Genomic DNA, 288,358 nt, shown 5'->3' on the forward strand with positions numbered 1-288,358 from the left:
TCCACAAAGTAGGTGACCAGAGAAAGGTAGAATTTAGTCCTCTCCTGTATGTTATTTGTTCATTTTTCATATAATTTCAAAACTGTATTTTCTCCCACCTGTAAGGTCTGTGTTGAAAAACCAAATCAACCTCACAACTTTGTGTGGCAGTGTTTGAATTATTTTATCCTAACTATTATCACACACAAAACCTATAGTTTGCTGCAATGACTAGTTAAATTTCACCTTCATTATAATAGTGGGATAGTTTTAATTATTCCACATTAAAGGCCCTGGCTTTAACACATATTCTAAGGGGATACTAGCATAACATAACCTTCTGACATGGCTGCTGCTTCCTGACATGAGAATTTGACATAGAAAGCATAAAGAAAATTTAAGCAAAGTTATTGCTTTAAAGATGTTATTTCATTTGTGAGTAATTATTCTACTTAAACTATCTGTCCTTCAGTTTACTCATCTGTAAGATGGGGATAATTATGGATGTTATTTTATACAAACATCTAAAGATATTTATATTCTAAATATAAACTATTATTTATAATTATTATAATAATAGTTATCTTATCTGACAATATCAAGTCAGACAAAGAATGCAGAACTTTTGCCTGATAAATAATAAGTACTGTTATAATGCATATTATACTTATGACAAATTATTATATATCAAGATGGTCATTAAAGTGGGAGATTAAATAATCAGAATTGCAGGAAAATGCTACTGTTTTAAAGTGTAGGAATATTTCTGCAAGCCACCAAGCACTGTGATATGAACAGTTAAGTTATAAAACCCTGACTAACTGCAGCCAGAGGTACTTAACAAAGACATATTTCTTTGTGACAGGGAGTCTATTTTTTAGTTTGTCAGTACTTTGGATTTACTCTTCTTGCTGAAAGGGGTGAAGCCTAAAACCAGAAACCATTAAAGCGATGTTGGCAAAATACAGAAGTATTAGTCAGAATTTTGAGAGACAGAATTTTGAGAGAGGAAACAAAAGTAATGAAGGCACGTTTTATGCAAGGTAGTTTTCCCCTCAGTTCAGAATAAGATCACAGTTTGAGAACCACAGTCACACAAGAATTTCTTTACAACAGACTGCACATAACACTTCAACATATATGCTCACATTTTCTTTTCACTTTATTCCTGTGTTTTCAGAGCTATTATTTATAGATGAGACCAGAGATACAAACAAAACAGTTAATAAATGAAAAATGTTAACTTATACCCCAATCTTCTGAAAACAAATCGTATTTTCTTACTACATCTTTAGATTTCAGAGAAAGAAGACTGATAATTAGCTTAGAGCTTTGAAGAGGGAAGGAAGAAAATCCCATGTGTTGAACTAGTTAGGGAATCAAAAACAAATTAATTATAGCTTTGATAAACAGCAGCAAGAGCACAATTGAAATTCAAGAGAATTGAATTTGTAATGATCAAATTTGCAATGTTTTTCAACTTTTTTGAGCAGTAAAATGAAATAGCGACTTGGACTACTGCTGTTTCCAAGAAATATGTATCCTTTTTTTTTGGATCCAAATAAAAATCTCAAGGTCCTTACCGAATCTTCCTTTTATCTATCTAGATCTATCGTCTATCACTTGTGATTAAAAAATTAAATACACATTGTCTTTTGGTATTTGAAACTGAGAATATTACCCCTATGCTGTTAAAAAGTCATCATTTTGAACACTGACATAGTGGGGGAAAAAGCATGGGGTAGACTTAAAAATATATAGGACATTTAGATGTCTCGAGTTTTAACATTTATTTCTCAATATATAACAAAATTAATGACGTTAAATTATGTTGAAATGCATAGTTTCATAGAAAAACTATTAAAATCATTCTGGCTTTAACTTTTAGTCAAATTATTTCAGATTCTTTATCAACTTGGCAATAGGATTTGCAAAGCTGGAATTATACATATTTCTGATCATGTTATCATATAGATTGCACCCTTAATCTATTTAAATGAACAAGTTAAGGCCAGAGCTATTCTCTAAATTGTTCTGTCATTTAGTGAGTAGACATAGCCAATCTCCTGTGAAAACCTGCAAAACCAAAACAGTGGGCATCTGTTCTTCTGGAAGCAACTGAAATGCCATTAAATCAGCATCAGGAACACACAATTCAGTATTAAGTGAATAGACTTTGGACCTTCTCCAAGGGACTTTATTACCACAAACACCAGAAGGTCCCTTCATTGTACTGTTACACCCAGCAGGACTGTGAGAGCAGTGCTATATTCCAACTCTCTTGTACCTACTTCAGCTCCTCTCCAGATGGGTGGGGGAAGGAAATACACTATTTGCCTATTGCAGGTATAAACATCTATCTTTTATAGGAAATATTGTCTCAATGTCTGAGATGTTTTCTGACCAATATTTTTGGTTAGAGAGGATCTGAAAAGATATGTGAGATCTCCATTTTTGAAGTTAACCGTTTGCCTTCATATTCTTTTCTCGGTAGCTTGCATTAGAAATCCAATCATTTAAAAGAATCTTAAGTCAAGTTTTTACCATTATTTCTAATCAGCCTGAAGTGTGTCAGTCATGAAATCCTGCTACTGCTTGTATGATGGACTGAATAGGAACAAATAAGTGTCTCTATTTATATATGCAATTACAACCACTAAGTAACTTAGAAAAGATATAAACTCTTCTCTTTCATATGATCATTTCATAAACCTGTGAGATATTTCAAAATTATTAACAAAATAAATACTCCATTTTCTGCTCTTGGTTATCTTATATTGCTATAACTTTGAGAAAACAACAATAATTCATGGTCAGCTACATTCAATTGTTCCTTTTTCCCCAGGTTTTCAAAATTATTCAGTTCTTTGCCATTCAATACATGAACACTGAAAGATAAATCATTTAACCATAAATAAGCAAATCACTTATTAAGATGAATCTAAAACAATAGCATGATAGTTGATTGTGAAGATGATTTTGCTTTACAAATATAACAATGCTTTTTTATTTTCCTCTAAGATATGAAATTGTGTGTGTCATTTGAAAACACACACAAAACAAATAAATATTGATTTGGCAACATTAAAGAAAAGAACTTGAAGAAATTTTAGTAGCAATAATTATTTGAACTGCTTCTTAGATCATAAATGCAGGATCAGTTGGAGAGAAATGAAAATATAATAGATCTTGCTTTAGCAATACAAAATATCAAGTTCTTCGTACATTTCAGAAATGAGATGTTTATATTGAAGTTACCCAAATGCCTTAAAAATCTTTTCTATAACGAAAAGCAGATAAATTAACATCAAAATTGGCCTCACTAAATTCATCACCATTGAAATGGTACCTCCAGGTGCGGAGTTTCTCAAAGTTTCAACAGTGCAAATAAGCTTGATTTCTGGGGGATTTTGTTCTCAGAATTTATTTACATTAAACATTTCTTTACTTTGTTCAACTAATGGCTCTACTACTGTTTGCAAAAAGGTATCACTGAAATCTTTGTTGTTACTCTTTTCCTGCAAACGCTTACACTTTTTATATCCCTATACCACAATATTAGTAGTACGTTGGGAGGAAGGATTAAATTATGCCTATGCATAAACCACCCATTTTTTATTGCTATCTTTTTATTTTAGAGTATTGCTCAATGGTTCACTTCTTTGATATGTACTAATGACATAACTCCCTTGCCTTTCAAGAAAATCCTTTCTTTCATTTTCATGCATGCTTGTCTCATTCCCATTCCACATTAATCTCATTTCTGAAACACAGCAAAACAAACCAAAACAAATGAATATTCTTTACTTTTTATTTTTCATTAGCCAGTGTTTATCTCAAATCCTACAAAGAAATAGCTGGTATGGAGTTTGTCTCCCAATGGAAACAACCAGAAATCTGGACAAAATGTACGAAATAACATTTTCTCTTATTGGGATGACAGCATTGCGGGATTGTTCCCTCAGAGAACGAAGTGAGTCCTACAACTTCCCTGCCTATTGGCCTGAAGGTAAGTTCTAAATTTCAGTGCAAGAAGAAGCAAAGCAAAGCATGGCAGCCTCAACAGATTGAAGAGACACACCTTGGAGTTTTGGAGAATTTGCCAGGTAGAGTATCAGAGACAAGGAAGCTCTGAGAAAAATATGTGCTTTGGTTCTATCACTTTGGCTGAAAATTGATCCGCCCATGAATAGGATGAAACGCTACAAATCAGGGCAAAAACAACTGCAAGAATGTTGTAAGAGATGGGGAGCCAGCGCAGGAGAATGGAATCGGCTGGTCAGGGCTGCCAGGTTTCCCGCAGAGCCTCCTTGCTGATTTCAGCACCACCGGACTAGCTGGGAAATTGTGCAGGAAGCGTCCCGCGCGCCCAGCCCCGAAGCTGCGGCGCTTCTGCTGCCCTTCTGCTGCCCTCGCTCACATCACAGACTAAAAGATGAACAGTGTCGCTAGGGCCAAGAAGGCAGAACATCTGGTTTCTATAAGTGATTCAGCAGCTAACAGGCTTTTTTTTTTTTTTTTTTTTTTTAGTAATTTTGCTTTCTTTTAAAATTTTATTTGGGTAACATGCAACACAAAAGTTCCCATTGTAGCCATTTTTTTATTTATACAATTTAATATCAACTACATTCACAATATTGTGCTACTTCCTATTAAACATCTTCCATTATCAAAACCTTTTCATCACCCTGGACAGAAACAATGTACCCATTAAGCAATAATTCCACATCCTCCCGCCAACTTGTAATCTGCTTTGTCTCTATGAATTCACATATTCTAGGTATTTCATATAAATGGAATCACAATACCGACAAACTCACTACTATTTTTCTCTTAAAAAAAAAAAATATATATAAAACAGTCAGCACTGAAAAGACCTAGAAGCAAAGAGCAGGCCAATAATAATTATTCCAAAAACTGATAAAGGGAAAGAATCAAGGATTCATCCTGCTTTTTCTGTGCACAGTGAATTTCAAAGTAAAGAAATAGTAATGAGAGAAAGTTCTCTATAGAACAATTTTCGCTAATAAAGAAGGAACGCGATAATTCAAATGGAATGTTGGAGCTCCTAAGGAAGTATTGGATCTAGCTGCTGGGAACTGCATAATTAAGAATCAGTGTGAGAACTCCTGCCTCAGCTCTACACCACTACATGTTTCCTGATCTGGCAGGACAGGATGTACCTACATCTCTATGCAATAGCCTTGCCCCAAATCAAACCTGAATCTGACCTAGCCTTCAGGTTTACTACCAGTTTATTGGGATGCAGTTTGCACAACCAAAAAATACAGGAAAAAGAAAAGAAACCCACTTTCTTTAATTAACAAATGGCAAAATAGAGAAGAGGAAGAAGGAAGCAGTAGATGGTCCAAGCAAACGCAACATGAGGATCTTGGACAGATCTTGACTTGAGCGAACCAACTGTAAGGATAAAAAAAATAAGATATTTATCAGATAACTTGGGAAATTTAAACATGGATATTTGATGATATTAAATACAATTTTTAGGTGTGCAAATGGTATTAAAGTATTTTTTTAAAAGAACATTGTAAGAATAATAACTCCCGGACCACATCTAGGGATGAAAGACCTAACTCTATTCAGAGAAGAGAACCCGGGATGAACACTTGGAGCAAACAATAGAGTTTCCAGGAGGGTTGCAGCTTGGTAGTGAGGTTACATTATAATAACAGCTACTAAAAATAAAGCAAAGAGATGACTAATAAGTCAGAGTGTAGATGAAATGAATACTAAATTACTGTAAAAGGAAAAAAGAAACAAAGAAAATGTAAGAAAAGTAGAAAACAAATAAATTTGCATATTTAAACTCAAGGATAGTAATAATTTTATTAAATATGAATGATACAAACACTGCAATTAAAAGACAGATGTTGCCAGATTGCTTAAAAAAGCAAGATCCAGTTATATGTTGTCTATGAAAAGCACTTTAAATATGAAACTCATTTATGCTAAAAATATTTAAAAATTGAGACTTGGCTATGCTAAAAATTAAATATAGTGCATTCAGTATATTATACAAAGTCTAATTATAAAGAACATAAGTGGCAATATCAATATACAATTTAAGACAAATAATACTGCCAGAAGTAAAGAGAGACATATCATAATGATAAGGGAGTTGATTAATCAACAGGCATAAAAATCTAAGGTTGCAGGCACTAATAAAACTTGATGACACAGGAAAGAAAAATTGCTACAATCAGAATTGCAAATAGACAAATTTTCAATTATAGTTGTAAATTTCCACACTTCTCCCAAGCACTTTTGAAAAATCAGTATGTGTATAGAGACTTACAGAATACTACCACCAAAAAATTGACGTAATTCATATTATTTTCTACCCAGCAATAGGAGAATATGCATTCTTTTCATATCAATGTAGAATATTCAGAAAGATAAATCATGTGATGGGCTGTAAAACAAATTGTAGTAAATAGCAATTCTATGACTGCAATGGACTTAAATTAGAAATAAAAACAGACACCTAGGAGATCCCCCCAAACGTGAAAAGTAAACACACACTGGTATATAACCTGTGGCATACAGGAAATAAAAGAATATATTATGAAATGATGACAATGTAACCAAAAACATAAAAAATTGTGGTATGAAGCTAAAGAAATACTTGGATGGAAATATACTGCTTTTAATGGTTATATGAAAAAAGAAAAGTTTAAGCTGTTTGGTCTGCTTTTCCATATTAGGAAACCAAGAGAGTATTAATTAAACCCAAAGTAAGCAAAAGTAAGACTAAATAATATAAAAGCAGAAATTAATGACAGAAAAGGGACACAATGTGAAAAATATAACCAAAATGTAACCAAAAGCTTATTCCATGACAATATCAGCAAAATTGACAACTGTCTAGATGTTCTGCTAAAAAAAGAGCAACGACACAAACTACCAATATCAGGAATGAAAAGAAAATGAGTTGACTCTAGATCCTAATTGAATTTGAAGTTTAGCATTTTCCAACTCTCCTACTGTCCCCAAATATCCTGGCTTCAGAAAGGTTTATTTACTGGTGAATTCTATCAAACACTGAAACAAGTAATAGCATCAATTGTACATAAATTATTCCCCAAAATAGAAAAACTTTCTCCAAAGTTAGTTTTAAGAAGAGAATGAAAGGGAATTTATTTTGACATTACTTGCTTGTTACAAACCACCACAAGTTTAGCAGCTTAAAATAATACTATTTATTGTCTCACAGTGTCTATAGGTCGATTTTCTGAGCATGGCTTTGCTGGATCCTCTGCTCAGAATCTCACAAGGCTGCAAGGAGGTTTTTGCTGTATTGTATTCTCTTCTGGAACCCTGAGTTCTCTTTCAAGCACATGTGGTTGTTGGCAGAGTTCAGTGAACTGGGATGGAGGACCTCAGCTTTTCAGACTACCCACAGATCCCTGGCACTTGGCCCTATCGTGGGCAGATAATATCCTAGGAGTTAGCTTCCTCAGTGACAACAGGAAAGCTTCTCTACTGTGTGTTAGTAAAAAGCAGTTTTATCAATATGATGTAAGCTAATCATGGGAGTGATATCCCATCACCTTCACCATATTCTGTTGGACAGAAGTAAGACAAAAATCCTGGCCACACTTAAGAGCAGGGAATTATACAATATGCATCATCAAGGGTTGAGATTACGGAGAAAATCTTGGAGTTCTGCCTGATGTAAACTCATAAAAAATCAGCAAAAAAACAAGAAAAAACATTATACTAAATGTTGAAAGACTGAACTTATTCTCCTCAAAAATTGGGGCAAGGCAAGGATTAACATGAAGAACCTAAGCAGTAAAACAGATGCAAGAAAAAGAAATAAAAAGTCTAAAGATGGAAAAAAAAAAATAAGTAAAGTGACCTTTACTCTTAGACTCCTTAATCATCTACATAAAAATTCCCAAGGAATTATCAATGATTTTAGACATAAGATCAATACACAAAATCAACTGTATATCTACTACTGGCAGCAGAAATAAAACTGGTAAATAGTGTTTTAAAACAATAACACTTATTGTCCACATTCATAAAATGTGGAATTTGGGGGATAATTTTTATGAAGTAAGCACAACAGATGTAAAACAAAACCTACATTTGATGGCTGAGAGAAACTATAATACTTAAACATAAATGCGTAACTATACCATCTTGAGGCATTGGATGATACTATATTGTTAAAATATTAATTTTCTGCAAATCTATCTATAGGTTGGATGCAATTCCAATGGAATTCTCATCAATATTTTCTTCCAGACATGAAGAAGCTTATACTAGCTGATAGCTTATCCTATAACCAAAAGGACCTAGAATAGTCAAAACAATTTTGAAAAAGACAAAATTGCAAGATTTATATTAACAAATTTAAAGAAAAAGTTCCCATAATGGTAGAGACAGTGTGACAGTTGTGCAAGGACAGATATGCAGATAAGTAAGAAGAGTAGAAAGCATAGAAACAGACTCATTCATATGCTGTCAATAGATTTTCAACAAAGGTGCCAAAATTGCATTTACTGTAATAGTTTTTACAACAAGTAATTTAAAAAGTAAATGGATATCTATTGGGAAAAAACTCTATAACTCATCCTATAGACCAAAACAAATTTAAATAGATGATAAATATAACCACATAAGGTAAAACTATATATAAAGTTCTGAAAATAGCACAGTAATAAATTTGTTACTTTGGGGTGGGCAATGATTTCTTAGGATATGAAAATCACAAATCATGAATAGGAATTCATAAATTGAACTTCATCAAGTTTAGAATCTTGTTTTCTAAATGACACCATTCACCATTAAGCACTTTAAAAAGGCAAAGACTACATTGGTGATTTGTATATTGGACAAAGGACTTATATTCAGAATACTAAACCCCAAATTAATAAAATGGGCAAATAATTAGAAGAGACGCTTCACAAAAGTACATGAAAAAATCAATTACAGGCGGGCCACGGTGGCTCAGTGGCAGAGTTCTCACCTGCAGACCCAGGTTCCATTCCCGGTGCCCATGCCAAAAAAAATTTAAAAATCAGTTAAGCACATGAGAAGATGATCGTCTTTAATCACCATGGATTTACCACTGTGAGTTCATTAGGATGGCTGAAATTATAAGGGTTAACCATAGCAAGATATGGCAAAGGTGTGAAGCCACCGGTGTTATAATATGCCCCCTTGTGGAGCATGTGAAATCGTGCTACCACTTGGAAAAAGTTTGGCAGTTCTGTAACGTTAAACATAAATTGACCACCTGACCCAGCAGCCTCCTTACTAGATATTACTTCACTCATTTCCTTTTACTATATTTTATTTTGACTTCTAGAAAGTTTAAAACTGATCTGTGGCTCAGGTGTTCATTTGTTTGTTTGTTTATTTGTTTTGTAGCTCAGGTTTTATTTTTATCAGAAAAAGACCCTGGATTTGAATTTCTTTGAAAATTATACATTGTTATAAAAAACTAGCTATATATTTCAAAAACGGTATATACTTCCACCAAGACTATAGCTGTGACATCTCTGCACTTTCTGAGAGTATGTCATGATATATATATTTTTTACATTGATATATATCAATGAGAAAATAAATCTTCAGTTTTAGATCTGTCTGTATAACTTTATCATTAAATGAAATATAATGAAATCTATGATTTATAGTATTTTTTTTCTTTTTTGCATTAATCAAAAGTTGTAATACATGGATTCCGATGGTGGAAAAATGCAATGCATCACCTTTTTTGGCTGTAATGCTGTAAAGGAAGAATGAAGAAGCAATCTATCTCCTTCCTGTCATAGAGCGGTCAGGTCTATTTCCCATCTTCTTGAATCTGGGTTGATCTGTGATCACTTTGACCAAAACATCAGAAGTGGAGCTTTGCCTACATCAGATATAGACTCTAAGAATGACCATATATAGGAAATTGACTACTCTGCCAGAAGCACAGTGTAGAGAGGTCCTAAGACTACATGGAGAGAGGAAAGATTGAATAAGTCCAATATTCTAACATTCTGGCCCTCTGGTCTTCAACCCTGAGATGCCAGGCAGGTGATGAAGCCCACCTGGGCCTTTCTAACAGGTGCATGCAGCAGCTAAGTACCAATGAGTTACTCTATTCACTGCAACGTTGAATACGAAATTCACCCAGCTGAACTCTGTCCAAATGCCTGGACCCTCAAAACCTGAAATACAATGGTAGCCTTGTTTAAAACACTAAACTTCGGTATAGTTGTGGTGTTACTTAACAACAGATAATGAATGCAAATTTGTTTTTCTTTCTTTCTTATTTTTTTGTAATATAAATGATGCAGGTAGAAGAACTGAGAAAAATAGAAAAACTAAAGAACAAATTAAGGCAAAACTTGTAAAATAAGGGAAGATGATCTCAGTTCGGTCACAGCCTTCAAAAAATGATGAAATTCAACATAATCAACATTTTCTTTGAAGTACCTATCAAATTCTAGTGCCTTAAAAATATTGCACATTTGAAAAAAATGAGAAATTTTTATTTGTTACATTTACCTTGATAGAATACAATAAATAATCTCATAAGCAAAGGGAGATGTTCAGGGTGTGTTAGCAAAATTTAACAGAGATCTAAAATGAAACTATATGAGGAAATGGTCTTACAATCTAAACATGAAGTAGGGGAATGTAAATAAAAGGGAAGATGTCTTGCATATTCATAATATTAATATGTGTTTCTTAAAAAGCATGATTATTGTTTTGTCATACTCTAAGAAAGAGATAAATATCTTCTAGGAACAAAGATAAATATAAACTTTAAAAAATATTTCAAATATTTTATTATCAAATTTGCCTTACTGTAAATTTTTAAAATTTATTTTTAAAAACTTTATTTTGCACATATATTACTAAAACAATTAAGCTGATTTAATTATACCTTTTTAGGTGATTATTTGTAGAAAATTGCTGAGAAGTAATGTTTTCATTAAAAATCTATTGCTGCTTATTTTAATATTAATTAATGTTACTTCTGCATCAATTTTCTTACTTATTTAATCTACCTAATAAGTAATAACTTAGAGGAAAAAGAACAATTAGAGTGTCAAAGACAGCTTTCCTTTCTTCTTCATGGCTATAAGGATCAAAAGTAAAACAACTTCTTGATTTATTTTTTGCTCATTTATTCAACAAATATTTTTAAGCATCTTTTTGGATCAAGGTTTGATAGAAAACATCAAAGCTTTACTCTTCCTGAATGCTTATCCTATAAATAGGGTTTAACTGTAGATCAGAGTGTGGTTCTTAAATTAGACTTAGATAAGCTAATTGCTGTTTAATATCCTCATTCTACATAGACTATATAAAGAGAGTAAGACAGGAAAAGCTAGCAAATAGTCTATCACTGGACAGATACATACACACATGAATAGGTTAAAACAATCTAATCCATGTGTATTGATAATTTTATGATTGTGTGTGAATGTGGGGTGTGTGTGTGTGTAATAACAGCAAAGGAACTCAAGTTTTCGCTTTACCAGAAGAACAAATCAGTAACATTTTAAAGTGCTGAAAATTCCATTTCATGGTTAAAAAAAAGCATTTATTTTAAGCTGCTTTGTACATATTTGGGATGCTATAAATATGGTTGGCTAAAAACAGTTTGAACATATAGTGAAAACTACATTTGGGGAGATGATTCTGAAGAACTCCTAACAGCAATCCCTTGCAAATCCTGTACTGACTACCAGAAGTTATAGAAAGCATTAAGAAAAGGTTCAAGGTTTAGCAATACCCAAAATTAATTGCAGACACTATTTAGATTTTAATACCCAAAATTAATTGCAGACACTATTTAGATTTTATTAGCATCCTCAGAAATAGCATTGTCTCTCTGGTTAAGATTTTCTCAGAGAAAGGAGCCTATTTTGCTTATCAATTTGCCTCATGCATTTTTCTAGAAATTATTGTTATATTATTTCTTGCACTTCTCATAACTTCCCTTAAAAATGTCCATATGTGATGAGCATTTCTAAGAAGTCAGTATACAAATGTCTGCATAAGAAATATAGTTTATTATCAGAACCCTGAGTTAGGAACAAGGACAAGGGGTTTTCAATCTGGACTCTTAAATAACACAAAGTATGAGTTACAATGATACAAAATCCTCCTTCAACACTGTCCGTGAGTGGTTGGAAGTTACCGCACAATTTACAAGCCAGATGTAAATCCACTCCTTCTCTTCGAATTATAGGAATTAAAATATATGAATTTCACTGAAGTGGAAATCTAAAATCAATTTAATCATTTATATTTTAAGGTAAATTATTGATAACCTTCCATATCTTAATACTTACAATGACAGAGTATTTGCCCACAATTTTTAACTATCATGACTTCAACTTGGGAGCCACTGAGTAAGACATTGGACAAATCTGTGTAAAATATTTGGAGTAGAAGATCATGTCCATGGGGGGTTGATTTCTGAGCAGTTAAATAGGGGAAGTATTTTGTTCACACTGTCTTAAGCCTCTCTTCTGCACAGATTTATGATTTTCATATACTAGTATGTTTTATAAATTATCAAGTGCTAAATACAATTTGCAGCATCCCAAAGTTTATTTGCCATAATGTATGACTCCTTCTCCAACAACATCATCATTGCTTTTCCTTAAAATATTTTGTAGAAAAAATACTTTGGAATATACTTTGGGAAAAGGTACATGGATTCCTAAAGACTCTTCTGACTCTAAAACTTTTGGAATTGGTGGTGGTTTCTGTAGTAACAGGACGAAAATTGTATAATTGTTATTGATCAGAAAGGAGTGACCCAGCATAAGACCAACGCATATATCTTATTGGTCTTTGGAATGGTCCTTTGTGTTAATCTTGTCTCATCCTATAGAAAGAATGGAAATAATATAGAATTATGAAAAATAGACTTTGTAACACCCAATAGAAAATATTTAACTTGATAATTCAAAATTTGTCATCAAGTGGATACTTTTGAACTCATGTTTTGCTCTTCTATTTCCCACACATCCTGCTTCCTTCTTAAGCCATGCCATTTGTTATTACATAAACTACAATGTAACACATTAGCAACATGTGATATCAGTAAATCTTCTCTATGAGAATACTCCTGATCTATGAAAGAAGAAATGATGTTTTTAATCTATTTTTCTAAGTGCATTTTAACTTATTAAAGTCAGAAAGTTCTTCAACTTCTGTTTTTGATTCTCTCACCTTGGAAGGTGAGGAAAAGAATGCATATATCAACCTAGGCACAGAAATTCCAAAAGAATAGTGCTTATTATTATTTCATTTTGGAAGTGAGAAACATACTAAATAGGTTTATGGTAGGATATCAGTACATGCTGGTAATGGTTTCCACATTAGAATTAATTTTATACTGGGTAGCATTAACTGACCATAAAAATATTCCAATGCTTAATTATTAGTAATTTCTCTTTAAGCACTGTAGGGGATTTGAATAAAACATCAGTCTACATAGACATACAGATCTGCACAGATACCCATGAAGTCTGCTCTTCTGGGTATATTCAAGGCAATTAAACCAAAGACATGTCTGTCTCCCCCTCTGCTGAGATAATAGCACTGGGGGACATGAACCAATGGGTCAGTGTTCTATTCTCACGGACAGGAGGAGGGCAGCAGCATAGGAGGGCTGAGCCCTGGTCAGGGTTCGGTTAGGGTCTGTATTAGTTTGCTAATGCTGTCAGAAAGCAATACGCCTGACATGGAATGGCTTTTAAAAAGGGAATGCAAGAAGTTATAAGTTTTCACTTCTAAGGCCATAAATGTGTCCCAGAGAAAGATACCTCATCTCAAGGAAGGCGGATCTGGGAAGGCACGGGGCTGGCATCTGCTGGCCCTTGCTCCTGGTTCCATTTCTTCCAGCTTGTGATGCCAGCAGTTTCCTCGCTAATGGTCTGTGGGCATTCACTTAGCTCCTCCCAGCCACAACTCTGGGTTCTGCCTTGCTTAGTATCTCATGGGAAGGCACACGGCGACGTCTGCTAGGCTCTCTGCCCATGTCTAGGCATCTGCTCTGACAGAGCTCCATGCCTCTCCAAACATCCATATCTCTGTCTGCTCTGAAGCAACTGTTCTCCAAGCATCTGCATCTGAAATTTCTTCAAATTGTTACCCCATTTAAATGACTCCAGTAAACTAATCGAGATACACTTTGAATGGGCAGAGTCACAACTCCATTTAACCAGAAGGCCACACGCACAATTGGGCGCACCACATCTTAGTGGAGATCATTTAATCAAAGGCCACAGCCACAGCTGGGGTGTGTCCCATCTCTGTGGAGATTATATAATCAAAAGAGTATCCACCCTGCACTATCAAATGAGGATTAAAGAATATGGCTTTTCTGGGGTACACAACAACTTCAAATCAGCACAGTGTCTTAGTTTGTTAGGGCTAAAATAACAAGGTACCACAAGCAAGGTGGCTATAAACAAAGTCATTTATTGTCTCACAGTACTGATGGCTAGAAGTTTGAAATCAGAGTGTCAGCTGTGCCATTTTTCCTTTGAAGTCTGCAGAGAAGGGATCTGTTCCATGTTTCTCTGGCTTCTGCAGTTACCAACAATCTTTGGTGTTTACTGTTCTGGGGAGCATAAATTCTATTTCTGGCTTCAGGCATGACTGTCTCTCTCTCTCTGCCTACCTGTGTCCAAATAGCCTCTCCTTCTAGACAAGAGTCATACTGGATTAGGGCTCACCTTATTCTAGTTTGGCCTCATCTTAACTAATAATACATTCAAGATCCTTTTGGGGAGGGACACAGTTCAATTCATAACAGGTGCCTAGATTACACAATATGCTAATTTTGTTGAATCTTTGATAGCTAAAATCAATCTAACTCAAGTACTGACAAGCAAAATCTTGGAAATGAGGTTCCAACAAAAAGAAAGTTCTATTCCAAAATGCATCATCAATATAACATCATTTCCCACAACATTCTGTTCTAAGAAACGTTACATTTAATATTGTCATCCAATGCCTTTGGATATAGAAAGCAAGAATAAAAGAGGCAGTTGTGTTTTTTCCCACTTTTGCCTTTTCCTTCTGTACCCACCTGTAGGCCAGAGTTCATTCGTTGAGGGCCTATCATGGAGTACTCAGTTTGACTGGTCTATGTAGACATAGACGGGTTAAAGCAGTGGGATAACTGTTTCACCTATTCTCAATTCCCTTAGCCAATGAATGAGACTTCTAGGATAATTTATTTATTCAGTTAAAGAAGCTGTCATTTACTGCTAAATAAGTTCATGCATTTTGTTTACAGTCAGAATTTCATGAGTGTTTGATTGTCTGCTTGATATTTATGTTGGTATGTGCCTTTGTTTGAGCAACAAATTTCATAAAAACTTTTCTCGTTAGCTCTCTGGGTCTGGTATTTCAATAGATTATATTTTGTTGTATGCTCCTGGGAGCTGATATTTACAAGGTCTGAAGCCTAGATAGAAATGTTTATTTGAGGAAGAACCCTGAAATCTGGGAACCCCTTTTAACAATTTTTGAGGGACTTAAATTTTATAAAATCTTATTTGTTTATTTTTTAAGGAGAGTGGATCTGCAGCAGTTTTTCAAAGCAGTAAATATTTAAAGTGTAAGTGCTTTATTTCAAATTTAAATAATTTGAAAGAAATTGTATGAATAACCTACACATATAAACAGATAATATGCATACTTACATTCAGATGAGTATATACTTATATTATATATTCACTCAATACTTGTGAATTTGTTACATTTATTTTAATATTCCCTGATATATTTTTATTGCATAACAATCTAAGTAGTTATATTTTCCTTCTTCCCTCCTGTTTCATTCATATTTACCTTCTTCGTACTGACTTAAAAGGCTTTAAACAGAAATGCGAGTCTTCTTCAAGCAAATTCTTTGTTGTAGTTTTTGTTAGGATAAACGTAGGAAAATTAATTTTAAGATTGACTTCCAACAATTACTCCTTTAAATTCTCCTTCCCCCACCCCCACTAATTAGTATTACTTAGGATAAATCGTTAGATTTAAGGATTCTGAAAGGTTTTCCATGTTGTGAGTTGAATTATTTCAAATTACACACACAGGGAAATTCCTATGGAGCTCACGTTGGGTAACTATAGGATGAGACTAATGGTGAAAACAAGATAATGACATTTACTCCAGGGTTTCTAATGTAACATAAAATGCAGTCTAGGGGAAATTGTTGGTACTTTCAATAGGAACCAGCATCTGAAAACATTTGATCTGAGTCAAAATTTACAAAAAATAAATTAAAAGAGAAAAAGTAAGGTAGAGAAGAGTGATTACATCCAAATATTTAATTTAATCCCAGATTTATTCCATATCTTCACTTGAGAGAATCCCACAGAGCCAAGAATAAAAAATATATTTTGTCCTAATTATTTAGGCATAGACGCTATGTTGCCTACCAATTTTAATCAGAATATAGGCTCTTATTTCTTTGGGAATTTCAGTCATCCTCTAATAGCTGAATATTTAGAAAATAATTTGTTCCAAAGAAGAATTTCATGAAACTCTTCAGTCTCAAAGAACCTGCCAGTTCATGAAATAATTTAGAGTCTTTTTAAATATTTTAAGTCAGATGAGTATTGCTGTTTTATGAGGAAAAAATGAAAAGTGATTTATGGCAACATTCTTGATACTAAGTGGGAATAAAATATGGGTTATAGCGCGCGGGACTTACCGGGCAGGGTGGCAAGCAGCCGGAGTTACTCCCTTCCGCCTTCCCGGGCCGGCTGGGAGAATTGGAGAGGCGGTCCCCTGAAACCAAGGCGGCTGGCGCCCACACCACGCGCAGCCCCCGGACCAACTGAGAGAATTGGATCGGAAACCCCCAGGCCGCGGAGAACGGTGACAGGTGTGGGAGGCCCCTTCCAAACCCGTGACTCCCGGGGAACGTGCACCCTCTCGGGCGGGCCACTGCCGCTGGCACCCTCCCGCCACGCTTGTTGCCCAGGGCCGACTAGGAAATTTGGACGGGCTCTTTCCCTGGCGGCGGCGACCAGCAACCCTCCCTGCGTTCGGACCCCGGGCCGGATCAAGCCGCTTCAGCTAGCGAAGCCCCAGGACTGTGAGAGTTTTCCAAAGTTTAAGGTCCCACAGCACCTTTTACTGGTGGGACCCGCAGACAAATGTGTGCCACGAGCGCCACCTACTGGGAAGGATAAGAAAAACAGAACCCAGAGATTTCACAGAAAAATCTTCCAAACTTTTGGATCCAATACCCAGGGAAATCTGTCTAAATGCGCAGACGCCAACAGAAGATAACGGATCACGCTCAAATAATTGAAAATATGGCCCAGTCAAAGGAACAAACCAATAGTTCAAATGAGATACAGGAGCTGAGACAACTAATGCTAAATATACGAACAGAAATGGAAAACATCTTCAAAAAGAAATTGATAAATTGAGGGAGGACATGAAGAAGACATGGGCTGAACATAAAGAAGAAATAGAAAAACTGAAAAAGCAAATCACAGAACTTATGGAAGTGAAAGACAAAGTAGAAAAGATAGAAAAACAATGGATACCTACAATGATAGATTCAAAGAGACAGAAGATCGAATTAGTGATTTGGAGGATGGAACATCTGAATTCCAAAAAGAAACAGAAACTATCGGGAAAAGAATGGAAAAATTTGAACAGGGTATCAGGGAACTCAAGGACAATATGAACCGCACAAATATACGTGTTGTGGGTGTCCCAGAAGGAGAAGAGAAGGGAAAAGGAGGAGAAAAACTAATGGAAGAAATTATCACTGAAAATTTCCCAACTCTTATGAAAGACCTAAAATTACAGATCCAAGAAGTGCAGCGCACCCCAAAGAGATTAGACACAAATAGGCGTTCTCCAAGACACTTACTAGTTAGAATGTCAGAGGTCAAAGAGAAAAGAGGATCTTGAAAGCAGCAAGAGAAAAACAATCCATCACATACAAGGGAAACCCAATAAGACTATGTGTAGATTTCTCAGCAGAAACCATGGAGGCTAGAAGACAGTGGGATGATATATTTAAATTACTAAAAGAGAAAAACTGCCAACCAAGACTCCTATATCCAGCAAAATTGTCCTTCAAAAATGAGGGAGAAATTAAAACATTTTCAGACAAAAAGTCACTGAGAGAATTTGTGACCAAGAGACCAGCTCTGCAAGAAATACTAAAGGGAGCACTAGAGTCAGAACCAAAAAGACAGAAGAGAGAGGTATGGAGAAGAGTGTAGGAAGAAGGAAAGTCAGATATGATATATATATATAATACAAAAGGCAAAATGGCAGAGGAAAATATTATCCAAACAGTAATAACACTAAATGTTAATGGACTGAATTCCCCAATCAAAAGACATAGATTGGCAGAATGGATTAAAAAACAGGATCCTTCTATATGCTGTCTACAGGAAACACATCTTAGACCCAAAGATAAACATAGGTTGAAAGTGAAAGGTTGGGAAAAGATATTTCATGCAAATAACAACCAGAAAATAGCAGGAGTGGCTATACTAATATCCAACAAGTTAGACTTCAAATGTAAAACAGTTAAAAGAGACAAAGAAGGACACTATATACTAATAAAAGGAACAATTAAACAAGAAGACATAACAATCATAAATATTTATGCACTGAACCAGAATGCCCCAAAATACGTGAGGAATACACTGCAAACACTGAAAAGGGAAATAGACACAAATACCATAATAGTTGGAGACTTCAATTCCCCACTCTCATCAATGGACAGAACATCTAGACAGAGGATCAATAAAGAAATAGAGAATCTGAATATTACCATAAATGAGCTAGACTTAACAGACATTTACAGGACATTACATCCCACAACAGCAGGATACACCTTTTTCTCAAGTGCTCATGGATCATTCTCAAAGATAGACCATATGCTGGGTCACAAAGCAAGTCTTAACAAATTTAAAAAGATTGAAATCATACACAACACTTTCTCGGATCATAAAGGAATGAAGTTGGAAATCAATAATAGGCAGAATGCCAGAAAATTCACAAATACCTGGAGGCTCAACAACACACTCTTAAACAACGAGTGGGTCAAAGAAGAAATTGCAAGAGAAATTAGTAAATACCTTGAGGCAAATGAAAATGAAAACACAACATATCAAAACTTATGGGATGCAGCAAAGGCAGTGCTAAGAGGGAAATTTATTGCCCTAAATGCCTGTATCAGAAAAGAAGAAAAGGCAAAAATGCAGGAATTAACTGTTCAATTGGAAGAACTGGAGAAAGAACAGCAAACTAATCCCAAAGCAAGCAAAAGGAAAGAAATAACAAAGATCAGAGCAGAAATAAATGAAATTGAAAATATGAAAACAGTAGAGAAAATCAATAAGACCAGAAGTTGGTTCTATGAGAAAATCAATAAGATTGATGGGCCCCTATCAAGATTGACAAAAAGAAGAAGAGAGAGGATGCAAATAAATAAAATCAGAAATGGAAGAGGAGACATAACTACTGACCTCACAGAAATAAAGGAGGTAATAACAGGATACTATGAACAACTTTACGCTAATAAATACAACAATTTAGATGAAATGGACGGGTTCCTGGAAAGACATGAACAACCAACTTTGACTCAAGAAGACATAGATGACCTCAACAAACCAATCACAAGTAAAGAAATTGAATTAGTCATTCAAAAGCTTCCTAAAAAGAAAAGTCCAGGACCAGATGGCTTCACATGTGAATTCTACCAAACGTTCCAGAAAGAATTAGCACCAATTCTCCTCAAACTCTTCAAAAAAATCGAAGTGGAGGGAAAACTGCCTAATTCATTCTATGAAGCCAACATCACCCTCATACCAAAACCAGGCAAAGATATTACAAAAAAAGAAAACTACAGACCAATCTCTCTAATGAATACAGATGCAAAAATCCTCAATAAAATTCTAGCAAATCGTATCCAACAACACATTAAAGGAATTATACATCATGACCAAGTAGGATTCATCCCAGGTATGCAAGGATGGTTCAACATAAGAAAATCAATTAATGTAATACACCATATCAACAAATCAAAGCAGAAAAATCACATGATCATCTCAATTGATGCAGAGAAGGCATTCGACAAGATTCAACATCCTTTCCTGTTGAAAACACTTCAAAAGATAGGAATACAAGGGAACTTCCTTAAAATGATAGAGGGAATATATGAAAAACCCACAGCTAATATCATCCTCAATGGGGAAAAATTGAAAACTTTCCCCCTAAGATCAGGAACAAGACAAGGATGTCCACTATCACCACTATTATTCAACATTGTGTTGGAGGTTCTAGCCAGAGCAATTAGACAAGAAAAAGAAATACAAGGCATCAAAATTGGAAAGGAAGAAGTAAAACTATCACTGTTTGCAGACGATATGATACTATATGTAGAACACCCAGAAAAATCCACAACAAAATTACTAGAGCTAATAAATGAGTACAGCAAAGTAGCAGGCTACAAGATCAACATTCAAAAGTCTGTAGCTTTTCTATACACTAGTAATGAACAAGCTGAGGCGGAAATCAAGAAACGAATCCCATTTACAATCGCAACTAAAAGAATAAAATACCTAGGAATAAATTTAACCAAAGAGACAAAAAACCTATATAAAGAAAACTACAAAAACTGTTAAAAGAAATCACAGAAGACCTAAATAGATGGAAGGGCATACCGTGTTCATGGATTGGAAGACTAAATATAGTTAAGATGTCAATCCTACCTAAATTGATTTACAGATTCAATCCAATACCAATCAAAATCCCAACAACTTATTTTTCAGAAATAGAAAAACCAATAAGCAAATGTATATGGAAGGGCAGGGTGCCCCGAATTGCTAAAAACATCTTGAGGAAAAAAAACGAAGCTGGAGGTCTCGCGCTGCCTGACTTTAAGGCATATTATGAAGCCACAGTGGTCAAAACAGCATGGTATTGGCATAAAGATAGATATATCGACCAATGGAATCGAATAGAGTGCTCAGATATAGACCCTCTCATCTATGGACATTTGATCTTTGATAAGGCAGTCAAGCCAACTCACCTGGACAGAGCAGTCTCTTCAATAAATGGTGCCTAGAGAACTGGATATCCATATGCAAAAGAATGAAAGAAGACCCATCTCTCACACCCTATACAAAAGTTAACTCAAAATGGATCAAAGATCTAAACATTAGGTCTAAGACCATAAAACAGTTAGAGGAAAATGTTGGGAGATATCTTATGGATCTTACAACTGGAGGCGGTTTTATGGACCTCAAACCTAAAGCAAGAGCACTGAAGAAGGAAATAAATAAATGGGAACTCCTCAAAATTAAACACTTTTGTGCATCAAAGAACTTCATCAAGAAAGTAGAAAGACAGCCTTCACAATGGGAGACAATATTTGGAAATGATATATCAGATAAAGGTCTAGTATCCAGAATTTATGAAGAGATTGTTCATCTCAACAACAAAAAGACAGCCAACCCAATTACAAAATGGGAAAAAGACTTGAATAGACACCTCTCAGAAGAGGAAATACGGATGGCCAAGAGGCACATGAAGAGATGTTCAATGTCCCTGGCCATTAGAGAAATGCAAATCAAACCACAATGAGATATCATCTCACACCCACCAGAATGGCCATTATCAACAAAACAGATAATGACAAGTGCTGGAGAGGATGCGGAGAAAGAGGCACACTTATCCACTGTTGGTGGAATGTCAAAGGGTGCAACCACTGTGGAAGGCAGTTTGGCGTTCCTCAAAAAGCTGAATATAGAATTGCCATACGACCCAGCAATACCATTGCTAGGTATCTACTCAAAGGACTTAAGGGCAAAGACACAAACGGACATTTGCACACCAATGTTTATAGCAGCATATTTACAATTGCAAAGAGATGGAAACAGCCAAAATCTGCATCAACAGAAGAGTGGCTAAACAAACTGTGGTATATACATACGATGGAATATTATGCAGCTTTAAGACAAGATAAACTTATGAACCATGTAATAACATGGATGGACCTAGAGAATATTATGCTGAGTGAATCCAGCCAAAAACTAAAGGACAAATACTGTATGGTCCCACTGATGTGAACGGACATTCGAGAATAAACTTGAAATATGTCATTGGTAACAGAGTTCAGCAGGAGTTAGAAACAGGGTAAGACAATGGGTAATTGAAGCTGAAGGGATACAGACTGTGCAACAGGACTAGATACAAAAACTCAAAAATGGACCGCACAATAATACCTAATTGTAAAGTAATCATGTTAAAACACTGAATGAAGCTGCATCTGAGCTATAGGTTTTTGTTTTGTTTTGTTTTGTTTTGTTTTGATTTTACTATTATTACTTTTATTTTTTTTCTCTATATTAACATTCTATATCTTTTTCGGTTATGTTGCTAGTTCTTCTAAACCAATGCAAATGTACTAAAAAATGATGATCATGCATCTATGTGATGATGTTAAGAATTAATGATTGCATATGTAGAATGGTATGATCTCTAAATGTTGGGTTAATTTCTTTTTTTCCGTTAATCAAAAAAAAAAAAGAGAGAGAAGGGATAATTGGAGCTGAAGGGATACAGACTGTACAACGGGACTGGATATAAAAACTCAGAAATGGACAGCACAATACTACCCAATTGTAATGCAATTATGTTAAAACACTGAATGAAGCTGGATGTCAGATGCTAACATAGGTGAGTATCCATGAATTCCCTTTTTCTGGATCATACTAATTTTATTTATATATTTTCTATTATAAGTATGTTAATTGAACATCAACAGGCCAACTCACATGCTGAGGGCTTAAAACAAACAACAGAAAAAAAAAACAGAAGATTTTATATAATATAAGGCTAATGGAAACTTCACTGTAAATCCTCAGTACATATCGTTAATGGCCTAATAAGAGTATTTTAGAAATATTTCTAGGTGTTTTATTTACAGAGACATTTCTATTTGCTAGAGAAGCATAAAGAAGTATACTTAGAATTCCCAAAAAGTCATGGGTTTAGGGCAAATTTGCTATCTTCTTCTCAAATTGACGTAGTTCCCCAATCCTCATTTCCCGCTTATTCGGGATTTCTAAATTGTTCTATCTCCTTGATATTACAATACCCAAATTGGCAATAGGTTAAACTCTATTAGCATAAAACTTACGCAAAAATATTAAATGATCGTATGTGTTGGCAGCTGTCCTGGACAGTATGTGATGTCCAGACTGAGAGAAAGTGTCGGCTGTCATGGACTTAATTTAATAGATCAAGGAAAAGAGACAAGGCTAAAAACTGACTGAAGGAATGCAGGCTGAAAATTGGAAAAACTGGGTTGGTTCTAACTCAGGATTTCCTAATTATTCACTTATCTTTCATAGCTTAATTTTTTTTCTTTTAATTTAAAAGATGAATGCCACAAGCCATACAGTTTCTAAGGTATTTTCTGATTCTAGAATAAAATGACAGCATATAATTTTTAAATAAAACCATAAAATATCAACATTCCTTGAATGTTTGTTAAAAAGAAAACGTACAGAGCAGTTCATCATGAGAGACAAAACTGACATTTGAGTTGATTCTATGATTCAAGTCTCAAGCCAGATGCTTTCACTTATCTCATGGGACACTCAAAATAACCCTCTAAGACAGCACTTCAAAACCTTGTAAAAAGTAAGGGATAGTGGCCTTTACCGAGTTAAGTCTTAATGGATTATTTTTAAAGGAACATGAAAAGGTTTCAGACCGTGAAGAGACCTAAAAAAGGTTCTTTTGCCAACCCTCTAATTTTCTACCTAAACATCATTTGACAATATTCAAATACTACCTGCAGTCTTCTGTTTAAGATGTCTTTTTGCTCCAAATGTTTAAGCTGTTCAGATCCCATGAGTTCTTTTCATAGCCAAACTCCATGGAGACTACTTGTGGATTCTTAAAAGCATGAGGGTAATGGCTTCTTTTATTACCTACCTCAAGAAGAAATGATGGACCCTAGTAATAAACACTCAACTATAGTGATAAACATTTAGTACTTGACTTCATTTGAGGCAGTGAGGATCCTCAGATTTCTCCACACCTGTTATTTAATGTAAGTAACTAAGCTGCAAGCAAGTACAATTATTACACAAAATAAGTTATACGGATTCCAATAAGGATCACATGTTAGGAAGGGATGGAAAATGTTGTACTGTAATTTGCTTTGGAAATAAAAGTTAAAATTTACCAGTCCCACCATTTTCAAGGAAATTGTAACATGGCAAATATTTAAAATCCCCCAATTTGTTAAAGAGTATTTCAAGTTTTTTTAAAGGGTAGCTTTTAACATTTCTATATGCCAGCCAAGTTAAGTAAAGCTTAGTCACATCATGTGATATGTCTGAGGTGACAAACTGGAATTCAAATGGAGACATATGAAAAATTTTCTGAGTCTAAGTCTGATGTCATGTGAAAGTTCTTAATAAATGAAGAAAAAAGCTGTATAAAGACTATATACACATATATAGCCTATACATATGTACATATGTATGATTTATAAAGTTGTGTCAACATTAAAAAATATTTGTAGGCACAAATCTTGCCTAACCTACTGAAAAATTCTGGAAGTAAATTTCATGTATTTTAAAAATTCTCTCAATTTTATTTCATAAATAGAAAAATAAATGAAAATGTCCAAAGTCTTAGTTAACTTGAATATACATGGTGTTTTGTTGATTTAATTCTACTGTTCATTAAGCCCAACTCTCTAAGTCATAATGATAGTACAAAACAGAACATCTCCCCTCTTATATGGTAGTTCCCTGGCTGCCACCTTTCCCACTTAAAATAGTAGTATCATGCAAATGAGAGGATCTTGCAATATTTGATGAAAATTAGAATGACTATTTCTTATGCTTATAACTGAACGTTCAAAGAGTAATTTCTAGACAGCTTGTCGACTTAAATTTGATAGCATAGTTAAATTATTTTTGTTCCCATTTAAAAGTGTGTATGTGTGTGTGAATAATTTAAGTGTCAAAATGCAAGTTACATCATTGAAAATATGAAACACCAATAGGAGAGAGAGATTCGTAACTATCACTGGTTTATAGATGTTTGCCATAAATCTACAATAAATACTTTGTGCATAATATATTAAAAATAAAAAGATTCAAGCAGCTAAAAAACTTCCGTTAAATTATGCCCCCAATAAATCAAAACTCAAATAGCATAGAAAATTTTTCTGTACGTCATTTTCTGAAAAACAGCTAAAGTTACTTCTCAGTATGTTGGGAATTAAGCTCATTGATCAGATGTTATGCTTTTTTTAGTTCAATAATCTACCCTAGAAAGTATTATATAGCATCTTAGCTTTAAGCATTAAATTAAATTTTTTTGATATGACAGATTAATATTTAACTTAAGAAAAAAAATTGTCAGGGAGAAAGTTTTAGATGAAGAAATAAAATTTATAGGAATTTATAGGAATTGTTTATCACAATCAAAAAGCTGTAATGAAGAAGTAAGCTCCTCCACTTCAACCTAACAACTTCAACTTAAGAGCAGATCACTTTCAAGATTTAGTTGGAAGCCTTTAAATTCTGATACTAAGAAGAATGACTGATTTAAGGAACAAATATTGCACAGATGAGAGGATTTTTAAATACTCCCTCTATTTAATTTTTTTCTCCCCAAGGATAGGTTCTTTGTTTACATCAAAGTAAGACTTTGGTTTCATGAACTCAGCTGGAAACAGATTAATATTTTGTCAGGCCCCTTCATCTTTGAAATTTTACTTTTAAATTACTAGTCTCCTTCCATTTGCAACAACTAGACTGGAGAAAGAACACATGGCTCTTACATGGACAGCCACTTTGATAAATGTTGCTGTAATTATTACCTGCGGCACAACAATGTGGCCTGGACATTTGAAAAACATGCGGTCTCTATTTAGAATGTGGCCTGCTCTTAATCTATTCAAAGACAGTGTCATATTAAGAAATTAATGAACGATGGATAAAGACCAGCATTCACCTGAGTTAAATTAAAAGTCGTTTTTTTTTTTTTCTATACGCTGTCATGAAATTGAGTCAGGATTGAATTAAATGAAGAATAGAATGGTTGCTGTAATAAAACATCCTGTTAATTTCAAAATATAGTGAATAAATCTGACATTTCATGTGTCTGTGCTTACATGCTTTATGTAACCATGCAACCTACTCAGATCTCTCCCTGTATACTCCTCGATGTCAGTCACTTAGATTGTGTGTCCAGCTACACCCAACTGCTATGAGTATGTAATAAATTGTTACATTCTATTTTAATCATCAAATTTAGCTATATTTTCAACTGTATGCAAAATTTTCCATTATTTTATTTATATGTTACTAATGGAGTCATTGAATCATTGCATTTATTTTAGTTTTTTTTTTTTTCTGAATCATTACATTTAGCGAAATATTTTCTTTAAACAAGTCAGTAAATAATGGTGGGTGATCTGGGTTGAAATTAATGAAATGTATTCTTCAAAAGCATTTCTACTAAGATCCTATTTTGTATGGCCATTGTCAAGCCCCATGATAGGAGAAACTGTAAAAACATTGTATAATTGGAAAATCAAAAGTCCTTCATAAAATTGCCTTGTGTGTGTATATCTGTTTCTTATTAGTTTCTGCCCCAAAAAAGCCTTAAAAACAAACCAGAATGGGTACAGCTTACTTATATATAATTTTAGATTGAATTCTTTATACATTTTAAACAAAAAATTAAAGTAGCAACAGAAATAGTCTCTAAAGTATGATTAGATGAAATATTTCAAATTTTAGAAAGCCTAAGAGAATTAATTGAACATGATAAAGAGAAACAATAACGTGACCATATTTTCAGTGGAGAATGCAAAGGCCATAGGAAAAATAGACAGTAAAAAAAGTAAAATTTAATTTCAATATATAAAAATGCAGAAAGTAAGGAAATATTTTAAAGAGAAAAAATTATATCTAGAAATAAATACCAGGGGATAATTCACAATCAAATAATAATAAATTAATTCACTTAAAATCAAACCTTCCTAAAAGTGCCTGAGAATAATATTTTTGGAATAAAATCTTTCATTGAATCAGTTTGGTGGGTCTACTCCAAGAGTTAATAATATAGAAATAAATGTATGGTATGAGAGATTGCATTAGGCACTGTGAAATAAATCTATGTAAGAGAGGTGGGATAGGCAATGCTAATGGATGAGGTTGACATAGCATGGCACAGAATGGACTCATTAATGTTGTGATACTTGAGCAATGAGTTGAAGAAAATTAGAAAGTGTTTCTTAAGTATTGTCCTTATGGGAGCTCCAGTCAACGGACTGGAATATAGTTAATCTGCAACCAGAGTAGCAAAACTCTGAATAGAATGAACAAGCAAGTAATAGTAAGAAATGAGGGTTTTGAGGTACAGATAAAATCTCCTGAGGCATTGTACTGCACTCTAAGGAAAGTGAGGCTTACCTCTGGAAAAAAAAAAAGAAGGAGAAGGCAAGGGAGGATTCAATCAGAAGTGTTGTTTTATCTGATTTGAGTTTTCAAAGGATCACTTTAACTATTGAGTTTAGGGTCTACTTCACAAAACCAAGGATGAAAGCAGGGAGAGTGGTTTGGAGAATCTGCTACAATCCAGGTTAAAAACCTTGGGGACTGCTAGGACATTAGCAGTAGAACTAGTTAGAAGTATTTGGATGCTTGATATATTTTGAAGGTAGAACAAACAGAATTGATTCATAGTCTGGATATGGGATTTGAGAGAAAGAGCACAAAAAAGAGTAAAGAGAAGAGCATCGGTCAACGCCAAGTTTGGGGCCATGAAAACCTGGAATACCATTACAATTTGCCAATGGAGCAGTTGAAAAAGAAAGTGAATTTAGAGTAGCAGTCAAGAGTTAGGTTTTGAATGTGTTATGTCTGATATTCTTATCAAATATAAGAAGAAATGTCAATTAACCTTTTGGATATATGAGTCTGGAGTTCAAAGATGAGGACTGACCTGGATTTACAAAGTTTTGAAATATTTCCATTTAAATAACATTTAAAACATAATGCTGCAAGAAAAGTAATGGAAGTTATCCAATGGAAAGCTCTGGATCATCAAAATTAAGAGGGAAGAAATTCAGATCAAAGGAGAGTGGGAAGGAGCATTCAATGAAGTGTGAAGAACAAAATGAAGTGTTTTAAGGAGAAACTCATCAACTATGTCAAATGTTTTTAATAAGTCCAGTAAGATAAGGACTGAGGAGTGAATTATTTAATAAAGTGGATGCTCCTGACACCCTTTCAATGAACTGAAATGGTGGGAATTGAGGGTATAAAAAAGCCTGATCGTACAATATTCTAGAGAAAATAGCAAGAAATGAATTGGAGACATGCTTTCTTTCTAGGAATGTTGTTGCAAAGAGGAAGGACAAATAAAATGATGCCAGAGGGCATATATGGTAAGGGGCAGACTCATTTTCTGTCTAAATTTGTTTCTAATTAGAGAAGTTGTAGATTTTCAGAAAAACCATGTAAAAAATTCAGTGTTCCAATTTATACCTCCATTATTAACACTGCCTTAGGGTGGTACCTTTGTTACAATCAATGCACAAATATTAGAATTGTAGTATAAACTATAGTCTGCAGTTTACATTAGGGTATATTTTTTCCAATATATACCCTCCTATTAACACCTTACATTATTGTGGCACATTTGTTATAATTTATCAAAGAATATTTTTATAATTGAACTATTGACTATAGTTCATAATTTATAATAGGGTTCACTCTGTGGTATAGTCCTCTATTTTATCTTTTAATTTTTATCATCATATATATGACCTAAATTTTCCTGTTTTTACCACATTATTCTACATAATTCAGTGTTGTTAATTACACTCACACTGTTTTGCTACTATTACCACTAATCATTTCCACAACTTCATGATCATCCCAAGTAGAAATTCTGTAGAAATTAGACATTAACTTCTCATTCCCTATACCCAACCCAGCCCCTGGTAACCTATAGTCTAGATTCCAACTCTCTGAGTTTACTTATTCTACTTACTTCCTATGAGCAAGAGCATACCATCTTTACGCTTTCTTAGCTGGATTATTTCTCTCCACACAATGTCTTCAAGGTTCATCCATGTTGTCACATGCATCAGGACTTTATCCATTCTTAGAGCCGAATAATATTCCATCACATGTAGATACCACACTTTACCCATCGTTGATGGACACTTGGGTTGCTTCCATCTTTTGGCAATCGTGAATAATGCTGCTATGAATATAGTGTAATATCTGTTCAAGTGACTGCTTTCAGTTCTTCTGGTTACATGCCTAGTAGCAGGATTGCCAGATCCTATGGTATTTCTATACTTAACTTCCTGAGGAACTGTCAAATTGCCTTCCACAGCTGCTGTACTATTTGCCATTTCTACCGACAATGAATGAGTTTTCCTCTCCAGCACTTGTAGTTACTGTTTTCACTAGTGGCTATTCTAGTAGGTGTAAACTGATATCTCATCATGGTTTTGCTTTGCATTTCATTAATAGCTGATGACGTTGAGTATGTTTTCAGGTGCTTTTTAGGCATTTGTATTTCCTATTTGAAAAATATCTATTTAAGTCTTTTGAAGATTTTTAAATTGGATTCTTTATACTTTTCTTGTTGAGTTGTAGGATTTCTTTATATATATTGGATATTAAACCTTACTGAAAATGTGGTTTCTCAATTTTCTCTCTCATTGAGTAGAATTCTGTTTTGCTTTCTTGACAAAGCCCTTTGATGTTGAAATGTTGACTGGACAGTGTTGAATCTGTAAATCAACCCATCTTTATTTTGTAGGGTCAATGGCAATATACTCCCTCGAATTTCTGATTTTATTTGTTTGCATCTTCTCTCTTTTTTCTCTGGGTAGCACTGACATCTTAATGATACTTAGTCTTCCAATCCATGAATGTGGAATGTCCTTCCATTTATGTAGGTTTTTTTAAAATTTCTTTTAAGAACTTTTTGTAGTTTTCTGCCAATAAGTCCCTTACATCCTTGGTTGAATTTATTCTTAGATATTCGATTCTTTTAGTTGCTATTGTAAATGGATTTTTTTCTTGATTTTATCCACAGATTCTCATAAGAACATTACTGGATTTTGCATGTTTATTTTATATCCTGCCACTTGCTGGACTCATTCATTAGGTATTGCAGCTTTGTTGTTGATTTTTCAGGATTTTCTCTATATAGGATCATGCGATTTGCAAATAGTGAAAGTTTTACTTCTTCCTTGCCAAAGTGGATGCCTTTTATTTCTTTTCTTCCCTAGCTGCTGTAGCTAGAACTTCTAATATAACATTGACTAACAGTAATGACAGAGGGCATCCTTGTTTTGTTCCAGATCTTAGTGGGAAAGCTTTCAGTGTTTCACCACTGAGTGCGAGCTTAACTTTGGGTTTTTCATACATGCCCCTTATCATGTTGAGGACTTTTCCTTCTATTTCTATCTTTCAAAGGGTTTTATATGAAGCAAGGATTCTGGATTTTGTCAAATGCCTCTACTTTGCCAACTGACACATCACGTGTCTTTGGTGTATCACATTAATTGATTTCCTTATGTTGCACCACTGTGCATGCATGTGATAAAATTCACCAGATGATGTGTACACTTCTTTTAATGTGCTCTTAGATTCCAATTTTCAGTATTTTGTAGTGGGTTTTTGCATCTATATTCATAAGAGAGATGGGTCTTGCAATTTTCTTTTCTTGCAGTAACTTTATCTTGTTTGGGTATTAGTGTGATGTTGTCCTCAAGGAATGAGTTAGATAGTGTTTTTGGAGGAGTTTGAGGAGGATTGGAGCTAATTATTCATTTGATGATTACTAAAATTCACTTATGAAGCTATCTGGTTTTGGGCTTTTCTTTGTGGGGAGGGTTATTTTTTATGATTGATTCAATCTCTTTACTTGCAGTTGTTCTCTTGAGGTCTTCTATTTCTTCTAAAGTCAGTGTAGGTTGTCCTTGTGTTTCTAGGAGTTTGTTCATTTCATCTAGGTTGTCTAATTTGTTGGTATACCGTGGTTCATAGTATCTCCATGATCATTTTTATTTTGTGGTAATGTCCTCCCTCTAATTTCTGATTTTATTTATTTGTAACTCCTCTCCTTTTTCTTTGTCAGTTTAGACAAGTGTTTGCCAATTTTATTGATCTTTTCAAAGAACTAATTTTGTGAAATAGCTTCCCCTCCAGGAGAAATCTTCCTTTTCTCTGCTCCGTTTCTGGAAAACTTGATCTGTTTGTTTTTGTGAAGAATTTTCTCACCCGTTCCCATGATTGATTTAAAATATCTCCCTCACTCAATGCCCCCTTTTCCTTACATTTTCCAGTTCTTAGACCCATCCTGTCTTACATCAGATCAGTTTCTCCCCCTTCCATTTCTTCTTTTTGGAATATCCAGCTCCTGGGTCCAAGGTGCTGCCAATTCAGAAAGGTGGGTCAATTCAGAAAGGTCTGTTTTGCGTACAGATGGTCCAGGGAACAAAGACAGGATTTCTGCTCAGTCTCTTTCCCCCAGCCTTAGAAGTCCCTTTTGTATGTGACACTCCTCAGTGTCTTGTCTTCTGCCCTGAATGTCTGCAGATTTAGGTCCCTGTGCCTGGATATGCATAGGGTTCTAACATGCTACTTTGAGTGGTTGTATAGTCTGCTTCCATGTCAGGAGGGACCTGTTCCGTGCTGCCTCTGTGTTATTCCCAAGCTGCACCAGATTCAGAGAAGGGGTCTAGCTAGGAAGATATTCTCCTACCTGATATTGGAGACTGTTTCCCCTCTTCTTTGATTCAGCATTTGTGAAGCCCTTTCCCAGTCGCTATCATTCTTCAGAGTTCTAAGGAAGTTGCATTTGTCCTTTAATTAGTTGAATCCAAGGGGATGTATTTCAAGGGTGTCTTACTTCACCACATTGATGAACTCATTCTCAGGTGTAAGCTGTTTAAAGTTGGAAAATATTACAGCCAGTCGATGGTTATGGAAATGATCGAGTAGAGAGGAGGGAAGTGATATAAGTTGGAAAAGAGACAGATGAAACAATTGCTCAAATGACATCTTGAATAAGTAAGTAGATGAGACTGGATGGGATCATGTGCACGCGTGGAGGGGCTGGCCTTAGTTGAGAACATGAATCGCTCATCCAAACTCAAACAATACTTTGATTCCTTCAGGATGCTTCCTGGGCATTCCTATTGGTGCCATTATCATGCTAAGCAGTAAGGATATAAAACTGTGTAAACTTGGGCCTACATTATGGGGCTTAAAGTTATCGGGTGGAGCTAGACAGGAAAAGTGACCATTCTAATAAGGGTTGATTTCATAAGAGCTCTACTAGAGAGTCAAATCACAGTGTTGTACTCAAAGAGAAAACATGTAAATTTCAGGACAATGAGTGAAGGCTGAGTGCAAAGAGTAATAGTAAAATAAGCCCAGCTTTTTATAATGACTAAATTAGAATGGAAAGATGGTGCAAATTATTTTAAGCAGGAGCCAGTAGATTTGAAGGCAGAGAGGTTTAAATGTTTAGTGGATCCATAAATGATGTAGATGGCTTATGGTCCATTTATGGTAGTTTAGCAAAAGGGGCCAGTCGTGGTCACCCTCCTCCTTTTTATTTTGCTGAAATAAAGGAGGACTTAGGGATACTCGTCACATTGCTTAGTTGAATGACTAGCTGAGTGAAAATTAAATTATGGAGACAAGGATTACCAAAAGAGAACATTTTGATTTCTATATAAATTCAGAGCTGTGGATGATGAGGTGGGATACCTTTGTGAATTCCTCCCTGATGGAAAGCATTCCTCGGTGGAAATGCCTAGACATGATGACAATTTTGGTCCTGGAGCTCAGATCAAGTATATATGATCAAGAGCAGGGGCAGTTGTAAATTTTACATTACCTGAAGTTGATGCAATTTTAGAGACCCTTAAAAATACAAATTTTAAAACAGTGTGCTGAGTATAAATCCTGAACATGAGGTCTACATAAATATTGTTTCTGAAGATTGAATTTTATTAGCACCTGTCATGGTCAGGTTCATGTGTCAACTTGGCCAAGTGGTGGGACCTGTTTGTCTGGTTGGGCAAGTGCTGGCCTGTCTGTTGCAATGAGGGCATTTCATAGAATTAGATCATGATCACATCAGCTACACCCACAGCAGATTCCATTTGTAATCAGCCAAGGGGAGTGTGTTCTGCAATGAGGGGTGCTTAATCTAATCACTGGAAGTCTTTTAAGGAGGATTCAGAAGAGACAGGCTCTCTTCCCGCTTTGGCCGGCAGGCCTCTCCTGTGGGGTTCGTCCAGACCCTCCATTGCAATCGTAGGCTTCACAGCCTGCCCCGCGGATTTTGGACTCTGCATTCCCACGGTTACGTGAGACACTTTTATAAATTTTATATTTGTGAGTGTTCCCTATTGATTCTGCTTCTCTAGATAACCCTAACTAATACAGCACCCTAGTAAATATATTTATTAGTAGGAGTTTTTGCTGGGGAAAAAATAAATGTATGAACCTAGATGAAAATATCTAATTTAAAGAGGAAGGAAAAGGAAAGATCAGAAACATCTAAAGAGAAACCAGAATAAAAGGAGCCCAGGAAAAAGACTAAGAAAGAACAGTCAAAGAGGTCTTAAGAAATTTGAGGAAGGAGAGGATTTCCATAGAAGGGATGTTCATTAGGTATTAAATATTATAATGTTGTAAGGCTTCATAAGCAATATTTTGTTACTTGTAATTTCTATAGATATTTTATGCTTGTATATAAGTAAGTTGTTGCAAAAGGATGAGATGAAAATAGTTATTTTAAAATAACTAGAAAAGCTGTGTGATAGATAGTTTTATTCTGGGGCAAGCGTTGGAAAATTTTCTAGGCAAAGGATCAGAGAAAGTAGCATACTTAAATCACCCTGCAATTGCAAACTAAATGCAAGTCTAAATATGAGATGCTTTCCTATACCAGGAAAGCAACAATATCAGCAATATTTTTCTTCTTCTTTTCTTTAAATGTTGACACAGTACGTAAGTGGGTTTCTAATGATAATTGTTAGTTTTTCCCTTAAGAGCACAGAGAAAATGTTAGTGCAACTTAGATAGGCTTATAAAATACTAGAAAAATACTGTTTCATTATGCTTGAAATAAAAATATCTACTTTTTTTGAATGCTTAAAAAATGTCAGATAATAAATATTACAAAATTATATTGTTTAATTTGTAAGTTTATTTCCAGTCCATCTGTTAATTTACCTATCACAATTTGATGCACTAGAATGTGTTTTAGTAGAGTGTAAAACAGGATAAAAATTGTGTTTACCTCTTCAAGTCTGCATGCATTTGTGTGGAGTGCGTGAACATGCATGTGTGATTATGCAAAAGATAAAAGGTTTTCTTGAAAGTCGTAAGGCAGCTGTATTCTTTCCAAACTGCTTTGTTTTTCATGAATACCAAAGTACCATTTAACTTATCATTGTACTCAAGGGCTTATTTTATAAGCAATATAAAAGCTACTGGGAAATGGTTTTGTTACTTTTAGCATGACTAGGTAATTAAAATTTTCTGGATTAGAGATATTTGAATGTTTTTTATGTTGCTGATAATAGTTCTTACTAATGATATTAGCGCAGCAATTTTCCAATTGCAAATGTTAAGTATTTTTGCGTGGTTAAGTGATTTTGTCGAATCATATAGATGAATTAAGTATGAAATTGAAGCCATGAACATTTTCTGCAAATTTTGCTCTTATTTTTCCAACTGCTAAATGCTTCAACCGCGTTTCTACGCTTCTTTAGCAAGAGAAGTGCATGGAAAGGTGTAAGAGGTACCAAGTGGTACCCTTGTCCTGTCACTTTAGAAATGGGAAAGGGAAACTATACCACAGTAGGAAAGATAGTAGGGCAATAAGCAAGTAACACAGATGGATCATAGAAACTGATATAAAGGCTAAAAGGAACATTGAGAGAACAAATATCTCTTTACTTCGTGATTAAGAAATACTCATTAAAGCCTGAAAAAAAGCTAAATTAATTTTTCTTCCGGTGGCTTTCTAGAAATGGTAATTCAACAATGCTCCCCACAATCATTTTATTCAAATATGAAATGACTATATTATTGCAGATTATCAAAATTTAGTACTAATAAAAGCTTACTTTAATTCTTTGCAGCATCCTTTAATATGTTCTAGATGTATCAATTGTCCTGATAATCCCTACTTTCTCATTGAGATAATATTTATTAATTTTTATATAGAAATATATAAAGATAAATTAAATTTATATCTATTTTCCTTATTTATTTATTTATTTATTTATTTTTGGGGCATGGGCAGCCTCTGGGAATTGAATCCAGGTCTCCATCATGACAGATGAGAATTCTACCACTCAGCCAACATTGTACTGCCCAAATTTACATCTCTTATTTGTTGCTTTTCCTTAAAGTTCTTTAGATTCAGAGTCTTGAATTGGAATACCGATCACAACTTTTTGTATTTAAAATTAAATTTAATCATTCGTAAATCTCGAAGATGTCCAGTACAGCTTTAGTCAACATCAATTTTTGTCTACATCAATGCATTCCAACTAGAGGAGGAAATAATAATACATTTTCCTCTTGGTATAATGGAACTTGACTTAATTAAATTCCTCTGCACATTTACAAAACAAAATGAAAACACAGGTGTGGAACTAAAGGAAGAACACACAGATGAGAACAAATGATTCAGAGCTTCCTACAGCACAAGTGTTGGCCACCATCATGTGTGTTTGGCGGACTCAAAGGCAGGCAGAAGAGAGGGGAAAGAGGAAAGACTTCAGGTATATCCTGACCTGACTGCAGGTTGCTGGCATGGGGCCATTGGAGGCAGGCTAAGTAGAAGAAGGGATCATATGTGGTTGGTTAAGGGAGCATATTTGACTTTCTCTGGTTGGTCCTAAATTGGACCAAAACTAAGGAAGCCAATAGTTCTGGCTATTTTGGGTCATTTGTCATATGGGCCATGATTTGGCTTCCTGGACTGGTCATTGTAAATGGCCAGCTTTGTGGACTGATTGCTACAGGAGGTGAGAGAGTTTCTTGGTCTGTTACTGCTGATGGTGGGCCAGGGTTTCCTGGCCACTGTTCATTTATATATTCAGACCCTCCCAGGTCAAAAGGAAACAAATAGGGCAGGCCACCGTGGCTCAGCAGACAGAATTCTTGCCTGCCGTGCCAGAGACCTGGGATTCCCCATGCCTGCCTATGCAAAAAAAAGAAAAGAAAAGAAAGGAAAAGAAAAGAAATGCAGCAAATTATTTATAGCCTATACCTCTATACCGCTAGCATATCAACAAGCTAGAAAGTATAGCAAATTTTAATTTATGTGTAGGTGATGAAATAAGAATCTCTGACCTGAATTTGTCCATGGAGTCCAATCCAGAGTGGAGGACTGGACTGAAGAAATTTAATAACAGGAGAATCCTAATGAGGGAAGGAAATCTAAAACCTCAACCAGGGTTATCCATGAAGTGGAAGTTTTCACATCAACTGTAGATATATCAAAAGTAGTTCCAAAATCTGGTGGCTCAAATACCAAGTACTGGCATTGTTGTCAGATAGATACTGTGTCTTGGGATAAAAGAAGTCAATTTGGAAGGGAAACCATTGCTTGGAGGCTTGGTAGTAAACTAAAGGTATTCTTAAGATAGGATAATATCAAAGATTCCTAGAAGAAAATTTCCAAAATGCAAGAAGGTGGGGCATACATTAATGAAATGTACATAAAAGTGAAAATAAAAGACAATGTACACAGATTAATTACCAAATAAATTTCCCAAACAGCTCCCCTCACATAGGATTGCCTGATGCTTCAGGACAATCCAATGAAAATAATCCTTTATACAAAAAATAAAAGGGGAACATGACGCTTTTAAGAAAATACTGTGAGAAGAAAATAAAGAAAACAGGGAAACAAAGATTTGAACTGATGAAAATACTCCCATGCCAACAAAAACATATACACAGAGACATGAAGTAGAGGCATGTATCTTTGCACCTGTTTGAATCAAATAATTTAGTAAAACACTGAATAGAGGAAAGAATACTGAAATCAGATTTTCCTAATTTCAAAATTAAAATGGCCAGACAAAAAGATATACAATTATAGCTGACAGAACTCTGACAAGACATGGATGAAAAAGCCAAATTTTTCTCAAAAATTAAGTCTGAATTACATGACTTTCAATGGAGAAAACTTATGAATGAAATTATAGTAAAATATACAAAATAAAACTTAGGTGCGTGGTCCTGCCACTCACTCTCTAATAAACCCTCTCCAGTAAAGCTGTGCCTCCTCTCTATCCATGAAATGGGCTCCTTTCAACATCATCCATAGCCTTCGCATTGCCAAATCAACTGACTGTACATGAAGGCCCCATCTATGAAATAGCTTCCACAGTAGCTAAAAAAGGCCAGTGTTGAAGCAAATAAATGCACACCATAACCATGGCAAGTTGATATGCAAGATTAATTACCATATTGAATTATTTATGTCGTCTATTTTCTCTTCTCACTATAATGTAAGCTGTGCATTCACACACCTAAAGTATTTCTTGAATATGTATTCAAGAAATATTTTTGAATATCAAATGAGCAATCAAAAAATCACTCATGTGGTAACTTAATACATATTACTTAAATAAACATTATTAGAGCATGTAATTCACCACTACATTAATTTTTTTTAACATGTATAATAATATTTGGGAAGCTGATAATTTAAGTTCTTTCTGTAAGATACTTTGGACAATAGGCTAATAGTAAAATCCTGATTCAACAATGTTATTTAATGGTTAACCTGTGTTTAAGTTCATGTTTCCCTTAAGGTGCATATGATTATATGTTTAGCTAATCGTCCTTGAATGTTTTAATTTCAGACTGATTAGAGTGTTCAATTTTATTAAAGATGGATATTTTACTTTTTCCTTTACATTACTGGTTTGTCATCTTTTCCTCCATATACTGCCTGCATGATTCACTGCTTTTCCATGATTCAGAAGTCTCATTTAACAAATCATATATTTAAAAGTTTCTGTTATGTTTAAAAAGGTAACATAACCTCCTGTGTTATGCTTATAATCTTTGGAGGAGAAAGAGGTAGATATACTCTTACTACATTTTAAAATTAATCTTCCCAATTACTATAAGGCTAAAAGGCATGAAATTTGCTTTCGTAATTATTTTGACATGCATAATTTCACCAATAAGAGAGAACTTTAAATGTCTTGGGTTTGGTAAACTCAAGAGGGGTTACCTCCATTCATTATGTTATATCTCAACATTTACATGCCCATATATATGTTTATGTTATGTAAAAGTGATATAGATAAGTCAGTTTATGATTCCTAAGTTTACCCAGCTTATTTGCTATGAGTAAATAAATGTAGATTGGAATTCTTTGCAGATGTTATCAATGCCCTGTCCACATCTCCTCAATTATGCTTTGATGTACAACAGCTATCAGTATTTGCCATATTTCCCCTTTGGGAACTCTAGCCACCAGAGTTACTTTCATCTGCTATGGAAGATAGAATTATGTTCCCCAACAAAAACATGTTCTTTTATTATAAGAGAAGTTGTAGGTTTTCATTAAAAGCATGCTTAAAATTCAAGGTTCCCATATACCACCTAATTATTCAAACATTGCAATAGTGTGGTACATTTGTTACAACTGACCCTCTGTTTAGATGTTCTATCAATTGGCTCTCAGTGGTATATTAAAGTCTCCAATATTATTGTAAATACAGCTATTTCTTCCTTCAGTTTTCCTAATGTTTGCTTCATGTATTTTGGAACATCTTGGTTAGGTGCATATATATTGATGATTGTTACTTCTACTTGTGGATTGTCCATTTAGATAATATATAATGTCCTTATGTTTTATTGCAGTTTTGCATTTAAAGTGTATTTGGTCCATAATTAGGCTATTCCAGATATTTTAGAGACTGTTTGTGTGGACTATCTTTATGCAACCTTTCACTTTCATCCTGTTTGTAATGTTTGGTCTGAGGTGAGTCTCTTGTAGACTGCATATAGATGGCTCACATTTTTTGTCCCTTCTGCTAGTCTGTGTTTTTTATTGGAAGTTTAACCCATTAACATTTAATGTTATTATTGTACAGGCAGTATTTGTTTCAACCATTTTATCTTTCAGTTACTGTATGCCACACTTATTTTTGTGTCTCTTTTTATACTATTAGTTACTGTGCTAATGCGCAAGTTGTTGGAATGCAATATACAAGGACTGGAATGGCTTTTCAAAAGGGGAATTTAATAAGTTACAAGTTTACAGTTCTAAGAAAGTGAAAGTGTCCAAATTAAGGCACCAAAAAGAGGTTACCATCACTCAGGAAAGGCCGATGGGTCAAGAAGACCTATTTCAGCTGGGATGCCACCTGGCTGTCATCTGCTGGTCTCTTCCTCCTGGGCTCTGTTGCTTTTAGCCTCTGCTCCTATTATGGTTCCTCATTTTGCTTCCCTGGGGCTGGCTTTCACCTCTTGACTTCCCTTGGCTCTCTCCAGGTTCTAGCTTGCTTAACATCTCATGACAATGTCTGCTGGGCTCCAGGTATCTCCAAACATCCATGTCTTTGTCCTCAGAAATAACTGTTCTGAAAACATCTACATGTGCTCTTTCTGTCAGCTCTGAGGCTTCTGTTTTTTCTCACTCTCCCTAAATGTTTCCATTTTTAAAGTATTCCAGTAAGCTAACCAAGACCCACCTGGAATGGGTAGAGTCACATCTACTTCTAATCAGAAGGCCATGCCCACAATTGGGAATGCCACAGTGATGCAGAGATAATCCAATCAAAAGACTGCAAACTACAGTGTTTAATCAGGATTAAAAGAAAAAGTTGCCTCCACAAGACTGGATTAAGATTAAACATAACGTTTCTGGGGTACATAATATTTTCAGATTGGCACATTCCACCCTCTGGACTCCCCAAAACATGTTTTTTTTTTTCTATATACAAAATACATTTACTCCATTACAATATCACAAAAGCCATAAGCCATTTCAGTAACAACAGAAACACAATACAAGGTTAAAAGCAATACGAAATCTCATCAAAATTAGTAACAGGTATGGTGTGTTCTAAGGTAAAATTTTTCTTTTGGCTCGACACTTGTGAAACTCAGAACAAGTTATCTGCTGCCAACCTACAAAGGAGGTACAATCATAAGCTACATATTACCATTGTCACAGGGAGAAATCACATTTCCTAAAACCTTCAGGGCAAACTCCATTGAATTTCAAATTTTTGTGGCTGTAGAAAGTGGCAAGTCTCACCCTTTCCAAGGGCCTATGCAGCAGCCTTGCTCTCTCTCTCCAAAGGCTGAGGTGTGTTGCAACACTGGGACTTGTTGAGGGAACCACTTTTATTCTCAGCTCCACCTTCTGCTTAAATTGGAACAGCACATGGGATCTCTGCCACCTCTGGTGCATGCTCAACCCCTCCAGAAAAGCAGGATGCCAACCAAGCTCCTTCCAATCCCCAGTTTATGCACGCTCCACCCTCTCAAAGGACTGAGGTGGCACAATTCTTCCTGAGCAATGAAGGGGAAGGCATACCCTCTGCTTCTCTAGCAAACTCACCCTTTTCATATATATGGCTTGGTTCACTCTCCTAGCCTGAGGTTTCCTGGCTCCAGATCTTAGCCACCGTGGTTCTGCCTCTGAAGAAACTATTTCCTTCAGTTTGTTCCTTTGCTTCCCGGACTTCCTTTTAGTCTGGACTGGCAGGGGTTCCATTTATACAGATCCCACAACACTCTTGTTGGTTTCCTATGCAATATGCTGGGATCATGTCCATCAGGCAAAAGGACTTTCTACAAATCCTTTCTGGATAACTTAGTCTCTGTATTAGTTAGATTCAGTTGTCAACTTGGCCAGGTGAGCATACCTAGTCTTGTTGCTGCGGACATAAGCCAGCGATACGTGAACCTCATCTGTTGCCAATTACATCTGCAGTCAGCTAGGAGTCGTGTCTGCTGCAATGAGTGATGTTTGACTTAATTGGCTGGTGCTTAAATGAGAGATTGCAACACAGCACTGCTAAGCAGCTCGGCATTCCTCATCTCAGCACTTGCAGCTCAGCCCAGGCCTTTGGAGATACAGAAAGAAGTCACCCCGGGGAAAGTTGTTGGAACCCAGGGGCCTGGAGAGAAGACCAGCAGAGACCATCCTGTGCCTTCCACGTAAGAAAGAACCTCAGTGGAAAGTTAGCTGCCTTTCCTCTGAAGAACCAACCAAATAAATCCCCTTTTATTAAAAGCCAATCCATCTCTGGTGTGTTGCATTCCGGCAGCTAGCAAACTAGAACAGTCTCCAATCATTGCTTTTTCTGAAATGGCTGACTGTTGCCATGGTTTCTTAAATCCTCACATGGGACACTATTCACTGAGGACTCTCTTTCTAGGAGCCCAGATTGTTCCAGACCATCAATTTCTGATTTGTTTGTACCCAAGAGTTCAGTCCTCAGTTTATCTCTTTCCTGAATCATTTTACTCTAGATCTGAGGAGAAGCCAGGTGCCTTTTCCAGGAAATTTCTTCACCTAAGTATCCTGGATTATTAACTTTTAACTCTAACTTCCATATAACAGCAGTACTTATTTTGGTCAAATTATTGGGCATTTTAAAACAAGGGTCATTTTCATGCAATGACACATGTCACGGTCAGGTTCATGTGTCAACTTGGCCAGGTGGTGGTACCTGTTTGTCTTGTTGGGCAAGTGCTGGCCTGTCTGTTGCTATGAGAACATTTCATAGAATTAAATCATGATCACGTTGACTGAATCCACAGCTGATTCCATTTGTAATCAGCCAAAGAGGGTGTCTTCTGCATTGAGTGATGCTCAATTTAATCACTGGAAGGCTTTTAAGGAGGATTCAGAAGAGACCGGCCTTCTTTCTGTTTCAGCCAGTGAGCCTCTCTGGTGGAGTCTGTCCAGACCCTCCATTGGAATCGTCAGCTTCAGAGTCTATCCTATGGATTTTGTACACCACCTTCTCATGGTTATGGGAGACATTTTTATAAATTTTATATTTATGGATATAAAATATATTTATGGATATAAAATGATTCTGTTTCTCCAGAGAACTCTAATACAACACATTTCTCATTTCTGCCTAAAAACTTGTCAGAGGTGTCACTAGAATCCACATTCCTACCAGCAGTCTCTTCAAAGCATTCTAGATCTTCTCTATCAAACACCTCGCAGCTCTTCCAGAAGCTTACTCCTATCTATTTAAAAAGTCATCTCAGTATGTTTGGTATTTGCAAACTGCGGCAACACCCCACTTCTCTAGTACCAAAATCTGTGTTAGTTTGCAAACTTCCAGAATCTGATATACCAGAATGGGAACTGCTTTTAAAAAGGGGAATTTAATAAATTACAATTTTACAATCTTAAGGAAGTGAAAGTGTCCAAATTAAGCCACCCATAAGAAATTAACTTCACTCAAGAAAGGCCGATGGGTGAGAAACACCTCTGTCAACTGGGTAGTCAAGTGACTGGCATTACTGGTCCCTTGCTCCTGGGCTCCGTTAAAGTATGGTGTCACAATACAATAAGGCAATATAATTGACAGTTCTTAATAACTGAATGTTAGGGAACAAGGAATAGATCAGGGTAGATTTTCTGGTGCTTGTTATGAATAAACAGGTTAGAAAACATGGCCGAAGGAGCAGTGGTATGTGAAAGAAGATGAAGAATTAGTGTGCCACTTTTTTCACCATATTTTGTGCAAGTGGAAGATGTGGCCTTAGGCAACAGGAGACCTAGGCTAAAGATGCAAATTCAGGAAGTGTTCGCCTCAGGGGAGCAACTGAAAGTTGCACGAGATGCATAGGGAGAGAGTGGGGGGTGACCATGTAAGAGGCTCTTATAGCACTTCCAGTCCAGGAAGCTTTCCTGGGGTGGTATGAAGGTGAATGTAGGAGAAAGTAAAAGAGAACATGCGTTGTGGAAATCATAGGAATAAGTGTTCCCCATAAGCCCAAGTTTCAGTGGAATAACAAGGGTTTGAAGTTTAAGTGGGATGAGGAAATGGAGTAAACAATGACTGATATTTTCCTAAAGAATTTGAGCCTCAAATTATCTAGGAGAACTAATGTTGAAGTTAAAATTGACTTAGGATTTGAGGAATGTTTTTAAAAATCACAGACATTTGAACTTTAAACAATAATAAAAATGAGCACAGAGGGAGAAGTAGAAGATACAGAAAGAGACAGGTATAAAATGTGATACAAGATCCTAAGGAGATAAGATGGATGGAAATATGAGCAAAAGTAGGCAGACGATCTTATCACTTCATTTATTCTGTCATCCACTATTTGAGCACCATATGTGGTAAGTTCTGTTCTAGGCCTTTCAGATATAAAAAAGAAACAAAAAACAATTAAATATATAGTAATATAATAAGTGAAATAAACAATGCATTATAAGCAGTTAAGTATTATGGAAAACTTGAGCATATAAGATGGATCAGGAGGACTTGGAGTAGGGTTGCAATTTAAAATTGCATGTTCATCTAGCTTTCAATGAAATGGCATATAGGATTTGAGAGATGTAACCATTCAAATATCTGGGGGAAGAATATTTCAAGCATAGGAAATGACTATGGCAAAGACCCTCAGGGAGAAACCCATGCTCTGGAGGCAAGAGAACAAACTGAAGAGCAGGTGGAGATGAGGTCAGAGCAGTAAGGAAGGGATGAGATTACCTATGGCCTTACAGGCTATTGGAAAGACTTAGGCATCTGCTCTGATTGGAGTGGAGAGCCACTGAATCAGAGCCACTCATTTTAGAGGAATGATATAATAAGATTCATGCTTTACAGAATCACTCTGGTTGCTGTTTGAGAACAGATGGTCAGGAGAAGGGTTGGGAAGAGGAAGACAAGGTGTGAGCTTACAGTGGTAAAAATGAGGGATGGTGGTGTTTAGAAGCAGAGGTTTTGCTGAGTGGTTATATCCTGGATAAATTTAGAAAGAGATTTGAGAAAAAGAGGAAAGGAGAAAAATACTTTTCTAAGAAAATGCTTATTGAGGAGCAAGGGACAGTGAATGGAGTAAGTAAATTTGGAATCACTGAAATTCAGCATTTAATGCTTTATTTTTGGTTCATTCCAGAAATTTAAACTGAGAGCAATCTATATAATTCCACATTGTCTGCCAGTTGCTTTTCTATAGGGGCTAGGAGCAAGTTCAGAGTAAAATTAGAGTTGGGTTTACGTATGTTTGTAGTTTTGCCAAGTAAGCATTTTGCAGTGAGAGGGTAAAGGATTCATGTATGACATAATATGTGTGGATAGAAATCCTTCTCTTCTTATGCATAGGTTTGGTTGAAGAAGACATAAGACTCAAAGCTCAGTATGAAGGGGAGAGTTTACACTGGATAAACTCTCCAGTGTAAGATTACACTGGAAATAATCTTTCTGAAGTATCTTGGGACTTCCTGGTTTGTATATGTGTATAGTATCAGAGAAGAGGACGCCTCTTTTTTATATCATCTGACAAGCAGGCTTATTTTTCTTCAGTAAATATAAACAGGGAAACAAAAAGGGTAAAACAAACACTTAGCTTGAGTTCCAAGAATTCTTAACAATGTAAGTTGCCAGGTATTTTCTGATTCACACAACAAACATTAATTGAGTATCTACTCTGTTCCTTCAATAAAATTAGGGACTAAAGAAATGGAAATGCTAAGTTGAATCATATGACGTTGTTATTTTGTATAGGCAAACAATGGTTGAAAATGGCAGTCATATAATTAAATAAATTAAAGCTCTAATTTCTTCTGCCAAGAATATCCGAGTCTAGTATAAAACTCAGAAAAGGAAAGAGAAAAATAAAATTAAATGTAATATATGCTATTCCAATTAAAGACTTTAGGACGGTTCCATTCTCATGTAAAATGCATTTTAAAAGGCAAAATGTATTGATTTAATGGAACTAAGGACACTAATGTAAAGCATGGATATATTAAATGTGCCTCTTAAGTATAGCCCAAGTTTTAAAAATAATGAGTTAACAGTAAATTGCATCTTTAGGATCTTTTTAAAACTTGTAGTAAGCTATTACTTAAAATTTGACACCATTTGACCTGACCATGTATTAGTGGAAAGAAATCTAAGCAATGTTTACAGATCTATATAATTTTAATTGAAAGAAATATGTGAAATAAAGTATGTATGTTATATATTTTACAAAGAAAATGTATGTTTGGCCTTTGGACATTTAAGAGTCAAACAGAAATGAGCAATATATAAATGCATCCTTTGCCAAAAATGCATACAAATTCTGTTTTCCTCTCTGCTCTCTCTCTCTCTCTGTCTCTATCTCTGTCTCTCTCTCTCTTTTTTTTCTTTCTCTATTTCTTTCCTAAAAAAAATGAGCTACTATGGAATTACACAGAAAGTAACAAATGGAATTGATGTCCATAAACCAAGAACAGGACAATTTCTCTTTCACTTTAAATATAACAATTATTTTCCTAAAATATTAAATGGTGCAAAAAGAAAAACCAAATAAATAAGAGTCTGGATTGAGGAAGTTAAAAATAATGAACACAGGAAAATGGTATTCATTTCTGTTATTTGGTGTCCTCAAATGTATTTCTTACTAATATTACAGGTAGAGAAATCATTTTCTATATGTTTACCCTTTAATATATATTCTAATATATATTCTCTCCACACCCAAGAAGAATGTCTCCTGGATTCTGTTTGTATCTTTTCTCTTTTGTGATAAAAGGAGAAATTTTACAGATGAGTAAATAATTTTTACATCTAATGAAATTCAGATTTTGAGTGTGTATCCCTCTTTAATCAATTACTTCATTCCACCAGAGCGGAATTTCTATAAGTAGTAGAAGTTTGGGCGAAATAAGTGATGTATAAAAATTGAAAATATAACTGCATATAAATGAAGACTTTATTTAAAAGTTCCTTATTTTCTGAAGACCAAAGCTATTATTTCCAGTTGTAAGATGTGGCTTGCTAAGGATGGTTTTCTGTCTCCTTCAAAACGTTAGTCCAAAATGGATTAACTTAATTAACAATGTTTGCAGTGAAAAATGGTAAATATTATAATTTATAAATATTGATTTCTAATCTCCTTCCCAATTAATTATTCATAATCCAATTTATTTCAGATGTAGGTACTGAGATATAATCAAGTTATGTTAATATTCAAAGTTAGATTTTAAAAATTGCAAAAGTTCTATCATTAGTGAGATATAAATACTGAGCATTTTGCTAAACTTGATTTCACAGAATCCTCATATTTGAGAGCATCATAACATGCAATTCAATGAACATGTATTAAGATTTACATGGTTAAAATTAACAAAATCAATTTGCACATTTTTCTTTTCTTGCAAGTTGCTTATTTGCTACAAAATGAATTATCACAAGTAGCAAGTGCTATAAGAGCAAATCCCTTTCAATTTTGTATAGCCTACAGATGTAATTAAATTATTTGTGCCTTAAGTGCATGAGTTTCTTGGATGCATAGAGAAAAATGCATTGAAAGTACTAGTAATATTGCAGAAATTATGGTTTGGTAGGGAAAATAGAAATAATCCCTGATAATGGAAGACCAGGGTAAAGAGAGAGAGAAATGTTACAAAAGAACAAAGTATTAATTAATGAGTCATGGACAGTCTGATTAGGGCAAATCATGGAAGATTTTGTAGATGAAATATTTTTTAAGTGGGCTTGAACCAATCAGATATTTTATAGGAGAAAGTCATTCTAGCAAGACTTTAGAAAAGAAAGGTAATAGGGCAGGCCACAGTGGCTCAGTATGCAGAGTTCTCACCTGCCATGCTGGAGACCTGGGTTCATTTCCTGTGCCTGGCCATGCAGCAAAAAAAGGGTCATAAATGCATAGAAAGCATTAAATACTTGATGTGTGCTGGTCAGAAGAGGGAAATATTTTAGAAAAAAAAAACATGCTGGAATTAGGTATTTTAAGAGTGTTTAAAGCTAAGCTAAACTTGGGGAAGTATTGTATTTCAAATAAATACAGAGAAAATTCTGTTTTTAGAAGAAAATATTGTTTTTAAATGTTGATGTTTTAGTTTTCTGGAGACTGAAACAAAGACCACGCCCTGGATTGGCTTAAATATTCAGAATTTGTTAGCTCACCATTTTGATGCTAGGAAAAGTCCAAAATCAAGTCCTCATGAAGGTAATGTTTTCTCTCAGAAGACTGTGGTGTTTTAGAGCTGGCTGCTGGCGATCCTCAGTCCTCGGCTTTTTCGTTGCATGACAATGCACGTGGTGGCCTCTCCTGGCTTCTTGGAGTTCCATTGACTTTCAGCTCCATCCCATGGCTTCCCCTCCCTGTGTCTGAATTTCATTCTGCTTATTAAGGACCCAGTAGCACAACTGAGACCCATCCTGACTCATGTAAGAACCGTATTTCCAAGGGTTTACACACACACAGGAATTGATTACGTTTTAAGAACGTGTTTTTTGGCATACATAGCTCCAAGCCAGTAAGCCAGCAATTTTACTTCTGTCATCTAAAGAAAAAAAATTAGAAATTTGTACAACGCTGTGTAAAAAGATAATGGATTTTCATCTACACATTATTTCTAATAGTAATCTTTGGAAGAAAATCTACAGTTTTTGGCAGAATGTGAATGACCAAATGCAACATGACAGCCATCCTTATAATAAATTACCATTTTCTCTTCAAAAAATGACAATTTTTAATAATATTAAAAGCAGGAAATGATGCTCATGATACATAAATAAATCAAATGCAGGACACAAAGTTGCATGTATGTACATTTGCATTTATATGCACATATTTTCTGTGTATTATGTCTGTAAATTTCTTTATAAATTTCACTATATCTCCTGATCAATAAGCTCAATGACAATATGCCAAAATGTTTGCTGTTATTATTAGACAGAGTTTTTTATATAACAATTTATAAATGTTCCCATGGATATGTATTACCTTTAGGATCAAAATGGAAAAAAATGTTGGTCTTTATTTTCTTCTTAATTCAAGACTTTCTTAACACTCACCATTTTTTTTTTCAAATTAGGATTTTTATCAGAATTATCTGAAAACAAAAAACTAAAATAATGGATTTTGTAATTGTAATTCAGGCATTTGTGAAGGGATTTTTTACTTAGTTTGAAATAGCTGGGTAGTTTAACAAAATGCAAAATTATTTATCTAATGGTGTGTCTTTGTTATCTAAGTTGATAAACTTCGAGGTTTATTTGCCTCATCTAAGCATTCATTGTTTATTCTCCATGAAGCCAGCTTCCAGTGTGCCTGAGCAGGACACTGTAGAGTCCATAGCTCTATCTCCTTGCTTGAAGGGGTAGAGAGCGAATATTTGTCAAAGAGAGAGTTTGAGATCTTTTCAATGAAATATTTTGGAAAATTAAGATTATTGTTAAAAGGTGTACCAGTGAAAACATCTATTTTTGCAGCTCCCAACCCATCACTGGAATTTATTTCCTACGTTCCAAAGTGTCCCCTAACTTGAAACTTCTGTTTAGTCAACTCTGTAATTTTATAGTTCCCAGTTGGTGCTGTAAATTTCTTGTGTAAATTTCCTCATGCAAAATTTCTGGGTTTCAAAGGAACAATTTTTGCTGTTGTTGCTTGTTTGATTGCTTGTTTACTCCTTGATATAAAGCTGTGATTATTTCTACGGTTTTCTTCTTCTACTTCCTAATGATGGATGGCAACTTTTCCTTGAATACTCCTCTTTTAAAATTTTAAAACTTTAGAATTCACATTAGCAAAAGCTGAAAACCAATATCCTTGTTTGAATTATGATAATTGATGCTGTTATAGCAATATATAATTCAGAATGTTTTTTTTTAAAGAGTATGACATAAAAATTTAATGATTACACTGTAAGGATAACTAATGCAAATATATTTTAAATAAAATTTGTGGAAAACTTGATCACTTTTACCTTGAAAACATTTGGTTTCTTTAAGAGAGTATTCCAAAATAAAATGCTAGAAATTTATATATCAAAAAAATTCCCTTCATGGTGTTAGAGTTTCAATTCCTCCATTACTTTGAGAAAATGTATTATATTCCTTAGTACATGACTATATGGCCAACTTTGGTGGTGGGGGCCAGGAGATGAAAAAAATAAAAAAGAAGGGTGACAGTTTGCTAAATTAATCACAATCTACCATGTGCATTAATGTAACAATAACATATTCATGTGCATTAATGTAACATGTGCATTAATGTAACAATAACATATTCAAATGTGAGATAGCACACAGATCAACAAAGGTCTAATGTTTTGAAAGAATGCACACCACACAAAAAACTGCACACAGATGTTTATAGTAGCTTTATTTCTGTCTGCCAAAATTTGGAAACAGCCAAGATATAATTTAATAAGTAAATGGAGAATGGGCAAAGGGTGGTGCATCCAGAGTGAAATATTATTCCATAATAAAAGAAAATGAGCTGGACATCAACAGCTACTGAAAATCTCATCTCTGAGATTCAGCATTAAAAAAGAACAATTCTGAATTGTTTAGCAATCTGGAGGCGGATATAAACTGGAGAGGGACCCTACAAATTCCTAACTGAAGAAGTAGATTATCAGGTAGAAAATTTTTGTCCAAGAATGACTGGTCTCTCCTCTCCCCTCACTCAATCTCACCGTGCCTGATGGGTAGAGAAACAGCACAAGGGCCCCTCCCAATGGGGATTTAGAATATATATTCACTCACAGCAGTGGGACAAACCTTCACCTTTTGGAGACCTGAGCACAGGAGAGAGCATTTCAAGCCTGGGTCAGAGAGAGAGAGAGAAAGTCTGAAAAATGTGGACAGAAGCTGTGTTTTCAGTCCTGGGTCCAAAAGTCATGCCCTGACCCCTGTAAGAAACAGCAGCAGAAAATCTGATCCATTCCTAGGGGAAGGCTAAAGATGGGGACAGCTGAGGGTATAATCCACCAAAAATAAAGCTGGGGATACAGACGCATGTTGAGCCAGACTTTGACTAACAAAGAGAGAGAACAGCAACCCTGCAGACCCAAAGACAAAAACAAGTTGAAAGTGAAAGTTTGAAAAAAGATATTCCATGCAAACAACAGTCAGGAAAGAGTTAGGATACTTATATTAATATCAGACAAATTCAATTCCAAACGTAAAAACAACTGAAAGAGACAAGGAAATACACTATGTATTAATAAAAGGGACAATTCACCAAGAAGAAATAACAACCATAAATATCTATACAAGGAGCCAGACTGTCCCAAAATATGAGAGAAACACTGACAACACTGAAGGAAGAAGCAGACACTTCTAAAATCTTAGTTGGAGACTTCAATACACCACTCTCACCAATGGATGTGAACATCTCATCTCTAGAACATTTAGACAGAGGATCAATAAGGAAACAGAGACCTTGAATAATATGATAAATGAAATAGCTTTTAACTTATATTTACAGAAAATTATACCCAACAACAGCAGGATACACACTTTTGTCAAGTGTTTAGAGGTCATTCTCCAGGATGGACCACAAGTTGGGGCACAAAGCAGGTCTCAGTAAATTTGAGAATATCAAAATTATTCTTTCTCAGATCATAATGGAATGAAGTTGGAAATCAATAACAGACAGAAACCTAGAAAGCTCGCCAATTTATGGAGGTTAAATAGCACGCTCTTAAACAGCCAATGGGTCAAGGAAGAAATTTTAAGAAAAATCAGTAAATATCTCAAGGCAAATGAAAATGAGCACACAACATACGGGATGCAACAAAGGCAGTGCTGAGAGGGAAATTTATTGCCTTGAATGCTTACATCAAAAAAGAACAAAGAACAAACATTGAGGATTTAACTGCTCATCTGGAGGAAAAAGAGAAAGAGCAGTAAACCAGCCTCAAAGTAAACAGGTTAAAAAGCAGGTTAGAGCAGAATAAATGAGGGCCTGAACATTGAGATCATGAAAACAATAGAAAGAATCAATAGAACAAGATTTGGAAAAGTGAATAAATTAGATAGAACCTTAGGTAGGCTGACAAGGAAACAGAGAAAAGATGCAAATAAATAAAATCAGAAATGGGAGGGGGAACAAAACTACTGACCCCACAGAAATAAAGGCAATAATAAGAGAGTACTATGAACAACTATGTGCTAACAGACTACACGATTTAGACAAAATCGACGATTGCCTAGAAAAACATGGACAATCTGCATTGACTCAAGAAGAAATAGAAGACTTCAACAAACAAATCACAAAGAAAGAGATTAAATCGGTCATCATAAACCACCATAAAAAGCAAAGTCCAGAAACCAGATGACCTCACATGTGAATTTTACCAAACATTTACCAAAGAATTAATAGTAATCCTTCTCAAACTCTTCAAGAAAACTGATTAGGCCTAAGAGTCACCCCAGAAAAGCTTTTTAGTTGCTCAGATGTGGCCTTTCTGTCTAAACCACTCCATAGGTGAGCTTACTGGCCGCCCCCTGAGGAGGCATGACCTCTGGTGTAAATCTCCCTGGCGATGTGGGATATGACTCCAGGGATGAGCCTGGCCATGGTATCATGGGAGTGAGGAAGCCTTCTTGACCAAAAGAGGAAGTGAAATGAAACAAAATAAAATTTCAGTGGCTGAGAGGTTTCAAATACAGCAGAGAGGTCATTCCGGACATTACTCTTATGCATCGTATAGATATCCCCTTTCAGTTTTTGGTGTATTGGAGTAACTAGAGGGAATTACTTAAAACTGTTGAACTATACCCCAATAGCGTTGATTTTTAAAGATGACAATACTTATTGAGGTTTTAAGTTATGACTGTGTGACTGTGAAAAACCTTGTGACAGACACTCCCTTTATCCAGCATATGGACTGGTGAATGAGGGGGGAAAAAAAAAAAAGACAAATAAATAAATAAGTAATTGGGGAAAGGAGGGGTATGGGATGTTTTGGGTGTTCTTTTACTCTTATTTTTACTGTTTTTCATGTTTTATTTTATTTTTGGAGTAATGAAAATGTTCAAAAATCGATTGTGATGATCCATACAGGTGAATGATGATACTGTGAAGCACTGATTGTACAATTGGGATGACTGTATGGCATGTGAATATATAATGTATCTCAATCAAATTACATTAAAAAAGGAAATGAGCTATCAAGCCACAAAAAGACCTCGAGGATCCTTTAATGCATATTGCTAAGTGAAAGAAGACAGTCGGAAAAGATTACATACTGTACGATTCTAGCTATACAACACTCTAGAAAAAGCAAAACTATAGAGTCTGAAAACATCGGGGTTTTCTAAGGGAAGATGTGAAGACGAGGTGCAGCACAGTACATTTTAACGGCAGTGACACATCATTTTTAGGGTGGAGGACACTATTCTATTACTCGTGTAATGGTGGATAGTGACATTATTCATTCATCAAAACCCAAAGAACTGTATGTACACCACAAGGAAAACCCTAGGGTAACCTATGGATTTAGCTAATAATAATGTATCAAAATTGGTTCATCAATTGTGATAAATATACTACAGACCAGTGAAAGATGTTAATGCTAGGGGACAATATATGCAGAGTATTTTGTAACACTGTACTTACTGTGCAATTTTTCTATAAACTTAAAGCTGCTCTAAAAATAAATTCTCATAAAAGAATGTATCTAGTGCACGAAAATCCAATATCTTTCAAAATAAATTTATAAGTTTCTAAACAAAAGACCTTTTTTTTTTTTTTTTTAGGTTGGAAAAGCTGGGCTAACTTGTGTTGTCACAATTGGTCTTTGGCCATAATAAAATACATTAAATCTTTTGGCTTCTATATATTCAACAGAAAAACTGTTGATAGCTAGTTATACTTGATGTCCATGTTATTTTAACCTATTTGTTATACTGAATGAGTTATGTTGCTATTCTTTTGGCTTACCAATTGCTTTCTCTTTCTCAATTTCCCAGACACTGTAACTCTTTCTCTGTTGATGCCTTAAATTTCTGTTTTCAAGATCTCTTCTCACTCTATACATTATTCCCTTGCAAGCCCCAAACATTCGCTAGGTATAAATTAGTATTTATAGCTTGAGAAATAAAAAAATTATATCTCTAGCTAAGCTTTAACTAATAAGAGTTCTGTTAACTTGTATTGTGTGTAAGTAGTGAAAAAATGGCATTATTGAATATAATTTGGTAGAATATCTGCAATTTCATGAGATTCAATTTATAAAATAATTCACAATGTTTACAACTGGCTCTAGTGATACACCCTGATATGTTGAACAACTGTTAAGAATCCAAAAATCTCAAATCTGTTATTCTTAATTATTTGTGCCAATGTTTTGTACATTTTTGCAAATAAATAAATGGGGAAATTATTTTATTAAGGTAATAATTTCAGGAAATTAGAATAAAAGAAATATTAACTCAAGGAAATTTCCAAATGAAATCTTCATGGGCTTTTGTTTTGCTTGTTCCATATTATAGCCAGAGAAGAAGCCTTCAATCTCATTTGTTTTACAAAAAAATTGACCATGGTTTTATATATATATCCTAAGATAACAGAGTTAGAGACAATATTTCACCTAAACTAGTGGAAAAAGATAGAAAATTAAAGTTAATGGTAATGAACTTTTTAGGAAATATAGCCTGTTTTAAAATTTCAATCTGCAAATTGAATCCTTTCAAATACTATTTATATCTATTATTACCTGAATTTCTGGACCTGGACTAATTTCAAAGTGATGAAAATACTTCCAGCAAAACAGAAGGCAGCACTCATATCTTGAGATGCAGTTGTGTGGTAGTGTTTCTCTTTCAATTTAAAACAATAGAAATTTCATTCCATAGGCATTGTCAATAAGTCTATAAAGTAAACCCTAACACGTATGAATCAGCTGCTGTGTTCTTATGACATTTACCAAATGTTAATGAGCTGCTTATGATTATTATTCCCCCGTAATACTTTTGAAAGTACTCTAGTTAAATTTTTGTTGAATTATTTTAAACTCTTTTAACCACAATCTGTCCTAGATCTTCAAGGCAAAAACACTATTTAAAACAATGACAACACAAAACCACAAAAAAATTGTGTTTATATCATAAATAATATCCAAATATGCAGGTACTCTACACAGAAGAAATTTTAAAGTTTCATGTGCCATTAATTACCTTGTCTCAGTTACTTATACTGCTTCTTTCCCTGGCAAAAACAGTTTCCCCAACCTGCAAAACAAAGGGATTATATCAGTTCATTTCCCAGGTGCCTTATTATATAAGGTAAAATGTTGAATAGATATGGATAGGTAATTAAATTGAAATCAGGTTCAAGTAAAACCTCATATGTCTTACTCTCACACTAGACTGTGAAATTTTTGAAGGCATGAAGTATGTTTTATTTATTTTTTGTATACTTGGGTGTCTAGTTCAGTCCCTAGCTCAGAATAAGCTCTGAACATGTGTTTGATGAATAAATGGAGGAGAGAAAGGGGAGAGCAAAAAGAGAGCGAGGAAAATGTAAAATAACTATAATAAACATATAATAATTTGTTTTTTAAAAATGAAAATCAATGTACTTTTTAATCTATACTACTAACCTGAGCATAGTTTAGAAGTAATAGGGATAGTTTATTCTAAGGGATTGAACTGATATAATTTTATCTTTGATAATTCCTAGCTTGAAGTTATTCGGATGCTTCCATATCAAGGGTCACCTTGCACGAAAACAGATCTAGAATGAATTCCTTGGCATTTAAACAATACTTCAACCAATTATGATTAGGACCTGATGTTAACATGTTCAAAGAAAAATAATATTATCTAAGAGGCATTTAAGCCAGTCAGGGAGAATATATGGAAATATTACTAAGCCTTTCCTTGGGCGTGTGGGGAGGAGATAGAAAAGGGGCAGCAGTGTACGTATGCCACGTCTCTATAAACTGAATTCTCAGCAGACGGAAGCAGAGTTAAAATAGCCAAAGCCAGGAAGAGCCCGAGCCCCACCCCCTATTTGTAACCCTGTGGGATACCACTGTGCAGCTTCGTGTCATGCAAACACAGAGAAGCTGCAATATAGTTAAAAAAAAAAAAAAAAAAAAAAGGTATTTAATGTTGGTTGGGTAGGGGAAAACCTGAATTTGCTCTTTTGAGACTCCCTTAGTTCTCATTTGGCATAACAGAAAGCAGAAATTCCTGCATGTCCTACAGCAGATGCAAAAGTTCACTGAGTCAAGAACATGCAGACCAACCAAGGGTTGTCTTGGTGACTGTAGAGGTTACCTCTGCAGAATTCCTGAAAAGGTAAATTAGCCAGAGGCTGGGTGAGAATGTGGGCATTCACAGAGAGGCCCATGGGACCAGCAAAGGCAGAGAGAGAGAGAGATGTCAGAGCTAAGACCACCTGCTTATAAGTCAACCAAAAGTACAGCCCACAATCACCAGTCTCCGTCTTCGGCAGCACACCCTTACCGGCCAGCCCAACCAAGCTGCAGCAGGGACCAGAAATTAGGCAGGCAGCACACTGGTTTACAGCTCTTCTCTCCCCCGTGAGCAGGTACAGGTCTTGGAACCCTATCCCACATCTCCCAGGTCTTGGGAGGAGTTTGAGAAAGGAAAGGAAACCTGAGAATGAGTCTATGTTACTAAAAGACTGAATGATCCAAATGTTTCCACTTTCAAAATGCTACTAATTCACAACTTTATAAACCCTCCACTTCCTGCTTTGTCAACACCCAGCCACGCTGTAGATTAAGAAGCAAAACGAGCTCAGCTGAGGAAAATAGAAAAACTACCTCATATAAAATTGTGACTCTGTTCTGTATGCTCTTTGTTGGCAATAATTTTGTGCTTTGAAAATCCTCCAAGTCTTCACCATCATCTGCTCATTGTCTTATGCTCTTTTCAAGTCACTTAACAATTATTGAGTTGGACAATGTGTTAAGCAGTCTCTCAGCTTATGCAAGAAGCTGGGGGTATAAAAAAGATATGTGAGGAAATGTGTGCCTTTATCCATAGCCAAGGATGTTGTTAGTTGATCATGACGGTGATGTTGTTTTTTGTGAAAAATGGTTGGCTCTATTTGTAGGCATGGAAGGCAACCAAGGAAGAAATAAATGTGAAAAATATTTTGTACTTCCCTTATCTTAACATTCATCAAATCACATTTTAACGATCTGCTTATTGCCGATCTCTTGCATACCAGCGTGCTAGGTGTGGTCTCTCCGGATGTTACTCAACTCTATGTCTCAAATGCCTGGACACAGCCAACACAGAATAGATACTGAATCAATATTTTTAGATGGGATAATAATACATGAGATTCAGAACAGAGAAGAAAATATGACCTGAGAAAAATCCTGTTGCGAGCCAGAGCATAGACAGAGGAGTCTGCTTTGGAATGAAGGGATATCTAACTCCGCAAAATGGAAGAAGAGCAGACAAGAACCCGTGGATTTGTGCAGATATTTTTAGGTCTGAAAGTGAAGGAATAAAAAGACGTGTGGGGGCAGGGAGTGGTGTTAATACATTAAAAGTAATTATGAGACAGTATCAGGAGATATTAACTGTGTTTTAATATGGTAATTCCTTAACAGGTCTAATGTCAGACGTTAGTGTAAAATCTGTTTGTGTTATTATTTTTTAAGTCCTGAAAATAAGTATAACTCTATCCATTGTTTTAGTCAATATGCTCATAAAGGGAACTGCAAATGCTTTTCAATTGTAACAACTTAAATTGGGCAAATGTTTTTAAGTAGCTTTCTTCTGTTTAGTAGCACTGTTTTATCATTAAATATAAGAGAAAGAATTCCTTATTTTGCCTATCACACTAAAAGCTTGATCACTACAGGAGCCACCAAATTTTGTCTTCTTATTAAACAAAACACTTGCCTTTCATAGCTATCTTTTCAGTATCTGATTTTTTCCTACTCCTATATTTCATTTTTCCACGAGATGAAGTGGTATCTAGAATGTCAGATGACAATATGTAGAATTGCACCAGACTGTGGAGAAGAGATAATCTGAGGTGTGATGGAAGAGGAATAATTAGACAGGTTGACTAGAATTGGATATTTCAGCCAAAACATTTAGAATACATTGTTTTGATCCATGGCACACAGTGGCTTAGGCTGGGAGAAATATTTTCAAGCTTCGATTTAAATCAAGCCTTATACTTCCCACATACCCTCCTTTCTGTCATTTCACTTGCTGGCTAGCTCGGCTTGCTGTCAGCAAGGGAGATCAGGCAGGACTGGGACGCTCTATTGGGACTGGCAGAAACAGAGGCAGAGATGAGGATGTCAGAAACTTTTTTACTCGTTTTTAGAATAATAGATTGCTAGGTCTTTTCACTCAGAAAATACATAAGATACCTAACACAATCATAAGGAACAACGCTGCATGGAATATTCTCACATTTTGTTTGGGAAGAACCGATAGGCCAGCACACTTCAGAGTGGTCAAAAAATAACATTTTGTTGGAAACAAAGACAAAGTTGGTAAGAAATCGTTTTGGAGACCAATAAATCATGAATATTTCTTCAACCTTCCTCATGCCTTACTGTAATGATAAGAAATGCAATGCAGTGACATCAGTAGATGAGTAAATGTGCTGTTTTTAAAATCTTAATCCTCTTCTATGTCTTGACTCGTGTCTTCTAAAATCTCCTCTTTAATCCTCTATTGCTCTTGAAAACACTTTTTCTGAGCATTGAAATGTGTGCTAGTTTTTTTTCTGCTATATAATTGAATCAAACTATACTAGTATAGGAAACATTAAAAATTATTTTATATGGTGGTTGTGTTGATCTTGAAGTGAAAACCTATTATTCTGCTATAAAACATAAGCAATGAAAGCGTTTTATATCCATTTTCAATAGACATGCTTAAAGTGATACTCTGATAAAAAGTAAAAAAAAACTGGGTAAGTAATGAATAATTAAATAAGTAGAAAGCAATAAAATGAAGATCTTGATTAATATTATCTCTATAGATATGTCATTCATACGATTATATGGAGTCGTCACAGCTCAAATAAAAATATGCCCAAGTAACCATTTTCTGTAAGTGATGTTTCACTGTCAACCAGAGCCAAATGTCTGATGTTGTGACATCACTTCAGGCAATCCTTCATGAAGGACTGCATAACATGGCAGCTTTGTGCAAACTTGAATCCCCTTAGGAAAATCAGGTGTCAGGATGATATGCATACAACCAGGAAATCATATTATTCTCATGTCCAAGCTTACCCGTACCAGAAAATGTTGTGTTGAAAAATTCAGTGCAAAAACTGTAAATGAATAAAGGGCATCTTAGGAGAATGTAATTTGACAGCCTCTTTTTCTTTTAGCAACTCGCCCCAAGTCATTTCATGTTTAACTATATCACCATGTGAAAGTCAAACAACATGAGTATAACTATCTAATTCTACAACTTAGCTATTAAATGATGTAAAGAAACAGGAAATGTTCATTATCCCTGTCAAAATGCTCTAGGGAAAAATGTCATCTATTCCCCACTGGACCGTGAATTTAAGTCTTCGTACAGTGCACCTGGAGGGATTCACTTGTTTGAATAAAAATAACAGCAACAAATAACAAACAAAAAAATCTTTGCTCAATAGTGAAATATAAATTACAGTATGTATTGACCAAGTCCCAAGGAAAGAAAACAAATAAATACAGAACAAATCCTGAATCCTTTTTTTTCCTTTAAGAACCGATGAGGCATTTAAATTTGCTTAGCCAAGCCACTTGAGACTTAATTCTTTCTGTCATTTCATTTTTCTCATTTACTCAGCCTGCCCTCGGGCTTTTTTCCCTATGTGCTCGCCAAAAAAGAAAAAAAAAAAAAAAAAAGAAAGGAAGAAAGAAAGAAAGAAAGAAAGAAATGAAAGTTTCCTTTTCCCAAACATAAAGTCTAGATGTATACATCTATTCATTTATAACTGCTGTTTTCCCATCTTCTACACCCCATTCTGCCCTGATACAGACGTAGCATTTAATCAGTCCACTTCTCTCTTATTTTATTCCCCCCCACCCACCCAGCACCCACACCTCCATTCTTTGCTGACAACCACATCCAGCTCATGGTGATGAAAAACAACAACAATTAGACAAACAGAAAAGTCACATTGATTTCCCACCATGCAGGTTATCAGTGTAATACCTTCTCTCCACAATTCACTACACGTGGCAACAGAGAGCTTTCAAGCTCTCAGAACTTTCAAACTCCTGAGCACCTACAATTATCATTTAGAAAATTGATTTGTAATAAAATCACCAATTCCAACGATGCCAATCATTTCCCACAAGTTTAGGAGGATATCAAAGTGAGCTGCCTCTTTCTTTGCCCTCTCTTTTGCTTTTCATTTGTGTTATCACAGTATGTATTGTAGAAGCTGCTTCTTTTCGCAATGATTTCAATGAGTGTAGGTATATTTACTTTGTCAGTGTTGCTAATCTTAGTTAGTGCTTTTAAAATGCAATTTCTATGAGTATTTGAATAATGTCTCATCCTGCCTAAAGTTTAGACTATCACTCAATGAGAGATCTTCTTTAATATCGGTAAAAAGCACAGAAGCATAAGCGGTATTTCATGTTACAATATGTATTGCTTTTAATGCCTGCAGGCAAAAATCTCCCAAACTTCCCGTGGATAAAAGACCCTGAAGAAGTTGAAATTGCACAAGGAGCACTTACTTTCTGCATGCTGGGAAGGGTTTTGGAAGTTCCAAAAGCTAAAAAACGGTAAATCCTTTTTATCTATTCTCAGAGAAATTCTTCTCTAAAATCATGGTGATTTTAATCATGTAGTTCTCTTTATATTCTTCTAAAAGATAAAGACACTGTACCCTTTTTTATTAATTATCTTCAAGAACAGGAGTATTTAAAGCTGTTGCTGGATTTAAAATAGCTAATTAGCTCATTGTCCAAGTATATTGGAGAGTTGAAGCTTTTCCCAAGATGACAGGAAATTAATCTGCACTTTATTGATGTGAAATCTGCAAAACAAGCTATAGAAAAGTAGAAGAAAACAAACAACCAAAAATACACACACACTTTTAATAAAGAATTCATATACTCTAGCCAGGATGGCTTTATTTATTTACCGTGTATTTAGTGTATGTAAATATATTTAATATAAATATATCACTGTATATATGTGTGTGTATGTATGTATGTATGTGTGCGCATGAATAACGCTGCCCACTGCCAAGGGTTCATATTCTAATCCCCCCAAAACTGTGAATAAATCATCGCATATGGCATGGGGGAGGCACTTTACCGATGTAATTAGGTTGAGGATCTTGCAGTGGGCAGCTTTGCCTGGATGATCCTAGCAAGCCCAATGTAAACATGAGCATCCATACTTTGAAGAGGGAAGCAGGGGGGTCAGAGTCCGAGTAGACATGTTGAGGAAAGGGAAAGGTTTTGACGATACTGTGCTACTAGTTTCAAAGATGGAGGATGGGACGCGAACCAAAATGTCACGCATCGTCTGGAAACTAGACACTACAAGGAAACACATTTGCCTCTAGAGGTTCTCCAGAGACACAGCACTGCAGACCATTTTAGACTTTTGATCTCCCAGAAATAGAAGGTAAAAAAGTGCGGGTTTTTTTAGTCATCAAGTTTGTGGTAATTATCTACAATAGAAATGTATCTATCTGTTCATCCATTCATCCATCCATCCATCCATCCATCCATCCATCCATCCATCCATCCATCCATCCATCTATTTATCCATCTGTTGTAGCTTGCTAGCTGCCAGATTGCAATATGCCAGACACAGATTGGCTTTTAATAAAAGGGGATTTATTTTGTTAGCTCTTCAGAGGAAAGGCAGTTAACTTTCAACTGAGGTTCTTTCTTACGTGGGAAGACACAGGATGGTCTCTGCTGGCCTTCTCTCCAGGCCTCTGGGTTCCAACAACTTTCCCCAGGGTGACTTCTTTCTGCATCTCCAAAGGCCTGGGCTGAGCTGCAAGTGCTGAGATGAGCCCACAGCTGCGTGGGCTGTGCTACATTGCACTCTCTCATTTAAGCACCATCCAATTAAGTCAAACATCATTCATTGCAGTAGGCACGCCTCCTAACCAAAGGCCTGGCTAGGAGTAATCAACAACAGATGAAGTTCATGTACCATTGGCTCATGTCCACAGCAACAGAATTAGGTACTTTCACCTGGTCAAGTTGACAACTGAATCTAACTCCCACATGGTCTATCTCTCTATCCATCCATCCATCCATCTATTTGTCGTCATCTATCTATGTATGTGTGTGTATACACTGAGTAACAGATCAAAGAAGGGAAATTACTTTAAGTAATCTGGGTGATCCAGGCAACATTAAGCATTAAAACTTAAGTTAAAAGGGCCAAGACTGGCAGTGACATAATTCACCAAATAGAATTTAAGGCAATTACTATCTGAAAGAGGATACAATTCAAACAAGCATTTAATTATTCCTAAAGTTATTTTTTTATGTGCCAAGTACAATAAAGACAGCAATATCTGAGAACACAAGGAAACTTTACCCATCAATGAGAACATATGAAGAACCAAGTGACAGCAGAAATAAATTCTTCTTGCCTTAAAAATCACTTGACATTGTACTAAATTTAAAATGATTATTTAATAAAACAATGAAATTTTAGTTCAACTTTCTTTGTGAGTTTTTCCCTTCAAATCATAGTTTTTCCATTCTTGGGATTCCCTATTAGAGTCAACTTTTGATCTATTTGATTCAATGTATATTTTTATTTTTAACGTAAGTTATTTGAATAAGATAATTTCTGAGTTCAATCATGACTAAGAATGATTTTCAGTTCCATGAAATATAAATGACACTTTTAGCTCGACTAGAATGTTGATCTACAAACTCTTCCCCTTCTAAACTTTATAAATACAGTTCTGTTATTTTGTTATTTGGAGTTGAGAAGGGAAATTTTGATATTTTTATTACCCTTTCTTAAACATTCTGCTTTTATATGTGGATTCATCTGTGAATCAGCTATGATTTTTGGATATTTCCTTGATATCTAAAGCTCTCACTAAGATATGGCACATTTTAAGTGGAATACAGTCTTTGTTAATATGTGGACTGACTCCCCCTATATATTTATTGGGCCCTCCCATCATTTCTTTTAGCCTGAGACTCAACATTGCATTCTGTGCTGGTTTGAAATGAGGTATGTACCCTAGTAAAGCCATGTTTTAATTCTAATCCCATTTTATAAAGGCAGCCACTTCTTCTAATCCCTGTTCAGCACTGTATATTTGAAACTGTAATCAGATCATCTCCCTGAGATGTGATTTAATCAAGAGTGGTTGTTAAGCTGGGCTAGGTTGAGGCATGTCTCCACCCTTTTGGGTGGGTCTTGATTGATTTACTGGAATCCTATAAAAGAGGAAACATTTTGGAGAATAAGAGATTCAGAGAAAGCAGAGCAGAACAACATGGCCACAAGAAACAGAGTCCAGCAGCCAGCGACCTTTGGAGGTGAAGAAGGAACATGGCTCCTGCAGAGCTTCCTAAAACAGGAAGCCAGGAGAAGGAGCTCGCAGATGATGCCATGTTGGCTATGTGCCTTTCCACTTGAGAAAAAACCTCGAACTTCATTGGCCTTCTTGAACCAAGGTACCTTTACCTGGATGGCTTAGATTGGGTATTTCTATAGACTTACTTTAATTGGGATATTTTCTCGGCCTTAGAACTGTAAACTGCCAATTTATTAAATTCCCCTTCTTAAAAGCCATTCTGTTTCTAGTATATTGCATTCCAGCAGCTAGCAAACTAGAACAGATTTTTAAAGAGATGCCCCCTTACCGTATTATTTGAAAGTGCACCCTTTCTTTCCCTTTCAACATTTTCTCTACTTCGTTTATTTTTCCCTTATCATTTATCAACTTCTAATGTACTATATAATCCACTAATCTATTGTGTCCATCTTAATAATATTTAAGCTCACTGAGGGAGAGAATTTTTCTATTTGGTTTATTGTCATATCTACAGTACCTAGAATATTTGTCAGGTGAGCAAGCACATGGGTGGATTGATTTTATGAATTCTTTTTTGTTTGTTTGCTTGTTATGGGCAGGCTTCGGGAATTGAATCTGGGTCTCTGACATGGCAGGTGAGAATTTTGTCACTGAGACACCATTGTACCACCCTGTTTTTATGAGTTCTTTACTACTTTTTTCTGTGGTTGTATGAAGATTGATCTGTAGACTTAAGTGTCTTTCTTAATGTCAGAAATGTTTTCCTATATTTTGTAAATTATTTTCAGATACTTCAGGGTAGCCACTTCATCTGAAATATTACATTTTTTTCATAGCTTTGTTAAATTTTCTCCATCCATTAGTTGTTACCTATCAATCAGTCTACAAATAGTTCAGTAAGAGCACTTAGAAAAATTTAAAGAATTTGGATCCTTCCCCAAACACTTGATTTCTAGTGAAAGACACAGAGAAGTGTTTATAATTTAATGGGTTTTACTTTGTGAACTCAGATAGCCATTAATATGCAGAGGATAAGGAAACATGTCAGAGCAGAAATCATTCAGTGCCTGATTTAACATCCTTATTTTTTGTTTTCATGACATCTACCAATTAGCTGAAAAAATGGTCCAGTTGTTTGGCTCAGTTGCCCTTGTTGAAAATGAGCTGTAGCTGTGCTCAACTTGCATTCTTGTGTCTGCCCAAATTAAGTTTGAGCATGGAGTAAATTTGCCCTGCTTCCCCATGCCAGCTCTGCATCCTGACGAGGTTCTTAAGAATCATACTAGGATCCATGTATGGTCCACAACCACTTTATGACCTGCTGAATTCGTTTCTCGTGAGGGCTCTTGTTCTTGTATTTCAGGCTCATTTTTTGTTTCAAAACAGGTTTTTAGACTGAGCTTTCAATTTGAAGTTTTAAAAATTGATAAATATTTCAAAGACTGTGAATGCAGTTTCTGAGAATTTCCTAGTTAATATGGAATTTTTTCTTGTTTGTTTTTAAACCCTAATCATAATTACAGTAGACATACTGTAGCTTTATGGGCTCATATCAGGAAGTAATGAGAAGCAAATGGGAATTTCATTTCTTCAATCAAATATGCAAGTGTGTGAAGTTGTCTAGCTTGGTCTGAATACGTTAAACATATAATCCCACACTGGAAAGTTATGTCAAACCATGTCAACATCGAATAGCCCTTAGAACACTCAGTTTTTGTGTAATTAATTCCTTAATGAATCTTCAAACTTGTTTTGTCGAGTTTACCAAATCATGTTGGTTTTTCTTCTTCATTTTTCAAGCTGGTAATATTCAACGCGTTTCCCATTTTATAAAATATTTTTAGTTTTCTCTGCTAGGTCTTGAAAATGATGTTCTGGTGATAAAAGCATACTTTTATCTTATTTACAGACATAAGATCATTCCTATTTATGTGTGCTCTCAAGCTTGTACATTATGATTTTCTAAATTCTGATTATAGTCAATATTTCCTTCCATCTGTATTAAAAATTCAATCATTATAACTTTTTTTTGGTCAGAAATAACATTAAATTGTAAGTCAAAATAGTCCACATGCTACTTATGGGATTTTATATGTCACAATCTCTCTGAACTCCAGTTTTCTATAAAATGTACAGATTCAACTAGATAAATTCAAAGCCTCATTTAAATGCTAGAAAATCTTATAACTTTTCTGTCATCAACCAATTACATTTTTTCTTAGATGGAATTAAGCTAAAAATAAAAGCCCTTTCATTCTGTGACTCAAAGGGTATGGAAGGTTTTTGAAATTAATCTTGACAGCATTAATGCAAATGAGAAAGAAACGAAAGTGAGGTGTTGAGCTTGTTTTTTTAATGAGACATACAAAAGAGAACAGAAGGGATGTATAAACAGAGAGAAATAACATATTTTGTACAAAGATTTATTTGAACTCCAAAGAATAATGGTAAGAAGTATAGGTAGAGAATGGGCTGGGTTTTGAAAAAATACTAAGGAAAGCAATTGTTCTGTGTGTGTGTTTACTTTTCATTTGGTGTTTGGAGTAGAAATGTGAGGTGTGGTGCTCAATGTAGATGGCCTGTTAGGGATGATTGAGAAACCAGACTTTCAGGATCTTTCACTTCTGGTAAGAAAGATGGGCTTTAAATCTGAAACTGAAGTTTTAAAGGAAATTGAGTTTAAATACACACATGCAAACATATGCAAAAATAAATCAACATGAGAACAATTAGGACATAAGGACATAGCTGGCTCCATACTCCAACAAACTTCCAACCTTGCAGTTGAGAAAACAAAAGAAAACTAAACTTAAAAAAAAATCCCACCTACTAAGTTAGTCTCCAGGCCAGTCTCCACAAAATATCCATTTACTAGCATTTTAATTTGCCCTAGACTAGCAGATTGCTGAATCAATAGAAAGACAGCTTTGTTAATGGTTTCATTCTCATTTGAATTATGACTCACAAAATCATGTTTTGTGAATAGTCTGCTGTGCTAGAAATATCTGTCAAGGCAGCAAGCACCTACTTGATGCGAATAAAAGCAATAAAGTTAAAATCATTAATACTTTACTTAAAAAAAAGAAACTAAACTATCTCATTTCTAGAAAATTTTTCTCTTTCATCACTTCTAATTTTTATGAAAGGAGTAAATGAAAAGAGAATATCAAAACAATCATTTGGGGTGCCATAATTTGTGTCCTGGAAGTACCTTTCTCCAGTGGAGAATTAATTACTGTTGTATTGTCACTCTGTGGCTTTAAGCAATGTGTTCCACCCAGCTCAAAACCCAGATTGAAAACAGTGGTGCCACATGACCCCTTACATCCATTTTTAGCCATTCTGTCCTCAGTAATTCCAATAAATAAATAAATAAATATTGGAATTACTCAGAAATTTTCTTTTCTCACGCAAAATATTCTAAATTGTTAGCAGTAGAATACAGACTCATTTCTTTGCAGTCATTCTCAATAGATTTCAGTAGCTCCCACCTACCTGTGGAACTTGGAAATAAAGAAATATATCGACAACTGTTTGTTCCTTCCCTTCTTCTTCTTCACCCTTCTTACTCTCTTTCATTTTCATCCCTGGCATTTAGGTTCAGGCAAATGAAGCATTTTACAAAATGTGCAGAAAATCATTCATAATGCAGAGCTGCTTAGCACCTTATTTGAGAAAGTCCTTAATTAAGATGGAAGTCCCTTAAGTCTTAAAATAAAACAGTCTAAGGTACATTCTTTGTTACATTCTGAATACTTAAAACTGAAGAATATGGCACCCTGCGTAACATCTTCCAAAGGGTTCAGATAAACTTTTGAAATTCAGAAACTTACTGGATGCCTAAGAGGACAGAGAATAAGCATGACCCACATACTTTGAAAGAGACATTGCGATGTGTGATCATGTTCTTTTAAAACAGCCTATTCAGAGATGTATTACTGGGTGGCATAGCTCTTGAATCTAACTGGGTTGGGCAAATCTTTTGTTCTTGGGTACTTATTCTTTTAAGACCTAAAGAGCAAGAAAAAGGTTGAGTCGTGCCCTGTAAAATGAGGGGGTTGGACCTGCTGGATCTAAGTCTCTGCCAACTCTAAGATCTGAGTTAGCTTTACATAGCCATATCCAGTACAGGAATCTTAAAAGGGTGATCAATGCCCTTCTGTTGAAGGGAAAGAAAAGATTAGGGAAACTGGAAAAGGCACACAATGAATATTTCATTCTTTGGTATTAAGGTCTTAATGACTTTTTGCTTGACTTCTGTAACTATTTATATTAAAGTTAGATTGCAAATTCATTGAAAGCAATGCCCATACATGTTAATACTTCTATTCTTTGCTGTAATCAGTTAGGGATATATAAGAAGTGCTTGCAAAATAAACTGAGCTACACTTATAAAACAGTTGAACCAATAGGTTTTCTATTCTTTGAAAGAATAGATTATTAGAAAATTCCTTACAGCACTATGAATCAGTTGGCATCCTTCCTTTACAAATACAGATTTTTCCTAGTATTTAAACATTTTGTTTCCAATTAGAATAGAATGTCTTTTTCTTGGAAATAATTTTTAAAAGTTGAGCCAATAGCTGAGATATTACATATATTCCTTGACAATGGCTACTTCTACCTCCATGTACTCTCTAGAATATTAGCTGTTTCAGGCATTAGTAATAATGTTAACTCGAATAGAATCCTTTCACCCATACATGAGTCTTTAAAAAAAAGCTATCTGGTGTGGTAGGCAGAATATTCTCCCCGGAGATATTCACGTCACACTCCGTGGAACCTGTGGATGCATTACATAACATGGCAAAAGAGACTTTGCGGATATAATTAAGGATATAGATCTTTAAATCGGGAGACTACACTGGATTTTTCAGGTGGCTTCGATCTAAGCACTTGAGCCTTCTGCTGCTGGAGAAGAGATGTGATAGAAGGTTAGGAAGTGTGAGAAAGATTTGACAAGCTTTGTTGACTTTGAAATGCAAAGGCCAGAGAGGCCTCTGAGATTTGAGGATGGCCCAGCTGTCCTACAACCAACTGGATTCAGCCACAAGTCTCAATTATGTTAGAAATAGATCCTTCCAGAACCTCTAGAAAAAAAGGCAACCCTGCCAGCACATTGGTTCAGCCTGTGGGACTCAGCTTAGAACCCAGCTGAGCTATGCTGTTTAGGGACTTTGACTTACAGAGTTATGAGATAATAATGACGTGTTGTTTTAAACCATCAAATTTGTGGTGATTTGTTATAACAGCAATATGAAATTAATAGACTAGTGAAATGATATCCCTAGGCTCATAATTTTATTCTTCTAGAACCAGATATAATTACTGCAAACATGGTTTCACTTTCTTTTGTATGCCTGTCTAATATGTTAGAGATAAAAGGATAATAGTTTATCTTCATTCTCCTTAAGGAGCATGTGACTTCAGAAACACAACAACTATGTGTTAAATAGATTTTACTTCCCCTTTAATTTTAAACATTGCGGTGGTGATTATAAAATTTTTCATTATAAGGCAGTTGTAAATCCTAAAACGGTTAATCTATGTGAAGGGTTTAGCACAATATCTGTCCCATGATGAGCACTATTTAAATGCTATTACTGTGATCATGAGATGAGTATTCGATGGTGAAGGAATGATCACTGTAAACTGCATTGTTTGGGAGAAGCATTTGACTAAACTGGGACTTGTAATGAACTTTGAAATGATGAAGAGAGTATAAATGACTAAGAGAAAAAAGAGGGCTCCAGGTTTTAAAAAATACACAAGACAATGGGTGGCGGTGAGTATCACTATCATGAGTAACTGGAAGCATGTCAATCTGAATGAGTGATTGGTGGTGTCTCACATGGTAGAAACTTGATCCATCCATGATGACCTTCATTCGCTTTAGGTTGCAGTATGCTTATTGTGCTAATCCCAACAGAGATGAAATGATTCATTATCATTCTTATCCCATGTCTGTGGAGGTTTGTAATTCAGCTACTCGCTGTGGTAGGATGTAGTAGTTCAGAAAAGTTTGAGCTTTTTATGTTGCCTCTGTCTTGTTGATATTAACCACAAGCAGCCACTTTGGCAGCAAATTCTAGATCATTCTATTGGTCTCCAGTGACCCACCTTCCTATATCTACCCACACCTATCCAATTCAATTTTTGTCAAGATGCTTTTCTTTGCAAGGGACAGAAACCCAAATGTCAAGGAAAATCAACCACAAAATCATTGGCTAATGCTAACTGAAAAGTGCAAGGGTTCAGGACACAGCTATATCCTGGTTCTCAGTGAACCTGGGCATCTCTCTTTCTTTTGCCAATTATCAACCCTTTCCTTTCTGACTTGGAAAAATTATTTGTCAGGTTTCCGCAGTAAGGTAGGAAAGATAACTGTAAACATCAGAAAGCTTATGCAACTTGATTCAATCCATATTAACCTCTGTAAAAAGTCTTGATTGTTTTTTTTAAGATCATATGTGTGTCATGAGTTCCCATTTGTTTGCTCCCTTTTCTCCATCTTGCATTACCAGAACCCATTATGTCTCATGGCTGGGTTTGCCTAATTTGCACATTGTATAGATGTTTGGATTTATTATCTTTGGAATTGTTTTCTTCCCATTTTTAATCCATCAATGTTAGTTTATGATTCTCACAATTTTAGGTATTTAGGAGGACCCTTTTTATTAAGAACGCATTAGAAAATACATGGACCACATAGTTTAGGAGTTTAAAGCCGCAATTTTGAGTATAAAACAATAATGAAAGTGAATAGAAAATATAAAATATCAAAATATTGCAAGGAATTAATTTAACAAATAGATTTAAGTGCTTATTTACTCTGTTTTTGGTGCAAGGGTTATGATAGCAGTTATCTCTGCCCTATATTCCATTAGGAAGAGAAAAACACTATGTAACCAAGCCAGTAAATATATTAATAAGATGGGTAAATGTAGAAAGGGAAAGGATTAGTGAATGGCCCCAATCAAAAATGTATAGTTGCAACAAAATTTTCCTATCTATATGGACAGATAATTAGATTATAGCTGTTTACCTAGGCTGAAAATATCATGGCAAACATTCAGTGATTTTAAGCCCTGAGTAATTCATTTTCTCAATTATCTGCATTTTTGTGTCTTTTAATTTTAAATCAAAGAGATGGATATCAAAAAAGAAAATATTCTCTGATTATAACAAACAGGATGGGAACATATATGTCTTAAAGCCAGATCATATCCCCTTTTCTCCTCTTCAAGTACACTTCTAAACTTTTTCTTATTTTCTCCTAAATGCTTGCGTAAAGTAGGTGTTAACTACATGTGCTGAATAGAACTAGAAAATTATATCTCCCGTTGGTATACTAATAATAAATACTTGACATTTGGTATATCCTGGAAATATTATATTAGCATCCAGCTATCATGTAAATATCGCAAGTGCAATTAATGCCATTCATTGGTAAACTAGTGCCATTTCATATGACTGTAGCTCCAGGAACATATTGCTTAGTTTGCCCTTGAATGTCAGGTAAATTGCAGTATTACTGAGAAAATAACTTACATCAAAGAAAACCAAAACATTCAAGTCAATTAATTTGTGAACTTCAATAGCCAGTGGATAGTGAGTCTCCAATTTATTTTTAGAAATGACAGTTGACGCAAAGGGACGCTGAGTCAGAGTTGCACACATGAAGCATTAGCTGGAAGAAGCACAGATTTTGACTAAAGCACAATTTGGAAGACTTTAAAAACTCTTTTCAGCAATATTAAAGAGAAAAATGAATATCAGAAATAAATGAAGGAGAAATAAGAAAAAAATCTGATAAATAGAATTAAATTTCAGTTTTAATGTTTTCAGATTCTGTTTTATGTGTATTAAAGTAGAAAGTTGTATTATTTATCAGCAGCGAAGGGACTAAATTAAAAATAATAAGCCATAATTCTCCTTATTGGGTTCATGTTTTAGAAGTTTAATGTAATAGCAATTGAATGGCCATTTCCTATAAATGAAAGAAGAGAGTTTTTATTCAAAGCCATTTGGTAAGGTACACTTCAATGCTACAAATTCTCTGTTCTATATCAAATTTGGAATGTTTATGACAAAACGTAAACTTAACTAGTTTCTTGCCTACCCATTTAAATTACAAATATAAATACTACATAGTTGTGTTTGGCAGGGTTTTTTTTTTTTTATATGGGGCAAATAATATCATTTGAATATTTTATCTAAAAATAAAATTAACTACACATAAGATCAAAGTACTCAATATGTAGAGTGATAGATATCCTTTTTATGAATGTTATATTAATTTACCTAAATTAAGAAACAAAAATTATTGACCCGATAGAGTGAGATGGGGAGTTGATATGATTGAGGATGTTGATTTATATTCATAGCTAACAATAGACTTTTGGGGTCTGATGTTTACATACAGTCTGTAATGAGAGAAAGGAAAGCAAGATAAGGTGGCCATAGGTTTTGATAAAGTTAATACAAAAAGAACTTGGTAAAATTCAAGAGTAAGGACAAGCTGTAGGGCTTACCTTTTCTAATTTGAAAACTTATTACAAAGTTTATTACAAAGCACTAGGAGAGACAGGTATAGATCACTGGCACAAGGATATACATATGTATGTATTTATTTGTTTGTTTAGAGACTAGAATAGATTTGAGAGTTCAGAAATAAATAAATAAATATGTGGCCAACTGATTTTTGACCAGGTTGCCAAGTTTACTCAATAGGAAAAGAGTAGAGTAGTGTCTTCAAAAAATGATACTATGAAAACTGGGTATCTCTGTGCAAAAGAATGAAAGTGCTCCCCTACTTCTCACCGTATACAGATACTGACTCAAAATGAATCAAATCTAAGTAGAATAACTAAATGATAAACTCCTATAAGAAATCAGAGGGGGGGGGCATCTTCATGTCCTGGGATTTGGCAATGGGTTCTTAGACATGACACTAAAAGGGCAAATAAGAAAATACAAATTAGATAAGTTTGACTTCATTAAAATTAAAAAAAAAAAAAACTTTTATCTGTCCAAGGGCATTATCAGGGAAGTGAAAAGAAAATCTGTGGAATGGGAGAATATATTTGGAAGCCATATATCAGATAAGGGTTTAATATCCTGAATATATAAAGAATGCCTGCAACTCAAAAACACAAAGACAAGTAATCCAATGGAGGTATGAGCAAAGGACTTGAATAGATATTTCTCCAAATAATTTTATACAAGTGACCAATAAGCACTTGAAATGATGCTTGACACCATTAGCCATTAGGGAAATGAAAATAAAAATGAAACAAGATACCACTTCGCACCCACTAGAATGGGTGTTATTTTAGAAGAAGGGGGCTAGCAAATGTGGCAAGCATGTGGAGAAATACAAACCTTAGTACATTGTTGTTGGTACATGTAAAATAGTGAATCCACTGTGGAAAACAATTTGGTGGTTCCAATTCTACATTACTTATATATAATTATATAATTATAATTATACTTAACAGAAAGTTAAGTATAGAATTATATGACCTGGCAATCCCACATCTACGTATATATCCAAAATAATTGAAATCAGGGACTCTAGCAGATATTTGCACACTAATGTTCAGGGCAGCATTATTCACAAAAGCCAAAAGGTGGAAGCCAGCCAAGTGTCCATCAACAAACTAAAGGATAAACAAAATACATATGTATATATATATATATATATATATATATATATATATATAACATACACATATATATAATTGAATATTGTTCAGCTTGAAAAGGGATTAGAATTCTAATACATAAAACAATGTGGATAAACCATGGAGACACCATGTTGAGTGGAATAATCCAGACACAAAATGATGAATAATGATAAATATGATCTCACTTATATGAAATAATTAGAATATGCAAGTTAATAGAGGTAGAAATTAGAATACAGGTTCCCAGGGACCAGAGTAAGGGTTGAGAATAGGGAGTGAATACTTAATTGGTATAGCGTTTCTGTCTGGGGTGATGGAAAATTTTGATAATGCATGGTGGAGAAAGTAGCACCAAATTGTAAATGCAATTAACACCACTGAACTGATTACCTGAAAATGGCTAAAATGGGAAAATTTAAGTTGGGTGTATGTTACCAGAATAAATATATAATTAAAAAAAATAGAATTATAAAATACAATGAATGAACCCTATTAGAAAACTATGGACATGGTTAAATAATGCAATTATAATAATGTTGTTTCATTACTGTAACAATGGTATAGCCCTAATGCAGAATGTAGATAATTGGGAAAGGTGTGTGTGGGAGGTAAGGAGTGGAATGATTTGCCATATCGTACATGGTGGGAGCACAAGCTCAGGCATAACAGAAGCCTTCAGCAAATAGTTGCTTTATTACTTACAAAGCCCAAGCATCCAAAAGAGTAGGGGTAAAGATCCTGCTGTGAACGGTCTCAGGGAGGTTATCTGCTCAGGGCAGGGTCACTGGAAATCAGCTCCTCATGCCCCACTTTGCACTGGAGAGGAGACACCCTGTGCTGTTTGAATGTTGAGTATTCATACAACTTCACAGGGAGGGAACCCTGCCACTGAGAGTAACCCCATCCCCGATAAGCATCTAGAGCTGATTGTTTCTGGTTTCCAGGTTCAGGGTATGGTCAGACCTTTTCATTAGACATACAGACCCCAGGTTGTAGAATAGAAACAGACAGAAACATCTGTGCACAATAGAAAATGAGGTGTTGGATAGGCAAGGTCTGGGAGATAGCAGTTAAAATATGTCTGTGACTCCCCTAGCAAGGGCTATATGGAAACTGTATTTTCTTCATGATTTGTCTATAAACATTCACCTGCTCTAATAAAAAATAAAAATCAAAGAACAACAAAAAAAAAACCCTGAATTGCGTGATTAACAATGTCCAAAACCTATTAGAAAAAGTATTGATGCTAGTTAACATAGGTAGGCAGGAGAGAATAAGGGTTATGTCATTAGCTCTTGAATCAAGAAGCATCACTTCAAATTCTACCCTCACCACTAACTAGAACTGTGACTACAAGCAAATTAGTTCACTTCTTTGGTCTTCAGTTCCCTTATTTCTAAAATGAGGACAATAGGATTAACTTCCATGAGGCTTCTTAGAATATTCGATGACATAATATATATAATGTCCTGAACATAATAAGCACTCAATACGTGCTGGCTTTAGCATTACTAATACTATCTTTATTGTAATCATAACTACAGTGTCGCAAGAGATTTGGATTTCACAAGAATTATCTCCAAAATGAAGATGTTTGTAATCCTATGATCTCAAAAAGGGAGGATATCAGCAAGACGTGAATGGAACATGATGTCAGTATTTAACGGAACAGAAAGGATGGAGAGTTCTATGTTCAACCTAACTTGTCACATTTTATATATCTTTTCAAATATTCTCTAAAAATTTGGGGAAGGGATTCCAGCTATAGGTATGTGGACACCTGGAGAAAAAAAACATACGAGTACATTTAACTTGGCATTTGTGAGGATGACACAGTATCTACTCCACATCACTCTTTACCCTTAAGGGGTAGAATAGAGCACTTCTTATGACACCTTCAAATTCATGACTGAATGGAACTGAATATATCCATTAGCAAAAATGTCATTACATTAGTTAATTTAATGTTAATCTAATATATGCATTAGTTAATCTAACTCTAGAGTTCTTCCAGGTTGAGTCTTAAAAATAAAATTTCAAATATTTTTAAATATCACTTTGGTTTTACAAACCTAAATGTTATCCACATGGGTTCTAGCTAGAGACAATTGTAATGTTCTTGGAAAACTTCACATTTAACATGATTTATGTATTTTGAAAGCTTTTAGAAAACTGTTTAAACAGCCTGCTTATAAGTTTTGAGGGAAGGCATAAAACTGTATTTGGATCTCCCCCCATCAAAGTTAATTGAAAATTTCGATACTAACTTTTCAGCTATACATATATACATATATATCTATATCTATATCTATATATACACACATATACACATACTTGTGTATATGCATATATTCGCATATATATAAATATGTGTGTGTGTGTATATATACATACATATGTATTATGTTGTATAAAAGGAAAACTGAGCAAGCTGAGACAGAGCTTATTCCCAGGCACGTCCATATTTTAGCAGTAAACATCTTCTGTTTGCTTTGATGGCTCTTTTAATGGGAAAGGCTTCTTGAAAAATCTAATTGTTCACACACAAAACACTATTATCTCTTTTCTGATAATTTATAGTAATATGAACTGCAGTTATTTAATAATAGTTTCAAGGATATTAATTTTTTCATTTCCTCTGTTTTATTGATCAAATCATTGTAAAGACGTTTAAAAGATAGTATTCACTTTTTCATGTGTGTGTGGGGGCGGGGACACAAACCAGTTTTAAAATAGCTATACAATCTAGTCTTCACATTTTTTCTCTCCCTGTCCTCATCACATTTATTTGAGTTTCTTTCCATTTCTTCCTTTCTTCTCCATAATTTCAACAAGCGTGGATTTATTTGCTAGATCAAATCTTCCCAAGCAGAATGGAAAACACAAACGTACACATACACAAAGGTCAAAACATAGCAATGTGAAATAAAAAAACTGCCAAAAAGTTCATAGTTGTAAAATATAGAAAGGAAGACAATCTTATATCGTAAATTTTGGAGAGTTTTGACTATAAAGAACTGGATTAAATGCACTCACACTCACACACACTCACACACCACAGAGGAATGGACCAGATGTTAAGTAGTCTCATTAATACCCTTAATTTCTACAAAAATGATCCAAGAAAGAAAAACAAAGAAAACAGAAAAGACCAGTGAAAATCTATAGGGATATGAAGGCCCCCGTAACATTACGAGAACTTAGCAGGGCAAGGATTTGGAGGGCTTGCCATTTTCCCAAGAGCTGTACTCATGTGGAAGAGCAGTTCAAATCTCTCAGGACTTGTGCACTCCTGTCTGGGTGGGGTGGGTCCTAGTCAGGGATTGCACAGTATGTTCTAAGAATAGCCAAGCTCAAGCCCCTGCCACCCCTCCCTCAGAGAAAGTGCACGCACATGTAGCCTCAGTATATGTAAGGTCTCTCCCATCCAGTCCTTCAATGCACATAAAAATGATGTAAACCAAAGATTTTCCCTAGAACCGAAGCTTGAAGAGGAAGACAACAGTAGAAAAGTTCCCACTGAGAATTGATTCACTCCATTTGTGTTTTAAACCCATGTGCTTTAGCTTCTTAATTTGAAACATTGAATGATGCTTATTTCATTGCACAGTTGTGAAAATTAAATTACAAGTGATAAAGTATGTACACCACACATAGCTGGTAAATAAATGGTACTTATTTCCACATGGTGGTCTAATGGCCGCCGGTAACACGAGCATGCATCCCCACAATCCTAATTACATTGGGAAAAAGAGAACATTTTCTTCCTGATCACTCATGGTAAAAGTTCAAAAGTAGCTTAATTGTAATAACTTGTCTCACTTGCATCCTTAATCTAGGGTTCAAGGGATGGGCCAAATTCATTGAAACCGCACAGGTGGAGAGGAAGATGAGATTTCCAGGGCCACTGCACATATAATAGAGTTTTATGCCCTAAAAACCAAGAAAGCTTTTCATTCACTTAGACTCTGAGGAGAATGGTACACTTAAGACTTGTACAGTACAGTATCCCTTGTGATTTCCCAAGGATATCACAAGATCATTAAAAAGAAAAATACGTTAAATGAATACTAGAGATTTTTTTGTTTTGTCTTGTTTCATTACTAGAGATTTTTTTAACAATCTCATTGAATTTCTCCCCCAACATTTGCTGGTATTGACAATTTATCGTGGGTGAAGAAAAGGAAAAAATATGTATTGTTATATAATTAGACAATATAGTGGTATGAATGATGTCTTGAAAAAAATTCCAATGACATTCACTATCAGCCTAACTAATGATGAATATTTCACAGAATGTAAAAGTCAGAGGTATCTTTGAGCTCATCTACTTCACTTTCCACATTTTTATATGCAGAAACACATTCCCAAAAGGACAAATCTGGCTCCAGCTTGCACATGATTTGACTTCCATTTGAATGTTAGTTAAAGAGGAGTAGGAAAAAAAATTATTTTAAGGGTAGATGTCTTGGGTAAAGGGAAAGATCTTAGGTAAATAACTTACTCAAGTGCGTTGTAATATTGCAATGGGCTTAGGTAAAATGGTTCTTTCATTATTTATATCTGCTCTTACATTGTCAGAATTATGTACAGCAAACAAGTTCCTATACCTTTGCTAACTATTAAAAATGACATCCGCATGGAGGCTTTTTGGGGGGCATAGTAAATGTAAAATAGAGTTAACAATTATTTTCTTACAGTTTGTTTAGAGGAAAAATCATTTACTAAATGAGAAGTGCCAAGCAGAATATTTAGTACAGAATAATACTTGGTAACTGTTAATTCCACACCTCTGGGATAGAGGATGTTTGCATTTTATCTCAGCTTTGATGTGAAATATTAGAAATAGAAAAGCTTACCACATGTCAAAAAAGTAGAGCAGATTGTTTATACCCAGTATAATGTTATTTTAACCAAATGTTAGTTTAGTTAAATAATAGTCATTTGACAGGTCATTTCAGGGAAAACTTTTTTGTCTTAGACATTTTGAATACTTATTATTAAATCATACCCCTATGACGTTGTGTAATTTATAGAAATTTAACCTTTGCAGTATGGTAGACGATTATAGCTGAATTAAACTAAGACTCAGATATGCCCAAGTTTGTTTGATGAATTGTTACTATAAGCAGCCCTTTAAAAATATTTACATTCTGGCATCCTAGGAAAAAACAAAACAAAACAGTGATCTAGAAGGACCAGTGTGCTGTCTCTTTCCTGATCATATCCAATGCCCTAATTCATCATTTTAGAGGAAGGTCTTCAGGTTGAATTTGAAAGCACTAGTCTGCATCTTTCCCCATGGACAGGACTGGGGCTCTGCCCCAGTTGGCCCCATGGATAAGAAACATCAATGACATGGGCTGAAGCAAAAAAATATGTAGGGAGTGTTCATGCACAGCCATTAGGGCACATTCCCTAGGTTACTCATTCTGATCAGTGCGTTTTAAAAGATGGCTGTGTTTTGGTTGCCTTTTGGTTTGTTCTTGTTTGTTGTTTTCTGCCTTAACCTACGCTGTGAGTGATCTTTTACAGTCCAAGGTAGATTTTATGGCTCAAGTTCCATCAGTGGTGTGAGGTCTCATCAAAATTCAGTAGTGTCTTCTGAACTAGAGGTAAGATAAAGTGGGGTGTCTGTAGGAGCATTTGATTCCACTGCTCGTCAAGTGCTTTACAGCTATGGGGGAGTGGAAGTTATTCATGTCTTCTCGCATGCTTTTCTCAAGATGACAATCCCCTTACCTCCCTGTTTTGCAAAAGTCAATAAAAAAAAAAAAAATTGGCACCAGATACAGGGCCAAATGGAAGAAGTTCTCTTTCACTGCAATTTGAATTCGTTTTATGATTTAGCTATACCTACCTACTGAATGTTCCTCTGACAGGAACAGTAAGAGAGGTATCTCAGTCACCTTCCCACACATATCCCTCTGCCTCGAGTGTGAATAATGGGTGAGCAGTTGGCAAGAAAAAATTCAATGAGACCAGTAGGGACATTAAGGAAATAATGCAAGAGAGAAAAATAATATTTTCTAATAGAGTCATGGCATTGAAAAGAGATAGAAATCAATTGATGGAGTAAAAAAACAAACAAAGCCAAATGAAAACCAATAAAGTAAAATCCACAGTGCACAGTGATTTATTGGGTATAAAGAGTGAGGGAGAAGGAGGAGTCAAACTCTGTGGAGTGTTGCTCAAACAAGTGGGTGACTGAGTGAGCAGACACTTGATTGTAAAATATTTAGAGCTGTAAATTCATGAGGACTTGGAGTTTGACTGAAAATGCAAGTGAACGGAAAGAGCCTTGTAGGTATGCGCATGAACAACCCCTTAAGAAGTTTACGTGAGGAGGGATGCAGACCACTGACTGGACCTTTATGGTGAATGAAGTCTGGGTTTAGGTTTGGGCAGTGGAGAGTCGATTCCATAGAGAGGAGCTAATGGGTGTGGGGAAGAGCCGGCGGTGATGAGGGTCGGTCTGTGGGTGTAGGTGAAGGGATTGATTATGAGCAAGGCAGAAGGTAGAATTGCATCCTTTAAAACCAAAGAATTGATGATAGATGTGTCTTCCGATAAATGCGTAGGCCTGGCGAGGAAACAGGGGAGAGCAAGAATATGAGTGGTGCTAACTTTGACCCAGTTATCTCTATTCAGTACGAAGCACGATCTTAATGAGCAGTAGTTGCTTATCTCCTGGGCCAGCAATGAGCAAATGTCTGTTCCACTATTCACTTACTCATTGGAAATGGCCTATGCCAAATAATATGCTAGGTACTGCGCGAGTAAGAAAGGATGACATTTTTAATAGGATAGAGCAACCTGTGATCCCAGTAATCTCTGATCGATTGCAATATTTTCAAGGACATGCTCCATAAGCACTGTAGCCTGGCTAATGTTTAGGAACCCAAGATTTAGAGTGGAAGCCTGATTTTGAGCCCTAACTCTAGTCCTTAGGATTTTGCTAGGGAATTTACATACGTTTTGCCTTTCAAATTTTATTTTTTTTAATCCACAAAATGGTGTCCCATTTATCTAGACTATTGTTTTAATTATTACTTGAAACCATCCATATCAAGAGTAGTAGATTATTAGTAGTAGTAGTATTAGACTATAACTCCCTGAGGACCAACTTATTATTTATAGATTTCTATGTTTCTTCTCCCTTGAACAGAGTAATTTTTAAAAATTTCGGTTAAACAATAACATTTTTGTTGATATGTTAACACATAATAGAGCAATAATTAATAATTATAAATCTATCTTTAAAATAAGGTCAGCAAACTTATTTAAATGAAATTAAATGCAACCGTATTTCCCAGAGTTTCTAAAATGCAATGTACATTACAAAATTCAAAGGAATTTTTCACATTTATTAGACCACAAAGTTATGTCTCTTTTTTTTTTTTTTTGCATGGGCAGCCATCCGGCATGGCAGGCAAGAATTCTGCCTGCTGAGCCACCGTGGCCCACCCCAAAACTTTGTCTTTAAAGTAGGACATCACTTGTCATTAATATTCAGTTAAAGGCTGACTCTGGGAATCACTGGTCAAGTGTTTGACAAATAAATCATTTAGTAAAATTTAAGTTGTCATTTTTGGTTTGGAATTCAAAAGGAAATTTAGAAATGAAAGCTTCTGAAGCTGTGTTTTAAAAGAATTATTATGCTTATAAAGTGTGCATGGACTTTTGGAAGCTTTCTCTATAAACTTGAGTAAAAAATATGTTTTCTCTTGGTTATAAACTAATGATATAAATTTTGATAGCGTACAATTTATTTAATGAAGTAATAAAGACAGGTAATTATCAAACCAGTATGATGAAATCAGAAAACTCTAAAAAGTTTATATTAATATAATGAGAAAGATCTTTGATAGTCTCCTTTAATCAAAAGAAATATAAATGTGGCATTCAGTAATTTATTTTAAAATGTGAAATGAACATGAGTTAAATGAGTTTAGTATTTTGAAGATTTAAAGTCTTGGCTCTGGCATACTGAGAAGAAAAAAAGGCTGAGAAATGTCCTAAGAGCTAAATCCACTTAAATATGAGAATGAAGAGGGTGGTTCAATTGGGGTAGAAGACAGACAGAGGAAGAAAGAGACAATTTTAATGTTGACAGGCTTTATATACTCTGACTCTAGGAACTATATTAGGATCTCAGAGTTATTAGGAAAATTGGACAGGGCACAGGATTTGGAAATAATGTCTTACCCTGGGTAAATGCAGCACTTTCCCCCTTATATTTCCACAAAGAAGAGAAATGGTTGGGGGCTGGTAGGGATTATAGTTTAATTTAGAACATTTGTGGGAGGAATTTTTAGGAGACTTAAAACCAGTTATCTTATTTTGTAAGAAAAAACTTTGACTATTGGACATTAAGTATTCTAGTTTGGTGTGGAAAGCTTTAAAGTTTCAATAATTAGCTTTCTCTTCTAGAACTGAGTTTCATTCCATAGCTTGGTAGTTTTATTTAATAAGGAATTGATATTGAAGGCCATTAGAGTCATTCTTTGGTTAAGACAAATATTTCCCCAAATACAAATAAATAATTTTCTGAGTTAGAAATATCTTCTGCTGTACAGAGCAGCATTGCATCACCCACTCAATTAGTACATGAAGTGGGGAACAAGATTATTTAAGTCATAGCCTTATTAAAAATTCAGGAAAGGTCTAAAACAAAGACTTTTAAATTTTCCCTACTAATGCTCGTCACAACTAGGCAGATGCACTGCAGGAACATAGTGTCTTTCCTCTTCTGGGGAAAATTCTTATGATGCAGCCAGAGAACTCCCCAGGGAAAGAATAAAAATATCTTTTATTAACTATTTTAAAGAAATAACGGTTTTAATCTGCCGGAAAATCAGAAATGGTTGGATTGGATCAATTTTTTCCAGATTTGGAACTAATTAACTGAGTTTAGCTAGAAGTCATGTTAGCTGCTGCATTTAATAAATGATAAACCCAGTAAGTATTCATACACAACTGCCACTATTAAGTGTAATAATAAATAATAATAATAGTAATGATAAAGTTATGACTGAGAATATGCTAGACTCTAAGTGGGTTATTTGTATAATTTAAATCACTTCATTTAATTCTCATAACTATCATGTGATGCATGTTTTATCATGCTTATTGTACAAATGAGAAAATGAAGCGTCTAGGAGATGAAGCAACATATTAAAGGTAATGCTACAAGTGAGAAGCATGGCTAGACAAAAGTAAGACTGACTGCAAAGTTTGTGTTCTTAGACTAGATCCTATAAAAAGTATTTTTAATGTCTCTTCTGGAAAAAAAAAAAGCTAATATTGCAATTTTAAAACTCCCTCTCTTTGCATGCTCAAGTTCTGATCATTATTTCTCATTTTAAAACCTGGGCCTGGTCCTCTGTAAAATTTCCAATTTCTTGTTTCCTGAGACGTTGACTTAGTTCTGTTAGCTCAAGTCTCCGACAACTCCAAGAAACCTCACCTATGTACTCCCTCCAAAATTGTCCCACTAATTCTACACAGGGAAGTGAGATGAGGCGGGGCCGAGGATTGAGAGTGAAAAAAACAATCCTTGAATTGTATAGTCTCTTTTTCCCTCTAGTCTTTGAGTGCGATCACGTTTCCCAAATTCCACAAAATATTCTTAGAGCAGTAGAGGAAATTGCTATTTGTTTACCTAAAAAACATACTTACACAAGTATAATGATATATATTTTTGTTTCTGGAACTCCTCCACTTTCTTTGCAATGATTTTTACTATTATTGCTTTATTACATATAGCCAAAAATGTCTCCAAAGGAATCTTATTGGAACAATGGAAAAATATAAATTTCTCCTTCAAATTTAGTGCCACTGGAAGGGAATTTTGAAGTATTACAATAAATAATTTTGATGAAGCTTTTTTTGTTTGTTTGTTTTGAATAGATAAGGAGAAAATTGATATTGCTAAAGATAAACTGTGTTTATAACTTTTTATAAAGCCAATTTTAAACAAGAAGGTCTACTTTTAATTGATTATTGCTGTGCTTTAGAACAGAGAGAGAATATAGATTTTAAATCATATCCTAATTCTGATCAGATGGTAAATCCAGATTGGCAAGCATCTACCGTTATTGGGGAAAATAATTGTATGGGGCTAATTCTGCAGCTATTGGGAAAAAGTGCATACATGATTAGTGATTTCTCTCATGTATATAAAAGGAAGGAGCAGGAGTTGGAGAAGGGGTGCAGGGACTTGAGAATTTCTTACCTAGAAAGCAATAATACAAAATACTTAGAAGTCTTCATTATCCTTTCGTTAATGAAACCATCCTTTATGGTTTGCTGGAAACTTTTAGCTTCAGCAGAGCATATTCACTGTATAGCTCATTGGGCATCTGTTGTACAGACTCTACATACTCTGTTACGTCTTTACTTGAAACAAATGGTAGTACATCTGTGGCCTCCTATACATACAAGTTTGGACCAGTGTATCGGTACGGCAATCCATTGTTAAAGAGGACAGATAAGTTTCACACCATAAAGCATTAAAAATATTAACTTTATTGAATATCACCAAATTCAGTTGAAATCACAATGTAGAAATAATCTTTGTTTGCTAATTACAACTTCTAAAAGTTGTTTTTCAGACCCATAAGTTCATATTTAAAAAATCTGTAAGTTCAAAAAGATTAACCAAATTATTTTGCATACCAAATAGAGATAAATATCTCATTTATATTTCAGGTATGCATTTAACAACTCTATATCTGAAACCTGGTATAAATATTTAGGTAAAGAAAGTTTAAATCCCACAAGGCAGAAAATATTTTCAATGTTAATATTTTTAAATGGTAATGTAATCCATTAGCAATTTCTATGACAGGTTTCAGCATGATAAAATCTCCATCTTTATTAAGTCTAGATAAGCAGAGAAAAAAATGACAGAAATATTTTTAAATAAATCAAATAGTAGCATTTATTTTATAAATGTCCTCTCTGTTTTGATGATATTAAAACCCTTTCTAGAACTCTTACTTGACTGCTGAGTGGCAGATGGCATGTTCTGCATAAAGGCCAGTGGTGATATAAATATAGCCCAACCTTGGACAAGAAAGTATTTCAGCTTATATATTTTTCTGGAAGATTGCCTATAACACCACACCAGCTCACTCTGTTGGGGCATGTAACCCCATATAGCTTATTTTTTTAGATCAATGACTTTTATTCTCTGGTTTAATTCAGTAGTTTTCATTTTCCATTCTGTTTAAATAATGAACTTTATTTTTAGAACAATTTTAGATTTATAGGAAAATTGCACAGATAGTACAGTGAAATAGTTTTAGTTCACATATTTAAAATGAAATATCCAACAAGCTATTTCCTCTCTTTTGTACTAGCTCTGGATTATAGGCTGAAAGAATTTATAAGGATGAGACTACCACAAAACAAATAATGAAATAATTTCATTTCTAAAAGATTTTATGTCTAGTTATCACAAACATTTTTAAATGTTGGGCTCAATGTAAGTAATTATTTTTTCTTGCATTTCTTGTAGGACCTTTTTCTATATGTTTCTTAAGAGTACTAGAGAACACTGAGTGTCTAATTTGTCCTTTGAGGTTTTCCATGTCTTGTTTTATGGCCTAATTTTTATTAGAACTCTTTGTCCAGGCTTAGGCCTCTAAAATGAAGTAAGTGAAAAGCATTTCTGATCAGAGAACCAACACGGTTTAAAAAGGCCAAAGATATGAACAATATGTGAATTTTTGCTTTTAGAGAAGATATGACTGCTGGCTGATTTAATATCTATATTCACCTTTGATTTGTAGAGGGCAGCAATATAGGAATGCTTCTCCATCCAAATCTCCCTTCCAAGAAGGCTACTGTTCTTCCAGCTTTAGGGAGCATTGTCAGCAGAAACCCATCAACTGTCAGCCCGGTAGGGAGTGCCTCAGCTGCAGAGAGCAGCTTCATCCAATGTCACACCTTTTCGAGGACAGTCCATATCTAAGTGCTGACTGAGGCATGGTTTGAATTCTTGGCCATTTCTGCCCACTATGGGACAGCTATCACAGGACATGTTAGCCTCAGGGTTCCCTCTGGCAGCAGCTGAGGCAAGTGTTGAGCTTGCACCACCACTTGGCTTTACTTTCTACGCAATCCTTCTTTCTTTCCTTCCCTTTCTGTTAATTGGTACTGATACTAGGGGAACTAATTAGTAAATTCCCTGCACACAAAACTCTCTTGAAGTCTACTTCCCAGAGGACCATTCTTTAATGGAAATAGTCCATTTCCCTAATATTACACTAAATGAAAACAAAAATCTAAAAGAGATTTATATTGTAAGCTGTTGCTGGAAGGATTTCTAATGCACCGTCTTCTCGATTTGTATTCCTAACTTTTACATCACAAATCTAAACAAATAATTCCACCCTTTAATGCTTCTCAAGAATACCGCTCTACCTTGCTTTAATAGTGTTCTCCTCTGTTTATTAGTCCTATGAGCTGCTTCAGGAAGAAAGGATCTCCAATTAAATGTACTTTAGGGTACATTCCTCATTTTTCTCTTGGTGATTCCTTACTTGGGTAGGTTCCCTTATACTCTCCATTCTCTTTCCTGAAAATGGCAATAAACTTCTTTCTCTCCCAAAATACTTGCTCTTTCCCCTGCTTATTCCTATACACCTTTCAGAGGCCACATCTTTATTACCTATAAAAAGAATAACTTGGGCGGGCCACATTGGTTCAGCAGGCCAGAATGCTTGCCTGCCATGCCAGAGGACTTGGGTTTGATTCCCGGTGCCTGCCCATGTGAAAAAAAAAAAAAGAGTAAGTTAATGGACTTCTTCCATATGCAAGTAAGCTAATAACACAAAATAACCCTCAGAGGTCTGTGGATATGTGTGTGTATGTGTGCACATCTGTGTGTGTGTTTGTGTGTGTGTGAGCCCATCTGCATGTGAGGTGATGGTCTGCCGGTGGATGGTAAATACTGATATTATAGGGTTCTAGTTCACATGTATTTGCCTCTTTTATCCTAATTATAGCTACTATGACTCCACAGAATTATTATTTAGACAATATTGTTGAGGGGAAAATGCAGATATTTAAGCTGAATTCCTGTTACGTAAGCACACCATACAAAGACAATCATCCTCTAAATTCTATTTTCTGATTCTGATACGTTTCAACCATTTTACTCTACCCTTGTGCCATCTGCACCATGCTTCACATTTCCATGATTTTGCACATTTTTCCCTTTTATTAGCCCTATCTTGTTCATTCAATGAGCTCTGATTGTCCAATTCTTAGGGTAAGTGTCACTTCCTCAATGAAGTCTTCTTGTGTCCTGTGGGAAAGCTATACAGTTCCTCCATTGTTCTCTCATAACGTGTTTGTGAATATTTACATCAGAACTGATAGAATTTAGTTTTAATTTTTAGTTTGTTACAATACTTCCAATAACTATAGATTACTTCAGAGAAATAATTAAATCTTACCTATTTATACCCAGATGTGCTCACTATATAAAAAATTACTAATATTTGAAATTAGTAATTGCAAGTTGAAAAGTTTTAAGTTCCCTCATTTAAGAGGGTTGGAATTAATTTCAACTAACTACAGAGGTTTCTAATTTTGCTAGTCACTACATGAAACACTAGTTTAGTCTCTGTCCTCAAGTAATTTCTTTTTTTGCTTTGAATGGGGAATAAGAAAAGCACAAGAAGCCCTTAAACAATTAGCAAATGACATAAGGCAAAGAGAAAGAATGCTACTAAATAAATTCATATATTTACATCAGTTTAATGTCAATGTTGAACTTTAAGGCTGGACAAGCTCATACTGCTCAGCAAAGTCTTAATACAAGTGAAAGCCCAATTTATAGGAGCAAAGTGTCTACAAAACATTGAAATGTCCAAGAAAACACAGAAGAGAGGTTGATCTTGAATCTCTTATTTGATAAGTGCACTCTTGTTGACCTATCTTCATTTTTATTTGTAAACAATTGCCTTTGTCTTAGATAATTGCTTTTATTAATTTTATAAAAACTCTAATAACTGAAATAACCATTTTATGGTAGCTATTTGTTTTGCCTTTTCTTGTTATCCAGTGAATCTTTTTTTTTTTTTTTTTTTTTTTTTTAACATGGGCAGGCACCGGGAATAGAACCCAGGTCTTCTGGCATGGCAGGCAAGCATTCTTGTCTGCTGAGCCACCGTGGACCACCCTATCCAGTGCATCTTGATTTGACTTCAACAAAGTTTCTAGTTAACATGAACCACCTAAAGTAGGACTCTTTTCTTTATAAATAACATGTCCTCAAATATAAGGGGGCAATCTCTGCCCATACAAAGGTTAAGTCTGAGATACAACCAGAAGATTCAAGATAACTCTTTATATTTGATTAAGAATGTGTTTGTTTCTATGTTCTTCCAGATATAGTATCTAACTTGAAAATGTATGTTCAAGCATATGCTGATATTAAACCACACTTTACATAAAAATCTGGTCAGGATTCTTACTAATTTAATCACAGATATTATCCTTTGGTTTCCACTGTGATTCATATCAATTGTTTTCAAATTTCTCTGTAACCAATCATTAACATTTGGAATTCTCTATCATTATTGTCGTTTAAATCAGGGGCAATTTTTTTTTTTTACATCAATGGGTTGCACTGTGGTTTAAATGCTTATACCAAGATCATGGAATATCCTTTCCATTGCCTGTCATGAACAAGCTTCATATTTCTTCCTATTAATTTAAATCTAAAATGTAGATACTTTGATATTACTTTTGCTATAATCAATGAAGCCATAGATAACAGTGAACTGTTAACAAAATGCAAAGATACAAAAAGTCAAGTATATTTTAATTTTATTTTCTGGAGCTGTTTCTTGGATAACATAGGCACAAGAAAGCATGCTGGCAGAATATTCTGGATGAATCCCAAGCTCAATAAGGGGTCCGTCTGTTGTGTCAGACTGGCATGGCACATATTATTTGGGTACTTTTGAACACACAGTTATTTTCATTTCAGAACATTTGATGAAACCCTGACTATTTAATTTCCCAAGTAAAAAGGAAGGAAAAAAATGGAGAAAGAAGGTAAGAAGGAAAGAAAGATGTGCCATAATAATTGTTTTGTTTGAGAGTCAGGACTTTAAAATACCTTTTATCACTGACATTTCATCACTATAAAGTATCATGCATATTCCTTGTACCTTTTTAAGCATAAGATATACAGTTTCATTTTAAGGCATGTGTCTTGAATTTATAATGTCTGAGTTCACTGAGGCTAATCTTTTCATCAAGAGAGGAGCACATAGCTTCAACCTATACAAAGGTACTTGTGTCCCAGCCTCTAGTGTTATTTGTCCCAAGACATCTTATTCCACACTCCATGTTGATACTATACATGCTAAGTATTAAAAAATGGGAACATGGAATAATCATATGCTAATCCATTCAGGAATGTCCCAGCAGATGTCAGTTTTAAATCAGTTGGGGAGTTTCAATGTACAACTGTATTGAGGAAGTTGAAATGATAGGAGAAAATAGTGATAAAATGAACACATTCAGCTCAGCTAGAAATGGAATCTGAAAAGACCTAAGGGATTCCAGGCCAACCAGATACCAATTTTGCGGTACAACCTTCAGGGTCTTTGTCTGCCTTCTGAAACTCTTCTCTACTCTGACTCTTCTAGGATTCGGTCCATCTTCTGTAATAAGACTGACCTGGATTTGTATGGTCTTTTCTCTCTCTGACCCTGTTATTAAGCAGCCTTTGATTACAGTGTAAAAACACATGTGAGATGAGATAACATTTTACAGAGTAATGTATCAGGACAGGGAAAGAAATCATTTCTGGAATTCTTTCTCTCTCTCTTCTGTTTGTATAGCACACAATATTTCAACTCCTCTCTATCTAAAATATATTTTCCTCCACATATTCATGTTTACTTAATGTTCCTGCCTCAACTAAAGAAATACACCTTATTCTCTTCAAAGTTTTTCCATCTAACTGTGCTATCACTTAGAACTCCTTATTTTACCGTTTGTCCCAAGTTTCTTCACTTCACCTCTCTCTCCACTTGTGCCTTCCTTTTACTTATATAAACATGTGCCCCTGTGAATTCTTGTGGCTATCCTATCTGCTCCCTTCCTTTCAGGACCAAGTTTTTTGAACATGTTGTCTTGTCTACATCATAGTTTGACCCTCATAACATTGCATTCTCGCTATATGCCACGGCAACCTCTCTTCTATCCTCATCTTTCTGCTGAAGGTAGCCAGATTCCTGGAAAATTGCAAATCTACTTGCATACTTTTTTTTTTTTTTACTTTCTTTTATTGATTTATCTGTGGCCTTTGATTATGCCATTTCTTCTTGAAATTTGTCTTTCATTGGCTTCCATACTGCTCCCCAGTTCTATTCAGTGCTCTCTAACTCTGTACCATCTTTGTTTCTTCACAACAGGGTCTTTGTCTGCCATTTAAATGGGGTTCTGGGTATAGCCCTCAGGTTTTACTCCTCCCTGAGGAAATCCTAAATTCCTCTGGCTTCAAGTATTTCTGCATTTTGATGATAAAAATTATCTATCTTCAGTGAATACTTATTTCTTAAGGTCAAGCACAAACCTCCACATATTTTCTGTATACTTTCACATGTACATGTGCTTGTGTGTGTGTGTGTGTGTGTGTGTGTGTGTGCATCCAAGTGCATTCATCATCTTTTCTTTCATTCCTACCCTGCCACCAGCATCTGGTAATGATACTTATTTCTCTTAAGTTAGAAACTTAGGACATACCCTCAATTCCTCTTCTTTCCTATTTTTCTCCTCAGTTCAGGTGCTCATGAACTCTTGCATATTTGGTATTATAAGTATTTTTCATCTTCTCTATATTCCATTGCAATAGTCCAAGTAGTCCCTCCCTAAAGGCTAGGTATTATAATTTCCAAGTACATGTTCTTTTCTCCTTTCTTACAGTTGCTAATCTGAGTTCAGGCCCCCATCATCTGCTCAACGCGATTATTAAATAGTCTTCCGAATGGTCTCACTGTCTCCAAAAATTTCCCTTTTTTTTCATAAAAAATCTCATAGTTTAGCGCTATCTATAATATTTGTTTATAGATATCAGAATAAGACCTTGAAACAGTCCAAATATCTTGTGTATTTTAAGAGTGGTTTTATGGATAATTTCAACACATTACTTCATGATAATCTTATTTCAGATAACAGTAGAAATATCATTATATCATCCAATGTCGGGAGTAAAGGTTGTAGCTTCAATTAGCGTTGAACACAACACAAGTAAATCTTTTGATTGTCTTCAAATTGTATTCCATAAACATCAGGTCTTATTTCCCCTGTAGTCTGCCAATGTAAGTTGGGGTGTAGGGATCGTGTATTAATGAAAGGTAGGTTAAAGGCTAGCTGTGATACTGAGACACTCTTTACCAGAGTGGTAGTTTCTGTTTGTTTCAGAGAATGATGATACTATATCAACTGCAGATATCATTAGGGACCCAAATATCATAGCAAAACAGCCACAGCCTCATATAATAATGCAGCATTTTGTCTCACTGACAAGTGAGGAATGACTAAAACTATTTGTCACTATATTTGACTTTCTGTTGAGTTATGTCATTTTACCATGTTTGAGATAAAAAGAAAATGTTATTCACTTTAAATTTCAAATATTTCCTCCCCAGTTTGGCCCCCTTAAAAGAGAATTATTTAAATTTGTACTGCATTAAGAGAAACTAAGTCTTATTTTAGTAAATAAGACTTTTATTTATTTGATCATGCAGTTAATCTTTAAATTTCAATATAAAGAATATTTTGAACACACAGTTTAGCTGTGAGGGAGAAACTGAGAAAAAGATGTTGTCCACAAATGACTTATTCTAAACATTAAAAAAAAAGAGATGCAATTCATTAGAAAAGTGTGCATTTGTAGACAAAATTGCATTACAAAAGAAAATGCATTCCCCATTATATATTTTCTAAGTTGTTTAACCTCACTTATAGTTAAATAAATATAATTTTAGGTGGAACCTCATTTTACATGAAAAATTAGCCAATATTAAAAATTTGGATAACACTTCATATGTAAAGTAGCACACTTTCACACTATTTGGCAATATCAAAAAATTGAAATGTTATATTCTTTGATGAACCTTTATTGTTTGTAATATCAGCAACTTAGTAATAAGAAAAATACTAAGATTTATCATAATTATTAAGTAGTTCATTAGTTATACCAGACTCTGTTCCATAGCAACTTTGAGGGTACTTATTATTATTAGCCTCATATTAGACCACAATTATAGAGCTAGTGAGTACAGTGCTGAGATTCAAATCCTGGAATTCTGACTGTAGAGTCTGAGTAGAATTCTCCAAGTAGTAGGTGGCAACTTACCTGAATTATGATATCTCTTGTAATGATATTTTGTGCACCTGTTAAGAAATAAGATCGATTTGGATATGTGGATAGGAAATGATCACAGAATTCAACATTATGTGAAGAAACAAGATGCCTATATTAAGAACACATTGTTTAAAATTAAATTCGAGTGTGGAAAGGTGAGGAGACATAAATGGAAGAGAGAGACAGATGGAGAGAGATCAAATCCTTGTTTCGAACTTTATTACAGTCTGATCTTGGTCGAGTCACTTTTTGCACCCTTGTGCCTAAGTTTATTCATAAGTAAACTGGAGGCAAGGCACATGGTTGGTGTAAGGATTAAATGGTATAAATCATATAAAATATTTGGATAATGCACAGAATGTAATTCGAATTTGGAATTGTTCACATCTATTTGTTTTGATTATCACAAGACTTACCTGAGTGGTAAGAATATGATTTTTTTTTGTTTTATTCCTTCTTGATGTACATTATAAGAATAAAGAAAGGGACTTTCCATATGTTTTCAGGTGAATACAAGTACCAAAGAATAAAATGAATTACTCTGGAAGAATAAGTTCTTAAGCAATAACACAAGGATTTAATTTAGTGAGATCTTGGAGTACGGTATTACTCTAAATACAGAGATCAACATTGGTGGCATTTACTTAAATCCTGTTTCCTCAAACAACACAATGTGCAAATGCTTTGGAAACTGTTTTGTGAATTTTGTTGCTATAAAATGATTGTCATAAAAACAGAATCATAATTCAGTTCTGTGTTTCACTAAGGTAATTTTGTACATCAAGGTAGAATTTTCAGCAAATAGGCTTGAAAATACTCGGCTGAAGTTATCAGAAAATATACACAAGACTCCAATTCTAAAAGAAAAAAACAAACCATGGAACTAGTTCTGCTGAGAAATTGGAATTCCTGGAATCAGCTATAAGAATAGTTGTGACACAGACTGTTCAGCCTGTGCCACAAAGCTCTGATAAATGTTGATGGAAATTATTGTCTTCTTTATTTCAAGTTAATCAGTGAGCAACACAATTCACTTAGTCAGCACTAAGGGTTGACATGCCAATGATGGAATATAGTGCTCTATGCAAATACTCATCTATTACTCAATCATAGTTTGTAGAAGGTGACAGTAAAGATCGATGTTATCCAGAGTGCACCTTTCAGTTTAATAGCAGGTCTGCTGCTGAAGGACAGATTTCACTATTTATATAAATTCAATTTGGAGATCTCTCTCTCTCTCTCTTCCTTTATTCTCTGCAGTTTTCTCCATCATTCACCCATAAGGAAATTTATGAACAGTATCAAAAATGGCAAGTAGAATATTTATGATGGTTATCAATTTGAATTTAAACAATGCTTCTTTCAGTACAAAACCCTTAGAAACATAGGAATGGGTTTAACAATTATTGAGCTCCTTCTAAGTACTAAGCAGAATGCTAGCATTTCACACCCATTTAATTCTCTAGAACTTAGAGACCATTTGGCAATATCAAAAAATCAGATCCCTGAGCACTGTCTCTTCTGGGCTCCTTTTTGCTCTGTGACTCTCAGCTAGGAATTTAGCTGTTCTGCGTCCTTGATTTTTAATCTGTTGAACAGAGGATATAATACTTGACTTTACATATTCTTTGGATCTTTATTGAGAAAATTTGGTAAAATGGCTAACATTGCTCAGAAAACAGAAATGCTATGCCACATAGTAACTATTATGTTAATGAATGCATTCTACAGTTAAAGAAATGGAACTCCGAAGGGGTTAGGCAATTTGCCAAAGGAAGTGAAGCTAATATCTCAGACTGCAATTAAAACCTACTTTACATCAAAGTTTGTGTTTTTTCTCTCCAGCATATTCTTGATCATTTCTTTGGAGAGGATAAAGTGAAAACTACTGCATTTTTAGGTTAAAAAGAATACATTAAATTGAACTTCCAGGAAAAATAGCCTACAACTCCTTGTTTTTGCCTCATATTCTTCACAAAAGTCTGATCACTTTAGATACAATTTATGATAAATAAAGTACAATGCAATGCTTTACCTGCAGTAGTAAATTGTTGGTACATTTTAAACCCAAGGGTTTCCATCATTAAGCACCTTTTTGAAGAGATTTATAACTCTATAGTACAAATTTACTTCGAGCTATTGGAGTACAAATTCTCAATTCAATAATAATTTGATTTTTCTCTCCAAAATTTTTTTCCCTGAATGAAAACATTTGTTATTATGAATAAATAAGAAAGTGTATAGTATAATCTCTTCTTAATTACCCTTTCCTTCAGGCACTGCCGGCTTTGCAGGATGCTTTTCCTGGGACTGTATTCCTTTACTGAAACTTCGAAGGTTACAGTACTCTAAAATAATAATGTATGTGCATGATAACTTGGTTGAAACTCTTTCTAACAGTGACATTTTATTTTTATTATCTCTATTGTGCTGCCCTTGAATTTATTATATATTACTGTAACATGAGAAACAGACAAACAATAAGTCTGTGGGTTTTCTTGACAATATTTACCATGGAACAGTAGCGGAATTATTTTCATCATGGAAGTAGGCGCACTACAAATCAGCACTTTTCCTTCAGAAAAAGAAACTTCCAGTAAAACATCTACTAGCACACCAATTTCAGTCAAAACAAAATTAAAATCTTGCTTGCCTTGGGTAGCAGGCAACAGGAATGAGAGATTTTTTTCATGATTTTTTTGCAGTGAAACCACCTGTTCCTTCTTACATAACTGAGAGGTCCAGGCATGTTCCTCTTTCTGAAATGTTCCTGCCAATTTCCCACCTATCAGTTGAGAATGGGGGTTAATGCACTGATATCCCAAACCAATATGTGTAATTCCTTGATAGTGTGATATGAATAAATGCAGGGAAACTGCGTGGGCTTTTAGAAAGAACACAAGAAATAACGCTGAAGAAAGGAATTTAGTTACTGTGGATAGCTATAGGGATAAGCCATTTGGGGTATGTGGACTTTTGGTGATTCTTACCAACCTCTCATAGGTGTACAAGTCAAATTAAGTTCCTCTCACTGAGTTAGAAAGTGTAAAAATAGTGTAAAAATATCTATGCAGGTTTTACTTAATGAAAATATAATATTTGGAATGAGTAAATTTATTGAAAAATATTATTAAAATACTTTATTAATATATTTCTAAATGTCAAGGGTGATTTATTTAAATTTTTAGTAGCACAATAAATTTTCAAAGTTGATAAAACAATTATAGATATACATATAAACCCTCCAAACCATTGTCTTTCAACGTTCAATGAAAGGATGGCAAAATTATAAAATTAATTAAGAAAACAAGTGTATGAAATTTACTCATGTACATATTGCCAATAAAATAATTTGGGGCAAATATATCTTGTTCTTCATTTCACAATGACAAGAGATGGGACTGTGAAATTTTCATACCTAAATGCCATATAATTTCATTCATTTGGTAAATGTTAATTGAGAACATATAACATTATATGTATACACATTATACTAAGCCACAGGAGTGAAAAGCACAAACTCCCTACCTTCATACATTTATATTCTATTGATTAATCCAATTCTACCATTCCATAGAGGAGAAAAATTAAGTCTCTATTTTACTTGAAGGCCCCATAAATTTCCCTTCAGATTTCTTTTACAAACTGAATAATGTAAAATTTCATCGAGCTTTGTTTACATTTTTCAAAACATTAATCGTTTTTGAGATTCCCATTTAAATATTGAAAGATTTGTCAGAGTCTAGGGTTGATGATTTTTGCCCAATCTTAAAAAATAAAAAACTATAAGATTATTAATATGAAAAATAATTGCTCATTAGTATTTTATCATATCCTGTAGACTTTGCTTTGTATGGCATGAATTTGGTATCACTTTTCCCAAGACAAGAGCCTTCATTATAAACAAAACAAAACAAAACCCAACTAACCCAACAACCAAAAAAAAAAAAAATTAAATAAAATGGTACCTATTCATGTTATTCTGTCAATATCTACAATGTGTGAAATAATTTTATTGCACGCTCATTTATACTTCTAGATGAAAATCCTCTTAAACTAGCTGATTATCTAAGTTATCTGGGCCTCAGGTAATTTTATTAATTATATTCTCTGTGAGTTGGATCAAGAAAACTGCATTAAAAAAAGATCATACCAGGTGAAGAAACCGCCAATCCAAAATTTAACCATTGATCAGGATATTAAAAGATGTGAAAAACCCTTTCATCTAAACTCAAAACTGATTATTTCCATTATGATTCCTTCGTTGACCCAGCCATTGAAATCATACTGACTGCATGACAGTTTATATTTACTTTAAATGGGGATATGTGGGGATATACTGACCTTCAGCATGGTTATCAAAATACGGAATCTTATGTTTAAGTATTTCTTGTTATTTACAGATTGTGTCAGCATAAGTGAACAGAGACAGTACAAATATTTATCAGAGTTTCAAACATACTAGTTGGTTTGAAAAAAAATGTAAATAAGGAAACTGAGCCACAGAGATATGAAAGAACTTGCCTAAGTTATCAGAGATATAGGAACAGATATGGGATTTGAATTCCAAATAGTCCAATATATTATATATTAAATGTTCATTACTTAGATGCTGATTCAATTGTATGAGGATACCAAATGAATATTCAATATCTTTCTATCATTGAGTTATTTTAAAGAATTACAGAGCGATGAGTTGAATAAGACAACATACAAACGTATGCATTTTGAACTATAAGCATATAAAATATGTAAGTTGACATAGAAACACTAGACAAATGCTTCACACTTAATTCAGATATCAATATTCTGCATGATTAAATTTTCCTTTACATTTAAGAGTTATTTTTCCTGTAGGCTTTGCTCATTTCTATGGGAAGTTTGTGCTGTTAAATGACAGCATTTTTTATCAGAAATATTTAAAGCAAAATTAATTTTAAACCATCTTTTTTCCGATAGTCTGTAAAACATTATGAAACAAAAAATGACACAACTGATTAATGTAATTTTCGTAAAAAGTATTTTGCTCTTATGCCAAATCTTCTAAACATATTTCGAAAAGTATTTCGAAAGCAAAAACTGCTCACATCAAATAAAGTGGAGCAAAGACAACTTGTCATAACTATTGCCAAACAAATGTTTAAAAAGAAACTTCCCGGGCGGGCCGCGGTGGCTCAGCGGGCAAGAGTGCTTGCCTGCCATGCCGGAGGACCCCGGTTCGATTCCCGGCCCCAGCCCATGTAAAACAAACAAACAAACAAACAAAATATAATAAAAAATAAAGATGTTTCCCTTTCTTCCTTCCTTCTATCCTTCCTTCCTTCTCTGTCTTTCTAAAAAAAAAAAAAAAAAAAAAAAAGAAACTTCCCGAAAACAAGGCTCTCTCAAGGCTGGCAGCTGAGTTGCACACAAAATAAGGTGCACATTAAAGTGTCAGCAGGAAAGCTGAGAACAAAGTCTTCATTGGAATGTCCTAAACACTTAGGAGAAGCAAATTTAAAAGCTTCAAAGGGTTTGAGAGCACTGTTGGGTTTTTGAGAGCAGGTGTATAATGTGCATGCGCACACGTGTGCGCTTGTGTAAGCTGGTATGTGTGTTTTTAATAAATGTATAATTATGAGAATTATCAATTAAATGGATGACAGGGTACATTTTGCTTCGCACAAAGATTTTATTTAGCACTTGCCATGTTGAGCTGAAGACAACATAGCTGAAAGATGCTTTGAAAGGTTTTCTTTGCAGTTACTCACAATCTGCTTCTCACTGAATTTGGGCAAGTTATTGAAGCATTGCCCAAATTGAGGCGTGATTCAGTTTTCAACTTGAGGTGTTAACTGAAGATACTTTAAACTTTATTCCCCTTTGATAAGCGATCCAGAACTACTAACTTTAAAACACCCTTAATTCTAAATGATGGCCAGAATTGGATATTCTAAAATATTTTGGGGACGTCTAAGACCAATGTTCTCAGCTAAACGTTTTAATTTACATTATATTTGAATCACATATGTGGACCGACAGTCATAGCCATTTAGTTTACACATTTCTGAAAGAATTCAGAATTGACCTGTGTTAAAATATTTCGTATGAACAAGTCAAACCAAAAGAATCTCACATACCTAACAAAAGCATCATAAGGCATAGCTGGATTATTTCTCACAAATCTGAGCTGTATAAAATGCTATAAGCCCTTTTAAAATATTGTAAATAAAGTGAGATTTAACATTAAATACTCAAATATAAATCATTTTCCTTAAAACAATATCCAAAATTTAAAGAAATTCATTAGACTAAAATTTAAATCAAATTATAATTCGTAACTGAGAATTTTCTCCTATTAGCATCATTAATTTTAGACATTTAGCTAATGTAAAGTCGGAAATTTTAGCAGAAACAAATAAAAGAGTATTAAGCAATCAGTGACGACTAAGCAATTAAGGAAACAACCCTCTATTTATTCCTTGTTTCAGAAATTATTCATTTTGGGTCTAATAAGTAGCAACTATTGATGTTTGTATTATGACAAAAAGGTACTCTCCAAGATTCTAAATAACAAATTTTGAAAGAAAATGAATACTTTGAATTCATATTTTTAAAATTTCATAAATAGTATTTTTTGGCTAAAAAGCAACAAATTATAAAGTTTATCATCCATGTGACTTTTTGAGAGAGATGCCAATTTCTTATATAAAAATAAAAAGTTTTTTTCCAGATTCTAAAAGTGGCATATGCTCATTAAAAATAGAAACAAAGCAATATATAAAGAACAAGGTACTATTCTATAATCCCACCCCAGAGGGGTGTTAAACATTTGGAAAAAGCTCACTCTTCCAGACTTTTGCAGAGAATGTTTCAATTCCTATAATGATATCTTACTATATGACGGACACTTAACGCAAATTCAGGTATCTGTGAAATGACAGTAACAGTCATATTTTCTTTTGTTGGCAAGCATCACGTCCTGATAAATACATCAGTCTTTGGTTCCAGTAAATCTCCTGTGTCATGACAATCTGTAAAAAAGAACCCATACTCATTTTATACCAATATTCATACACAGGCCTCAAGATAAATCATCTTTTGTTCCTTGAGGGAACAGAAACAACAATTTTAGGTAGCTATCACCACATTGTAAAAGGGAACCAGCTATGTTTAAGACCTCACATTAATTGTTTATGTCATTTTTTTTTACAAATGTATTTTTATCACAATCATTTTTTCTCTTTTTTTTGTGAAAAAAATTACATATACAAAAAAGCAATAAATTTCAAAGCACATTGCAACAATTAGGTGTAGAACAGATTCCCGAGTTAGTATGGATTCTAATTTCACAATTTTAGGTTTTACTTCTAGCTGCTCTAAGATACTGGAAGCTAAAATATTGATATAATGATTCAGCAATCATACTCATTTGTTAAAGCCTACCTTCTCTGTGTAACTCCACCATCACTTTTGATCTTTCTCCCACTTTTTAGGGGTATTTGGGCCATACCCATTCTACATTTTTCAGGTTGGAAGGGGTTGTCAATAATACAGAATAGGGAGATGGAACTAAGTTGATGATCTAGAGAGACTGGCACCTCTGCATTTCAGGGCTTATCTGGTCCAGGGACCCATCTGGAGGTTGTAGGTTTCTGAAAATTACCCTAGTGCATGGAACCTTTGTAAAATCTCATATAATGCCCTAAATGTTTTTAGGATTGGCAGGAGTGGTTTTGTTTGGGGTTTGGCAGGTAGCAATGTCTGACTGAAGCTTGTGTAACAGTGAACCCCAGAATAGCCTCTTGACTCTATTTGACCTCTCTCAGCTACTGATACCTTAGTTGTCACACTTCTTCTCCTCCTTTGGTCAGGATGACATTGTTGATCCCATGACATTGTTGAACTTGGTTTTAGGGCCAGGTTCATCCATGGCTGTCATTTCCCATGCCCCATGTTGTCATTTCAACATGTCCCATGTTGAGAGGAAGGTAATGATTTCACTTGCAGAGTTGGGCTTTGAGAGGGAGAGGCCACATCTGAGCAACAAAAGAGGTCCTTTTATATTGGATAAAGGGCCAGTATGAAATGTAAGAATGAAGAATTTGAATTTTATCTGGAATACAACTTGAAGCCCTAATAAATACCTTGTTTAAGAAAGCGATGTTATATATATGTGCACATATACATATACATAGGCATTTATATATGCACATTTGCATGGACAAATATTTACTGTATAAAAAGCACCTTACCTATAGGTAAGGTAAGCTTCTCCACTACGTACATAATCTTTTGCTATTGATTTGGGTGTCCCTAATGTTTGACACAGCAGGGATTTCCCTGGTGGAAAAGTTTAATAGTTCCATATTTTTTCTCCCATCCTTCAAGGGACCTTGCCATACTCTGGGATTTATCCAGGTATTACATTGAGCTATACAGTATTAAAGGCCCTCATTCTTTTTCTAGGCTCCCTGTGCTTGGATTCTTTAAATGATCTATCCAGACAGGTTGATCTACCCAGAGAGGTTGAGTTAGATTATGTGCTACAGATAATTTAGGTTCTGGACAAAGTTAATCTTTCTTCCTACAGTCTCAAGAACAGATTAGGTTCTAAAACATAGACAATGTCTTCCTTACCCCTGTGTTCTGAATTACCTTAATACCAACCTGATCAGCTTCATTCTTATTTCTGAATACCAAGTTATACATATAAAACAGCCTCTTAAAATCCAGAAATAACAATTACCACTCCAGACTAAATGTGGCTGCTAGAAGAGCTTACAATCGAAGGCCTTGTTTCCTTATAAGTCTTTTCTAAATGAGACTATACAATATTTGTTCCTTTGTTTCTGTCTTATTTTACCTAACCAAATGTCCCACGGGTTCATTCACAATTTTTGCATGGCTCACAACTTCATTCTTTTTTGTAACTCACAATATTCAATCATATCAAGAATACACATAAATAATCTTTTTATTAAAATACATTGACACATATAAATTTTCCCTTGGAGATGAAATCAAGGAAAAATAAATACAAACTAGAAATATTTGTAAATTGAGTTTAATGTAATGAATTTATATAAAATTGCTCAAGAATATCGATGTACTAATGAAGTGAAAATAATATGATTACTTTTTAAAATTACTCTATAGAAATGTATTATCTGTCTAAATGAAATTTCAGAGCCAAATAATACAAAGACAATAAATATATTCTAAATTCCAGATAGCTCCTTTGATTCATTTAACAATGATTTGTGGATAATTGAGAATTGATTGTGAAAAATTAGTATGGCTTGATCAGGCATCTCCTAAGGAAGATGTTCTAGTTTGCTAGCTTCCAGAATGCCATACACCAGAAATGGAACAGCTTTTAAAAAGGGGAATTTAATGAGTTGCTAGTTTACAGTTCTAGGGCTGAGAAAATGTCTCAATTAAAACAAGTCTATAGAAATGTCCAATCTAAGGCATCCAGGGAAAGATACCTTGGTTCAAGAAGGCTGATGAAGTTCAGGGTTTCTCTCTCAACTGAGAAGGCACATGGTGAACACAGTCAGGGCTTCTCTCTCATCTGGAAGGGCACATGGTGAACATGGCAGTGCCTGCTGGCTTTCTTACAGCTCTACAAAAAGGACTCTCTCCAAAATGTTTCCTCTTTTAAAGGATTAATGGCTAGAGTCACAACTCCATGGAAGCTATCTGATCAAAAGTTACCATCCACACTTGGGTGGGTCACATTTCCATGGGATCAATGAAAAAGCTCCCAGCCAGCAATATGGAATGAGGATTAAAGAATATGGCTTTTCTGGGGTTCACCACAAATTCAAATCAGCACAGAAGATTTTGGGGAAAAGCATGTGATGCTTGTAGGATAGTGAAAAGGCCATATTAGATAGTAGAGAAATGCACATGTGGAAATTATATTGGATGAAGGGTCCATAAAAAATGTAAGAATGAGAAATTTGAATTTTATCTGGAAAACAACTAGAAGCCCTGATAAGTTACATACCTTCTTTAAGGAAACAATGTTATACGTATACATGTGTACACATATGCACATATGTATAAATATATGCATGTGTATGTGTCATATATATATAATTATATATAGATATAATTTAATGACAGCCTTTTTAATACAATTCATTGGTTTTGGGTATATTCACAGAATTGTGCCACCATCACCACTACTTGATTTTAAAACATTCTTTTTCATCATAAAGGGTATATTTTAGGGAAATTAATCTAAGGAAATTACTCTGGGAGCAGAAGGCTTGGTGTGAAAGAAATTTTTTCAGGTATTATAAGTGACAGAAACCCAATCTGATGGACATTTGAACATAACTGGCAATTGATTAGCTCATAAACTGCAAGGAAAGGTTGCACGCTTATACAAAGGGCAGGGATTCATCTGGGTTTCAGCACCACAGGCCTTCAGGACCACTGCTGCACCACAGGCCTTTTTCTAAAAATATCTAACTCCTACCTTTCTGTTCACTTAAGTGAAATATGTTCTTTCTCACTGTCTTCCTGTGGTTTCCTTCACATGGCAGGAATGAGGGATTCAGAGAGGGCAACAGTTGCATTCCTGAAATTCCAATAAAGAGAGAGCTCAATCTCTTTCTTCATTGCAGATGAAAATAAAAGTCAGTGGGAAGTTCCACTCTGAATAATGTTCTAGCCATGACTGGATGGATTCAGTATGGGTGAAGCAAGAGGAGGAGTAGGGATGTGAAATCATGAAAGAAAAAGGCAGAAGTCACAAACCCCAGAGGATTGCAGTGAGGAAAAGTGCAGCTGAGGGAAGAAGGGCATTGTCAATTAGAGAAAAGAAGTATGTTTTTGAGTGTGTGGCAGGGGTAGTGTAAGATGGGGATGGCTTCACAGTAAAACAATAGGTGTCGCATAGGACAGACTGTGTCAGGAAGTCATAGTATTGTGAAATGTGTACATGGATACCCAAAATACATGAGTTAATATTGGCATTCATAAATTTTCTTCGATTTTTTGTTTGTTTTCTTATGGAACAAATACAGTGGCAATGAATTTCTGCAGAATTAGTAGAAGCATTGGTCACTGATCTTGATAGTTTAGCTAACTCCTAGGATTTTGCAAAAAGTGCTGATAATTTGGAAAGCATCCAAAGTCTTCCCTGAAATTCAAAGTGAATAATGCTAAGGATATAGTTATGAGTGAGCGCTAATTCTAATAAGGGTAAAGAAAACAAAATTACAGTGATAGATTTGCTTAATAAGTATATTGTGTATGGTAACATTAGTTTCACCAGAAAATGCTAAAATGAGTAGCTGAATTGGGACCATTTGGCTAGAGATTCAGAAGCGATTATGACCAATTAGTAACATCTTATTTGTTAGTCATGGGAGAGTTAAGAAACTGGCTGAAATCATTCCATGAATAATTTGAAAATATAAGATGTTCGATGTATTTTTTAAAACTTAAGGTTTACATTTTAAACCACATAAAAATGAAAAATCTAGGTCTTAAAGGATTTCAGTAAAATCTCAAATTTTTTTTGAAAAATCTAGATTGTTTGGAGGCTGCATGGAGAATGAGATATGCTAGAATTTGCACACAAAAAAATTGGACTGCTGAATATGTTTGATGTTATTTGCAATTGCTACCTAACTCTGTGATAGAAATAAGAAAATGGTAAGACATATTTTGGTCACAAATTTTCTAATCATTATGTCATGTACAAGGTAACAACTAGAAAATATTTGTAAACTAAGCCTAAAAGAATGAATTGATAAAAAACTACTTGTGAGTGTCAAAAGAATATCACTTCCTTTTAAAATTACTCTTAAAAAACCTTGTTGTCTCTCAGAATAAAATTTCAGAGTTTCAATAATGTGGCAATTCGCATATTCTAAATCCTAGTTGGTGTTCAATTGTTCCACATCATTGCCATTTGATTCATTTAGTAAATAAAAATGAAAACAGCAACTCCTGCTGCCTTGATTATTCTTCCCAAAATATTTTGCTTATATTCTCAAGTCCTCAATTTACTTTAAGCATTTTTTTGATAAATTCTTGGTTCAATTGCTTTAGAAAATAAGCTACTGCAATTTAGTCTTGTTAAATTTGTGTTTATAAGTGTTGCTATTTATGTCAAATTTGTGTGTTTCCTTTGCACTTCTTCATTTAAGTAAAAAACAAACAGCTCCTTCTACCCACTTATATAAATTTTTATCTATGTAGCTCCAAAATATAAAAAATTAACACTTTTGAGTTGATCTAGACTGCTTCCAAATGATAAATATGCAATAAAGGGCAATGCAATTTATTCTTATTTGAGAAAGTTAGGAAACACTTGAATTTTGTACAGATCTGAGTCAGCATTCTGACCAGATAATACTGAGCATCCATCACTGTACACCCACTGACTTTTAGGCCAAGTCTTCTTTAATGTATAGAACTTGGGAAATTTTAGAATGGTTATCTTGGGGAAGAAGCATTCAATAGTTTGTTCATTTTTAAAACCTAAGCTTGATCTAGGAACACATCTAATTGTGACTTCTCCTTATTGCTTATTATATTTCCAACCAAATCATTGCTGAAGTGAGCAAGGCAGATATACGCAAGGAAACAAAGGACGATAACATTTGGGTGCTCTTTGTATAAGACAAACATCTTGGCCTACAGGTTGCTGCAAAGTGGATGATTTGGGTGATGAAGTGGAGAAATACCTTCCCCAGGACATTATATGTTCAGAAGGGAACTGTATAAATTAAATCACATACAAAAACAGTATCATTTTCTTAAATGCTCAATGAAGTGGTAATTAGATGTGACAAATTGAGAATGATGATGGCCAGATCACCTCTAGCTTTTTATTTGTTTTTAAAATAAATTTACCTTTTAGTGTGATTGCTTTCAGGCATTACTAGGCACTCCCATGCTCAATTCGGGGTTATGCCTTTACATTTACTCCCAAAGTTATTTCAGAGTTAATAAGAAGCCAGAATTATATAATCCATATGCATCAAAATTCATTCAGAAGTCTTGACAGAATGAAGACTTTAATCAGCTTAGTTGACTTTGATGGTTTTCAAAAAGGCAAAAGACTAAGAGGGTTTTGATGTGACTCTTACGGATCCACCTCAAAATGCACTGCTCTTACATATAAAGAAAGTCATTTTGGTTACACTTCGGAATCAAGGCGTTAAAATGTACAGCTTGTATAACTTTAGTTTAATGGGCTGTCAACTGTCCAGGCAGGCTGCAGTACAAAGCTAGGCATGTCTTTAATCTTCAAAGAAAAAAAAAGTAAAGAGAATAAATTCAGCTGTTAGCTTGAAGGTAAAAACAAATGAAAGGAGAGGTGAAAGCAAACACTATTAGACTTACCTACTTTTCTTATTGGAGGTGTGGAGTTATATTATTAAACTGTAGTAAGAGGGAAAATTCTCTTATTAGGTAAGTGATAATTAACAGCAGAATGATTTCTATAATTTTGAACAGTTAACTAAAATAAATATTTTAAGCATGCTTAGATTAGTCGAGGTTTGATTATTTAATTTTTACATGATAAAAGAAATACTTTCACTTTTTTTTTAAAATTTCAGAAGGTTTGTATGGTTTTGAGCAGTCTGAAAATTAGTGACGATTGTATTAAACTTTACTTCTGACATTTTTGTGGTAGAAATTCCTGTATTCTTATTTTTTAAACATCGCCTAGTTCTTTCTTACATTGTTGAATCAAATACTATTCTATTTTTTGTAATTTATTTATACTCAATATATCTTTAGATATTAAATGCATATTGTAAATTAGTAATGCATTTAAAATGAAAGGATTTTCGGTAGCTATACCAAGATAAGCTAGTTTATACTGAATATTTCCTATTTTATTGTTAGCATTTTCTATTTCTTCTCGAAGTTGAGTATTTCTACATTGTCATCATGAAGTAAGAGCATGTATTGTTTATGATTTTAATTTAAAACAAATTTTTGTTAAAGAAATGAGGAAACATAATTATTAGTCAAATAATTCTAAAAGGCTATACTGTCCAGGTGAATTCTCATTTTAGACACAATCTCTTCCAACACATTAAAACATATTTCACAGCATATTCTGTTGCAATTGACTACAGAGTAATATACTGTGTTAGTTAGATTCAGTTGTCAACTTGGCCAGGTGAGCATACCTAGTCTTGTTGCTGCGAACATAAGCCAACGGTAGGTGAACCTCATCTGTTGCCGATTACATCCGCAGTCAGCTAGGAGGCGTGTCTGCTGCAATGAGTGACGTTTGACTTAATTGGCTGGGGCTTAAATCAGAGCGGGCAATGCAGCACAGCCTAGCAGCTCGGCATTCCTCATCTCAGCACTTGCAGCTCAGCCCAGGCCTTTGGAGATGCAGAAGGAAGTCACCCTGGGGAAAATTGTTGGATCCCAGGGGCCTGGAGAGAAGACCAGCAGAGACCATCCTGTGCCTTCCACGTAAGAAAGAACCTCAGTGGAAAGTTATCCGCCTTTCCTCTGAAGAACCAACCAAATAAATCCCCTTTTATTAAAAGCCAATCCATCTCTGGTGTGTTGCATTCCGGCAGCTAGCAAACTAGAGCATATATGTATATACTTATAATTATTATATTATTGTTATGCTATATGTTAGCATTATATTAATTACCTCAAGATAACTCTTCAGTTTCCAAATTAAATTCCTTAATTTTCCAGACTGAAAGTGTATTGGCAAAATATTTTTATGGGTCCTTTAAATGACACGTGGGCATTCTATATCTTTTTCGGTTATGTTGCTAGTTCTTCTAAACCAATGCAAATGTACTAAGAAATGATGATCATGCATCTATGTGATGATGTTAAGAATTAATGATTGCATGTGTAGAATGGTATGATCTCTAAATGTTGGGTTAATTTCTTTTTTTCCGTTAATTTAAAAAAAAAAAAAAGAGAGAAGGGATAATTGGAGATGAAGGGATACAGACTGTACAACGGGACTGGATATAAAAACTCAGAAATGGACAGCACAATACTACCCAATTGTAATGCAATTATGTTAAAACACTGAATGAAGCTGCATGTGAGGTATAGGTTTTTTGTTTTTGTTTTTCTTGTTTTTTTTTCTTTCTATTATTGTTTTAATTCTTATTCTGTTGTCTTTTTATTTCTTTTTCTAAATCGATGCAAATGTACTAAGAAATGATGAATATGCAACTATGTGATGTTATTAAGAATTACTGATTGTACATGTAGATTGGAATGATTTCTAATTGTTTTGTTAATTCTTTTTTTAATTAATAAAAAAAAAAAAAATAATGCTAAATGACACGTGGGCTACTCTATTACTTTTCAGGCAAATGTAACTTTCCTATTTAAAAATCTTCAAATGATCCTAGTTCCTATAGAATGAAGTTAAATAACTGAACATGCTATTCAAGGCATTTTGTGTTCCATCGGGTACTTAAAAAAATATCTAGAGATTCATAAGACATTAAAGAACAAATGTTGACGAAAACCAAATCTAGGAATATCTAGTAATGTCTTAGAAGAATAACTGCTATTCTTCTAAGCAATTATTTTGCCATTACAAAGGTACAAAATGCATATACTAAAATTCAAATAAGAGAACATTAGATAAGAAGTAATAATGTAAGGTCTCCTGTAGCTATTTCACTAGACATGTAAATCTCTTTCTTGGTGTTGTCATTATTAGCAAGTTGCTGTATGCGATGTTGTTTTTGTTTCCTAGACTTTTCAATGAAGATACTATGAAATGTATTGGCTTAGCCAATGGTAACTTACTAGCTTAGAGTTTGAGGCAGAGAAAATATTCAAATCAAGGCATCATCAGGGAAATGTTTTTGTTCCCAAGATTGGCTGCCAGCAATCCTGGGCTCCTCTGCCACATGGCAAGGCACCTGGCGGTAGCTGCCAGTCTCCCCTTCCTTTCTGGGTTTTGTTGCTTTTACCTCCTTGCTTCCATGGTGCTCTCTCTCTCTAAATGAATGCATAGTCTGTTGATAAAGAACTCCAGTAAGAGGACTGAGATTCATTCTCAACAAAGTGAGCTTTAACTGAAGTAGCCTCACCAAAAGATCCTACTTATAATGGGTCCACACCAACAGTGGACTCTCAGGATAAATACATTAAGTTCAAAAATAAAAGAGTTAATGAATTTCTCATCACCAGTTATGCTTGTTCAATTGAATAATGAAATAGTTCATTTATTTTCACTTAATAAAATTTTCAACATTGATTACTGCAGTAGTATTAGTTTCCTATTTCTCTTCCTGCATATCCTGACAAGTTTTACCTTTTATTTTCCTGTAATCTTTTAAATCATACACAACCAACTGGGCTGGATGCTGCAGAAAACTGGTTGCGTAAGATTGACAAAGTCTCATATATCTTACATGTGAGAGATGAGATATTGCGTGATACGCAAATATGTATGCGTAAACTTTTATATGTTTTACCAAGAGGAACTGTAGTGTTATGATAACATATAGGAAGAAATCCTAATTTACTAGTTTCCAGAGCATGCAGAATTATATACTAAAATTGTAATCTTTATCCTAATAACATTGAACCAACTTAAGATGTTAACACAGTCAAGTGGAGTGCACAGATCTTAATTTTGAGAAGATAATTCTAGCTGTAGGATATAGAACAGATTAAAATAAATATGTTGCGGTGGAATTCAGCAGGCTCACATACACATAAAAGCAGAATAAATACTTGAAAACTCCACTCCAAGAAGTAACCAAAAGTGAAATAAGCAATAGTAATTAATGATGAAGGATCAGTGTATAGTCAAAATTTATTACATACTTTTGAAAGTATAGTTCTCTTTAAAGCATTTCAGGGATAGGTAATTAACAAATAAGTCCACACAAAGGCACGCAGAGGAAGTTAAAATACATTTTTGGCATGATTGACATTTTTGTCAAAGGAGTTTCTTATTTAAGTTTTGGATTTTATTTTTGTTTGTTAACTTTTCAAAATAACCTTTAACCAGCCTTATATAGTCAATTTCTTGTTATTTTAAACATATTCATTTTGTGTCACAGAAATATGATGGATCCTTGCAAGAAAACAGCTTTCAATTCATGGTACATCAGTAGAAAAGAAGAAAGGTGAGAGGATTGTATGACATAACTTGATTTAGACATTTGTGGATGACTTCATTTCTATGTTAACTTTTATTTGAGAACTGAACACAGATAAGGCAAATCTCTATTTCCTCTACTTCATATTGAGTAGTTCAAAGATACGATTTCTCAAAGCAGGTGCTTTGATGCTCACTTTGAATCAGCAGAAAGTTGATGCTCACTTTGAATCAGCAGAAAGGCATTTTATTCAGAAGTCTAAAGTATGTCTTTACTTCTGTCATTTATTACTGCCATCTCACCAGCATCATCACCCTGGGTGAAGCATTATAGCCTCTGACTTATTGCAGAAGGAAAATGCAAAATCAATGTGATGAAAACTGGAAATAGATATTTAAAAGGCAGCAAAGTACCAGCTTTTTACATTGTAAAGTTTTCCATATACACACAATTTACATTCAAATTGTTGATCACATTTCAATGATTTGTTAAAATTTAAGCTTTAGCATTTCAAAAGATAGTTTGCTTAGTCTTCAGAACAGAAGGCAGTCATATGGTTACAGTTTATTCCTTTAGAATGAGTTTTTCAGGTGCATTTAATGTAGGTTGTGCTTCATTTGTAGCATTTGTAGGAAATGTATTTCCCGTGTTAAAAGATGATTTCATTTTAAATTTGAAATAGGAAATAATACAATTAGCCCTACTTCAAAGTACTGGTGTTCTTAAAACTAAAAATAGGAGTATCTTTTGGAAAGGAAAGCTTTGTGGTTTTCCTTTTAAACACACACACACAAACTCACACATACACATACACACATACAAACATAGGTTCCTCTCAGTGAAGAGACTTGAGTTAACATCCCTAATGCTGTGATGTACAAGTTGCAGATTTGATCATGGTTTCAGTTATTTAAATTTTTTAAATGCACAGTGTGCAATTCATAACTGAAAAGCCAGAGCTGAACACGTTAGGAATAACAAGCAATAATAATGAGTGAGAATGCATTCTTGAAATAAAAAAAGGTTAGAGTCAATCATTTTTTGTTTTAACTCTCTTTGGCTCTCTAAAAATGCAATAGTGTGTTCACTTTCCTTAAAGAGGATTCAATGTGAAAGGGTGAGATTTATGAGAAAAACAAAAAGCAGGGGAAGCAAAAGCATGCACACAGGAAAGTGTTACTGATGTGCATTCTCCTTACAATTATATCCTAATAGCTTTTCAGTCTCGTTCCCTGTATGACTAATTTTCTCCAAATATTCTGCTCCCCTGTTCATGCCTACAAAAATACCCTCACAAAAGGTATTTAAACTAACCTTTACAACCTTAATGACAGAAAGTAGATTAGTAAATAATTTGAACGAGTCACATAGAAAAGAATCTCTAGCACAAGGTAGTACTACTGAAAATAGATTCCAGGTCAAATAAATTCATTTGTTGATTTATTCTTTTAACAAATGTTTACTGGGCACCCATTACATGACAGGCATCATTTTAGATGCTTGGGAAACATCAATGAATCAAAAAACAATTTGTACTTGGTAGGACTTAAATTCTAGCAAGATGTAGAAATTAATTTATTGTTCTGTTATTTCCTGGTATGTAAGAGAGGAAATTCATAGACTGTGTCAAGTATCATAGTAATCATGGTACTAAATTACCTTGCCCTTAGTCAGCCATATCTAGGAACATTTTCTGTATTCAGGCAATATTTACAGTTCATCAAAGTCAGGTGACAGCTGTCACAGCTAAAGAACATATGTTTGAAGACTTATGTAGGGAATTTCTATATATTGTCTCAAAATCCTTGCACCAGGACCTGATAATGTCCAATAATGGTCATTTGGTGCAGTATTTGCAAATTATTTTATAAAGCCTCACTTTAAATACATTTGCGTTTTTTTTTTTTTTGACTGTCATCTCTGTTCACAGTCTAACAAGTGTTTAGTACAAGAACACTATGACAGATTGCATGGTGCAGGGGGAGAGAGGAAGAAATGTTTGGTTGTGTGTATTCTTAGGTTGTTCCTGAAGCTTGTGGAAAGCAACAAGAGATAGGAAATTGTAAGGGGAGAAATCTTTCTTAAAAAAAAATTGTATCTATAATATAAATGTTTTTATAATATCAATAAAATACAGCATGGTTCTCTGTACTTATTTATGCTATAGGAAAGATGTTTAAGAAGAGTTAAATTTATGTGAACTGCTGGGTTTTTCTGACAATTTTTATCTCTTTTACCCTGCAAGTGTAAATAAAATTAAAGAAATATTACACTTGTGTTATTGTAGCCTTGACAGAAAGGAGTCTTATGAAAATTGCTGCAACTGAAGATTTTTGAGTTGGACATTGGAAGAAAATCTATCAAGATCATTTCATAGTATACAAATAAAAAAGAAAGAGTTATTTTCTCACCTTATCATCATTCCATTTAATTATGAAGGCAGTAAAGACATTTGTCTGGTGATGATACACAAGTTAAGTTCATGTAGTAAATACCAAATACCTATTATATGGTAGGCACAATCATTAACTGCAAATGCTTCTTATGAAGAGTTTTGTCAAGCTAAGAGAAGCCTGTTTTGAAATTATTGATTTTTTTTCTGGCTTGAACCAGATTGACTGGAACAAATGAACTCCAAGGTCCCTTCTGGATAAGCTTTGGCATTTGCTGTGGGTCCTTATCATAGCTGCTGGTTGTGAGAGGCAGATGAGATTGATGGGCTTGATGGGATTTCAGTTCCCGGGTTCAGTTGACTAAAAGAGGATAGCTTTTAGGAAAGGGGAGCATTTGGAACAGATTGCAAATAAATTTTAGCTGAAAATAAATGTGCATATTTTGAAGTCAAACTTCCTGTATCATATTTCCAGTTTGTGACTCTAACAGGCCAAGTTTCAGTCACCTTATCAAAAAAAAAAAAATAGCAATAAGGGTATCATTTAACTCATAGAGTATTTTTGTGTGTATGTTATGTGTGTGTGTGTGTGTTTGAGGGTATGAGGATTGAAGGAGAAAATATGTGTAAAGGACTCAGCATTCTCAGTTAAATGACAATAAATGTTCTTTGTTTTATTTTTGTAAGAATTCCTGGGGAAAATCTCCAATATTGATCTTTACTTTATTAACTGGACTTAATATTCAACTAAAACGTTTTCTATTTGGTTCATGTTTAACTATGCAATCATTCAATTGTCAAAAAAAAAAGATGCGTATTGGAGGTTCACTGCATCAGATGCCCTGATAAGAGATGAAAATGCCAAGAAAAAAGATACAATCCCTTGATTATGAAGATTTTACAATTGAGAGCCAGAAATGAATCAATTTACCATGCAGTAAGTCTTATTACAGATTCTGGAAGGACCATTAGGGATTATACTGGATGGAGGAGAAACAGAGGAAGCTTATTAAAGGTATTAAAGGTATGAAGGTATGAGGGGCATAATTTAATAGTTACAAATCAGATTTGTAATTTAATAGTTACAAATCATAATTTAATAGTTACAAATAAGGTGAGAATTTATTTGTAACTATTTAATAGTTAAAAATAAATAAACTATCTTCATTGCACATATTTACTTTGATTTTGAGCTCTTCATTTCCTCCATACCATGATAACATAACAGCATTGCCTTAAATTATTCTAGTGACTTCCAGTCTAAATTTGTTTTTCTCTTCCTTGAGTAAATGCTTTGTGAATTTTTAGTTTTATTATTGCTTCCACTGTGAACGTTCTCTCTTTCTCTCTGCTCACAACCTATCCCACACTTCTTCCATTCTTCCTTTCCTGGTGAGACTAATTCTAAAGGGCCTACTGGCATATCCTTGGGGGAACTGGTTGATGATCTAAGTGACTGTTAGCACATCTGTAAGGGGCAAGCCAATGTCTGATTTATCTTTAGTGTGTTGTGTTTTTGGTATGTTTGTTTGTTTATTATTTTAATCTCTGGCTCCTCCAGCTTTAAGCAGTTTGAAATCTGGCTTGAACAGAGCTGGCTTCAATTATATCCAGGAGCTGGTAGTGAGAAGGGAGGAGACCAGGATTCTGGAGATTTCCTAATCTGGGTTGGGTTTTCTTCCTTGCATGCTTTTGTCACAGCTGATTTTCCCTGCACGCTCAATCTGGTTCCCACTCTATGGATTTTCTGCTATTCTCCTGGTGATGACCTGAGGCGTCAGCCCTGAAAGATTCTAGAAAGTAGCATTTGTTTCAGCCGTCCCCTTCCATGCCTTATTAATTTTCTAACCCACAGCTTTAGCTTTCCAGGGTTCTGTTGCTTCACTGGGCAGGCTTTTTAAACAAAGCCATTTGAAATATAATATCTTCTGACTCAGCTGTCCATGCACAGGAGTAGTCACATTGGGCACGGAGGGGAACAGGACCCTTCAATATATATCTCAGAATATTGACTTAAGTTTCAAATTTCAGCCTGGGCAAAGACAAAGAGGAGTAAGACAACATTGTATTTTTAGGGAATTTCTAATATTTTGATACTCTAGTAGCAAAGAAAGTAAGTAAGTGTAAGGTGGCTGGTGGCCATGGCTATTTGGACCAGGAGTGAAGAATGACATTCAAGAGAGGCCAGGTCACAGACAACCTAGCAGATGTCACTCCGAAGACTGCCAAAGATGCCTCATTGAAAAGATGCCAAGATCTTTAGTATTTTGGAAAGATTCTGACTGGATCATTAAGTAACAATCACCACTAAAACATGGAAGACACTTCTTAGACTGTTACTGGAATAAAACACTGTAGTGGATCTATTGTTGCCTCACCCAGCTCTCCAGGACCAGAGTGATGCACTCATTCACCAACTGTTCTGAAGATTGGCTGGCAATGATTCACAGCTATCTCCTTTCCTAGATCATTGTCACAGCCAGCAGAAGGTGCTGGCTTCTTAAGATAGCCAGCACCTATTTTAAGAGATTATGAACCTATCCACTCTCTCTGGGGCAGTCTATATCTAATGAATGGCTGTTACAAAACTATCTCTGCCTAAAGGGAAGAACACTTTTCAGTAAGATTTATACTACAGATATCCTCCACTCTCTTCCCTGCATGGATCAAGCCAAGTTTAAACTTTATCAAGATGATATCCTTGCTTGATGCTTTGCTCTTTCCCCCTTACCTACTTTGGATTTGTTTTGTCCATGAAAGGCATTCTGAAATCCCTGTCTCAGGTGCTGCTTCTAGGGAGCCAGAATTAAGACAATTGTTATGATCTCTTAAATTAAGCCAATTCCCTGTTTTATACTTTTTAAGGAATCACATAATCAGTGAGCACAATGTACTTTCTGAATACTTCTCGTATATTTTCATTTTCTTGTTCTGATGCAATAAAGATATTTCAAGAAACACTACATACTTGCATTATTCATTAAGCTTGTGTTGTATAAGGGAGTTAGTGAACTTTTCCTGTAAATAGCCATAGAGTCAATACTTTGGGTTCATGCAATCCTTGTCAAAACCTCTCAACTCTGCCGTTCTAACCTGAAAACAGTCACTGATAACTTATAAACAAACAAGCATGACTTTGTTTCAATAAAACTTTATTGACAAAACATGGCCTATGGGACACAGTTTACTGACTTCCATTGTATGCACTTAACCCAACTTGCTCATTCAGAATCATCAGGGATAATGCCATGATGCATTTTTGCAAAGCTGGAAGTTAGTTGGCACCATAGTTAAACTCCACCTATTTGATGTTATGTCCTATTCCTTTTCATAAGCTCCTGATTCTAAGCATGTTTTTATTTTCTTTTTCACATTCTTAAATTACAGCTCTGCCTTGTTAATATGCATTGCTATTATTTTTATTTTTATTTAATGATTCTTTTATGTTGCCTATACTCTATCATTGCTCTCTGCCTTTTTTCGGATTTTATACTTTTCTCAGTCGTAATTTATGTAGTTGTACTTCCTTTGTGGTAAAGACTATTTAAGTCCTTCAGGAAATTTTATGATATAATTAGGTTGAAAACTGGCTGGATGCTTAGTATCCCAGGAAACAGAATAATCTTTGCCATTTTTATTTATAGTGTACTATATCCACCTTCCTTCCACTTATTTTTTCTGCAGTATAAATATAATCTCCCTAAGGCTTTCAGTTTCTAGGTTTACAGTATAGACATATGTGGGCCTTTATTATCTGATTTTTATGTATTATTTTAGCACAAAAAAGTACTAATAAATATGGATGAAGAAGTTCATCAAATTATTCACCCTACATAATCTTCTCTTCTTGACCATTTATTTATGAAGTCAGCCTCCAAACATTCTTCCTATCAATATGAATTAAGTTTTATGCTTTTAAATCAATAATATTCATTTTTCTTCTTCATTATTATTCACATTTTTCTTTCTAGTGAAATAGAAAGAAACTAAAGTTACTCATTAATTTCCTTACCCAAAATTATGCTCTAATAATTTGCTTTATTCCAGTTTCCAAGGACTTTTAATTGAAAGGGTTATTATTTCTGTTACTCCTATACTGGATGGCTCTTGGAAGATTAATTGGAGAATATGTAGGCCTTATTGAGTTTGCATTATTTTTCATTTTTACAAATACCACTGGTCTTTTATTGTGAATGATAATGCACTATGCAGTTTCATATCCTTTGTTGCTGGATTTACACTATCATGTTCATTTGCCTTTCTGAATTATAAAGTTATGAGAAAGTCTAAAATTAGCCTTTTATCTCATTCTTCTCATCCTTCTTCTTCTATTTTTGAGATTAAAATTTTGGAAGATATCCAACATGATAGACTAAAACTAAAGTAAATATTTCAGTGAAAATGACAAAATATAATTCAAATTCAAAAATATTTCTGTAATCCTCATTAGAAAAGAGCACAAGTGCACCATTTGACTCAATACCTTCTTTCAAAGAAATCTTTTTAAAGCTTCCTGATCAATTTTAATCTATATTATTAAATAAAACATTTGCATGCTTAGATGTTTTTCTAAAGCCTTCAAAATCCTGTCCTAAATTAAGTCCAATTTAATTGCATCAGTGTATTAATATTTTTATCCCAATTCATATATTTTAAAAACAGAGAGTATGAGTACACTGATATTAGAATTAAAGAAGTCCAAGATTATGTGGTATTATTAATCCTTAAAAGTTACAATTTGATAATGGCATAATTCCATGGTAGATACAGTATTTCACATAGTGAGTATCTGATTGGCCTAGTGTCTATGAAAAAGTCCATACAACAGGTTGGCTTTAACAGTGGAAATTTATTGTCTCACCATTTCAGAAGCTAGAAGGTTTAATTCCTCTCGACCTCAGTAGCATTCCGTGCTGGCTTGCCCCAAACCATTTGATTCCTTTACTTGAATCCCTGCTTTCTGCCACATTACAAAGTCTCTTCCAGCCCTCTGCTGACTTCTTGGTTCTGATTCTTTCCTGTGCCTTTCTATCTATCAGCCCCCAGACCAAGACCCATCTGCATTCATTGGCTCACACTTTAACTAATAACAATTTATTCCAGAGGCCCTATCTAAAATGGCTTCATACTAGAATGTGGATTAAGAATAAGAACATGTCTAAATTGGGGTACATAATTCAATGTACTACGGTGACTTATCTGTAAATTACATTCATTCATTAATTTCCACAACCAAGCATATATTGACAACTATCTAGAAGTTATTTGTTCCAGATGTCAAAATGTTGAAAAGCAGCAAGAAGATACAAAGATAAATAAAACATAATCCCTTCCTTGGAGGAATTTAAAACTAAGGCAGAAAAGAAAAGATGAAAAACAACCATTCCAAACTAAGGCAAAAACTTTTGACTTGAGAGATTTAGAAACAAAGTATAAGGAGGATTAAGATGGCAACAGGAGCCCATCAAGCCGAGGGAGGACGAAATCTCTTTCAAAAAAAGCAATGTTTAAATCTCATCTAGAAAATGAATTAGATTTCCCCAGAAACTGAAATTAAGGAGGGTGTACAAGTTAGAAACATGACCTTAAATAAAAGTGCAGGGGCAATTCAGCAAGAAGCATATTCAGAAATAACAATACAGTTTGCTATAAAATATATACGGACAAGGAGAGTACTTCCAGAATGGTGGCAGAAATAGTTCCATAGATCCTATCTACAGAGTAACAATATAATTGGTGAAAAATATTAAATAAATAAAAAATATTTAAAGTCTCTGGGAATTATGTTAAAGTCACACAACAAATGGGAAAAGAGTTATTTAAGAAAATCGATTAAGTCTCAGTAAGCATAGGAAGTAAGCCATCAGCATTTCTTACCCAAACTCCCAGCTCTGTATTACAGAAGCTGAATTGCAGGCAAGAGTAGCCGAAGCATCCAGAACTCCTTCCCTATACCTTTCCCTCACTTGTGGGATGGAAGTTTCCAGGCAGTACAGGCCAAAAATATCTGGTCCTACTTACTCTCACCCCCACTCATTTTTAGGGAGCAGATATTAAGCTAGGAGAAGCTGGCCATAAAGAAAAGAGGCTATCATCCCCAACAAAAAAATAAAAAGACAAATAACCCAGTTAAACTGGTCAAAAGATCTGAGTACATAGTTTTCCAAAGGTGCAAAAAGCTAAGAAGTACATGAAAAGATGCTATCATTAGCAATGTAAATGCAAATCAAAACCATAATAATATACTACTTCATGCAAACTAGGATGGCTATACCTAAAAATGACAACTCATGACATGTTTTGGTAAGGATGCAGAAAAATTGGAAACCTCATATATTACTGGTGAGAATGTGAAATGGTGTAACTACATTGGAAACAGTTTCACAAGCCCACAATATGTTAAACACTGAGTTACTCTATGTCCCAGCAATTCCACTCGTACGTGTATACTTAAGAGAAATTCAAACATTTGCCTGCATAAAAAGTTGTGCATGAAAGTCATGGTAAAATACACTTACAAGCCAAATGTGGAAACATAGGTCCATCAACTGATAAATTAAAAGTAATAATTTTATGCATTTGCATTTGAATATTATTTGGCAAAAAATGAAGTACTGATTCATTGATGAACCTTAGAACACTGTGTTACATATTATATGATTCATTTATATGAAATATCCATCATAGGTGTATTAGTTAGGGTTCTCTAGAGAAATGGAATTAAGAGGGAACACTCACAAACATAAAATTTATGAAAGTGTCTCACGTGACCACGGGAACGCAGAGTCCAAAATCCGCAGGGCAGGCTGTGAAACCCATGATTCCAATGGAGGGTCTGGACGAACTCCACAGGAGAGGATCACCAGCCAAGACAGGAAGAGCCTGTCTCTTCTGAATCCTCCTTAAAAAGGCTTCCAGTGATCAGATTAAGCATTACTCATTGCAGAAGGCACTCTCCTTTGGCTGATTATAAATGGAATCAGCTGTGGATGTAACTGATATGATCATGGTCTAATTCTATGAAATGTCCTCATCACAACAGGCCAGCATTTGCTCAAACAGACAAACAGGTACCACCACTTGGCCAAGTTGACACATGAACCTAACCATGACAATAGGTAAATATGTAAAGATAGAAATTAGATTAATGGTTGGCAAAGGAGGGTGGAAGCTGGACCTGGGAAATGGGCTGTGACTTGGTTTCTTTTTGTTGTAATGAGAATATTCTCAAATTCTTGGTGGTAATGTTCACATGGCTGTGAATTTGCTAAAAAAATAAGCTGTAAGGTTTAAATAGAAAAAAAAAGTTTAAATGGGCATATTGTATGGTATGCAGATTATATTTCAAAAGAATTGTTGACTGTGTGTATATCTGTGTATATGTGTGTGTTTATATGTGCATCTGTAAAGACAAATATTAATTGCAATATAAGATTCAGGTTGGTAATATGTAACATTAGATGAGTTGATATGGGTTAAAACTGGAGAACTTGCTTGTCATGATAAGCCTGATTATATTCCATAGGTAAAGTTGTCCATATTTCTGACAGAGAGAAGGGGATGACCAGAGCTATTATTTTAGAAACTTAATCAGGCAATAGGGATTGATGACTGGAGACATATTACATTGAGCTACAGCAAACATCCAGACAACTATTAAAATCTCCAGAGCCAAGTTATTGAAAACAGGAATCAACATAATCAAATCCTGTCATTTTTCCCTTACGCACATCTTATAAATTCTCTTCTCTTCATTGCTACAACCCAAGCTTATGCCACTTTTGGAAAATTATTTAACTTTTCTGTGTCCCACTTTACTCACCTGAAAAATAGAGCTACTAAGAATACCTGACTCATAAGTTTATGGTGATGGTTAATGCATACAGGGGTCTTATAATGGTGTGCGACATTGAGCAAGTTTTCCAAAAGGGTTAGTTCTCCAGTTCACTAATGCTTTCTTCTGTCTCTTCAAACCTATTGTAAGTTTCCATTGGTTTTTCTTTATCTATTCTAGTGTGCCTTCCATTTCCATATGTTCTGAAACTTGTTTTTTCAAACTTCCCAGTTCTTCTTTATGTTCATCTAATTTGTTCTTTGTATCCACCCTCAACTTGTTGATTTGATTTTTGATGTGATTTTGCATGTCTGTCAGAGGCATGATTGAGACAGAGGTGAGGCAGTAGGTGGGGTTTGATTGCTTCTGTTTTCCAGCAGCTGGGGACTGAATTCCTTGAAAGAGGGATTCCATTTGAAGTGAGCCCCACCTTTTTCTTGGGGAAAATATGCCCTTTAGTGAATGAACTGATGTTTTCACCTGACTAGTTTCTTTATCTCTCAGACTTGCTTCAGTTCTGCCCTTGCTTAGAGCAGTGCTTGAGCTGGAGAGTGCTAGCAATTCTATCTAATGAGCTATTTAAGAAGTGAAAAAAAGCAAAAAAGCTTTTTCAGAGACAGAATCATTCTCCTTGGGTTTGCCAATCAAGAGCTTGAGTTGGTGTGTGGATCTATGTCTCTCTAGGACCCCTTTTTCTTGAGGTCCAGCCCTTTTCCATTATCTTGTGCTGTCCAACTCACAACACCTCTGTTTTGTGTGTGTGTGTGTTGTTGTTGTTATTGCTGCTGTTTTCTGTCAGATCTGCAAACAATCCTAGTTCCTTTAGTGCTTATTCCAGGTTTATCTGTGTTGGGGCCTGTATACAGAATTAATTAATTAGTTAATTAATTCCACAGTTGTAGCTTGGCTGAGCTAAACCCTTACTACCAGTAAAATCTGCTCCCTTTCCCCTCAGAAACCAGCCTGCTGGGTCTGTCGGGGGTGGATGGGCACCAGCTTCTCTGGCTTGGGGGACTTATAGTTCTATGTGGGATCTCAGCCATTGCACCTGGTCCAGACTGGTGTGCACTGTGTGTCCAGTCACTGATGTTCTCCCAGCCATTGTTCTGTAACATTCTTGGCTATATACTAACTTCTCTGGAGGGCGAACTACATTCCATACTTCATTATGCTGCCATTTTGCCTAGTTTATCATTTTCTTCACAACTTTCTGCACTACAATTACTTCCCTCTGACTGGGAACACAAATCTTTTCTCCATCTTGTACTCACCCTGTTTTATCTGAGTGTATATATGACATGATGTTTCCATACTTGAGGACTTCCATTCATCCCCACTCCAACTCTATTGCAGTGTGAGACCAATTTTGAAATCAACTTCCAGGACTCTTATCTATCCCTATGGATTTTTTCCCAAGGGAAGATGTGTAACTTATCTAATTGATACAGTTTTGGCATCCATTGAATCTAGTTGCTGACACAGGCAGGTGTACAAAGTACACATAGGCTGAGAAATTAGAAAGAGGGAGAAGAATCCAAGCTAGTGCCACTAGAACCTCATTCCAAAGAGAAAGGGCATTCCAAAGATATCGATAGCTTTTGGTAGTCTGAGTATCATATCTGGCCTCTTCTATCAGTTAATACTGATACAACTGGGTGGGAAAATGAGTTCATCCATGTGACATGGGTCGAATTGTTTTCAATTGGGAGACTGGTTAGAACAGAGTGTTATCAGGAACATGGAATGAGAATCCTTGGTTTTTTTTCCATTTAATTCTACGCTATATTCTGTGCTCTAGTATTCACTAGAGGGCATACTAATAATGATGACCATTTGGCTATAGAGTGGCAATTATGCACTACCCTTACACCCTATCTAAAATGTTTGATTAAAGTATTCCTTCAATATAAGAATTTCTGTTGCAAGTTCTTAGGACTCTTCATAATATAAGTTTACTAAGTGAATCCTGGATACATAAAGTTTGAGAATCACAGTCAAATGATTAGAACCCAAAAGGGGAAAGATGACATTGGAAACTTTCAGAACTGAATAAATAGGATACATCTCTGACTTTAAAGAGCTATGATAAGGAAGATAAAGTATGTAATCAAATATCTCTTTCTCTTATTTATCTGTCTATTTTAGAGTGTGATAAGTAATATAGGACCTGCATTAGTCAGGTTTCTCTAGAGAAACAGAACTGACAGGATACATGCATATATATACATATGAAAACATATATGTTGCATATTACATATGTAAATATTGAGTGGGGATTGGCAAGCCCAAATTCTGTAGGACGTGCCACAAATTGGAAACATGTTGGTGATATTGAATTCCCAAGGAGATGGCTGGCTGAAGTAGAGATAGAAATTCCTCCTTCTCACTGCTGATGTCCACCATTCTCTCTTTTAAGCTTCCAACTGACGGGATAAGGAAACTTGCCTCATTATTAAAGCAGTCTCCTTTGTTGATTGTAGATGTAATCAGCGAAAGATGCAATCAAATAACTAATGATTTAGATCTGTCTAATAAATACCCTTACTGTAACACTCAGACCAGTGCTTGCTTGACCAAACAACTGGACACCACAACCTAAGACACATGTAATTAGCCATTGCAGGACCATAGATTGAAGACAAAATATGTTTGAGGGAAATCTCTATGGTAATGTTAATTAGAGCCTTAAGTGGTGCCTGGGAACCAGAAAGGTATAAAGAGGGTACTGGTGTATTTAAAACCCAATCAGTAGACATATAAAATTGTGAAAAATAATATCATATGCAAGGGATCCAAGTAGCCTGGTACGGGAAACTTAGAATTCATACAGATAATGACAGAACTTGATGCTGGTTAAGTAGATAGGTAGACAGGTCAGATCATGAATGTCCTCTAAATCTCTTTAAAGCCTTGTAACTGTTTTGGCATCTGCTCAATACAACTACTTATCCTGCAGCTTCAGTCTTCTAGACAGCAACTAAGCTAGCTCTTTCACCTCACTGCTGGCACAGTGCCTACACATGGTGAGCAATCAACATTCGTTGAATGACTAAAAAAGAAATATGCTGCTAATATATAGGAACTGCATCATTTATACTTGGGGTGGAGTCAAAAAGTAGGGATGTTAAAGACCGATCCTTGCTTTACATGGTTTCTCAAGGGCTTTTCTGAAAGTATATTCATCTCTATGATTATGCTACTGTACGATCAATCCCACAAGCTGAATAAGATGGATCAAAATTGTTCTATAACTAGCTCATATTACATATCATTTTATAGAAGATATATTCTTCACTTGAGTGGTTTAATAAAAATATTAAAGAGATACTTATTTTTCTTGTTTCTAAATTAGAATTATAACTACCAGATAGATGTTTTCCCATGGGCTTTAAAACAAGTCTATTTTCTAGACCTTCTCAGTAAAAAATATTAAATGTAATCATACTTTACAAATCTATAAAAATCATATTTTAAAAATCCTGTATTCTAGCAACCAAGAATAAAACTTAAATGTGCTAGCTAAGCAGATGCAGCTGCTCCCTGGCCCGTTTTCCATACATGAAGTTTTGTCTGATTTGAATCAATAACTTCTGCTGAAAATAAAACTAGATTGGATGGTCATACAATGTTGAGGACCCTGTAGGGACACTGCTTCGCAAAACAGCAATTATTTCACCTGCACAGCCTGGGAAGCCTGTAAAACCATTCAAGCAGCTGTGAAGGCAAATTTGAGCAGATGATCTATCTTTCGATGTGTTTCTATGACACTTATTAACATAGTTTTTAAGGATTTCTAAGACACATATCAATGTGGTGTCGGAATGCATAGACGAGAGCCTTTAAGACCACTAGAGAAGATGTCTCCCTTTCTCTAATGGGAGGTGAAAGAATATGTTGGTCAAACTTTCATGCATGCTACTAGATTTGAACATTACTTAGGAAAAAATGAAAGCATGGCTTTAGTATAGTAGGCCTGATTTGATGGTATAATCAAGTTGGACTTTCTAAGAGAGTTTCATAAGCTTGGCTTAATCATTTCAAAAGTGGCACACACCATATCTTACAGTAACTCTAGAGTCATAGGATTAGAATGTTCTATATTTAGAGTTCAGCCATACTGAATACATTTAAAGACGGCATGTCTTCAGTGTAATTTCCAACAAGCACTTCCTACTTCCCAAGTATGTCTTCTTTACTTATTGTACATTATAGTTTAGCCAAAGCTCTCTACTCTTTGTATATTTCGTTTATTCCATGCATGATTTTAATATACATCAGCATGACTTAGAACACATGACTGAAGAATAAAAATGTATATTATTTCGGCTCTGCTGCTACACAACTTGGCTAACTTTGAACAAGTCTACTTCCTTTACTGGGACCAATTCCTTGTTTGTAAAAGAAAGGAGTTTAGACTGTGTAATTTCTGCCATTTTTCCAGATTCAAAAAATTATGTTGCAATAAGCATTCCTAAGCATTTAAGTAAGAGTTTGTTTTAGGCAAAATTTGGCCAAAGATTAAAGAAAATTACTTCCCTTAGCTAAATAACCCCCATGACCATTTCCAGGTTGTTTTTCAGAGTTGGTGAACAATGAGCAATGTTTTAAGAGAAGGTATCAATCAAAATAGCTAGGGGAAAATCCTTTCATTATTTTTATCCTCCATTAAGAAATATAGTTCCTGTTGGGGTCTCTGTCCTCCTTTCATGAAATCTCTCTTTACCCATTGCAAATGTATTTGAAACCTGTTTCTTGGAACAAGTCTTCTTCAATTTCTCTTTCCTAGTATAACATGTTCATTTAAACCCCAAATAATTAACAATGATGACATCCAATTTTAACACTTTCATCTTTCTCATACAGGCCCCAGAAAGATCAGTTTTTTCTATTCTTAACAATGAAATTACAAGCTAAAAGATAAAAATATATATTCTCTTGTTGTAGTGCATGATATAAAGAGATTGTCTGATATTTGGTCTCCTTCCCTTGTTACATATTGCCTCTTGGGAGTCTAATAGCCTGAACCGTGTCCATTTAACCAGTTCCAAATTTTTACACAGGAGGGAAGCACTGTCACATGGCGAATGCACAAAGAAGGCTATTCAGCCTAACTAGGCAGAACTGTGTGAAGGCTTCCTGGCATAGGCATACAGCAGAAAAAAACAAAAATAGAAACAAAAAAATATTGTCCTATCCCCAAGGCATTCATAGAAAAATCTGGAGAGATAGCACTGACAGAAACACTAAACAATATCCATGAGAATAATGTAACATGAAGTGCTAAGGTGTATTGTGGAGACTTTTATTTTAAAAACGGGTTTCTGATTTTAGAATAAAGCTTCAAGTTTAATATTATAACCATACTGTTGGTGTGATATCTAGTTAAACTAAGTCCGTGATGCACAACCAGTGGTAATTGGCCACATGTGGCTACTTAAAGTTAATTTTAAAGTAAATACCATTAAATTATTTTTAATTCTCAGTTGTACTAAATACATTTCATGTGCTGTCCAGCAGCAACTAAATTGGACAACAAAAAAAAGAAAACATGTCAACCATTGCAGAAAATTCTATTGGACTTGCTCAAATAATTGAAAGAAGTAGGGAAACTAATGAAGATAATAATAATGAAATAACTGCGTATTAAATGAGATTTTTGCATGTTAAGTGCTGAGCTTGTCAAAAGTAAGTGCTGTATAAATGTAGCATGTTAATTTTTATCAGTATGTACTGCGTAACACACTGAGTTGGTGATGCGTTACGCTTACTAATTATCACAGCATTCTTATGTAGTAGAGAATGAAATACATTTTGCAGATGAGGAAATAAAGGCTTAGAAAGATCATTATTCAGATTAAATTCCAGACGTGGCCTGGAACTTGCACCTAGATTCCCAGAAATAAAAGCCTTGCTCCTTCCTACTAGTATCACTCCTTCTCCAGAATAAAAGCAATCAAACAACACCCTGCCTCAGTTTTTCAGAAATGTTAAATGAATAATCCGCTCTTTATTGAAACGCTAATATCTGCAAGACCTTTCTCGTAAATGTAGACATCACTGGAGCAAAAAGGGGCAAGTTTGAGTTTCTCTAATTGAAAGATTAGTCAATTTACACTCAAAAGGTGAAACAATTTCTTATACTTTAAAAAATGTCCAACATCGTAGCTTTCTTTTTCACAATTCCATTTTCTTTTCTGGCTATTTTGTTTATTTTTCTGTAAAAGTTTTATCATTTTGTCCTAAATATTTCCAAATATTTGATATCACAAATAAATTAAAGTACACACACACACACACCACACATACAGGTTTTGTGTTGTTAAACAGAATAAAGACTAAAGAGATATGTACGGCAATCTTTTGCTTAATGAAATAAAGCACCAATAGTTTAGTCTAACATTGTTCAGAGTTCAATAAATAAGGATGGTCTATTTGCATTCATGAATATGAAATGTGCTAAGGCATACAAACGCCAGACATAATTATTAAATGGTAAAGACAGGAAATAGATAAAAATTCCAGAATGTTCTTGGGATGCAAGTTTAAAAAAAAAAAACACCAGATATATTCAGCTAAACAAAATGCAGATGAGTATCTGTTACATTTTTAATTTTAGTACGTTTATGTCAACATATTTCAACACTAGATGTCAATATTTTAAATTCGCAGACCAGTGTTTGCTAAAAGATATTTTTATGATATTTTTATAACACTCAAATCTACTGCTAGAAAATATGAAGAAACATGTAGTGTTAGTGAAAGACAGAAAAGTGTTGATGATTTTGTTTTGCATTAGGTAATTATATGTTTGGAACGCTTCCAAAGATGTGCATTTGACGGCTGGGATTGACTAAAATGGTCAAGACAGGAAAGAAGCCCTGTTGTCCCCCTCATTGTCCAGCCTTTGTTTTACCTGTGCATCCACCCTGGGGAGTAATTAGAGAATAATCTACACCTAGGTGTGCTCCCCTCCCCCCATTTCCGCTTTTCTTTCCTGTGATTGGTTTCCAAAAAAGAAGTACAAGCTTTATTTGCTCCATTCATCACAAACTTTGCAGCAATTGTGTGGGAAGGGCTCAACCTGCTCACCTTCCCTACTTAGTAATTTCTACCCCACTAATAAAACCTATGGGTAGATTTTTCTTGCTTTGCTTGCTGCTTCTTCTATAAGACTTCTAACCATGTGACTTATGCATATATATATATATATATATATATATATATCACTGGAAGAAAATTTTATTTATTATGTTCAGGTTTCTGTGTTTAGCAGATAAATTTCACATTAAAGTGATTTCCTAGTAAAAATGATATCTCTAGGGACACATTTCAAATAGACCTCCCCTGTAGCCTTCAACATAATGAACAGAAATAGAAAGCTAATGAAATTAATTGGCAAACGAACAACTTTAATCCTGATGACTATAAACAAAGCTACTGCTAAAACAGGAAAATAGAAGCTGACCTATTTTTCATTGTGATTCCTAGTTAAAAAGAACATCCTATTGTCGGCAGCAATTTTTGATGCAGAAAAGATTCTTTGTATGCCTATAAAATATGCATTTTTTGTAACTGTTTTTCAGTTTTTTTTTTTTAAATCTTGCAAGTTTTACTGGTACCCTGTTCATTTGCAAAAAGGTTTATTTCAGGACTAGAAAAACTTGCTATTTGCAGATCCTTATTTCTCCTTACTTTAGAAGAGGTGGGGAAGCCCTTGTTTTATCAGGTGTTTTGCTGTGTTAAAGGGGAAAAAAGAATGAAATGGTGTTTATTAAGCATTTTCAAAAATTGATTTTATACAGAGTCAGCTTGCTGCTTTAAAACAGTTCATTTGGATTAATTGTTTCAACAAGTTTGTAACTATTTCCAATAGTGAGGAAAGGAAATGAGAGACAGATGGAAATGCTGGAAGAAAGACAAGGCACTCACATCTTTCAAATACACCAGTTCAGTCTGTGGATTTTGATGAATAGTTTGCCATCTTGAAGTTTCAATCCTGAAATTGTTCCCTCAGGAAAATTTCACTCCATACAATATTTTCCTTTCTTACACTTCCTCAGTTATGCAGATTTGTGAAAATATCAGAGTATGAGGTTTATTCACAAATACTTACAAACAAATGCCAATAGAACACTGTAAACACTCTGCAGATGGATACACACATTAAATGAACTTTAACTTTTATAGTTAAAGCAGAGATATAAATAAAGTAGAAACAAATTTCTTATCTATTATAATGCAAACTGGGAATCTTATGTAAATCTTTCATTGTATTGCTAAATTTTTCATGTAATACTTTAGTTGCATTGCTACCATAAGTTTTGCGTAAGTGTCCCTAGTCCAAAATCCAGCTTCCCTTAGTCAGCCCTGTGATTATTTTGGAAAATCGTGCTTCTTCCCCTTTTGATACTTTAACACTTTTAGTTACATTAGGAAGTCTTATAATGATAAGTATAATGATAGGGGATAGACAGAAACCAAAGGGGGATCCTTGGCTTAGCTTTGGTTGATTGTGGATTTGTGAGGGCAGGATTCCAGAACAGGACTCTGCCTTAGCTGTGTGATAGCAACTGATCACAAAGACGGCCATGCACAATTTCTCCCATTCCCAGTAGGTGCGTGCTGCTCAGCCATCCATTGACACTCTGCTTCTCTGCTTCCCATTCTTTTCAACGCAGGCAAGTCCGGAGGCTTGCTTTGACCAATACAAAGTGGTTGAAATGACACCATGTGACTCTTAGGCCTAGGACTGATGAGGTACCAGCTTCTGCTACCATTCTCTCTGAAGCCAATCATAATAAAGAAGGCTGGCTTTTCTGCTGGAGAGAGAGTTCTTAGAAACAGGCCATAGATGATAAGAAAACAGGGAAGGAGAGAACGGCCTGGCTAGATGCCAACATTTCCAGCTGCCTCAGGAGAGGCAAGAAACACATGAGCTCCTGGTGAAGAGTCCCAGAGAACACCACAGGGAGCAGAGATAAGCGATTAAATGTTTGTTCTTGTTTTAATAATTAACTATGGTGATTTGTTACATAACAATAAAATAACTGAAAACCTGGGTGATGAAAAGTCGGTGAATCAGAGGTAGGGAGGGACCAGCTGGTTAGGAGATGAAGGTATTCCAAGCAGGGGTGAAGGTATAGAGACATGAAGCAATACTGGGGGCCCAAAAATGTCTTCTGGAGTTTATTAAGCAAGAGAGATAGTGATAATGTGATAAATATGAAAGGCTGTTTGTAAAACCATAGATTTTTGTCAGAGTAAAAGCAAGAGATGAAATATTTGATAATTTCATTGGTAAAATGAATGTTGACACCACAACAATTGATAGAAACACTCTATCATGTCCAGGCAGTAACCAGTGTGTGTCTGTGTGTTTCTGTTTGTGTGTGTGTGCCATGTAAATAATGTGAACGATCTATTCAATAAGGCTTATATGGTGCAAAATGTGACTTTGGGTTCACTTTGTTGTATGACCTTAAGCAAGTTACTTAAAGTTGCTTTAAATATGTCTTAATCTAAACAATAAGGGAATTACAATAAATGGTTCTCAAAAGCTTAAATGATCTTTTGAATGCTAAAATTTTGTAAATCACTTTGATATTTGCATGGTAACGTTACTACCAGCAACAATACAGCAATTTACTTGTCATGAATTATAATTTTGACTTAACTAGATATCTTGACACCCTTTTGCACCGCATTCACAGGCAGGTAAAACCATCCTTTCACAAAATCTGAAGTTTTTTCTCCATACATCCGCTCTCGCTGCATATTATAGATGATTTCATTCCAAGACACATCTGTCCTGAGCTTTTCCAGGTGCTCAGGTGAGGTGGGTTACGGAAAACGAAGTGTCATGGATTTCCATTCTAAAATGTTATCTTGATAACTAATAAATCTAACCTTTCCAGGCGGATGTATGGAATTAAAGGTTCTAATTGATCATGTTGGCACTGAGGTGTTGTTCATTCTGCAAAGGCCACATTAATTCAAATTGATGTGATTCAAATTAACCGTAATCAGCTTCCACCCAGGCTGTGATTCCTTTACAGGATATATTGTAATTAGTCTTCTGTCTTTACCTGCCCATGGCCTTGCGGATGTGTTTGCATTTTTTACTTCAGTTGCTTGATTTTATATATATATGTATATGTTTATATTTATATATATATATATATACACACACTATCCTTTTATATACCATTTGTCTATCCACTTGTCTATATATATATGACAACTGTTTATTTGCACTATCCTGTTATCATTATTGGTTTCAGGACTGACTTTCTGCATATTTACTGATTGGTTTTGTTTACTCCGAAATATCAAAATACTTGGATTAGTTTGATCTGTGTTAACCTTAGACATGTTTTCCTTACTTTAGATGCTCTTGGGGAAATACAAGCAGACAGTAATGCACAACAGTTCTCATTTTATGTTAATAAACAAAATGCATTATATTTAGGGCATCGTGTAATTAAGAAAATTATAAATGTGAACATAAATAGCAATATATGATAAATGCACCCTTGGAAACATTAGCGAAAGTGGGTTAGAAGGAATATGGCCCCCGAGAAGAGTAGATATTTCTATTTGTATTGTGTTCCGTAGAGCTATTTTTATTTTATTCCTTATGTTTCATTCTTATGGGTAAACTCCTGAAATAATTTTGTAAGTCAATCTTTTTCTGAATGACGCTAAACCCATATTTCACATACACTATTCTCTCAGAGATTTTGCCTTCATTTTAATTCCAAATCAGAAAATAGAGAAAATAATTGATGTCTGCTGTCTTTTATCACTGTCTTTGATCAGAGCATGTAGGTTAAAGCTCTAGAACAGAAACAGCTTCATTTGAATACAATTTCATCCTAAGCAATGTTATCTTGAATAAATTGTTGAGATCCTCTGTACCTCCCCCATACATGAGTATAATAATTCCCACATTATAGGATTGTTATGATAATGAAGTAATCGAGTGCATATGTTTTTCCATTTCCTAAACAGTGGCTTGACACAAATTATAAAGCAATCACAAACAAAGATCATTGGAATCTAATATTTCAATAAGATAATTATCTGATATCTTTCAAATCAAAATTGAAAACCATTATATGTGATGAAAGAAATATTCATAACGTGAGTTTATTTCTATAAAAAACTAACAAAATTAAATTATTTAACAAATACGTAGCTATACTTTAGCAAATCCCCTTTATTGCATAGAATGCACTTTCATAAATGGAGACATTTAACAGTTATTAAAGTACTGTAACACTTAATAGTGCCACAACACTATCAGATTTGTGAGATTTAGAGAAACCTCACTCCTCTTGAATGGATGAAAGGATAAAAGGCTTCTGGGGAGGGGGGAGGCAAAATAGGGAGCAGGGGGTAATTTTGTGATTTGGTAGGCATCTAATTAAAAGATACTTGTCCTCTAAGCACGGTAGGAGACAGAGCAGATCTTTTATTATGAAAGGTAATGGGAGTTTGTAGCTGAAGTAGGTGAGATCTTTGGAGATACAAAGTTCAATGACTGAAAAAGAAATCACTGGATATTCTGCCCACGTGGATAGAGCAGTTACCAAGAATGAGGGAGGAAAGGAAGATTGTCAGGTACGTGCTACCTGACTAGGAAGGAAGGGTGCCTGAGAAGGGCAGACTGCTTTTAGTCAGATGGCATGTGCCTCTTCCATTTTAAAGAGTGTGAGAAAAGCAGTGTAGTCAGGACAAAATCTGATTGAAATTAAAATCTGAAGATAAAAGTAACACTCAGTGAAAGAAACAAGAATCTAGGAGTGTGAAGTAACTAGAAACAAGGGAAATAGTGGGGGCGGTTGAGAGAATAGGAAGAATTAAATGAGATGATATGCATGTATTGTTTGGCAAAGTAATAAATGCTTTTAATGTCTTCAGTGTTCCTATTTCTACCACAGCCACCTCCTTACCCACCCTTAGCTGCAGCCAGCTATACACAGGCCGGGGAATGTAGCACAGGAATCTCTGTGTGGGAGGAATAAGCAATCAGAAGTGCAATGGCACTGACCGCCTTCACAAGTTCTCCTCTATTTAATTCTTCTTTAATTCCACAAAACTTAATCTACTTGAAAATGCTTTAAGAAAGTTACTCTTCTAAGGATTTTATTCTGTTCTGACTTTTTTACTGCTCCATGATTTTCTGGTTTTACATTCATCAGTACATTATCTTATATATAATAGAGTGCTAAATAAATGATTAAAGGATGAGTGCTGGAATGAATAGCATGTCATGGTCATTTCCATAAGCACAAGATAAATATTAGATGATGCTAATCTTTTCTCACTTCTTTCTACAGTGTGTACATTTCCTTGAAGCTAGTTAATTTATACTCTTTCCTAGAATATTTGTTTTCCTTTTCTACTGTGCCAATCTTCATCATACAGTGAGTTGGAGTTTTAATTAAAGGAAAAATAGCATATCAGGTCAAATCTTCTTGCATGTGGCAAACTGCTCAAAAATGTACATAATACATTCAGTAAATAAATATGAAAATTAATTATAAAATCAACAGCAGTCAAATTCAATTATTTTAATAGTGATGGAGTCAAAACTACAGTAAGTATATATAAGTCAACACAAATAATTCTCTGTAATTGCTTGAAAATGTTTTAGACAACAGAGACAAGGAAAAAGGGCCATATTTGTTGTAAATTGAGAGAGATACCATCTATCAAATAAATGTATAAATAGGAGTCAGTTTGGGAACTAGCTTCTTTTTCTCAAACCCCCTCACAGCAAGTTTGAATCCAGTCATTTTTAAGTGACAACTTCTTGTTATTTATTACAGTCTACTCAAGTTGAAGAGCAAGTAGAATATTTGTTTTTATATTATACTCCAATAGTATTATATTAAAGTCCAGTAGTACTTACTGCAATGATGAAAATACTTTAAATCTGCACTGTTAAAATGGTAGTATTTATACTGAGTACTTAAAATGTGTATGTGAGGAAAAATTAATTGTAATTACTTTTATGTATTAAAATTAAAATAGCAAAGCATAGCACATACCATATTGGAGAGCTCATATTATATAATTCACATAAAATCTATAACAAATTTCTGTTATTTATTTCTTATGAATTATAAAATAATTTATTTTGGTAGTAATTATGCATGTGCATATACATTTACTGATTTACTAGAAGCTAAACAATGTAATCACAGGTTCTTGTCATAGCAGTTATAATAGGGTGCTTATATCAAGTTATTTAACTAAAGAGCAGATAAAAGGAATTTTGAAATTTATATAACAAATCTTCCAAGACTTACTATTGAAAAATTGGAATGTTTAAACCCTCTATTTCTAATTTATTTAGCTTAATCCACCTAAGTAAAAGTTTTCTTGTCTGTTAAACAAGTGAACAATAGGAAAAAACAGATGGACCAAATCACGTCTTTTTTAACCTAGAATTCTGAAGCTGAGACAAAAACCACCTAACAACTTTAAATTCTGAAATCATATATTTCTTTCTAAGCCAAATATGGACACATATGAATAAGAATTTCTACACCAAAATTATTCTTCTTTAAAATTTAATAAAAGAAGATATTCAACATTAACAAACTTATTAGAATTACCTAAATATTTATAAGTCTACTTTCCAGAGTTGACAGGTATGTCGACTTGAAGTTATTATGCACCTCAGGAAAGCCATGTCCTTTAATCCTCATTCAATATTGTTGGGTGAGATCTTTTTGTTTCCAGGGAGATGTGCCCCACCCAATTATGGGTGATAACTTTTGATTAGATGGTTTCCATGGAGATGTGTCTCCACCCATTCAACATGGGGTTGTTTACTGGAGCCCTTTAAGAGGGAACCATTTTGGAAAAAGCCTTAGAGCCACCAGAACCAACAGAGCCCACACAGCCAGAGACTTTTGGAGCAGAAGGAAAACCCCCTTGGGGAAACCTTATGAAATGAGGAGGGAAAGCTAGCAGATGTTGCCATGTACCCTCCCAGCTGAGAGAGAAACCCTGAACATCATCGGCCCTTTCTTTGGAGTTATCATTCCCTGATGCTTTAATTTGGACATTTTCGTGGACTTAGAAATGTAAACTTGCAACTTAATAAATTATCCTTTTAAAACGCCATTCCGTTTCTGGCATATTGCATACTAGCAGCTTATTCACTAAAAAAGTAAAATAAATTTTTGAAGTATTTGCCAAGCTAGAACCTTAAATGTGAAAGAGGCATAATCATCTGTGGGACACTCAAATAATCGACTTTCAACCCTTGCCTCAATTTATAAAAATAAATTGCAAATAGATACATTTAAACATTAAAGACAAAAAAAATCTGACAGGCAAATAAATCTATTTTGTATGACAAATGCGTTATACTTATTTAAACGTTTGTGAATGCCTTTTTGAGTTGATCACATATCTTGATTTAAATTAGTCAATGATAATATTTCCAATATAAAACAAAATCTCATAATCTCCAGCCTTAAGATATAATTTCTTTCAAGCCATATATCCAAACACAAATTCAGGAATAAGGAAGATGAGTAAAATGTGTTATACTTTTCTCCTATAAAGAAAGATGATATTTAAAAAGCACAACACAACAGGATATGAATTATGATATAAGAATTCATACCTTTTGTGTTGTTAGATATAAAACTGTACTGAGCTCCATTTAATACACAAGGTATGAATTATTGCTCCATAATTCACATCATGAAATGTTTTATTATGCTGATAAGGAAGTCCCTATACAAATATTTTTTTTATTGAAAAGAGTAAAATGTTCCCGTGTAATATGTTTTTAAAAGGAAACGTGAGAAAACAGTAAGAAAGGGAATTAAAATATCATCAGACTTCATCCTGACTTTTAAATACAGTAGTTTTCTTTAACCAAACTCAAAATGTACTTCCTTATTTTCTTAACTTTTGCTCAGACCCAAGGGGGTATTTTAGCAGCCAAGTCAGTTTAATTAGCTTATTGTTTCCAGAAATCCCTTTGGAATCCTACCCTCTTTGACACCACATCTCCCCTGCCAGGTCTTTTATAATTATTTCAGAGCCTCATAACCCTCTGAAGCTGAATTTTCCCTTGTACTTTTAAAAATCTGCCAGTTTAGCTCTTGAGAAAAAGAAAATCATGAAAACTTCGCACCTTGCTACTATAGAGTTCTTGATGGCTTGGAGCTGAAGCGGGATTTACCTTTGAAACGGGGGTTCCTGTAAGTGCTCTTGATTTACCGCCATGGGAAAACAAGGAGCTTCTTTCTCCCCCTGCCACACCCCCCGCCCACCCAGCCAGCTGTCATTATATCTTGGCTTATAATGGGACTGTCTGGATTTCTTTAAGAATGGGTTTACATGAAAATTAAAATAAATGGGTAAATTCTGATAACCTTTTTTCATGTACATAGAAGTAGGGTTGCTTTCCACTAGGAATAGTAAGTAATATGTTAAACAAAGAACTTGTTGAGCAAAATCTTAGATCGAGTGTTAAGGTAACTCAAAAATAACTTCCCAGGAATTTCCAAGGGAAAGAGCACATCTGGAGTCACTCCTCTACATAAACTGGGTAGGAACACCAGTGTCAAAGAGGCATGATCTTTCTCTAACCATACCACCACCTCCCCCAATGGAAAATATCCATCCACCCCCAATGGAGTATGGCTATTAAAGAGATGACGACGGTGGGCACAGCTATAAGCAATGAACTGGAGGATTAATGTTTGAATGAAGTGTTACTCTCAACACTTGTAAGGGGCCAAGTTCGATCAGAGAGTGGAACGGGAATGGAAGCTGAGAGGAAAAGAACACTGAATACAAGACGGGTAATATTCTTTGTGTTGTTTTAATGGTTTGTGGAGCTATATAGTTTAGTGTGGATCCCTAGGAAGCGATGTTCAGTGGCTAAGCCCCTTGATTTCGAAGTCCTAAACCTGTCTCTCACCACCGTCAATTCAATTTCTTAAGTGTTACGCGTTTGTAAAAGATAAACTGAATGAGATCTCAACAGCTCTCCAAGTAATTTCTACTTTGATTTTTTTAGTAGAGCTATTTTTGTATTCTTGGTGGGCCGTGTCATAACAAAAGTTGACTGGAGAATTATTTATTGATTTCAATTTTCCAAGAGATTTCTATGCAGATTTGTCTTCACAGGGACACGGACCAGTAATGAGAGGAATAGGATTTGCTGTGCAATAATTGGTACAAAGATTATCTCCCTTTTGCTAACGGAAATCGATGTAGTTCTTGTCGTGGTTATTTTGCTAGTGTCTTCTGGTGCTTTTTATATTAGCACCACCCTACTCCCTACTGGCATATTTTAGAAAAAGATATGTACTCAAATGTACTTAATATAACATTAAATGTTATATTAATATTACATATTATCAAGAATATTCTCAAAATTTGACACAGCAGAGGTACCAATATTTATCTTATTTACTGTGAATTTTGGTTTCAGGTGAGAATAATAATTATATTTTTTGAAGTCTTTTTGAGATAAAATTCCCTATAGCTTGATAAAATCAATTAATTGGGTTGAAATTCTGACTCAAATCAGTTGACATTTTTCAGCCTAAATTTCTCGTAGTAAAATGGAAATTCTTAAACCTACTCTGAGGAATGTATCACGTAATTTATGTGTAGGGGTTGGAACATTTTGTTGCTATATGAACTTCAGCTATTATCAGTCTCATACCCCCACCATTATCATATGCTGCGATAATGTGGAACGCTACTGCACATTATTACCGTAATTTATCCTTACTGCATTTTCCCTTTAGAGTCTCGTTTCCGCCTTCAGGATTAAGACAATAAGACTTCTAACCAAAATAATATTTGAATATTTGCTCTAAGAAGCCTGCATTTTACTCTTTTTGGCTTTAGATGGCATTGGGTGATGGCTGATATTTAACTAGATTCAATGAAGCTTAGTTTAATGCATTCATATAGGGAATGAGTGATTGTTGATTTAAGGAAACAAAATAATTTTCCTAAATTCCTTGCTAAACTTTTAAAATAACAGTTTTACTCCATGTAGTAATATATTGACCTGTGTTTCTAGACCTTTCTGAACATTAAATCACAGATATCCCATAAGCAACTCAACTTCAGTGGGTGAAAAATTAAATACTATGTATCATCCCTTCTCCAACCTAAAAATATGTCATTCCTTTTTCCTTCTTACCATAACTAAAAGTAGATGTAACACCAAATTACCCTTCCCAGAAGCCAGGGGAATCATCATTAACTCATCACTCATTCATGTTGCTTCTGTTTCCAGCTCCAAAATATCTCCCAAAGTCATTCCTTTATTGCCATTCTGGGTATGCTTCATTACACCCTCAATAATTCTTTCCTAAATTGTATTTTCTGACCTCTTACCCCTGCTTCCACAGTATCCTTCCCCACTTTGCACTCAAAATGATTCCAGTATGCCTTATTCATCCTTTACCTATACCATGTAAGGTTCTACCTGGAACTGTGCTAGGTACCAAGTAAATTATTTTTAATCTTATGGGATTTAATAGTCTCATGATTCATGTTCTCAAAAATATGAATGTGAATATTTTCCAATGAGGATATGTTCTAATAAGAACTTAGATCTAGATGGGAAAACTTTTGACCACAAAATCAGATTTAAATCAGCATACACTGGATTTCCTCCTAGCAATATCCACCCTTAAATAAGTAAGCAGTGGTTACTGTTCTATCGGTAAGTATCTAGTTTGTAATTTAACCAAAGCAGTCTTTTATATAAAGAATTTTGACTCACAAATATCTGTGCCTAAGGAAATAGAACGAAGTATCTGAAAACACAGATTCTTAGTTCCTAAGCAACTTGACAACAGTAAATAATTCATGGTTGGTTACCTTAAAAGATGCCAATTTATAGCTAATTATTTCAGGAGTGTTTGCATACACAGATTCCTTATTTTTAACGACATGTTTCAGTGCAGGTAGGTAATAGCAGTTTTTCTTGGTAATTATTTGGAATCTATGGTCAAGCAAACCTTTGCAAGGGTCTTTCATCTTTAATCTTTGCTCAGGTTTGTTGAGGATAAGGACAGCTTCTTCTTCTTTGAGATTTTTCATAGCAGCTATCAATATAGAAAATTATGTTTAAAGAACACTACAAACACATGTGAATTTCTCAAATTCACAACATTATGTCTCAAATAGAAACATTCAAATGGACCCTACTGAGTCTTAAATAAAGTACAAGACACAGCATAAATAATTTTAAAAGAGCATAGAATTTTATTGCTTTGCACTAATAACAAATACACTAACACTTTTTTATCAAAAGTCTATTTAAAATTAAGATATTTCTTTTTCTCAAAGTGTTTAATACACAAAAGATCGGGTAGGGTTGAATATGAGTCCTTGAATTGTTTTGCAAAAAATTATTAGTTAAGATATAGTAAGGGAATTAAATAGAGCTTCTTTCCTCAGTTAAAAAATGCAGCTAAAAGCAATGGGCTTCTCTTTTATAGTCTTGTATAATATAGACAAGAAAAATATGTTTTGCATGAGATATTATTAGAAAATGTGTTCTGGTTAACTGGAGATTATGAGGTCTGCCTATAGTATATTAAAGCCATTAAAAAAAACATTTTGCCAGATATATTTATTCTCAATTAAATAAAGCGGAATCAATATATTGAATAATTCATTCAGGACTTAACTTATATTTTATTTTATACAATTATGGTTTATTAACATTTTAATACTTAGCCTTAACCAACCTTAAATTTTACTACTAATCAGTGCCTTGTTTGATACTGCAACTTTTCTAATCAACTTGTGTTTCTCATATAGTGTTTTGTTTTTTTGCAAAGGAAGCTTATGCAGGAACTGTTCAGAAGTTGAATAAAATATGCAACAAAAGTGCTAGCATGCGATTGCTTTTTCCTTGTTTTCTGTTGAAAATATTTTAGCTCTGTAATATATTTTAGATATAAAATTTAAGTTTTATTAAAGGATACTACTATTTCAATGCATTTAAAATAATAATCCGAGTCAAAGTTACTATGAAAGTAAATATAAGGAGGCATAGACTGTTTTCCAACCACACTAACTATATATTTTGGAGCAAAAATGAATCATTTCTCTATAGCCCCACCCTTTGTTTAACAGCAGGAGAAAGGAGCTGCTGAGAAAGCTTGATGACAATTGTTGTTGAGGAAGTGCAAATACTAATCACTTATTTCTCCATGATTGTATTCATTCAGAATCAGTTGAAGGAGGTTTAAAGGAGAATTTATCTGGGTTCAAGAAGGATTTGGAAACTCTGCTGAAAACGCTATTTCTACATGAAATGTTTTGATGCTTTTAGTGTAAAGTAGCCTGGAGCATTTTAGCTGTATATTATTATCCCAACCCTCTCTTTGGATATATTATAAAGTGTCCTCAAACATCAGGTGAAGTCTTAGTCATCACTGAGCAAGATTTAGAATAATGTTTGTCATGGTTTCATTTTGTATCCTGAAATACTAATAGTTCCAAAAGATAAATAATAGTAATTTGTATTCCTTTGTATAATGTGTAGGTTGTTCTGAAGTTTGCTTGAGGTCATTTATGTGGATGACTTACTTCATTTAAATATAATTTTTAAAAAACTCCATCAAAGATAGGCGAAGCTTGCAAAGGCAAATGAAATAACAATGGGGCTTATATTATGTCATTATGAAAGTAAAATCTGATTAGAAAATATATGTATTCACTTGCAGCATATTATGTTATCAACGTGTAAAAATGTTTCAGAGAGTAAAACAAAGCATAGTCGTTATTTAATTTTCCCACATTATATCCCCACTAACCTATTTGGTAACCCCTTATACAGTGTGGTAATTTCTACTTCCAGTTCTTTGCTCTTGTAGTCTCTCCAGAGATAGGATGCTTTTCTTTCTTTTATCTGTTGCTGATCTTTTTCTTTAAGACCCAGCAGTGTTGATTCTTTGTAGATAAGCCAGTCTTATTACTCCAACTACCAACAGTGTCTAGAATCACCTGCTATCCTCCCAGTCTCTAGAGCCCAGGGATAAAGTACAGAGACTTCTGAATAATATCCTCCTAATTTTGAATACGGCCAACCTTCTTTTAAACTGCATGATATTAAACATGCCCTTTAAATTTTTCAGCCTCCCTTTTCTCTCTGAGATCAGAATACAATACCTATTTTATAGAGTTTCTGCAATATTAGAAGTGGAAAGATTGGTTTTAGAAGATTTTATGCATTGTTTTTACGCATTTTATTTCCCCCACAAACCATGTTCAAGTCTTAACCCCCAGTCCTGTGGATAAGAACCCATTTGTAAACAGAATCTTTGAAAATGTTATTAGCTAACATGAGGCCAAACTGAATCATAGTAGCCTTAATCCAGTATGCTGGAAGATATTCCAGACAGAGGAAACTGGACACAGGAGGAGGACAAGAGAGGAGACACAGCCATGTGGTAGAAGAGATTGAGTTATAAATTGCCAGCAAGCGTCCATCAGAATACAGTTCAGAAAAAGCGAGACTTACTAATACCTTGATTTTTGAGTTCTAGCCTCCAAAGTTTGAGACAATAAATTCCTATTGTTTAAACCATGTAGTCTGTGATATTTTCTATAGCAGTACCAGCAAACTAAAATAGAAGGGTATTACAATAGTTCAGCCAAAAAAAGAGATGGTTTTAAACAAGATGATGGCAATGGAAATGGCAGGGAGTAGAGCGTATCAAGTTCATTTGCCATTGAATTGTGGTAAGTGAAGGAGAAAAGGCGAACGATGATGTAATTCAGGGCCCTTGTTTAAGCAAATAAGCAGATAACACATATGAAGAGAGGAAAGACCAGGAGAGGCTCTAATTTAGGAGGTAAATCAAAATGTTAGATATGAACGTGCTGAGATTATGATGATTGTGACACCTCAATGGGAATAAATAGAGTAGGGCTTTGCACATAAGAGTTTTCACAGCTCAAATGAGGGGTCAGAACTGGTAAATAAATTTGGGAGTGATCAGTATATAGCTCAATGCCTATAAGGGTAATATTATGTCCCCCATTTCATAGACAGGGAAATTGAAACACAAAATTAGATACATAGCTAGTTGTTCTGAGTGGATTTTTAATTCTTAACCACTACACTATATTACAATAGGGCTTCTATGATAATTGTTTGCACATCACATTTGATATAGCCAAAGAGTTTGGACTACTGCTATTGCCTTCACTAATGTTAGGGCATAGGTATCCTCCATGGCCTATGATGTGTGCATTTAACTTACTTTAAAATCTCAGTTGGAAAACCCATTGGCTTTTTTTTCTTTTTTCCCTCATTTTTTCTCCTTTTGTGTGAGTGGTTTAGATAATGCACCATAGTTTACAAAGTACAACTTGATATAGTAAAAATAAAAATAACTGTGAAAAACATAGCCTTCTCTTCATTCTGAAAGCAACCTGACTTGTAATCTTTCCAAAAAGAGTAGCAGAGGGAAATAAAGAAGTGCTTCCCTCTTTGCAACCAGAACTTTTAAACCTCTTCTTGGCCATAATACCAGGATCACTAGGAAAATTACCTATTTACCTGCCCTTCCATATCCGGGTAGTTTTCACATGATTCTTCTTTTATTTTGATAATGTATTCCCTTTTTAAAAATATTTCTGTTGATGTTGTAGTTGTTGGCTCATTTATCATATTAGTAGATTATTCTGAAAACAAAGCACCTTTGACTTTTTCACACTGAGTGCCATCATGCTTTTATCTCTTGTAGATTTTTAAATCTCTACTTTAAAAGAATTTCATTATTTAAGTTATATTCACCATGCAAAACTTTCCCACTGCGTGAGAAGAGTGATGTAATAGTAAGATAAGAGCATCATTTGAGATTCACACTGTTTGGATATAAATGCTGACCCCACAACACACTGAGCCCATTGTATCGAGGAAAATTATTTGAACGCTTTAAGAGCCCCTCACTTGTGTGTAACACGGGGATGATATATAATGTGTAAGTTGTCCTGTAGACTGCATAAGATAATTCACACAGAACACTTAACATTATAGCTGGTATAGAGTAAGCACTCAAAGTATGTTCAAGTATCATTCACATTAGTGTAATTTTTATTGTAATTATTCACTCTAGATAGTACTTAATACCTGTTAGAATCAAAAGACAGATTTTCATCTTCAGATGTTGGTTAATTTTGTTAGGTAGTTTTTGATGATCATTTTGCTAAAGTCCAACTTTGAAGATGTTGCTTTTATTTCCTAATTTGGTCAATGTTTACATTTTTGAAAATCTACTGCTTATGGCTCTGAATACTTCCTGGTAGTATAAATTGCATGCTTGTTTTTCAGGAGAAAGATTCATAAGCTACCTCCATTATTGGAATTCTTGTATTTTCTTATCAATTCTCGATCACTCTTTGAATATGTAGTTCAATTACTGTCAAGGAGGTATGGCATCGCTTATTGCAACATCAACACTGAGTCCGGTTTTCTGTTGAGTTCTTGAATATATATTCTAAGACGACAGCGATCAGGCGTGGTTAGCTTTTGCTAATTGTTTTCTTCATATCTTTAGAATTATTTGGCACGAAACATCATGAATTCCAGAATACAATTGCAATATGTGACTTATAAAAGTCCTATAGCATCAAATTATCTCTGAATATAATGGGATTTTCTTTTGAGTCAAATTCTTTCTTGCCTTCAAAAATGTGAAACTGATTCAGATGTGATGCTCTTGGGACTAAATTTTTTAAAGAGGAAGGAAAAGAAGCTGTGCCACAGAATTGAGTAGCCTGAGATTATTTTATGGAAAATTAATGGCAAAATAAAATATTTTTGCATGTGCCCAACTTTGTCTTTGCATTCATTATCCATTTAACCGTCACTTATTACCAAATGTTATAATCCTCAGTTTATAAAGAAAACTGATATATAGAGAAGATATTTAACTTGCATAAGGTCAATTAGTTAGGAGGCACTGGAAATAGAACATTCAGGTGTGTTGGCTCCAAATCTCCATTTTTATCCCACTGGCATATTCAGGTAACATTTAACTCCCTGGTGGGAAAAAAATACCTGCTGAATATTTTATATATTCCTGAAGTGATTGGTTCTCCAGATCTATCTTCTCCCATCTTCCTCTATGCTTTGGGCCTGAGAAGTTGTCCTGAATAGACTGCTCCCCCTCCTGCTTCCAGGGTAATTTGGCTCACTCACCTGGTTCCTTCAGGCTGAGGGATACCAACAGCTCTCCCGATTCCCTTTGTTAGGCCCTTGCATGATACAATTCCTCCTTTGTTTCTTTTCCTAAATATTATCCATATGTTATGTTTTCCACTTTATTTAAATATTCTCAACTCTAAAGTTGCTTTTCTAAATTGTTGTCTTCTAAAACTCTTACTAATATCATTAGTTTTTCTGGATTGCTGTGTGTGTCTTGGATATTTTGCTATTTGGAATACATTTATTATTGTGGTCATTGACATAAGATGTTATTTGTTCATGAATAGTATCACCATTCATATTGGCCATAACACACTCTGTTCCTTCCCGGGCATATGATAAATGAGCCCTCTTGTATCTATGGGATGAATGAATGCTTACTTTGTCATTGCTGACTTGCCACGGCAGAGCACTTAACAAACACTTTTCCATTTCATTTCTTTCCCTGTTAAAAATATACTTCAGAATTAGTTTGATAAGTCTATGTATACAATTTTTCATTGACTTGACACTTCCAATTTCTTCTGAGTTTTACTCATTCTATATTCATGTGCTAAGATGATTCTTATCTTTTATTTCAATATTCAGTGATCTGATCCCAGGGAAATGATGCTGTCACTTGTTATGGAGCCATTCTTGATATTGATTTTTTTTAAATCTTTCAGTACTAAATCAATCAGCTCAAGAAAGACTGCTTGAGCTTAGAAACTTTTTCAAATGTTAGAATTTTTGAATTTTAGAGTTTAGTGGAAACCTAAATATGTTATACAAGTGTTCATTTATGTTCTCTTATACAAAATTAAATTTCATCCAAGACTGAAGACTATTCATCTCACATTGAGATAGAAATTTAATATTATGACCTTTTTTAAAAAAGTCCGTCGCATACATATTTTATTTATGAAAGAATATATGTGAACAGTTGAATAGATAATGTTTTAAACTGAAGTTTTTCCAAACATGATAAGCATTCATTTGGAAAATATTAACACATTGCTATTGATAATTGTACAGAGTTTCCAGTAGAGATTATACATCAAAATAGTAACAAAATGTCATTGATTTATTTTAAATTCTAAGAACTTTTGCCTTCTACCTACTATTTGACTTTAATAAATGGTTAGTCAATGACACTTCTCTGTATTCTTCATAAGAGGAAGTTTTCCCTATATTCAATTCTGAACTTTTTATGGCTAATACATTATTACTTCAGATACTTCTTTGACGAATTCAATTTGTTGAATTAATTCAGAAGTAATTTAATTAATGGCATTACAGAAAAACATTTCAGAGATCTTTTGTTTCCACTTTCAATAAAGACAAGTACTTTTGAGATAAAGAAGAATCTATTTTTAATATAAAACATGCTTACATTTGTAAATGGGTTTATTTTATATATTTTAGTGTAAGACTATTTGGTTATAATTCTTACTTTTATTTCTACTGTAAAATTAAAGCAACATTGAAGAAAAACAGAAAAAGAAATAGTTGCTAGTACTGCTGCTTTAATATTTAAATATTATCCAAAGATAATTCAATCCCTTTACAAGGTATGTAGGTTTGAAAGGATTCTGTGCCCTAAAAAGCCATGTTTTAATCCTGATTCATCTTGTGGCAGCAGCCATTTCCTTTAATCCCTATTCAGTACTATGGGTTGGAAACCTGATTAGATTATTTCCAAGAAGATAATTCACCCAGTTTTGGGAATTAAACTCTGATTAAAGGGAGATGTGACTCCACCAATTCCAGATGGGTCTTCATTAATTTATTGGAATCCTTTAAAAGAGGAAACATTTTGAGAAAGCTATGAGATCCCGTAGAGTCATAAGAACCACGAGAGCCCTCACAGTCAGAGACCTTTGTAGATGAAGAAGGAAAGTATCCCTGGGGTAGCTTCATGAAACAAGAAGCCTGGAGAGAAAGGTAACAGACGTGACTATGTTCACCATGTGCCTTTCCAGCTGAGAGAGAAACTCTGACTGTGTTCGCCATGTGCCTGTCCACTTGAGAGAGAAACCCTGAACTTCATGGGCCTGCTTTTACCAAGCTCTCTTTCCCTGGATGCCTTATACTGGACATTTCTATAGACTTCTTTAATTCAGAATATATCAAAGGCTTAAAACTGTAAACTTAAAATTTAATAAATTCCCTTTTAAAAATTTTCTATTTCTGGTATGGCATTCTGGCAACTTGCAAACTAGAACAGAGTTTGGTACTGGAGAAGTGGGGTGCTGCTGCAGTTTGCAAATACTAAACATGTTCTAATCGCTTTTTAAATGGATAAGGGGAAGATTCTGAAAGAGTTGTGAGTAGCTTGATGGAGAAGGCATAAAATGCTTTGAAGAGACTGTTGGTAGAAATGTGGACCCTAAAAATACCTCTGACAAGTCTAGACAGAAATTAGGTATGTGTTATTACAAACTGGAAGGAAGGCAATCCTTATTTTAAAATGGCTGATAATCTAGCAAAATTAACTAGGGACTTTGGCTGGAAGGCACATTTTAAAAACTATGCACTAAGATATTTTTCACAAGAGATTTGCAAATTAAATGTGGAAAATGCAGCCTGATTTCTCTTTGCAGATTATAGTGAAATGCTGCAGGAAAGAGATAAACTGAAACTGAACTCTAGGGTACAAAGAAACCAGAAATTGATGTTCTGTAAAATTCTGGACTTCCAGGAAGATAGAACATAAAGAATAGTGCCCCATGTGAGGATTTAACCAAATGTGGACCAGTCAGCCATTTCAGAAAAAGTCAGGGTTAGACATGGAATTATCCAGGAAGGATTTGTGGAAACTCCTTCTGCCTGATGAGCATGACCTTTACTTACTACATAGAAAGCTGACAAGAGTGCTGTAGACCTCTGTAAATGGAGCCACTGCCATTCTTGACTGGAGGGCTCAGAAGAGGGAAAATTGTGAAGGTAAATTATATTCAGAGGAGAACCATGGAGGATGAGGTCTGAAGTCAAGAAGCATCAGGCCAGGAGTGCAGACCCACCCAAACATATGGAGAGGATGAGTTTTCCCACAGGCAGAAGATGGGCCTTCCACCTCATTGCAGTGATAAAGTTGTGCTGCCTCAGGCCTTGGAGACAGTGGAGCACATTCTTTGGGAATGGGGGAGAGCCTGGCTGCCACCACATGGAGGGGTTGAGCAAGTGCCCCAGAGATGGCAGAGAGCTTGGGTGTGGTCCCAATGCTTGGAAAGGGTAGAGCGAAGAAAAAGGTGGTCTCCTCAGTGTCCCCCAATTTGCATTCAGAGGCAGGTGGGTTACTGCGTAAGCCCTTGGAACGAGTGGGACTGCTGCTTTCTAAAGCCCCAAGCATAAATGACTCTTAGACTTTCAAATCTAATGGCATTTTCCCTGCAGATTTTCAATTGCTTGGGTCCAATGACCCCTGTGTTCCTTCCAGTTTCATCTGGTGGAAATGAGGGTATTTATCCCATGACTATCCCTCCTTTGTATGTTGGCAGTGAATAACTTGTTCTAAGTTTTATAGGTTCAGAGCCAGAAGACACAGAGACCAAGCCTGTAGATGAATATGATGAGACTTCATACTGGTTTTAACCTTGTATTGTATTTGTATTGTTATGAAATGTTAGGGTCCAGAGGATGGGAATGTGCTGGTTTGAAAGGGTTATGTGCCTTAGAAAAGCCATGTTTTAATCTTGATCCATCTTGTGAAGGCAGCCATTTCCTTTAATCCCTATTCAATACTGTGAGTTGGAAACTTGATTAGATTACCTCCAAGGAGATAATTCACCCAATTGTGGGAATTAACCTTTCATTAGAGGAAGATGTGAATCCACCAATTCCAGATGGGTCTTGATCAGTTTATTGGAATCCTTTAAAAGAGGAAACATTTCGAGAGAACTATGAAATCCCACAGTCTCAAGAACCATGAGAGCCCTCACAGTCAGAGATCTTCGGAAATGAAGAAGGGAACGGTCCATGGGGTAGCTTCCTGAGACAAGAAGCCTGGAGAGAAAGGTTTTAGCAGATGTCGCCATGTTCGACATGTGCCTTTCCAGTTGAGAGAGAAACTCCGAACTTCCTCGGCCTACTTGAACCAAGGTATCTTTCCCTAGATGCCTTAGATAGGACATTTCTATAACCTTGCTTTAATTTGGACATTATCAGCGGCCTAGAACTGTAAACTTGCAGCTTAATAAATTCCCCTTTTAAAAGCTGTTCTATTTCTGGTATATCACATTCTGGTGGATTGCAAACTAGAACACAAGGTAAAATTTTTTATTGTTGTATGTTTAGGTGTTCTTACTTTTAATTCCCTGTGTCTATGTGAGTCTGTGTATGGAATGGATTATGCCACCATGAGCTATAAAAACATACTTTATTAGTGTAAATCAGCTGATAAAGGTACCCAAAATCCTAAAGAGGGCATGCTAGATTAATACATTTATAATAACCAAAAATTCCACCTTTTTTTATCTCTCTTTTGACTCTGAATTATCTGTCCTGAAACCCTAACTCTGAAGTTTTAAAAAAGCAGCATATATGGAAACACCGAAATTCTTGTCACTTTATAGACAGTGAAAATAATTCTTATTAAATATTACTTTGTTAAGTTTTTTATTTAGGGCCAGACTCCAGTGAAATTTACAGTCTGGAATGAAAATAAGATGCATTAGATAGTCAAAATATTATTATAATTTACTTAGAATCTTTTCTATTTCAGATTTCCTTCTTTAGTCAATAGCTTCCACTTACATTTTTGCTTACAAAAATGTTAATTTTAGCATCATTTATAGTTCATCTACTGTGCTAGATGCTGAGGAAATAAAGTAAAAATACAATCTTTGTTTTCATGTGGCTTTGGTCGATACATAAATGATGATATATTATAAATACTTGTAATATATTAGTAATATATTTAAAAATCGAAATATGTTTAGCAGAATAATAGAGCAAATGATTATTTTTTATCAACATGCAGACCAAAGAAACTTTGAGAAGAAATGACACCATTACAGTATTTTGAAAGATGAAGACACATAAATATAAGAACAGACAGAAGTTCTAGACAGAGAGTTCATGACTTGTGATGAGTAATTGGATGATTTTTTTTCAGGGAACTCAAAGTGGTTTTACGTTGCTGTAGTGTAAAAAGCTCAAAGGTAAGTGGTGGAAGAAGAGACAGAAAATAGAAATTAGGAACAGAGAGTCCATAATCCTTTGTGTCAGGTCAGATAGTATGTACCTTATCTTGCAGGAAATGATTAGTCTTTGAAGGATTTGGAGCACAGAAGTGACATTATCAGTTTGCTATTTTGGAGAGAATATTCAGATGGCAGCATAAGGAATAAAATTGGTGGGACATCAAACTAGATATACACAGCTTAGAAGCTGTAAAAATCACTGAGCCTGGAGACAATGAGAGACTAAGGTCATGGAAAGAAGAAATGGACCTGAACAAAGAAGAGAAATAAATATAGGCTGTTAGGGCTAAGGAGTTAAAAAAAAAAACAAAAACAGTTCAGGATGACAGCCTGATTGCTTTTCTAGGTAACGGGAGCTATGAAGGTGCTAGCAAAGAGGAGAGTGAATAGAAGAAGGAGGTTACCCAGTATCCAGGGAAAGTAATAGTTTGATGCACATGGAGGCATCAGAAGAAAGGTGGGTGTCAGTAAGTACCATGACCCAGGCTTCCTCAAGGCTAGTGAACTTTTTCAGAGTAAGAGAATTGCACCATTAAAATGCAAATTTATTATTTTTGACATAATGAGGTATTCAAATTATTCAAATAAGTGGTAAAATTCTATGAAATTATCCACTTTATTCCTAGGACCATGCAAGAGATTAGAGCTTAGTAAGAGACTCTTCTTCACTTACCTTAACCTAAACATTGCTGGAAAATAAATGCAAGTTTTGATCATGTTGTACCCTGGATGAAAAACTTCTATTTATTTTTTTTACACCAAATGAAATACAAACTCTTATTTTGGCACCCCAGGCCACATCAGGCTTTTCCAACCTTATCTCCCTTTGGTCTTTTTCACATACCATATGCTGAAGCACAAGTGAAAAACAAGCTATTCCCTGAATAGCCAGTTAATCTCTCCCTGATCCTTTGCCTTTGATTTAGAAGGCAGTCTCTAGAAATCCACCAGTAAAACCCTCCTCAAATATTATCTCTGTCTTGAACCTTCCTTAATTTGTCTCAGTTGCACTTCTTTACTCCCTGCTTTAACACTACATGGGAATTCTTGTTTCTTTCCTATTTATTCAACATGTAATAGGTCATATGTTATGGTTGATTTGTACATTTACTTTATTTCTTTACTACTAGATCACAGTCTTCTTTAGGGCAGAATGTATATTTTCTTGTTTGCTTTCTCCTATTAAATCCTCAGTAAATTATTGAAGTAGCATATTAAATATCAGATAACTTTATGTGGAAAAGTATGCCTCAATTTGAATAAAACTTAATTAATATCATATGTTTTTAAATAAACTGAGATTTTGAACTGAAAATGCTCATTTTATAACTAAAGATGTGAGAACTATTATTTATACAATTATTTTCCAGTCACTATATCATATCTATTTAAGGAAATTTCTTTTTTGCCTATCAAGAATATTAGATTAAGGAACTTTAGAAGGAAATTAATTTCATGGTAACAAATGCACAATTATGAAATGAGATTGTTTTTATAAAATTGAAGCATGAAAAGACACACCAGTTTAAATGTAAGACACATCACATTATACATATACATGGAATATATATTTTGGAAAAATAAGAAAGTTAAAATAAACTAGAATATATTTATTATAGTATATATTAGTGGCTTGCTGAACAGAAAAGAAAACACAGATATCAAAACCAAACTAACTTGAGTTAGATTCCTTGGGTAAGGAGACTGAGAACACGTTATCTGAATTCTCCGAGCAGCACACCATCATGAATAAATGCTTACATAACTTTGCAAAGCTGCTGTGAGAAAAAAAGAAAACTACTATATGACCTGATACAAATGAAATTCAACAAATAAGATTATTACTACGTGTCTGTTATTATTATTATTAATTTCCAGTACTTTCATATTAATATTATATATGTATATTACATGTATATACATACATATGTTCATGTGCAAACGAACATATTTATCCATCAAAATAAGATTATTGCTGGAGACCCAGGTTTGATTCCCAGTGCCTGCCCATGTAAAAAAAACTTTTCAAATAAGATTACAAATATGAAGTGACTAGAATATCAAAATATCAATTGTGTTTTTAGAGCATAATCATCAGCTATTTATTTTTAATATTTTAAGGTTTTTGTCATATTATACTTATGTGTAATATCAGATATTAGTAAAGTAATAGCATACACAGTATTTTAGGAACCTGCACAGTTGTTTAAATGAAATGAATACTGCTACAGCCTCACAAATCAAAAATAAATTAATAACTGTCTGGCAGAAAATGCAAGATTATGCAATGAAATCATCCATATAAGATGTAACCATTATTCATTATAAGGCAGTTTCTATTAGCTAGCTAGGTCTTTGGATTAAAATTTACAAATAGATAGCCTAAGTAAGATCACCCAGCCTTATTAGGAAATCCAAATGTACGAGCTGTCTCTGCATATCATAAAAAATGTATCCAACTCCATGAAGCTGTTCTGTTTTATCTCAAAACAACTATTCCCATAAGGACTCTAATTTATGGAGTTCTAAATTAAAGTTTGCAACCTATAATTCTATTGGTTAAAATCCAAGTGTTTTAAGATCATTTTTAAAGAAGTAATTTATTTATACTGCTTTGCTTTTACTCTGACCTTTAAGGATTTTAATAAAGTCTAGATTTCTTTGCTTAAAACATTACAGTGCTTTCTTTGCCTTTCCTTTTTACTTTTTTTTTCTCTCTAATTCATAGAGTGAAACCTGTTCATCATCAACAATGGAAAATAGAGGGAAGAATACACTAAAAAAAGTTGTAATTTTACTATTTATTTTCTCTAATTTCAAGAAAGATTGTGGATGCTATTCTTTCAATTTAAGAAATAACTTTAATGTTATTTTAGTATTAAATATAGAAAAATGTACAGGCAATTTTTGGTATAAAACTGATTGGACAGCCCTACGTGAAAACCAAAATGCAGGTTGGCATATCTTTATTATTTCTTTGCTTTTTCTCAAAACTAAATCAAGCATATCTTAAGCAACGATCACTATATATGATATACAAAGTCTAGAGAAAACCAATTATTTTAAGGGCAAATTTAAGGGCAATTTATTACAAAGAGCAACCACCAAATTCATTGATGTCTTTAAGGATCTGACATTTTCTTCTAAATTTTGCTTTAGTAGATTAAAGAGAAAGTTTTGTTTGATTTTAAGAATCAAGCTTAATGTGTGTTTCTATTTAGTTCTATTAAAAAAATTCAAAATGTTATATAATCAACCGCTATAATACCTATTTAATACCCTAAAGCACACAATATATGATTATGTTTCTGTAAGTATTTACAGCTGTTTAAGATTTGTATTTTGTGATGTATTCCAATAATATTGTTAGGTTAAGTAGAAGAGCAAATTCTTTATTATTTTCTAAATGAGGAAACTGGAGTCTGTCAAGATGAAATTTGAGAGAGCACCTAACATACACAGCAAAGACAGGAAGTTCTGGGCCCGCATGTAGCAAAAGTGCAGGACATCCTGAACTTTTCAAGACTGATTTCCCCTGTGGACTCAATGTACTATTTGACCTTTACGTTTCCTATCCCTTTATCTTTCTTTTTGGAGGCATTCCAAAATAAAAGAGAATATCTGATGCCAATAAATGCAAAAATTGAAATATATTTATAAATTAGAGAGGTCTCATAACGATCATTTAAATCATTGAAATGATATGTCAGAAGTGACATATATCAGGCATTCTTTGAGTTTAAAGTGCTGACATAACCAGGAGATTAATGCTAGATATATAATTCAACAAAATTGTTAGATCTGCCACTGAATAATACAAGTGATCCTAAGTATCCCATTGATCTTTCCACTCCTCTGTTTTTTGGCAGTTTCTGAGGGGCAGACACCCAGTCACTGTCTATTGTTACTTTCTACAGTCATGAAATTTGGCAAATTTTAAATGTCATGAAGGTACATCTTAAGGCATCATTTTAATTTCTTGACCACACTGATTTCTTGTTTAAAGGAATGATAGCCATAAATATGACTTTGGCCCATTTACTTATTCTATCACCTGTGCTTAAGTTGTTTTTTGTAGCAAGACCTCTCAAATGTTTCATATCATGAAAACCTGCAAATCATTTTTGTTCCATGTGCTGGGGGAAAATGGAGAAGACAGAGAAGGCTTTTGAGGGTAGAGAAAACTAGGCAGGGGCATAGGCTGCCCAAGCCTCCCACTGATGCCCTAAGGCCTGACCAAAAGGAAAAGAATCTTATCTTCCCTCTAATATTTTCAAGGCACCAGTTTCTTAGTTGTGTGTTGTATTAAAGGAGGTGGGCTTTGGAATTTTCCAAACAGGGGATCACATCCAGGCACAGTCACCTACAAACTGTGTGACTTTGGACAAGTAACACCATTTCTCTGGCACACATCCTGTTGATTTGCAAAGGGAGATGATGAGGATAAGTGATCTTCAGATGGTGGCTGATGATTAAGGCAGAATTTGCTTAGCCATTACTTGGCAAGTACTAATACCTCAAAGAGTTCAGCTTTTACCTGCCCTGAGAGCATATGGGGAAGAGCTGCTGCATGCATATTGAGAGCTCAGTCAGAAATGAGTTAAGTCACTGAAAAGCATATGAAAGAGAAGTGGGAAGTAAGCATGCTTATAAGGAGGCCCAAATGAAATCTGTTTGTTGGATAAGAACAAGTTATTTCTTGCCTTTTATGCAGGCTCATCCCAATTAGATGTTCCTGCCTTTGGTTCTAAAGTTTGTGCTTTAAGCTTCTGTCAGCTCTGAGTTCAGTATTTTGCCAACTGAAAATCACATCTCCTTCCTCTGGCAATACAAGTTCCCCATTGATCTATCTTTGATTTTTGACAATGTTGTTCTTATGCGTCTCACACATTTCAAAATAAGAAAGTACCATTTCCTATCATGTATTAAATTTTCATCTCTGTACTCGGTTTATAGCCCACATTGTCCTTTAACACTTGAAAATATGTGTTGCATGAATTTTCTGATATTTGCAAAGAGAAAGGCACATGGTCAGGAGAACAGGGAAGAGGAAAATGTTGGAACAAAATGCAGTGATCTCATTTAATCTATTCATTGACAGTTTAGATACTGAGTCCCAGATAAGATAAATTATTTGCCTGAGATCATATGATTATTGAGTGGCAGAACAAGAACCACGGACCCACGTGTGACTTTTCTCTCATTTCATGCTTCTTTCTGTGGTAGTGAGTGTGTTTACTCCTAGACCAGTTGAAACAAATCTTGTGGTACAAGGTCTTTCATCAGAGGACCATACCCCAGTACTGAATAAGCAGTAACTGGATTATGGATTCTATCTGCTGGTGGTATCTTCTCTCAATTCAGAGAGCAGCCCAGAGGGAAATGCACATTCTCTATACATTTCTAATATCTCTTATGAATTAATCAATTCATAAGTTTTATATATCATCAGCATTATGGATGAGATTATGGAACTTGGTCATTATGGTAGTGTCAGAAAATTAAAGTAGGAAAAGAGACAGTGTTATAAGATATTTCTCTATGGTAACCGATTGTCATTTGCCATGAATCACATCATGCGTTCAACAGTTTACACAAATCTCATTCAATAATCGGTAACAATCCAACCAGGGGAACTTACTATTATTCTTACTTTAATGATGCATAAATTAAGCCATATCATGGTTAAGTGGTTGTTCCAGGTCATACACATACTAAGAAATAAAGCCAAAATTTGGGTCCATGCCTGTTTGACTCTAAGGACACTATTTCCATCACTATAAAATTGTGTCACAAATGCTAGAATATTTAAAAGAAACGTCAGAGAAGAGTCAATTTGGTGTCAACTTTTGGTATTTGTCTAAAAAACGATATAGTATGTGGCCTTTCACAACTTTGCTGACATGTTAAGCTACCTTTATCCTGGTCTATCAATAACCCCTACAATTCTGACTCTTCGATCAGTAAGCTTTCACCGATTTGACAGAGGAGGTGTGGTTGCTGCCCAGACACTCCGTCTGGATAAAGGATCATCACGCTCACCCTCCACCCCAATCTCTGTCACAAATAGTTCTCTCTTGTCCTTGCAATGCCTAAAGGCCCAAAGAATAGCACGTTTTATGACAATGATGGAGTTTATGTCGGTCTGAATCTGTTGTGTACCCAAGAAAAATCATGTCCTTTAATCGTCATTCAATATTGCTGGGTGGAATCTTTTTTATTATTTCCATGGAGATGTGACCCAACCAATTGTGGGTGGTAACTTTTGATTAGATGGTTTCCATGGTGATGTGGCTCCATCCATTCAAGGTGGGGCTGCCTACTGGAGCCCTTTACGAGGGAACCATTTTGGAAGAAGCTTGAGAGCCACCAAAATCAACACAGTCCACAAAGCTGGAGACCTTTGGAGTAGAAGGATAATACCCCAGGGGAGCTCCATGAAAAAAGAGGCCTGAAGAGAAAGCTAGCAGACGTTGCCATGTGCCTTCGCAACTGAAAGAGAAACCCAGAACTTCGATGGCTTTTTTGAGTGAAAGTAACCTCGTTGGCATCTTAATTTGGACACTTTTATAGGCTTGCCTTAATTCGCACATTTTTCAGGGCCTTAGAACTGCAAACATACTATTTAATTAATTCCCTTTTTAAAAAGCCATTCCCTTTCTGGTATATCACATTCTGGCAGCTAGCAAACTTTGAACAGAACTTTACAAAGCAACTTTACTGGAAATGCATAACAATAACAATGTCTTTCTGCATGGGATGAGACTATGCTTGAAAGGAGTTTAGAATATTTTTCTTTCCTTATTTGAAGTTGTGATTGGCTCCAAAATGAAATCAAAAGGATGTTAAAAACTTAGTTGGATGCCTTGAGAATACACACTAATAGATTAAAAATATTTATTTTCAATATGACATCACCTTCTTCTACATGCTTTTTTCATATTTTTCAACTTTCTAAAATAATCATATATTATTATGAATCATACATTATTTTGGTTATAGCCATTTAGAATGACTAAATGCTGAATTTCATTAAAGTTCCCTTCAAAATTTAATTTTTTCTTTCTCCTCCTTCTTTGATATTTTTCCTTGAAAACTTTTCTTTTACTGTTGGCTAATAAATATTTGCAGAGATACACAATAAAACACAGTGGACCTGTAACCATAAAAAGATGAAAAAAATCACAGTCCTTATGACTAAGTGATAATTCCTCCATGCAAACATATTGGTACAATGTTAATTATGCCTTTTCCAGTATTTTCCATCTTGATAATGAAAGCAAGACATATTGATTACCAAATGGAGAGCATCTTTTTTTTCCAACAGAAATGACTACAGTAGGGGTGGATTTTTTTTTCACTTGATTAAAGTTTTTCCATGCGTCTAAGTAGATACTTCACTTGGAAATGTATTCTAGGAAGAAAAGATGGATGAAGCTCAATCATCAGATTAAATACTTGTTTTGTAAAATATCAAAAGGAAATAGCTGCTTGTGAGTTGGCACAAAACCAATAAAACTGCAAGTATACTGTGATTATAAGTGACCAAGTGACAGCAGTTTTAAAATCCTAACAATGGATGACAAATACATTTCTTTTGCTAGACCACTCTATTCTTGTGGAAAAGGAGGGTGAATAACTTTAAAAAATCCAACCACGATAGTAATGAGTGAAATATAAAATGAGAGAGAAACAGGACTGAGGCAAAGGACAATAAAATTGAGAATGCATCTATAAAATGAAGTGAATTGTGAGATTTAGGAATTGTACAGTAAATTACCTTTGTACAGACAGGCCTGCCTTTAATATATTTCATAAGTAGTACATATTTTACTTGAATAACCAAGGTTGACAAAGTTTATGGATAAATTAACCAGAAGTGTAAGTAATAAATTTCACTGTCTCTGTGAATTAAAATGATTGTCAAAAGAAGTTTTTGGTCTATTCTGGTATCTTTTTTTTTCTTTATATAATCCAGTTGTGTATGACTGCCAGGAAATTTTTAAAAATAGCCTATTGTGTATGGGGTAAGAGGAAGCTGAAGTAATAATTTCCAAGATTCTTATTTTTTAAGTAATTCTACAGTCAAGGAAAGACTATCTTTGATGGCAAATACATGTATTTTGATTTCTAATGGATTTTTCAAATTTGGAATGTCCAGAAAAAAAGTTGTTCCTCCAACAGTCTTTTCTATGCTGAGAAATGCTGCCACCATACTTCCAGATATTATAAACTGAAACCTAGAAGTGATTTCTGACACTTTATTCGCCTTCCTCCCACATTTACTATGCTGGATCCATCACCACGTTTCCAAGGTCCAAATCACAATCCCCACCTTCCTCTAATCAGGCAATCTTTTTTTCTCCCTATGGTTCATCACATGCTTCTTGCAATCTTGAGAAGTGATCAATCACTTTCTGACCTCAGGGCCACTGTGCAATGCTCTTCCCTCTGTTCCAAATCTCCTTTCCATCTCCCTTCACCCACTGACTGCAGAGGTTAGATTGTGATAAAAAAAAAATCATAGAAGTATCTCTTTTGTAATTTTATCTCCCAGCAACTTGTTTTTTTTCCCCCTTTAAGGAATTTTTCATTAATTTTAAAAATGAAATATTTAAAATTTATAATTATGTATGTGCTTTTCTTTTTTTAATTGGTCAATCTTTCCCATATTAGCTTACAAGTTCCATGAGAGTTGTAACAGTTTTTATATTTTCTGTGTTGTATCATTTTCATTTCCCCAATGCTCACTTGGTGCCAAGCTTGGGAACTACCACCACTAGCCACTGAATAAATATCTGTTAAATGAATGGATAAAATTATCATCTCTGATACAATACAATATGGAAATTATTTGGGGATAATTTTAGAGCAACAGGTCTTATGGGAATTTCACTTCATTTCCAGGACCTAATTCAGGATATGGCACATTTGGTGGTATTGATACAAAATGACAGATTTCTGAATTACCCCAATTAGTTTCTAAATAAGTCTTTAATATCACAAAGTAAAGAAATACAAATAACCTTTTCTATTATCTTAACATTGCAATATCATTTTTAGTACTCTATTTTGATTGATTTTTTTTCATTATCACACAATGAGCATTACATCTTTCCTTATTCTCTAACTCTGTTTTTGTTTTTTTGACTGGAAAATCAGCTTAATTCTATGTGCAGTTTTCTAAAGGAAACATTCCCCATCTCACTCTTCAGAAATGTAATTTAGAATCCAACCCTTGATTTTTTTCTTTTCTTTCCTTTCTTTTGGTACAATTATTTCTGTTTATACATGGTAAATACCCCTCAAACCCCAAAACACAGAATATGTAAAACAAGGATGTATAATTATATATAAAAAAAGTTTTGATGCATGCTCTAGAATACAAAATGGACAACATAATGTGTTATTTTTATTTTCATTTAAAACTGCATTTCTTCCAGAATGTGTTATGACAATGATTTCTGTAAAGAAAAAAATAGATAAACCTATGAACTTGCGATTTCTAGAAGAGATGGCAATTAAAATTTTAATAAAGTTCAGTTTCATGATCATCAATTATTTTCTTGCTTTAAATTGTTTAAAGTTAGTAAAGCATCAAGTTGTTCTTATTAAGATCACAGTAAGATTCCTTATCAAATTAGAAAATATTGCTTCACTCTAACAAAGCTGTCACATTGGTATTGCCTACCTAGGTGAATCAATGTAAATTTATATCTGAATTCCTAAAGGAAATAAATGTACCATTACAAATTTTTAAATTTTAATATTTAATTTCGTGTCCAAAACAAGATATAACATGATACTCTAAAATAAGATTGATCCTTTCTCTATTGTAACTATTGCAATAAAAACAGTAAAATCAGACCCCCTAAATTATTTTAGCTTGTTAATCCGAAATCTAACATAACATTTCCTTTTATTTAAGTGCATTATTGACCTGGTTAGCCATATTCATTTTTCTAATCAGTCAACCACATTCATTTGTTTTACCCAGTTGCATAATGGAAGAAATATTTATTTTCTACTCCTATTGTGATCTGTCAATTTTTCCAGCCCTCACAGGATAAATAGTTCCTGCCACATCAGCAGGCAAAAGTTTGCTGTATACCTGACCTCAGCAAGAGTCTGGAGAATACTGCACTGCTTTGTCACTCCTTTGGATAAAATTGTCTTCATCTTACATTCTGTTGAGCTTATCATAATTTTATTCTTTATATAACTTGGAGGCATAGAAAGAAAACCGACATGCTGTAGGTTAAAGTAGTGAAGATAACTGTCTCCTATTTTTACTACTGTCTACATACCTTGTGATTCTGTGTAATTTTCTCTTTTATTGCATTAAGTAATGATTCAAAATGTTGTCGATCACCTCATAAATTTGACCTATTTATTTAAAATCATGAATTGATTATGAATCAGAACTTAAATATGGTTAACATATAAAATACTGAGGTCACTTAGAAAGCACCTCACTCAGAACAACCAACGTTATTCTGAAATTCTGCAACGTTGTTTTTGCATGTTATATTATTGAATCAGAATCAATGCTTTCTTTCTTTCTTCTGTACTACAAATAATTAGTCAAAATAGCAACTACTCTTCCTTGATATAATTCTTTTCATGCAATTAGTAATGCAGTAATCGCAGCTTTATTTCTTGAAATGACCTAATGATTTAATTGATGATCTAACAGCAGAAAGAATTCTACCAACATATTTTTTTGGTGCTCTTTGACTTCGGGTATTATAGCAATGCACTTTCAATATATACTGGGCAATGAATTATTTTGAGAGTACCAATTTTATTCTAAAGCTCACTGTATGTTTCTTTGTTAAATTCCTACGTGAAATATCTTTGGTTTGAGCTTGGGGGCCATTTGCCAATCATACTCTTTATGATGGAGGAGACAAGAAAAGCAAGATACATGCATGCACAGACACACATGCAGAGTTCTTATCAAAGAATATCTTACTTTCTTCCATTAGAATAACTTATACAAGCGCCATCTATACGCTAGGTTATATGCTATGTGCTAGAGGCACTATGATATTAGAGAAAAGCAATGTAACTGTTCTAGTCATTTTTTTAATTCTCACTTTGCAGCTCATAAGATCCTGAGATGGAGATCCATTCTCACATTCAAGAGTATTGATCCATGTGTGCTTGCTCAGAACTGTTTAATAATATTCACACATATATTATTTACACTTTTATTGCTTTTCGGACAGAATCATCTATTAATTTAAATATTTCTTAAATATTATGCCAATAACAAACCCAACACCCTTAAAAACTTATGCAATAGTAAGTCCTTTCTGAATGTGTTAAAATACATTTATTTTATGACTATAATGGGATAATCCTTTGCCACTGGTTACAAAATTTTAGGTGGACTTTTTTACAATAAAATTAAAATAAGCTATATTTTATTGTTGCCAGTGAACTGATTTATTGTTGTGAGGATGTTTTTCATTAACCAGAGCTCAGGATATTAATCAAGATATTCAACAACACATGCATTATTTACTCTCTAAATATGGGAATAAAGCAAGCTAATATGAAGGCTGTATTAAAAGGAGAAATGTTACTGTTTTATCCTGGAATCATTATAGATACCATTCTATACTTCAATGTTTTTATGTAAATATTCAAGAGAAATTATCTTTATAACAGAAATGCGAGTCAGTGACAGATCTGATAGTCATAAAAAATTCTGATTTAGCTTACTTTATTTCCTAAGAGTGAAAGACATATTTCTGTATAAGTTATTAAAAGAGAATTTAAATGAAGAAAATGGTTTTTCTTAATTCCTAATTGAAGAAAATATTATTTTATATGGGCAAATCCATTAGATAATAGTTAACTATATTACTTCTTTGCTATTGCTTTGGTGTTAAGAGGGAGAGAATATTTACTCATTTTTTTTGTTTATGGTATCTTTTTTATTTGGATAAATCTAGTTCACTATACGCCTTCAAAATTATCATGTGTCTGTTTACCAACAAAGTATCATTTGATACCAGACAGAATAATAGATGTCAGTCTCTTACTTTTTTGTAGAAAGTGTTATCCTGGGGTAGGGATCATTACTTCCAGTAATTGCATTTTATTCTATTTAGTGCAAGTGAGCAAGAAACAAACACTATTTCGTATACAGAATATAAAGGATAAACGAAACAGAATAGAAACTTCCATTTAATTTGACATTCTGAAGACTTTAGTGTCAACCAATTTAACTTTTAGACCCTGAAGTTCTGTGGATAGTCTCGGAGCTTTTCTAGTTTTCCCATGATACAGTAAGCATGATCTTAAAATGTCACTAAAGCAATTGAGTCATTTTCCATATGCTTTGTAACTCCCTCTACAAATCGAATAATTCTTGATCCTAATTCCGATATTTGACCCTTTTCTTATAAAATGGCTAGTTAAGGGTTTCTTTTACGATGTTACTGGATGTTACGGTTCTTGATTGTGACACCACTTTATTAGCATTTTGATCATGCTTTCCTACATAAGGCCAATAGCCAAGTTAGCTTAATAATGGCCAAAAGAAATGCCTCTAATCCAATTGGTCACAGGGCAGCTATCACCAAAACCAATTTCTTTATAATTAAAGTTGCTCCCAGGCACTATAAAAACTTGGAAGTTGCCCATGGATTTGGGGGAAGTAGGGAGATTTCTTTTTCCTTGGACAGCAACCACACTGAAGCAATTTCTGAAACACACTGATAAGCTTTGCTTTTGAATTTACATTAAAGAGCTCAATAGTTGCTACCTGGGAGAACAGCTCATGCTTCTAAAGTGACTCATGTCCTGTAGAGATTAAGGACAGAGGCCTCTAGAAGATTAGCACGTCACTTAGTTTAAGTGACACCCAATCCATTTTATTGACACAGACGCCATTCTGCTAAACAAGCACTTTTTGACTGAAACATAATGAAAATCTGGTGCACCTTTATAAACCGACATATAGTACGTTCTTACACATCATTGCTAGCTAATGTAGGTAATGCCTGCAAATGAAACCAACAGTCCTCATTAGAGATGTTGGGTAGGCACAAGCTTCAGAATACTAATTCAGTAGACTATACCCAAGGAGCTTGAAGCTACTTTTTAATTTTACCCAAGACTTGCTATGGTAAAAGTTATTAAGGCGTATTCATTGAATGCGGCAGGCTATTACTTGGCATTGTTAGGATTCCTACTGCACTTTGGCTTTCAACTGTGAAGTCAAACAGGCTTTGATTTGATTTCTAATTGTTTGTTTTCAGCAACTTGAACCTGTGTTTGTTGCTTCTGTGCAGCGCAGAAAGAACTTCAGTGCACAGGTGCAGAGAGCTCTCGTTTTACTTTTAAAACGCTAGTATGGTCTGGAGTCTGCCTCAGGTGGGCTAGAGTTGCATAGCAGAAATGTGAAACATTACTGAATGTCAGCCGTGTATCTACATTGGAGAGGTGGCATTTTATAACTTTTCCGCCAGCCCCACAAACTCCGTTATTATGGGAAAATAAGCTTGGTTGAAATAGACAAGAAAGCTGGCCTACCATGGCATCTTGGGAAGATTCCATTATAGAAAATAGATTAAACAATATTAAAACCATCATTTCCACAAGTAATATCCAGTTTCAAAATGTGCAGTAAGAAAAAGTAGCACGCTATGCCATACATTATATTAATAACTTATATTGCAATAATAACTGAATTTTATAGAAAAATCCTTTTATAAATAATCATTTTTGCAATATGAAACGTATTTTCTACTGTGATTATTTCCCATGATAAAATGTATTTGTTTGTTTAATTTTTGTTTCCTCCTTCATTTATTACTTCAAATATAGAGATTAATTCTCAATACTGAGTGGCTAAGTACCTGTAAGTCAGTGATTGCCACCGGTTACTGCTTCTGTTATTTGTCTGTTTGCTGATTTGTTTCTCCCAATTAAAACCATACCTGTTCAGCAAAAAAAAAAAAAAAAAAAAACTCTGGATCAGGTGAGAATTACTTCACGTGAAATAAACTCTTAGCAACAATGAAAACTGGAGATTATAGCTGGCTTCCTTTCTCAGTTTTCTGAGGGCCAGACCAGATTTAACTACCTTAGACTGTTGTTGTTTGATGCAGCCCACAGTCTCTGTGTAATTTATTCCATGAGATAGCTGGTGAGCCGCGGATGCTCTAGCTTGCCAGTATGCTATAATCAGGGGAAACATCACCAGACAGAGGAATCTGAGTTTTGCCATCAATCATGTGTTACCAGGCAAATGCCACTTCACATATCCGGGATTCAGTTTTTCCATCAATAAAATTAGCAGGTTTTATCACATGGCGTACACTGGGAATAAAATTCCATCATTAACCCTTACTTCCTGTATCAAATGAAATCAGAGGTTTCTTGGAATAATAGAAGGGGGTGTCAATTGTTTGACATCCTCATGATGAATACTGTTTAAAACTAGCTGTGTAGTTCAATATTCTCATCAAGCCATGAGTTATTTGGTTAGTGGAATGGAAGAGCACATAGTGTGACAATTCCAGGCAATTTTAGGTCTTTAACTTTCACCACTTTTCTTTTCTTTTAAGAGAAAATGGTATAATGTACCAGAAAGAGCACAACAGGGACTTTGGGCAAGTCGCTTATATTTTCTGAGTCCTGATTTCCCACCTGTGATAATTGGATGTAGAAGTAGCTGTATTATTGGATGCTGTAAGAATTAAACGGTGTGTAAGTACGTTTGAAGTTTCGTGTATTGCAGGGTCTCAATATGTTTATTCCTGTGTCTCCTTCCTTCCTTTTTCCGTCCACATATTTTATTTTGAATTAGTGGCAAATTTGGGGAAGTAATATAGGACTTAGAACTGGAGTTCTGGCCTTACTTGAGAAGGTGGGAGTGGAGTTGTCTCAGGGGAAGGTGACTTTTAGAAAAATGATCGATATGTATATTCATGGATACTTTTTGTTGTGTTGGAAAAAACATTCTTTTTCATCTTGTGATGTCCTCTTCATACCCTCATTCTCTCCCTACTCCCAGAAAAAATCACTTGAAATGCTCAGAGGACTTTGCCACCTAGAAAGAGAGTAACATGGAGCCAGTAGGGGCCAGAAGATGTTCATGATGATGGTGAACTTTTGTCATTGTTGCTTTAAATGATGCAACACTCTGCAGCTATTAAACATTACAGTTATAAGTCTTGATACAAGAGCATGCCCAGGATATATATTGGAAAAAAAACAAGTGTTTTCATATGCACTGAAAATTTATGCAACAATCTTCCAATATAAATTGTTAACAGAGATAAAGTCTGGGTGGTGATAATGTGGTAGAAAGGAATTGGGGGAGGGAAACATTCACTTTTGACTTTATATCCCTTCCTAACTGTTAGAATTCTATTATCATTTTTATAATCATAATTAAGCAGAGGAAATATTATCTACCAAAATCAGTTTCTCTTAACCTTTTTTGGGGGGGCAGGGGGTTGTTGTTTTTAAAATGGAGGGAGGAAAACTGTGAACTTGGCTGCTGATAACTCCTTCTCCTCCCAGGATCTGGGCTTCACTTGCTCTAAGGTTTCACCAAGAGGATAAATTGCCATACAAGGCAGGGAAAGTAATTTTGCTCTTCATTCTCACAACAGAAAGTAAATACAGAGTTAGAAACAGTAACAGAATCTATGAAGACCCTTTTAGATAGAAAGAAGGCATAAGAAATTGGAAGAGATGATGAAACCTAGCAAACTAGAATATTCAACAGATATTGTGAGAAAAGCATTCTTGAGTTGCTACAATACAATCTCTGTCATCCCTTTAAATTAAATCTAAATTGCTTTGCACACTGTTCCCCAAGTAAAAGGGTTGATTTATTTTTTCCTGTGGAATAACATGCTACAGAATAAAAACAACATATATGATTGAGGAAAACTTAGGGCAGGCAGCGGGAACTACAAGAACATGATTTCCCAAAATTCAAAGAATTCCAAGGAACTCACTGAATTCTTCAAAGTTTTGGCAGCCTTCTTATCTCAGTTTCCTAGGGCTGCCAGGACAAACCACAACTGGGTGACTTAAAACAGAATAAAGGTATTGCCTCTTAATTCAGGAGGCTAAAAGTCCAGAACTAACATCTCAGCAAGACCATGCACCCTCTGAAACTTATGTAGGAGAATCCTTCCTTTTCTCTTCCTAGCTTCTGCTTTTTTGCCAATAATTCTTGGCATTCCTTGGCTTGTAGTGGCAGCACTTCAATTGCTGCCACAGTCCTTGCATGGCATTCTCCCCTTGTCTGTCCCTTCTCCAGTTCTTATAAGAACACGAGTTGCATTAGATTAATGGTCCACCCGCCTATGGTATGACCTCGTCCTAATTTGATTAATTCCAACTCCAATGACCCTATTTCCGAATTAAGGTCATATTCTGAGGTGCTGGAGTTTGGGAATTCAACATATCTTTTTATGGAATACAATTAAACTAACAACTATCCACAATTCAAGGGTGAGAGGACCCATCTGTTACATTGGTTAGAGTATAATAAGTCAGTAACAATTAAAATTTACCTTTATAAATAGAAGAAACGCTGAATATAATAACTATGTAAATGAAAAACCAATTGAACAATGCTAAAATACACAAATATATTAAATTCAGAAATCATCTACTCTGGAATAACAAAGTAAGAAGGTGAGTCTCTCCTATCCTTTTTCCTGGGTAATGAAAATAAATAATGGGAACAAGGGAACATGGTAAAAAGAATGGAATAAGAGTGTAAATTTGTCATCATGGATTTTGGTGGGAGAAATTTGTTCTGTGGATTTTTTGTTTGTGAATAACATGATTTCCTTTTGAGGAATTAATTGTGTTTTGCTTGAGAGGAGTCATAAATTTTCTAGAGGGAAGATATGAAGAGATGAGATTGAGAGCTCTGCCTATATAAATTTGAATCTAAAACCACAGAAGAGAAGGAAATAGTACCTTAAGTTTTCATAAATATTTCTTAACTCACAGGTTATTTCTTTCAGAAAGAAATGAGTAATCTCAGTCAGATAATAGCTAAGGATAAAACGTTGCTCTTAGAGAGTGTCTTCATAAATAACACTTCCTTTCAATTCTAATTCAAATACAACTGAGCAATAGAGAGAAAATTTGAATAGATGGAAATGAAATACAACCTTCTTTACTAACTGAGATAGCATTTAGACTGTGACAGTGTGAGGGCCAAATGGACTCTCAATATTTCTTCCTGTCTCTTACCAATCCCAAGCTGTACATTGGGATAGATGACAAATGAGCATGTTTAGATATGAAGAATCCACATACACCCCCAGGGTCACCGCCTCATTCTAGACTGTGACAAGTTAATAGGGAGTCTCTGCAGGGCTTACAAATTTAGAGCAGATTGGTGCAACCCAACTGAGAAACCTGGATCAGTGGTTGTGACCTAACAATCAAGTAGCCCTCTCCAACTTGATAGGACAGAGGATGTGTAAGAAGACAAAGGGTTACACTAGAATATCAATCTTTAAAAAGTAAAGGAAATACCTTCTAGTTACTTGAAAAAAAATCAAGTGGTTCATGAACACAGAACAGTTTTAAAGAAATCCATTTTCATTCCAGTTACTCCTCTTCCATATATACTCTATTTTAAATACATACTCTAGGTTTAAAACCTGCTTTCAATATATGCCTTCTACCGTCTTACAAAAGGAAAGCATAGCTTGCATATATCCCAAATTTCATTAAAATATATTGTCCAGCATCTAATAGCCTCAAGGGTGCCCAACATTTTGATAAACTTTTAAGGACTGACACAGTTAAAGTCTTTAATGACAGGGTACTATAAGCAATAATATCTGCATGGTATATACCAAAAGTGGAAATTAGATTCATAGGGTGCGCATGTCTTCAAGTCTACAAGACCAAGCCAAACATTTTCTAAAGTGCTTGTAGAAACCTTATCTTCAACTGGCAGTTTATAAGAGTCTATTTTGCTCAACATCTTTGCCAGCTGTTGTAGTAGGTATTGAATCTTATTTCACTGTGTTTTTAATTTGTATTTTCTGGTAAGTAATGAAACTGGGATTTTTTCCACTTGTTTATGTGTCATTCAAATTTCTATACTTCTCCATACATTCTAAATCTGAATCCAGGACTGCTAAATGTGTTTCAAATATTTTCACAGTCTAGGAATTTGATGTTCACTTAATTTTTATGAGGTCTTTTGATGAATAAAATATCCTAAATTTAGTATTTCATTGTTAAAGTTTTTTAACCATTAGGTCATCTGAAATTAACTTGGTAAAAGTAAGAATTTGATTTCAATTTCTAAAGCACAAGTTATCAATTAATCCAGTAATATTTACTGAGTAGTCCACCTAGTCCCAATGATTTCAGTGACGCCTCTGTTATATACCCATCTTCTGTAAATATATGGGTTTGTTTCTTATCTCTATTCTGATCCACCGTTCTGTTTGCCTATCTTTAGAGCAACTATGCACAGCTTTAAATATTATAGTTTTATAATAAGTCACTATATTTGGAACTGTAAAGGCAACCTGTTATTGCACTCTTTAAGCAGGTCCTTTTCTATTTCTGGCCTTTTGTTCTTCCAAATTAATTTTGGAATAAGACTGTCAAGTGCAAAGAAACATACTGTTGGGATTATAATTAGAATAGATTAAATCTATACCTTAATTTAGATATAATTATAATTTTAAGATTGTTTTTCTATGTGAATATGATATCATTGCTTGTGTATAATATTTTAATGTCTTCCAATAAAATAAAATTTCCTTTAAAACTTCTACAAAGTTTTGACAGATTTAGTCATACTTTATTTTTGACTCTAAGTGGTGTTTTGAAAATTATGTAATCTATTTGTTTCTATCTGGTATAGAAAATGCATTTGAGTTTTGAATATGATCTTGTATGTGACAAAACTTGCTGAGTTACACTAATTTCAATGATTTTCCTCTGTAATCTTGAATATAATTTATATATATACTGATGACATAATAGACATAATAAGTGTTGACAATTTTGTTTTGCTTTCATTTATAATTTAAATTCTATTATTTTTATTTTCTTATTGCTCTGGCTAACACAACCAATGGCATGTCATATCAAGAAATTATAAGAAAGATCTTTTTCTCATTCTTGATTATAAGGGACATTACTTTAAAGTTTTATCAGATTTGTATATAGGTAATTTGTTTTCTTGGGGGGAGGGCTAGATATTTTTTTTATTTTAAATTTTTATTTTGAAAAGTGAAAGTAGATTCACTTGCAGTCTTAACAAATATTACAGAGAAATGCATTATATCCTTATGCAGTTTCTTTCAATGATAATGTCTAACAAAACTATAGCACAGTTTTACAACTGGGATATTAACATCAATAAAACCCACCATAGGCAGGCCACGGTGGCTCAGTGGCAGGGTTCTCACCTGCCATGCTGGAAACCTGGGTTCATTTCCCCATGCCTGCCCTTGCAAAAAACAAAAATAATAATAATAAAATACAACCCACCAATCTTACTCAGATTTTCCCAGTTTTATATATACTCATTTGTTTGCATGTGTGTATTTAGTTCTATAAAATTTTATAATTTGTGCTGATTTGTATACTACCATCATAATCAACACGCAGAGTGATTCCATCACCACAATGATATCCCTTGTTATTCTTTTGTAAACACATTCATATCATATCAATATATGCGATGGCAGAACAAAGGGGGTCCTACAGTCCTTGTTACTTCTTCCATTGAGAGACAGAGTCCATTCCTGACCCCCTAAAGAAGAACTGGTTTTAGTAAGTTGCTTGACAAGTAGAATGTGATGGAAGTGATATTTTGGGATTTCTCGAGCTAGGTCGTAAGAAGTCTTTCCTGTTTCCGTGCAAGTAACTTGCACTAGTTCCTGAAATGCCAACTCGCAGAAAATTCCACTATCATTAATAATTGCCCTGCAACTCCCATATTGCGATTCGCCCCAAGCCACATGGAAAGGTCCTGGAAAAGTAATATCATGTGGAAAGATACAAAGGCCAAGGAATGGGGTGACAGGATTGTGAGTGAAGAAACCAACTCTAATGATCCACGTGGGTTAGAATACACAGCCAAATCCTTTTGGATTCCTGGTTCACAAAATAGTGAACCTGTTAGGTCCGGAGAACCGGGAAAGGCACTGCAACTGGAGCTGTGGAGGCTGTGTCACCCCTCCCAACATGGCTTCTGGAACCGCCCCTTCCGGACACCTGACTTCTGGAACTGATGAACCGCCCCTTCTGACCACCTGACTTCCGGAGAACCGCCCCTTCTGACCACCTGACTTCCGGAGAACCGCCCCTTCTGACCACCTGACTTCCAGAGAACCGCCCCTTCTGACCACCTGACTTCCGGGGGACCGCCCCTTCTGACCACCTGACTTCCGGGGGACCGCCCTTTCCAGACGTCCCCTGAACCCCTTGCTTAAAAACCGTCCACGCCGTCAGCCATGCACTGATTCACCTCCCTCCATCTTGGGTTTGGTGAGCGCTGCCCGGGAGCACAGAAATGAACCTGCTTGCTTCAAGTTTCTGGATCTACCGTCTTTCTTTCTTACCCTTTCGCTTCCTAAACCTTTCAGAACCAAAAACTTAGGATTTAAAGGCATTAAGTTTAAGGGCAATCTGACACACAGGTATACAAACAGTACAGAAAGAACTCGTAAAATCTCAGTAAATATTAGCTACAATTATTTGAACGGGTTAATCTTTGATATCAATATCCTTGGTACTCCTAAAGCACTGTTACAAACAAGTCAAGTATTTAAAAGCCAACTGTAGAAGCAGACAAATAACATAAACACACAGGATAAATTTAAAAGCATAAAAACGAGCCCAAGAGGGACTTCTGGGAAGATGGTGGAGTAGGGTAGGCTGGATTCACCCCCGCTGCATAGAACAAGAAGGGGGACGGGGAAAAACGACTGAGACTGCAGTCCCAGGGGTTGAGTGATTGGAGAGGGTCTTCCATAGTTCAGAGGGAGGAGAGAGGTGGGGGTCAGGAGAGGGAAAGCAGGATGGTTCTGTTCGGCCAACCCCACAGTGGCTGGGCAGTGGTGCCCGAGGAAGTGAGGATTGGAGGGATTGAACTCTGCATCCACTAGAGCATGGCCCAGCCGCTGGCTGGGAAAACCTCCCTGCCTGGCTGCACAGCCCGCAGTACCCGTGGGTAGCCCAGAGGTGTGCACTGCCATCCACCACAAAAAGCTGGGCCCCTGGGTGCTGGGGTCAGTCATCCCAATGAGCTCTGCAAATAGCCATCCTGCTGGGCGCTGCGATTAGGGCCCCCAGGGCACACGTCAGTACGGGCCTTCATGCTACTGTGGCCCAGGACACCTGGGCCACCCTGCCACACGCACCGTATTCCCAGCCAGCTGCAGCGGGCAGGGAGGTGTGGGCCTGAGGGCAGGGAGGGACCTCAAGAGCATCACCTGCTGGGAAGAAGTGACAAGTCCAGTCTGGCAAACTTCTTATCTGCCTAGTTTTTTTCTAAATACATTTTTTTCTATATCTTAAAATTATTTTTATTTGTATATAAATTTTGTATATTTGTATTTTTATTTTTAATGTATTTATTATTGTTATTTTAAAAAATGTTCGCTCTCTTCTGTGGGCACCAGTCTGAGTTAATTCTCAATATATATTGGGGTGACTTGTTTTGACTTCAGGGCATACTATTGCTGAGGAGCATTTCTTTAAAAGATCTTTTAGTTTTATTTTAATTATTTATTTTGGGTGTACATGGGCTGGGAGCTGAACAGGGGTCTCCTGTGTCTGTCACTGAACTGCACACACACCCTTGCCTAGCTTTTCTTTTCTTTCCGCATGGGCAGGCACCGGGAATCAAACCTGGGCCTCGGGAATGGCAGGTGAGAATTCTGCCTGCTGAGCCACATGGCCAGCCCTTGCCTAGCTTTTAATAGACTAAAACCCTAAGTGGAATCCAGGCCTTGGTTTGGCAGGGAGTCCACGTGCAAAAGGGAACCTTCAACACAAAACCAAAGTAAATACAAAACTTTAGATGAGTGAAGGAAACCAACTTGCAAAATAACCTTATTAAGCTAATCATTTGCCCTGAACACAACAGAAAATCACAAAGCATGTGAAGGTTCAGGTACAAATGACCTAGGTCAAACAACAAAATCAAAACATGAGGGGAATAAGAATATGAAACAACTACTCAAGGATCTTTATAAAGAAATAAAGGCTATATCAAGAAGACACTAGAAGAGGATAAATACAAATTCAAAAGATTAAATATAAAAGTAGCAGATCTCACAGAGATGAAAGATACAGTAGACCAAATTAGAAATGTACTAGAGGCACATGGTAGTGTTTTTGAAGAAGCAGAAGCAGAATGAAGAATAAATAAGGTAGAAAACAGAACAATTGAACTAGTCTGCACAAAATAATAAATGGGAATAAAGATGGAAAAAAACAGAACTGAAACTTAGAAAAATGATGGGCCACAAAAAGTGAACAAATGTAAGAATTATTGGTGTCCCAGAAGGAGATGAGCAGAGTAAAGGGCTGAGTAGGTTAGTTGAAGATAAAATCAAGAAAAACTTCCCAACACTTATAAAAGACGTGAATAAGCAAATCAAAGAGGACTAGTGATCCCCAAATAGTATAAATCCAGAGAGGACTACTCGAAGACACATACTAATTAAACAACATTTGGATTACTCAGTAGGAACCATGAAGTCAAGAAGACAGTGGTATGATACATTTAAAATACTAAATGAGAAACTCTTCCAATCTAGAATGCTTTAGCCATTCAAGTTGTCTTTCAAAACTGAGGGAGAGATTTCAATATTCAAAGACAAAGACTGAGAGAACAAGTCAACACGAGATCTGCTCTACAAGAAATAGTAAAGGGAGTCATCTCCACTGGAAAAAAAAAGACAGGAGAGGGAGGTTTGGAGGAGGATACAGAACTGAAGAGTACCAGGAAGGGTAATTTAAAGACTAAAAAGAGAGAAAGGGGAAAAACAATATACAGAGATCTGACAAATAAAAACTAATAGACAAGATAGATTCAAGAATTGCTTTTACAGTAATAACTTTGAATGTTAGCAGGCTAAATTCATCAAGTAAAATATACAGACTGGCAAAAAAGATTTTAAAATACATTCCATCTATATTTTTGATAGGAGATGGATCTTAGACCCAAGGACACAAATAGATTTAAAGTGAATGTATGGAAAAAGATGTTCCATGGAAGCTGTAATCAAAAGAAAACAGGAGTAGTTATACTAACATCAGGCAGAATAGACTTTAAATGTAAAAATGTTGTAAGAAACAAAACAGCACACTACATATTAATAATAGTGATTATTCAAGAGGAAATAATCATAAATGTTTGTGTTCCCAACCAAGGAGGTCCAAAGTACATGAGACTGGCAAAACTGATTTGCAGTTGCAAAAAATAAAATACACTATACTTGACATACACAAAAACAGTTTTATATCCTTTACATATTTTTCTCCAAGTGAATATGTTTTTTAATCAAATATTTTAAAAATATGCATTATTTAATATTATCTTTCTTATATACCTTCTGTAACCAGTACAGCAAACTGCAACTTAAAGAATTTATATTGAAGAAAACCCACAAATTTTAGTCTTCCTCTTTCTATCAAAAATATTTGCTATTAATTTATTTCATTTTCCTCTCACTCCTCTTCCTTGTAGCACCACGTGTATATCTTACATTCACAATTCTCAATATGTGTAAAGGATACAAGAGATTATGTCTCTCCATTTAGCTTTATTTTATCCATGAAATATAGAAAAATTTTTCCATTAGAAAACAAAACAAAAAATAAAACAATCACCCAAAATTTTTTAAAAAAGTAATTTTATTTGGTGCTATTGTTTGAATAACACAGATGTTCTCCTTTATTCAAGCTTTTGTTCATTCACATTGTAAATATTTGTAGAATACCTACCATGTATAAGGTACTGAACCATTAATGATACGGTACTGAAGAAGAGATAAAATATCTTCACCCCCAAATGGAGTTCATGTTCCCACAGAGAGGACTGGCTTTAAATAAATGCTTGTTCATTTAACTTTATCATTACAATTGTAATAAGATAAATATATGTTGAGTGTGGTTTGATCTTCATTTTTTATTATTTATTTCTCTCCTCCCCCCAACCTTGACTGCCTTTTTATTCCCTCCTTCAGTGTGACTATATAAATCTTACCTATTCTAAAATATTTTAGGTCAACTGTACCTCAATAAATATCTCAGCCTAGGCAATTGTTTGGTTTTAGTTAATCCTGCCTCGTATCAATAGTTTCACTTCCCAGTTTGTATGTTTTGCCTATACTAAATACCACATTAATTAACAAGGTCATGTTAAGATTACTTTCCGTTATTATTAACCCTTATGTCCAACTCAGTCTCTAAAACTGAGACTGAATTAATGGATGGTTTTATTCTTATATTGAACATACTACAATATTATGGTAAAATATTTTTAAGTAGACAATATATTCCATCAAAATATACTGTGTGCTTACTACATATAAACACGAAGCTAAGCAATGAGTGAATGTGTGTGCATATGGAGAATGAAGAAAAGGAGAGAGAACAAAACTGCAGACAGTAAGAGTCATTATACCCAGAGATACTCAAATCTAGTTGCTGATAAAATATTGTACAAAAATATCAATACTATTATGCTGTATAAATGGTATCCCAAATACTATTTCAGTAATGAGGAACAGATCATAATAAATGTTCTTACTTATGTATTAGCTTCTATACCTGCAAAATACTATCAAAATATTCTAATAGCCCACTGGGATACTTAAAGCACAAAGAATACTCTAATAAAGGTAAACAGAAGACTTTAAACCAAAATGTAAGATTACGATATATTAGCATTAGGCCTCTAATTTATAAGACTACTGAATCTCTCAAATTCACAGATAAATGGGTGCTATTTCATTGCCTTTAGAACCCCCTTTATTTTTGCCAATTTTCACTAATTTTATATTCATTGATTTCAGGAATATCCTGTATCAAGGATTTCATTTAATTTCTGTATAACTTCTTAATATAATAGGTCTTAATTTAAAAAAAAATCTTACTAGATATACCTACTCTAATACATTTTTAAAATTTATTACCACTAGTAAAATAATATTATGACATAGTTGGTATACATGAGATCTAAAATGATTTTAAACATGTATATGTGGCTAACTCTATTTTTAAGGAAAATGAGAACCCTGAAAATGGACTAGCCTCATAAATTTTAAGCACAATCCCTGATGTCCCTCATATTTACCCCTGTTTAGAGTAATCAAAACTAAAAGAAATGAACTTTCAAGCATGAATGCATATAAACTTTTCATCAACTTAATTTAAAGTACTTTAGTGTTAAAAATCACCCAAAATGTGGTTGAACATTTCTGAAATTGTTCCCAATGGTCTGGCTTCACCTCCTGGTATTCCTGTTCTTATGTAATCCCATTCCCTGGAATATAGACTGGGTCAAGTGACTTCCTTCTAATAAGTAGACTGCGGCAAGAGTGATGGGCTGTCACTTACTAATATGCTTAGTAATAGTGGAACAAAAAGCGACCAAGACTAGGTTTTAAATGGCTACATCTTCCATCTTGCATGGATTCTTCTTTCTCTTGCCATACCACTTTCTCAGTTTGATGAAGAAGACAGCCATGCTGTGTGCTGCTCTATGGAAAGTTGCTTTTCCACATGATAAGGAACCACTGGAGGCCTCCAACCAGAATCCAGGAAGCAACTGAGTAGAGAAACTGGGGCCTTCAGGACCTGAACCCTGCCCACAAAGGTGCTGGGTTTGGAAGCTGGTCACCTCCCTGTGAGCCTTGTGATGACTAGATTCGGCCACCTCCTTCCTCGGAGCCTGTGAGAGCTCCTGTCCTGCACTCCCGATACCGCAACTGCAAAGCAATATTTGTTGCTTTAAGCCAATAAGTTTTATATCAATTTGTTACGCAGTAATAGATAAATTATGCACAGCTAACATTCAATTAAATTTTCTGCAAGTTTCTTTTAGAGTTCATTACATTAAATTAGCAAAAGGAAAATAATATTGAGAAACCAGAACTTTATTGGGATAAGTATATTGACTGCTTAACTAGGAGCTAACACGCTAAGGAATAATGCAGAAAAAAAATGAAAATAATTCTAAGAATCCAACAGTAAAAAGAGTAGGGATATCTACCAGGTACAAGCTTGTTATTGTCGAGAGAGACAAGTCAGACACTTGATGGAGAATATTCATTCCTCTTACTAAGCCCTGAGACATTTCTTTATTGATGTTTTCTTGTTTGTTTGTTTGTTTTCTTAATGAGCTCATAGCATGATGTACTGTGCAATGCATAAAATAATTTCATAAACTTCTGAATTATTAGTTTATTATAATGCTGATCACTCCAGCTCAGAGTTAAAATTCCCTGCTCTCAGACACTCTAGCTTAATCCACAGATTTTCTTTTTTCTGACATCAAAGGAGAGTATGGGTCACTTAATATTCAGTAAAATTCTCACATCAAAAGCTTTCTATAATATTGAGTGGCAGAGAGTTGCAAGTTGTACTCTGACTAAAATGTGTAGTGTGTGTATATAATGCAGCCGTATAAATTAGAACCAAGTGCTCCAACAGACAACAGTGTGTAACAGTCAACTATATATCAATAAAACTACCTGGTGTTTGCTTTGTCTTTCAATATATTCTGACTAAGTGAAAGGTAGTAATAGCACATTCTGACAAAAAAAAAATCCCCAACACTAGTTGCCACATGATGAAACTTAGTAGTCTTAATATGCAAGCTAAGTGTTTTTACCAAAGTAATATGACAACTGAAAAAATGTAGGAAACCAGAAGCCATTCTTCACAATGAACTGTTTCTCCTATAAAATTGTAATCTCTTGCTGTCTTTGCATTTGCTGCTGAAGCCATTGCTAAAATTCTAATAGAAGCACCGATTTTTAATAAATATTAATCATTCCCTTTTGTATAATAACAACTAACATTTATATCTGGTATGTAGAAGGTTCTAGGAGGTACCCTAAATGCTTTGGTAACATTAACTCATCAATCTACATAACAAGCCTATGAACTACTGCTGCTATTATCCTTACCTTATAGAAGAGCTATGTCACACAGCGGATATATGTAGCTTGGTCGAGGTCATGCAGCTGATAATTATAGAAGTGGTATTTTTCCCACAATGTCCCCCTTCAGACTCTCAAACCTTTATTATGAGGCTAGTATGCCTTTTTAAACAGCCTTATGACATATTTTAAATATGGTATCATTGGTGACAACTCTTTATTTTTGAGGATCCTTTTGCTACTTGGAAAAAGTGAAATGCAATTTAAAATTATATCTAGTGAAAAACATGGATATTCATGCTTGGCAATACCTTAACCATTCAAAATTCAATTTTTAGCAATCATGGAAAGAGATGAATTTTTATATACCTCTAAATGGCTCTTACGACAATTCTAAAAGAAGCAAAATCCAAATTAGTACTTAAGGACAGCCATTATAGGTAAGATGATTTTATAGCATCACAAATTATTTCAAAAGTTAAGGTTTTCACTTATCTATATAAAATTCAATCTTTGTGTACTCCTAACTTTCAGTATAGTGCTTATTTTATTAATTTTGAGTTCTTAGTTGCTTGATAAATTATTTATATATATAATTTACTAAGAACAGTTCCTTGACAAATTGTATTGTGAGAAATATACAACGTGAAAATCTTCACATAATTCCAACATATAAAAGCATAATGTGAATTAATATTCCATATTTGGACATTGAAGTAATAATAAAACATTTATTACTCATAAAAGTCATTTTTGCAATGTATATATACATATATGTATAGATATCCTTGAAGAATTAAAAGTAAGGAATAGTGGGTTATTTCAGTTAGGTTCCCTGAAAGAAAAAAAAAATGGCATATTTAAGTGAAGTAATTTAGGACGTTTTAATAAAAAAAGACAAAGAACAGGTGCAAACTGGGATATGCAATTTAATAAGCAGTAGTTTTCCCTCTATATCTCAAAGAGACATGTTCTTCCCATATGCAGAATACATTCATTCCATCACAACATCCCAAAAGCCTTAAATGACAGTGCCAAGTACAAAGTCTTATCAAAATCAGTTATGGGTATGGTTTGTCCTGGAACACAATTCTCTTCTGTTTGTAGACCTATGAAACCTAGAAAACAAGTTCTCTGCTTCCAATGTGCAATAGATGGCTAAGCATAGGATAAACATTCTCATTCCAGAAGGAAGAACTTGGAAGGAAAAGAGAGATCATGTGTTCCAAGCAATTCAGAAAACCATCAGACCAAACTGCATCAAATTTCATGATCTAAGAGTCATCTATGGATCTACATTTGACCTCCAGATCTGAGGCAACAGTAGCCTCACCCCTTGCAAGCACTTGCACAGTGGCCATGCCCTCCTGAAACACTGGGATGTAGTCTCCAACCTGTCCAAGCTTAGGGATAGAAGCCACTCTCTCCATGAATGCCAGGATGCAGTGCCACCTTCTTCATTGGGACAGATGGCTCGCACCCTCCAAATACAGGGTGAATGTGTCCTTTGCACATACATGGGTGGATTCGCTGTCTTGGACCAAAGAGATTCCTTCATTCCAGACCCCAGTTTCCAGGTTTCTGCTCTTAAAGTCATTCTTCCTTTAATTCAGTCCTTCTCTGTCACTTTTAGACCAGGTTGGCTATGTTTCCACTCTTACAAACTTCACAGAAATCTTTTCAGCTCTGCCTACAGTGTACAGGAATCCAAAACATTAGACAATAGAACCATGCACAGATCCTTCCTACATAACTACATTTCTAATCCTGGATTCCACTAAAATAGCTGCCTGGATCTTTGTTCTATTATACCCTTCCTTAGAGCCCTATTCTCCTAAAACTTGCTTTCTGGAAGCCCAAGGGGGCCCCTGATAAAGCCACCTCTAGTTCTAGACTCATAGCATACTATATGGATTGGCTCAGAATTTTCTGAACTGCAAATTTTTGTTTTCTTTGGGCATAAGAGTTCAGGAATCAGCTTATTTCTTTCCTCTTGAATTTCACTATAAGCTGTAAGAAGAAACCGGGGTTTCCACACTTGGCTCGGAAATCTCCTCAGCTAAATATCCAGGGTCAATGCCTTCAAGTTCTGCTTTCGACCTGACATCAGACCTCAATTTTTCCAAAGTCTTTGCTACTTAAAAACAAGGATCAATTTTCCTCCAGTTTCCAATAATGCGTTCACCTTTTCCTTCTGTAGTCTCATTGGAGTACTTTTAGTATTCATATTTCTAGCATCAATCTCTTCAAAGTAATCCTGGTTTTTTCTATCAAGCACCTTACAATTCTTCTAGCATTTACCCATTACTCAATTACAAATCTTTTTCTACAATTTAATTGCAATAGTAATATCCTACTTTCCTGGTACCAAGCATTTTTATTTTCCTCATTGCTATAACAACACCATGCAGTTGAGTTTGCTAAAAAATGAGGATTTATTGGCTCAAGGTTTTGAGGTTATGAGAATTCGAAAATCAAGGCATCATCTACACAATCCTTTCCCCCGGAAGACTGTGGCATTCTCAAGCTGGCTACAGCTATTTTTGATCCTTGGCTTTTGTGTCACCTGACAATGCATGTGGTGGCCTCTTCAGGCATCTCTGGGTCCCAGTGACTTCCAGCTCCTTCCTTTGGCTTGGTTTTTCTTTGACTTCCACTTTGCTTATATAATACTCCAATAATCTGGTTTAAAGCCCAACTAGATTAGCTTGATCCACATCCGCAAGAATTGGATAAGTTTAAGAATATACTTTTCTGGGTTGCCTAGCTCCTAGCCACTGTAAGCACTATCGAAACATAACTACATTCATTCATTTATGAATTGACTGGGTCTGTTTTCCTGCATCAATGCCAGATTTGAGTACTTAAGACTGAGACTACAGGGCCCCAAAACATTAAATATTTAAAATATGGACCTTTAGAGGAAACAAAATTGCCAATCCCTGGCTTTAATTGTTGATTTATTCCTTCTTCTTTTCTAAGATGAGCATTTCATGCTATTTTTTTACTCCAATCACTGCTTAACTGCACCCCTCTCTTTTGAAAGGTTTTGTTTTCATTTTTGTTCGTTCAAATATATTTCTCCACATCCATTGAGGTTTTTTTGTTTTATTCAAACGTTTGTTCACTTTCCAAATACTTGCACATATTCCATCGATCTTTCTCTTATTTATTTCTAGTTTAATTCTTTTATTGTCAGAAGACATACTTTGATGTGAATCCTAGTAAATTAATAAAGACTTCTTTTATCTCCCCCAATATGGACTATCTTGATATATGCTCTGTGTGTACTTCAAAAGAATACATACCTTCTCTTTTTGGAGACATGTTCTATAAATATCAATAAGATCATGTTTATTGATAGGTTTGTTGAAATTGAATGAAGTCTTCCATAAAGTCATGCTCAAGTCCTAACTTCTAGCTTTGTAGATCTTTTTTTCTTTTTTTTTTTTTTTTACATGGGCAGGCACCGGGAATCAAACTTGGGCCTCTGACATCGCAGGCAAGCATTCCTGCCTGCTGAGCCACCGTGGTCTACCCAGTTTTGTAGATTTTAATTCATTTGTAATTAGGATCTTCAAAGATCCTGATAAGATGAGATAAATTATATCAACATGGACCTTTATCCCATATGAATAGAGTACTTATAAGCAAAGGAAATTTGAACAGAGAAATAGAAACCACAAGAAGAAACAGAAAGAGACAGACATGTGGCAGAGGCAGAGAGCGATTGTCAGCAAGTCACCATCAGAAAACTACAGACTTCAGAGAAAGCAATGCCAGGGTAATAGGTTGATTTTGGATTTGTAGCTTCCAAAACTGTGAGGCAATAAATTCCTGTTATTTAAGCCAACTAGTGTGTGGAATTATTTATAGCAGCCCTGGCAAGCTAAGACAGTTTTGTTCCCCTGAGTTCTTGCTAATTTTCTGACTACTCTTTCCATCAATTATTGTAAGCAGAATTGAAAATCTCCAACTAGAATTTTAAATTTGTCTATTTTACTGTCTATAAGTATTTTCTTCATATACTTTGAAGTTTTGCTATGAGGAATTGTGGTCATTTGGAGTTATATGTACCCTAGAAGAACATGTTCTTAAACTTAATCCATTCTTATAGGTGAGAACCCCTTTTTAAGTAGGACTTTTAGATGAGATCTTTTGCCCATCTCAATCAGAATGGGTCTGAATCCTACTACTGTCGTCTTTTATAAGAGGAATGAAATTCAGACAGACAGAAAGAAAGCAGCATGGAGTGGACAGAATATGAAATTCAATGGAACCAAGTAGAGAAAGGAGAGATGAGGCTGCCATGTGCATTGCCGTATGGCAGAAGAACCAAGGACCAAGGATCACTGACAGTCAGCCCCAGAAGGCTAGTCTTTGCAAAGAAAACATTGCCTTGGTGATGCCTTGATTTGGACTTTATTTTAGCCTCAAAACCATGAACCAATAAAGTCCCATTGTTTGAGGATCCCCATTACATGGTATTTGCTTGAGCTGCCAAAGAAAACTAAAACAGGGATGTAAATGTTTAGGGTTATGTGTCTTTATTTTAGTTTGTAAGAGCTGCCAGAATGTGATACAACAGGACTAGAAGAGCTTTTAAAAAGGGAATTTAATAAGTTACAAGTTTACAGTTCTAAGCCTATTAAAATGTCCAAATTAAGGTATCCAGGGAAGGATACCTTAATTCAAGGAAGGTCAATGGGTCAGGAACACCTCTGTCAGCTGGGTAGTCATGTGGCTGGCATCTGCTGGTCCCTTGCTCCTGGGCTTCATGCTTTCAGCCTCTGTTCCTTTGGGGGTTCCTCACTTTGCTTCTCTGGGGCTGACTTTATTCTCTTGGCTTCCCTTAGCTCTCTCCAGGTCATGGCTTGCTTAACATCTCATGATGACATATGCTGGGCTCCAAACACTTCTATACATCCATGTCTCTGTCTCCAAGTGTTGCATCTATGTCAACTCTGCTCTGAAGTTTCTATCAACTGTCATTTCTGAGGTTTTGCCAAAATACTGCTCCTTTGAAAGACTCTAAACTAATCAAGACTCACCTGAAATGGGTGAAGTCATATGTCCATCTAATTAAAAGGCTACATCCACAATTGCGTGTGCTGCATCTCTGTGGAGATAATCTAATCAGAATTTCTGCTCTATGACATTGGATTAGGGCTAAAAGAAATAGCTGCCTCTGCAAGACTGAATCAGGATTAAAACATAGCCTTTCTGGGGTACATGATATTTTTAAACCAGCAAAGTCCTCTTGATTCATTTACTAGTTGAAATAACCTCATTTATACTGGTGTTTGGATTATGTTGTGTCCCTTAAAAGGATATGTTCAAATCCTGGCTTGTGAAAGTGATCATATTTAGATTAGATTCTTTGTAGAAGTTATTAGTTAAAATGAGGCCACACTGCCCTAATCCAACATGACTTGTGTCCTTACAAAGATAGGATATTTGAACAGACAAAGGAGGAAAAGGCAGCCACTATAATGGAAGCTGACACCTTGATTCAGACTTCTGACCTCCAGAACTGTAAGACAATAAATTTCTGTTGTTTTGAGACACCCAGTTTGTGGAATTTCGTTATGGTGACCCTAGGAAATTCAGACAAGCTGGTATTATTCTTTTCTCTGAAATATGCTTTGTTTGATGTTAAAACATAGTTTATTCTATGCTTTTACTTTTAAACTATCTCTGTCCTTAAATATCCTTAAATGTTTAATTTTCTTTTTACAATTCAATGTTACAATCTCTTTTTTTTAATGCTTTTAGACCATTTATATTTAATGTAATCATTGATATGGCTAAATTTAGGTTTGTTTTCCATTTTTTCTTCCTTTGCTGACCCCTCCCACCTTCCTGCTTTCTTTAGGATTACATGAATATTTGCAATAATTGGTTTTAACTTATACATTGGCTTTTTGGCTTTATCTCTTTGTATTTTTTAGTGGTCATTATAGGAATTAGAATGCATATATAACTAATCTTCCACAGAGTGAATGTTTTTACCACTTCATGTAAAAAAACAGTAATCTTACAACTATATCATTAAGTTATATGCTTATTTGTCATAAGTATTGTATTAACATGCATTTTAAACCTCACCAGTTAATGGTATAATTACAATAAGTGTTTTTGAATAAACTAGAATATTACATTTGCTTAGATATTTATCCTTCGACTCACTTTTCATGTTCTGTGTTTTCCCTCTGGTAGCATGTTCATTCTGGCTGACGAACTTTCTTTAGCATTGCATGTAAAGCAGGCTGGCTAGCAAAAACTCTGCTTTCCTCCATTGAATAATGCCTTCAGTTCATCTCCATTCTTCAATATAGATATAGTTATTCTGGATATAGAATTCTGGGTTTGTTTGTATTAATTTATCAGCAATTTAAAGACATTGTTCCACTGTCTTCTGTCCTCCAATGTTTCTAATGAGGCACTGATATCTTTGCATCTTATGCATCTTTTGGCATTATTTTCCTTAAATAAAAATAACAAAACAACAACATAAAAAACAAACCTTAATCATGTTTTTCTCTCCTAATTGAAGATTTTGACAGATTATCTGTTCATATCACACATGATAAATTCTGAATCCGTCAAAATAGAACTCAAAGTCCTTCAAAATCTGCTTTCTGTCTCTCTCCTACAGTATCCTTGGTTTCTTTTTATCATAACCTCTTTTTCCCACTAGCTATTTTAAATTTCTGACCATATCAAATCCTCTCAGTACTGAATACCTGCGAAACAACTGTTTTTTTTTGTTTGTTTGTTTTTTAACAATAGGAATTTTTTGTTTTGTTTTGTTTACATGGGCAGGCTCGGCGAATCGAACCCCGGTCTCTGGCATGGCAGGCAAGAAGTCTGCCACTGAGCCACCATCACACTGCCCCCTCTTTTCTTTTTAAGTAGTTATTGAAATCTCGTCCTATTTTAGCATTCACCAAAATCTCATATTTTCCATAATTTATTTCCCTGAATTCTTCAGATGTTGATAAAAGAAGCAATTATTCCTTGAAAATTTCTACACCTGTTGCTTTGAAGTCCCGTGAGACTTAGCCTTTTCTGCATTCCTTTCCTCGCTTTTGTGGCTGGGAAGGAGTGGCTGGCCAGGCAGGTTGAGAGTCACCATTCTATCTGAGGCAACGATGACAACGTCATTCCAACCTTAGAGGTCTCCATTTAGAAAATTCGGATAACAAGAATTTCCTCTTAACTGAATAGCACACTGTTCACAGACTATTCGCTCACTCCTCAGTTTAAGTAATACGCTGCATGCTTAATTATTTTTTATTAAATTGTTCTACTTAACAGATTCAGTAATACTTATTTTGAGATAAATAAATCAGAGACTAAGAAATGGGGAGTTAATTTCTCACACCCCATCCTCAACGCATAGTCCCAAATCTTAGAAGGAATGATTGTAAATAGTTCCTTTGCATTTTCCTAAATATTTATTTTGTGTTATTGTCAAACTTACAGAGAAATTGTGCCTCTCAGTTACATATCTCCAAGATTTGCTAATTTTAACAGTTTGCAGCATTTGTTTTATCACTGTCTCTGTGTGTATCTATACTTGCACATATTTAATTTTTCTGAAAAATTTGGAATTAAGTTTGGGTTACTGAATCCCTTTACTTCTTTACTTCTCAGTATTTCATGTGTATTTCTTAATTACAAGAATAGTCTCACATATAGATACAATCCAATTATCAAAATTAGGAAATGTAACCTATATACAAAATTTTTAGCTGATTCACAGTCCATAATCTCAAAATACTCTCAATGAATTACTTATTAATTACAGAGGAATGAATATCTTGACAGTGGGGAAATCTAATATATACTACTCTAGTTCTGTGAATGAATACAAATGCCATCCCTAATATGACAACAAGCTGACATTATCTGCTTCCTAAAATGATGACCTAATATCACTTCTGTGTAATTCTGCCATAAAAGCAACATGAATCTAAATAGGATAAACCAAGCAAAGTCAAAACGAGAGTATTCTACTTAATAATTTGCTGTATTCCACACATATTTTAAGATAAAAAAGACAAAAATAACTGGCCAGATTAAGCACTTCCTTTTAGGTCTTTAGATTGTAATTCTTATAGTAACAAATATAATATTTCAGTTTTTACCTTTATTTATGGAATGCCTATGTATCAAATATATATATATATATATATCAAAGCCCTCCTTGATATTTTTTTATTTTGCTGATCCTTATTACTCATATTTATTTTAATGGCTAGCTCTATGAGTTTAAATATAATTCTTTTACATTCATATCTTGATTTGTATAAATTTTAAAAGTTATATGGAATTTCAAATATGAAGAGAGAACCAGTGAACAATTAACATTCCTTCTTTTCTCTATGTTTTGTTAGATACTATCATTATTTTTTCACTTTGGGTCAATTACCATCTTCTTTCTTCTGAGAATTTCTCCAATTTTTTGTAATATTGTTATATTTCTTTGCTTCATGGTTTTATTATTTTACTGGCTGAATTTTTTCTTTTTATATTTTCTATGATTTCAGTGTGATGTTCTGAGAACAGAGTAGCCATATGTAATAAGCTGGCCAGTTTCAGTGTGACCTTCTTAGAATGGAGTAGCTATATGTAATGCGTCTGCCAGTTTGAATCAGAATTTCTTTTTCTATGTCATTTATGCTATTTAATTTCCTCAGCAATTCAGTGATTCATCTACAGATGAAGAAAAAAATTTAGACTATGATATTATTTATGAAATGTTCCCTGTTTTGCCTTTAAATTCCAATAATTTCATCAGGTTTGCCCCTCCTGATACACAGGCATTACATTATCATTTGAAATGACAATACAATTAGAAATGTATTCATTTAATATATTTCCTACAAAAATAATTATAAAAGTCAAATATCTATAAAATACTTGAAATTACAAAGAGTTTGTTACTAAATTACTGCTAATGGGTCTAATGTTCCTAACAAACAAAGTCTACAGATTTATTTTACCACTTTTTTCAATAGCAGATATAGGCAAGGAATATACTTTTATTTCTTCCTTCAACCTGTTTTCATAAGTTTCTTTAGTGCTTAACAATTTCTATTGGAAAGGAGAGCCAGAGAATGAGAGAATTAAATGGTGAGAGCGCAATGGTGGAAGAGAGTAAGATGAGGGAGGGTGGGTTGGTAGATAGGTAGATAGTTATTAGACCAGGATCTGCATGCTTTGGGGCTTATCATTGCTTGATTAAGTTATTGAGTGTCATTAATGGGTTTAATGTGAGGACAGGAGTCTGTTTGAGGTCTTTTGGGATTATGACTGAATTAGAAGCATTACCCATGATGGGTACCCTTGATGTTGACAGTCTTCATTTGTCAGGGGATAGTTGCAGCTTGGTACATCAAAGCACACAACTGTAATTGGATAGAAGCTTGAAAATATTTACAAGGGTGTGTGCGGATGCTGAATAGCAGAGGGATGGTCTAGGCCACTTAATTAGCCTTGCTTCTCAGCTTCAAGTCTACCTTTCTTTATCTATTCATTAAATGCTGGTGCACTGACTTTCTATTAAGGTTTGCCAATATAAAACTCTACAAAAAATGGAGACATGACGAGGAGAAAAGGGTCATTATTCTTCCAAATTGCTATCCTTCTCAGGTTGCCCCAGCACTACTGATCAAGACCCAGGCTTCAAATTATTTTGTTAATACAAGAAATAATAGCTCCATCATATCTTCTTAGAGGACCAAAGTTGGAGAGTACACCATTCTTAATCCAAGCAACATAGTTAGTCTAAGCAGAATTATTTTAAACTGTGAACCAAATGTTTCATTTTGAATTATGTTTTTGTGATATTTTCTATGAAATTTTGCTGCTAAGGCAATAACGTATTTATTTAGGTGGTTTCATTTTCCAAATAAATATTATTACATTTCACTTTTTAATAGAATATTAGGGGCAGCTTAGCTCACTGTAGGTCAACTTGAATAACATTTCATGCATATAAGAATCAACTACTTTCTATTTCACTTCCATAAATTCCATTTCTCACCCAAATTACCCATCTCGCAACTGTAGGTCTTTATTGTAGTTGGGACCTAAGTAAAAGAAATAGTGGCATAAATGAATTGGTACTGCTTTTCCATAAAATTGTTCAAAGAGAAATTTCATCATTTCATCAAGGATGAAAGTTGTTCTTTATTTTCATATTTTGGAGATTTGTTTTTATAGCAATGATTCAACAGCAAAATTTCCTTAACAATGTTGTCTCCAAATTTTTAAAGCATTTAACTCAATTTGAACATTTTTGAAATCAGTTACTCAAAGGTGGAAATAAGGTAAAAATAATAAATTATTTAGATGTCAAGAGTTATTTGAATATTCATCTACTTCTAATTCTGAGGCATGAGAATTCAAATAACATTGAAGTATTTCTATGCCAGACATATGCAAAATAAGTTCAACGAACTTTATCTCTCAGATTCTGATTTAGATACTTTCATGAACAAAGGAAAACTTACCACTTAAAAAAATTCCTGATTGTTTTATCTGATATAATTTGCTGTCATCATACTTCAACCAGAACATTAATCTATATACCATTTTAAGTGTATTTCTCTGCAAGAAAAAAATATTGTGAAGTAAGCACATTTTGGTGACATACAGATTAATATATTTGTCATAAATTTTGTTCTATTACTCCTCTCATGAAAATGTTGCTAAATAAGTTATTAAGAGAAAAGAACATCACTAAACTGCTTTAAAATTTGAAAATAAATATACTATTACTTGAGTAATAGCTGGCTCTATTTAGATGTTAAAAGAAATAAATTTTACACTTTCCAACTAATCCATCTTTTCTGCCAAATATATTGAATGTAGGCACCTACAAAATGATCAGTTCAAAAACAAATGTTTCATGAATAAGTCCCTAAGCAGCTTTGCAAAGTAAAGTTGATTGAATTCTGATGTTCTAGTTTGCTTGTGTAAATCATAAAAAAGCACATTTTAAAAGCAAGCTACAAAACTGGAAACATACATCAACTATATGTTTTATTACTTCATGCCATACCACAAAAGATATGATGTGTTTTACAAAAATGCAAAAATATAAGAAAAAGTATCATTGAGATTTAAGGGAATGTCTGATGAAGGAAAATAAAGAAAACTGACAATCCTAGGTATATATAGCTGAGCATCCAGGAATTTATGGCATGTGGCCCCGTATGGTTTGAAAGAAGCCACTTATTTAACTAAATTTTATAATGCCTTGAGCCTTCTTTTTAGAATAGTGTAAGGATATCACCTCTAGACTCCTATTAATCTGAAAATCATATTGCCTGAAAAAGCTATAACACTCCCAGACAACTTGTTTTCTAGTTGTAAACACCTGCCATCTTCTACCCTGACATTCTAGACAGTTACGCTGGCTTAAGAGGAAGGAGCCAATAGCAGCAAATTGTTTTAGAAAATTTTCTGCTTTTTAATCTAGCATATAGTGATAAATTAGACTATGTAAATATTTGAAGTTACAATTGTAAGCATATCATATTTACTGGCTTGCCTGTCTTCTCTTTGGACAGGAACCTAACACAAAGAAAAAAGAGGATAGAATTTTAAAGATGAAAATTCATACATTGTGTAGTTATTTCTCTTAATCCCCTCTCTCCTTCCCTTCAACAAATGATCTACCTAATAAATTTTGGAATTTGTAGAATAAAGAATAAACTCCAAAGTGTCATTACACATTCAGTTAATGAAATAGTAGGTGCTAAAACTTGTTTTCTTAATATCCAGATAGGAAGGAAAAAAAAGAAGGGCAAAGATTCAGATGCATAGAGAACACGATGTGACTATTCAAAATGGGTGCGTCATCAGTCTCCATTCTACTCTTTGGTTTCTGACAAACTGAAAATGAACACTAGGAATGGATTTTGAGCAAAATACAGTACCAATGCTATTAATGGCCCAAGTAAGAGTTCAGTAACAGACAAAGGACACCAGCTTAATTCAGGAGTTATTTAAGTATATTTTTGTTTTGAAATCAATTGAAAGTTAGTTTCAAACCTCATGAAATTCCACCCACAAATACTTCAATGTGCCTTATTTAATAATAAGAATATTTATCTACAAGATCACAGTGATATTATAAAGCAAAATGAGCATAACCCTACAATGTCATTGATATCAAGTCCAAATACAAAGTCTCAATAGTCTCCAAAATACTCTTCTATTCTATAGCTGTTTATTTTAATGATGATTCAATCACAGTGTATATACTATATTCAGGTGTATGTCTCTGTTGTCTCATAATTTTGAAAAATCCCCTTACCTTTTTTGCTTTTTTAGTATTAATGATTGGGCCAATTTATTTCTAAAATGTCCACATTATGGATTTACCTGAGGGTCCTTTTGTGATGTCGTGCCATGTTCCTCTAAACCACTGTAGTTGTGTCATGGTTAGGGACATGTGTCAACTTGGCCAAGTTGTGGTACCTGTTTGTCTGGTTGGGCAAGTGATGGCCTGTCTGTTGCAATGAGGACATTTCATAGGATTAGGTCATGATCACATCAGCTGCATCCACAGCTGATTCCATTTGTAATCAGCCAAAGGGGAGTGTCTTCTACAATGAGTGATGCTTAATCTTATCATGGGAAGCCTTTTAAGGAGGACTCAGAGGAGACAGGCCCCATTCCTGCTTCTGCTGGTGAGCCTCTCCTGTGGAGCTCATCCAGACCATCCATCGGAGTCGTCGGCTTCACAGACTGCCCTGTGGATTTTGGACTTTGCGTTCCTGCGGTCACGTGAGACACTTTTATAAATTTTATATTTGCAAGTGTTCCCTGTTGATTCTGTTTCTCTAGAGAACCCTAACTAATACAAGTTGTAACCAAAAAGTTTTAAGACGTGGTTAGATTCTGGTTAAACATTTCTAATATGACTACTTTATGGCAATGATATCTTTATTTTGTAATCCAACAGGAGACAAATAACATTGGTTGTCCTACTAATTGTGTTCTTAGATTTAATTTCCAGATGTCCAACATGAAAGTGTAGTGTTTTACTTTGAATGTAGCAAGTAGTATGTGATGTCATACTTTGGCACTGAGCAAATAAAATATTCTGGCTACCAACAACTTTACCTAATCATATTAATATCTGTTGATAATACCTGTTTAAATCTATCATACACAATATATTCTGTATATATATATATATAATATATACATGTATATACACATAGGGTAGCAAGATTTTTTTTAGTAAAGAAGAGTTTTCCCATCAATGTAGATAATTTACAGTTTGTTCTGAAAGACAGAGAAACACTTCGGATTTTTTCTTTAATTGTCAACTTCAGAGTCAAAAGCATTGTAATAATCACCTATACTGATGGCAAATGAATTTTCTTTGTTTTTTGTTTGTTTGTTTATATATCTACAATGGTAAATTGTATTACTATTCACCAAAATTTGTTTCCTGTTCTTGCTGGAGGGTCATATATTACCACTTTAAGGAGTTCATCTCAGGCCATATTACTTGCTTTGTTCCCTGCTGAGGCGCATGGAAATGCTTCAGTAGGAGGCTACTCCATGGACTTGGCCCTAGAATAAAGACAATGTAAGACAGACGACTGGCAATGGACATTTCTGGGTCATTTGTAACTTCAGAAGAACCTGGGCTACCCTCATATACAAATGTGGCTCTAGACCTTCATTTTTTCCATTTTCTTTTTTCATTCAATATATTTTAAATCTGATGCAATATATATTTAACGATTATCTGAATTTAGGTGCTTTTCTTACTGGAGGTCACACAAAGGAGATTGGGATCAGTGCAATGGTTGATAATGTATAGAATGTTACTGAAAAAATGAGGAAAATAAAAATAGAAACGTAAATCCAGAATTTCTATACTGGAAGTCTGAATATCTTGACAAGAACAGTTTGTTGTGGTGATGTGTTTGGGGAGGAAACTGAAGAGTGGAATTGAAGACAACTGGTACAGACAACTGTTTTGAAGATTTTTGTTTGAAATTGAGAAGAGATATGTCAGTTGAAACCACCTTTTCCCAGGGAGAGATTTTTTATTTTTTTTCTGATTTGGAAAGTAGTACAATGTTGCTGGCACTATTAGTAAGTCCACTTGGCAGATTTATAAAAACTCCAGGTTTTGCTTTGGATGATTTTGCCTTGATAGGTGAAGACAAAAGAGAGATGTGTCAGGTTTATTTATGAACCACAATTACTATGTTAGGAAAACAAAAATGAAAACCTTGAAAGTGTCAAAAAGAACTAACTGTAAGAAAGTTTAAATTAATTACTATTTTCTGCCTTCTAATGAAATAGAAATCATGCAGTCAAGTTTAATTAAAGTGCCTGTTTGTGATACAAACCCATAGAGAAAAAGTATGATGAGTAATAGAGTCTGCATGTCAAATCAAGTGCAGGGCAGGGACTCTTCTAAGTACATTGAAGTGCCCTCATATAGTGTTGCCATTATGGTTTGCTTAAAGCAGTCTTCTTTTCAAAGATGGTCTAAAGTTTAGCTCCATTTTCCTGGTTTAATGTGGGATTAGAGATCTTGTGGTTACCAAGCATAGTCAACTTATTCTGGGAAAAACAACTCCCGCGGCGATTTTTCCCAGGCAAATGCCCAGATCCTAAAAACATTCTTTCCTGGAAACCAATTCCATTTTTCAACAAGGCCACATTGCTCCTGTGTCTACTGTCATCTTTTCTTCAGCGTTTAATACAGTGTTTGGCAAATACCAAATAAGCTTGATTGAAAGCATGTTTTAGCTGATTGCTACTACTTTACATATGTATTAAAAATTACCTGATATAGCACAATCGCAAGTAAGAGAGGATTTGAGATTCAGCTACACTTGTAAGTTTCCTATAGTTCTTTACACTGAAGTAATATATATATATATATATATATATATATATATATATATATATGCGCTCAAACATATAGCTATGTATAACACACAAACAGCTGCGCATACAAATATACACATACATATTTTTAGAGTTTTACTCTTTCGAAATCCAAAGTGTATACTGCAGAGAAGCTAACAAGCAGAATTTTTACTCAAAAATCCTGAAGATATTTAAAAGCAGTTTTAAGAATTATAGATATTGGCATTCCTTCCTAATATACATTAAGTGAAGAAAAAACTAGAAATAATTTTTCCTGCCATCTTCTCATTCTAATGATAGTTATCAATGCTATTGGCTTTAACAATCTTTTAAAGAAAATCTTCCTATGAATATGTATATATTGCTCATCATTACTTTACAGACTATAGACGTGGGAGAAAAACACATTGAGGAATTAACGACAAAGTACATGAACTGATAATGTACTTACCACTCTGCTAATATCTTTCTACTATAACTATTTAAAGTACCCAATAGAAATGAAACACTTCTGCACATAGCTTAGTTAAACTTTGACAGGTTTTGAGGAGTGATTCTAATTGTTTCAGACCATGCCTCCTTGGAATTATAACATAAACCACAAATAATAAAATAGGAATCAAACTGGTGTGTGTTTATATACTGGAACTTGTTACCATGTAAAAGAGCCAATTTTCATTTTTAAACCTCTCTATTTATTAGTAATTCCTCAAATTAAGCTAATATTTTCCTCATATAACTTTTACTAGCTTTTCCCTTTAATATAAAGCATTTAAGGCGAAACACACTTTCTAAAGACAAATGTAAGGTTCCTCACGAATCTCCCGTTTTCCAAGCTAAATCCCTTATTACTCCAAACGTGTCATATCATGAGCCCTATTTTCACTCTCACTTATAAACAAGTCACAAAGTTTAGTTAATAGTTCTAAGAAAAATTTTTTAAAGCAATATAATCACTGTTAAATGCTAAATAAAGGGCTCAAATCAACTAAAATAATTAGACTATGACCTCCAAAATGGCGCTTTTTTGGGTAGCATTTGTGAGGTTCATAACTGTCACATGAATTATTATTACAGAAAGCACTTGACAACACTTAGATGAGTCATAAACATTATTCAGAGACAGAGGAAAGAGAGTTGAGGCTAAGACTGCTGTTTGCAAGAAAGAAATAAAAGAACCACAACAGAATTTCTCTTTGGGAGTTGGTACTAAAAGAGTTTTACATCTTCACCACAAATAGGACTCCAGTTTATAGGATGAGGTAAGTCAGTGACCAAGTAATCCATTTTTTGTGAAGTGCATAGAAATAAACAACCAGCCAAAATGAATACTCTAATGACCACAAAATAATTAAAGTATCAGTAAAAAGTACCACTTAAATCCATACAGCAAGTGAAAACAAACTGTGGTTTGGTAGAAGAAAAATAAAGAGTGGAAATGTTTTCAAAGACAAAATGTATCAGTGAAAGACTAGATGGAGGATTTTTTAGGCTATTTTAAAATACACATTAAATAAAAGATCAATAAAAATCCTATTTAATAAAAAAAAAATTGTCACAGCTTAGATTGTCTGCCAATAGGAATTGTGTATCTCAGCCATCTACCTACCTGTTCTCTTTTGTACCATAAGAGGGGCTGAATGTCTGCTCTGCTCTAGTTTGTATTTTATAGGGCTTGTGGGTGTGATGGGAGATTAATGTTGGCAAAACTGAAATTAGGGCAGTGGTCAACAAAGAATGTCGGTCTTGAAGATAGAGTGAGGTGGGGAAAAGGGAGAGAGATAGAAGCCAACTAGAGTCTTCAAGGCAGTAGAAAGTCTTCAATGGTTCACCAGCATAAGTACGAAGCTGAGTCAAGTAATGGGACCAGAGTATTAAGGAAGATTAGAGATGCATAGAAAAGGTAATAGGCAAATAAATGGGCAAACTAGGTGGTGTCTGAATCTGAGCATATCGATTAAGATTGGCTATAATTGTGGAAGAGCTGCCTTTTTTGAACACCCAGGGACACACATCACTACTCTTCAGAAACCTTCGAGAATGGGAGGTCAGCAGTGTTGGAAGTTAGTGGCTGACTACTGAGACATTTCTTACCAATGAGTCTGAGCGTAGAGCTGACCGTGGAATCAGACTGTTTGAGTTAGTTATCTATAAAACCTTGGAAAATTTATTAAAACTTGCTGTGCTTCAGAATCTCATTGGTAAATGTAGGTCATAACCATACCGACATCATAATGCCTTATAAAAATGAAATAATATAATCCATGTGAAGTTTTTATAAAAGAGTATATAAAGGTGGGTCTTCAGTAGTTGCTGGTTTTTATTACTTACTAAACATTCTTCATTTATATATTTGTTACAGTTTACCTTTTCTAAATGAAATAAAGAAAATCCCAGAAAAGTTCATGAAGATGATTAGCCATACTTCACTGGAAAAACAACCTTTTCTGTCAGGTTGTCCTAAAGATAAAATTCCAGGTCCATTTATTGTATTTCACTAGAAAAGTCATTTTTTTAAAATCAATCTTTCCACTTATTTTTTTTCTTCTGGATCATCTCTTAAGTTTCCTGAATAGAAGGGGTTTTATAGGTCATCTAATCAGCCTATCCCTTCTGGGAACAGAACAGCTAGGAGAGGATGTCAGCTGCATCAGTGGATAAATTCCAGAGCGCCGGAGAGATCCTGAGGGATTTTACTAGATCAAAGTCTCTGCCCATCAAAGAGAGACAACTTCTCAGAATGGCCTGACACCTCATCTGTGGCTTGCTGATGCATTTCTCTAAAAGATCACCTTAGCATACTACTCTACTGGGAACCCACACGATACAGCCTTAAAAATGGTTTCATTATTTATTTAGTGGAGGAGAGGAAAAGGTATGTTGACAAGCTATGGGGGAAAAGTAAATTTGAAAAATACTGAAAATCAAGACACAGAGAATCAAGACTGGATATGGCAAACTGCTATCAGATTGAGTTGACAAGTGGGAATACAATTTAGAGTGAAGCCAGAAACACTATGAAAATTGCTAGAAGTTTTATTATTATTATTATTATTATTATTGGCATTTGTAATCAAAATGTTTGTTAGTGAGGATTAGTAAAAGTTAGAGAGAGACTAAGTGATGTTTACAGAGTCATGAAAAATACATATAATGTGAAACAGTATAAACAAAAGGAGGCGTGTGAATCTGGAAATCAGAGTTCTACTGCTATCATCAATTATAACAAATGTTCCACGGCAGGGCAAGGTGTGGGTGATGGGGTGGTGCGTGGGAATCCTGTATTTTACACACAATTAGTCTGTAAACACACAATTCCTCTAATAAAAAAAAAATTTAAAAACCTAAGTGGATGAACAAAAGTGCTTATAAAATTAGTGAACAAAAAAGAGCAGATAGAGAAGGAAAACAGAACAGAATGAACTAAGATTTGCAAAACTAAAAAAATCTTTCTTATAATGGAATTGTATGTTATAAATATTTTTAAAATTATATTTAAATATGAGGGAAAAAAGACCCTCGCTTTCCTTCCTATACTTCAATTACTTGGACAGATTACTTAAAATTTCTGTGTCTGATATCCATATCTAATTTTTTTTTTTGCCCCAGCTTGTCAGCCACTTTAGATTTGAACAGTCCTTTCATGTTCTCACGTTGCTTTTGCTCGGAGAGCACATTGTGGGGGATGGGTCATGCCAGAGAAGACTTTTGCAAGTCAGTTTTTCCCAGGCAAAACAGCGCCAGAGACCCACAAAGCGGGTACAGAAGTGATTGGGGGAAGGGATCAGGAATGGCGCCAACAGCTTGCCAAAGCTGAGCTTTCTTGGCCTGCCCAACAAATGCAAACCTTCATCTAACTGGCCCCACAACATGAGGAAGCACTGTGTTTCTGAATCTCACTGCTTATGCCCGTCTGGGGAGGGGCGAAATAATGGCAACTTTCAGAGCCAGGCCCCCCAAATTTGAATTCACTAACCAAAAGCCATTATGAGGGATCAATCACGTCCTCTCCTGTTCTTGGGGAAGAAGATAGTCATGTGTGTTTCTGTCACCAGCAAGCCAGGCAGGGGCTGGACCCCACAGCGGTCTGCCACAAGAATGGGGGATGGGTGCTAGGAGCTGCCGCCCTGAAAGCGATTTACTGTTCTTTATTGTATTTGATCAGACTTATCCTCCTGCTCGTCCCTGGATGCCATTCACTACTTTCTGGCCTCCAGAATTTTGAAATAATTGTCCCAGTGTTTAATAAATGTTTTGATGGAAGAACTCAGTCCTGGAGTACCTTACTCCACCATCTTCTCCAGAAGTTAGTGTGAAACAGTTTTTGTAACAGCTGTTTCAATGGGGCAGAGCTGACGGTTAGTACAAATTTGCTGAAGAAATCCCCTCATTCAGTGTCAGCAATAACCATGGTACTATGTGGGCAACAGACTTGGAACCTATTTCCCTGTTCTTAGCCTGCAACAACCACCTCCGCAGTTTCTGCTGAGGACTGACCTGCAATAAAATGGAGAGCCACTTTTTGCATGATTGACTGTACTATTTTGTCAACATTTGCTACTGAATCCATTACATTTCCTTCCAATTCCAGCAATCTGCCTGTGAGACCCATAACATTTCTCTCCCAGAAAGCTATGTCTATGCCAGGATCTGATTGTCTTCAGCAAAACAATCAGGAGCTAGTTGTGTGCTGCTTACAAGCTAGCTTGCCACAATTTCATGAAACCAGTAGAACAGAGGGTCAGAGACAAAGGCTCTACTACTCAAAGCAATAGCAGTGGGCAGCATATCAACATTTTTTGTGACAGTTCTCCAAGTTCAAATCTTCAGAGTGCTGGGCAGAAGCCCAGGTGACTCCTGCACATTTACTGGCGTGCACACCCAGAGGGTAACCCTGATCTTAGAAATAGTGATTTTTTTTTTTTTTTTTAATACATGGGCAGGAACTGGGAATCGAACCTGGGTCCTCTGGCATCACAGGCAAGCATTCCTGCCTGCTGAGCCACCATGGCCCAGTGAAATTTTTTTTGATGGGCAGTAGACATGCCTGAACTTGGCTCCAAAGAGAGTCACTATCTTTGCCTTTCATGGCTATTTGCTGTATAAATATCCTTTAAATAATAGCACAGATTAAGGACACTCAGCGCTTCTACTTATAAGAGTTGCAGAAATGTGAGCGATCCATTGAAAATTGTATGCTAACATGAAAACATATGCTTTGAATTTCCATTGCATGATAACCCTTTGCTTTTTTTTTTTTTTTCCTCATGGGCAGGCTCCGGGAATCGAACCCAGGTCTCCGGCACGGCAGGTGAGAATGCTGCCACTGAGCCACCATTGCCTGCCCCCACGTTAATCTTCCTTCTAAGCATTGAGAATATGGTGGTGACAAAGTGAGATGCAGTTCCTGCCTTCATTGGATTTACACTGCAGTGATAAAAGTTGTGGTGTGTGTGAGTGTGTGTGGGTATGCGCATACACAGATGATTTGGGGTAGTGACAGACAAAAAATAACATTTATATTTACATTTGTGATATGGGATCTACATGGAGAATACCACATAGTAAGTAACTAAACAGAAGGACAGGTCCTAAGCCCCTAATTGACTAGTGAGAAGGAAAAATGAACAACTCTGAGGGATCAATTCTTAGTGACCTTGTCAACCTTGTGCTATTTCTTCTGCTGTATTAATACCCATAAACCTTAATCAGAGACCATTGAGGTTAGGCCTGGTGACCCTGGGACGTTGTTTTCTAGTTAAGAATGTGGCAGACTAATGCTAACAGCTGCTGTGTAGTTGATACCAAAGTGAAAGACCCTGTGTGAATGACTCCTAATGAGATGGACATATCCAGGGAGGATGCTAGGTAAAGAGTAATATGATAGCCTTCAATGAATCTGTCTTCATCAAAGTTAGAGGGGACAGGGTGCACTTTGCAATGGCACATGCTACCACTAAGAAAAGAACTGAGCAAGGAGGGGTTCTCTGATATCTCCTTGGTTCTTCCATAATTTTACCTACCCCTGGTGAAGCCGGGGATTTGGGGGCATAATGATTCAAAGGATTTGTATTGTGAAAGGTGGTTGGCCTCAGTTATGGGGACATTTCATAATGTTGCAGAAACTAAATTCTGAAGAATCTAAGGAGAGAGTGAATAGTTTTCCTGGGTTTGCCATGTGGAACAAACAAGATGAATTCAGGATTCTGAGCAAGTAGACAGGGTACAAAGGAAGTAGGGAGGGCACACAAAGTGACAGAATGAAGGAACACCGGGTACCCATCCAAAGATAATTATATCAGAACATTACATAAATAGTTTCTTCCACCAATTGGGTCTGATTTAGTCACCACCATATCCTCAACATAAAAACTATTTTACTAATTGCTGGCTACATCAGAGCAATGATTCTAGTCAACTTCAGGTTCTACTTTGTCTAATTAGTACAACAAATTGTTACCTTAAAAATGTATTTCCATGCTCAAAATGGTTTGTGATAGGCAATAGGGAACATATAATTGTTGCTTTAGCAGAAAGTTCTTTCACTCCTTTGCAGGTATTGTTGAACAAAATGACTGTTATGTCTCCTTCCATTATTCCTGTTTCCTGTACACCACCACAATTCCATGTCCCCAGCAGTTGTCCTTCACATTACCCATTCTGAAAGGTAGTATAAGCAGGTCACTATTTAGTCAAAATTGTTCCAACAGCTCTCTTTTAGAACAATGTCCATGCTGTAGGTTAGCATGGGAGTTCCTGTGGCCCATGGTCCCTGCCTTCTGTAGTCTCAATTTCCTACACTTTCTTCATTGCATTTGTATTCCAGCAATAATAAATAAATAGCAGTTGATATTAATATTACTTATCACTTAAATTCCCCAGGACTCACATAAAAGACACTCAAGTCTTCCTTTAGCATCATCGTCTCTGCCAAGGCTTTTGTGAATTGTATGAGCAGAGTTATTCATTTCTCCTCTGTGCTAAATTTCTATCTTATATATCCTTAGATTATTGAATTTATACTATTTAAAAATTATCAATTTTTCTTCTTTATCTAATAAGAAAGAGCCCATGAGACTTTTAAGGAAAGATAGTGCATCTTATTCAGTTTCATACCTATGATGCTTAAATGCTTTACTGGTAAATGATATTTTGGATTGAATTGAGTCTTTCATCAAAATCTACCAGTAATCACAGTACTTATGGAGAAATTCCTATAAACTACATATGCTAACAAGTAAATGTAAGTCATATATCTCATTCTAACACTATATTTCCTTAGAGAAAAATAACCAAGAAATAATGACAATTGAAAAGCACTGATACATCTTATCAAATAAAATTGAACCAGGTAACTCCAAAGATATAATATTATATTTTTGGAGTAAATCTTGAACATGGCAGTCTCATAATACGGTAATACTCATTCAATTACTTTATATTAAGTAAAGTAATATACTAAAGACCATTTTAAACAAAAATAAGAAAAAATGTACTATAAGTTGATTGTATCAGAACAATGGTTCAGGTAGACTTTACAAAATATTTCGGTCTAATTGGTACTACAGTTGTTTAAAGCATTTCCATACTTAAAATAGTTATTTATTAATTTCCTCCCATAATAAAGCAATAACTTCCACTGACATCAATATCAGTGAATAGAAACATTGAATGATTTCCCGCCACTTAGGTAGGACAGCTTAATTCTGTGTGCCACCTACACACAGATTTGCCATTGAAGGATGATTGACTTAAGAAAAGATGGGGCAGAGTCACGGGTTCAGTGGTAGAATGCTCGCCCAACATGCAGAAGACCCAGCTTCGATTTCTGGACCATATACCAACCTCTCCCACCTCAAAAAAAATAGATGGAGCATAGCTATATGATGATACTGTGAATCACCGATTGTTCATTTTGGATGATTACGTGGTATGTGAATATATAATAGATATCAATAAAATTTTTAAAAAGATGGGTCAAAACCACAATTTATTTCAAAATGAAGCAAAATATTGGCACTTATTTGAAATATTTTCAGAATATTTGGAGAACTAAGAAGACAAGTAAGTTAGCAATGTATGCATCTCAAACAAGTTGCTAAGGAAAACAACTAACAGCATAGATAGTGTTAATTTTAAGGCGTGGTCCATCAAAGCCAATGAACTCAGGCCAAAATAGGGTGCCAAAATGCAATGCACAAAATAAATAAATTATTTCAGAAAAGGAAAAATAATCATTGTGAGCTGGATATCAAGAGACATATTAGTGAAGAAAATGGGAGTTCAAGCATGGTAAAATTTGGGATAGCCATAGAGAGAGTGATATCTTTAAAATAATTATAAGGTTTGTATATAAAAGAAGTTAGGGAATAGCTTGACAGAAGAATATATATTCATATACATATATGATGGCTTTGCCAAGTCATTTACTATTTTTTAACAAAATCTTATGCGAACAGACTTCAGTAAAATTATTCTGGTATTAAAATGCAAGGTGGACTGGCATTTAGACATACTGAACAAAAGAAGATGAATCAATTAAATTCTAAAGCAATAATAAATCAGGAAAAGAGGCAAAGCAATTGACATTGTGAATGGAAAGGGAAGGCAAATGCTTACAATGGATGAACAGACCTGACAAAAACATAAGATATAGAATATTAAAGAATAGAAAGGAAAATAGATGCATATGAATTTTGCTTGTTAAAATATAAAAATAAAAACAATGTTATGAGTGGAATAAATAGGAATGGGTATAATTGTTGATCATTTAACAAACTGAGGTATGTACCTCTTGCAACTAAGTTGATGAGAGACAAGAATATAGGACTAAATTCTGATTTTGGAAACTCATAATCTTTTTTTTTAAATGTTGATTGGTGACCATACCATATGAAAATGAAAAACCCGTTGTGGTAGTTAGATTCAGGTGTCAACTTGGCCAAGTGAAGGTACCTAGTTCTGTTGCTGTGGACATGAGCCAATGGTACATGAAGCTCATCTGTGGCTGATTTCATCTGCAGTCAGCTAGGAGGCGTGCCTGCTGCAATGAATGACGTTTGATTTAATTGTCTGGTGCTTAAATGAGAGACTCAGTGTAGCACAGCCCAAGCAGCCCAGCATACCTCATCTCAGCACTCACAGCTCAGTCCAGGCCTTTGGAGATACAGAAAGGAATCACCCTAGGGAAAGTTGTTGGAACCCAGAGGCCTGGAGAGAAAGCCAGCAGAGACCATCCTGTGCCTTCCCACATAAGAACCTCAGTGGAAAGTTAGCTGCCTTTCCTCTGAAGAACTAATGAAATAAATCCCCTTTTATTAAAAGCCAATCCATCTCTGGTGTGTTGCATTCCTGCAGGTGGCAAACTAGAACACCCATGAACTATTGGAATATTTTGATGTATTGGTTTATACTGAATTTTTGTTGTTGCACAAAGAACTAACATGTTCTTAGGCATATTTCCTAACTATACAATGTTGAGACAAACATCTCAGGGACTAATTACTTACGAACATTCTTTTAAAAATTCTCTGAAAAAGTTTAGTACGTTTTTCACATCTTTATTTACTTTAAATAATTCCAAAGAGTGTCTGAATTTTTCAAGTATGTGCTGGATTGTTGCCCAAATCTATCAATAATATCAACAAACCATTGTCATTGTTATTTTTCCTTTCCAAAATTGCAGCCCAGAAGACATGGTTGAAGAAAAGATTATTTAATTTGTTTATTGAACAAATGATCTTACAGTAGCAGCTCTAAGAATAAATTTCACAAACGAAAACTGTTAATCAGGACTTTTGGGGGATAATCATAAACTTATTACTCTACAATTTTAGATAGGTTAAAAGTAATATGGACTGTCCAATGGAAGACATGCCCCAGTTTTCTGGGTTTTTTTGTTTTGTTTTGCATCTGTATTACTAAAAATAAATTTTGCAAGAGTATCATTATCCTTTGAAACACAAATGTTCTTCTTTTTTTTGGTCCGTATATTTCAAAAGATCCACTAAAGAGGGGACTCACTCAGATTTAAACCCTTGCTGCTCTAAGTGTGGTTCAGAGACCATAAAAATTATATCACCCAGGAACTTGTTGGAAATGTAAAATCTCAGGTCCCACCCCAAGTTACTGTTTCCGAATCTGCTTTCTAACAAGATTTTTAGGTAATCTGTAGGTCCACTAAAACATTGAATAACAGGGTGGGCCACAGTGGCTCAGTGGGTAGAGTTCTCACCTCCCGTGCTGGAGACCCAGGTCTGATTCCCAGTGCCTGCCCATGCAAAAAAAATTTTGAAAAACACTCAATTGGCCTTATATAAATTGATCCAGTCAACACAATTTTACAGGTAACTTATTTTTGATACACTAAAATGCAATATGACTCAAATTTTAAGGTTTTATGGGAGTCATACTAAGGAATATTATTTAATGATAGAGGAAATCAAACCAATGTTGCTGAAAACCTGTCGCATGTCTGGTATTGTGTTAGACCTTTCCAAATCTGTGAATTCACTTAATCCCTACAATACTTTCTAAGGTAAGTACGACTGTGTCCATGTCTCTGGCTAGGAAAAGCAGCCTTGGTTAGATTAAATTATCTCGTCTACATAGTTGCTTTATTTCAATAAACATTGAGCCTCCCGTTCCTGCAAGTCTCTGAACTGGACCTGTGAATAAAATGGGCATGGCCCCTACGGTGCTGAAATTTACAAGACTGGGTCGCGTAAGAGTTTCTAAAAGGGAGACAAACTTTCAGAAGGGGATTAGGGGAAACTTCCATTTGAAAAAGCGCACTGACATTGATTTCTGAGGAACAGATTTTTATAAACTTCAGCCTGAAAAAAGAGACGACCGTGTCTTGGAATTCAGTAAAGGGAGACCAAGCTGCAGTGGCGACTGGAACAGAGCGGAAATCCTGCAAAACTTTGTGGAGCCAGGAACGGCTGTTGGACCGTCTCCAAGTGTCAGTGATAGGAGGCCTTGGGGGATTGGAGCGGACAGAGCCACAGCCCAGACGCGCGTTTGCAAAAGCTCCTGCAGCCCGACCCGCGCAGAGCCCGGGGGACGGGGGCCACTCCCCTAGACGGCGTCTCTCCAGCCAAGTCGCCGCCTCCCGCTTCTTAGCTGTGTGTGTGTGTGTGTGTGTGTGTGTGTGTGTGTGTGTGTGTGCGCGCGCGCGCGTGGGGGCGGAGGCAGGGAAAAGGAAAACATTCTCCAAAAGAAAAAAAAAAATTCTGAAAAAGAAAACTTCCCACTTGGCAGTAGGCGAGCGGGAAGTTGAGCGCGGAGTTCCGGCTTCCCCGCCTGCAGCCCGCGGCCGCCCGGGTGAGCCCCCGACTCCGCGTCTCCGCGCCCAGCCCCGCCCGGCGCCCCCCCCCCCCCCGCGGCGGCTGCCCCCGCGCCCTGGTCCGTCTGTCCGTCCGTCGGTCTGTCCTCCTCTGCTCCGGACCGTGGGTCCCGGGCGCGCCGCGCGGAGCTGCCCTGGGCTCCTCGGGGTGTCTGCTGGCCGCGGGCTCCGCACCCCCAGCCCAGCCGGCGGGCCTCCGGGCCTCCGCGCCCCTCGCCGCCGCCGGGGCAGTTTTTTCCCGGGCGGGTGTAACTTTAGGGCAGCCGGAGTGAGGCCTGTTTTAATGCAGAAAGCAGCGGCCGGGGTAGGGGTGGAGGACGCCCGGCCTGAAGGCCAGCCAGCACTGAAAGACTCCTCACGGCCTGGTGGGAAAGGAACGTCTTTGTCTAATAGCCTTTCCCGGAGAATTCAAAGTTCCGTTGCCAACTTCTAGGGAAGGGCTGGATTGGTTGTCCTGGGGCTTTTTGGTAAGGGTGTTGCCGGAGCCTGGGAGAACTGTCCCCAATCGCATTGCTGGACACACCGAAGCAGTAATCCCGAGGTCGCCGCGCCTTCCCCGCCTGGAGCTGTGACCTGCCCCAGCTCCTGCAGAAATTGCTGCTCCCAGCACGCCCAGGAACGAGCTCGAGGCCGTAAAGTTGCAGGGAGATGAGCGTAGCAGCCAAGTACCGAATGGCCTCACTCTATGTGGGGGACCTGCATGCAGATGTCACCGAGGACCTGCTGTTCAAGAAATTTAGCACTGTGGGGCCGGTGCTGTCCATCCGCATCTGCAGGGACCTGGTCACCCACCGCTCTCTGGGCTATGCCTACGTGAACTTCCTCCAGCTGGCCGATGCTCAGAAGGCTTTGGACACGATGAACTTTGACGTGATAAAAGGCAAATCCATCCGTCTCATGTGGTCTCAACATGATGCACACTTAAGGAAATCTGGAATTGGGAACGTGTTCATCAAGAATTTGGACAAATCCATAGATAACAAAGCCCTGTATGAACGTTTTTCCGTGTTCGGGAAGATCCTTTCCGCCAAGGTGATGAGTGATGAGAAAGGCTCCAAGGGCTATGCGTTTGTGCAGTTTCAGAGCCAGAGCGCCGCGGACAGGGCCATTGAGGAGATGAATGGGATGCTGCTCAGGGACTGCAGGGTGTTTGTCGGCAGATTCAAAAACCGCAAAGATAGGGAAGCTGAGCTCAGAAACAAAACCGATGAGTTCACCAATGTTTACATCAAAAACTTTGGGGTTGACATGGATGATGACAGGCTGAAGGAAATGTTCAGTAAATATGGTAAAACTCTGAGTGTCAAGGTGATGACAGATTCCAGTGGGAAATCCAAAGGCTTTGGCTTTGTGAGTTTTGAGAGCCACGAGGCTGCCAAAAGGGCTGTGGAAGAAATGAATGGAAAGGACATCAATGGGCAGCTGGTTTTTGTAGCCCGGGCGCAAAAGAAAGTAGAGCGACAGGCCGAGTTAAAGCAAATGTTTGAGCAGCTAAAACACGAAAGGATTTTTCAGTGCCAGGGGGTAAAACTGTATATTAAGAATCTTGATGATACCATCGATGATGAAAAACTACTGAAGGAATTTTCTTCATTCGGGTCCATTAGCAGAGTGAAGGTAATGCAGGAAGAAGGACGAAGCAAAGGGTTTGGCTTGATCTGCTTCTCCTCTCATGAGGATGCTACTAAAGCAATGACTGAGATGAATGGCCGCATCTTGGGGTCCAAGCCCCTCAATATTGCCCTGGCCCACAGGCACAAGGAGAGAAAAGCCTACCTCACCAGCCAGTATTGGCAGTAGGTGGGGGAAGGATGGATAGTGATCCCTGCCTGAATTGTTCTCAGTAAATTTCAGACCTCGGCTCATGGCTGCTTAGTTCAAGAAACTTTTTGATAAAAAAGTTCTGTATTCAAAGCCATTATTTTTTCTTTTAAGGAAAATAATAAATGAATCTTAGGAGCTTTTTTTTTAATGGGCATATCTTCTATTTACAATACTGTATACTTTTCTAATTTTTATGTCGTTTTGTAGAAATAGCTATAATTCGATATTTTTATTGCATTTTGAACTAACTGTTGTCAGGTAATTGAGTTTATTGCATATTTTCTTTGTTTTTGAAATAATATTGCTAGCTTTAACTTCTTCCGTGAAAATATTCTCAAAATATCTGAGGATTCCAAAGTTCTTTCTAGTTATGAACAGAAACTTTCTAATTTCTCATCTTGTTTTTAAGAATTCAAAAGTTTAAGCGTAGATGAAGCACATGTTATTTCTGAATCTGAAAGCACATTTCATTCTGAAGTGATGTTTAAAGAACTGGGAAAACATATAATGGCTTTTTTTTTTTTTTTTTTTTTTTTTTTTTACATGGGCAGGCACTGGGAAGCGAACCCGGGTCTGCGGCATGGCAGGTGAGAACTCTGCCTACTGAGCCACGGTGGCCCGCCCATATAATTGCTTTTTAATTTAAGTCCTGACATGACTGTTTTTCTGAAAATGCAGGTATTAAGCTAATGGATATTTTTAATGTTATCTACAAAGGTGCTGGATAGGATATTTTGCCATTCTTTCTATCAGTTGCCTGTGGTTAAGGTACTTGCTAGTTGGCTAAATTGTGACTTACATAATAAAACCTTGACTTTCTATATTTCTTAAGTTTTAAAGGACTATAAATAACTTGGCCTTATTTCTTAAATACATAGCCAACTTACTATTATACCTTGAGTTTTTACCACATGCAAATATTATTAACCACATATAGAGTGGAATATAAAACAATTGTGTCTTATTAATCTTTGTTTTATATTGTTCTGTGTGCTGATATTCTCTCAGGGTTCAAGGAAAAGTAAAATTTCTATATTTGTATGTGCTCATGATTCCTTTTATTAGACTGTGAAAGCTGTATTACCTATTAAGTTTCATTTTTAGCTTTGATGGAACAGAAACTCACTGATTTTCTGATAAATTGCTGTTATATCACTTAGCCTCTATTTTCTAACATGATTTTTATCTTAATTTAGCCACATTCCCAGATGCCCCTTCCCTCCTGCCTTTCATCTGTATTGCTCACCTCCTTTTTATATTTGTTTTACAATTTTTCTTATGTTGACTTTTAATACGTGCAACTTCAAATCCACTTTTGAAATAGAAGCTTAAGTAATTTATTTAGATTTGCATAATTATGTTGAACTTTTTTATAAAGCTCATACCAAAGGTGTCTTGAAAGTATTTTTGTTTCTGTTGTTATTGTGTTTTGGTTTTGCTTGGTTGGTTTTTGTAACCTTATATTCAAATCTTGTGTTTCATATAAACTAGAAAAAAGAACTGTAAAACATTTTCTTTGACAATACTTTAACTGTAAAAGAATGAGAAATATCTCTTTCTATTTATTTTTATATAAATTATAGATATGTATTCATGATCACATTTTCAAAATTCAAAACTTTTATGCAATGAAAAAAATTATAGAAATGAAAAAAATTAGGATCACATATAACCCTGCTATTGAATAGGTCTGCTGTTAAAATTTTTGCTTCTTCTTCCCCAATTTTTCTGTTGGTATTCATAGATCATTTTAAAGAAGTAATACCAGACTATAAATCTCGATTGAAATCGCTTTCATAAATTGACATTATGAAGCGGTCAACCTCCATATGCATAAAGAATAATTTGCATTATGATTTTATTGGTTTATGTTTCACTCAATGATTCTACCATAATATAATTGATTTCCTATTGATAAGTATATAGGCTAGATTGTTTCCTTCTTTTTTTTCCCCCATTATAAGCAACTTTGAGATAGCATACTTGCAAGCTCTTGTTTGCTGGCATATCTATATATAAGAAAGCATATAGCATAGAATTAATGATTAAAGAGTAAGCAATTTTGAGCAGCTTTGATAAATATTGCCCAAATGCTGTCCCGAAAACTTTTGCTCCCTACTCTTCTGTTTTCAGTGTGGGTGAGTGCACATTTCCTTATGTTCCAAGGAACCAGGGATTTAGTCTTTCTGTTTGTTTTCCAATTGGATATATGCAAAACAAAATATTTCACAATTTTACTTCACTTTTTTTATTAATACAAAAGTAAGATATAACTTCTTATATTTATTGGCCTTTGTATTTTCATGATCTTAATATTATGATGTTTTTAACTTATGTAGATTTGGCAGATTTCTTTACATATTAAAGATAAACATTTTAAACTTTTTTCTCTTAATATTCTTACTTTGATTATGGTTTTGAGGGTCATTCCGAACATTTTTAAACTCAAAATTTTCTGTCTTTTTTCTTATATGATATTGATGTCATACTTAAAAACACTTTGAAATCTCAAATATATATTTATAGATATAGATATAGGTATACACAATCCATGTTGTTTTCTATTACTTTTAGTTTCATATTCTTAATACATGCTAAAAAAACTTTTGTCTGTAAAGAATCTTATCTAAATCTTTTAAAAATGCCATGCTTTTCTATCTTTAATAGCATATGCTTTGGTAAATGCTGATTATAAGACTTTATGTGCAATTTATATGCCAACTCTCATTCATTGGCTCTCGGAATCACTGTGTTGAGAAAAATTTATCTCAACATCAGTGAGTTGTTAACAGGACTAAGACATGTAGTAGGTGTGCCATGCAGTAACATCTCTGAGGATATTCCTGTCCACCAAAATGTTCAAATATTTAGACAATATTAGTAATGATTATATATAGGTTATCAAGATAATATCAGTTTATCATTTAACTTAGTTCTCATCTCTTGTGTGCACAAGGAATTACTTGGACATACTATCAGATATCAAGAGAAATTGTAGCTGTAGCTTCATGACACACAATAATCAACCATCTTAGTGGAAGTCACATTTCCAATATTTATGATGAGAAATGTCTAAGTTAGCTTGCAAAAACAGTCATACGGATTTCCTTGAAAATGTTATTTAAGTTTTGGTTCTTTTTTTTTTTTTTATTTTTGGTATATGCGATTATGTCAATTCCTCCTGCTGGCAGTTGAATGGACCAGGGAACCAGCTAAGTTCATTCTTTCAAGGGGTTAAACTTTTGGGCCCAAATATCTTGATAAATAAGCTTTGCAGTAAAAGCTAATTTATATATAGATAGCTTGAGCCACTGTTTCATGTTTCACTGGCCCCTCACATACACATTGCCAAGTTCTGTTGTATAAATGGTTTCTTACATGTGCAGCCAACTCAATAAATATGTGCCTTTTAAATGTTTTAAAGATTTTGATTGGAAAGCTATAGTTGGTAAAAATAAACTTTTTCAAGTGTTTTGATACTGGTATTTTCTTCTTGATATTATATAAATTTCTGGAAAAAGATGTAATAAAGTCTATGCCTTCATCAAGGTAAAGTCATGTCTGAAAGGTTTTTATTTTGTTTTAAAATATTTGTACTTTAAAGTACAAATTGATTAAAGATCAATTTCCTTGGGAAAAATAGAAAATAATGTGCATTTTTAATGGATCTGCTCAATTTCATGTTTTAAAAGCCCAATTCCTATATGAGATGATATTAGTATTTATTTTTTAAGTTACTCATAATTATGAGAGAGGACCATCATTGAAAAGAAAGCACTACTATAGATCAGGTTTTCACAGGGAATAATGTATTATTTTACAGACACTTTTTAATTTAATTTCATAACTAGCAAAAGTGATATTCAGCTAACATGGTGGCAATGTAGAATTAACTTACTTTTATCATATTTGGAATATATGCTTCGATGAAATTTTTGAAAGTAGATAATGAAATAATAGATAGAATGTAGATAGAAAAGAGAATTTTTTAATCTTCATTTTTAAAATAGAACGAATTAAACATCTTCAGGATATTTTTGTAGTCAAGTAACAGAAAACCCAGCTGAAACTGGAAAAGGAAATTTCGCCTAACAAAATTTCAGAGTTGAGGCATCTTCTGGCCACTTCTCCTGGAGTCCCCTTGGCTTCTCTCTCTCCGTTTGTTGGCTTTGTCCTTAGTTAAGAGACAACATAATTGCAGGAATTCCTGTCATCACAGTCAGACACAACAACATGCATAAGGTGATATCTTTCCTAGAAACCTTTACAGCGTTCCCCCTCTGTTCTCATTGTCCAATATTGGGACATTGATTCATCGAGATCTGCCCCCAGAATTGGGAAAGGAGTCAACTTTCAAAGGTCCACAGAGGGTGGGGTTATGATAAGAAAAAAAAAAGAATAAGAATGACATAGGGGTGTGAATCCAATAGTGACCACTAAATTTTGGATCTTTTTCATTATATATATCTATTTTGGAATTTCAGTATCTATTTTATATTTTCTTTCTTGTTTAGTCTTTCAGCTCTTGCTTAAAAATAGTTCTCAAAATCCTATTTTCTCCCTACCAACAATCTTCAAAACCTGAGTCAGGCTGTACTTCAATTTGCACAATCTTTAGACATAACATTTTGCAGATATATCCCAATATTCTGCATAAAATTAAATTCATCATTTTTGTTTGGTAATGAGTCCCTATCATAATTCTGTTTGGTCTAAGTTAGGCAATTTGTGAAAAATATAACTGAAAAGGTCAAATTCACTGTAGTCCACCTAGCTTAAAATATGGATCTCCACCAACAGCAATTATCAAAAGATTACAAATGTTCGAGAATGTTTCAATATAGATCTATATTTAATAAGTCATTGATTTCTTCAGTTTTAATTCAATGAAATCTGAGCCCAACAAGTTTCCATGCATGCTCATGTTTTACAGTCTTACACCAGAGGAATGAACTCTTAATTTAATGTGTATCCCAATAACTATTGTGTCATTTCTCTGTAAAGAATTTAAGAATAGTTCCTGCTGACAAGGCAATGAAATATTGACAAAAATCCAAAAAGTCAACGTCCTACAAAATGCTCCTAATAGATAAACTGTAACTTAATCACATAAATTAATGGGTGTACATTTTCTTTAGTAAGAGATTTATTATTAGAACTTTTAATGAGAAAATCCAATGATTATATTCAAAATACAAATTGCACATATGCAGAGCTTTCCAAAATATTTCTGTTTTACACAAAAGTAGATACTCCATGTAATTTAACCCTTAAACATTTTTTTAAATACAGCTGTACGGAATTTTGAGTCACAAATACACTTGCATTTGAATTTGTTATGATTAGATTATTTTGCAAGTTTGCTCAAAAGACTGTGTTAGTTGTGTTGCATATTCCTAACATGTCTTAGAGTTCATCTAATGCTCTTAACTAAATTGAAGTTAGTTCCCCTGAATGAAACAATTGAATCTATCAAGAAGAAAAGAAAATTGATCCGTTTAGAGTCATTCTTTACTACAGTAGAAAAAATGCTTAACTTCTGAGAAATATTGGCAGTTTGTACAATGATATTACGTCAGACTTTAAGCTAAACTGTTCATATTTACATCATTAAAGATATTGAAGCTAACTCTATTTGGAAGTTCTGCCAAATACTAACCACATACTTGAGTTCCAAATGTAGTGTCTCTGAAATGGTGGATGTTATAATTGAATGCTATTTTTGCATTCATTGAGTATTGGTGATGATTCCGTTTTTAAAAATCATTATTTCCACTGGGATTTTTTTTTTTAATTTCAGGAAACCGTGTCTGACAGTCTCTAGTGCTTCGAAATTTTGATTTGCATTCTATTTCATCTTTGTACAATGCATGTGCCTGTGGCATACCAATGTACCACAGTTTTGACATAATGCCAATCCTTACTACTTGAAGTTAAAGTAAGCCTTTACAATAGTCACTGCAGAAAATTTTTGTTAATCAAAGTGCTTCAATTTGAATGCAAGCCAAAGCTGAAATATAGTCTTTATCAATCTTAGAATTGTAAGTATACCATTTTGACACATCATTATTTTACTGAATTACCATGGGAGGTGTTAGAAATGCTAATCTAGTATTATTCACCATCCTATTCACTAATATTTCATACATAGTACTTACACAAATGGCACTTCTACTGTAGTTTACAATTGGTAAAAAGCAATTGGCTCTGATATTATATGGCGATCTCATTTTAATTTTACAAAAATGATACTAGTGAAATGCAAATTTGATCATGTCATTCTCCTACTTAAAATGTTACCATGACCTACAATTAACTCCAAAAGTGAAGCACAAATCTTTACCATAGCCTATGAGAACTTGCATTCTCTGGTCCCTGTGTAGCTTTTAATTCTGTTCATATGCTACTACTATTTTTCTTGTTCTGTGTGCTGAAGGTAAACTAGTCTTGTTTCAGCTCCCCTTTAAAGTGGCAAGCTCATCTCTGCCTCATTCAGAGTTTTAACCTTTTAACAATTAGGATTCTGTCTGTTGTAAGGAGGGAAACAGATCTTTCAATTGGTTTTTCAAAGTCAGGTGTGAAGTGGGATTTATTATTTCTTAGAAAATAAATATGCTGGGTAGAGCTAGCCAGGAAACAATGCTGTTCTAGAGTTTCCAGTGAAACTTTCATGGTTCTGTTTGGATGACATTTTTATCCTTGTATCAGTCACTGTACCCACGGGAATGGGATTCGCTGATTAGAAGGTGCATAGGTAACGTACTCTTCATTTTGTCAAAATGTCCTTGGCTAAGAGGGGCGACAATTGTTTGACAAGGAGAAGTCAAGATACAATTACCAGGATAAGGTTGAACTGATGTAAAGAAATCTCCCCCAAACAAATGAACTGTTGAGCTATTCCCAGTGCCTAGAATAATCTCTCTTAATATTAATTTGACTGATTTTTGCTCTTCCTTTTCCTGCATATCCTTCAAGTCCCAGCTTAAATATTATCATGAAAGTGTTTTAACTTTTAATACCTTCATTGCACTATTATTATTATTTTTTTTTTGGCCTGCATAAATGGCATGCATTAAACTGGAACAGAGGAAACCTTTCTCATTTCATTAGTACCCCCATACCACCACCCAAGAGAGGTGATCACACATTTTTTTAAATCAGTAGTTGCTTTGTTAATTAGTCCTCCTTTACTAGTTGGAAAACTTATGTGGTAGGATTACATATGATCATCTGCTTTTTCTATTTCTCACTACATGTGGCCGGATTAGTAAACCAATCTGTGACTTAGAAGGTTGTATCTCTTTACAATGTTCTTTCACTCTAAAGCTGACTTTATGGAAGCATGAGAGCCTAAGAAGTGAATTCAGGGAATGATAGATCATTCTTAGATCTTAGGGCCTAAAGAAGCAGTTTTATTGATCAGAACTCTGCAGTCATGTAGATAATAATGAACTTATGAGGTTTTTATTTATTTATTTATTTTCATCTCTCCCTCTTGGCACCTTATAGAGAGGAGAGATGTTTGGGCAAAATCTGGACATTTTCTTGTTCTAGACTTACTAACGTTTAAACCATTGAAAGGCAGATTAAATTAAATATTGATGTCCGACATGGGCTTGATCTCATACAGTCAGCGTCTAGCAATTGAAGTTAGATAAAAATCAGTAAGAAGTCTTTTTTTGGAAAATTGGAAGTGTTTTATTTTTTCCTCATAAAGCTTAAACTGCCAAGGCAGTATTTCCCTTCTTGAAATTAGACTAGATGCCACAGTGCTGTAGTAAGAAAAAGCAAGTCTTTTGCAAAAGCCAGGTAAGTCCATCATCAAACTGGCATAGCTTCGACATTTATAATCAACCCGTTGGTTTAAAAACCAGACACCAGAGCCTATACCGTTCAGAATCTTGTAAAATTTAACATAACCTCATATAAAATCTCTTATACTTGAGCTTAATTAAACATAGGTTTGCTAATACAAATTCATTGTAGAGTGTTTACCCTTTCATTAAAATATCAAAGACTACCATTGTGATAAAAATGTTTTAAATCAGGAATCTGTGTAGCATTTACATAGTCATAATACATAATACATAGTCGTAATAGCCCCAGCATTCAGATTCTTCTGTTTGTTTTGGATACAGAGTTTTGCGAAGAAATGTTTTTGCATGCATGCAGTCAAAAATGATTTATGATTTCATGTATAATGTTTCTTGCAATATTTGAATAGTTATTTTTAGTTGAAATCATCCATAAATTTGAAGGAGAATATAATTATTTTGGCTTTCCAAGTTAAGTCACTGAATTGTGAAACAGTTGTTTACGTTTCTTGATTGATAAGTGTTCATTTTAAGAAAGTCAATTAATGGTTTCCTCAAAAACTTAAAATTTTCATCATTAGACAGAAAATATTTCCAGTAATGCTATGAGATAGTCACATTGATCAGTGATGCTGTTAATGGAAAAAAAAACCATACTTCAGTGCACTTCTAAATACTGTGCAATCTTTTAGAACACTCGAATTTGTTTTATTTCCCATAATAAGTTCAAACTATGAGGTTAGTTTTATTGAAGCCACTTTATATGAAGTTGTAAACCTGGGATGTTGGATACATACATTGCCAAACAGAAAAGCATACTTGGATTATTATTAACATCAGCAACATATTCAGTTGTCACTTTGAGTTATCAGGGAAGCAGACACAAAGATGAAATTAGAAATGCAAACGATTTATTGGAGGGGTTGGGCATGGCTGTGAAGAATAAAGAAGAAGCAGGGGTAAATATGGCAAACCTTCAGACAGCAAAACAGTGGTGATATTTGTTAAAGGAATGAGAGCGGAAAGGAGAATAGGGAATGAAAGTCTTCAGACTGCCATGAAACTTCAAGAAAAACTCAGCCAGGCAAATGGGGAGCCTCAGAGCAAAGAATGCCTACTGAAAGAGTACCCTGTTGTACAGGAACCATCCAGCTATAACTCTGCCATGTTTATTCATTGGCCTGGAATCAACTAGGGAGAACATTGCCCTGTTTTTAGCATTTCCTAACAGTGTGGCAGCTGGAGGCAATCTGCTAACTACTCTCCGTGCAACAGGTTCTCTCTTGAAGGGAGGTCTGAGCAGCATCTTCCATGGCTGCCAAAATAAGATCATAGATACGCATTTACCTTGTATTTCACAGATAATCGCTAATGAAAATATCTGTTACTATTTGAGTCCTTCGGCACCAAGCATTGTATTAAATAATTTTAAATGTGTTATATCATTGAATAGCAAAAAAAAAAAAAAAAAAAAAAACGTGAGTAGAGTTGACCTCAATTTACAAATGAAAAAAAATAGAAGACTCAGAGAAGCTACTCAATCCCCAATGTCAAACGGCTAGTAAGTGACAAACCAAGATGCAAATTCTGATCTGCTTAATTTCAAAGTTCCTTTATCCAACCATGCTATGTTTATGGAGATACTACATTTGAAAAATAGGAATTTTTGTTTTTTAAGTCAAGATATCAGCGTACCACAAAATAGTCTAAGAACTGAGGTATAAAAATACCTATACTCTGAACTCTCTGCCCATACTCGTTGCAAAAAACTCTGAAATACCTTCAATTACTTTTTACTTTGTATTTATTTACTTTTTTTTTAGCACGTATTATCACCAGGCACTGCTCTAAGCACTTGATTTACACAAGCCCAATTAATCCTTTAAAAAACTGCGAGGTTAGTGGTATTATAATTATTCTGACTTTGGGATGATGAAACTGAGGTAGAAGAGATTAAATAATTTTACCCATGATCTTGCAGCTAAGAAGTGAGGAAGGCAGCATTGGGTCAAGCAGTCTGGCTCTAGGGTGCTTTCCCTTAGCCCCTATGACATGCTTCTTTTGCCGGTTTTGGCTTGGATAAAGCTCATATCCTGTCAACACCTAGTGATAGTATATGCAGTATTCTATCAACACCTTTTAATATAATTGAAAACTCTTTTTCTTTCTTCCTTACATCGTGATAGTACATACTTCTTCTGGCCACCCCTCCTTAGTTTCTTTGTGTCTTTCTAATTCCTTCATATGTTGAAATTTTGGATTCTTCATGATTTGTTCCTAGAATTTAAACATTGCCTTCTGATTGTAGTCCCTTTCTGTAACCAAATGTAATTATTTTCCTATGCCCTTAGAAATCATATAGAATTAAATAATTCCCAAATTTGAATCTATAACTAGACCTTTTATCTGAACTTCCAAAATCCTTGTCTGACTGTGTTGTATATCTTCAAAAAACTCTAAAGGTAATCTCATTACTCAGTTTTCTCCTTTCTTAGTGTCTCTAATATTTCTCAGCAAATTGCTAATTAGTTATTTATGAACTTAAGTATTTTCTTTATCAGTTTCCTCTTTCTAAACTTGTGCATTCAAACATCTAGACCTACTAGTGCACCTTTTCCCTACTTCTCCAACACCTATCAGATTATCACGTTTTATGCTACTGTCATACAAGCTTTCCTTTAGTTTCTCTTTTTATAAGGTTCTGTCCTTCTCAGGGACTTGCTAAACATAATTCTTCTGCCTGGAACACCTTTCCACAGACTTTTCACTTATCAAAATTAAAACTCAGCAGTTAGCCACAGTTTAAATGTCATTTCCCAAAGGAAATATTCCCTGACCTTCCAAATTTGGATGCATCTCTCTATTTTAAAATCATACAATTTCCCAGGATTCAAAATTCAGATTTTTAATACTAATGGCAATTGTAATATAATTTCAAGAAGTAGATTATAAAGTTTATGAGAACTAGGAACGTGTCAACTTTGTTCAGTGCTTTAGCTACATATCAGATGTTCAATAAATATTCATTTAATGAACAAAGGAATGAAAACTTGAGCATAGTTTCTCTGTAGTTTTATTAAAATACCATTCCATTTTGCATTATAATCACAAATATCATGTCATTTTTATCATGTTGTTTGATAAAGAGTTATGAACTAATTTGAACACTTAAGGAATCCCTGCAATGTCAACCCCAGTGAGCTTCCAGTGTGTCATTCTGCTCTACAGATTTTGGATTTGCCTGCCACCAAAATTGTTATGTGTCAATTTTATATATATAATTATCAATTTTATATATATAATTATCAATTTTATATATATATATATTAAATTATCAATTTAATTATTAAATCCTATATCTAATTTATATAGGATATACACATAAACTGTTGGTTCTGATTCTCTGGAAAACCCTGACTGATTCAGGCTTTGAAACTGAGTGTAGAGCTAAAGGAACAGAATCATAAGGATAAGTTTTTTTCACCTGTTTCTGAGGTTTCTGGAATTACATCTGTAATCTGATAACATTTAAAGATAATAATAACTGTATTTCCCATGATAATGAGTACATTGATTGTCCATGACATCATGTGGCAATAGAAGTATTCAAATATCACCATTGGATGCTCCTAATCAAATACATGTAAAAAGTACGATTTTGGGTGACCATATATTTGATACCATAGAACATTTATGTCAAACAGTTGCATATACTAACATTGATTGGTTATTCCTACTGAGATGGAAAAGGAGAAAAGAAAAAGCTGAGCTCAGACTTCAAATTCCCAGCTCAATTGTTGCAAAAATGATTGAAATGTTTCTACATCTCTCTCAAAGAAACTCTTATCTCACATAGGTGAAGTGCTGAGACTTCTGAAAATGAAACATAGAATTTCATCTTTGAATGACTATATTACAAAGCATATTGAATTGCCAACCTTGCAAGACATCTGCCATTATTGTGAGGACATTGATTGGGAAGGAATGGGATCTTGAAAATTGGAATTTTGACATGCTGGAAGAACCTGATAAAGCTGGAGACATTAAACCCATAAATACTTCTGAGATGTTTTTGCCAGTGGAACTAGCCTTTCTATGCCTGACTGAGGAGTTTAACTGCTTTGCCTGAGGAAACTATAATGGCCTCTCCTGAGGTAGTTGCCTAGCGAAACACTGCTGATTCTCCCCCTGGCATACACCAAACACACCTCTTTGCTGCTAGACATATGACTGGACCCAAGCTCCAGCAGATCCCAAAAGTTGAGGCACAAAGTGTGGCCCAGAGGAGGGACACTATATACCAAAAGAACTGGCTTATTTCTCCAGTTTATGCAGATAGAAACCTGGGGGAGATGTGTAGAATGGATTTTAAGGGTTAGGATAGTGGTAGCACACAATCATAATAATAAAATATCATAAGCTTTTCCTCATGCACTGGGAATGAGAAAGAGATGTCGGTTCTCCTCACATGTCCTCAATTCCAAAAGATACATTAAATAAATAAAAGATTTAAGGCTCAAAGAAAAAATCTGAAAGAAAGAAATTGCTCATTATTCACAGATGATATGATGATGTAGACAGAAAACTCAAGATCCAATAGCAAGGATTCTGGATAGCATATTATGTGAAAAGCAAATATAGTTCTATACAGTAGCAAGAAATGGGAAATGACATGAAAATATTTTATAATCACAAAAGATATGATATACTTAGAAATAAAACTAATGAAGATATGCAAAACTTCTATGCAATAAACCATAAACTATTTTTTAAATCAGAGGTTATCTATTTCCATGAATTAGAAGACAATATTTTAAGGATTTTAACTTTCCCTAAATTTATATAATCAGTATGATCATAATGAAATTCCAGAAGGATTATGTGTGTGTGTGTGTGCTCACATGCGCTTGCTACAGATGCAGGTGTGCGAGTTTACAGGTAGGTTTTTACATTCCTATGTATATATAGACAGACAAAAGTAATCAAGACACTCAGAGTAAGAAGAACAAGCTGAAGAGATTTGTTCTACCTCATATACAGTTATCTAATAAAATGATAAAGACTGTATGGTACCCACAAAGGCTTGGCAAATTGATGGCAAGAAATTCATAGACTGACCCAGTGAAACAAATCTGGACATCTGATTTGGGACTGTACGCCATTTCAGAGGAAAGCAAGTTAGTGGCTAGATTTTTCAATAGACAGTACTAAATTTAATGGATGTCATAATGGGAAAAAGAGACACTTTATTCTGACATTACGTCATTACAAAAATGAATTCCTGGTGGATTGCAATCTAAACACAAAAGGAATGTCTTTCGAGATTAGCAAAGGAGAATATCTTTATGACCATGGAGTATGGTGAGATTTCTTAAATAGGATTTAAGAAACACTGGTTTGAAAAGAATTAATGTAGAAACTAAATTACTTTAAAATAGGATTCTAGTCTCAGTTGACACCCTTGAGAGTGTAGCAAGGTAAGTCACTGAGTGAGAGAACATATTTGCAACCCAAATGTCCTAAAAAAGGCACATGTTGAAAGTATATTAAAAGAAAACCCCCTAGATGGATAAGAAATATAAGTATTTAACAGAAAAATGAGCAATTACCTAGAATAGTCATTTTTAGAAAAGGATCTACAAATCTTATACTGATAAAAATGTTGCTAAATAAAATTAGTCACCAGGAAAATACAATTAAAATCACAAGGAAATTGTAGTACACATTCCCCACTAGAATAGCTAAAACCATAAAGAGCATCAATATCAAATGCTGGGAATGATGTAAAACAGTGGTGAAAATATAAATTGCTGCCATCTTTTGAGAAAATAGTTAGCTTTATCTACTACATATGCCAATTCCTATGAATATAGCCAGGTCTCCTTTGTCCAGCAATTTCATTCTTAGGTATTTGCCCCCCAAAATTCTCTCATGTGTTCATGAAAAGTCATGTATAAGTTCATAGTATGTTATATGAAATAGTCCCACCTAGAAACAATCCAAATATCTGGGAATTCAGTGCCATGTTTTGTAATTGCTTCTAATTCAATTTGTTGACTGAAATTTGTGTCACCACACTGGAGAATCAGCTGTTTTTTTTTATAGAAGCACTTGCAGGTCTTCAGGAAATTGAATACTCTCAATATATTCTTATTTACTAATATGTAGGAGTATAGATCATTATTTCACTCTGTTTGGAAAATAAAGAGATAAGTCCATAAAGTTGGTTATAATGTACTTAAATTCTTTATAATGATGATAAATTGTTCCATCAGAATCACCTTATTCTTAATTCTAAAACCAGTGTTAATGTTGTATGATCAAAACAGACAGATTGCATATGGAATATTTATTGCTCCACTCTATAATTACATTGTGATGAACGCATGCACCTAAAGGATGAAATTGAAGTTTCAATATAAACTCATTGAACACGACATGGGTGTTTTAGTACCACATGTATTATAATTGTTATTAAGACTTGATAAGAAACTCAAATACCTAGGTTTATGTAGTAGTCTGAATAGGAACAAGTTAAAGTGTTTATAGCTTCTAGTATGGTGATGTCTAAAGTAATATATTTAAGTGAGTAGCTTTTAACTTCAGCACTAAAAACATAGATTAACAAGCTCTTGTTCTTCTTCCAATTTACCTTATCAAGCTGTGGCCATGAGATTAGCTGAGAATTATAGATTGCTATTCATCACATACAGCTGTTTTTTCTAAAATAAACTATTATCAGAGATTTCTCCCTAGTTTCAATAGCTTTGTGAAAGCTTTGGTATTTTTCAGTAATCTGGATTTACTTGGGTAGAGATTGCATTTAAAACTATCTTGCATTTGCAGTTTTCTACTTGATTCTTTTTCATATATTTATTATGTGTTCTTATAGGTAGTTTAATGGCATCTTACTCTGCAGCCTACAATTGCCATAATCCTCTTTCAAATTTCTCAGGGAAGACCAATTTTATTAAATCTTTCTCAGAAAACATTATGTCTCATCTGGATTGTATCACAAGGGAAAACAAAACAACAGCTTAAATATATAGAAGTTGGCATAACATGTATTTTAATTCACGTTTTAATCATTGGTCCTTGTTTTTTTTAGAAAACCTACAAACCCACAAAAAGTTGATATTTGCTTCCCAAGCTTTATATATCTGGTGAAAAATTTTTTTTTTTTTTTACATGGGCAGGCACTAGGAATTGAACCTGGGTCCTCTGGCATGGCAGGCAAGCGTCCTTGCCTGCTGAGCCACCGTGGCCCACCCCATATCTGGTGAAATATTCATAGTCGCATTTTGGTAGTATATTTCTTCTTTGAAATAAGGGCATCATGGACATTGTATGCAAGAGCTCACAAGAAACTATGTGAACTATTGCTATAGGTTTTACTATGTTCTGAGGGTCAGAGAACCTTAACATTTTTAACGTATTTACCTATCATATTTCCAACTCTGTTCTCAGCAAAATTAAGGGCAATTCTCTATGTATATGGCCAAGCATTAATATGTGGCCATACTACCTTGAACATAGCTGAATAAAACAATGATAGGGAATAGACCCAAAGACAACCGTATATAGGCTGGCCATTGAAAATCAGAAGTGGCCAAATGGGCCAAATCTAGATGACCTATTCTGAGTGATACCTGATGTAATCAGTCATATCTTGGTGAGTTTAAATGTGATGTGTTTAGAGAAGGGTACAAATGGTAATGAGGTGCAGTTCTGAAAAGAAAGGGGGAAAATAAATAAATGTAAGTTACAGTAGAAAAGCTATGAAACAAATCAAACTGAAAGTAAGCACAGCCATTATCGTATTAGCAGGCAAAAGTTAATACTATTGAAATACAATGAAGTAATGATCAGATCCCCTTGGGTCTGATAGTACCTGCTGGGGATGTGAGCACTAATACTTCGCAATGGTGCGAAAGGGCTATCTTGCTGTATATGATATACTATCTGAATCAGCAAATAAAAATATATAGTCTTTACCACAATCAAAGTATACTATTAAGGAAATGTATACTTTTCGTTTTGTTCCTTTTTCTAAATTGGAATTATTTATTGTCGTTATCATTAATGACGCTTTCTTTGCACAATTTAATATAAAACATGTTTTCAGATGATAAATTCTATAATTTATAGATTACAGAATGGATGGTTTCACTGAAGAAATTTTAATAATGGAAAACTCTAGAATGTATGGACTATGATACCAGCAATTGCCTTTGGAAATGATCCTGAAACATTGTGAATTGAGCCAATTCAGAAAGGGAGGAGGTCTCCAGGTTATGTTCTACTAATGATGGTCACCACCAGACCCCTTCTCAAGGAGGAGAAACAACGCTGAGCTGCGAAACTCCAAAAAGCAAACCAAACCAGCCAGCAAAAACGGTACTAGCACTAGGCTAGCACAAAGTATACAAGTTGCGAACAATAAAGCCAAAGAGGAAAATATGTTGGAAAGTGCATCAATTATGTTCTAAAGCAGATGAGTGGAATGCATAGGAACTCAAATTATGTAGAAGATAGAAATGGAGGCTGAAAACATGTTTTCAAGGTGCTGGTAAGTAGAGTCCCTTTCATCGTAATCTTACAAATGTATGAGGGGAGGCCCATCATATATTCTTTTTCTTTGCTGGGTTTGTCACTATTAATTAAAATAGTCAGATAGGTACACTACAGGCTGGCAGCAAGATGGATGTGCAGCCTAGTTTTTCAATATCCCTAATTTCCAACAAAAATAAGTATCATAACACTCATATCAAAATGGACAATATCTATAACAAAATTAATTATACCCGGGTTCGATTCCCAGTGCCTGCCCATGCGGGAAAAATATATATATTTACAGAAAAGGGCAGGCGATGGTGGCACAGTGGCAGAGATTTCACCTGTTGTGCCAGAGACCCGGCTTCGATTCCCAGTGTCTGTCCATGCCAAAAAAAAAAAAGATTAATGACACAGAGTTATAGGGTCGGATCATGAACATTCAAAGACACGTTCAGGTCCTAATAGTACTGAGGATGCGAACCCATTTGTAAATAGGATCTCTGAAGATGTTGTTAAGATGAGGCCACACTGAATCAGAGTGGGTCTCAATCCCATGTGACGAATCCTTACAGGCAGAGGAAATTTGAACACAGAAGTGGACAGACAAGGAGAGAGGCAATTATGCAACAGAGGTAAAGACAAAGTTATGGAGTGTGAGCAAGTCGCCACTAGCATACTGCAGATATCAGAGAAAGGATGACCCTGCAAACATCTAAGCTCCCAAAATGTGAGTTGACTAATTCCTGTTGTTTAAGTTAACCATTTGTGGTATTTGTTATAGCAGCTCCTGTGAACAAGGACACAGAGTATTATTATAACCCCCAAAGCAAGAGTAGATTATTTCTAGTGACTAAGCAGGTTCGGCGTTGGCATCTGCCCAGAAGGTCATTAAAAAGAAGATAATGGGATTCCTGATGTCCCTGATGTAGGGAAACTGAAGATATTTATAGAGACATGGAATTTCAGCAGACCTAAAAAAATTAAACTGAGTTTTAAGGAGGAACACATATTCCAATGTACATTAACTAAAAGGAAAGGCTAAAAGTCCAGGGAGTTCTGAGACAGTCTAGACCTACTGTTACCAGAGCTCTGCCAACACCAGTGCTGGCTCTGCTCCAGGCTCAGAGTCTCACCAGAAGAAAGAATTCAAGGACGAGGAAGCAAGTAGCAGCAAATGGTCAAGTTTATTGAAGAGACAGTACACCCTAAAAAATTAGGATCCTCAGTTAAGCTCTGATTGGGCTTTTAAATGCTGGCTTGTTGCTATGCTCAGGCTAAAGCTAGGTGTGGAAAATCTCCAACTCCCCCTTTTTGTCCAACAGTTCCTCTCTTCCTCCTTCTGTTTATTCCAGAAGGAGGAAGTGTTACATCCCCAACACCTGGCGTTTTGCCTTTCAGTGAAGCAGTTTCTTGTTTTGCTCTAGTTACTACGGCAACCTCAAGTTAACTTAACTCTTCTCACCGGCCGCTTGGACTGACACCCTTGGCCTGGGATGACCGACTCTAGCCTGTGTCCCTGTGAACCCTGAAAGTCAATAATCAGAGTTTCCTTTCTGAAAAAACCTTGCACTGAAGAGAAACTCGTATAGGCAGAATCTAAATTGAGCAGGATAGGGACACTAGGGAAAGGAAAGAACAGTTATAGATAAAAATAAAGAAGGGAAGGAAAAAAAGGTAGATGTCAGAAAATAAGAATGTGTATTTTGAAATTTTGCTATCACAATGGAAAAGAGAGCATTAAATCCATGAGTCAAGAAAAGTATCCTCGCCTAGCCTCCCTTTGACATAGTATAGGAAAAGTATTTCTCATGAGTAAGGGGAAAGGATGAAAATTAGTCCCACAGAAAGATATCTTCGAGAATAATAGAATAACATTCTTACAATGAAAGTGTGCACAAGACAGATGTGCACAAAGCAGGTGAAAATGTAACCTACTCTATCCAAATGAATTCAAAGTTTTGAAAACTCATTTGGAAAGTGAGGGAGACAAAAGGAAGTAAAGTTTGTTAGTTAAATTCAATCAAAGGACAAAGGAAATAAAGGACAAAATCCAAAGAATTAGACTGAGATATTACATAAAATATTGGTAAAAAAGTAACAATTAGTCTAAAATTGACAGCCTTCCTAAATACTAAATATATAATGAGAGAGAGAAAGAACAATCACATAATGATATATATATACATTTATGAGTAAATATAAAAATACAATGAGAAATTTGAGGCCTGAAATATTAATTATTTCAATAATTAAATGGGATTAAATCATTAATAGAAAGTAAAACATTTACTTTTGGCTGGAAATATAAAGTCTAAAATTATGTTCTATGCAAGGTATAGACATAAAAAACAATATACAATGAAGATGAAAATTAAAGGGTTTACCAATTTAGTCGAGTCAAATATAGTTGAAAAGGAAATAAGGTTAAAATCTTGATATCTCAAAAGGTAAACTTAAGATTTGAAGAGAGTATTAAAGATGAAATTATTTTATAACTTTAAAAGCAGGGTTTCTAAATGAAGCTATGAGTAATTTATTTCATGCACATAATTTGGCAATAACTTTCATAAAGCAGCAGCTGCAAAGCGAAATAGAAACAAATTAACAAAAATAAATTTTAACACACCTCTCGATTTAAGACAGATTAAGAGAACAAAAAGTTTGTAAAGCTATTGAAGTGCTAAGCTATTGTCAGCAGTAATTTAGACCAAATACATTGAAATTTTAACCCCAATAATGGCAGTGTGCTTTAATTGGATATGACCAAAATATTCACAAATGTGAACCTTCTTATGCCATTAAGGAAATCTTAATATTGCAAAAACTAGAAATAATGCAAAAAGCAGTCTCTGAACTCTACTCAATACAAATAGATGTTTATAACAAAATTACAAAAAAGAGAGTTAACCTACCTGCAAATTAAATGCACAATTTTGAACAATTCATGCATCAAACAGGAACATGTCAAACTGCAGCACTCACTTCTCAAAATAAAAACAGGATAAGTTTGAATCCACAAAATACCACTAAATTAATTATCAGAGGAAATTTTATAGCATTAAATTTGTACTTCAATAAAATTGGGAAACTAAAGTAAAATAACTGAACAAATTTTTTAGAAAGTTATTTTTAAAACAACAATTTAAACCTAAAGAAAACATAGAAAAGGAATTGAGGGAATTGTCACTGAAAACAAATGCTGAAGAATACCTCAGCATTGTTTCAGGTACTGGAACTATAGTTCTCTATGAACAGAATTCCTGTGCTTAGAGAACTTTGAGAGAACTTGGACAAAATGTCCAGTTGGAGATGGTCATTTGGTTTCTTTTCTCCTCCCAGTAGCAATTATTAAAACCAGATGGCAAGATTTGATTATAAAGATATAAAATTTTAATACTTAAATATTTAAGATTTGTAGATAGAACTAGTATTTATCAAAAGACGCACAATAAAACCTCATTCCAACATAATTTTCTCATATTGAAAGTTCAACATATATATTCATTGTATATACAGTATATTTATAGTAATTTACAGTGTGTTCCAGGAGAAAAACTGTTTCAGTTTCTAAAACCTATTGAAATGTTATTTTTTCCTGTGTACTCACATTGGTAAGAATACTTAGATGGATATGATAATTTCTGTTTGATCAATATTAATTTAAATCTGTTGATATCCTTGGAGAGCTAATCAAGAAGGTAGAATTTTTCCACATTAACGTTGTCAAGTGACAGTAGACTTAAAAGGTAATGAACATTATTTACTTAAAAAGAAAATGTATTCCCTTATGCAATTACTGTAAGAGTAATCATTATCTGCAACAAAAGCTCTATGAGTCAGTTAAACATATGTCTTATTCTATAATTTATACCTCTTTATAATAGTTTGATCCCTTGGGTCAAGATTACTTTAGAAATACAAAGAGAACCCTAAAACTAAATATTTTCTATTATAAAATGAACATGTAAATTATCTGCTAAATTACTTGTACTTAATTAGTAATTTTGCATAATGACATACATTCTCTTTGGGTCTCTTCAGGCTCTGACAGATAACACTTTACAAATGTAACTTAAGTTCCAATTACAACACAAACCTTTGTAGAAATGTGCTATTAATCTCAATATGCAAACATGAGTAATCCTGGGTATTCCTTAGGCAAACTGCAATTCAACACTTCTGCTAATGGGTAACTTGGTTCATTCTGAATGCAGTGTAATTTCTTACTCTGTAATTTCTTACATGAAATTCTAAAAACGTCAGTTTTCTCGAGTTGGTATGTGGATAACATACTGTACAATTATTGGAATTTGCTCTTTTGACTTATAATATAAAATTCATTTTAAAATTATGTATTTTCTAATCTAAAAGATACCATCTTTGCATTCAACATTAAAAGAACTTCGCGCGCTGGTTTGAAAGTATTATTATGTACCCTAGAAAAGCCATGTTTTAATCTTGATCCAATCTTGTGGGAGCAGCCCTTTCTTTTAATTCTGATTCAATAAAATAGGTTTGAATATTTTGATTAGATTATCTCCATGGCAATAGATACCCAATAGTGAGTATTAACCTTTGATTAGAGGGTGATGTGGCTCCACCCATTCCAGATGGATCTTGATTAGATCACTGGAATCCTATACAAGAGGAAACATTTTGGAGCAATCAGAAATGACAGAAAGGACAGAGCCGAAAGAACCTTCACATAGGAACTGGCACAGATGCAGATATGTGGAGAACAGAGACATGTATGTTTGGAGATGCTTGGAGCCCTGTAGACGTTGTGGTGAGATGTTGAGCCAGCCAGAACCTGGAGAGAGCCAAAGGAAAGGAAGAGATGAAAATCAGCCCTGGAGATGCAAAGTGAGGAACCACAACAGTGTAACAGAGGCTGAAAGCAATGGAACTCAGGAGCAATGGACCAGTCTACCTTCCCAGCTGACAAGCGTTGTAGACACATCAGCCTTCCTTGAATTAAGGTATCTCCCCCTGTATGCCTTAGTTTGGACACTTGTGCTTCCTTGGAATTGTAAACTTGTAATTTATTATTCTCCCCTTTGTAAAAGCCATTCCACTTGTGGTGTATTGCATTCTGGAATCTAGCAAACTAATACACCTTGTAAATCCTAAGCACTGCTAATTATGCATCAATATTTTACCTGAATTGTTCTTAAATTTGTCGTAAGTACTTTGTGATTTAAGCTATTACATGGAATTCCTTTTAAGAGGGACAATATATTTAGTTCAAATTAAAGTGAATAACATTTATTTATTTAACATAAATTTGTAAGATACCTGCTACATGTCAGATTAAGGCTGGTAATAGCAGAAGAAGGAAGAGAGACAAGGTTCCTTCTCTCATGAAGTTTACATTCAGACTATATGTTTGTATTGGGGTGTCTGTTATGTGTTTCAAGGTTTATGTATGTGTGCGGAAGCAGGAATAAAATGAGAAAATGATTATTGGGACAAAAATAAAATATTGTCAGAGTTTATAAATTGTTTATAAAGGAAATAAACAGGATTCTATGATTGAGAGTGACTGGGATGAATTACTTCTTTAAATACACCCTAGAAGTTCCTTCCATTTTACACATAAATACAAAGTAATATTTTCACAGTTTTAATGTGCATCAAATTAAGAAAGGATTGTATATTTATTTGTTTGAAAATTTTCCACTTGTATTTTGTGAGTTGTCAATACAGCTCATAGGTGTCTGTACAATTTCAAAATGGTAAATATAAAGAAAAATTGTCTAAAATATTCCATTGTTTTTTGCTATTAGGTATATTATTACTTCACCCCAAAAGGAACATCATGGGTGTTTCATTTTAAATGAAAAATTAAAATAGAAACACTATAATAACTTAATTCTGAGATTTACACAAATATTTAAAAACTTCAACCGTATTGAATGTTAAAAACTCTTCTATCAAGAAAGATCAAGATTTCTTCTCATATATATGTAAAAATATCTCCAAAATTTGTCAAATGTACAACATTAGAAAAATTAATCTTACTAGCTCTATGTGGAGTTATTTGTATTATGATGAAAGCTAGATCAAATAAAATAATTTATTCATTTACATTACTGTTTTAAGATGAATCTTTATAAAACAAAAGAAAATTAATATCAATAAACTGCAATTACAATATGTAAGATTCAAAAGGAATGAAAAAATAGTAGAGAAGTTATTTAGAATAACAGACACTAATACACAGAGCTTGTCAATATTTGAAATCTTTAAAATTAGTTCACAGGAAAAATTTCTCTTTTCCACTGACATTGCTTGTATAGCAGGTGGTACAGTAACTCAGGATGGTAGGTAACACAGGTTTACAGTCAACTAAAAAAGAAACACCAGGTGTTTGAGCAATTTATTACATTATTCATCAACAGCAGTTATTGCCAAACATCTTTGAAAAAGACTTCAGAAATCAATGAAATTACTGGACTGCTAGTAAAATGTATTGTCATTTCTTCAACGGCAGGTTATTTGGTAAACTTTTATCCAACCCACTGAAGTATAATAATTCTCCAAACTAAGGCATTTCTAAACTTTTTCACTGTTTCATAATAGATTATGAAGATGACTTTGAGATATAAACATGATATAATGTCTTGAATTCTAAATTATTTTGGATCCAGTTAAGATGTTTGTTCTCACTTCTTTGGAAAGAAGCTAGATTATATAACATTTGCAGCTAGCTACATACTTAGTTGAAAGTGTTGGTTTTGATATATAGTTACTCTAACAAAACCAATTGCATATATAAAACAGGAGATTTGAGACTATTTTTAAACAGAAATAGCTTATAATTAAGTGAAGAAAAGTAGAGGTCATATTGAAATTCATAACTATAAGTTGTTTCAAAATATATCACATAATTTTCACCCTACATTGTGTTAGTTTTGTCAAAAAATTATAAATCCATATTATGTAAATAAATTACATATTGATATTATTTATTATTTATTATTTATTTTGTTCTCCAACCATAATTTAATACTAACACCCAAGATTTCTCTCACAACTTTTCTATAGCGCCTTGTTTTACATTTCTTTTTCTTTTCCTCATTTCTACTAATGGCTTTTTCAAAGTCTTTTTAATTACTATAGTCTGAATATATCATAGCTGAATATGTCATAGGAGCTTAAGGTAGGAGACCTGATTTCTATGACCCTATTTCATATCATATCACACATTGGGATAAGGCCACTTTATTCACAAGAATATAATGTAACTTTTATTTTTTATTTTTATTCTTTTTATGATTTCACGTCTAGAATTTGTATTGGCATGTGACTCCAACTGCAGGTAATAGTATTTCCTTCTAGTTATATATGAAAATTAGTCACATTTTTCATTACTTATCCTAACATTGGTTAGGATAAGTAATTTATCCTCATTTCCTTTCCTTCTTTCTTTTATCCTTCCTTCTTTCCTTCCTTCCTTCTTTCCTCTTTCTTTCCTTTCTGTCTTTATCCTTGATTCCTTTTTATTTTTTCTTTATTTTTCTACTTCTTATACACAACATCTTTTGATGGTCTTTAAGTATTATTATAAGTATCTGTAAGCATTAAGTCTTCTACAGACTTGTTCACATTTTAATTTTGAAATTCATTTTTTCACTTTCCTCGTTATTCTCCTTACACCTTCATTAGGTTTATAGTGTTTCATTAATTTTATGTGCATAGGTAAATTATATTATCTGTGAATATCCAGACTATTAAGTAGAAATTGTGAAATGTTTGTAAAAAATGTTTAGGCTTAATAAAGTTATGAATTATTGACTCGTTTCTCCACACGTGTTAGTTAAGAACCAATTCTTTCTTCAATAAGGTCCAAATAAACTCGGAGCTAAAAAAAGTAGACTTTTATTTTCTTCTCATGTCGACATTCTTTGGCTAACACAGAGCTCCATTGGAAGTTGGATGTGGGACACTTGTACCTCTGCCATCTTGAACATGGCCTCCAATACATTATTATTCCAGCTCTTATCGTCCCATCTCCTTACCAGCAACAAAGGATGAGGGAATTGACAGGAGAATAAAAAGATGAATGTCTGTATTTTTGGAATGCACCACAGAGTCTCATCATATGGATAGACATATTCCCATTAAAACTCAGTTCTACTACAAAAGGAAAAGGAGTATAGATATGGGGGTAATCATCCAACCACTGCATCATCCCACAGTAGATAGTGAGCAATTTACAGGCAGGGAAGTGTTTTCTTCTTTTCTGTTTTCCTTTTTTTTAAAATAGTTAAAGTGAAATTTATATAACATCAAATCAGTCCGTTTAAAGTGCACAATTTAGCAGTATTTAATGTATTCACAATGTTGTACAACCACCAGTTCTCTGCAGCTTCAAATCATTTTCATCAATTTATACAGCACCTCAGACTCATTAAATAATCACTTTTCATCCTCCCCTCTGACCCCTCCCTTGGTAACTTCTATTCCGTTTTCTGTTTCTATAGATTTGTCTATTCAAAATAATCAAATAAAATGAATCATACAACATGTAACTTGCATCTAGATGCTTTCATTTAACATAATGTTTTTGAGGTTCATCCAAGTTATAATATGTATCAGTATTTAGTTCTTTTTTAGAGTTGAAAAATATTCCCTTGTATACATATATGGCCATTTTTTATCCATTCATTCATTGATGGACATTTGAGTTGTTTACACATTTTGACTCTTATAATTAATATTTTCATGAACTTTCATGTACAAGTTTCTGTGTGACTATATGTTTGAGGATAAACCTAAATAATATGTAGGAGCTGCCAAACTGTTCCACACTGGCTGCACTATTTTACATTCCCACCATCAATGTACAAGAGTTCTTATTTCTCTATAAAATCTTCCACATTTTTCATTTGTCTATTTATTTATTTATTTATTTGACCATTTTGAGTTGTGACTGATATGTCATTTGAGGTTTTGATTTGCAGTTCCTTAATGATCAATGATGGTGAACAAATCTTATCATGTGCTTATTTGTGCTTTGGATACCTTCTTTACAGAAATGTCTATTCAATAGTATTGTCCATATTTTAATTGTAAATTTCTTTTTGTTGAATTCTTTATATATGATTGATACTAAATCCTTATCAGATATATGATTTACAAATATTATCTTCCATTCTGTAGGTTGGTTGCATTTTAACTTTCTTGATAATATTTTTTGATACGCAAAAGTTTTAAATTTTGCTGCCTTTTTTTTTTGTATTTTGTTACTGATGCCTTTGGCATAAAATCTAAAGATTTGATTGACAAATTGAGATCATAAAGATTTAGTTCATGATTTCTTCAGATAATTTCATAGTTTCATCTTATATTTTGGTTATTGATTCATTTTAAGTTCATTTTTGTGTGTGGAGTGAGTGATGTAAGTGCCTCCCTTCATTCTTACGCATGTGACAATCCGGTTTACCCAGCACCATTTGTTGAAGAGACTATCCTTTACCCATTAAATGTTATTGACATCTTTGTTGAAAGTCAATTGATAATAGATGTCTGGGTGTATTTCTGGAGTGCCAATTCTAATTCATCATTCTTTATATCTATCAGTATGCTAGTACCACACTGTTTTGATTATTAGAACTTTGTAGCAAGTTTTCAAATTGCAGCTATTGGGAAATCTGAATCCTCCTACCATATCTTTCTTTTTCAATATTGTTTTTCCTTCTAGGGGTCTGTGGCAGTTCCTTCTGAGTTTCAAGGATTGGCCTTTCCATTTCTGCAAGCAAAGCTATTGGAGTTTTGATAGGGATTGCATTAAATCTAAAGATCACTTTTGATTTATCTTTTGCTCTGGCCACAGCAATGTTTGATTTCTACACCACTTAACATGTGGTATGGTAGATTGAGTTAGGTACCCCATCTTAAACAAACAAACCAAAAAAGCATGTTCTCAATCTTTACCCACGTTCTTATGATTCTGAATCCATGGTAAATATTACCTCTTACAGATATTTTTAGTTAAGTTTAGTCTAAATGAATGAGGGTGGATCTTATTCTAGATTACGAGAGTTTTATAAAATAATCTGGAGGAAACAGAAGGTGGAGAGGAGAGAATTTTTCCATATGAGAGGAAGTAAAAAGCCAGGGAACCCCAAGAATTCCAAGAGGCCAGCATTAGAATACTATAGTCTGGGAGAAAGCAAGTCTTCAGCTGATATCATGATTTTGAAGTTCGTCTAGCCTCAAACTGTGAGCCAATATATTCCTGTTGCTTAAGCCAACTCATTGTTTGGTATTTGTCATAGCAGTATGGCAAACTAAGACAATTGATAAGCCTCAATACTTCTGTATTCTTGAAACAAGAAACACAGCATGACTATTTAGCCTAGTATCTCTGAATCTTGTCTTTCCTGAAATTAACCTCATGAGTCGTTGTTTCTCAAGTGGCTTCCATAATGAGACAGATAAATTTTCATTTATTTCAAGCAGTTATTCACATGTACCTCAGAAGAGTGATGCACTGTGGTTGCCAATGTTTTACCAATTTAGTGAAAAGGTCATTTTCTTCTCCTTTATGATAGCTTCATCTTAGGCTTTTACCTAACACTTTTCAAGAAAATGAAGGCCAGACAAAAGATTGACAATGCAAAACATATTTTCTCAAAACTGTAATATCTGTTTGATATGCTATTTCCTTACGCAATGTTTTTCCCCCCCTTTATTTCTGTCTTCCTTAAGATGAGCATCTGCAAAGGAGAGTTTTAAATTCTTTGCATAAGCTTACCCTCAGCAATCATTCCCATTGGCTTACTAGATATACTGATATATTTCTGATTCTTAGCTGAATTTCTCTTAATTTATTCATCTGCAACACTGGCCTTATTAGTAATCAGCATGTTATCAATATAAGTTCATACCTAACTAAAAGCCTAATTTAAAAGCCAAGAAAATATGAAAACCCTGGATGACACTTGCCTTCATTATTATGAGAGAGATACATTATTTCTTTTTCAGGCTTGCATGGTAAAATTTTTCCCCAAAATTAAACCAATATTTTGATAGCAGCAATATAGTTTCTCAATTCAAAGTGGTCTCATACATACTAAATTCTCAGCAAACTCAATGTGATTTTATTTTTCAGTTGAAAAGTATTGTATTTGATATCACAGTGACTGGAATTGAAAAATCTAGATTCCAGTCCCAGTTCTGTCATTTTCTATACAGGTTTAGCTTATGAAATTTCTGTCACTTTTAGGCACTCCCATTCTTTCCTTGTAATGTGATGCTAATTCTGCTTCCTTCTGAGGGCTTCTGTGAGAATTAAATAAGAGAATATAAAGAAAAACATGCTTGGCATATGTGTTAGTTTGCAAGCTGCTGGAATGCAATAACTAGAAGTTGCAAGTTTACAGTTCTAAGCCATGAAAATGCCCAAATCATGGCATCTAGAGAAAGATGCCTGAATTCAAAGAAGGTGGATGGGTCAAGAACACCTCTGTCTACTGGGTAATCAGTTAACATCTCCTGATCCCTTGCTCCTGGGCTCCATTGCTTTCAGCCTCTGTTCCTGTGGAGGATCCTCACAATTATTCTCCAGGGCTAGCCTTCATCTCTTGGCTTCCCTTGGCTGTCTCCAGGTTCTGTCTTGTTTAACATCTCAAGGCAACATCTGCTGGACACTAAGCATCCCCAAACATCTGTGTCTCTGTTCTCCAAGTTTCAACACCTGTGTCAGCTCTTCTCTGAAGTTTCTGCATGCACTGTCATTTCTGTTAGCTCTGACTCTTCTCCAAAATGTTTCTTCTCTTAAAGGATTCCAGTAAACTATTCAAGACACACCCGGAATAGGTGGAGTCACATACCCACCTAGTCAAAAAGTCACACCCACAATTGGATGTGTAACATCTCCATGGAGATAATCTAATCAAAACTTTCCAACTTGCAGTGTTGAATTAGGATTAAAAGAGATGACTGCTCCCACAAGATTGGATCAGGATTAAAAAATGGCATTTCTGGGATACATAATAATTTCAAATGGAAAGAGCATATATAAGTATTTGTGCTAATTTGAAGGGATTATGTACCCTAGAAAAGTCATGTTTTAATTCTGATCCATCATGTGGAGACAGAAGTTTCTTTTAATCCCTATTAAGCACTATAGATTGGAAAACTTGATTAGATTATCTCCAAGGAGATGCAACACACTCAATTGTGGGTATTAACCTTTGATTAGAGTGAGATGTGATACTGCCATTTCCAGGTGAATCTTGATTAGTTTACTGGAATCTTTTAAGAAAAGAAACATTTTGGAAAAAGCTTGAGAACCTCAAGAGCTCACGCAGCCAGAGACCTTTGGAGATGAAGAAGGAGAATGCCCCTGAGGGAGCTTCATGAAACAAGAAGCCTAGAGAGAAAGCTAGCAGATGTTGCCGTATTTACCATGTGCACCATGTGCCTTTCTAATCAAGAGAGAAACCCTGAACGTCTTTGGCCTGCTTGAACTAAGGTATCTTTCCCTGATGCCTTAGATTGGACATTGCAATATATCCTTTCTTTATTTTAGGCGTTTTCACGGCTTTAGAACTGTAAACTTACACCTTCATCAATTCCCCTTTTTAAAAGCCGTTCTGTTTCTGATATATTGCATTCCAGCAGCTAACAAACTAGAACAGTATTCAAAAGTTAATAATAATTTCTATTGTTTTTATCTTTATTAATCTCAGGAGCTTTAATGTTAGGATGTTATTTAGAATTACTAAGATTATATTTCTGAGACTCACTTTCTTCCAAAATCCAGGCATGTAGCTGACATTTTTGCCAATTAAATGCTTTCTAATTAGACGTGGATTAAGAAGTAAACTATACTGAGCGGCAGTTATTCACTTATTTTAGAAACATACAGGGACATTGGTAATCCTATGGCAGCTATGTGGCACTGCTAGGGAGCAACTTGACCTTGAGGTCTTGCATGGAGGGACAGTTGACAGGGGCAGTGTTATCTCAGCTGGAGAAGTCCTGCACTGTGGTTTTTCCTGGTTTCAAAGAATGTGACTTCTCTATGCCTGGCTGTGAATCATCCAAGATTGACTATCAGACACTAGTGAAATGCAGTAAGATGCCTAATATTCTTTAAGAAACCCCTTTCTGCTTCACTAAGCTGGAATCTACTCTGTATCTAAGAATCTTGGCAGATGCACACAGATTTATTCCTGCATTTCTTAGATGATCTAGTTGGTGATTGTTGACAAGCTGCTGTGAGAGATCTAGTGCGTACATTTATAAAATTTCCCAACGTATTTACTCTTACCTCTTGCAAATATTTTGGAAAAGTTTTGTACTGTAGTCAGCTTTATAATCTTAAACAATTTTTTATCTTTTAATTCCTGATTAATAAAATGCAAAGTCCCCTACACCCACCCAACTAACGTCACATTGTAAATGGTGTGGAACTATCAGACCTAAATGTCTTTCCATGTCTCTTTTTATTTCCATAACTATTCCAGACACTATCAGAAGTACCAGTATTTGTTTTTAGTTCTCAGGATTTATAGCATTTATAGTTTCTTATAGATCTGAATGTTACTCTGCTGTTATTATTCTATAGGAAAAGTCTAAAGATTAAAACTTAAAAACACAATTTTACAATATTACTGTTCAATGTTTGTTGGATTCTGCAGACTCAGGTAATGTGGTTGTACTTTCAAAGAAAAGAAAATGTATTTCCAATGTACCCAAATTTGTATCACTTACTTTATAATATTCCAAATATGTGCATAAATGGGTTAAATTTTATTTTATTACATAACTGGTTCAGAATATATCTTATTTTATTTTGATTGCTATTTAGACTGCACTTTCCAGTGCCACCTCTTAGGCCTTTCCCCCATGGACCTCTTATCATTTTCATTTTTTAAATAGAATTAATTTCTGAAATATTTTCCTTAGAAATGATGAGGACATCTAAATACTAAGTTTTTTCATTTCTGAAATTTTCTGTTTTCTTATTTTCACTAGTTTAGGTGTTTTAAAAAAGTAGGTGTTCAAGATATGTTCCTCCATAATTTAGATCATTACCCCAGTGACTTTTAGCTTCATGCATTCCTGAGGAGATTCCGGTTCAATTTAGTTCCCATTCATTTTAAGTAATCGTTCTTTCTGCCTTTTTACTGTTATAAATTTCTTTCGACCCTCAGTTTTCTCAAAGTCTATTCATATATGCTATTGCATTCAACATTTTTCATTTTGGCACAAGGATAAAATTTAGAGTGTTTGTATGAATGGATATAGTGATCATTCTTTAAGGAAAGTTTTATAAAGGGTATATTTCTCATCCTAGAACAGATGCAAGAATCATACAGTTCAAGATTGTGGAGATCTTAATAAGAGTACGTTTTTCACATTATTTAGCAAAGGTAAATCCCAGAGAACTCTTAAATACACAAACATAATTATTTTTCATAGCCAATCACAGAGAGCCAAGAACAACATGTTACATGTTTTAAATACATTAAGATCAAAGAAAATGAGACCCATAATTGTCAAAATATGTATTATAGAAAGCAACATTATACTAACAAGTATCTTTTGCTATTTATTTACTCATTCATTGTTTAACTTTTCTTTTACTCCAGTAAATTAGTGAGTTCCTCTGCTCTCTCTAGCATTGAAATGAGTACTGAGAGTTTGAGGGAGAGAGAGAGAGCTATACAAAACTTTAGAATTTCCTTGAACAAATAAAAAAGGTTCCACAATTTTAAGTTCTTTTTATGTATCTTGGTCACCTAAACACTAATCTTAATTTAGTTGTTGGAATTAGTGACATCTTCTACATTTGAAAAGAATTATGTGAGGAAAATTTGTATAAGTTCAAAATATTCATCCCAAAGATGCTGGAAGAGAAAAAAAGCTAAAGATATATAATAATATTTGCTGTGTTGTATTTTGACTTGAAGTTTGACTTAAACTTTCCTTCCTTTTATCCTATCAGCTTCTTTATAAGAATTTCTCTTGGTATTTGTCAACAAATCTATTGAGTTTTCCTTCCCCATTGAGCTTAACACATTGAATAGTTATTTTTTAATAACTAATCATGTCAGTTTAGATCATTGACAATCTCAGCATTCATACCACAAGAGATGATTTCTCTAGCCATTGCACATGAGGAAAAAATTAATTCCTAGGCATTATAAAGTTGATATCAAATATTAACATGGGGCATGTTTCTGATGAAATAAATAAGAAGTTCAAGCATGCCTTGCTGAGAAGTATAAGTTATATAATATTTATAAAGGGCAATATATTTTCTCAGCTTGAAAGCTTGGTTAACATTCAAGTTTACAGGTAAGTTGGGAAAATATGGTTGACCATATAATCCAGGGCTTTGGGTATTAAATGACTGGGATTTCCTGGATAGAGTAAGTAAAGGGGAGTTTAATCCTTTATAGTACTGTTCTATGACACTCGTTTTATCTTATAGCAAAATGAAGTGTTGAATAATGTTAATAGGAACCCAACTGTGTTTGATATGTATATAAAGGCAAAAATAATTTTAGTGAAAATCAATATTGATATGAGGTACAGTTGTAATAGAGTTCTACAAAATGTTTATTTTTTAAAATTTTATTCAATCATATGAGTTTCTTATAGAGTCAATCTTTCCTATACAAATAATTTGAATACTTTTTAAAAACACAATTAAAATAAATTCTATATTATATGATCATCCTGTCTTCTTGGTTTCAATTAAGTTCATTCGGGAGATTTAATTTTCAGAGATCAAACAAGATTCGCCACCTTCCTTTTTCCTCTTTGGAATTAGCTAAAATTTAAAATCTTCCTTTAGCTCAATCAGTGCTAATCTTACCTATGAAGACTTTAAAATACGCATGAAGTGTAAAGGCGCATTAGGAATGATGTAATTTGTATTTAAATAAACTAGAATATTGAATCTAGAAAAGTGTAAAATATATGACCTTTAACTAAAGTGATTTTTGTTTATATTAAATAGACACTGTCACATGAGTAATTAGCTTAAGCTTGACTGACTTTAAAATAAAAACTTTGGGGCGGGCCGCGGTGGCTCAGCGGGCAAAGTGCTTGCCTGCTATGCCGGAGGACCTCGGTTCGATTCCCGGCCCCAGCCCATGTAACAAAAACGGAGAAACAGAATACAATAAAACAAGAAAATGTTTAAAAATGTTTCCCTTTCTTCCTTCCTTCCTTCCTTCTAGCCTTCCTTCCTTCTCTCTGTCTTTCCTTTAAAAAAAAATAAAAATAAAAACTTTGAACATTTGTTGAACTCAAAATGTTGGTTGTTTTCAACTTTTTAGACTAGATACCAATTTATTCTGTAACTTTCATGAAAATTTGCATGGATAAAATTTCAGAACTCTGAAAACCAGCATCTGAACATTAACTATGACTATAAAAAGTGATGGCACAGAACACTAAAGTAATAAAAAGGTAGAGTGGTGGAAGAATAACGAATTTTATAAGCTTTTGGTGCTTTATTTGCATTTAATGATGAAAATATGATATTCAAAAGTGACAGAATATAATGCAAACGAGTTTAAAAGAATTCCATTGTTTTAGTATGTGTAAAAGGTAGTTGCTTTTCTTATAGCCATTTTCAGAAAACTTAAGAGAGGTCAAGAATTTCAATAAATTAGTAAGACATAGAACCCAAGCAGCACACTTTCGGTATATGAACGTGCAGTTTTGTGACTTTTTATAAGATTTTTTTCTCATCTAGTATCAATTTTCTAACCCTTCTGATCCTTGTCTTTTTTTCCTATATGTAAATAATAAAGTTTGAATGGCCCTGTCATGGTCAGGTTCATGTGTCAACTTGGCCAAGTACCTGTTTGTCTGGTTGGGCAAGTGCTGGCTTGCCTGTCGCAATGAGGACATTTCATAGAATTAAATCATGATCATGTCAGCTACATCCCCAGCTGATTCCATTTGTAATCAGCCAAAGGGGAGTGTCTTCCGCAATGAGCAATGCTTAATCTGAATGCTGGAAGCCTTTTAAGGAGGATTCAGAAGAGACAGGCTCTTCCTGTTTCTGCTGGTGAGCCTCTCCCTGTGGAGTTCATCCAGAATCATGGGCTTCACAGTCTGCCCTGCGGATTTTGGACTCTGCGTTCCCGTGGTCACGTGAGACAACTTTATAAATTTTATTTTTGCAAGTGTTCCCTGTTGATTCTGTTTCTCTAGAGAACCCTAAATAATACAAGCCCTTATATGATATAACACCAAAACCCAAAAGTAACTATGTTATTTTTGTAAGCAAATGTTAATATAAGCAAAACGTTAACACTTTCCTGCAAATGCGAAATGATATTGTAACGGATGTCTTGCTGGAAATGGTGCCAGGTGAGTCTCGTTCTTAGCATCTCTTGATGCTAAGGAGAGGGCCAGTAGGAGTAAACAGTAAGGTTTATTAAAGAGAGAAAAGGTACATATTAAAGGGATAAAGCAGATATGTTCAAGGGAGAAACACTCACAGAGTGGTGTTAGAAATCTTTGAATACTAGGGAGTACAAGGTTTGTATTAACTAGTTGCTTACAGGGCTGATTTTGTTTCAGGATGACAGAATAATTGATGCTTGAGGCCAGCCCATTGTATATCCAAAATTTGTCTTTGAGAAAATGTTTAACACTGTTTACTACCCAGGCTTTCTGTTGTTAATTATGAGTTCACTTTAGGTCCATGATTTCGCAAGCTTTTTTCCTGTGGTTTTGGGAGGTTTCAGAGCTTTAGGAGAAATTTTGTCCCATGAAATTTGGAGCTTTGTATTATTTCCTTTGGAGCTAGGTAAGAAACTAGGGACCTGCAGTTGTCCCTTAACTGTTTTATGGGCTGAATAGGAAACCAGGAATCTGTCATTGTCCATTAACTCAGAGCTAGTTTTGAAACTAGGTATCTGCAGTTGCCCTATTCTATCCTGCAATATGAAAGATCTTCAACAATAACAAAAAATTCTTTACATGCCTTCATTTCATGCATTTATTTACTTAATGCCTTGTAGTTGTTATGGGGCTCATTTACTTTAATTGTAATTAGAGAAATGCAAACCATGTTTTTTTTTTCTTTTCTTTCTTTCTTGTGATTATAAATCACAAACCATATTCTGTGATCCATGTACACTTTTCCTTGCCCTGATAGTATAGCAGCACTATTTTCTTTGGATAATCCAGATCAATAAGTTCCACAACTACTATTAATAACTCTGTGAGGGCCTCTGTGAGGGCCTCTGGATGGCACAGTGAAAATGTCAACTTTTGGTTTTGATAGAAATATTGCTGTGTTTCTTTGTAGAAACATTGCTCTCAAGCAATAAGACCTCTAAAAAAGCAAAGCCAAAACATAGGCACATGAGTAAATCATTTGTATATAAGTTTAGGTATAAAATCAAGATAAGTCAATCCTATGTTTTTTTTTTTTTTGGCATGGACAGGGTCCCAGGATTGAACCCAGGTCTCTGGCATGGCAGGCAAGAATTCTGCCACTGAGCCACCATTGCACCACCTGGTCAATTCTGCTTTCATAGTTTGACTTACAACTCTATTTATTCTGGCTGTGGAGAATGGAGAATCAACCCTTTTATGGGGTCATTGTTTCACCGGTAAAACAAAACTGTGCACTAGCAAGGGATTATCTTCCTAATGGTACTGTCATTGATTCTTCAATAAGCCATTGCACTCTTGCATTAAATCAGTTGCTTCAGGATGGTAGAATGAGTACTTGGAAAGCTAGTTAATGGTGTGGTTATCAGACTACTGCCATGATTCTCCTGCTGAAAATTGACTTTCTTTGTCAGAAGCAATTCACATAGAATATTGTAACCATGAATAATGTATTTTTTAAATCCACGGAGGGTGGTGCTGGGAGAAACATGATAATGAAAGAAAGTAATTCATAACCAGAGTAAATGTCTATTTTTGTGAGAATAAAAACCCTGACCCTTCTTTTGTGAAAGAGTCTAATATTATTGACCTTCCATTAGATGGGTGGCTGGTCCCTCTGGACTACTGTGCCACTTTGGGGGACTCATCTTTGAGCTATACTGTTGGAAAACTGGAACTTTGCATTAGTAATATGTAGATTCTTTGGGGGGAAAGAAAATTTATTTTGTTGAGTTAATCTAGACACAAACATCTTCCCTTCCATCAAGGATATTTTCTTTCATGATAAGTCTATTGAATAAGCATTATCCTGATGGATCTCCTGATTGTCTATTGTCAAGAACCTTTCTTTCAATAACTACTACAATCCAGCTAACAAATGGTGATAATTTAAGAGCCATTCTGTGTTACGGACTGGCAGTATTCCATCAAGTAGATTTGATTGCCACTACTTTCAAAACCAACCAGGACACGTAACTGCTTCCAGAATCTTCTATGTGAGAGTCCATTTCCTATAACCACTTGTAGAATGAACTACAGAGTGAGAAAATTCACAGTATCCACCAGATCAGGCAAATTACCGTATAGCCTTTTGGATTATATCTCAATTTAATAAAAATTTTGTAAACTTTGAATGAAGGAATGGATTTGTGATAGAGTTTTAACAATGGAGATAAATATTAGTTGAATGTGCTACTCCATTTACAAGTCTGGCCACTTTAACATTTCTTTCCATTATTTCCTAATAAATAGTATGAACATATTCTGCTGTATTGGGGAACAGAGTAGGTTTTTCAGAGTGAACTATAATCATAAATTAGGAAGATATGTTGATTGCTTTCTGCTTTTTTGCATGGGTAAAAATAAAAATTTCACTATAATCTCTTCATATATTGAGCCATGTTCCACATTTATTAATTTTAAGTATTATTAATAAATTAAAAATTGAGACTAAAGACTCTGAGCTCTGACTCCAACTGGAGTTTTGCTATTAGGGAAGTCATAGGTATCTGTTAAGTATCCATTGCTAAGACTTCACCTACCACCTTGTGCCAGTTTGAAGCTATTATGTACCCCAAAAAAGCCATGTCCTTTAATGCTCATTCAGTATTGCTGGTGGGATCTTTTTGATTATTTCTATGAAGATGTGACCCACCCAGTTGTGGGTGGTAACTTTTGATTACATAGTTTCCACGCAGATGTGTTACCACCCATTCATGCTGGGGTTGCTTACTGGAATCCTTAAAGAAAGAACCATTTTGAAAAGTCAACAGAGCCCACACAGCCAGAGACCTTTGGAGATAAAGAAGTAAAAGGCCCCTGGGGGAACTTCATGAAACAGGAAGAAAGGAAAGAAAGCTAGCAGATGTGCCTTTGTAGCTGACGAGGTGTTCTGGGCCCATCAGCCTTTCTTGAATTAGGGTATCTTCACCAAGATGCCTTAGTTTGGACATTTTCATGGCCTTAGAACAGCGAACTCACAACTTAATAAATTTCCATTTTAAAAAGCCATTCACTTTCTAGTATGTTACATTCCAGCAGTTTTTACAAACTGAAACATCCCCATCTTCTTTTTTACCGTGTACCATTCCACAACCTAAAGAAGATGTTAGTATCTAATGGAAAGGTCCAGGAAGAGTTTAAACCAGGAAATCTGGAATAAACAGCCTGGAGCAAGAAGCCCCAGTTGTTTATCAGAACAGACACTCTCAATGGCAGGGACCACTCCTTCTGAGTTGGCTAAAAATCACACTCAAACAGCACAGATTGCGCTCTCTTCTCCATTGCAAAGTGTAGCATGCAGAGCTGCCATCTATTGACCCAGACCTGGTACAATTTTCTGCCACTCTGGGAGACTTGCCTCGAAGAGACTTCTCCCTCTGCTCTTCCCGACTCTCTGTGCTGAGTGAATGACAATATTAGTTTCCCTCTCTGGGCTCTTTATTCTGTGCAATAAAACGCTCATTTGTGAAAATTTCTGTTGTGCCCTGAACACTGTGTTCCCACAATGCCCTGTTGCAGTTACTTGTTCCACAAATGAGTTCATTGGTATTGTTTCAGTATTTAAATATTTACTTATTTTGGCCTATTTTTGTATAGCTAACTGGAGTTTTTTATATTGTTTGATTTGTGAAGGTCATGGTGAGTTGGAATGCTATTTGATAGTATTGCAGTGGAGGATTCAAACAAATGGTAACTCCAAACACCCAACATAATTAGTCTATTGAAAAAGATAAATGCACAATATATGCACTTGTAAAAAGTGATTTATTGTCAGTAGAATTTGTGCTAGACATTCCATATGTGGAGCTTTTTAGTGAACTTGCCTGAATAATATATTCGAAGCTCAAACTAATGTGGTTGTATTTCCCAATAAGCCTAGAGTTTAAGGCCTTCCAACTTCTCAAAATCTTAAAAGATGATCATAGCTCAGTGAAGATGCGAAAAAAAGAGAAAAGAACTCTTAATTGGAAGAAGAACTGTGGGAGAAAAATAAGAGCCTTTGTATTTGAAGTAAAGCAATGAAACCCATTGTACTTGTTAAACAAACCATAATGGCATTCCTTCCATGCTCTAATGACAGAATTGATAGAGGTTGACAGAATTTGATAGGTTTATTCAATAGAGGCTTCATATAAATTTGGTTTCTAAGGATGATTCAAATAGGGGCCAGTATGTTTGGGATATAGTACTTATAATAGTCTTTTCATTTGTAATTTAAGCTTTATTGTGGCCCCAATGACCAGCGATTTTCAGACACAGAGCTTGTGTTATTTGAACATGTTTGCAGTGCACAGTAAACATTTTATCTTTATTTAATTTGCTGGAAACTTATACAAGTAAACCCCCATTCATTTTAGAACTCTTCTAAGCCAGGCTTTCTATCCTACCACTAGACCAATCACTCTTCATAGAGGCAACAGAATATTCTATTTTCCAAAATCCAATAGCCAGTCCAAACAACTTTTCGGGAGAAGATGATCGAGATGATATTTTCATGTTCTTGAAGCACATTCTTCAGCTGGATTCTAGGACACCACATTTTCCAGATTTCCCACCTGTATTAATGGCTCCTCCTTCTCAGTGTCCTTTTCTGGTTACATCATCCTCTAAATAGTAAGAAGTCTGAGATCTAAGTTTTGGCACCATTTTTCATTTCTATATGCACTAACATAGAAGTTCATCTCATCTAGTCTTGTTTTTTCTTTAAAAATATATTCACGCTTTTGAAAATCCATCCATACAATCCATTCAAAGTATACAATCAGTGGGTCACAGTGTTATCACTTTGTTGTGCATCCATAACCATGTTCAATCTTAGAACATTTGCAATACTCCAAAAAATAAAAATAAAAAATAATACCCCAACATCCCATATCCCTTATCCACCCCCACCTTATTGATCCCTAGTATTGCATTTACCCAATTTAAAGACATACAATAAAGGCAAGTTACCTTAAGACAGTTATGGTATTGTCAGAGATAGATAAATAGATCAGTGGAACAGAATAAAACATCCAGAAGAAGATCTAAGCAAACACAAGCAACTGATTTTTTTTTTTTTTTTTTTTTGTGCCATATGACTGTACAATCATTATCAAAGCTCGGGGCTATAGGATTACAATTCAGCAATTTCCAGTACTTTCCTCTGGCAATTCTAATACACTAAAATCTAAAAAGAAATATCTATATAGTGAGTCAGTAGTTATAATCATTGGTTAAATTCACATTTTTCTGTTACACCTCCTCCCTCTCATTTTATCACTCTCTAAATCTTCAGGGATATCTAGGCAATGACCATTTTAACTTTTTCATACTGAGAAAAGATGTTGACCTTATGGGGTAGAGAAATAATGTTCTTGGAGAGGCTGGTACCTCTGGGTTTCAGAGCTTATCTGGCCTAGGAACAATCTGGAGGCCTTAAGTTTCTGAAAAAATGTACTTATTAAGTAAGACATTTATAGAGCCTTCAGTAGTTCTCAGGATATTCTTTAGGGTTTTCAGAAATACTGTTGGTTGGGGCTTGGTATACTGTGGCAACTTGCAATATCTGGCTGAAACTTGCATACAGTAGCCACCAGAATGATCTCTCAACTCTATCTGAAACTTCTTAGCCACTGAACTTTATTTTGTTCCATTTCTTTCCCTTTTTTTTCAAGAAAGCATTCTCAATCCCGTAGTACCAGGAAGACTTACATCCCTGGGAGTCACGTTGCAGTAGTGGGAGGGTAGTGAGTTTATTTTCAGGGTTGGTTTAGAAGAGAGGCCACATCTGAGCACTAAAAGAAGTTCTCTGTGGGTGACTCTTAGGCATAGTTATAAGTAGGTTTAGCTTCGCCATTGCAGAATAGGTTTCATAAGGTCAAGATCCAAGAATGAGAGAGTGGTTTATTAATTTTGAATTAGATAATTACTTAATTCTCTAATGCTTTAGAGAATATCAGGAATTCTTCAGATGGGGAAGACTGATAGTTCCACATTTCCCCCCAGTCCCTCCAGGGATTTTGTGAATACTTTTTTAATGTTTCCCCAAAATACCTTGGAATGTATCGAAGTATTACCTTAACCTGTACAAAATAACAAGATCTCATTCCCTATTCTATGTTTCATGTAATTAAGTTGCTTAGGTAAACTGACCAGACAAGTTAAATTGGATAGCATGCTACAGAAAAACTTAAATTTTGGAACGATAAACATCTCTTCCTTTGGTCTCACACTGAAGTTGAAGTTTTAAAATTCAAACAATACCATCTTTGCCATGTATTCTGATTTACCTTAGTCCTAACCTCAGCTGGTCTTATAGTTTGAAATTTATTTCTAAATATTATGATCTCCAAATTCATATATCCTGCTACTATAAACTCTACCATGAATAAATTACTCATATAGACTATCTGCTCAATATAAACACGATTGTTTATCAGGCATCTCAAATATAACATGACTACAATAAATACTATAAAAGCTTATAAAATATAAACTTTTATATGCACTGTCTTTATCTCCAAAACTTATTCCCTCTTAATCTCCCATATAATTGTAATTGGAATACTATCCACTTGGTTTCATTTCTTCCTATCACTTCCACCATAATGTTTATTATAAAATAAATATCTAGTTCCCATTTCTCATTATCTGCACCTCTCCTCCACAGTATAAATTTATAGTCAGCTTATAAATATAAGCTGGTTTATGCCTATAAAACCAGTTCCCTTACAATTTCATCAACAATCCCTCTCTTTTTCACTCACTGTATTCAAGCCATGCTCATATTTCTGCTATTTTTAGAAATTCCAAGCTGACTCCCAAATCAGGATTCCACTTTAAGGAATTCATGGGCTATTCCCCTACCCAGAATGTTCTTCTCAAAATCTTCATAAGGCTCATGATTTTCATGTCTCAGGTAAATTGTTTGCACCTTTGAGAAGGCTGTTTTGACGCTCCTAAGATAACGCTCCCTTTTACTTTGATTTTCTTCAGTACAATATTTCCTTGCTTTGTTAGTTTGAGGCTGTTATGTACCTAAGAAAAGGCCATGTTCTCTTAATCCATTCCTGTGGGTGCAGAGCTATTGCGGGTGGAACCTTTTGATTAGGTTATTTCAAATGAGATGTGACCGCATCCATTCAGGGTGCGTCTTAATCCCCTGACAGCAGTCCTTTATAAAAGGACAAAACACACACAAAAGCTAAGAGATGAAATTAAGACAATCTCACAGAGGAAGCCCCTGAGACGCTGAAGGAGGAAGGGAGAGAAACAGAAGCCCGATGCTAAAGCAACAAATCCAAGAAGAGAAGGACCCGCAGTGCTGGCCACGTGCCTTCCCACGTGACAGAGGCTTTCCAGGTGCCAGAAGCCTGTCTTCAGTCCTATTGACGGCTTAAGTAGGACATTTTTCAAGACCTTAGCACCGTAAACTTGTAGGCTAATAAATCCCCATTGTAAACGTCAATCTATTTCTGTATATTGCATTCTGGCAGCTTTGGCAAACTGAAACACCTTGCTTTATTTTTCTTCAAAACAGTTATCACAGTTTTTATTCTTGTCTGACTCCCACAAAAATGCAAACTCTGCAAGGGCAAGGATTTCATGTCCCATGTTTATCATTACAACCCAAACACCTTCAACAAAGCCTAGTAATGCTTTGCGAAATAGGCTTATTAGCAAACACTTGCTTATTAGATAAATGAATTCCAGAGGTTTTATTTTAAATCAAACAAGAGTTTTCTTTGATGATATGCAGATGTCCTCATAATAAAGAAAATGTTTTAACCATGTAGTCTAATAGATTTCTTATCACTACTTTTGTGAAAAATCAAGATGGCTGAAGAATATTTAAAAAATATATTAATTACAGTTTTGGATAAATTTACTAGGTTTGATCATCAGAAGAATAATACAAACGCAGAAAGCAATTTGGCACTCTGCAATGATACTTTTGTGTGTACTGCGGAGGAGTATGGTAACACTGCTACATAACTTTCTGTGATAGATTGAATTATGGACATCAACAAACATACTTTTAACCTTGATCTTCATTCCTGTGAGTATGAATTTATTTGTAAATAGAACCTTGTGAAAATGTCATTTTTAAAGGTGCCACCCACCTGAATCAGGGTAAGTCTGTATGATATGCACAAGCTGCTGTATGATACTGGGGGAGGGGTCTGGAGTGCTAAATTTGTCCCATTATTCAGCTATAATTTTTAGTCTTTTTTTTTTCTTGATTCATTATACAGTGAGTTGTTCTCTAGTCTTCATTGCTTTCTGGAGTTTTGAGTTTTCATTCTGTTGAAACCTTTTTACAATTAATATTTACAACTGATTTGGTTATTTAATATATTAACAATTTCATTAAGCTCCACGTTATCAAGAAACTTGTCAATATACTAGTAATAACCTCTTAAAGTAATTAATATGAACATGTTACTGAAAAAGGCTAAATAAAATTATTGTACTCTGCATTGTCCCTTAACACTTTGTGTATTTTGATTGAGCAAGTATGTCTGTTTACCGTGTTGCTATGAAAAATTCTATGCAAGGGATTGGTTCAAACAACCACCATTGATTGTCTCATGGTTTTTAGAAGCTAACATCAGCAAGGTTATGCTTTCCCTGACGTAGCATTCTGGTGATGGCTCGCTGCAATCTCGGGAATGTCTTTGCTTTATCACTACCTCTGTCACATGGTGATATCTCTCGCCTTGTATCTGCTCTTCCCATTTTTGTTACAGTTGATGAAATAATATTATCATTAACTATTATCCATTATCCACAGTTATGTGAAGGGCACATACACTTTCCTAAGTATGATAGCTATCTGTCCTAAATTTCTCCTGCTACATACCAGTACTTTGGAAGAAACATGTTTACGATCTTTCAGATCTTGACTTGGTGCTTTGCCTTCCTTGTTCTTGCCTACCAGAATTGGCGGGGCTTATGCTGGAAAACATCCCCCAAGTGGGTAGGTATTATAATTCTTTGGGGACAAGTAAAGGAATTAGCAAAAACTCTGACTTCTATTTGACATATAGAAGGTCCCCATTGCTCTAGTTTGTGGAAAATCTCTGCTATGGAAACCCAGGTCAAAGTTGCACTCCAATTTTTGGCTTAATACACAGTCTCCTTTACATAACGTCCTACCCAAAGCCAAAGAACCCTAGGGGCTGAAGTTTGTTACACTCCCACCGGGAAGAAGAAGCCAATGTTTAGAACTGTCTTGTCAGGAGATGGGCCCGTTATTTGCTTATTATCAAATGGTCATGAATTCCCATGAAATTTCCTTCCAAACACCTTGGATTGTGTCCTTAGATTAATGTTCCTTATCTTTACAGCAGAAGGAACTGAATTCCAGAAATGGGCAGCTGATTCATAACTCATAACCAGACTGGTGCTGGGGGGTGGTCAGTGCCGACTGCCACTGGAGATGACTTTCCTTTCCATTTCCTTTTAACCCAGCAGGGTGGGGCTTAGGGATCTGCTTTAATAATTTTCTTCTTGATATTAGTTGGCATAGGTATTCATAGATATGTTATATTTTATTTGTGGATTCTGCCTCTAGATGTGCTGCTCAATGACCGCTCAGGGATATTTAAAAATATATATGTTTATTGATAAATCTTAACAAACAAACGTTCCATAATGGTGTACCATCAGTGGCTCACAATATCATCACATATTCATGTATTCATCCCCATATCACTTTTTTAGAACATTTGCATCACTCCAGGAAAAAAAAATAAAAAGAAAACAACAACAAAAAGAACCCATACATACCGTACCCTTTACCCCTCCTTCTCATTGACCACTAGTATTTCAATCTAACCAGTTTATCTTAATCTTCCCCCCCATTATTTATTTTTTATCCATATTTTTTACTCATTTGTCCATACTCTCGTAAAAGTGACATCAGATGTGAGGTTTTCACAATCACAGTCACACTGTAAAAGCTATACCATTGTACAAGCATCTTCAAGAATCAAGGGTACCAAAACACAGCTCAGTAATTTCAGGTCCTTCCTTCTAGTCATTCTAATACACCATAAACTTAAAAGGAATATCTATATAATGCATAAGCATAACCTCCAGGATAACCTCTCAACTCTGTTTGAAATCTCTCAGGCACTAAAAGTTTATTTTGTCTCATTTCTGTCTTCCCCCTTTTGGTCAAGAAGGCTTTCTCAATTCCTTGATGCCAGGTCCCAGTTCATCCCGGAATTGCTGTCCCACATTGCCAGGGAGATTTACACTCCTGAGTCATGTTCCATGTAGGAGGGCAGGGCTGTGAGTTCACCTATCACATTGCCTTAGAGAGAGAGAAGCCACATCTGAGCAACAAAATGTTGTCTGGGTTCTTAGGCCTATTTTAAGTAGGCTTAGCCTGTCCTTTGCAGGAATAAATTTCACAGGGGCAAACCTCAAGATTGAGGACTCAGCCTATTGATTTGGCTGTCTCCATTGCTTGTGAGGTTATCAGATATTCTCCAAATGGGAAAGTTTGAATATTGCCTTCTTTCTCTCCAGTGCCCCAAGGGAACCTACAAATACTTCTTTATTCACTGCTCAAATTACTCTGTTTAGGGATATTTGCAGAAAAAGGCACATAGAATATAAGAGTGAGTTTTTCTGAGGGGTGAAACGTGAAGCCATACACCAAAGAAGCCACAAATTCTTAGACAGGCAAAAAAAAAAGACAGACCTCCCTGTACGTGTCCCTTAAAGTGTAGGTACCCAGTCCTAAGCACAATAACTAGGCTATCTGGACTAAAATAATCTTACTACATATAAATAAATCAAAGAAACATCTCAGATCTTGCAAGTCCTGATTTGGCTGTGTGCTTTCTTTGTTCCTGCAGTACAATCCCCTGTAGCCCTCTGAGTGGTGTGGGGTGCTACTCTGAGTGTCCTGCAGCTATGCAGAATCCACTTCCAGGTTTATACGTTTCCTAATAAACTGGTCCTGGCTTACCATATGGAGTGAACTGCTGCATTTTTCAGTCTTAAGTGTTTGTAGAACTTCGTTGCAATCTTTTCTGTAGGTTCACTGCCAGACAATAGTTGATGATCAAATTTACTGTTTGAGGTTGTATAGTTCAATGTTTTGTTTTAATTTTGAAAGTAGTTAAAATGGGAAATGTTAGGTTGGATTGTGGGTGAATTTTGAATTTATGTAAGAACTGAAGAGAACTCGGACTCTGCACCATGAAGACATGATCTGCCCAGATTAGAATGACCTACCCGAATACTTCATGTCTTTCAGCATTTAGGTGTAGTTTCCAACTGCCAGTCTCTGCATTTCTGTGCTGAGGGCTTTTTCTGGATGCTGAAGGACGCTCTCGATGCACTGGATTGCTAGAAAGATTAGGGAATTTGTACCCCTTTGTACCCCTTTGGCAACAGCCCTCAAGTAAAGATTTTGGGTGTTGATTAATAAATATACCTGCTCCCTTGGCCCTGAAGTGGGATTATTTTCAGGTGTGATTTTGCATCATTTCCCAGAGATTCCCCATTGAATTAAGTTCCAATTGTTCACCATCATTAACTGAATATAATGAATTTTTTCTGATGACATTTCCTTCCCTATAATATTTCCACATTTCCACCAATGTATATAAATTCCAAAATAATTACTTGCACTCAAATTCTTATTTCAATACTGCTTTTGGAAAAAACGCAAGATAATTTATTATGATCCTGATATTTCTAGAGCAAATTGAATATGCTTGTCTCTCTTTTAGTTCATGAATATATATATATAATTTAATTTTGTATAAATATGTAAATGTTTTATTTTTTTATAAATATGTACAAATAATTTTCACTTGATAATAAACTTTTTGTGTTGAAAAAAAAGTTAACTTGATTACATTTCCCAAATTTCATTCCTCAAAAGTAAAAAGTAGCACAATTGTGGGGTAGAAAATATGTCCTGTGATTTAAATTAAAAGAAGTATAAATAAACATCACACATGGTTTATTGATGAACATTCTTACTCTTTAAATTGAAACTGAAAATATTTCCTACACAAGAATATCTGATACTTATATTACACTTTATAGTTTTGAAGTGAAACTGATAAAATAATTTAGTTCACATTTTTATATTGGGTCAGCATGTGATTAAAAGAATAGGATTTTGACTTGTTACTTGTTAATTGACACAGGCTGGAATTTGCAGTTCAAATGTGAATGAAATAAACAGCGCAATCCTGAGAAACACTCTGATTTACTAAACAAAAGTGCATTTTTTTTGTAATGCTACTGTTTCCTTGTGAACTTCATCAAGATGGAAATAAAACATACATCACTAATTTATTTAGTAAATTAAAAAAGTTCCTGGCTTTCATTTATTCTTTCATAAAGAATTTCTTACGTGGAGAAATATACTCTTATCGGTTTTCAATCATAGTATTGCATTTTTAAATTAAAATGATAACACATTCATTTTATCAAGAGTTACATGGGCATTATACATGAGAATGTTTTTAACCTGAAATAAATGCATCTACACTAATTATAATACCTATGCAACTAATCCATTTTAGTGGTTAAGAAAGCTCAAAAGAATGCATGAATCAATTTTATCCAATATTTTGAATTTGATTAATTTGACCTTTCACGCGATTATTACAGTTGTTTCCATCTTAAGTTAGGGTACACAAAAACCCAAGAAGACAAACTTTCAGAATTCAGACTGACATAACTGGCCAAAATACATGAATATCTCTCTGTGTGTTTTACTCTCTTATTTTCTTATTCAACTAAAAGTGTTTGCTTCATACCTAATAAATCTCCAACCATATTACAATGCCTTAGAAATGTTTAGATATTGACTAAACCATGATTGGACATATAATCACTACCATAAGCAACAAATAGTTGTGAAGTGGGTGTTATTTTAGACACACTTAAATTCCTCACTCTTTAATTTAACTTCCCAAATTTAAATCTTTCCAAATATCTAATAGCAAGAATATGCCCATTTGATATAATGAATATTCATTATAGGCTTAAAGAATTATGGTGTCTCCTAAATGCTTTCTAGAAAAATGTTATTCACTTTAGATAAACAAGCATTTTAAAAAGTACTAGGGAACTGTTTTTCTTAAATATTACTGTAGTTTCTTACAAGTTTCAGAAACAAAGGGACAACTCTACCTTGGCCTTGTATACATTTTTTCCCATGACCTTCAGAGACCTCTTTGATCATTAGCATAACATTTTCTCACCTCTTAGGTCTCTTTTTATGCTTGAATAGTTTCATTTACATTTGGCTTACTCACTCAGCTTAACTGCAGAGCTTTGTGGAAAGAAACAAATTGTGTGTGGACAGCAAATTAGGCAATAGCTTTAGATTTGTGCGGCCCTTATATATATATATATATACATTTGTATTTTCAAACTTCCTGTGGGACTTGACTTTTTCCCCATATGCATTGCTTATGGTCGCCTACTTTTCTTCTTGTACTTTTATTGCTCTTTTTTTTTTTAAGTTGGAATATAGTTTATAATCATTTTTATCCTAGTGTCTTTCTTTTTTCAGTCTTTCATTCCATCCAAACAATATTTACTTTCAGACAGACTCTCAATAGAATTATCTATTAGCATCCCAGAATGACTTTTAGTTAGATTGGTTTGTCAAATCTCTAGAACATAGTATAACTGCATATTAATTATGCACAGGGAAGCCCAAGCAGTTTGTCTCCTTGAGTCTGTAAACGCTTGAGGGTACTATGAAAAGTTAGAGTACTTTGTTTGAATTACTTCAAATAACTTCAGACTGCCTCTTGCCATTCATTTTATGTTTTGTTCTTCACAGAGTTTTAATTACATAGATCGAAGTTGGTTCTCATATAAAAAACTAGGGAAAAGTAAAGAAGTCAGCATAAATCTTTACAGAAACAGGAGCAAAATTATTCAGATTAGAAGAGGAAAAACCATCAAGATATGTAGTTTAGATCTTTAAAAAAAGTAACACACTGGAAACTGAGATATTAAAATATTATTATAAAAAAGTCGAATGAAAGTTTATCAAAAAAGATTCTGAATCACAGAAGGGTCCTTAGTATAATAGAGAAGTCAGCGAGAAAAAATAATTATAACTATAATTCCACAGTTTAGAGAGGGGCTAAAGGAACATTTCTTTCATGTAAACAAGACTGAGCTAATGTTTAAGCTGGTGTGGGTGATGGTTTAGAGAAAACTCATTAGGCTGTTTCATTTTTTCCCTGTCCCTGCCTCAGTTGGATGACAACTTAATTATAAATATGATGATTTATGAAATCAATAGATACTTATTAAAAGTAAATTTGAGTCTTTTAAAATGTAATTTGTATAATCAATTGGATGCATGGTGATTAATATATAGAGACTATTTAACAGATTTAGTCTACCTATGCAAACCCCAAGTATTTCGTGTGCTAAGAATAAGGGAAATATACAATTAATAGGAAGGATATAAACATTTTGCCTACTACAATGGTTCTCTTGAACCCAATTCTCTGTTTCTTCCCTTTGCAAAGTTGTTGCTAACCTCGAGTGAACTGAATTTGAAAGATCAAATATGCTTATAAGCACTTGTGGGGATAATTTTGCAGTGATCTTGAATATTGCAAATAAAAAGTTAACCTAAAACATTTCAAAAATAAGAACGTTTTGAATTCTGGAGTAACATGGTATTCAAATCTTGTACTATTTCTGCCTCTGACTGAGAGGTTGCCTTAGAAATTATGGCATATGATCTTTTCAAATAAATTCTGTTGTCATTAGAAAATCTATTTTACATATTTCCTTTTGAAAATTTCAGTTGTCATGAGTAAAATGTACAGGGCTAACATATAAATAATAAAACCGGAGACATGAAAAACCCAACCCTTCCTATTTATCTAATGATAGAAAATATAAATTGAACATTGAAGTATTCCTGGAACTAACACATGATAAACTTAGTAAATATGTGTGGGATGAATAAAATAATTCCGTCCCTGCCACCACCACTCTTTAACACTGCTCAGTAAGTTTTAGTCATATACTAAGACAAGACGGAAGAAGATAAAAGGAAAATATAGGTGGATGATATTCATGTTCAGGAAAAGAGAAAAATACCACTGATGATGGCATGGTTTATGAAGAAAACCAAGGGACTCACACTCAACAATTAATATATCACCTGCACTGTTCACTGGCAAGAGCACAGTTACATTTATCTGATGGGTCTTTTTCTGATTTTTTGATTCACTTCACGTTTTCTCCCTTGTTACTTGATCTTCAAGTAAAATGCACTCAGATACCTCTATTAAATATTGCATGTGTAGAATCACTGCATTTGGCCTGTAAAATCTTTGCTGTTTTCTGCTTTTATCTGTTTTTGTGGAAAGACTTCTAAAATCATTGCTACTAAATTTTGGTGAGGATTATTTTGGTAGTTGATAATTTTACTTTACTGAACAAGGGTGCTAAAAATTATAGGAAGCCACTCTTACATAAAATAGCAGCAGTATGAATAGACTGAATGCAGAAAACCACTCCTCTTAGCAGGCTGCAATGTTAACCATAACTTCACATTCTGCTTCAAATTATTTGTGTCAATATAGAATACTCAGGGTTATCTATTTGTCATTTTTATATTTTCTTTCCATCTTATTTATGATTTTAAAGTAAAATGAAACAATAGAAAGATATAGCATGATAGTGCATTGAGAGAAAATTATTATAAAGATATCCATTCTTCTTGAGTTTATGTATTAATCTAACATAACTTCCTTGAAATTACAAGTGGATCTTTCTAAAACTCTAACAAATATTTTCCAAATCCACCTAGAACAATAAACAAGTGGCAATTATAAAACAATTTAAGCAGAATAATAATGAGAGGATTGGCACAAAAGCTTTAACAAATAATTGTAAAGCTATACTTAAAATGAGCTATAGGTAAAGAATGGATAGATCAATGGAAGTAAACAGAAATCTTAAAAACAATGTTAGTAATTATATGTAACTAAGAAAAGATGGTTATTAGCTGTGATATATTTTAGAAGGAAATCTGCAAGAGAAAATGATGAATTATATTTTCTAATAGGCCTTACATACTTCCTTTGACAAATAGAGAAGGAAGATTGAATGTCTAGAAACTGTCATTAGTGAGATGACTGAAACTCTGAAAGTGAATGAATATGCATGTAAGGGGTGAAAAACAGAATGATAGGATTTAGAAGAGAGAGATTTTATCAACTGCCTTGAGGGGAAACATTTAGAGAATGAAAGAAGTGAATAAATAAGATGTTTAATGAAACTCTATTAGAAATATCTCTTTAAGGAGATTTAGAGTAAAGCTCTATATTACTCATCAAAGTTTATCGTTTTGATTGCTGTTTCTTTGCAAATTACATAGAAACTGAGTCATGAAGAACCCAAGATTTATTTAAATTGCATATATTTACAATTTTATTATTTTTAAAAATGTGATATTTCAAACAATTGAAGACAATAAGTATTCCCCAGATGGTTCAGAACATTGAGAAAGTTTTCAGAAAACTAATAACTCAGGTGGTACAAGACATTGTATAAAATCTGAAGAAAAAATGAATGAAAATTTCTACCTCACAACATCAACAAAATAAATTCCAGAAGAGTTGGAGAGATACAATCATTCTCAAATTGCATTGAAAACAGCCCTACTAACTTATGTTCTATCTGTGAGCACAGGAAGGTGTTAGAACAGCACCCATTCTTTTATCTAGTGAGTAAACGTCTATAAATATATCCTAAAGAAGTAGATACATGCACTCAAATTTATGTAAATAGCATCTTCATCAGTGTAGTGTTAATTATAGTTAAAAACTTGGCAACAGCCTGAATATTCTATAGCAGGGAACTTTTAATTTGGTATGTGCATATAGCTTAATAGTTTGAATGTCCATGAAACCAGCCCTGGCTGGAGTCTCTGTCAACATCTAACCATGACCCTTCCAACCACAGAAGAAAAAATCCTACTTAGGAGGTCACACTTGGAATACAGGTTATACTCTCTCTCCTACCAACTATAACAATTAGTTATAGAGATTTCAGAGTTTGGTACGGGCTACAATTCCACTATTTATTTTTCCTTGGCTGTTTCAAGACATTGGAGACAGAAAGAAATATCAAGGTAGCATACTCATTTGTTAAATCCTATCTTTTCTTTTATAACTCCACCTTCTCCTTTGATTTTTTAAAAATTGTTTATTTTTTATTGATATATATTATATATTCACATACCATGTAATCATCCAAAGTGTACAATCAGTGGTTCAAAATATCATCATATAGTTCTCCATTTATCATCATAGTCATCCTTTTTTCTTTTTGTGACAAATAATATATATGTATATACAAAAAATCAATAAATTTCAAAGCACATCACAACAATTAGTTGCAGAACAGATTTCAGATTTTGGTATGAGTTACAATGCCACAATATTAGGTTTTTACTTCTAGCTACTCTAAGATATTGGAAACTGGAAGAAATATCAACATAATGATTCAGCAATCACACTCATTTGTTAAACCCTAACTTCTCTGTATAACTCCACCATCACCTTGATCTTTCTCCCACTCTTTAGGTATATTTGGGCTATACCCCTTCTAACTTGTTCTCTTTGGAAAGAGCTGTCAATAATGTGGGACGGAGGGATGGAGCTACTTATTGTTCTGGAGAGTCTGGCCCCTCTGCATTTCAGGACTTATCTGGTCTGGGGACCCATCTGGAGGTTGTAGGTTTCTGGAAAGTTACCCTAGTGCATGGAACCTTTGTGCATGGAATCTCATATATTGCCCTGAGTGTTCTTTAGTATTGACAGGAATGCTGTTGGTTGGGGTTTGTATTAGTTAAGATTCTCTAGAGAAACAAAATCAACAGGGAGCACTTGCAAATATAATATTTATAAAAGTGCCTCACGTGACCGTGGGAATGCAAAGTCCAAAATCTGCTGGGTAGGCTGTGAAGCCGACGATTCCGATGGAAGGTCTGGACGAACTCCAGGAGAGGCTCATCAGCCGAGACAGGAAGAGCCTGTCTCTTTTGGATCCTCCTTAAAAGGCTTCCAGTGATCAGATTAAGCATTACTCATTGCAGAAGACACTACCCTTTGGCTGATTACAAATGTAATCAGCTGTGGATGTAGCTGACATGATCATGATTTAATTCTATGAAATGTCCTCATTGCAACAGACAGGCCAACACTTGCCCAACCAGACAAACAGGTACCACCACTTGGCCAAGTTGACATGTGAACCCGACCATGACAGGGTTTGGCAAGCTATGATAGACAGTAATGTCTAATTGAAGTGTGCATAGGAGTGAATACAGAGTAGCCTCTCAACTCTATTTGAACTCTCTCAGCCACTGATACCTTATTTGTTATACTTCTTTTTCCCTTTTTGGTCAGGATGGCATTGTTGATCCCATGGTGCAGGGCCAGACTCATCCCTGGGAGTCATTTCCCATGCCGAGAGGGTAATATTCCCCCCTGGATGGCATGGCCCATGTAGTGGGGAGGGCAATGGTTTCACTTGTAGAGTTGGGCTTAGGAGAGAAGTCACATCTGAGCAACAAAAGAGGTCCTTTGGAAGTAACTTCTAGGCATACCTACAGGTAGGCTAAGTTCCTCTGCTATATACATAAGCTTCAGGAGAGTAAACCTCAAGATCAAGGGCTTGGCCTACTGATTTGAGTGTCCCAAATGTCTGACATAGTATCCCGGGTTTCCCTGGTGTTAAAATTTAACAGTTTCATATTTTTTTTCCCGTCCCTCAAGGGTCTTTGCCAATACTTTTTTATTATCTGCGTAATATACTCTGGGGTGTATCTAGGCATTACATTAAGTTGTACAGGATTAAAGGCTCTCATTCTTATCCTGGGCTCCCTGTGTTTGGATTGTTTAAATGATCTGTCCAGACAGGTTGAGTTAGATTATGAACACATTATTTTAAAACAAAGGATTTCTGCTTTCAGCTATGGTATATAAAGAACTTGGAAGTCATCACTCCCATCCTTAAAACAAGAAAATGTTGAACAAATTGAAAATCAATGAATTTTCTTGTATCCTTCAGAGAATTGGGGTCACAAGTAAAACTAGCATTTCACTTTCTGGAGAAAGAGAAACATCTCCAGAGAGACAAAGTCAAGATCATTTAATATGGAACAGATATTGCTAAAGCCATACATTTATAGGAAGCATTTAATGATAATTTTCACAAATTATCAGAGGCTGAATATGAATGAGTATGAGAGCTAGAAATTCCAGGGGACTTCATTCTTAGGGGTGGCCTCCTAAGTCTTGTGGATTTTCTCTACCAAGACCGATACAAAATTCTCATATAAAGAGTCAAGAAATAGACACATTTCTGGCAGTGGGAGGGGAAAGTAATCTCTTTGAAAGATGCCCAGTGTGTTCTCCATGGCAAAGACCTACACTGCAGGAGGAAGCACATTAGCAGAGCCTTACCTGACATGGGAGAAGACATGGGTCCAAGCCCAGCCCCTCTAGCCTTCCTATCTCACTGAAGGTGGGGTGAGGGGGACCAGGAACACTTGTGAAGGTAAAATCCTAGAGACTGCAGGCCATTGAAACACTGAGATTTAAACCTAAGATTATAGAAGAATTCCTCTCCCTCATACCTTTTCACCACATCACACAACTTCATTAAAATAAAAGTAGATTACAGCCAAAAGAGCCCCAAGACACAGACTCAATTACCTATACTAGAACACTCTAATTTACCTTTCTAGAATACTCTATCCAAGAAGAACACAACCTTTTCAAGAAAACATGGAACATTCACCAAGTAGACCACATTATGAGTTCTAAAATACTTCTTAACAAATTGAAAACAATAGAAATCATTCAACGTGGGTCTCAACCAACCATAGAATTTAACTAGAAATCAAGAAAAGAAAGATAGCTAGAAAACCTCCAAATACCTTGATGTTAATTAATACACTTTCTAAATAATACATGGGTCAAAGAAGAAGTCTCAAGAGAAGGTAGAACCATATTTTGAAGTAACAGAAAATTAAAACATCAGAATAGGTAAAGTGAGGTATTGTTCAGAGGAAAATGTATAACATTAAATACATATGTTATAAAAGAAGAAAGGGCAAAAGTTAGCATTTAAGCCTAAAGCAAGCAGAAGAAAGGAATTAATAAAAACAATGGCACAAATCAATGAGCTTGAAAACAGGAAGGGAAACAACAGAGAAAATGAACAAAACTAGAGTATATTCTTTGAAAAGATCAATAAAATTGATAGGCCTCTAGCCAGGTCATCTAAGAATACAGAAAGCAGAGTCAAATTACTAATGTCAGAAATGAAAGAGGTATCATGACTACTGATCACAAGAACATTGAAGATATAATGAAGGAATACTATTAACAACTCTATGCCTACAGTTTGATAACCTAGATGAAATGGAAAATTTTCTGGAAAGAGACTACTAAAATTTACACAGGGAAATATAGATAATTTCTAGAGGCCTAATTTCGATTAAAGAAATTGGATCAATATTTAATAATCTTCCAAAAATGAATGCACTTGGCTAAGATGTTTTCACTGTTGAATCTATCAAACATTTAAGGGAGAAATGAAACAAATTATCTGCACTCTTTTCCATAAGATCAAGGGAAATACTTGCTAATTCATTGTGAGATCTGAATAACCCTAATACTACAAAACAAAAAACAACAGATAAAGATGCTGAAAGAAAGGAAAACTACAGACCAGTATCTCTCATGAACGTAAATGTAAAAACTCACCACAAAATTAACAAATCAAATCCAGTAATGTATAAAAGAAACTATATGTTACTACCTAGTAGGATATTAGTTATGCAAGTTGGTTCAACAATCAAAATCAATTAATTTAATCCATCACATCACCTTACTAAAAAAAAAGGTATAAGCTCATATCAGTTGGTGCAGAAAATGCATTTAATAAAATCCAATATCCAATCATAAGAACTTTCAACAAAGTAGGAACAGAAGGGAATATCCTCAAGTTGATTAAAATATATATAAAAATAAAATCTAGAAGATTCTATTTTTTGGTGAAATATAGATGCTTTCACCCTTAGACTGGGAACAAAGTAAATTCTCAACACTGCTATTCAACATGATGTTGAAAATTCTATCTTGTGCAATAAGACAAGCAAATGAAGAAAAGAATGTAGATTTGGAAGGAGGACATAAAACTGTGTTTGTTTGCAGATGACAGGATTGTCTACATAGAAAATCCTAAATAACTAATGATAAAATTCCTGGAATTAATAAAAGATTATAGCAAGGGCATAGGATACGAGGTTAATATATAAAAGCTAATTGCTTTCCTGTATACAGGTACTGAAAAAATGCAATTTAAAATGAAAAGAAATACAATACCATCTACACTAGCTCCAAAGAGCATGAAATAGTTAGGAATTAATCTGACAAAATATGTACAGGATTCTTACGCTAAAAAAAGCTCTTATTGGTGAAATCAAAGAATCCCTAAATAAATAATCCAGAGATATTCCATGCATGTGTAAGGTTTGGAAAGTGCAATATCATTCACATGTCAATTTTTCTCAACATGATCTATGTATTGTATGCATTATTAATAAAATATTAATTAGCTATTTTGTGGATATCACCAAATTTCTAAATTTGAAGTAACAGAAATTTCAAATTTCAGGTTTTTAAATTTATGATTCTAACATTTATATGGAATGCCGAAAGGCCCAGAACAGCCAATTCAATACTGAAGAAGCACAATAAAGTTAGAGGAATGATATTATTCAACTTCAGAGTTATTGCTACTCTACAGTAATCAATATTATGTGGTATTGGTGAAACATAGATAATTAGATGAAAGGAATATCATAAAGAGCCCCAAAATAGACCTAGTAAATAGGTTAAAAGATTTTTGACAAATAAGCAAAGGCAGTTCGATGAAGTAAGGGTAGGCTTTTCAACAAATGGTGTTGGAAAAATTGATTTACATATGCAAAAAAATGAATTTAGATACACCTCTTACATATTTCACAAAGCTTAATTCAAAATAAGCTGAAGGCTATACTATGGAAAGCAATCCTATAAAACTGTTAACTGAAAACCACAGCAGAGAATGTGTCATTGTGTTTGACAGAGTGTTACATAAAAAGACTTGAGACATGGACAAAATTATTCAGAAATTAGACGTTATTAAAATTAAAAATTCCACTCTATGAAAGACATTGGTAGGAGATTTAAAAGATAAGCCAGACTGGGAGAAAACATTTGCAGAATATATATATATATATATATATATATATATATATATATATATATATATATATATATATATATATCATCATTATATATATATAATGATAAAGGATTTATAACCAAAATAGACAAAGAACTCTTTAAACTCAACAAAGAGAAAACAAACTACCACAAATTAAAAAAAAAGAAAAATGGGCAAAAGAGCCTAATAGACATATCACAAATATATACAGATTGGAAATAAGCATATGAAAGATATTCAGCATCAATAGTCATTAGGGAATTGCAAATTAAAACAAAAATGGTATGGGCAGTGCAATGGTGGCTCAGTGGCAGAATTCTCACCTGCCATGCTGGAGACCCGGATTTGATCCCCAGGACCTGCCCATGCCAAAAAATAAAACAAAACAAGGCAAAATGGGGTGTTAGAATTGCTAAAAAAAATAAATAAATAAAAATAACAGATGTGGTAGATGTAGACCAACAGGAATTCCCATTATTGCTGGTGATAAAATGGTACAGGGACTTTGGAAGAGCTTGCCAGTTCTTACAAAACTAAACCCAGGCTTGCCAAATGATCCAACAATTAAATTTCTTGGCATTTACCAATTGATTTGAAAACATGTTCATACAAAAAGCTGTGCATGTATATTTATAGAAACTTTACACTTACTTGTAAAAAACTGGAAACTAAGATATTCTACAATAGGTGAATGGATGAATAAACTCTAGTACATCTGTAGAGTGGAATAGTATTTAGCAATCAAAAAGTACTATCAAGCCACAAAATGGCTGGTTAAGTTGAAAAAACCAGTCTGAAAATGCTACATGACATATTATTACTGTGGATTAGATGACACTCTGAAAAGGGGAAAACTGTGGTAATAGTAAATCAGTGGTTACCAAGAGTCCAGCAGTGAGAAGATGTTCTAGGTGAAGCCCAGGAGATTTTTAGGACAGTGGTACTATTCACTATGATAGTGTAATGGTGGCAACACAACAATATATAGTTCTTAAAGTCCATAGAACTTTACAACACAAAGAATGAACTTTAATATTTGTTCCCTCCACCCCCCACCAAAACAATTAGGTAGTTTCAGGGCTCCAGGAAAAAACTCTGACTTGATAAGAAAATCTAACTGTATTATAAATACATTATCTAAACTTAGTGGGATTTGGGGAGGAAAGATGCTGATCAAAGTTTCTTTGCAAATGAAGAAAAAAGCAAAACTGCCCATAAGAACTATGCTCTAGTTGATAAAATTGGTTCCCAGGGGATACAGTTTGTAATGTCCTATTTACTTAAAATAACAATGAACAATTAAATAAACACATTGCAGATAGTGGAAGGCAGTTTTTTCACTGTTGCAGTGGTGGTTTACAGATAAGCAAAGAAAGAGGGAAGAGGTTAGAATGGTCCATGTGGTGATGGAATAGAATTGAAGACATTATTAAGTGCCCATGTTTAGCTTAATATAGATGCAGATAGTTGCATAAAGAAATATTCATTGACATTTTAATATACCCAGATTAGTATACAAGCATACATATTTTTGCTATCAGCTGAGAGAGCCTGAAGTACATCACACCTCTGTAGCAGTGAGCACACCTAAAACCTAGGTCTTGGTTTCCCAATATCTATGAGTCTATACTGATATAAATGAATGATCAATAAAGTGAACGGGGGGAAGAGACAAATCATCCATTCAGGAGAAATATGTAGATACTTCCTTCTGAAGAAGAAGACATAAAACTTCTTACTCCTTATGTAGGGACTGTGCACCATCACTTCCTTCCAAATATTACAGTATGGCAAGGGTGAAACAGAATAACCTTACCATGTATAAACCTTACAAACACTACCTCAGCCAAATAATTAAGGTCAACATCAACAGTAATAAATCAGATTGTTAGGATGTACCTTGATATAAGGTGATGAAATGGCACTTCCGTGATCGTCTTCACTAAAAACAGTAAATGCAGTCTAATCATGAGAAAAAGATCAGACAGGTTTTACCACCATCAGTAAAAGCACCTCCTACGAAATACCTGAAATGTGCTCCTCAAAACTGTCAAGGTCATCAAAACAAGGAAAGTCTGAGAAACTCACAGACAGGAGATAGCTAAGGAGATATGACAAAGAAAATACTGTGGAAACTCGGATGGTAACCTAAAAACAGAAAATGGACTTAAGGAAAAAATACAGGAAATCTGAATAAATCATGGACCTTGTTAATAATAATGTATCAATGTTGGTTCATTGTACCAACAATGTACCAAAATAAGATGGTAATGATAGGAGAAAATGAGTGTGGGATATTTGAGGACTCCATGTTATCTTCTCAGTTTTTCTGTATCTAAAACTATTAGAAAAAATAAAGTTTAATTTTGTTAATGAAATTTTAATTGTTAATTTCATGTGTCAACTTGGCTGGATTATCATGTCCAGTTGTTTGGTCAAGCAAGTACTGATCTGACTGTTACTGTGAAGATATTTCCTAGTTGGATTTACATTTTGAGCCAGTTTGTTGCATCTACAGCCACAGTCAACAAAGGTGATTATTTTCAGCAATGAGTGAAGTATCCTCATTGCATCAATTGAACACCTAAAAGGGAGAAATAAGAATTTCAACAGTCAGAAAGAAAGTAGCTTCTTCTGGGGAATTCATTGTCACTTTCGTCAGAGTTTCTAACTTATGCCCTACCCTGTGGAAATTGAACTTGCCAATCCCCTTCTTCACATGAACTAATTCTTATAATAAATCTCTTAATATTCACATATTAGCACATATGTATAACTCTGCTTCTCTGGATAACCCTGACTAATACAGATTTCAGAATCACAAGTGCTTCTTAAGAAACGGAATGATAAGGATGAGATTCCTGAGTTTGGTCTAGGATTTTTAAAATGTGTTCTCTAATCTAATTAGAGTTAAAGGCATTAACGACTCTGTTTCCAGTGAGTGATCAGGAGGATAAAGATAATCTATGGATACTCCTACTCAAATGCTTAAAAGAGGCATGGATCTGAGTGATGATATATTTGATACATTAGCAGATTTGTGCGAAGTTAAAAAGTGTAGTGACATTGCTCTTAAATACTCTGGATAAAGTTGTTAAAGAAAAGGTTGTTCTCAGGGCTTCAAATTCCCAGCTTAAGTACCATATGAATGATGCAAAAGTTTCTACATGTGCCCTGAGAGAAACTCTTATTCTTTGTAACCATAGAGTAGAGGTTTCTGAAAGCTAAACACTGAGTTTCATGTGTGTAGCTGAATTACAACATAAATTGAATTCCCAACCTTGCGATATGTGTCTTAGTAAAGTGAAGGCATTGATTAGGAAGGAATGGGATTCTGAAAATTGGCATGGGTCATACGGACTGATCCTGACAAAGCTGGAGTTATTGAGCTCCTAAATGTTTTTGAGTCTTTTTTCTGCCAGATAGATTTGTGTGCTTTCCTAGAAATCATATGAGAGGAATCAGCTGCCACACGTCCACATGAAGAAATGAATCCTGTTTCACCAGATGCAACTCTGAAGGAATCCTCTCAGGTGGCTGACTTGAAAGACATCACTCATTTCTCTGAAGACGACCCCCCACCACTCCTTTTTGATTCCTGTTGTATAACTAAAATGAAGTACCAAGAAACCACGAAAGATGAATCCAAAAGTGTGGTATATGAGGAGGTGGTCTACATTCCAAAAGAACTGTGTGGCTTTGCCAAGTTATGCAGACAGAAATCAGGAAAATGTGTGGGGAAGTGTATATTAAGAATGTGAGATAATGGTGGAAGGAATGTAATATTGAATCAGGATGAATTTATTGATATGGGCCCACTAAGCCAAGATTCTGGATTCAATGTTTTAGATCAAGGGTTTAGAAAGGGCTCCAGAGTTTATTCAATTGGTTAGATGGAACATGGACCAAAACATGACCTACACTAAATGAAGTTGAAATGCCAGAAACTTCCCTGGTATAATACAGATGAAGTGATCCAAGGCTTAGAGACAGTGGAATATCAGATTTACTACATAGAAGCTACTCATCCACCCTGGGAATATCCAGAGGACACCCCATTTACCATGCCCGTGAATAATACATTTGTCAGAGAAGCTCCATCATCCCTGAAAAGCTGTGTGTTCATGCTTCTCTGTAAATTTAGATATTACTGTGGCAACTGCTGCTACGAAACTTGGATCCTTAAAAACAATGGGTGTGACCAGACTCCAGGTTGGCAGAAGCCAAGTGGTAACACTTAATCATCAAATACAGGGTGGGCATATCTTAACAGACCACAGAATCAAAGAGTAATCATAATAGATTGACTCTATGGTTTTGAATAGATCCTGGAGTACCTAGACGTGAAATAGATAGCCAGTCTACTCAATTCTTACTTGAACTGTACAAGCAAAAGAGTTCTAGGTCAACTGAACAAAGGTCTAATTTGACACACAAAAACGTAGTCATGATGCCTCTAACAATTCCCAGACTTCAGAGAGTTTACAGACCCACAGCCCTTTGAGTGACGGGAAGGCTGGGTCTACTTGGGAAAGACCCTGCCACAATGCCAAAAAGTTCATCCTGTTAATCTTTTTACCAGCCTTTCCTAAAGACTCTTACAGCCATCTATGGCCTTTTGCCAGGGTGACTGTTCATTGCAGAAAAGGAAATAGATTAACGTAATTATTGGACACAGGCTCTAAATTGACATTACTACCAGAAGACTCAAAACATCACTGTGTCTTTGTCAGAATAGAAGCATATGAAAAGTGAAGTGATCAATGGAATTTCATCCCAGGTCTGCTTATAGCAGGTTCAGTGGGTCCTCAAACTCACTTTGGGGTTGTTTCCCCAAGTACAGAATGCAAATGGGACATGCCTAACAATTGGCAGGATATCCACCCTGGTTCTCTGACTTGGTGATTGAGAGCTATGATCGTATGAAAAGCCAAATAGAAACCATTAGAACTGCCTCTACCAAGCAAAATAGTAAACCAAAAACAATACATCATTACTGGAGGGATTTTAGTGAATAGTGCTGCCATCTGCAATTTGAAGGATGTAAGTATGGTGATTCCCAACACATACTATTCAGATTTTGCAGAGAAAGGATGAATCTCGGAGAACAATAGATTATTATAAAATTAATCAGATGGTGACTCCAATGATAGCTTCTATTCCAGATGTTATTTAATTTACTTGTGCAAAGTGGTACATCCAATGGGTACCTGGTTTGCAGTTATTAATCTTGATACTTATTAGAAAAGACCACCAAATACTGTTTACTTTAAGCCATCAAGGCCAGCAACATACCTTCACTGTCTTACTTCAGAAGTATATCAACTCTCCAGTTCCATGTAATTATCTGGTCTGCAGGGACCTTTTCATCTCTCCTTTCCACAAGACACTAGTCCATTATATTGATGACATCATGAAGATTGAAACTGGTGAGCCAGAAGCAGCAAGGCATTTATGTCAGAGGGTAGGAGATAAATTAAAAAGTAATTCAGGGTCATTCCACCTCAGTGAAACATGTAGGTGCCCAGTGTGTGGGATTTGTTGAGTGTACCTTCTAAGGTAAAGAATAAACAGTTACATCTTGCTCATCTAAAAAACTAGAAAGAGGCACAACACAGAGTTGGCCTCCAGATTTTGGAGACAACATATTCATCATTTGAGTGTGCTACTCTGGTCCATTTATCAAGCAACCTGAAAAGCTATTAATTCTGAGTAGGGACCAGAAAAAAAAATAGGTTCTGTTAAAGTCCAGGCTGCTGTGCAAGCTGCTTTTTTATCACCTAGGCCATATGGTTCAGTGGATTCAATTGTGCTTGAAGTGTTAGTAGCAAATAGAGATATAGTTTGTAGATTTTGGCAAGTACCTATAGGAAAATCACAGTACAGACCTTCTGAGCACTGCCCTGCCATCTTCTGTAAATATCTGCTCTCTTTTTCAGAAACAGCTTTTAGCTTGTTACTGGGCCTTATTGGAGCCTGAATTCTTAACCATAATATCTGAGCTGCCCATCATGACCTGGTTGCTGTCTGACACTCAAAATCATAAATTTTGGTGTGCCCAACAGCACTCTATCTTCTTGTGGTTTGCTATGATCATATGATCGAGTAAGAGAAAGCTCAGGCTGATTTACAGTCAGTTCTACATGGTATGCAGTATACCAAGCAAAAGTGAACAATTGAAGCCCTATAGCCCCTTTCTGGGGCATTACTGAAGGGCAGGATTTAAGAGAAATCTTTTCAATGAGTAGAACTTTTAGCAATGCACCTGGGTATTCATTTTTCTTGGAAGTAAGAAAGACCAGAGGTGAGTTTGCATACAGATGTATGGATTGTGGCCATTGGTTTGGCTGGCAGGCAAAGAAATTGGAAGGACTATGATTGGAAACTTGGTGACAAGGAAGTCTGGGTGAGAGGTATATGGATAGAACTTTATGAATGAGCAAAAAGCATGAAGATATTTGTACCCTATAACAATGTCAACCAGATAGTGACCTTCAACAGAGGAGGCTTTTAATAATTGAGTGTATAGGATGACCTGTTCTATTACACCAGTCATCCTCTTTACCCAACCACTACTCTCATTGTCCAGTGTGCTTATGTGGGCTTAGTGGTAGAGATAAAGATTATATATGGGGCCAGCAACATGGACTTCAGCTCATCAAAACTGACCTGAGTATCCAATCTGCCAGTAGCAGAGATCAACAATTAGTCCCAGATATGACACCATTTCCTGAGGTGATCAGCCTGGTACCTGGTGGCATGTTGATTATGTTGTACCACTTCCATCATGGAAGGGGCAGCATTTGATTCTTACCATAAGAGACACTTACTCTGGATAGGGATTTGCCTTTCCTGAATGCAATGCTTCTGTCAAAACTACATTCTATGGACTTACAGAATGCCTTATCCAACTGTATTCCACACAGCATTGCTCCTGATCAAGAAATCCACTTCACAGTAAATGAAATGCAGCAATGGACCCATGCTTATGGAATTTCCTGGTCTTACCATGTTCTCCATCATCCTGAAGCAACTGGATTGATAGAATAATGGAATGGCCTCTTGAAGATTTAATTATGGCACCAACTGAGTTGACGACACCCTTTAGGGCTGAAGCAATGTATATGCTCTAAATCAGCATCCATTCTATGGTACAATTTCTCCCATAATTAGGGTTCAGGTACAGGAGTCAAAGGACTGAAATGGAAGTTGCCACACTAAATACATTTTTGCCTCCTCTTCTGTGACCTTTTCCTATTCTAATCAAGAGTTCTTAGTTCCAAAGACAGGACTGCTTCCACAAGGAGACAGAGCAATGATTCCATTGAACTGGAGGTTGACTACCACTTTGCCACTGTGGGCTCCTCATACCTCTGAATAACTGACTGAGGTGCTTGATCCCAATCACCAAGGGTTATTTGAATTGTTACTAGATAATAGAGATAAGGAATAGTATGCCTGCAATACTGGAGATTTAGGGCATCTCTTAGTTCAACCATTCCCTTTGTTTAATGTTAATGGAAAAAGGCAACAACATAATCCAGGAAAAACTACTTCTGGCCAAGACCCTTCAGTAATGAAGTTTCAGGTAACCTACCAGACAAAGAACCATGACTGGCTGAGTTGCTTGCTGTATACAAATGAAATATGGAAAGGGTAGTAGAAGAACTTAGTTACAAATACTCACTATGAGCATATGACAATGGCTAGGTACAGAAATAAAGACTGTTTTTATGAATATTTCTTCATTTTCATGAATGTTTGCATATATATATATATATATATACACACACACACATGTATGTATATATGTAGCATATATCTTTTCATTCCCTTTCTTAATCTATTATCATATAGCTTTATATCATAGTATATAAGTTACAGAATATCAAGGAGAAGAGTAAATATCACCACTTGCATCCTCTTTTGGGGAAAGGGTGTTTTTTCATTGTAAACAGTATAGTTGTATTATGCTAAGTGAAATAGCCTGCAGGACAGTTGTATTATGTAATATTATTGTATTTATTTGGAGATTAACTATGGTTTAAAGTGATATGCATCAGCATCAAGTTGATAAAGGGTGGACTGTAATGGTTAAGTTCCTGTGTCAGCTTGGCTAGGTTATAGAGTCCAGTTACTTTGTCAAACAGAATTTGGCCTTATGGTTTCTTTTAAGGTATTTTATAGATGGATTTTGATATGTAGGCACTTGATTACATCTCTGGCTGACTGCATTTGCAATCTACAAAGGATATTGCCCTCAGCAGTGAGGGGAGTCTCTTTATCCAACCAGTTGGAAACTTAAAGCTAGAAATGAGGATTTCAAAAGTCAGAAAGAAGAATTTATATTCATATTTCAGTCAGCTAGCTTTCCCTGGGGAATTCAACTTCACCTTGATTAGATTTTCCAACTTGTGGTCAGTCTGATGGAATTTGTACTTGCCAGTCCCCACAGTGTGTGAGCAATTCCTTTTCTCTCTCTCCTTCTCTTGCTCCCTTTCCTTCTCCCTCTCCCTCCCTCTCTATATATCCTGTCAGTTCTGTTTCTCTGGAGAACTCTGACTAATAAAAAGGGGGTGGTCTGCAGCTGAAAATTGAAGATAAGAATTCAAATAAAAAAATTCAATTGGGTTGAAAAAATACTTAGAATGTTAGAACATTGGACATTGGCTGGAAGTTGGTGAGAAAGAGAGAGTGGTGTAAAATGTTTTTTCAGACACTGAAAATTTGAATAGGCATATCATCTGACTTGCCCTGATTATTTGTAAGCAGTCATTTTAGCACTTGAATTAAAAGTATGAGAGTTATGTCTCATAATAGCAAACATGGAGAAAATACAAAAAATAGATAGATATATGATGATATAGAGATGGATACTTAGATGGATAGAGAGATAGATAAATGATAGGTAGGTAGGTAGGTAGGTAGATAGATAGACAGACAACAGATAGATAGATAGATAGATAGATAGATAGATAGATAGATAGATAGACAGAAAAGATGGAACTCACTGATGACAACATTGTATGGAAAAAATAATAATTAAAAGTGAATACTATGTGTTTGCCTTACACCACAGAGTCTATTCAATGAACAAAAATTTCATATTATCAGAGAAGTAGAAAATAAGTTTAGGGCCAAATTTTGAACATAACTGAGAGTATTTCCCCTTCCACATACCATTTTACTCACCACTCTGCCACTGAAGTACATCTTATGGCTGCTACTAACTTGTGGCTTTTTTGTACATGCCCATTTTTCTTTTCTTATAAGCACTTAAGCCATATTGTATTAAGGTCCACCCTTATTCACTTTGACTTAACTAGTAATATCATCTTCAAGAGTCCTATTTATAAATGTTCCACAGGGGTAAGAACTTGAACTTGTTTTACGGGAGACATAATTCAATTCCCAACAAGTATTAAAGAGACTCCATGTCAGAGAGAATGTAAATCACATCTATGTAGTTTTGTAGTTTATGTCTCTTAATTATAACAATGATCCCTTGGCATGCATTATTGTTAGTTGTGTACATGCCCTATACCCCAAGTAAATTGTAATTTCTTCACAACAGGGATTGCCTTATATATAATAGGTGACCTAGAAATGTTTCTTCTCTTGAGTCATTCTTGTTACACAAACCATAAAAGTAGCAGATGGATTGCCAATTTTGATAATTGCCAAGTAATTGATAATTTTTAGAATAGTTCTCACTTGTTCAAATTGATTATGATGCGTTGTCCAGATCACGTCCTTCCTGGATAAAATTTGCCTTTTCATTACCTCCTGCTAGCTGACAGTCTTCACTCATACTTTCATCTCAAATGCTTATGAAATGGGAATCTTTTTGAAACATCAGTGATGCTTGGTCTTGTGATGTTTTAGTCAGGGCTCTTCAGAGAAACAGAACCAACAGTGTACATAAATTTGTATTTATAGATTTATTGTAAGGAATTGACTTAGGCAACTGAAGGGGCTGGCAAATCCAAACACATTGGGCAGGCCACAGCTGGAAATTCTAATAAAGGTGATGCTAAAGTGTTTAGTCCAAATTCCCCAGTGAAAGCTGGCTGGATGAAAATTCCTGCAAGGGCCAATGCTGAAGTTCATCTTCTCACCTGCGAAATCCTCAGTCCTGGTTTTTCAGATCTCTAACTGATTGTGAGAGAAAACTCTCTACACCGCTGAGGGCAATCTCCTTTGTTGATCCTAAATGCAATTTGATGATTAAGTTCACGGTCCTGTTTCCCTAGAGAACCGTGACTAATAAAGCAATCAACTGAATATAGATGTGAATCCCGTCCAGGAACTCCTCACAGTAACAAGCAGGACAGTGCTTGACCAAATAACTGGACACCATAACCTAGCCAGCTTGACACATAAAATTAGCCATCACGTGGTTTTTATTCATTAAAAATCAGTGCTTTCGAAACTGATGATGTATTTATGCTGTTGGACAGGACTTACAAATCTTTGGAAAACTTAGGACTACTTATTTCAGTTGATATTTCTAAGAGCTTCATGTTGCATGTGGTTATTTTTGAGTCGTTTACATCACCATATTAATTTTTTATAACTCCACTTTTTGCTTTTGCATAAGTATGAAATGTGCCTTTCAATCCATATTGTTTATCTTCTAGTTCTACGGAAGCAATTGTCAGGTTGAAGAAAGATAGATAAGTTAGACAATTATTTTTCAAAGAAAGAAGTGACAGTTTTTGTTCTGGAATGCCATTTGCATTTATGAGATATTTTCTGATGTGCCTATCAGAGCACAGTAGCAATACAGAGCTCAATATCTTGGAATGTGCCTGCATTCCCAATTTTTAATGACCTTTAGACATGGCCTTTATGTGATTTAAATGAATGTTCTTAACCTCTCCATCATTGTACAGGCTGGCATTTATAAAAACAGGGAAGCAGAACAAAATTAAAGTGAAATTTGAGCATTTTACAGTGAATTTAGGAAGAGAATACAACATCAATAAGTAAGCTCCGATTGCTATCAGTTAAGCTGTAAGTATTGTATAGAAAACATGAATTGCCTGGTTCATGCAAATCACTTACCATCGAATTCCATAGATATTTAACCTAAACTTTAAGTGTGAAAGATTTATGCTACTGCTTTTTACTTGATTAATGTCATCATTTTCTAATATTTTTTTCAATGAGAGGTATGCCAGGTAGAAAGAATTTATATCCTTAAAACTGCATTTTCTTTTTTTTCATCTTGAATTTTTTTTTTTTTAACTTCTTCTAAGTTGATGTGCTTATTTTTTGGTACCTGTTCCTGGGAAAAATTCTGCTATCAATTCTCTGCTTTCAATCAGCTATGTGCTTAAAAGAGACATACGGCATACTTTGTATGCTCATTGTTCTAGTTTGCTAGCTGTCGGAATGCAATATACCAGAAATGGAATGGCTTTTAAAGAGGGAAATTTAATAAATTGCTAGTTTACAGTGCTAAGGCCAAGAAAATGTCCCAATTACAATAAGTCTATAGAAATGTCCAATCAAATGTATCCAGGGAAGGATACCTTGGTTCAAGAAGGCCAATGCAGTTCAGGGTTTCTCTCTCAAGTGAGAAGGCACGTGGAGAACACAGTCAGGGTTCGTGCACGTGGCGAACACGGCATCATCTGCTAGCTTCTTCTCCTGGTTTCCTGTTTCATGAAGCTCCCTAGGAGATATTTTCCTTCTTCATCTCCAAGGGTCGCTGGCTGCTGGACTCTGCTTCTCATGGCTATGTTGCTCTCTCTGAATCTCTGCTCTCTCTGAATCTCTTTCATTCTACAGAATGTTTCCCCTTTTATAGGACTCCAGAAACTCATCAAGACCCACACAAATGGGTGGAGACATGTCATCACCTAATCCGGCTTAACAACCACTCTTGATTAAATCACATCTTCAGGGAGATGATCTGATTACATTTTCAAACATACAGTATTGAATAGGGATTATACTGTCTTTATGAAATGAGATTTAGATTAAAACATGACTTTTCTAGGGGACATACATCCTTCCAAACCAGCACACTCATGATCTAGGTACTGGTTCTTTAGGGGCTGCTTGTCCTCTGCTATTCATACTTTAAACGGGTTCAATATCTATAGAAGATTATACAGCTTGAAGTATAACTTGCACTGATGGTACAATATGATTTCCATGGGCTTATTTCCTGCTTCCATGAAGAATCATATTAATTCACTTTTTCAAGGATAAAATTCACATATGATTATTTCAAATATATGTTTGTGCATTTGTTTTTTACTATGTAAAATATTTGAAAAATTTATCCTGGATTCAATTATAAAATGTAGTAGAATGAGCTCCAGATATATTTAGAAAATCTGGGTCATGTCCAAGGCTATACTAAATTTGTTGCTAAGGACTTACTCTCTTTCCAGTGATCGGTGACCACCTATCACCTACTAATCACCACCCAGTCATCTTGCAAGTGCATTCTATTCCTTAAAAGAATGTTTGACATAATAAAACTACTCAAAACCTCTGCATATTGAATAAGTAAGGTTATTTCTGCCAGAAAATATAAAACTGCATAAATATTATTAATGTCCCTAACCTCTAAATTATATATCAACAGCATATATCAGGATCTGCAAACATTCTATTTGATTAAAAATTGTTACATTTATCTACTATTATATAAATCAACTAATTATGTGAACTTAACTAACATTAACCTTTCCTTCATTATTACACATACAGGAGCAGAAACAGGAAAACAAATATGGTTGAAGGTCACCGTGATATGCCTCTCAACCATCGACTTTACCTATGTACAAATGGCTAAGTTGGGATATCATATGAAACTGAATCTTAATTGCATGAAGATTTTAATTTCACTGGACTTCAGTCTCCAAAACTTCAGAAAAATTATTAAAATCACTTATAATGGTTTTTCCTGCCCAAACTATCTTTATTTCTCTTTTTAATTTTCTTATAACTAAAGAGTAAAATTAATACAGTGTAAAAACATTTTATATGCTTCTTTTGTGAATGAATTAGCTACAAACAATTCACGATTTTCATACAACTATGATTGTAAATGCATTGTTTAATATACAAGAAATGTCCTGTGTTCTCAAGAAATATAATTTTTCATGCTGCATAACTGCTACACAAAGTTGTTTGAAAGTTTTTACATTATGACGTCATTGTTTTCCTATTGTTTAAAAAGAATGAAGGTGGGCAGTGCAACGGTGGCTCAGTGGTAGAATTCTTGCCTGTCATGCTGGATACCTGGTACCTGTCTATGCACAAAAAAAGAAAAAGAATGAAGGTTAAGCTTACAAGACATTGTGAGCAAAACAACCTTTTGCTACAATTGTGTATGACTCTTCAAATGCCCATAAATTTAAAATTTTTTATTATTATTTTTAATCAACCATTTTTCACCAAATGACTGTTATTCAATATTTAAAACATTTTTTTTTTTACTTGGATGATACTTGAATAATAAAAAAGGCATTACCTGGAAGGTTTAGTACAGAACACAGTGATGAGGTCTGCCCTTTGATTAATGAACAGAACCAGGGTTTTTAGATCTTGTTACAATTTGTGACTCTGCCCCTTCACTTATCAGCCAGTTGGCACATTTGCTCAATTACAACACCATGTTTCTAATTGTTGCGTGTCGAATTGAATGATTGTTGTCAGTTTCTAACAGTCAGAAGCAATGCTTCATTGCTTCATGTGTATATTTGTTTGAAATCTTCTGCCAAATATAAAGCAGCTGCTTGGAAATCCCATTATCAGGAACCACCCATTACTGAACTAAGTAGCTCTGAGATTCAGTAAATATGACTTCAAGTTTAGACCATTGGCCCTGTTACAAGAACATTTATTCATACTTTCACAGGTAGCTTTGAAATTAGCAAACAGCAAGCTTATGAATTGGACAAATTATTCTGAGAAGAGTGTGTTTGTTTTTGTGTTAAGTGTTCTGTTTTCTTGTTGTTCTTACTTGAGCTATAGAATGCAGCAAAGTTCTTGCACAAATGTGACTGATAATTGTCCAGTGGATGGATAAGAAAGTGTTTATATCACTTGGACTGCATAATGAGGAGGGCCTGTGCTTTGTAATTCTTCAGTTTTGAGTTGCAATACCAGCTCTACAATGACTAGATTTGTGTAATGTTCTCTGTGAGCTTTGATAGCCTCATCCATAAAGTTGGAATAAAATGTGATTCTATAGGGCTGTTTTTAGGATTAAAATAAGTCCCTCCATTGAAATGTTTGAGCTTGACTGATACTATGAAAGACCTTAACTTGGCACTTACTAATTTACACATATTATTCATTGGAATTAAGGGTCTCTGGAGGGTTTGGAAAGCATTGAGAATAATATTAAAGTTGTTTCATAATATTGGGTATATTTAGAGCTGTTCAGTGCAGGTCAGATATTTCTACAGAAGATGTGATGGTGTGCATGAAAGAGTGGAGCCCTGTGTTATCACAGGTCAAGGGGCTGAGGTATTATCCCTTTTTATTGTCACTTTGAGGCTTAGCGTATAAAAGATTTTAAGTTAGCTTTCTGACTGGCATTTAGTATGGACAATATATGCAAGATCATCAGATCCAGTCCAATTTACAGATAGGCAACAAAAGGATGCAGCTATCTGCATTTCACAAAGAGGATGCAAAATAGCTTAGACTATGAAGAGGATCGGAATCTGATAACCTACAGGAGTGTGTGCTTTAGTTTTCTATAGAAACACAGTTTTTTTTTTTTTTTTTTCTCTGCAGTAACCCTCCTTCTGATCAAAGATAAATCCAAGAGATTATTCTTAATCATACAATTGAAGCAAGCAGGCTTTGCAGCAAGCAGTCCTCTCCCCGCTCTTCTTCTTCTGGTTCTGCTGCCTCCTCTGTGGAAACCCCCAACCCCCCTCCCCTAGCCTCCAGAAACAGGTGAAACTGCAAGTAGGCAATATGGGACACATTCCCGGTATAGGGACCCTCCCTTAACGGCGCATCCGCTCCTGTAATCCAGTTTCGCGCCCTTCTCAATTTAAACCAGCCAATCATTTACCTTATCTTTAACATGTCATCCTGTCTATAGAAACTGATGTTAACCTTCTGTTGGGGCCCAGACTTTCAGACGCTACTCGGCTGAGCCCTATGGCTATAGCCAATAAAAAAGCCTACTTCTTGAAACTTGGGAGCCTCGGCCTCCATTTGTTCTGTGTCCGTGTAACGTTCCAGGAGGCTTGAAGCCTTGTCCCTTTTTTATGCAACACAGTAAGACTGGTTTCATTAGATTTGGCCTGATTATGTACAAAGGTGCAAAAAAAAAAAAAAGTGTGAATTCCTCTTTCCTGAGGTCCCCAAAGTATCATATGATTCCTATGCCTGGCAGAAAGTCACTTTTTTTTTATTTTAACTCATCTGTAAGGCTGGGAACACTGTAGCCAGATTCCAGACCATTTTTTCCAAGAGGCTTTGTAAGCATTGGCTCTGTGAAGCCGACCTTATTTCCTTAAAAGCCTCTAATCATGTCTAATTAAATGAACATCATTCTCAACCATGGCTTTTCAGTCAAAAGCCTTGATTATATAACCAGTGTCTCCAATTATACCCTGTTCACAAGGAGGACAGATTCTGATTAAAGAGATACAAATAATTTTGTCATAAAAATGAGAATATTCAGGTGCATGGGAGGCTCAGAGGTAGAATACTCTCCATGCGGGAGACCAGGATTTGATTCCCGGACCATGCACCCAAAAAATTAAAAAATAAAAAACAAAAAAATATTCAATAAAGGATTCCAAATTGTGGGGTATCCATGGAGGGAGAAAAAGATGGATGTTTTATGAGTTATACACAGTATAAGGGAGAAGAATAAGGGATTTCTTGTATCTAGAATACAAAACATTAAAATGCCAACAATAATTCAAACAAAACCTATAATCATTCTTTATCAGTTCATTCAGTCCCAGGTATTTAATTCTTGGTCACTTGATCTTTTGTTAGCAATCTCATGGACCCCTCAGTTCCTTCACTAGAATTCCAGAGTCTTAACTAGTAGTATGGTCTCAGAGTTGTTTAGGCAAAATCATTAGAAGCATAGTCCTTTCTATGGGCCTAAGAGGCTGTCCTTTGTGTTGAAAATGAAGCACTTTGGCCTATATTTGATTGACTGCAAGTATTCTTAGGGAAGCATCAGAATAAAAACTATCTGTTAATGACAAGAGTTAAAATGGCTATGGTTAACTTATGGCTGTTTTATGGGAGTGAATCATCTAATGAGAGTTCATAAAATATCTTTTAAAAAATGGAAATGATGGACAGTAACATTTCTGTTGTCTAATATCAGGCAGATCAGTTCTAGGACACCTCTTGGATAGTGATGATGTTGTCAATTTTCCAGGAACTTTATATATTTCTGAAATATTAATATTAATAGCATTGTACCTTTAACTTTTAAACCAACAGAAGATTAGAATGTCATTTTTAATTTGATAACAAGTTCCCTGCAATTCACTGCATATCAAATAAATGTAACTATTTCTAGGACCTCTCTTTTTACAAGATAGAAGAACAAATCCTTTGTAACTTTTCAGGGGCCCTCTGGAAAATCCCCAAAACGTGTGAAGACAAGAAATTAGACATTATTTAGGATTTGATTTTGGAAGGGAAAAATGTCAAAATTTGTCAGGTTTGAATATTTTGTTAAATAGGATCATGGGTCATCATGAAACAATATTTGGTTTTCTACTTAACCCAAATGACAATAAAAGATTTTAAAAGAAAATACACAAGTTAACATGCTTGTAAAAAAAAAAGTTCTTTCAAAAGTGAGAAGACGTTTTCTAAAACAATAAAATATGATACGATCAATATGAAATACAGGAGATTACCCTGATAAGGTAAAGAATCTTTGCCTTCTAGGCAGATTATTCAGCTAAAAAAACCTTTCATACCTCTTAGAGCAGACCAATAATCCAAGAAAATCTGTCATTTTAACAGAGAGAAAATCAAATTCTAGGTTTGCGTAATGATACTGTCTGATGAGAAAACTGGTAAAAACCTTATAAGTCTATCTAATCTTAGCCAACCTTGACCACAACAAACAAAATTCCTTTTCCACTAAATCTGGTATCTGTTTAGGACCTCTACATGTTCATGTTTCTCGTTCTGCAATAACCATTTATTTTACTTTAGGGCAAAATTACTCTCCTTTTCTCAACAAAAACACATCCTGTATACCTCATATATTTAAGTTACTACAAAGATTCAGAAACTGTTTTCAAGCCAACATCTTACCAAACACAATTTCTCTTGAAATCACTTGTCAGAGTAGCTCAATATGGTTAAACACAAATGAACATTTTCATCATCTTAAACATTTAGTAGATACAATACTACCTTATTTGATCTGTAAACCTGTACAAATTTAGAAAGAACAACTCCAAAAATGTATTCTTGAATTGTACTTAACTCTGATAACTTAGAATAAATACATATTCAATTTTATTTAACTAAAAATATTTGCCTACATTATGTGATCTTGAATAAAAAAAAAAACATTCAGGTTTAGTTCTATAAATACTCTTTTTTATTGGAAATATTAGAAGTCTCCTTAATTTTGGACTTTAGAAATATTCACTTACATACAAGTGTTTTTTTCACTTTTTTATTGGGGGAGGGGCACATGGTCCAGGAATCAAACCTGGGTCTCCCACATGGAAGGCAGGTGTTCTACCGCTGAACCACCTGTGCACCCCATTTATTCACTTTCAAGACAATTCAAACATATCAGTTTTTGAAAATTTTGTGAATTAGTTTGGCACTACTATCCAGAGGTAGAAAAATATCATATATCAAATGTACAGACAAACCCTAAATAGACAGCGCATAGCTTCAACATAAAAATTATTAGCCACAGGTCAAACATAAAATACAAAAACACAGAAACAGAAATACAAAACTTAGTAATTTATATAAAACAGCTAGCTTTCTGTCTTTTCCCCACTTTTATGTGTTTTTTAAATCAGAATTTGTTCTCATCAGATGGGACCAGTTGAGGTTAATATGAGGACTAAAGATTTCCCATCCATAATTGTGAGGAAACTTTTAAGATCATCTTTGCTCTTATGTAATCTTATAGAAACTTTGCCCTGTTTTTCAGTCTATTTGGCCCTCAGATTTATTGTAGAAAGAGGAAGACTATAGGTTCTTCTCCAGGTCAGTCCATTCAGCATTTGCCTTCAGGTATTTAGCGTCTGAGATTCACATGAACTTGTGTGTAAACTGGTATAGGTCAGGTAGCCCGGGAGCAAAAGTACCCAAAGGAATTCTAAATTCTTCTATGAGTAACTACACCTCTTAGTCTTTTCTTTGATCACAGGTTAAATGTGATGATGGTCAGAACACCAAGGTCTGCGGAGGGTCTAATCTTAAAGGGCATCAGTCTAATTTCATTTTCTTCCTTATTTTCCAAGAAAATGGGTAAATGAGAAAGAAGGTTAGCAGATTCAGAGTAATCAGGCAAATGAAGACACAGAAAAGGGCTGAAGGCACAGTTGGCAGCATCAGTTTGTCTACAATTCGCATCGTTTGTCTTAGTTTCTTGTTCTCCAGTTATTTTTTTTATTTGATATTGTAAAGAGTCTTTAATTAGGCTATTTTGGAATCATTAGTTGTTTTGGATTGCTCTGAATACAATCAAAATATTCATCCCATTTCTCTTGAGAGATGGGGTATCCCTTATTTTCCAAATGTCCTTTGAGGAAAATGATTTTATCTGAACTTATCTATTTTGGTTACAGCAATTTCAAATTATCCTTAATAAAGTCTGACCGTTTTTGTAAAAAGAAGGACAAGTTTTAAACAGGTAGCTAGCCAGCATCTCAACCAGGTAGCTTCAGATTCAAAACATTTCTAAAAAGTAACCGTGTTTTACTTAATATCTCAAGGCTTCATGGTCTGAACCCCTGACCTATTTTATCTCAACTCTACCTGGGCTCTTAGTCTGATCCCCAGGCTTGTTTTACCTGGACTCTAGCCAAACCCTTGGTCTCATCTCTCGACTTTGGCCCTGCTCAAAATAGAGTTTATCACAATTTACAGAGCTCAGATCCAAGAGGAATTTACCTATCAACCTTGGGACATTGTAAAAGAGCAGGGAGCACAAGGGCTCAGCAGGTACCTTTGGTCTGCTCTTCCTGCTGCCTCCACAGACAGCTGAGGGTCTCCTTTAGATCCCACTTCTAAGGCCAAAACTGTTAAAATACATGTTAGAAAATATATACTTTATGGGAGATAATTTGAGTACTTTATGATTCATTAATCAGGCAGAACTCAAACTGAACATGAAAAAGTTCTACCATCAGTGTGAAAAGCGGAAGTTGTATAGTGCAAATGCAGAAGCAAATGAGGAAATTTCTGGTTGGCTAACCTTAAGGTTTTATTTTACATGGGGTTAAGATCAAGTTGGGAGCAGATATACATTGATTAGCATGGTTTGCTTGTCCATTCTGATAAAACAACTCTACTTGATCAACACTGGTTTACCACCAGTCATTGCTTATCTGCAATCCTGTAGTTGTATTTCATTGCTCCATTTTCTCAGAAAGTCCCTGCAGGTCAATTGTTTTTATCTTCTGGAAAATCCTTTCTTAGAAAGGGGACCCTCTTGGCAATACGCAATATTAATGATCATTTTATTATGTCTTTATTTTTTAGTTATTATTATTTTTATATGCTGATTTCATTTTTTTATTTTTAGTTATTATTATTTTTTGTATGCTAATTTCACATTTCATTCTTTTTCCATGTGAGTATTGCAGCACCATTTGTTGATTTTTTTGTTCGTTTGTTTTTGTTAGTTTCTTTTGTTTGTTTGGGAAGTACATGGGTCTGGAATCCAGCCCAGGTCTCCCGCATGGCAGGTGAGAGTTCTACCACTGAGCTACCCTCGCTCCCTGCCCCATGTTGATTTTACGTTCCTCATTGGTACAGATATTTTTGAAACTCTCAGAAGAGAATGAAGTTCTTTCTACTTAGCTAGGATCTTCACCTCCTCTCATCACCATTCCTAGTCATATTTAGCCCTCAAACTATAGTCCAAGTGGAAAATAAACCATTTTCATACACACTGGGAAGAACAAAAATTCACAGAGTCATTAGAGCAAACTACAGTCTGTATTCTCCCAACTTTGTTCAATAGCAGATGCAATTCTAGCAATCTTTAGTTGGAGATTTTTGACCACTTTGCCAAGTTGATAATAGAACTAAATATATTAAATATGTTCATGCCATTGATTTACTTTATCTTCATCTGGGCATTTTAGAAAATTTAAATTATCATGTTAACATATTTGAAATAGCATCAGTCAGGCTTCCTTCACAAGTTGAAAGATAGTACGATAGAAATAGATTCTTTTCCTTTTGAACTGTGGCTTGATGTATTTAAATATATAACAGGAATTTACAGATTTTGAAAGACAAGCACTAAACAGTACTAATAATAAGCTGAATAAGTATTTGGACAACAGGACAAACAAAAAGATAATATATTTGGTATAAAAATTTGTCATAAAGGGAAAAACATTAAATTGTATATGAAGAGTACGAAAATCTTTAACACAGAAATGAGCAAAGCATAGAGATAAAAAATTTATAAAAGGGGAAGATAGAAACTGGAAACAAACATGTAGAAAGATTATTATCATTTTTAGTAATCACAGAGAAGCAAGTTAAACAGATATTTGAAAATATTTTACATTGAGTTATCTTTTAACACTTAATAACTAATGATAAAAAATTTGGTTTAAAATGGTTGCTGGTGATATTGGTTGCTGATGACACAGAAAATTGTTTTGCAATCTTTTTGAAAGGATTATGGTATTATGTAGACAATAAAAATATGTTCCTTTCTTTTGATCCAGTTTCTGATTTATAAGAATTTAGCATTCAAAAATTATGGCATTTACTTGTACAATAATCAATAGCATAGTTATAAAAATATGTAACATCAATTGTAACAAATGTTTCATATCAACACAAGGTATTAATAATAAGGTGATATATGGAACTCCTGCATTTTATCAATGACTGTTCTTTCAACCCACAATTTCTCTGTTAAAAAAAAAATTGTGAAAGTGAAGTGGAAAAAATGTTTGAGCCAAAATGTTTCTTGTTATTTAGGAAGAAAAGTAATTATTTTTACACACCATGGTGATAAGCATATTGGATAATATTAGCATCTCTAAAGTAATTGTGAAAAGTATTTAAGAAAATAAAAATGTTATGAGAAAACATTGTGATAAAAAACACAGTTTATTAGAGCAGGTATACTAAGAGGTAATGTCATCATTTCTGCAGAGGAAAAGAGTTATCTTATTAGGATAGAATAAGAAAAGTTAAATTTAATGGTAATGTGATGGTGTAGTTACATTTACTTTGCCTAAGTTGTTATTTGCATATTGGACCTTAGTAAACCGGTAAGAAATTAAAAAAAATAACCTTGATTATCAAAAACCTGGAGGCAATTCTTCCACTTCTGGATACAGTAAAGTAGTTTGCATCAACCCAAACCTATTACTTGAATACACATATGAAATATTGATTAAAATAAAAATTAGGCATTTGACATTATCATAGAACAGCCACATGAGATACAACATGGAAATAATTAATAAGAGAAGCAGTGAGGTGAACCTGCTTTTCTATTCATTTTTTCCACTTGGGACATTTATTTGCTGTCCAGTGCTTTGAAACTGAACAGATATCAGCTGGTGAGACAAATATAGGATCCAAGTACAAAGATAGTGAAAGTCTGTGGTCTTGGTGAAGCTAGTATGACAAAGAAGTAAAAATGTATTTACCATGTCTTTTGTCCAGGACTGGACTTGTACAGGAGAGGAGCCCAAGAAAACATGTAGAGAGTAGGTGCTGGATTAAGTACAAATTTTAGCGGGGCCAATGGGCTGATAAAAGTTAAAATGAAAAGAGTATAAGACCTACCATGAATAATGGGTCCTGATAAACACATTTAATTGAGATCCATGCTAGATTATGTCTTAGGAAAAGATAAGCTTGTAAACAGACCAATATTTGAAAACCTAAAAACTTAGCTTTAAACCATCTCAATCTCTGTTTGAGTTAAGACATGTGTTCCTACTTTAAGTTTAGGCAAGAAAATTTTGCATTCCTTTTGGGGAAAGATAGCATCATACAGAGTCTCTACGATTTATCATAAAAAATATTAAGCATTCAATAAAAAGTATATAACATGCCAAGAGACAGAACCAAAAAAAGAACGAACAAGAGAGAAAAGGAAAAGATAAAACCAAGAAGATACACACCTACCTACAGGTGCTCCAGATATTAGTTATCAGAAACAGAAATGCAAAGTAATTTTAATTAATATATTCAAGAAAATTATAAAGAACTGTCATACAGAGTTTATAAAAAGGAAGTTGTTGAAACTAAGAACAAAGATGAGTTTAATAACATATTAAATTAATAGAACAGGACAATTAATCAAGTGGAAGTTAGAGCCACAGACAACATGAAGAATCAAACCCAGATAGAAAAAAAAGGAAAGGAAATAAAAACACGAGAAAAGAATATGCGATACATCAGAAATGATGAAAAGGTTTAAAATAAATGTAGGTAGGACATCATGACTAGAGGAAAGAAAGAAAGAGAGAGCATCCAATAGAAATAATTTGAAAAAAAATTATCACTGATAAAATACATCATGCGCAAGATGCATGAACCATAAAAACAAAGAAAACCAAACCAAGTACATTGTAATAAAACAAATGAAAATTTAAAAATAAAGGAAACAAATAAATTAAAAGACAATTAAGAAAACACATGACTTTCAGAGGTAATGATGAAACCTACAATTGACTATAAAATACAAATGACAGATGAAGGAAGACAGTGACTTGTTTAATCTGAAATCAGTATCAACGTAGAAGTTTGTGCCCATTAAATTTATGCATTATTTTAAAATGAAGTTCAATGACTTCAATCATGGCTGTGATGGTCTGAATTATACATATCCCAGAAGAGCAATTCTTAAATTTAATGCATTCATTTTGATGTAAACCCATTGTAAGTATGACCGTTTGATTAGGTTACTTCTGTTAAAGTGTGGACCACCTCAGTCAGGAGGGTCTCACTCTTATTACTGGAATCCTTTATTGGTGGAATAAAATTGAGTGATGGAGGGAAAGCTACAGAAGAAAGAAACTAAAATTCAATGGAATGCAGAAGTTAACGGAGAGGCCAGGAGGGGCTGCCATGTGACAAGGTAAGAACCAAAGATCACCAGCAACCAGCCACAGAATGCCATAGTCTTCAGGAAGAAAGCATTGCCTTGATGGTTCCTTGACTTGGACCTTTTTTCCCAACATTAAAATATAAGTAAATAAATTTCCATTGTTTATCCTGACACATTTCACGGCCTTTGCTTGAGCAGCCTAGGAAATGAAAACAGCAATCTTCCACTACCATAGAAAAAACAAACAATTATTTGTAGGAGCCAATAGGAAGCAACAATTATTCATAAAATTATACTTTTAAGCATTTAGTTTTAATTTCTCATTAGTCAACTAGGGGAACCAATACAACTATCCAACACAAATTTGAGAAGCTATAAAACGTCAGTTGTGGCTACATCTGAAGTGTTCCTTGCCCTTCCAAGGCAAGCTGAGATACCATCCTTGACTGGAACCATGCATGAAAAGGTCTGGGATTTTACCCTACATGCAAACTAACAAGCTAGACTGTCACAGCTTCATGAACACTGGCAGAAGGCATGAGACTTTTGGGTCAGAGACAAAGGACTTTACTACTCATGGCAGAACAAGCAACATTAACATCATGTGTTGACAACATTTTCCTTAGGCTTCCCTATTCCACAGGGGCAATGGATTTTGGTCTAGGTGGATCCTAAATATGCAAGGGGTTGCCTTATGGAAGGAGAACACTGTGCTGGAGTATTTTATACCAAGTAGAAGTAAAACTGCTTTCTTTTTTGTATGAGATGTTATCTGACTTCTTATTCTCACCCATTGTGAACACAAGTGTGGGAAATCTATTCCTGGCATACACAGCCAGAATGTATGCATGCACTGGGATGCTCAGATCTTACTGATTTTCCCAAAGCCCTCTGGACTTTTCTTTTGACTTTTACATCATTTCTTGAGGAGTTTCCAACTGTTGTAGATTTAGAGGCAATTTATATATGTGTCACTTGACTCTTCCTCTTGACCTTATAATTGTAAACTCCTTTGAATACCACCACATGCTTCTGGGAAAAGGTGTGAGTGACAAGTCTGCTGATGAAGGAGGCCAGGCCAAGTGGAGATGATGTGATTCTGCTTTGCAGACCTTGATGCATCTTCTGCCTCTCAATTGTTGTTTCTGTCTTTATCACTGAGTCGGGGACTTGTGTACATGAGCAGATAATTCACCTATGCTGCATTTAAAAAATACCATTTTTCTCCTTCACCTTCAAGTCAGTATCATGTTTCCTAAAATTACAGATGTGGTCATAATTAAAACGATGATGCCAATTCAGTTCTTTCTGAAGGCGGAATTTTGCTAAAAATATAGGTTCGTATCACGGTGTGGTTCTTAGGGCAATATTCTTTTAAAAGTAACATAATAAGTGTTGACAGCAATGACTCATTGTTTCTCTGTCCATCACCCATTTTCCAACTAGAATCACCTTCTTTCCTTCTGGCAGTAAGCATGCTCTCGTCTGCATCAGGACTTCATATAAGTGCTTCCCTTGTTTTGCACAATTTCCGCCCCCTTCTCCCAGGGGTTTCTAAAGAAGCGCTCATCGTAGCCTGGATCTCACCATAAGCATTGCCTCCACTTCAAAACCTGATCCCCCTGATTATTAGGCATAAGCTACTTATTAGTTTGTTTCCTTATCTATGATCCCATAGACAATAAAGTCTTAAAATATCCCTCTTTCTCTCCCCACCCTCCTCTCTGTTGCTCTCACTCTCCCTTTCCTCACTCACACCAGCACTTCTTTAATTGACTGTCTTTCCTGCTGGTCAATAAGCTCCATGGGGACGGGGGCCGGTTTTCTGCATCACCATCGGATCACTAGGTTCTTTCTACCTTGTGCTCAATCAAAAAAAATGACTATATTTTGAAGAATGACCTCTGGGAAACAAGAGAAGAAAGAGGATCCAAGGGGATAAAAAAGAAAAAAAAAATATTGAAAGAGAGTGGGTGAGGGAGGGAAAATGAGTAATGCTAAGGAAGAGAACTATGCAATGATCCATTCCCAATAAAAATGAAAATGAGCTGTAATTTGAGTGACTGAAAGGACTATTCAGTTCCTAATATCCAGGTGGTTGTCTCTTTTCTAACATTTTTATGACATTTCCTTTAGAATTAATCCAATATTTGGATAACAAAGGAATGGATATTCTCTTCAATAGAAAAGGCTAAGGGGATAATTCATTTTAATGAGGATAAGCCTGACTTTAATTTTAAAATACCATCTTAATTTATGAAGGCTGCTGTGACAAATACCTCACAATGGTTTGGCTTGAACAATAGGAATTCTTTGCCTCTGGATATCAACATGGCTTACTTTCTCCCAGACTAGACTGTAGCATTTGGCAATTCTCCATCATATGGCTAACTCTGTCTCCTTGTGTCTATTCCTTTGACTTCAGATGATTCTAACTTCTACTAATTGTAGGTGAATTTCCTCTGCTTGGAAGGACTCCAGTCTTAAGGATTAAGGTCCACCCTAATTCAATTTGGCCTCATCTAAATTGAATCTTCAAAGATTCTAAATCAAATGAGTCTACAACTTAACTAACAGTAACATCTTCAAAGGTCCTATTTATAAATGGGTTCACACCCATACAAACAGGAACAGAGATTGAATTAACATGTCTTTTGTCAGGAAGATGAATCAAACCCCAACAGCAACAAAAATTTGTAGCTTTAATTTAATTTACAAAGGGCCTTGACACACTTACCTAATTTATCCTCACACAAACTCTGTGAATGTGCTTCTTATTTTAATCTGCATAAGTGCAAAGAAAGACTCAGAAAGTTTCCACAACCTGTCCTGTGGAGGACTGCTTCTGAAAGTCTTCTGAATCCATCCTCTCCTTCCTATTATTTCCCACTGCTTAGGTCAGCTACTTATCCTATTTCTGGTACTAGTAGTCATTTATTAGCTTTTTCTGACTCCCAATTTCAAATTTTTATGGAATTATTCTATTTCGAGTGGAAGCTTCAAAAAACATACATATTATCTCTCCACTTGGTCCCATCTCACATGTTCCATATTGCTTCCAAGGTGTTCTTCTAAAATATAAAGTTTATCATAAGACCAAGCTTTAAATTTCCAGTGACTTCCCATCACACTCAGGAAAGGGTTGAGTATAATTTGTTACCCACCTGAGTTGTATTCTCCTTTTCCTTTATACCTCCCTACCCTCTCTATGCACTAGACTTGTAAATGGTGTTCCCCTCACACCTCCATATCCTTAGTCACGTCCCTGTGTTTAGCATGTCTTCTTCCCATATTTTTCACTTTGTTAATTGTCATTTATGCTTAAAGATACAGGTCAGGGAGTCTTTTGCAATCTCCTTAAGCTGAACAAGATACCTCTCCTCTTTAATTTTCCAAAATATTAATATTTTTGATTCTTATTACAACACTCCACCATTATACTACACACGTTTTCTGAGGCAACAGATTTTCCTCTGATTGTATCCCTATTCTGAGTACTTACATCTGTATCTGACATAGATGCACTGTAGAAATACAGAAAATGGGTTTGACATTGTGATTTTAGCTCAGGCTCTCAAAGTTGGAAATGATAGAGACCCATTTCAATTTCAGAAATCTATTTCAATATGAAGAATATATATTAGGATTTATAAAGAATATTTATATTAAATAGATTTAAATTCACTTTATTTAAATTTAAATCTTCACTATACATACATATATATATATATTATATATATATATATATATATATATGATATATATGAATTTGAATACCCTACCGAATCCAGTAAGAGTTGAACTAATAGGAACTTGGAAAGCCATTATTATTTTTTTTTATTCTTTTTTTTTTCTGACAGTTCTCCCTTCTCCCTTTTCTTCTTCTCTTCCCCTCTGGGCTCTTTACTGTTTCTGAGGGATTATGGCCACTGCAAAGCTCCTGGTTTATACTACTTTATGGTACTAGTGGCCATTTATTAGCTTTCTCTGAATCTCAATTTCAAACTCTTATGGGAAAGAATTACAATTAAATTTCACGTTACTATGAAAACTTAGACGAAGTGTCATGTGACCATCTTTTGCTAAATTACTTGTGTTCAGATAATTGATGGAATGGTAATAAGTATTTGGATGGAATCAGCCCTGTTGCAGCAAGGAGTTTTTTAGAGAAAAAAGACCATTATAAGCTTTCACACTGGTAACTAGATTGCTGCATAACCTAAATTCAGAGAAAGCTTTCTAGAATATATCCAGTATATGGAGGGCAGAGGTAGAAAAGAAGAAATAGCCAAACAGTTAGAAAGATATTACCTTTCCAGAGAAGGTAAAGCTATTATGAGGCAAAACACAAACAAGTCTTTAACTAGTATTTTTAAAGTATACGCTTTTGAAAGTATGTTTACTCTACACATTCATTTCATTTACTTAGACTTTAGATTTATACATTTTTAGCATAGTTTCATTCGACTTCTTCTTTTTTCTAACTTTTAGAGCCAGTTGTAAGACTAATTTATTCTTTTTTTAAATGAAAGTAATTAATCTATAGGATATTTTTCTCTGAGTACGAAATGTTCCTCTCTGTTTTATAAGAATTGGCAATTTTCAATGCTTCCTGTGTAGTTTGATATTTCAAATTTTCTTTTTCAAGAATCCTGATATAGGACTTATAGTACACGCTCTCTTTATTAATTTGAACTTAAAATATATATATATAGTGAAGTTTATTGGTCCCTATTAATTTCTCTCTGCGTGTTGCCCTTTCTTGAAGTTCTGATTTGGTTCCTCTATTGTTGGGTTAGAGACTTTTGTCACATACTTTCCTCAGTAGGAGAATGTGATATATTTACTTTGTAGGTGCACAGTTAACTTTCACTTTGTAAATGAATGCCGATGCGTCTATAGGATTCCAAGTGATGCAACCTGTTACTTTCAGTAGCTGCATATATTATTCACAGTCTGTTGGCTTCCAATCTTGTGAAGAACAATCTAATTTCCTTACTAATTTGCATTTTTTTGCCCTGAATTGTAAGTTTTTAGAATTTTCTTTTACTTTTTGAATTTCCCCAAAGTTTCTGTTATTTTCTCATCAATCCTGCTCAGAACAATATCAACCCATTGCATATTCAGATCGCTATTCATCTGACTCATGTTATTTTTCTTCTGATGGCATAATTATTGTTTCATCTCTCTTTATCCCTTTTCCACTTCCTGTTATTTGGCTATTTGGCCTCCTGGATCTGTCTTTCATTCTATTATTTTTTCTCCATGAATTTTGTCTTTGATTTTTTTTTTTCCTCATTTGTGTTTCTACATGCTGTTCTACTTGATAATCAAAGACTGCAATTTAGGTCTAAATTGTAATCATTCTTAACTCCAATTTACTTGCCAAGTTTTATTTGATGGAAAATCAAATAAATATACATACATAGGTATGTATAAGTACATACATAAGATGATTTTATATGTACAAATATACACATATAAAGATAGGAATTTGTGTCTTACTTAAATGGAATCTTATCATACACACTTTTCTGCAGCTTGCTTTTCTGCTTAGTATTTCCATATGGAAAACTTTATAAAATTTGGGAGTCAACTAGTAGAACTTTTATCTTATTCTTGCTTAGATTTGCGTAAAGTTCCTTGATTTATGTGCATCTCGATATGTTGAAATGTTTCCGCTGCATTTGTGTTCATTTCTCAACTTTGGTTCACACTTCTTAAATAGGGAAATGTCAGTGAGGTAAAGTTTCAGAATGGATTGGAAGCAGGTCAGAAATTTCTTCTGTATATATTAACAGGCGATTAAACATCGTATTTAAAGGGCCATGTTAGAAAGTCTCTTCACTGCTTTTATGTTTGTACAAAACTGGGCATGTCAAAATTCTCTACTTTTAAGAGTGCAGTAGGAACAGTATCCCCAAATTGAAAAAAATAAATCTAATGCCTGAGTTTGTATGTTCTTGCAGTAAATATATTTAGATATATCAGTCCTAGACTCCGCATTCCTTCCTTTTTATTGTCATTCCCTTTTCTTTTTTGATTTATTGGAGAAGCTCTGGATTTATGGGACAGTTATGCATAAAGCACAGGACTGCCATACACCGCTGCACCACCGACACCGGCATTGGCATGGAGCGTCTCTCACAGTCAATGATAGCACATTTTTATAATTGTGACACCAATTAAAGTCCCTGGTTTAAACTGTGGTTCACTGTTTGTGCAGTGCAATGGATCCTTCTTTCAATTTTTATTCTCTTACTATATGTATAATCTAACATTTCCCTCTTGAATCACACTCAGATATATACACTTCAGTGCTGCTAACAGGGTTCACGGTGTTGTGTCACCATCACCATCATCCACACCGAAACCCTTTCCATTATTTCAAATAGAAACCTCATACACTTGAAGCTCTTATTTCCCTATCCCCGCTCCATCCACTGATAGCCTATATTCTAGATTGCGACTCTATCAGTTTACTTATTCTAATACTCTCAAACTACTGAGATCATACAATATCGGTGCTTTTGTGTCTGGCTTAATCTCACCCATCAGGATGTTTTCAAGGTTTGCCTATGTTGCCGCATATATCAGGATCTCATTCTTGTTATGGCTAGGTAATACTCTATTGCATGCATGTATCACATTTTATTTATCTATCCATCAGTTGATGGATACTGGGTGCTTCCATCTTTTGGCAATTGTGAATAACGCTGCTGTGAACATCAAGATGCAAATATCTGTTCAAATCCCTGCTTTCAGTTCTTTTGGGTGTAGACCGAACAGTGGGATTGCCAGGTTACATGTTTTTCAATATTTAGTTTTCTCAGAAACCTCTAAAATATTTTTCATACTGGCTGCAACGTTTTGCATTGCCACCAGCAATTTCAATAGAGTGATCCTATTTCTTGACATTCTTTCCAACACTTGTTAGTTTTGTTTTATTTTTTAATAGCACTCATTCCAATGGTTGTGAAATCATATTTTATTGTAGTTTTTATTTTCCTTTCCCTGGTGGCTAATGATGTTAAGCATCTTTCCATGTGCTTTTAGGCCATTTGTATACCTTCTTTGGAGGTATGTCTATTCAAGTCTTTTGTCCATTTTCAAACCGGATTATTTGTCTTTTATGATGTTAAATTGAATGATGTCTTTATATATTCTGGACTTTAAACCTTTATCACATATGTGGTTTCCAAAGATTTTCTCCCATAGTATAGGTGATTGCTTTACTTTCATGATGAAGTCCACCAGGGCACAAGAGTTTTCAGTTTTGATGAAGTCTCATTTATCTAAGTTTCTTTTGTTGCTAGTGCTTTGGATGTAAAGTCTGAGAAACCGTTACCTACACAAGGGACTGAAGATGTTTTCCTACATATTCTTCAAGGAGTTGGAAAATTCTAGCTCT

At 34.8% G+C, this 288,358-nt stretch overlaps 1 protein-coding gene across 1 annotated transcript; it reads left to right on the forward strand.

Annotated features, from left to right (window-relative positions):
• Positions 1 to 200,011: 200,011 nt before the first annotated feature.
• On the forward strand, positions 200,012 to 205,174 carry PABPC4L (poly(A) binding protein cytoplasmic 4 like). The gene has a single exon (XM_077140022.1). The coding sequence runs from the start codon at positions 200,455 to 200,457 to the stop codon at positions 201,604 to 201,606; it is 1,152 nt and encodes a 383-aa protein (XP_076996137.1). The 5' UTR covers positions 200,012 to 200,454; the 3' UTR covers positions 201,607 to 205,174.
• The last annotated feature ends 83,184 nt before the right edge of the window (positions 205,175 to 288,358 follow it).

This window comes from Tamandua tetradactyla, chromosome 22 (assembly GCF_023851605.1).
Source record: "Tamandua tetradactyla isolate mTamTet1 chromosome 22, mTamTet1.pri, whole genome shotgun sequence".
Classification (NCBI taxonomy): domain Eukaryota; kingdom Metazoa; phylum Chordata; class Mammalia; order Pilosa; family Myrmecophagidae; genus Tamandua; species Tamandua tetradactyla.

What these genes read in the sequence shown, in the direction of transcription:
- PABPC4L (XM_077140022.1), top strand. Translation starts at nt 200,455, where the DNA reads ATGAGCGTAGCAGCCAAGTACCGAATGGCCTCACTCTATGTGGGGGAC.